Genomic DNA, 265,744 nt, shown 5'->3' on the forward strand with positions numbered 1-265,744 from the left:
TGGTGCTACATATAAAGAGCTTCTCAATATGGAAAGAGGTACATTACAGTTAAAGTCTTTGAATGTATTAAAAGAAGAAAGGATCATTCAAACTTGGTTTCAGTATGGACAGTTACAAGCTAGATGGAAAGAGGATCAGAAAATTGGTATCATGCAAAATGAGGAAAACTTAGTAAAACAAATCTGAGATCAGAGCCAAATGCATGTAAAAAGATTGTATAATACATTGATAGAAATAGATTCATAAACGGAGTTAGTTAAAGATTGTATGATAAAATGGGCACAAAATATTGAGGAGCCAATAATGATGGAAACGTGGGAAAAAATATGGGTTAGAAATGTAAAATTTACACAAGCCCAAAATTTGAGAGAAAATTTTTACAAAATGTTTTATAGATGGCATCTAGATCCTAAAAAGTTAGCTTGTATGTATCCAAGTTTGCAATCCAAGTGTTGGAGATGTGAGTGTGATGATGCCATGTATTATCATATATGGTGGACATGTAAAAAAAATCAAAGCATTTTGGGTAAAAATATGGTGGATTATGCAAAATATTCTTAAAAAGAAGATAAAGTTTACTCCACAGCTGTTTTTGCTGGGTATAATTACAGATTTTACGGTTATAGAGACTAACATGATTTTAAATTTAATAACTGCAGCAAGACTTTTGGTGGCGCAGTATTGGAAGAAGGAAGACTTGCCTACTATTGAAGAATGGACATTAAAAGTAGTAAACGTAGCAGAGATGGCCAAAATTTCAGCGTATTTGAAGGACCATTCAAATGAAAGATATATTTTGGAATGGAGAAGATGGATTGACTATATTCAAAACAAATATCGGATTAAAAGTTTCAAACAGTTTATGAATGAATAAAGATACTTTAGAAAGTATTTAAATCTAGTCATGTAAAAGGGGAGTTAAAAGTACAAGAGAGAGATAGGAGTTTATAGATAGTTAGCATATGTTAGTATATGATTGTTAAATGCTATACCCTGTATTTTGCTCTGGGAAGTTGGGGGGTAGGGTTGGGGAGGGAGGGGGAGGTGGGATGGGAAAACATTTGTAAAAATTTTTAAAAACTTTTTAATAAAAAAAAAGAAAAACCCAATTTCTAGTATATTAATAATCAATTCTAGCAAGTCAGCCTGTACCAAGCCAAATTTCTTAATGGGTCTTTGTCTCCTTTTATTACTTTGTCAGATCTTCATGCCCCACAAATCTACAGCCGCTATTTAAAGCTAGGGGTCTTATTGATAAAAATCCATACTCGAGTGTTGCTTCCTGCCAGGATTGGTGTCACTCACCCGGCTTCGAAGTGCCTCGTTCTTCTTTCCTCCTGCACAATTCTTTTCCCGGTTTGTCGCAGCTTCGTGGCAGCCGCCATGGCTGTCATCCCCCACCACCGACTCAGAGGGTTCCCTCTGGCCTCCGAGGAACTTGCCTGTTCCTATCGGCCATCCGAGGCGCACCTCTTCTTCCCCCGTCCCTGCAAGATGAATTCGGTCCGAAGATCCATTGCGGCGGTTCGTCAGTCGGGGTTTTCGCAGGGCTCATCAGAGCCCGCTATTTCCCCGACTGTTTCGCTGTGACGCCAAACCAGAAGTCCCCTCCCAATTTATTTGAAGTGACAAGAAAACCAGCTGAGTGACTAGACAACTTATGTATTAAGAAACAATATTTACAAATAATATTTGGGTATATTAACATGTTAACAATATGGAGGGAATTAGGAGCTCAACTTTTTTTTAAAAAACCAAGAAATGTAAGTAGCAAGACTAGAATATATACAAAATATACAAAATAAATAATCAAACTGAAGAACTGAGAACAAAGATAAATGAGTTTACATGGAAAGAGATCTTAACATCAGTCACCTATGCAATAGTAATGAATATCTGTAGCTTGGGTGTACGATGAGGGATCCCCTCATCCTCCACTGAAGATGTTATCTAGCCTGGTAATGAAACGTTTGGAAACCAACCCATAAGTTCGAAAAAGAACCCTCACTCTCATCAGTCACCTAGCCCAATAAAAATAAGGATGTGGCTGGATGTCAATAAAATGGACTACAGAGCTGATTTGTAATAAATATGGATATAAACTGCCAGTAGATGGCAGTCTATGATTTAAAGACACCTAATATAACTGCTCAGCATCATTCCTTGGGAACTTAATGGCTTCTAACAGAATACAGAATAATAGGGTTGGAGGGGACCTTGGAGGTCTAATCCCCTGCTCAGGCAGGAGATCCTATACCCGTGATGGCGAACCTATGGCACGCATGCCTGAGGTGGCACGCAGAGCCATCTTTCCGGGCACATAAGCTGTCGCCCAACTCACCTGCAGCTGCACATGTGCACGCGCTCCAGCTGGTGTTCGGGCCTCCGGTGCGCATGCGCACAATTCAAGGGACCCAGATGGTCTTCGGAGCTCTCCTGTACATGCAAACGCATTTGTGCATGTGTGTGACAGTACTTGCGTGCAGTGTGCGCATGCACAGATTGCATGCACACGCGTGCATTGCACACGCAAAAACCACATTCATGCACAGATGGTGTGATTGCTCACGCAGCGCACTGGGGAGGAGCCACATGTTAGCGCGGATGGCACATGTGTGTGCAAAGCACACACAGCGCGCAAAGCATGCAAAGCGTGCAAAGCACGCAAAGCGCACAAAGCATGCAAAGCACGCAAAGTGCACAAAGTACATACTTGTTCAGCACTCAGTGAGTAAAAGTTTCGCCACCACTGTCCTATACCATTCCAGACAAATAGCTGTCCAATCTCTTCTTAAAAATATCCAGTGTTGGAGCAATCACAGCTGTTGGAGGCAAGCTGTTCTACTGATTAATTGTTCTGTCTGGAAATTTCTCTTTAGTTCTAGGTTGCTTTTCTCCTTGATTAGTTTCCATCCATTGCTTCTTGTCCTGCCTTCAAGTGCTTTGGAGAACAGGTTGACCCCTCTTCTTTGTGGCAGCCCCTCAAAATATTGGAACACTGCTATCATGTCACCCTTAGTCCTTTTCACTAGACATACGAATTCCTGCAATTGTTCTTCATATGTTTTAGCCTCCAGTCCTCTAATCGCCTTTGTTGCTCTTCTCTGCACTCTAGAGTTTCAACTTCTTTTTTGTATCATGGTAACCAAAACTGGACTCAGTATTTCAAGTATGTTCTTACCAAAGTAGTATAAAGCGGTACTAACATTTCACACGATCTTGATTCCCTCTGTTGATGCAATCTAGGACTGCATTGGCTTTTTTGGCAGTTGCAGCACACTGCTGGCTCGTATTTAAGTGGTTGTCCTTAGGACTTCTACATCCCTCTCACAGTTACTGCTGTTGAACAAGGTGCCTCTTATTCTATATCTGTGTATTTGGTTTTTCTCGCCTAAGTGTAAAATCTTTTAGAACTGTTGGACGTCAACCCTGTGAAGTCTAAGGACTGTGTGATTTAGGGCTTCATAAAATCTGAAAGGCACCAAATTGGGAAGGCCTGAGAGAATTCTAGTTCTTCAACTGACATATTAGTAAGGTGACCAACTTTTTTACAATGAGGAGGAGGACACAAATAAATTGAAGAAAAAAAGAGAAGTGAGTCTAATGTATGCGTGTTGCCGTGTCATGTTTCGGTAAGAAGTAAACAAAACCACTGGCGCGTGGCGCATTCTTGCGTGCGACACACTCTCTCAAAACAACTCCTGGGCGGAGCGCATGCGTCTCATAAGCGCGTCTCGCCACACTGTACTGAGCCTTGACGAATCCTCATGTCAAATACAAATATATCACATTACACGCAACGGATCGGATCGGCATCGATCGAATACAGAGATTTATAGATTAGTCTTCAAATATTGAAAAGGAGGACATGTAGGAGGACACTTTTCAAGAGAGGACAGAACTTATAAAAGAAGGACCGTCCTCCCTAAAGGAGGACGATTGGTCACCTTAATATTAGACGTCATAGTTTTCAGTGAGCCAGAATCTTGGGCCAGAGTCACAGTTAGACTTGAAGCAGGTGAGAAATGTGGCATGTATGAAGACAGGTTATATATAGATTGTATAAAGGGAGAGGAGAAGGAATTTAAAGAAACAGTGCAATAATTCAGGTTGTATTCACACTAAGCCATAATTCACAGAATGATCACAGTGACTTGGACTTGCACAAGATATTGAACCATAAAATAACTATATGGGTAAAGTTTGTACAACAAAATATCAAAAAAGAAATACAATTTAGCAATCTCTGCCTTCTGGAGTTCCCCAAAAGGAACAATATAGGATTCTCTTCAACATAACCAAGTTTATTTTTCTCAGATATGGCCCAAGGCTCAGAATGGTTTGTACCCCACAAAGATGCACACATCTAATAAGGATGCATTGTTGTTATGAGCGAACCATATTTTTAAATATGGTTGATTAGGAGTGCCCTTAGCTTGTCCTGCCAATGTCGGTGGAGGTGTGGTTTCCTTCTTAGTAGTTCCTTCATTAGAGAATTGTTTTCCATTTGATCATTTGTCTGTTAATCCCTGTTTAATCCCTTCTTAAGGAGAAAACCACACCCCCACCAACACTGGCAGGGAAAGCTACTGTATATAAACAGGCAACGAAACACTGATTATGTTACTCAGTCAGGTAATGAAATGTCTGCAATCAAAGCTCAGAGCACTCAGGACTCCAAGTACTTCTGTACTTGCAATATTTGGTAAACCATTATTCAGTTTGCCAGGCACTAAGAAAGCAGGCCATGTGCAGGCCATGATCTCCTGAGAATTTAAACCCTAAAGCAGTTTTTTTGGTACTCTTTTGAAATCCCAAGGAAGTTAGCTCTACTGTTTCCTAGTTACAATACAATTAAAAGGTTGAATCTAAAGTTTATCTACTTTCACTGTTCTTCTCTCTCTCTTCCTAATCATAGGAACAGTCAAGTTAATTTGAGATGATTAACTTGATGAATAAAAGATCAATTCGATCAAATTTAGACTTTTATTTTCCTTCAGAGTAAATTGTGGGAAGCATGTGAACATGAAAGGATGAAGCAGGCACCAAACTAGAGATACGTGAACACCTGATTTTAAAAAAAAAAGCCTCAGAGATTGCATTGGAAAGTGGGGAATGGGTTAGAGAAAAGGAAGTGTGTAATCATATTTTTTCCTTCTCTTTTCTCCAAATTATGTCCACAAGATGCTCCTTCCTTGGCAAAGGACCTTTTGTCCTTGGTTAAAAAACAGCATCCAGGAAATTCCTGGGCAACTCCTTTGCAATATATCTTGTCTTTAGCCAGGCAGAAGATTGATGAATCGTAGGTTAAAACTTCACTACATACTTGGATTTCATCAACAACAGACAGCTGGAGTCAAAATGAAAAAGTTATGGAAAATACCGTAGATTTTGTGACTCTGACTATAGACTCACTTGTGTAGGCGTGCATGTATACACAGACACATATATGTACAAACACATGGTACTTTAACTACTTTCTTCTTCTCTGTAAGATTGCTTATTAAAGACAATGGTTGGAAAAATCTAGTTAAACCTGAAAAGCTAAAGAAAATATGAAGAGAAGAGATGAATGTTTGTCTGGATATGTGACAAAACAGAGATGATTTCAATCTGGTTTTTCTTCTTTTTTTTTTTGGAGTTTTAATTAAAAGGCTTTTTTATGATATAATATATATGGGATAGTAAATATAAGTGTGTATTATCATATTTTTGAAGGTAAAAATTCTCCCTAGAGGCAGATTTTTTTTAATGTTAACAGATTATGATCTCTAAGTTATGAAAAATTGTCATTTTAACACTTCAGGCTAAAAACTGGCATCCATTAAAACATTCTCCTGAATCTTATGCAGAAGAGTTCAGTGTTAAATAACTTTGCTAACTAACTGTTACGTCTGTACTTAAGGATGCTTTCTTTGGGCAGCATCATGTCCAAAGCTTCTTTTCCCTCTTCCCTGTTCAGCCTCAAAGACTGCTAAACTCGAAATATTCTTAATATTTCAGAACTAGGTCGATGCAAAACTTTGCACTGGTCAAGAAAAGGGGACGATACTCCAAATGCTTCATGGTGGTCAGCCTACTTTAATTTCCCTTATTTCTCTCTTATCAGTTTCTGTGCTGCTGCATAGAATTGAGGAAACAAGGCTTGAGTCGCACTGGTGTTTAAGCAGAAATATGGCAATTACAGACGATCGCTCAACTTCGATTGGGTTAAACCAGTAAGAACAGAAAGTTACAGGCTGTAAATATAAATGATTTTATGTCCTTGAAAATTTCTGTTTATGACCAGTTGTCCTCAGGGAAAGAATGGATGGGGTAGATTGTGTATTATGCAACGAAAGATATTTTCCAAATAGCTTACAAATAATATACAAGTTAGAGTAACTGGTTAAGGAAAAAAACTCAGCCTAGATACATCAGACAAACTCTTTAAACAAAGCAGCATTTGAGACCATCATAGAGAAGAGATCCATAAGCTTGGATGTGTTCTGCACAGGCAGAATTTAAATGATTAGAATCATAGAATTGTAGATTGGAAGGGATCACAAGGATATCTAGTTCATCCCGCTGCAACGTACTGAAAAAACATGAAACCATCCTACTCTTACAAACCTCCAGTTTCCATAGGAAGACTGATCCTCTACAGATCTTACCATTGGGGAGATTTTTATTTATTTATCCATTTGTATCCCGCCTTTATTGTTTTTATAAATACCTCAAGGTGGTACACGTATCCAATGCTCCTTCCTCCTCCTATTTTCCCCACAACAAAAGCCCTGTGAGGTGGGTTGGGCTGAGAGAGAGTGATTGGTCCAAAGTCACTCAGTTGACTTTCATCGCTAAGATGGGACTTGAACAGGGGTGAAATCTAAAAATTTTGCTACTGGTTCTGTGGGCGTGGCTTAATTAGTGGGCGTGACTTGGTGGTAAGGTGACTGGGAGGGCGTGGCTTGTTGGTCAGGTGGGCGTGGCCAAGTCAATGTCACTTCTTTGCCCTTTTTTAAATTACAAAACACAACACAACACAACTGGCTCACCCACAATATAAAAGCAGCTGTGCTAGACCCAAAATGGCCCCTGCAACAAGCAGGAACCTCACACAGCCACAAAAAGCACAAAAAACCAACTTTCACACTTTACACACGCACAACACAACACAACACAACTGGCTCACCCACAATGCAAAAGCAACTGTGCTAGACACAAAATGGCCCCTGCAACAAGCAGGAACCTCACACAGCCACAAAAAGCCCCAAAAACCAACTTTCACACTTTACACACACAAAATTCCACATACAGCTTTGTGTAGTTAGAGTGAAACACTACAGAAACACACTAAATCTCAGAAAGCTGCACAAATATTATTTTATTTTAATTTATTTTTATTTTTATATAAAAGCAGCTAAATTTAAAACTTCCTAAACTTTAAATGGCTAGGTCTAAAAAAAACAACAACTAAAAAAACCCCAATTAACTATTTTTTTTAAAGCTCCCAAAGGGGAAAAAAACTTACCCAATAGAACAGGGGTCTCCAACCTTGGCAACTTTAAGACTTGTAGACTTCAACTCCCAGAATTCCTCAGCCAGCTTTGCTTTGCTGGCTGAGGAATTCTGGGAGTTGAAGTCCACAACTCCCTGCCTGCTTGATTGCAGGCAAGGAGATTCAGTTGCTTGCTGATGCAATGGATTGCAGGGATTACAGCAAGGCATTGCGACCAGCAGCTAACATAAGCAAGCTGAGGGGGGAAGGGGGAGGGATTTTTGCTACCGATTAGCAGGCAACCCAGCTGGGGTGGTCAGAGCTTGAATCATCAGAGCCATTTAAAAAGAAAAAAGTTTTTTTCTTTTACATGGCTCTGGCGATCCTAGCTGAGTTGCCTGATTAGCAGGCAACTCAGCTGGGATCGTCAGAGTTTGGCTCATCAGAGGCATGTAAAAGAAAAAAAAAGCCTCTGATGATTGCGCAGCTCAGCTGGGCATGGGGGGCGGGGGCAGGGATTTTTGCTACCAGTTCTCCAAACTGCCCGCCGCCATTGCTACCGACTCGCCTGAGCCGGTCTGAACTGGGAGCATTTCATCCCTGGACTTGAACCAGGGGTGGGTTCTAATTTTTTTTACAACCGGTTCTGTGGGTGTGGTTTATTTTGTAGGCGTGGTTTGATGGTCATGTGACAATTCTTTAGGATTTAGCAGAGGTACTGGTCTACCAGGCTTTTAATTGCTTGCAGAGCTGTACTGATCTACCCATTTATTTTTGCAGGCACTGATCTACTCGTGTATTTTTGCAGGCACTGGTCTACCCATTGATTTTTGCAGGCACCGGTCTACTCATTTGTTTTCTTTTAACACTGATCAGCTGTAGGGCGGTCCTTTAAAGCCCAAGGCAAGAGTTTAAACAGTTTTTTTCCCTCTAGCCATCAGCTGGAACTCAGGAGGCAGCAATAGATTGGGGGTGGAGCCAAATAAAAGGTAAGAATAACACGGGGTGGGTGGGTGGGGTGGGGGGCCAGAACCGGTTCGGTGACATCATATCATCACCGCTACCGGCTCGGTGGAACCGGAAGGAACCCACCACTGACTTGAACTCATGGTCTCTTGCTTTGTAGCCTGGTGCCTTAATCATTAGACCGAACTGGTTCTCCTCTTATTTAAAAGAAAACTAGGTAGTTGCCCTTACACCCGTTATTGCTGGTCCTTTCTATGGTATGGAAAATAATTCATGATCATCATCCTGTAAGCATCCCTTATGCACCTAAACATGGTCATCATGTCTCCCCTATTAAGTCTTTTTATCTTCAGAGTCAACATTTATTTGTTTGTTTATTAAATTTCTTTACTGTCCATCTCACCACATTCCTTCAGCCTTTCCTCATTATTAGCTTTTCCTTTGAACTTTGGAATATAATATTAGCCATGTAAATTTAATTCATCAAGCAAGTGTGTATCCATTAGGAAAGAAGTTTATTCTCTGCAGAAGAACTCTGCAACGGCATTTCTAATGAACTATGATTTAAAAATATGGTTCACTCATAACAATGGCAATAACAATAGATGTACACATCGTTATTAGATGTGTGCATCTTTGTGGGTTAAAGACCATTCTGAGCCTTGGGCCACCTTCAAAAAAGCAGCCCTTGACAGGAGAAGTACAATTATTTAACATATATAATCTAAATTTTAAATTTTTTTATCGAATTCAGTTGGCCTGAATATTACTGTGTATTCCATGCTTTCTTGCTGTCATGTAAAAAAAAGGAATATTGTGCATAGTTAGTGGCAACTTTTGGATAGTCTTTGGGGGGGGCACCCAGGGCTGGTGGGGGTTTGCATGAAGCCCTAGTGCCTTAAGAGGTGAGACTCTAATCTATCTAGTGATTTTTCAAAAGATTCTTCCAAGGGTTATAAATTGGGTCAATAGGATTATCTCCAGAGTACTGAAGAAAGCCTGCAGCAACTGAAGTCCTTGCTTAAGGCCACTCTGCAGGGGCATGGCAATATTTTAAGGACATTGGAAAGAGGACCTTTTGTCCTTGGATGGTATTTCGAGCCACTTTAGTATGACAATCTATAGAACTGCTCCACTAAAAACCAACCAACAAACCTGTCACTATTTCTCCATCACCTTGACCAGCCTGATGGGACAGGGCACTTAAAACTCTGTTTTTCTCCATATCTGTTGCTCTATTGACACGAAGAGATAATGATCTATAGCTCATGGCCCTCTAGGACCTGAATATCACCAAGGGCTCTGATCTATCTGACTTTGGCTGATCTCAGAAAAGCTAAGCAGAGCAGGCCTTGATGAGTACTTGAAGGGAAGGCCACTCAACTACTAAGACCCCAGGCAGTTAGGGAAGTTCACAAAATGTTCCAGAAAACACAGAGAGAAACCATTTGCCCATTAATGTATGTGGACATGTCCTGGTGATCTCCAAAAGATGAGTTGAAACTGAGGGACTGTCTGTCTTCTTGCCAAAATGATCATAAAAAACGTAACCTCTATTTATCACCTTTCACATCCAAGTGAGTTCTAATTATTTTCATAGGCTTTATGTAGAGCTGTCTTTGAAGACAAGCTAACAACAAGTTAAACATTTTTATCGGTTGAGAATTTTGGATAAATATCAACTGGCACAGTCATATTTTGCTCTTACAAAACAGTTTTGTTTGCTTGTGGTTTGTTTCAAAGACAGATTCAATGTGTTTTTTTTTCCTTTCAAAATTCTAAATTGACTTTTCCTGAATCTTAGGAAACACAATTTTTCTTGTGATCAGAGCCACCTTGAGATCAGGTTTCTTCCCAATAAAGAGAAGGAAGGAAGGAAGGAAGGAAGGAAGGAAGGAAGGAAGGAAGGAAGGAAGGAAGAAAGAAAGAAAGAAAGAAAGAAAGAAAGAAAGAGGGAGGGAGGGAGGGAGGAAGGAAGGAAAAGAAAGAAAAAGAAATGGAAGGGAGGGAAGGAGAGAGGGAGGGAGGGAGGGAGGGAAGGAAGGAAGGAAGGAAGGAAGGAAGGAAGGAAGGAAGGAAGGAAGGAAGGAAGGAAGGAAGGAAGGAAGAGACTCCAGCCCTCCCAATATCTAAGAACTGAAAATTCTGTACCAAGTTCCTTTCCTTTCCTTTCCTTTCCTTTCCTTTCCTTTCCTTTCCTTTCCTTTCCTTTCCTTTCCTTTCCTTTCCTTTCCCTCCCCTTTCTTCTTTCCCCTCTCCCTTCTTCTTTCTAGTTGGGAAATCTAGACAATGAAATAGATTTTTTTTTAATGTGGCCCTTCTTAAAAGATTGTATAACATTCTCTACTCACCAGGAAATGGCTATGGGTTGCCATTCAGATGGCATTGGAGCTATCACTGGTTTCAGTGTCTTGTAGAAACCGCTACCCCAACCCACAAAGCTTATCAGGAAGGTGGCAAGACAAGGTCTTCCTCCCACTGAAAGAGCACTGTTGATTGTACTTTCGCCCAGGATCCCCATTCCCTATTTTCCCCACCTTTGCGGAATGAAAAAATACAGATGACCCGATAAGCTTCATAGTTATTGAATTATCCAACCTAGCACCTTCCAGATACAATAATTCTGGAGAACCCAGATCGTTGATTAAAGAAGCTGAAGTCCAACACATCTGGGCTATATGTGCATTTGTTCACTCCAGTTGTACCCTTATCACTAAAACAATGAGCAAGTTAACTCTTGGCATAGATTAGATTTACGCAGTATGCTGTATAGGTAGTCCTTGACTTTACTGTAATTGAGCCCAGAATGATGATCGTAAGTCATTGCAGTAGTTAAGTGGGTCACTGGATCCAATTTTATGACTTCTTTTGTGGCGGTTGACTCAAATTTACCCAAATGGTGTTTTTTAACCAGAAACCAGAAAAAAAAAAAAATACAACCCATTGAAAATTGTGGCCATGTGACCGTGAGATACTGCAAATGCCTATAAAGGTGACCTGGTAGCCAAGCACCACAAGTGTGATCACAAAACTGCTGGGGTGTGTGTATGTGCGACTTTTGTATCTTCAAAATTGGGCAGGGCAGAGATATTGTAATGTTGCTTCGGACAGTACAGGTAGTCCTCAACTTACAATCACAACTGAGCCCAGCATTTGGTTGGTAAACAAGACAGTTGTTAAGTGAGTTTTGCTACATTTTACAACCTTTCTTGCCACCGTTGTTAAGTGAATCAACGCAGTTGTTAAGAGTTGTAAAGTGAATGTGGCTTCCCCATTGACTTTGTTTGTCAGAAGGTCACAAACTGCGATCGCAAGACCCTGGGACACTGCAACCGTCATAAATATGGGTCAGTTGCCAAGATCTGAATTTTGATCAGGTGACCCAGGGAATGCTGCAGCAGTCGTGAGTGTGAAAAACAGTCATAAGTCACTTTATTTACTGCGGTTGTAATTTAGAATGGTCACTAAATGAATTGTTGTAAGTTGAGGACTGCCTGTATGATGTTTGCTTCTTTGTTCAATTCTACTACCCTGTTTCCCCGAAAATAAGACATCCCCTGATAATAAGCCCAATCGGGCTTTTGAGCGCATGCGCTAAAATAAGCCCCCTCCTGAAAATAAGCCCTCCCCGAAAATATTTAAACACATGCGCAGCCGGTTCCCACCATTTCCTCTGTGTTTCCTCCACACACCCCAAAATAATAAGACTCCCCGAAAATAAGGCCAAGCGCTTATTTTGGAGTTCAAAAAAATATAAGACAGGGTCTTATTTTCAGGGAAACACTGTATTATGTTCCCTAACTTTTGTATTTATGTTGCTATTGTTACCTCATTACTCTAATTTCTGTTACAATTTTAACCTGATTTATAGAGTTGGGTATGTATACCACTCAGAGTCAAGGATGACTGCAGCTATCTATAAACTTAATAAATAACAATAATAATTTTAATATACCCATTTAATATAAACATTTACAAACTCTGAAAATGTTGAGGTTTCAACGTGTCATAGAGGTTTTTGTGCAGCATCTTCTTGAAGCTGTTTCACAGAGCCGCATCACCTCCAAGAGCCCGTCTAAACTGAAAATTCTTGCTTTCTTGTTGAGGCCTCATCCAGCATTTCCAGGAGCCAGTAGATGTTTCTGCGGGAGTGCAATACATGCACAAAAGATGTTCTAGCTGAGGGAAATACCAGCTATGGGTTCAGGATGATCCAAAGAGCCTTGATGAAGAAGCTCTTCTATAGAGAGGGTCTCCAAACTTGGTAACTTTAAGAGTTGTGGACTTCGACTCTCAGAATTTTGGGAGTTGAAGTCCACAACTCTTAAAATTGCCAGGTTTGGAGATCTGTACTTTATAGCCATAAAAGGTTAGCTGAGAGAAATTGTGGTTAACTTCTCGCTGCATTCTCCCAGAACTGAAATGAGATGTATTATTAAATGGACATTTAATTTAATTTAAACATCTCCAGTCCAATATTCATTTCTCATCTTGGCTTCTTCTGGATAGTCGGTTTAAAGCAGAATGGAGCAACTCTTTCTCTAGGCACACATGAAACTTTTGGCTTAAATTTCAAAAACTTTCTGCAAGGTAATTTAAGGCTTCTTAGAAGAAGTATCTGTTCCTTACACCATGTTGTTAGGAAGGGAAAGATTATGTCAGGGAAAAGAGAGAGGGAGAGAGAGAATGGAAATGTGAAATGGAAGGAGTGAAAAGAGAAAGTTCAGAAAAAAGAAAACTATCTTCATCTTCATCTGCACAACCTCCATGGGTTAATCCTGAGCAAATGCAGAATTCAACAGGAAGAATCTTGTTGCTCTTTTTTTAAAAAAAACCTCTGAATATGTACAGTTTTCAATTTCAAACTTAGAAATCCTACCAAAAGTGCTGTTATCCATTTACTTGGCATTGAGCAACATTTTACCTGGAATGTATCATTCAAGCATGATAAATTGAATGTTTGTAGCCATGTATGTGCTTGCCCAGTTTCCTCCTAGTTGTAACATGTTTTACAGTGCAATTAGAAATGCTATGCTATGGTAAGCAGCCTGCAATCCGATGTATGCCAGTATAATCTCCGCAGCCATTTGCTGTTTGGGGTTCCAAGGACACCAAGCAGATCATTAAGGTTCATTCAAACCACCTGCACTAAAAAAAATGAAGAACCAAGAAGGCAGCTGAAATATGATGTACATGGCCATCACCTCCTGGCAGCCATTACAGGAGATAGGCATATGGTAAATGTGGATACCTAAAATAATTTCAGCTAGAATTATGGGATGCAGTTCCATCACACCAAGATCTTTGGTTTCTTAAAATCTTTGGCTTCTTCCAACATCTGTTGTAAGTACTAATGTTATACAGTAGTTCTGGGTATCCTTGTAGTAATCATTTACTAATTAATTAAACTTATTTGTTTTAGCAGCAAAATGTGTACCCATCCCATTAAGTACATGTTGGATAAGAACTGTGTTGGTTTATGAGGCTTTTGGAGTTGCTTTCTGTTGAGTAATTGGCCCCCAAAAATGAAAGAAGGAAAGCCATTCCATAAGATGGTAGGATAAGCAATTCAAGGGCATAAAAAGATGAAAGATCTGCCAATCTATCTTCGCCAAATATACAGGCCAGTGGTGAAATCCAAATTTTTTTACTACTGGTTCTGTGGGCATGGCTTGGTGAGCATGGCTTGGTGGGCATGGCAGGGGAAGGATACTGCAAAATCTCCATTCCCACCCCACTCTGGGGCCAACCAGAGGTGGTATTTGCCGGTTCTCCTAACTGCTCAAAATTTCTGCTACCGGTTCTCCAAAACCTGTCAGAACCTGCTTGATTTCACCCCTGATACAGGCTGATCTGACCCTATTTTCCCTCTGCCAACTTTTGAGTTTCCGTTTTCCAAGTGAAGGAACAGTCTTCTATTGTGTACAAAGAATGACTCACTTACAAATGAGCATTTTTAAAATCATTTTGGTCTCCACCAGGGCAGTTTTTAATGTGAGATATTCAGAGGTCATTATAACAATTTCATGGACAATCAATAAATTAAGGTGTAAAAATATCCTTTTAATCATAATCAAAACACCAAAACAGCAATGAATACCAGTATTTGGAATTCTAGAATATAAAAATACCATTGTGAAATTACATCTTGCTACTCAAAGCAAAAGGTGAAAACATGATAAGTTAGTTGTATTGTTAGAGGGCAACCATCCTGGATGGAAGGAGGGCTCAAGCAAGACATCAGCCCGGTCCCGGACTCCCTACATAAATACAAGAGGACAAAGTCTGACAACCACCCCCTTCCCCAAATGCCTCTGAGCCTGATCTGGTCTTTATCAAATGAAAGCTGCCAACCTGTGGAGATTCCTGTACCATAGGCAGAAAACAATAAAGTAGTTAGTTTGAACATAACACATGTAGGTCTCATTTCTCATGCCAGATTGATACAGACTAAGGAGAGTCTACTTGTAAATGATCATTCCTAATAAAATTAGTTCTATATATTTTTTTAAAGTTATTTCTCACTCTGAGAAAGAAGAAAAAAATAGCTTTAAAACGGGATGGATACACAAGTAGGTGAAGCACCTGGGCTCACTGCGTGCAGAGGAGTGCATCCAATCAGTGGAACTCTCAGTCTGTGCTTTCATGATTTATCCACAAGTGCAGGCGTAATATAGCCAACTTATTCGCTGTGAAATACTTCACCCAAATTGCTGCACGCATTCAACCACAAAATGTTGAATCAAGAAATTCAACTACAAAACGTAAAAGAATACTCATGTGGGATGTAACTTAAGTGACATCCAGAATCGAGTGGCAACACAATGTTTGTCTCAGAACTTGGGAGAGATGATAGAAGAGCTTCACCGCAAAGGAAAGAAGTTGAAAAACTTCTCATTGTTGCAGTGGTCGAGATTTGTATACTTTGGGTCTTCCTCGCTGGGCCACTCATTCCTTTTGAGGGGCAAGGAATTCTGGTAATAGTGATGGGCAGTGTCTCCAGCGAGGTAAGGGTCCTCTGGAGACAGCTGGCAAAAGGAATGGTTACTGTTACAAAACAGGGGTGCTTTGATTTCAGATATATCTTCCCCAAGTATATTCTCAGGAGATCTGAAGGAGTGGTAACCAACCTTCATTGAGGATTCCCACCTACTAGGAACATGCTGGGGACTTAAATCTACTGTGTTAAAGGAAGATAGTGTCTCGCTGGGTAGACCTGGCAGAACTGTAGTAGAGCCACTGACATATGGAAGACGCCTTCCTAAGTCAAGGTTTTGATTCCAGCTTTCCGGTTCCCCGTATTCAGAACAATCGGAGGCTAACAATTCCACTGGGTCTCCACCATCATATTCACCACTTCCAACTGGCTTACACATGTCCAAGTATTTGCTGTAGCCCATATCTTGAGTGTGCTCCAATACATAGGGCAACTTTCCGGAACTGAAGCCTTTGGTGAAAGTCAAGCAATTATTTAGCTCTTGAGTTGGGTTCTCTCTGAAGTATCCATTGAAGCTACTGTGTGATATTCGCTCTTCGTGTTTGGGAACAATTAACAATAAAGTATCATCACTTTGCATCTCTCCTGTCAAGGACTTAAGAAAAATCCATCATATTACAATTCAGCTCTAATAAAGATCCATTCATTCTCAAAGCAAAATTATAGCTGAACTCCAAAAGTTACTACTCAAATTATAATGTGAAGTCACTCTGCTCTTTGGACTTTTCAACCTTTTGAATGTTCACAGTTACTGTGAGAATCAGTTCTCACACAGATGGTGAAAACTCAGAAAAGGGCAAATTTGACAGTTTGGGAGGGGAAAGGCCAGATAGGATCAGTCAACTTAACCCAAAGAGGGAGTCATGTTCTCCATTAGGAAGAACTTTTAACTCACTTTTTCTGCTTTTTCCATTTTCTCCTTACATCTATCTTGACCTTAAAGCAGGATCCTGTCTTTTTCAGGGTTGGATGGTTACATCTGCTGTATTATTATTTTTTTTTAGCCAAGCAATAAGTTGCTTGTGAGTAGGACTAATGAGAAAATGTAAAATTTTCTCCCTCCAGAAATAGAGCCAGAAAGAAAAGCCCCAGCAAATGAAAGCTATTCCTTTCTAAGGGAGTTGATAACTAACTTAATAATGACATTATTACACCCAAAATTTTGGGCAAAATGTTTTGCATATAATATAACGCTAGATAAATCGGAGAATGCATGGACAAATAGACTAAAATTTACATTAAATTATAGCTTGAAAGAAAACTTTGATAAAACGATGTATCATTGGTACTTGACCCCAGATAGACTAGCGAAAATGTATAAAGGGATTTCTAATAAGTGCTAGAAATGTCATCAAAATCCAGATTCAATTTATGATATGTGGAGGCCTTGCAAATATGTGAAAACATACTGAATAAACATAACAATGACAATGCAAAAATATTTAAGATACAAATATTAATGAAACCTGGAGCTATAATATATAGAATGTAAAATTTATAAGAAATATATGAGATTGATTTGTGAGTAGATGTTATTATAGTTTAAATAGGAATATAATATAGGATAGTGATATATAGGAATAGAATTTTTTGTTAATATGATTGCTATGAAAGATATGGATACTGATATGGAAAAGCTGTTCTAAGTGTAAATTTGTGTTATGTGTTTTAAATGTTGGAAAATTTAATAAAAACTATTTTAAAAAAAGAAAAAGAAACCTGAAGCTTTTCTTTTAGGTATGAGGGACAAGCCAATTGAAAAAACAATTTGGGGTGCTAGTCCTTCACATGGTAATGGCTGTGAGGGTTGTACTTGCCAAACACTGGAAAGAAAAAGGGATGCCAACTGTTGAAGAATGGATTTTGAAATTAATAAATTAAAAAGGGGAGGAGAATTTACTGTTTTTTCTTTTTTATAGCACCCAGCCAGGGTGGATCCTACATGTTAAATGTTAAATTTATTTGATCAATTTTTTCCTCTTTTTTTGTATGCTACTTTTTCTCTTTTTTTTATTGCTGCTAGTGTTGAATGTATGCTTTTGTTTTGTTTTTCTCCCTTCTCTTTTATTTTTTATGACAAAACAACAAATAATATTTTAAAAAACAATAACATTACAGAGATAATAAATTCATATTTAAAAAACAATAAATTTACAGGGAAAGTGTCCTTTCCATTGAGCTTGAATCCTGGTGATTCCATGTAAATATCCTTTTGGGTGTCTTAGAAATAATATTTATTTATTTATTTACACATCAAATTATGCAGCTGCTCATCTCACAAAAAAAGTGATTCTGGGCAATGTACCACAAAGATATAAATCAATAAAACATAATAATATGGAAGGGGTTGGCCATTGCCTCCTCCCAGAAGTTGACATGTTGACTTCCCAGTTGACGGTTTTGGTGTTTGTTTTTTGTGGTCTCCAATACAAGTGTTAACTAGTGTGACTTTGTGGTTTTGTTTTGTTTTTTATTTATTTAGATTAGCCAAATTTGACTAAGTGCTGCCTCTTAGCTTGACTTCTCTTTGGATTATTACCTTATAAAGAAATGGTTGCCACTTTTTGTCACTTGATTGCCACCAAAGGAACCATCCCAATTGAGGAACATAACTACAGGGAGGGCAAATTGTACTAAGGCTATACTAATACCAAACCTTCAATCAATTCATTGCTTAACACACTGTAAGCCGCCCTGAGTCTCCGGAAAAGGGTGGCATATAAATCAATTTTTTTTAAAAAAAAAATCCCCACTACATGCTGAATCCTTGGTAGTACAGGGGTTTAAGGCACCCTGTTATTAAGCTTATTAAGATCAGCTGCCTGCAATTACTGCAAGGTTCGAATCTCGCCAAGGCTCAAGGTTGACTCAGCCTTCCATCCTTTCTAAGGTAGGTGAAATGAGGACCCAGTTTGTGGGGGCAATAAGCTGACTTTGTATAAATATACAAAAGGATGAAGGCTATTGCTGAGCACATTGTAAGCCGCCCTGAGTCTTCGGAGAAGGGCGGCATATAAATCAAATTAAAAAAAAAAAATCCTCACTGGATGCTCAGCTTCAGGAATCCAATCTGTGATAACAGTACATGGTCGTTTGGGTATTGGATTCTATGAAAATTTACCTCCATCTCTCTGTTCCTCTTCAGTCTTGGAGAAATTGAAATATATGCTTTTTGTATTGACCTTCTTGCTTCTGCTTCCAATTTGGTTTCTGGTCTTGGGTGATCATGAGCTCCCTTTGACTTAACAAATAAATGAAGAGAGGCATAATGATATAAAGACAAGAAGCAACTTATAGCATCATGCAAATCAGTGAAAGAGGTGTAAATTCCAGAATGGGGCCTCTAAATCTAAATGACCCAAGGTTTGGGTGGAAATGTTGACCCAAGGAATTTTCTGTGGCTACCATATAATCCAATGGGATTTACCTTTAATAATTAAGGACATGGTTGGGCTCTAATGATTTAATGGAGACACACTATGGCCAGGTCTCTGTAGATCAGGGAACAAAGACAGAAATTTAGAAGCTTTTCTGGATTTAGTTGGGGGTGTTGTGCCAAGTTCTGTATCATTTTTTTCAAAAAACGTCTGGCAGTTGCTGGTATGACCCAACTTGTATAAATTGGCCCCAAATTAGAAAGACTTCCTGGAACCCCCATTGCAGAACATAAGGCCAAACATTCCCTGGTTTAAGAACATCCTGATGGACAAAAACCTGATTAGTTTACTTCAGTGGTCAGTAACTTTAAACACTCAAAGAGCCATTTGGACCCGTTTCCCACAGAAAAGAAAATACCGGGAGCCACAAATCCCTTCCTGTGCCTGACTATTTCTTGAGCGGCCACAAAACTAGTATATGTAGTCGAATTAAATGTTCTGTTTTCTTCTGAAACTTTTCTTTTCTTGGATTTATCCATAGTTGGCCTACCGGGGGTTGAAAAGCTCAATAAATAGTGTGCCGGTGGGTGTCACACATTGGTGGTTGTAATGCATATTTTGAGTGAGTGACAGAGAGCCGCAAGCAGAGGGGTGAAAGAGCCACATGTGGCTTCAGAGCCGCAGGTTGCTGACCCCTGGTTTATATCCTGGGTCCACTATGGCCAATGAGATGGATATTGGAAGCTTCCAAGGAGAACCAAAGGGTGTAGTCCTCTTTCATCATTGTTCCTACCAGGTTTTTGTTCCTACTTTTTCAATATCATGAAATGCTCATCATCAAAATAAATAAACAGGTCCACGTGAACTCACTTGCTTTAAATGAATTCAATATTTGTTTTGGTTTTGCTTACCTGAAAAAATATGAACCGTCCTTCGTGTCTCCAGAAATTTGTTACAGGATATCCACCATGGCCTCGACATGGGATCAATTTCAAAGGTCCATTACAATTAGGACATGGTTTCCCTGAAGAATATATAGACCATTCTTTAATGGCATTCAAAACATAGTGTAAGGTTAATCCGGTCTTCAGGTCATATAGCAATAATCATCATCATGAGCATCTAAATCATAGTTTATATAGAATTCCCAAACCTGGATCCCCACCAGATATATGGACTACAGTGCCAGAAATTTCAGCAGTGGCCCTACCTGGGGTTGGATTAAAAGGAATCTACAAGTGGATTTTGGCTTTTTAACAATGTGTAGAGCCCACTGAAACAAATGGAATTACTTCTATCCATTGTTCTGTCCACTAAATATCATTGAAACCTATTCAACTTTTACTTGCTTATAAATCCTAAATATTCGTTCTAGAAATAAAGGATATCTCAGTCATACAAGTTATAGAATTTGTTTTCCAAAATTCAATCCCATGCCCATTTAGCAGGGAATATCCTCTCTAAGTAGGGAAGGATTTTCCTTTGAAAAAACATCCATAGTCTATAAAACTGTAATTTTTGCTATTCCACTATTATAGATATGCATTTTTAAAATAATTGCCTGTATATTTCGCAGGTAAGAAGGAGGGCTGAGAAGACATCCACAGATTCCTCACATTCTGGACATAAATTGTTTCAACTCCTCCCCTCAGGATGACAATTTTTTCCCTCATGCCATCAGTCTGCTGAACACCTAATTCTCACAGTCTAATGTCTATGTATGTTTACCATGTAATATAGCTGTATGTTATCATTTATTCTTATTCTTATTTTCTTTATTTCCCCTTCTTATTTGTATTATGATGATGATAATTATTATTCTGCTGCTTTATTTATTTATTTATTTATTAAATTTTTATACCGATCTTCTCCCGAAGGACTTAGGGCGGTGTACAGCCATATACCCACAAAATTTAAAAAACAGTTTAAAATATATTAAAAATTTTGCCCTTATATTAAAAACTACAAACACCCAGTACATGCTTTGCATGTACACCATGAGCAGGGGTGAAATCCAGCAGGTTCTGACAGGTTCTGGAGAACCAGTAGCAGAAATGTTGAATAGTTCAGAGAGCCAGCAAATACCACCTCTGGCTGGCCCCAGAGGGGGTGGGAATGGAGATTTTGCAATATCCTTCACCCAGGAGTGAGGAGGGAATGGAGATTTTGCAGTATCCTTCCCTTGCCATGCCCACCAAGCCACGCCCACCAAGCCACACCCACAAAACCGATAGTAAAAAAATTTGGATTTCCCCACTGACTGTGAGCTTCTGCACTGGAGACAAATTCCTTATGTGTCTAATCAGACTTAGCCAAATAAAGTGTTCTGTTCTGTTCTGTTCTGTTCTGTTCTGTTCTGTTCTGTTCTGTTCTAGTCTAGTCTAGTCTAGTCTAGTCTAGTCTAGTCTAGTCTAGTCTAGTCTAGTCTAGTCCACCTATCCATGATTTCATAACATAAACCCAATTATGTTTACCCAGAAAGAAAACCCTTTGAAATCAATGGACATACGATTACAGCCTCAATAAATATCACTGTTCATATTTTTCCAAGCAATAATATTTAACAAGTATCTATTTACAGCGTTCCAAAATTGCCTTGAGTTGTTTTGTAAAAGAACTTAGTAGTAGAAAGTTATACTTTATCTGACTTTCTCTACCATTGCAATATTTTTTACAACACTATTAACGATAAGCATCAGCTTGTAAAAGTATGCTTTACATTACTTAACATTTTTAAAATACTTTTCAAATATAATGGCAAAGCATATTATACCACATCTGTAAAGCAAGTGGGAAAAGAGAAGGAGATTAGTTAATTATAGGTAGTCCTTGACCTATGACCACAGTTGAGCCCAGAATTTCTGTTGCTAGGCAAGGCAGCTGTTAAGTGAGTTTTGTCCCATTATATGACCTTTTTGTCACAATGAAGCAAATCACTGCAATTGTTAGGTGAACCATGTGGTCACTAAGCGAATCTGGCTTTCCCCATTGACTTTGCAAGTGGGAATCCAGTTGGGAAGATTGTAAATGGTGATACATGTCATAAATACATGCCAATTGCCAATAATCACATTTTGATCACATGACCATGGGAATGCTGCAATGGTCATAAAGGTGAAAAATGGTCATGTCATTTTTTTCAGTGCCATTGTAACTTTGAACGGTCACTAAAGGAATGGTTGTAAGTCAAGGACCACCTGTAGGTGCCATCGAGTCAGGCTCAAATCCTGGAGACCTGGAGAGGAACAAAGGTAGATCCAGCAACAATCTGTATACCTCCAAGAAGATTTTAGTAATCTGTTCTATCCCACCCATCCACTTCACCTGTTGAATTTTCTGCCTTCTACATTCTTCAGTATTGCCCAGCATGGGCCACCATCTGTTAGCGTCAGATACCTGAAAGATTTGATTTTCTGTTTGCTGATCGTAGTCTCAAGGAAGCAGTTAGTCAGTTTTAGCTTATCCAGGACTTATTGGTTCTTCTTGCAGTCCATAGTAGTAATAAAATAGCACTTAGACTTATATACCACTTCGTAGTGCGTTACAGCCCCCTCTAAGGTGTTTACAGAGTCAGCCAGGGATGAATTGCTCCTGGTTCAGACCGGATTGCCCGGTCTGAACCAGGAGCCATAGCGATGGTGGCGGGTGGTTCAGAGAACAGGTAGCAAAAATCCTTGCATCCCCCCCCATGCCCAGCTGAGCCGCACGATCATCAGAGGCTTTTTAAAAAAAAACTTTTTAAAGCATTTTTTCTACAATCTCTTCCGCCGAAAAAAATGCTTTTAAAAGTTAAAAAAAAAGCCTCTGATGACCGTACCGCTCAGCTGGGATCATCAGAGGCTTTTCAAAGCATTTTTCTCTTCAACCTCTTCAACCGAGAACACCAGCCTGAAGATGACAAATGAGACTTCGTCGAAACGTCGCCAAGACACTTCCAATTTTATGTGGGAGAAGACCCGAATAACCAAAGACCTACATACAAACACCCGCGAAAACTGAGAATATATATATATATATATATATATATATATATATTCATGGATATTTTCACATCCATTCATATCTTTCTCTGTCCCTCTGCATGGGTCTGCACATATCTATGGATACATATGTATACATGCAAACTAATTTACAGTTACACTGAAAATATATATACTGTAAATACACATACACACACACAAGTATATATACATGCATACCCATATAAAAGCATATTTATTTAGGAATATCCTCATGGAAAGAAAGTGATTGGCCGCTGCTTTTTAAGAACAGACAGGTGGGAGGGCACAGCAGTCATGAATCATCCAATGGGAAGTCATGGAAAAAGTGCCTCCATCATATGGAATTTCATTAAACACACACATACATACACACATACAGCTTTCCTTCCTTGGATAAATAATCTTCTGCGCACATGCATGTTAGCTATCTGATTTCATGTTCCCCTTCTTTTTCTGAAACCTGCCTGTTGATCTGGTGTTTTCTCCCCTTGTGTGATTGTATATGTGTGAGCAACCCAGGGTTATAATATATAAGACAGGCAATCGTATATATATCTTTTAGATAAATTATGTTTAAATTTTATATATAATGTTATATATGGCAATTTATATATAATTTAGTTTATATATTTATTCATTCTATAGTCCAATTTGTGAAGAGTTTCATTATAATCTTTCCAACTTCTTAAAACCTCATTTTCTTATATTAGATCTCCACTGTGATTAGTTTTGAGTATCCCTACGTTAACTGTAAACTTTTCTATGGTTTTGAGATCATCTTAAAAATCACTTTCATTATTCTTTTTCCCTGTTATTTATTTCTTATTTATTGATTCTTTTGATTGAGGTATCTTTTCTTGACCTTTAATTGCTTGACACTGAGAGTCTGCATTCAGCATCTCTCTTGCAGTCCAAGCCTTTCATCCTCCATCTTTTTTTGTTTGTCATGATAACTTGTTTTGACAACCATTTTGCTCCTTTCCTCCTTGAGATATTGTTCTGCATTGTTTTTCATAGGATCTTTTTCTGCCCCTGATCTTTCTTCAGGTTCTCTTTTGCAGAAGCTAAGAATGGTGAATGGCTTCACCTGGATCTCCTATTCTACCTGTAGGTCCTTCAGTCCAAATGTTGCTGACACTGTCTATCTATCCTATTTAATTCTCTTCGTTTCGCTAGTAAATTTTATAGCAATTATTCATGTTCTGCTCCATTGCTCCAGGAGGATTCTTATATTTAAAACAGGTATATGGAATATAAATAGGTGGAATATGGACGGCAACTCCTGTTACTTACAAGAATGCCTTTCGAACCTAGGTATATCCGACAGACATCCTTAAAAATAAAATAAAATGGGAGACTGTGACTGCACAACAGGGTTTTGTTTGAAAATGTGTCCATCTGATCTAAAAATGAAAGGGAGGGAAGGAGAAAGGGAGGGAGAACGAGAGGAGGGGCAGGAGGAATCTTGGCAGTGTATCTTTTGGTCAGTGTGTATACATTACATGTAATCACTCTGTATATGTATAAGCCTCTCTCATGACAGCTGGTCTGTGAAAACAACCCCAACAAGCTCTTAAATTTCAACTAAGTACACTTATCCCCAAAAGTTGCTTACCCTTGGGCTAATTGTTTAAATAGAAGGAGGTTTCCATTCCATTGGATAATAGTTCTTGGGGAGTAGATATTTGATGGAATCATCAGCACAATAATTTGGAAATCTTTCTCATTTCATATGGTAGATCAAAACAAATATCGAAAGATTAACAATAGCTCCCCAAAGGTGCTTTGAAGACAATAATGATTCACAAATTCTCTTAGTCCTATTCCATATATTAGTAGAATGGATTAATAGGGGAGGAATATGTCAATAAGGGAAAAATCTTTCACCACTGACATGTCTTTGAATATCTTCATGTAGTCCTGTCTCCAGTACATGTCAGGAAATTTTATAAAACTCCTCATTGTGGTTCTTTTTTTTAACTACCAAAGGCCCTTAAGGAATTTTCCTCGAAGAAATTGGAAAAATGTGTAATTGTGTAAATTATGGGATCTCATTTCTTATTTTCTATGATGCATTTAGAAGATCTTCTTAATGAAGCTACTTCAGAACACAAGTGTTAGCCTCGTACAACTCAAAAAAATAAAAATAAAGGAGCAGTCCTCTTCTGATTTCTAAAGCTAATCTACAGACAGAGAAAGAACAAGGTTTCTCCTGTTCTTCTAGTATTTATTTATGTTTAATTTTAAACACCACTATTGTGGAGATCTGCTCCAATTTGTAGCTTCTGGGAGGCTAACAACAACAACAACAAGAAGATGTATGCCCTCAAATTATCAACTGATTGAAAACCATAGCAAAAGAGAATTTTTTAAACTGCCTTATGAACACTAGGAGGAAGGAACTTTGAACATGAGGTAGAAGAATTACATGAACCTCTGAGGTTAAACACTTCCATCACATGTGTCTACCAAAGACCTGCCTGTGGTCATCTAAAAAAAAAAAACTTTGGTGTCTCTTGATGTGATGCACTGTACTTACATTTTGGATACTTCGGTTTCCACTGCCAAAATCAATTGAGGTTAAACCCCACCTCCCCTAGCACAATGATTTACTGTTACTCGGTGCATCATCTTGAAGATTTTGCATTAATTTATTTCAGCGGAATCTCCACTGAACTTTTGAAGGAGCTTAACATTAGATTGCAGATTTAGAAAAAAAACAAAAAAAACAAGGGGGGGTTAGATTGGTTTTTGTGATTAAAATTATTTGGATTGCAAGTAGAAAGGTTCTTATAGGGATAATGCTTGAAAATATTTTCTATGCAAAAGAAGCCACCTCAAGGAGCATAGATGAAGAATCTTGTCCCTACTTACTTTGCTGTTTCTGCCTGGCTTTGTCACATATGGCTGGTCTCAGGTACAACTTCCTTCCGTCCGAAGTGGAGCAATCACTATCACAGACCACGACACCAAGGCAGGATTTTTTCAATATGCGCGAGTTGTGATTGTTGGTGTTCCTCATGGCCCAGCTACTCAGGTGCCTCTGAGCATTTTTATCATCTGCGCTGTAGATGTATTTTATGTAGGAATCAGGCCATTCCTGAAACCAGTCTATCTGTTTCACATCCTGTGAGGAAGCCACATTTGAAACGAAGAAAGAGAGAGAAAAAGTAATACAGCTGTTTTTCATTCTGCAGATTTCTGAGTTTGTGATGCAGGCTGAGATGATTTTGAAAAGTTTAGACTACACACTCAGAAAGAGGACTTGCAAAAGGTTGGAAGAGAAAATATTTAGGCATTAACTTCCCATCCATGGCCCTTAGCCTTTTGTCATATACATACAGTAATAAGATTGGATGTTTCACTGAAATCAATGGAAATTTAGTTAAGCGTGATGAGCGAATATCTCTTCAGCTTCAAGACTGATTAATTGTGTTCAAGCCACAATATCTGTCTTGTTTTAATATCATGAGATGGAGGTACAAGGACAAAAGTAGGTTTCAAGTACCCTTTTTTTGGGTGGTTTTTATACATTATTAACTTCTATATTTAATTCATGGATTATTACTTGCTGACCTCGGGCCATTAAATATTAGGATGTCTAAGAATAACAGAACTAGGTTAATTACATTCCCCAGGAGGGGAAATGTTAATTACACTCATCTTCAAGAATTCCAAATATATCTGTCTTCTTGCAAGATGTGGTTTTAATTCATGTGTGCACAGGGGAAATGCAAATTGATGCGGCATTTTTCCTCAGAAAAATGACACATTAGCTTGTGACTATTAGTTTGGTCAAAGAATAGAAAAAAAAATATGTTGCAATAATACAGCAACAATTGCTGGAACAAGAATACAAGCTGCCAAGCCCATTTTGACCAATTTAATAGGGCCTCACAAATATTTGATGAATTCTCTACACCTTTCTGTAACATCAGGATCAACCAGTGAATTTCAGAGGTTTCAAAGGGAGGTTTGAATTACGTGTTAGCTTTGGATGATAATGTTGACAATGGATTGGATGTTGACTAATGCCATTGATCAGTGTTTCCCAATGCTGGCAACTTTGAGATGTGCATGGTGGCTGGGGAATTCTGGGAGTTGAAGTCCAGACATTTTAATGTTGCTGGCATTGGGAAACACTGAAATAGATCAATACAGATTTAAATAAAATAGTATATACACAGAAATGTATTCTGCTTAGTTCAAGAAACAGTGTACTGAATGGATCACATATAAGACTATATCATGGTTTACTTAGTCTTGTTTAATATGAATTCACGGAAACAATGTTAGTTTCAACATACAGCCATCTTTCTCAGTTCAGATGCATCCCATGCCATGCCATGCCATGCCATGCCATGCCATGCCATCCCATCCCATCCCATCCCATCCCATCTCATCCCATTCCAGCATATTCTGAATCAAATTAGTGTTTTAGTGGACATGTCAATGTAATTTTCTTGAAAAAAGAATGGAAATGATTTGTTATTGCTTTCTCTGAAGAAGTTTTCAACTTTTAACCCACCAGGTAGTCTCTTATCCAAATACCAAGTAGGTTCAACTCCACTTAACTTCTGATGCATGTAGTAGTATATGGAATAATACCAATAAATGCTGCATTAATAATAGTGACTAAAGACAGACCATGGTTTCTGCAAAAGTTAATATGGAAAAATAATAATTTATGATGGTGTAAAATAAGCATTATGTTAGAGCTACCTACCTTGGGAAGTTTGACGTCATTAATATCCCAGCTGAGAACGTCCTCATTTTTAGAAGACAAGTTTTCTTGCTCCATGCTAACATCAGCAGCAACTCTCAGCATGTCAGGATTTGTCCCCTGGATGTAACAAGAACAGTCTCCACTGTCAGTTTTTGAAGTGGTACGGCAGTCCCAGCTAGCAAGCAGTTTAGGGCCAGGAAGCAATTTCCCGAAGCTAAATCATAGGTTGCTCATTAAAGATAAAATCAGTATTCTTTTGCTAGAAAAACCCGTTCCATTAAAAGTTTTGCAAGCAGCAAAGACAATGGAAACTGTAGCTTCCAGACAAGAATGTGGTGTTTGGGAGATGGCATTAATAGCAGTCTATAGCAGAAGTCCTTTCCATTGTTCTAGAATTTAAGGAATCAGAACTCTCTCTTATTTTACATTTAATTCACTCTCAAATAATGCGTCTTAAGACATTGTTGTACTGTTTGTTACAAAAACGATGACAAGGATTATGGCAGCTCTTGTTCCCTCTCTTGGACCCCATACCTATCTTAGCTAATAGTAAAACATGTAAGATTGATGGGTGGGAGGGGGACTTGGGTTCAAGAGATAGTTCTCTCTACAGTCTGGTAGAGAGAAAGAAGTTCCCTGAGGATGGGCTCCAGAATGAGTCAGAAAGTTTGGAAGACTAAATTTCTGGTCCCAGTGACTGACCCAGATTGGATCCTGCAACATTAACCTGGGACACATGTATATTTGCCTCCATTTGTCATTGATACGCCGTAATTTGGTTTGGTTGAAGTTGTAGCAGTGGGAGATAGAATCTGCTCCTTCCTTCCTTCCTTCCTTCCTTCCTTCCTTCCTTCCTTCCTTCCTTCCTTCCTTCCTTCCTTCCTTCCTTCCTCCCTCCCTCCCTCCCTCCCTCCCTCCCTCCCTCCCTCCCTCCATTCCCCTCCACCTCCATATTGTGTGTGCAATTTACAGGGTTTTAGAAAAGTATGAGGCCTTCCATTTTTGGAATGTAAAAGACCTTAGAGCAAACATGCTTACAAATGTAAGCATTTTTCGAACTTACTTGCAAAATTTTGCAACAAAGAGTTGCAATGCCCCACCCCATGGCAATACATCAAGACAGATGGATTTTGAAGAATGTTAAGTGTGTTTTTTATGATCTTAAAATGAAATTAAGCTGACCTTTTTTTCATGGACATGTCAGAACTTGTTTTTAAAAAGCTGGTTCTCAAAATTATTATATCGAAAGTGATATAATACTGCCCAAATTTACGGCCATTGACATCATTCCTTGCGCATGTGACTGTAATTTATGACTTTTTTTTTTTTTTGCCAGAAATGGGCATTTACTTCTAGTTTCTGGCAAAAAATGCCCCATAGTGAACAATGGTTTCGCTTTACAACTGCCGCATTCACTTAACAACCTCTGCAAAAAAGATCATAGAATCAGGCGCTGTCACATTGTGACCTACTTTATAACCATAATGACTTACAACTGAACTTGTGGCCTCTATTAAGGTCATAATTCAAGGACTAATCTGTATGATAATATAGACCAGCCCCACTATTATTTTGTTCTAATTTGTGTTCGTAAGTTTGTTAATATGGTTTTGGGACAAGTGGTAAGATTTAAAAATATGGATGTCATTTTGCATTATGTTTCCAAACATCATTTTTCAAAATGAACAGTGAAGGATTTGCCTAGTTTTGGAGAGGTGCAAAACAAAAACACCACATTTTACAATGTAAAGACATGGATCAATGAAATTTATTGATTTATTAATTAATTTATTCATTTATTCATTCATTTTTCATATTTCTTAACCGTCCATTTCTCTCAGATGTTGTCCCTGCTCATGAGCTGGCTCTATCGATGTAATGGAAAGACCAATCAGTTTTCTAGTGATCATGGATTAATAACTTTAAAAACTGAGCTGATTGGTTAAAATATGTATCATAGTTCATTTTGCTTGAGTTACATTCCTTTCTTTTCTTCCTCCCCCCACCCCAGTATATTAGAATAATACTAGCAATGGTGGGTTGCCCCCAGTTCGGACAGGTTCACCAGGAGGCTCCGCCCACTGACCCGGACGTCATCATAGGTGATCTGCGCATGCACAGAAGCTTCTGCGCATACGCAGAAGAGCATGCAGGCACAATGCGAACCGGTAGTAAAGGTAAGTAGAACCCAACCCTGAATACTAATATAATAAAACACTACTGTATGTTCTTTTTAGCTGCATCAGGACTTCTTACATAAAATAAGAAGGAGGGGTACATCTGGCCAGACACATACAGGGCTTTTGTAAGAGAATTTAGAAGTTACTTAGAAGTTATTTTCCTTCTCTGATTACTTCTCTGTTAGTACATTCATTCCTTAAGTGAAATAACAATCAGGGAGTCCTCGTGAATCAACTGAAAAATAAGTAGCTTCTTCATAGTCCACCCACTGGCTATGGGAGTGCTCAGAGCACCAAGAATCCCCAGATCTCTTTGAGATTACGACATCTCATTGCAAGTTATTTCTGGTGCTAAAAACACAGCTTTGGAGTTCTTGTAACTGTGCTTTGCCTCAGCGAACATTTACAGCAACAGATGGCAGCAAATACCTTTATTTTCTTCTTTCATTCTCAAAGCATTTCCATATTACTGGGTAGCATAAAGCAAGCTGTTTTTGATTATGTTTCAAATTAGGTTTTGTGTTTAGGATTTGAATGTTTTCCCAGCAATAATACTCATGTGGGAATTGATAGCCTTCCATTCAGCAAAGCTTCAGTCAAATGGAATGCCATCAGATCCCGTTGAAGCAAATTTGCTAATCAAAATGGAGCGCAAATGGAAAGGGGCTCTGTACATCTGAGGTCTTTTCTGGTGCTTTGGGGATTGTGATAGACAACGTACAATTTTGCAACTTTACTTCCCTATGTGGAAAATGTGGAGGGTTTGCTTGAAATGAAGGATGCTCTGAGGGCTTGTCCCCACATCTCTCTAACAACAGGTAGTCTTTGACTTATGATCCCCATTGGGATCAGAATTTCTGTTGTTAAACAAGATATTTATTAAGTGAGCCAGGCCCGGTTTTGCGACTTTTTTATAAAGGTTATTAAATGAATCACTCAGTTGTTAAATGAATAAAGTGGTCATTAAACGAATCCAATTTTTGCACAGGTTGATTTAAATTGGGAAAGACTGCCGAGTTGAGTAATATGTTGCTGATGATATTAGCAATGATCGCATTATAATTGGATTGTAAGTTTTCTTCAGCTTTCTTTAGGAAAGTTTGTGGCCACGTTTTTATTATTTTGTTTTGGAGGGAGTGATAGCAACATTTTGCCTATTCCACAGGTGACATGGCTACTTGTAATCAGCACTTTTGTTCTTTTACTGCAACTAGTCAAGAAGGGGCTTGACCATGATCGATCCCTATCACCTACTTCATCCAATGCCCTTCCTCAGAGCTGGTGATCTGTTTTGGAGATGGGTTTAGCACTCTTTAAAAGAGTGTTTGTTTTGTGCTTAGACCTGTTTTCTCAAAAAAATATCCCCAATGAAAGAGAAAAATGTGGAGTACCTCTGCATCCAGGGCCTGTTGCTAGGGCTACTTGAAAGATGGTTCAATGCACAACTCCAGGCCTCCACCACACATTAAGGAAAGTAATTGGTGGTAGTTTTTTCCATTGTCCAATGAAGTTCAATAGCACAGGGGTGGGTGGAAGGTAGCTAAGAGAATCCATCAATCACTTTCTTCCACTTCTTCTACATTTAAACTAATAACAGAACTGCGTACATCAGGAGTGTCCAACCTTGGCAACGTTGGCAGCCTTGGCAACTTTAAGACCTGTGGATTTCAACTCATGCTGGCTGGGGAATTCGGGGAGTTGAACTCCACAAGTCTGAAAGTTGCTAAGGTTGCCCCCCTCCCTCTTGCCCAGTTTACATAATTCTGATGACAGAGGCAAAATGAGAGAGCAGCACAATTTATGCCAATTTTTCTGGCACTCCAGGTTAATGCAGCCATCTGGCTGTGCCCTGAGACCAATATTCATACCTTTATCATGTGTTAACGGCATGTTACGTGATGTCCTTGTGTTTATCCTGCCACCATAACTGGCTGCTCAGCTTAGCACTCCGAAGAGGGGCTTCAGATTTAAGCTCTGAATAAGCACATGTAACATTTGCATCATGAGGCAGGATTAAGTCTCTCAACAACAAAGGAATGGCTGCCAGGTTAAACAATCCTGACAATGCCAATATTTATGAGTTATGATTGCTGTTTCATCTGTGCCAACCTGTTTTGTCCCAGTTTCCCAAACGCGACAAACCCTCTGAAGTTAACTCAAAGATTCCTTTATTAGGAGCGCCAGCAGCCCTGGCAAAATAGTTTCTCTCTCATCGCAGGCTAACAAGTCCATCTGGCAGGGAGATGAATAGTTGTTTGCCACATCTATTCATCTCCACCCCCTGCCTTTTATCCCCAGAGTTAGGGTGGAGCTTTGCTTGTTGCAGTGGCTCTTTCTTCCCAAAGATCGGCCCATGAATTTCCACTGCTCTCCTCTCCTCTGCCTTCTGTGCATCCACACGTCAGGCACTGGACCCAGCTGTTCCTCCTCTTTCTCAACAGCCACCTCCAGACCTGGGAGCTATTGACTTTCCATCTGAGGGCTGATGGAGGGCCAAGGCTCTGCCTCTGTCTCTCTCTTTCTGGCAGCTCCACTCCCACTTCCCTCTCAGAACTCTCTGGTTGCCTTGATGCTGACACTGACTCCCACACCTCCTCCTCTGATTCAGCTGCCGGGCCGGTGGCCGACAGGCTACAACACAACCTCTTTTTCTGTGACCCCTCTATCTCTAGGCCATGGCATCTCAAAGTGCCCTCTTCTTTTTGCTGCCTCTGCTCATTAGCTAAAATAAATACCGTAAACAAACCACAATGTCATAATTGAGTCCTGCTCACTTAAGAAGACTCCAGTTGCCCAGAATTGTGCATTTTATGTTTTTATTGTTGGGACCTTCCCTGTTATGTTGAAATGAATATAAAGATGAGTACAAATAACACTTGACTTACAACCATTCGTTTAGTGACCATTTGAAGTTACAACACTGACTTATGACAATTTTTCACACTTAGAATCATTGCAGCATCCTCATGGTCACGTGACCAACATTAGAACACTTAGCAACTGACGTGTATTTAAGATGGTTGCAGTGTCCCACGGTCATGTTCCTTTTGCCATCTTCTGACAAGCAAAGTCAATGGGGAAACCTGATTCACTTAACAACTGCAATACTCACTTAACAACTGCAGTGTTTCACCTAACATCTATGGCAAAAAGGTCGTAAAATGGGGGACACTCGCTTAACAACTGTCTTGCTTAAACTTTTGGCCTCACTTGTGGTCATAAGTCAAGGACTGTGTATAAATTTAATGAATAAACAAAATACATGAGTTCACAGCAATTGCTTCAAACAATGTGTAGAATACATGTTTAAAATCTCAGGTTCTTGAGCTCAAGAGAGGCTACAAATCCATCCACATTCCTAAACTTTATCCCCTGCTTTCCTGCCTGCCTTCCTGTCCTTTATAGGCTGCTAGATACCCAACAATTCTGGGTGGCTTACGATGAGAAGTATCACATGTAAAACACAAAAAAGAAGCATGAATGATTCCAGCAACACCTTATAATCAAAGAAAACCCATCCAGCAGGCTCAAGCTTCATTTGCCACAGATCCTGGGAGAAGAGCCAGGTCTTTAACAGTATAGCTTCCTGAATATGATCAGGGTGGGATCCATCTGGATCTCTGAATCAGAATCAGAAGACTTTGGAGGTCTCTTCCAGCTCTAGATCTCCAAGCAGGAGATCCTATACCATTTCAGACAAGTGACCAGCCAGTCTCTTCTTAAAAACTTCCAGTGATGAAGCACTCACAACTTATGTAGGCAAGCTCTGAAGGGATATCATTCCAGAAGGCAGGCACTGGGATGGAGAAGACACATTTCCTGGATCCCATCAATTGATGGGACTTGGAAAACACCCAATCTGCCTGATTGCATGGATGAGCAGAAACAACTGGAGACAGGCAGTCCCTCAAATAACCAGACCCATGCCATGAAAGGCTTTGTAAGTGAACTTGAATTATACCCCAACGCCAACTGGTAACTAGCTCACAGAGGAGTGGAATCACAGGGACACAACAAGCCATGATCTGCACTGCCTGCATTGCTGCATTCAGGGATCATCTGTAGCTTTCAAGTGGTTTTCAAAGATGCTCCTATGTAGAGGACATTTCAGTAATCCATTTGTGAGGTGAATAGTGTGTGACTAACTCTCTGAAGGCTCTCCCAGTCCTGGAAAAGGCACAATGGGCACATGATGGATAGCTACGCAAAGGACCTCTCAGCCAGAGCTGTCACATGTTCTTTGATCGGGAACTGTGAGTCCAGGATGATCCCCTAAATTGTGCACCAGTCTCAGCAAAGCAAAACTTCCAAGTTCCCTTGTACATCATGGTTGATAAACCACAGCAGCTGGATTTACACACTATCATTTGCAAACCATGGCTGCTGTAGGACCTCAACATCACAGCTTAACATGAAATGAATCCAGTCATTTTTATCTCAGCGTGTAGTATGAATTCAGTGGTTGCAAAGCATTTAATAAGCACAATAAAACTGCCTTTGGCTTGAAGCAGTGTTCTCCAAAGTTGGCACAACTTTGAGACTTGTGACTGAAGCTTCTTGGATGAGAAGCAAAACATCTTCAAGGGAAAACAAAGTCCAGTTTCCTTTTGAAAAAGCACCATTGGGTTTAAGACTTGTGGACTCCCAGAATTCCTCAGCCACGCCCTAGAGACCCCTGGCTTAGAGCAACACATAAACCTGGAATCTTTTAAGGCAGGGCTGTCAAACTTGCGGCCCGCAGGCTGGATGTGTCATGTGCTGGCCATACCCATGCCTGGTTTAGTGAAGGGGGGGGAGTCACGATACGTCACGTGACGACGCCGTGATGACGTGAGTGTGATACCCTTGTCTTAAGGGATTGTAGAATTTTAGAACTAGCTCTTCAATCTCAATTTCTCTGAGAGGGTCAATGCTTTCTTTTTTCACCAGGGAATACTTCTCAAAGGTTCTTGACAGTTTGGGAATTCAGAACATCTCTGCTGAGGCATCCAAAGGCAGTCTGTGATCATAAGACCATGCTATTAAATAGCAGCCGATGGGGAACTTCAGGAGGAGAGCACTGCAGCCTTCATCTCCTGCTGGTGGATTTCTCACAGCCATAAGATGGTCTCTGTGGGAAACTAATGCTGAACCAGATGAGCCTTTGGTCTGATCCAGTGGGAGCTTTCCTTTCCAGGCTTTCTTCAGTATGCTGCTGCTGTTGTTGTTGCAAGGTTTCTAAAGCACAGACGGACTGAGGCTAACATTTCTTTCTCTTCTAGCTAAATAAAGATTTGCCAAATAAAACAAGTGACAAATCTCAGTGTATTTCTGGATCAAGTGAGGTCTAACATTTTCTTTTCCTCAGCCAAATGCCTTTTGTTTTCTGCATTGATTCCTTTGTCTGAAAAACAAAACAAAAACAAAGCATAATATTCGGATTCTGCCTTAATAAATGAGTTCTCCTATCTTCCAAAAGAATGAGGACAAACAGATTTGGAGCTCCACTTATCAACCTTCCCTCACCATTGCTTTCAAAATCAATCTTTGCTTCATTCTGAGTATACTTAAGAGTCCATACAGGAGCACACTGCTTTGATTTTTACAGGCAGAAACCTGTGAAAACCAGAACAATGTATTTAAATTAGAAAAGGATGCGGTAGAGACAGAGAAATAAAAGAGAATAGTTGGAGAATAAAACTTTTTCACGAGGAGCAAAATCTTGCTGCACTTAATTAGGAAGTCTACGAAAGTAGGCCATATGTCTGTGCATTTGTATGCAGCAGGAGGTTGCAGAATTTTTACCTCACAGAGCCTATCAAAAAGATGCTGGACTCCCTGCTGAAGAGGCAAAAAGAGATGGAAAATTGGCTGGGTTAACTTTTTCTTTTTACCTTTAGACTCTCATCGTTCTCTGTCAATCAATCTCATGGAATCGAAGGTCAATTGGAAGGCTTTTCCAATTGTTCAGGCATCTAAACTCCATTAAATTTACCTCTAAACACACCTGTCAGGCCTGCCTCCATTCAAAACCCAAGAAAGAAAACCCCTAACTCCATTGAGATAGAGAAGAGGTACTTTTTACTGAGTTTGAAATGATAGCAGCGAAAGCAAGGCAAGATCTGATTCAAAACGCACGAAAGTTATAGATTAAAAGTTTCCCCAAATCCCTCCCCCCAGGGTCCAGTGCTGAGGGTCCAATCAATGTCCAGTAAGATGTTGTGTGAAGCTCATCTTCTGGTGTCCTAGGACAGTTGGCCTTGACAGGGAGTAAACAACTCCACTCAGCAGCGTAATAATTATTGAGAGCAAAGCTCCCTTTCAATTCACATGGGACTTCACCTTACCAGCTCACTTCCGTGATGCCATGCCCCCCCTCTTTACTATGGCAGCCGATAGCAAGCATGCAACAAAGTTGAATCCCATGCTGGAGATCCAGCTGACAACACGTGCCCTAAAATTCGTTTTGCTCTTGGCCTTTAGTCTCCTGAAAGTGCTTTGAGGCCCACTTTCCCTTGCCAGCACCATCGGAGAAGGGGAGGCAGATGGCAATCAAGCAGCAAGTGGTTTGATGTCAGGGTTGGAACTGCTTCCCCAAGGATATGATCCACAACGGACTCTTGGAATTGGCATGAAACTCTATAGCCAGCCGCCAAAGCACAACTCAGTTAAAGCCCTGCAACCACTAGGATTCAGATTTGCATCTACGCCAAATGACAAATCACTTCTGAAAATAAAGGGGATTTCCAAATAAAGAAAGAAAAAGAGATGTTTAAAAGATCCCACTGGGTGAGCAATAGCGGGGGGGGGGGGGAATGTTCTGGAGAGCATGAAAACACAACACTGTCTTAGGTTGCTCTTGCACTGTAGGCTCAAATATCTTCTGGCTTCACAGATACGTTTGAAGCTATGTTTATAGCCTTCTATGAAAGTTTTTTTCAGATACTGATTTGAGAGCCCAATGCAGATGCAAGTAATGAGAATGACATACAGGTAGTCCTCGACTTACAACCATTCAAGAGCTGTGGTGGCGCAGTGGTTAGAATGCAGTATTGCAGGCTACTTCTGCTGACTGCCAGCTGCCTGCAATTTGGCAGTTTGAATCTCACCAGGCTCAAAACTGACTCAGTCTTCCACCCTTCCGAGGTGGGTAAAACGAGGACCCAGATTGTTGGAGGCAATATGCTGACTCTGTAAATCGCTTAGAGAGCACTGTAAAGCACTGTGAAGCGGTATATAAGTCTAAGTGCTATTGCTATTCATTCAGTGACTGTTCAAAGTTATAATGGCATGGAAAATGACGTTATGACTGTTTTTCACACTTATGACCATTACAACAACCTCATAGTCGCGTGATCAAAAGTTGGGCACTTGGAAACTGGCATGTTATTTATGAGGGTTGCACTGTCCCAGGGTCATCTGATCATCATTTCTAACCTTTGAAGCTGGTTCCCAACAAGCAAAGTTAATGGGGGAAGCCAGTTTCACTCAGCAACTGCACAATTTACCAGGAAAGTTAGAAAAGGTGGACTTAATTCGCAGCGCATAGGTAAAGTAAATTGAATAATCCCATTGGAGGATAAACCCATTTAGGATTAGGGTCAGGTACTCATGAGTTTGTAGAACAAAATGGATGTAATGATGGAATTAGCAGTGCATCGGTAAGATAAGCAGGGTGCTGTCTTTTTCAGTCAGCCTTTTCCAGCTTTCCAGATAAAATACACAGAAAAATCCCATTGGAGAGTAAACACACTTAGAGTTAGGGTTACGTCCCCATGAACCTATAGAGCAAAATGGATGTTGCAAATGAATTCACATGCTTAGGAGGGCGTGGACTTTTTCAGTCAGGGATCTTTACCTTTCCAGGTAAAATACATGGAAAAATGCCATTGCTGGGTAAACCCACTTAGGGTTAGGGTTAGGTCCCCATGAAGTCCTAGCGGAAAATGGATGTCGCAAATGAATTCGCTGAGCATCAGTATGCTTAGGAGGTCACTGACTTTTTCAGTCAGGCTTTTCTACCTTTGCAGGTAAAATACATGGAAAAATCCCATTGGAGAGAACTCGTAGAAAAAAATGGATGTAACAGTAACAGATGTTTTGTCTTTGCATGCCTAATTTCTCTTGATCTTTCTTGTTGGCCAGTTTGGACTGTCAAGTACTCAGTATGCCTTTCTGGTATACCAGTTGAAGTGCCTATTTTTCATTGTCTTTCAGATATTCTTCCAATGCCTCTTTTTCCTTTTCAACCATCTGATGTACTTGCTCATTTCATGCCTACTCATTTTCCTTGGTAGGAAGAGTCTGCCAACTTCACTGCATGGATGAAGTGCAAGATTCATTCTCTTTATTTTTCTGGTCTTCCTATCCAAAGCCATTGGTTCTGCTCGAACTGTTCAACTATTCTAGTGGGGTACCTAGTGACTGGAATTGGCCAGGTGTTGATTGCCTTGATGCTATATGTCCACTGAGTTTCAATTTAAGATCTTCACTTTCTTGATGTATCATTTCTAACTTTATTTTATTTCTTTGTGCTTGATATTGTCATCTTGAAGGATGTCCAGGTATTTATAGTGATAGTTTCATTCAGTTTTTTGATATTATTTCATAGGTCATCTTGATTCTGTCAGTTTTCACTATTGCCCGAGCAAGGAGAGTGAGCACAGCAGCAACAGCCTCGAGGAGGAGGCAAACGCATCCGGGTATTTCTTAAGGGAAACAGGACCGGGCTATGGGGTCCCGGCACCCCGGACAGTCCACTCTGCCATCTAGGGCCTCTCCACGTGGCTTGAGAATGTTGGCGAGGCTCTTCCAGTGTATCTGGCCCCAGCCCTCACCCTGGCCCCACCCCCGATGTGAATGTCATTGATCTGGCCACACCCAACCTGGCCATGCCCACCCAGTTGGCCACGGTCATCCAGGCCATGCTCCCCCATCCCCCAAGGGCAACCTCAATCCTGATGCGTCCCTCAAATTGAGTTTGACACTCTTGCTCCAATGGGATTTTCCCATGTATTTAACATGGAGAGGTAGAAAAAGTACTCTGAAACACTCATCCTCCCTCCTAAGCATATTGATGCGCTTCAAATTCATCGGCGACATCCATTTTGCTCCCTGAGTTTATGGGGGTGTAACCCTAATCCTAAATCTGTTTATCCTCCAATAGGATTTTTTCATGTATTTAACATGGACAGGTAGAAAAGGTCGGCTGAAAAACTCAGCCCCCTCCTAAGCATACCAATGCACTGCGAATTCATTGGCGGCATCCATTTTGCTCTCTGAGTTCATGGCAGTGGTGAAATCCAAATTTTTTTACTACTGGTTCTGTGGGTGTGGCTTGATGGGCATGGTGTGGCTTGGTGGGCATGGCTTGGAGGGCATGGCAAAGAAGAATACTGCAAAATCTCCATTCCCACCCCACTGGGGCCACCAGAGGTGATATTTGCCGATTCTCTGAACTATTCAAAATTTCTGCTACCGGTTCTCCGAACTGCTCAAAATTTCCAGTACCGGTTCTCCTTGAACCTGTCAGAACCTGCTGGATTTCACCCCTGGTTCATGGGGACCTAACCCTAACCCTAAGTGGGTTTTTGCATTCAGCAGAAGAGAAAGGAATGCTTTCATTTTTCAATTTTTCTTTCATTCTCCATTTGCAACTCTGGTGTAACCCTTGAACAATGTGTCCCTTGTATAATCATTTCCAGAAATCTGTGTAATTTTTCTCCTTGTGAGAAAGAAGATAATGTTCAGAGATGATAAAGTGATTCTATGCTTTTTAATCAGTCTTGAGAAAATAATTGTTACATATCTGTCTACATTACAAATACCAACAATTTATTTTCATTAATGAATGTATACTTTCTATATTTTTCTAATCTTAAGCAACTCTGCAGGAGGACTGGGAAAATCCATGAAACTGAGGCAGAAACTCATGTATGTACCACATGCTCCAAATCTCTTCCTTTTCATAGAAAATGGCAGCATTATTTCTAGGAATTCATTTAGGTTTCTCCTGGTTAATCTCCATTGTTACAGAAAAGAATCTTATTAAATATCTGTTATTGATGCCAGATCAAGTGAATAAGACATTAAAAAAATTCTTCAATCAACTGTTAAAATTGTTGCTACAATATGGGAAGCATCACATTTTTGTCAAGTGCGCTTTCAGCATTTGGTGCAATAGGAATATTACCAATGACTATTCAACAAAGATTATTTTTAAAATCTGAATTTGGAACCTATCATTTTTCATGTTTGCACAAATCCTTGTAGCCATTAGATGGCACTGGGGCTCTTTCCAATCCTGACTAGTTACAGGAACTATAGGAACTTTGCAATCCACACCTGATAGTACTAGAGTTACAAAATTCATTTCATTACTTTTGAGGTACCTTAAAAAGTTGGCATTACAGAGATAGAAATAACAGAGAGTTGGATTAGTGGATTGATTACTGAAGGATGGAAAACACACTAAAGCGATGCTTTTGTCAGACAATCCGTAAAACCTGACACTTGGAATAAAACTCTTTATGCATGTGGTTTTTTTCTGCAAGAGCAATGGCCACTCCAGTAGATTAAAGGCAACATAAAATTGGCAAAGAGGTTTTTTTTTTTAGCCTAATAGCCTTTTAATGACGATTTCCAGTTACATTGATGGCTTTGGAAGAACATCAGTGCCCCTGAGCTGGGAAAGATGAATTTTGTTCCCAGCACGAGACGAAAGAACATGTCCCTTCTCAACTGAGGTGAATACTCCATTAGTTTTGGACTCAACCAACTGTGATGAGCAATCACACCATGAGCAATATGAAATAAAGCATGTAGTTATGGGGCTGAAGGACATACAAGACTCTGCTGTCCTGGTCTCCTGTGCTAACCAGAGAAAAGAAAGCAACAAAAAAGGAGTTGGAAACTCCAGTAAGGAGCTGTTTTGAGATGTGGGACTTGCCCCAAAGGGGCATTTCATCAGATTGGATTCCCGGGAGGGAGTGGGCATTCCAGAGGAGCAAGAAACAACTCAGTCCAGATAATTTGTGTGACAGAAAGTGGGTGAAGACAGCCCCTTCCTAATAGTTCCCAGAGTACATGCTTCACTAGATAGTAGTTTGTTTCAGTTTGGCAAGATTCTGTCTATAGGTGGAGAACAATAAAGACACCTGATTGGAAGAATCACTGTGTGTCTTTCTTGGTTTTTGAAGCCTGACGAGAAAGCTCTTCACTAGGTTTGTCCAAGGACCCATAGAATCGCAGCCCTTATCAGGCAGGTTATGATTTTTAATTTTTTAAAAATATATATATATATTCTGCTATTATTATTTTTACAAATAACTCAAGGCAGCAAATATACTTAGTATTTCTTCCTCTCCCTATTTTGCTGACAACAAACCTGTGAGGTAAGTTGGGCTAAGAGAAAGTGATTAGTCCAAGTTCCCCTAGCTGGCTTTCATGGCTAAGGAGGGACCGGAACTCATGGTCTCCACTGCTTTTTGTCCAGAGGCATTTCTAATGGGCACGCTTTAAAACAAAAAAACAAAAAACATCAATCAAGATTGCTCATGAATCCATTTGATGGAATACAATAGTGCTGAATACCACAGTGGCCTCCTCCACCCCACTGAAACTCTCCTAAAAGCTTTAACAATAGACTAATGCGTCTTGTATCAATAAACAACAGCTGTGCATCTGGAGTATGCTGATTGAAATGTGCCCAGCAGGAAAATGGCCACGGATTTAAAGCTATCAATTATGGTTCCTCACCAAGTATACTCATCTTGAACAGCATTATCTTTGTGGGCCTATGTTCCGGACTTCATTTCCTCCTCAGAAATGAAACCTTTCCATAAGGTGAAATTAGTGACCTTCTAATAACAGAAACTATTGTCATTGCCACAACATGAATGATCAGCTCAAATTCATTCAACCTTCCAGTTGTGTGTTTTAACGCCAGCGTAATGTAGGAACTAAGAAAACCCAGTTATCTATTGGGAACATGCAAATATGATCCCTGGTGTGCCTGCTATTTTATGGAGACGACAGTCCTGTTAGAAGGCGTGTTCTTTGAAAGGATGCCACATCTTCAAACCCCCATTGAAATTTGATTAAAGACCCTTAGCTAGAACAGGGACCTTGACATTGTCCTTCAACAGTAAGCAGCAGTTCACATAACATGTTGGAGAAAACTGGCACGAGATGGCTAATGACACAAACATCAAATGTAATGTATGCAAATTTAATGCAAATTGCTGTTTACCTTTGTGAAAATGCATTTAATCTCCGAAAGATATGCAAAGCATCTATCCTTTGTGTAATCACACACAACGTCTGTGGATTCATCCACAAGTACATAAAGGGAACAAGGAAAAAGGAGATTCTGCCATATTCCAGATCTCCAAATGACAGCAAAGAAGGTAAAAGCCTCTGTAAAATCTTTGCTGCCATCTAATCCTGGAATTTTGGTCAGGGTTGATCACATCAGTGTTATTAATTTCTCATCCATTGCTTCAACAGGAAAGTTTAAATTTTTATTTAACATACTTTAGCAAAACATCAGCTGATCAGGTGGCAATTATCCGTTGTCGCGCTCACTTTGTTAGAAACCGTCCTGCCTCCTTCCCAATATCGTAAGATGCCTCATCATAAATTAATCCACCCCTTGCAGTATTGTGCAGGAACATTAATTGGTACATACCTTATCCATGATATGAGTAATGACCCAGCAGGTTTTCAGAAATAGACTTGAAATGATATAAATGCTGTTTCACTCTACAGATCCAATTGCCATAGAATGAAAGAAAGTGGCAATGATGAATTTGCAATCTGGCAAGGAAGTGAACAGGAACACTTGTATTTTCTCTCAATTGACCAGGCAAAGCAAAGGAATATCTGGAAGGGGAAAAGAACGCTCTAAAGGCGCGAAGGATTCTTCTGCCATCGCTAGCTAAACCAAGGGGAAGGGTTTCTGTCCTCTAGGGAAGATGTCACCTGGGGCATGAGGTCAGCTTGGGAAGGACTTCTTTTAAGACTACAAAGGAAGAGCCTCTCCACGTCTGTAAATGGAATTCCTGAGCAGTTTAGGAACAATGGGGTCCTTGATATTCTCTGAGCTTGATGGTTTTCTTGCAGGTGTGCCATTACCAAATTAGATAGCATCATCAGTATCAGCGAGCGCGGGTTTACTGCCTGTTTATATACAGTAGCTTGCCCTGCCAGCACTAATACTGATGATGTTACTTTATTTGGTAATTAAATAGCTACAAGAAAACAACCAAGCTGAGAGCACAGAGGATCCTCCAGTTCGACTCTTGAGCTACAAATATCCCCCTTCTATCAGTTTAGAAACAATTTCAATGGAAGGAAACAGTAATTATTTTAAAGTATGCATCTCCATTGAACAAGGTCCCCCTCTGCCCAGGAACACAGCCTCTCTCAGTGCCTACTCAGATGTAAACCTGACCAAGTGCTGTCGGACCTTCTCCAAGTTAAGTGGATATGGAATTGCAGCTTAAAGGGTAAAAAACAATGTGAGTTTTTTGTTTTTTACATTTTTATTAAAATACTTTAGTAAAACATCAGTTAAATATAGTGTAGGCAATTATCTGTCATTGTATTGAATGGTTAAAACTGTTCAGTGAGTTTTTTGGCATTATAAAATAGCTTGTCTTTTAAATATGAATCGGGAGGGAGGGAGGGAGAGGGAGAGGGAGGGAGGGAGAGGGAGGGAGAGGGAGAGAGAGGGGGGGCGCTAAATAAGACTCCTAACTTTTGCTTGAGGTCTGGATATCAATAGAGATCCCCCTGTTAGCTGCAGTTTACAAATCTCTTTGGCTTTGTACTTGACCCAGTTTCTGACTCAGATGACAACCCCCAGTGCAGAATCACTACTTCAAACCAGGACAAGGAGGCACGAGGCCTTTTCAATGCTTTTCCTCTGCCTGCATGTCATAATTGGAATGTTTTTATGAATGCCAGTGGGAACGTTCTTCTCTGTGCAAACAAACAGGGGAGCATGGGAAAAACACATGAAAAAAATTAAAATTGAGACATTTTTAAAATAATTTTGCTGCATGCTATTTAATTTTTCCTTTCAAAAGTTAAGTTGTGGCTTATGTATTCCTGGAATTACCAAAAAGGGAAAAAAATGTTCATCGGTAATTGGTGGTGTGTAAGACAGGAATATCTCATGTAAAAATACAAGTACTAAATAACAGATGAGTTACAACGCTGCATTGGGTCTATGAAAGTGTCAATATATTAAAACACAAACACAAGTATCAAGAATGATTTAATGATTAAACACAAAACATAACAATGCAGGTATTTCTGACAAGCTTAAGTTTTTTTTTTTAAATTTTTAGCACACACATATTTAGACAGCATATTTTGTTTGAATGGTAAAGCTGCTGTATGAAATATGTGAAAACTTTGTAAATCAATACCTAGAAACCAAGACATGTACATATAAGTTTTGAGAACATTAAACACGCACACACACACAGACACACTTAGAGGCACACACACAAAGTAAATCAGTGCTGTCTCATTCAGAAACAGGAGAGGGTGGGGGGGGGAAAGGGAGGGATTGACTGAAGAAGAAACAAATCGAATTTGCAAAGCTAATAAAGAGAACTAATAATTAGTCTCAAACATTAGCTGAGCAAGAACATGGTAAACTCATATCTGTATAAATATAAAATCATAAAACTCTGAATATATAAATTTGGACAGACAAGGACAGCGGGAATGGCTTGATACAAAGTACAGATTAGCATGTTAACAGATTAAAACGCCACCATTCTACACAGTATATTTCTTTACAGATACCTGCTTATCAACCAACACTGTATATATCTCTGTGTGGTTTGTGTGTGGGAGGGAACAGTTACAACAGAGATTTCAACAAGCATTTCCCAAACAAATGCCCGACGACACAAGGAACCAGAGAAGAAATGGACGAAAGGAAACAAACCTCATTTTGTTCCAAGAATTTGTCATATAACTATAGTCTGATATGAGCTAACGCAACACTCTGAAAAGGCAAAAACTGGAAAACATTTACTAGAGGCACATTTCTAAAGTCAATGAGTTGGATCCAGGAGTTGCTTTTATGAATGGAAGGTTTCCTATTTGCACTGGGACAGATCCCCTATTTTGCAGAAAAGTTTCCCTTAACAGATGTAGCCTTCTCTTCTCCACACTATTCATTCTCAAGTAAACTCTGGCTTCAATACTGCAGAGGAAGGAGGGGAGAGGGAAGCCAGGGTTCATCCCAAAGGTTTCTTAAAATTGCAATTACAACCAATTGGCAAAAACTAGGAAAAACAGGGCAAGGGCTAGATTTGCCCAGAAACAGATTTGAAGTGTGGTTGAAACAATGCTGTAGGTTCATGAGAATCTGTTGCTCAACATCTGCCATTTTCAGAGATCTGCTTCACAATTTAATCACGATCCCTTTCCTTGGCTCATCACGGTCCAACCTGAAGACTCAGTCTATGGTTTTTTTTCAAGCGAGGGAAAGACTCGGCGATGAAATGGGAAAAGAACCCGCTGGGCCTTCCTCAAGGGGAACGAGGCAGCTGGTTTCATCTCAGATGTCGCCAGTCGTTTTGAAAAGAAAGAGCAACAATTTTCAGGATGCAACACTGGGAACGTTTGGTGGGAGAAAGGTAGCAGGCTAGCCTCCCTAAGCATCCTGCAATGCTTAGAGAGAGTCAGCATCCCATTCTAGACACTGCCAAAGCAAACACGCAGTTTCCATGACTTATTAGAAGTTAATGGAGAGGGAAAAAAAATTACTTTTAAAAGGTGAACTGCTGCAGAATTGTTACAAGAAAAAGAACAAGTCCTGACCAAACTAAATGGCCGTATTTTTTTTTTTAGCACTGGTGTCATTTCAAACAGAGCATATATAGAAGGGTGAGCGCCTTTGAGCATGTCCGCTTTCACACGTCCTAGACAGCCCACGGCATCTCTTTTGATTTGTGAAAGGAATTAAACAACGTTGCACCTGGGCTGAAGGAGATGCACAGCATACTGCGTGTGTGAAGGATTTACAGGGGATTGCCCTACCTTTCTGAGTTACCACTTGTATGGTAGATAGACATTTTTATTTTCTAGACCTGAAGATAGCCATTTATGAAAAGGGTCAATTAAGGAGATCCTATCGCCGATTTGGAAATATAATCCCTCCACAGGAAATGAGGCTATTCGCTTGAACACGCGGGGAGACCCACATGTATACATGTATGTGAACTTTTCATTAATGACCCTGTGCTTCTGCAACATTTGGTATCCGTACCAGGGCATAAAATGCCATTTGAGAAGCTGCCCTCTTAGAATGAAACAGTTCCATACATTTCCAAACTGGTAATTAGATTTTAGGCCCTGCTTTTATTTTGATTTAAGGCATGTGTGTTTTAAACTACTGGAAAAAAACAAACAAACTGAATTTTGTCATACAAATTACAGTAACATGCACTATCTACAGTTAAAAATATGAGTCTGAATTACAGTTTTGGAATCGTGAATCCTAATTCAGCACCTATTATATCAACTAGTAAGGCAACAGCAGTGTCTGTCATACTACAATAATACTTCCTTCCACATTTTATGCTTCAGTCTATGATCATCCAGGATTATCAACGTCATCAACTTTAGCTTATGGATAGTTTCTAGGATGTTTTGCACTGGTTAAATCCTACATAAATCGACACTATTCTAGGCAGGAATAGTTACAGTAGCTGTCAAGAGTTATCAGTGCACAACACATATTGTGCTTACAATCATATTTTGTTGTTGTTGCCTGGGATATCAGAATAGTTTTTCAGTTTGGTCTTCAATCCTTCCTTTGTTTTATTTGCTTCACATTGTTCCCAAAAGAAGAAAAGCTATTTGTGTGCCCGTTCATAGCAGCTGCAGACCCATTCTGATATTCTTTCCTTCTGGAGGCTGCTTTTTTGTTGTAAGTCTTTAAAAAACAACAACACAAACACACAGAAAGACAGGTCAATAATAGCTTTTGCCACAGTACCAAAGAGAAGGGGGGGGGGGAGATCAGTTTTTTTTTAAAAAAAAATACATAAATACCTTCCTCTACTCAGACTGCCTTAAGGGGCGGAGTCTGATTTGTGATCAGAATTAAAGTTTGCTCAAACCACAGTGTCTCTTGCAACAATGAAAAATAAACTATAGCTTATTGTAAAAAGTGATCAGAACTTTCTCTTCATACAGCCTATGGGTAGGGGGATGCTCATGCAACTCTCCTAATTTCGGGGAGATCCAAAGGTGCTCCTCACTATATTCAATATGTTATCTCATCCTCCTAAATTTGGGACACAGAACCAGGACGAGTTGAAAACAACTTAAGATCCCCACCAAACTAACAACTGGGGGGGGGGGGAAGAGAAGAGACAAATTTATTTAGCTCACTGTATAATCTTTTAGAACAGGGGTGTTAAACTCAAGGCACAGGGGCCGGATCCAGCCCGCGGGGCTGCCCTGGAAACAGCAAAGGACAGGCCCATGGTGCCTCTGCCAGCAAAAACAGAGCTTGGGAGGCCCTCCCGAGCTCCTATTTCACTGGAAGAGGGTTGCAGGAGGCCGTCGCAGCCAAAAATGGAGCTTGGCAGCCAGTTTTTGCTGGCAGAGCGCTTGGGCCACCACGGGCGCCCCGACACGAGTGATGTTGAGCTGGCCACGCCCACCCTGGGCCCCTGAAGTCAAACACAATCCTGATGCGGCCCTCAATGAAATTGAGTTTGACATACCTTTTAGAACAAAATTTAGGTAATTCTATAGCAGGGGTCCCCAACTCCCAGGTCATGAGCCATTTGGAACCAGAAGGAGTGAGTGAGAGCACATGCGCATTCCTACTTGTGTGAGCAGCCGACGAGCACACATGCATTTGCATGGTGCCCACCCCTTGTGCAAATGGAGCTACGCTCACATGTGCTTGCCGACCGCTTGTGCGAAACCATCCGTTCTTCACACACACAACCCCCGCCAGTCCACAAAGCTGGAAAGGTTGGGGAGCTCTGTTCTATACTACCTTTTCAGATGCCTACTAGGACTGCAATGTTTCAGTTTTGAAGGCCAAAAAGTTTGAGTCTATGGGGGCACAAAAGTAGACCTGCCTATAAATTCTTAAAGCAACTGTGTTGTTTTCCAGAATGATCCTGAAACTGGGAGAAGACGTATTTGGCTTAAAGATCTATAGATAAATGCAGTCCTGATAGAATGAAATTCTCTCCCACATTAAAATCCAACTGTCCACAAATTGAAAAAACAGACTGGTGATGAACATCCCACACCCATTCTTCTGGAAAATACCTGACTTAACTTACCTGGACATAGAAATTTGTGAAAAGGATAATCAAGGAGATCATATAACCAATTTGGAAGTATAACCATCCCATAGGGAACCGACAAGGCCAAACGACCCCACAGCTTGTCTGGATGATTGTCAGAACAAATTGAATCTGTTGGGTAAGAGGAGAAAATGGTTATTTAAGGAAACAACACTGTTGTGGTAGCCAAGCAGAGCAGGAATCAATCAATCAATCAATCAATCAATCAATCAATCAATCAATCACTTCCTATGCTCTTCTTAAAATCTGCACCACAACTTCCAGTCATTCCATAAGGAAAATGGCACTCCATTCCAAAAAGTTCAGGCTAACTGGGAGACAGATACTTCTGATATTCAACCAAACTGAAGAGCTAGTGTGTAAAACACGAAGGGAGGTTACCGAAAAAATAAAAGTGACTGTTGTGCAAATAAGCAGTGCTTAAAGATATTTTGTCATGAGTCTCAAGGTATCGTTTCGAAATTGTTACAGGAAATGGAAAGGAGCTAAGCGACTGCCTTCAGGAGTGAGATTAGCATAGCAACAAGTTGGTTGGTCGTAATTCCTCCAAGAGGCCAGAAACAATGAACACACTGAAAGTGGCTCACTTGACAGTGCCCTCATCAAGATCCCTGTGTTTGTTGCAGTACAGGGAGTCCTTGATTTACAACCATTCATTCAGTGACTGTTCGAAGTTACAATGGCACTGAAAATTTTTTGACAATTACAATTATATGCTTTGCAGCATCCCCAATGGTCACGTGATCAGGATCAAAACACTTGTCAGCTGGCATGTATTTATGATGACTGCAATGTTGCCTGATTACCTTTTGCCACCTTCTGACAAGGAAAGTCACTGGGGGAGCCAGATTCACATTACAATTATGTTATTAACTTAAGTATAAGGATTCACTTAACAATGCCGAAGGAAAGGTCGTAAAATGCGCCAAAATTCGCTTAAAAGCTGTCTGACTTATCGGCAGGGAGTTTGGGCTCAATTGTGGTCGTAAGTCGAGGACTACCTGTATGTCAAGTGGAGCTCTTCAGTTGTACATGCCTTTGTTTGTATACTAAAGGGTGGGGCATAGACTGGAGCTTCTGCATCTGCTAAAAATTGCTGTGAAAATCAAATAGGGCAGTCTACTGAATTTTTCCTCTCCTGGACAAGTGTTCCTGGAGTTTTGCAGGTTACTATCAGGTCATACAATGAATTTGGGTGCATTCAGATTTAATACAATGTGCAAATACAGTCCGCAGCTAAGATTGAGGTTAAGGCAAACAGCTTTAACTACAATCAGAAACCAGGAATTTTAATTAGCATATAAGATCTGTGGCCATATGGGTTAAGATGTCATACAAACGGGTTCATCACAAAACGAACTTACTCATATTTGTTCAAAAAAAAAAAAAAAGCAACCACAGTCACTACAACTCACCAGCTGCCCCTGAGTGATGTATTTCTTCCACCAGAGATATGGACGCATAGATGGGATAGCAGACAGTCCATAGTAGGAATACATGAGGACATGAATAAAGCTGTTAAGAGTGGCACCAAAATATGCTGTAGGTTGTAAGGAGACAGGGGAAAATACAATGATGAAAGGGGTTGTCTTAAAAGTCGCTCTACGTCAATTATAAAATTAATATTTTACAAACCTTTAAAACTTAATCCAAGATTAGAATAGAATTAAATCTTGAAGCCACTAAAGAAAGGTAATTTAATGTCATATATGAACTGGTTGTAATTATAACTTGTTAATTATAAGAAGTTTCTCCTAAAGCTACTTAAGATTGTAGTTTCTAGGGAATGGCTACAAATTATAATAGAACACTGACTTTGTTTACAAACCATAATTCATCAACATTTATTACAATCAGCAGTCAATCTACATAACAATGGAGATAGAAGACACATCTATTTACATCATACTTTGCATCTATGCATCTATCAGAGGTGAATTTTGAATTCACAGTGACTATTTCCTCATCTCTCTCATTTGCTACCCTGGTGCAAACAGATGCAGTTATGTCATGCGAGTGCTGCATGCATCTGATGGAAGCCTCCACACTGCATGAACATCTAAACGATAGTGTGGTGTCATCTAAGTGTGACATCGAGGTACAGCTGCTACTGCACGGAAAAGCTCTTTGATAGCTTCTGCCTGGCGTTGTTTTTGATAGTCTGGATACCTACTTCCAATTGTAACTCAGAACATCTAAGCACAGTGCAAGTTGGCAGGGGACAAACCTCTGGCAAAATACAAAGCTAAACAAAGTAAGACAAAGAAGTAGCAAACAAGAACAAAAGGTTAACTATTGTGAAGGAGTTTAACCTTTATCGATTGGCCTCACCTTTGGTGACTGAGAATAAAAACAGTTTCACCAAATTAACTGCGGCTTCAATAATAATCACGATCAGCCTTATAAACAATTAGAAGTAAAAGCTTTTCAATCTAGTGAGTGAACAGAATACATATACAGGTAGTCCTTGATCTACAACCATTCATATAGTGACCGTTTGAAGTTACAATGGCACTGAAAAAAGTGACTTTATGACTGCTTTTTTTTTTTTTTACACTTATGACCATTGCAGCATCCCCATGGTTACATGAACAAAATTTGGACGCTGGACAACTGGCATGTATTTATGGTGGTTGCGGTGTCCTGGACTCATGTCATTACCTTTTCCGACCTTCTGACAAGCAAAGTCCTTCCCCAGTCTGACTGCCTTCCCTTCCTTCGGAGAAAGCCAGATTCACTTAACCATGTTACTAACTTAATAGCTGCAGTGATTCACTAAACAACTCTGGCAAGAAAGGAGGTAAAATGAGGCAAAATTCATAGCTTAGCAATGGACATTTTGGCCTCAATTCTGGTCATAGGTTGAGGACTACCTGTACACATATTACCATATTTTTTGGAGTATTAAGACATACTTTTTTCCCTCCTAAAAGAGGCTGAAAATTTGGGTGCATCTTATACTCCAAATGTAGCTTTTTCGAAGCTTTTTTCAGCCCTAACGAGGCACTAGCAAGTGAAGCGATCTCCGTGGTTTGCCTGCTTTTCTCATTTTCTCTCTCCAAAGATCAGTTGTGATTTAGAAGCTGTTTTTTATCCCCAAGCAAGGGATAAAAAAAAACAAGCAAACTAATGTGCTGAAGCTGACCAGACTAAGGACGCTATCCAGATAAATACCTAGTAGGCAGATTTTCCCCACTATTTTCCTCCCCAAAAACTAAGCTGCATCTTACACTCCGGTTTGTCTTATACTCAGAAAAATACGGTATCTTTTCTTTTAAAATGAAACTCTTCTAGAATCATACATGTCTATTATGTATATACAGTATCATACACACACAGTCAATTTCCCATCCTGAGTCACAAGAATACTTACAGTGGCCACAAGGCACCCAGTTCATAACAAACCACCAAATATTCAACATAGTTGTATGGTGGTACACATGAAGAATGGTGATTTGGTGGTTATTTTTCCGTAATATAAAGAAGAAAGTATCCATAAATTCGATGAACTTTGAGAAGTAATACCACCAGAGGACCCGTATAATCTGGGAAGAGGAGAAATAGTTCAGATCTTTGATCCACAAATACATGTAAAATAAAACTTTGGGGCATATTCTCTGCCTCAAAGACAATCTTAGTTGGACAAGATCCTAGTGGATCAGTGTTCCTTCTGAGCCATTGTCTTTTACATCAGTGTTTCTAACCTTGGCAACTTGAAGATTGGTGGGCTTCAACATCCAGAATTCCCCAGTCAGCAACACTGACTGGGGAATTCTAGTGGTTGAAGTCCACCGATCTTCAAGTTGCCAAGGTTAGAAGCACTGTGCCACGCAGCCTCATTCAGTAGTGTTCTGGGCTTCCAAACACAGGAGCATTTCACAGCCAGGTGTTCAATCTTACACCGAAAGCTGTTCAAAGGAAAGAGAGAGGTGGCTCTACTGTGTAGTCCAAACACTTTGGGCACGTTTGAAGTAGCTACCTGATTATAGGTATAAAACCGAAGCTGTGACTAAAGCAAAAGACACTGTAATTTTATGCTGATTAAACTGTAGCTCAGGTGCATCAAAACTCACAAGGGAAATGTTTAATCCTCACATTGCTACAGAGATCCCTGAACAATCTGAGCAAACATGAGTTAAGGCTATTGTATTCCCTAAGCTTTTGCCAGGTTGGAGAGACTGAGATCCAGAGGAAGGTTGATTATGAAGGGAGATAACTAGTTTTTGAGCAAGCTACAGGCAAGCATATTTATGAAATAGCAAGCTAGCCTGTTTCGGTAGCCCATGTCGAAATCTGACTCAATTAAAACTAAGTTACAGGACAAAGAATCATTAGGCTGAAAAATTTGCAAACAAATGCCAGAATTAGGTGAGAAGATTGTCCCTCTTCCAACAATACGATAGGTATCTGAGGGAAGGGGGTCTTTTTGGCTGAAACCCCAAAATAAAGAATGCAGTACAAGCTTTTAGGAAAATTAAGATAAATATATTCTGTGGGCTATCAAATCTATCACTACATAAGAGGCACTTGATGTAACTTTAAGTAGAGAATTAACCATTAGCTCTCTTCATTTTAAGGTTTCAGATTTTTTTTTAAAAAAAAACATTCCCTGACCGCCACTCCTCTCAAGATTGCACAATCTTCTTTTCCCCACTTAAGACAAGCATTTCAACACCTGGTAATGAAAAGAAAGAAATGGATGGGATTGAGTCTCAAACAACTGGAGAGTCTCAGATTAAGAGGTCAACTGTACACCATTTACAGAGTCTTGAAAAGCTTTTTACATGCAATTCCCCAAGAGCCACAAGTGATAAGATTATTGTAATTGGTTACCTATGAGTTCCAAAACTATTCAGTCACAAAATTGTCTTTTGAACATTACAACTCTCAGTAATATAGTTGTAACATTTGACATATTCCCCTTGTATGATACAGTACTCTGTTTGGAAGAAAGGCAGGATAAAGATGTTAAATTCAAATGGAATTATCTGAATCAGATAATTTCTAGTGAATATTTTAACTTGGGAAGAAGATCTGAGCTGGTACTTCCTTGCTAAGTGTGACACGAAAAAACAAGGATGAGACAACCTGGCTCCTTTACTGACACCAAGTGCATAATAGAAATGGGGAGGACAGACAAATTATAGGATCCTAAATCGTTTTGGGTCTACAAGATTCGGATTGCAAATCAATCTAAAAATTCCTAAACGGCATTTTTGCAAATTTTAAAAAAGGATAATGATACTGAAATTTCAATATCTGCTGAAATGATATGACGTTGATCAGATTACAACTGGGAAAGCACACATTTGAATATTGCACAGATGGCTTATATCCAAGTTCCAACTTAGCCTGTTTTGATGTGCTCATTTTAAAATGAAGTTAAAAAAAATAGCAGTACTCAGTGATTATCTACAGCCTCCGAAGAACCATTAGGAGCATATCAATGATTCTTCTAAATGCCATATCAGATTAAAGGAGGCTTTAAAACCTCACAAAATAAAGGGTAAACATTTCAAATAGATGAGCTTGGTCTATTGATTCCTGGAATCGCTATTGAAATTGAAAGTCTAAAAATGTATTTTATTACAATTATTTTTAGTCTGACTTTTAGAATAGAGCCCTGTCAAGGAGACACGTAGAAAAAATGATAACACTAATGATAGCAATTACAAGCGAGAAAGCAGCCTCAAAATACAGTTTAAGAAAAATTCAGGAATAAATGGAAAAGCAAAAAACAAGTTTGAACTTTAGAATAGAATGGATTCAGGGGTGAGGATTGGATGGAATGCATGAGCTCCCAATGGAAGTTCATCAGTCCTCAAGAAAAATTCAGCAAGGGTTGCTCAAACTTTCTGACCTATCTCTTCATCCTTAAAAAAAACCTTACATATACGGAAGACTGTCTTCTTTCAAGATATTAATCCACAAAACAGATAAATCAGAAGTGGAAATCAGAAGTGCATATTCCAAAGGAGAGCAAGAAAGGGGTTAAAAGCATTTTTCCTAAAGCAAATCATCTCAACAACACTTTGAACAGTGGTGAAATGTAAAATTAAAAATACCGGTTCTGTGGGCGTGGCTTGGTGGGTGGGTGGGGTAATGTGACTGGGTGGGTGTGGCCAACTTTTTTTAAAGCATTTTTTTACAACCTATTTGGGCGAATAGGTTGTAAAAAATGCTTTTAAAAGATAAAAAAAAGGCTCTGACAATCACAGCTGTGGTGCGCGATTGTCAGAACCTTTTTTTTTAACTTTTAAAAGCATTTTTTTACAACCTGTTCGGCTGAATAGGTTGTAACAAAAATTATTTTAAAAGTAAAAAAAAAAAAAGGCTCTGACGATCACAGCTGTGCCTCGCAATCGTCAGAGCCTTTTTTTTTAGCTTTTAAAAGCCGGAAGTAACGACACCCGGGTGGGTGGGCGGAGCCTCGTACCACCATCACTAGATTCTCTGAACCACCTGTCACAATCGCTACCGGATCACCCCATCCGGTCCGAATAAGGAGCATTTCACCCCTGACCTTGGAGATCTTAATTAGGATGTATTCCCCATTTCTGCAATGCAGCCAAACTGTTATGAACTCCCTAATTTGGGGGAGGGGGAGAGATTGGGGTTAGGGTTGGGGATTATCTAATTTTATCAGATTAGATAATGAGCATACACTAGAGATTTTTTTGCACCATTTCCTTAAGATGAGTATGAGATATTTAACTCCCTGCCACTAGTTCCAAGTATTGTTCCATTTGAAGTGTTACATGCAAATACCTGTGTTTTATCAGAAGTGCATCATGAAACACAAGGGCTGAAAACGAAGGAATAACACTTGAATTTCTAATGCACTCCTGCAGGTTTTCATGGATGATATTATGTTCAGGCAGTATATTGTGAACCAAGGCAAATTTTAAATAGGGACATCACATTTTAAAAAGGATTATTTGTTTAACTGCAGATTTACTGGTACTTAAGAGTTGTTGTTTAAGAGAGTTTTCTTTGTAACCAAAATTTTTTCTGGCTATTCCAGAAACATTCCACATTCAATTTCTTGTAGACAAAATAATTGGTTCCAATAATTGTGTTTCTGCTCTGAACATTTTTGAAGGTGAAGCATTTATTAAGAGTTGTATCAGGAAGGCCCAGGTTCCATTCTTCACCGAGTCTTAAAACACTGAATAACCTATCAAGCCCTTCCATCTAAATCAGACTCATAATAGTTGTTAGCAAACTGCGGTGCTTAAAGCCATTGACTTATTGTAAATATTATTATTTACTACTACTATTAAAATTTCACTTCAATAGTAAAATTGTGCTTCAGAACAACTTACACGGTATATTTTTGAATAGAAAAGCTAATAAATTAAAGAAATCAGTAGATTTAGAGTGTAGTACCACCCAGGTCATATTGCTTTTTAAGCAGCCAGTTCTGACTTTTTTCCCGTTAATTTATAAGCAAACCAAGCAAGGGTTTTTTTTTTTTTTTTGCCAGACTACTTTACCTACTTCTCCAACATCAATAAGCCAAGACATATTTGTAAATCTTTCCCATGCAAGAGCCACACACATCCACAATCCCAATTGAAGGAAGAGAAATTAAGTTATCGTTCAAGGCCTATTACGGGCTACATTACTGCTAAGTCCTCGATAGCTTGAACAATGAAAAAAAGAAATCTACATACACCTTCTGCAAACGTTCGTCTTCCAACTCTTATGATAGGTCTTTATTTAGAGATGTTTGCACAAGCATTGCTTCCTTTTGCAAAGCATTAGCAGGCAACAGACATTAAAGGCTCAGTTGCCTTTTTCGACCGATGATTTCCAGATAAAGTAAACTTCAACTCTACTAGCTGGAATTGGAGGAGGAGTGGATTCTCAGCACATTTGGAAAACACCAGGTTGGGAAAGGGCAGAGCGAGAAGAGTGTCCTTCCAAAACAAGCACGCTCACACCTGTAGGATCTATCTTCTTCAAGAGGTAAAGTAAAGCAGCAGAGTCATCTTAGAACATTACCTTCATATCGGCTTCACCTCCACTGTGCGTATCCTGACAGAAGAAATTGTATCCTCCTTCCCATACTCCTGTCACCAGCTAGAGCAAAATAAACATTTAGTCAGTAGTCAGTAGCGGACCTCTATAGTGCTTACAAGTGATGCCATCAAATCATGAAAAAAATCCAAATCATATCCAAGTCAACCCAGAAAAAGAAGGACTGCGGGGGTAGGCCTACCCCTGAGGTCTGCAACCAGAGCCTGTTTCCCTCAAAAAAGAAAACACCAGGAGCCACAAAACACTTCCCGTACCTGACTATTTCTTGAGCGGCCACAAAACTAGCATATGTAGTTGAATTAAACATTCTGAAACTTTTCTTTTCTTGGATTTATCCATGGTTGGCCTACCAGGGGTTGAAAAGCTCAATAAATTGCATGCCGGCAGGTGTCGCACATTGGCAGTTGTGACACATATTTTGAATGACAGGGAGCCGCAGCAGAGGGGTGAAAGAGCCACATGCAGCTCCAGAGCTGCAGATTGCTGACCCCTGACCTACCCCATGCAGGTAGTCCTCGACTTGCAACAGTTTGCTTGGTGACCACTCTAAGTTACAACAGCAATGAGAAAAGTGACTTATGACTGTTTTTTACACAACCGTTGCAACATCCCCGTGGGTCATATAATTAAATTACAGATGCTTGGCAATTGACTCATATTTATGATGGGGTCATGTGATCACCTTTTGTGACCTTCTGATGGGGTACCGATTCACTTAACAACCATGTTACGAACTAAACAACTGCAGTGATTCACTGAACAACTGCGGCAAGAAAGGTCGTAAAACGGGGCAAAATTCACAACAAATGTTTTGCTTAGCAACATAAATTTTGGGCTTAATTGTGATCATAAGTTGAGGACTATCTGTAAAGCAGGGAGATTCACCCTTTCTCTATCTTTTCGTCACATCTTCTTGTTCTCTTTCCCTCTGAAGAGCAGTCGGAGGAAGGACAAATAATCCTTGCAAAGTCTGAACTGGTGCTCACAAAAACCTTCTGATATTACATGGAGGAAGGCTTGGCTGGAGGGCCAAAGGCAATCCCCACTCAAAGTGTTTTTAATATAAGTGGAAATTAAATAGGCTTTAGGATATTGCAATTACTTAACATTAAAATATTCCATTTCTTATACATGAGTCTTTTATGCTTCAGATGCCTATGCCAAACAGGTTCTGATGGTTTCAAAATGTAGAAGATTGATTTACACACACACAAAAAAAAGAGGACTAGGAACGTACCACAATTAATTCTTACCTTTTCAAACACACAATTTGGTATGTTAATGTGATACAGATTTCTCTTAGAATGACAGTTTATATTCCAATCTATTCCCATTAACCTTAAGTCACTTGGCTGATTTGCACAGGAAATAATTATAATTTTAAATTGGATGTTCCCCAGCTGATGTTAATCATAAGCAAAATATCCCAGAAATTAATTGCAGGTCAGTATCAATGTTTCTAGTTTTTTTTAGAATCCTCCAAAAGGAGTCAAAACAATTAACCATAATATTTGAGGCAATTTACATTAAGAAGGCATAAACTTGTTTCTATCCATTAACCTAAGTTTGTGAGATCAGGGGTTCCTAAACGTTCGGCCATCACACTTCCCTTTAGTGTAATATCAATGTACACATACCTGCCCTAAGAATCCAAGCACCAGAATGAATACAAATGAACAAAGAAAATAATACCATGACATTAGTGAAAGGTGGGCTTTATTGTAGCAATGTTAACTAAAAGGTTCTTCACGCTAACCCTGGACTCTGTAGGTCCCTTTCCAACAGTGGTATAGCTCACAAGTTCCTCAACTTTTTGCGCTTTGCGGACCAGCCTCATGGGGGTGGGGTGGGATGGATAGTTCTACATGAGTGGAAGTGTGTGCACAGCTCCATTTGTGCAAGTGACGGGCAAGTGGTGATGCACCCAAGAACACATGCTCGCCCCCTGCTTTGGGCAGCCTGGTTCTGAACAGCTCACGGTCCTGTAATGGGTCATGGCTGGGGGGTTGGGGACCCCTGGTATAGCTCACAGTTTATGAAACCTAGTTCCACATCTATGGAGATTCTCAGTCATCCAGGTCATGGTTGTCCCAAAGGTGCTTTTTTTCAGGAGGCAGTTGGACTTTCTGGGTTTTTTTTGAAGACTTTTCGCTTCTCATCCAAGAAGCTTCTTCAGCTTCTTGGATGAGAAGCGAAACATCTTCAAAGAAAAAAACCAGATAGTCCAGTTGCCTCTTGAAAAAAGCACCTTTGGGACTAGTTGCACATGCTAGTTGCACTTGATTTGAACTGCATGGAGCCTGTCTTATGTGATATAAATCAGACTGCAAGTCTATGACAGGGAAGATCCATGGTCAAATCCCAATCAGCTATGATGCTCCTAAATCACCTGACCTTATTCAAGTCTTAGACTCCTCTACAAGTAATTCTTGTTTAATGATTGATCATTTTACGAACATTCAAAGCTAGAACGGGTGCTTTACAGCCTGTAACACACCCATAGCCAACATTAATGGTCACAGTGTACTCTTGCAGCCATATGGCCTGATTTTACACGGAAGACTCATTGCATTCTGCACTCATATGACTGCAATTTGCAATGTTTTTTTGCCAGTTTCCAAAAAACTACCCTTTCACATGTGCAAAAAAATGCCCTTCAAATGAATGGTTTCTCTTAATGAATGCAGTGTTTGGTTAACAATCATCACAAATGAAGCATATTTCTGGTTACGTGGGTATCTCGACTTATGACTGTAATTCTGGGATCAATTACTTTTAATTTTATTTTAGATTTTTTTGTCCCACATTTATTAATTTTTTTGTAAATAACTCAAGGTAGAGAATGTATCTAATATGCCTTCCTCCTCTTATTTTCTCCATAGCAACAACCCTTGGAGGTTGGTTTCGCTGTGAGCAGTGGTGGGATTCAACTCAACTTGGATCGTCAGAGGCATTTAAAAGAAAAAAAAGGGTTTTTTTCTTTTAAAAGCCTTTGATGATCCCAGCTGAGCTGTGGGATCATTAGAGGCTTTTTTTTTTTTTTTTTTTACTTTTAAAAGCATTTTTGGCTTTTTTCGGCCTCTGATGATTGTGCGGCTTAGCTGGGCATGGGGGGGGGGGGAGAAGGGGCAGAGATTTTTGCTACCGGTTCTTCGGGCGATCCGGTCTGAACCAGGAGCATTTCACCCCTGCCTCACACCTTTAATTTTCTTTAAATACTCATAAATGACATTTCAGTAGCCTTTTTTTCTTAAAGTGGTAAGTCTATGGGGTCTATATACAAATAAAGAAGATGAACAAATGAACCTTCAAGACTGGAATATCTAAATAAAAAGCAAATAATAGGGATAAACAAAGCTGCAGGGCTTCAGCATAAAGGACAAATAAAGCTTGTCGTCTTAGAAACATAAAAATTACATAGCTGGGTCAGAGTGCTATGTTTCAAAGTGCATTTCAGAGACATATTAAGGAGCTAAATATAATTCATTCTGAAGAGTTATCTTATGGTGAGCATCAAGAAAACTCTACTTTATATGCAGTGAATTTCTACTATCACTTGTAACATGTGATGATCTTGATTCTTTTGACCTGTTTCCTCCTTGACCTGAAATAGCATTAAACTAGCAACATCCTCCTGAAATAGAACAGCTGCTCTGCATGTCCTTGTTCCTAACCATATACAGAAAATAAATAACACAAACGACACTATATGCTATGAGATAGTGTTCTGCCAAAATTAAATATCATTTCCTAAAATACTGCAGGTGCATGGCAAACATACAATTTATGTATGTTGTTATTAGTTGCAAAGTCATGTCCGGCCCATTGCGACCCCATGGACAGTGTTCCTCCAGGCCTTCCTGTCCTCTACCATCTCCCGGAGACCATTTAAGCTCATTCCGACTGCTTCAGTGACTCCATCCAGCCACCTCATTCTCTGCCGTCCCCTTCTTCTTTTGCCCTCAATCATTCCCAGCATTAGACTCTTCTCCAGTGAGTCCTTCCTTTTCATTAAGTGGCCAAAGTATTTGAGTTTCATCTTCAGGATCTGGCCTTCTAAAAATCAGTCAGGGTTGGTCTCCTCTAGGATTGATCAGTTTAATCACCTTGCAGTCCAAGGAACCCACAGGAGTCTTCTCCAGCACCATAGTTCGAAGGCCTCAATTCTTTGACGCTCTGCCTTCTTTATGGTCCAACTTTCACAACCATACATTGCAATTGGGAAAACCATAGCCTTGACTATATGCACTTTTGTTGGCAGGGTTATGTCTCTGCTTTTTAATATGCTGTCTAACTTTGCCATAGCTTTCCTCCTCAGGAGCATCTTTTAATTGCTTGGCTGTAGTCCCCATGTGCGGTGATCTTGGAGCCCAGGAAAATAAAATCTGTCACTATCTCCATTTCTTCCCCATCTATTTGCCAGGAATTGAGAGGGCCGGGAGTCATGATCTTAATTTTCTTAATGTTGAGTTTCAAGCCAACTTTTCCACTCTCCTTCACCCGCATCAAGATGCTCTTTAGTTCCCCTTCACTTTCTGCCATTAGAATGGTATCATGTGCATATCTGAGATTGTTGATATTTCTCCCGGCAATCTTAATTCCAACTTGTGATTCATCTAGCCCCACCTTTCTCATGATGTGCTCTGCATATAAATTAAACAGGCAGGGTGACAATATACAGCCTTGCCGAACTCCTTTCTCAATTTTGAACCAATCAGTGGTTCCGTGTCCAGTTCTCACTGTTGCTTCTTAACCTGCATATAGTTTTCTCAAGAGACAAATAAGATGTTCTGGTACTCCCATCTCTTTGAGAACTTGCCACAATTTGTTGTGATCCACACAATCAAAGGCTTTAGCATAGTCAATAAAGCAGAAGTAGATGTTTTTCTTTATGTATAGCATCTGTTTTATTTGAAGAATTGTCCTGTCTTGCAGGCTTAAATAAAAATCACCCTCATCCTGCAAGGCCTGAGCTACCATAAGGCATAACGTTTTCCTTTCTTACCTCATAAAACATATACAGGGACAGGAGAGTAAGTCCAATATTGTAGACCACTAAAATTCCCCTGGATGAAAACGGCTGTCGGTTCCGCATATACTTTGGTCCTAGCCATATAATTAATAAATATAAGACAGAGAAGAGAAAGGTAGGCCTGTAGTTCGTCAAGAGAAACCATCCTTTTACTCTGGGATCTGAAATAGAAAACAATTTTTATTACTATTATTTGTGTTTTGTGTCAACAGGGATTTAACCCTAGCAAATAGCTGCCCATTCGATTCCAACACCTCCCTCTCCCATCTCTTTAGAAAAGCTTCAGTCATAGAAACTGAAGGAATAATAGCTGGTAAATACACTAAAAAGGTCTTTTGTTCTTATTTATGCAACAACACTCCCCCTCTCATATGAGGCCTGATTTAACCGTGCTGTTGCTAAGTGAAGTACAACTAATTATGTTCTCTTTACTTTATAAAATGCTGTTCCCCGAAGGAGCACTTGATATGCCACTTTTCATACTGTATTTGTTTTTAAAATCCCGATTCGAAGTACCTGCAGCCCCTTTTGTTTTTTTATTTCTCCATTTTCGGTTAAATTTGATCTCCCCCATCCCATTATGGGATCATGTTTTTAATGAGAAGGATTTTAAATGAGACAAAGTGTCCAACTCACCGTTCAATTTGCTGTTCTTGCAATTTTACTGATGAAAACAGCCAGCAGTGCAGCAAAATAATGAGTATTAAATATTATTTTTGAACAATCAGCTTTGAATTCTCTTGGGAAGAACTGCTTTAGCTCGTCAATTCAAAGTGGTCTTCCAGGAGTTAGAATTTTAAACTTTTATCCATTCATTATTATTATTATTATATTATATTTAAATTTGTATACCGCCCTTCTCCCAAAGGACTCAGGGCGGTGCACAGCCAGATTAAAATACATACAATACAAAATTTAAAATAATTTAAAACAGAATTAAATCTAATTGGCTTCCCGAAGTATTTAAGAATACTGGGGCTTCGCCTTAATTCCCATTCATTTGATGGCACAATTAAGCTAATGAGAGCCAGTTTGGTCTTAGGGGCCAGGCTAGAAACCAGAAGACTTTGAGTCCTGCCTTCAGCATGAAAGCCATCTAAGTGGTTGTTGCTTCCCATGCAAATATTTCAGATACCAAAGTCAGTGTGGAATGTGGCACTACTGAATTTTAATCCTATGCAGCAGTCTGAATGCCTGGAATAAATGCTGCACTGATTATGCTAAACCGACTTCAAGCTGGCTGTGGATACAGAAGACGACTAATAAACATCTGAGGAATTCTATGAAGTGCATTTAAGAGGCAACAGCAAGTACTTATTTCGCCCTATTTGTAGAAGTCAAGAGACTGAATCAGTTAGGAAGAAATGCCTTGCTGTCCACTCTTCCCTATTATTTTTAATCTCACCTTTATTATTATTTTTTTATAAAGTAACTCAAGCTGGGGAACATACCTAATAGTCCTTCTTCCTATTTGCTGTACAACACCAACTGTGTGAAGTGGGTGAGCTGAGAGAGAAGGACTAGTCAAGAGTCACTCAGACAGCTTTCATGCCTAAGGTGGGACTAGAATTCACCATCTCGGTGAAAGAACCTCGGTGGTGCAGCGGACTAAAGTGCTGTTAAGTGCTAGCACTTAGCTGCCAGCTGCCTGCAATTAGTGCAAGTTTGAATCTCACCAGGCTCAAGGTTGACTCAGCCTTCCATCCTTTCGAGGTAGGTAAATTGAGGATCTGGATTGTGGGGGCAATAAACCAATTTTGTATGGAACAACACCGCTGGGGGGGGGGGGGGGGGGCGAAAGCCCTAATAAGCAGGTATATACAAAAAAGTATGCAGGCTATTGCTATAATGCATTGTAAGCCGCCCTGAGTCTATGGAGAAGGGCGGCATATAAATTGGACTAATAAATAAATAAATAAAATCTCCTGGTGATTGACTCAGAGCAGTTCAGATGGCTTTCATGCCTAAGGTGGAACTAAACTCACGGTCTCCTGGTTTCTAGAGATCTTCTTAATTCCTACACCAAACTGGCTCTCTGTTATTAAATGCCCCATCTAATGGTTACAGCAGAAAAGAGTTTACAGTCTGACTGAGACATGCCAGAATCAAGAAAGATGTATAGGTAATCTTCAACATACAACCATTCATTTAGTGATCATTCTAAGATACAATAGCACTGAAAAAAAGAGACTTATGACTATTTTTCCACACTTGCAATCATTGTAGCATCCTCATGGTCACATGATCAAAATTCAGATGCTGGGCAACTGGCTTGTATTTATGATGGTTGCAGTGTCCTGGAGTCATGCGATCATCTTTCTGATAAGCAAAGTTAATGGGGAAGCCAGATTAATTTAACAACCGTGTTACTAACAACTGCAATGATTCACTTAACAACCGTGGCAAGAAAGGTTGTAAAATGAGGCAAAAACTCACTCATCAATTGTCTCTCTTAGCAACGGAAATTTGGGGGTCAAATGTGGTTGTAAGCTGAGGACTACCCGTAGGGGGGAGTTTATTTTCTTGTAGTTTAGAAATGCATGGAGTAACAACTGCTTGTTTGTAAAGGAGCTGTCAACTTTATTTCCTTCAAACTATAGAGCTGAGAGAGGCTAAAACTTTAAAGGAAAGCAGCCTTCTAGCTGCTTGAAGCTGTCGCAGCTGAAGCAGACAAAGACTAGGCCCTGTCTGGATCTTAACAGTTCAAATATTTGAAAATTAGCTACATACCTCTTGGCCCAAGCCAAACATCCAGGTAGCTATTGATTGTTGTATCCAGGGATTCCATTTTAACACCTAGAAAGAAAGAGGAAAAAAACCATTTACTTTTCCCATAGACAATCTCTGGCTGAGACCCAATTAAGATTTAACTATAGTTCTGAATTATCTGATGCAGTTTTATAGGAATTGCCATGATAAGTTTTTGTTTTGTCTTTCTTTGACGACAGTTGGCATTAGGTAGCTGTATTTTCTGTACTAACTGTACTTGCTGCGTTTCCTTGACAGTAAACACAAAGTTAGGACCTGCTCTAACTAAACGGTACACTGAATTTACAAAGGGTTCTCTTTAGTGAAGGTTAATTAATCGTACATTGATATTTGCTGAAGGGTGGGCAGCCAAATGTGGAGAACATCAGGTTGCCTACCTTTGCAAAAGAGAGAGAGAGAGAGAGAGAGAGAGAGAGAGAGAGAGAGAGAGAGAGAGAGAGAGGGAGAGAAATCTTCTTAAAGACTTTTAAATGCGTAATTAACAGTGTGATGTGTCTCAGCAAAGATATTTTACAATCTGGTAATTGGGAACAACAGAAAAGCTAGTAAAACCACTTTTCTGAACACAACATCGCTGAACACAATTAATCTTTAATGCAACAATAGTTGGGTGAGCCCATTGTCTGGTTATACTGACTGCGGAGTTTGATTATTCTCAGCTGCTTTTCAATGCTGTTTTAAATTATTTACGTTTTTGATCAACTGGCTGTGTTTTATTTTGCTCCTATTTCTTTTCTTAGCTGCCCAGAGTTATGTGTATGAGTTAGGCCGCCATACAAATTTACTAACTAAATAAATAAGAAAATACTCTTGAAAATACTCTTTTCAAACACCGGCACACGACTGACAAGTTGAAGCTTGAAATTCTCCATTTTATAAATAATTCTGACTCACCTCTGTCTTTTTTTTTCTTTTTTTAGTGAATGTACAGTTCACTGCAGTATTTAAATTAATGGAGTGCTCTCATACAAATCTTAGGAGCAGCTTGATCTTCCGGAACTATAACACAGGAGAACAATCTGTGACTTTATATAAAGCTGCCTCATCAACTTAGGCGAGTGGAACTGACCTTGTCAAATTAATTTTGGCTAAGGCTTACATCTTATGACTATGTAAACAGGGAAGGGCGGTGACCCAGTGGTCAAAAATATACCTCAGAAGGTGTATTTTTCCCATTCTAATAGTGGGAAAGCTTTGTGGCCTGCTTTCACATTAGCCTTCCAATGTCAGGTGCTACCTGGGAGGATTTCTGTTTTGCCAAGCAGGATCATACATAAATAATACTGGACTGGATTAAAAAAATACTTTCCACTAGTGATAACTCTGAATATTTATTATAAGCCTTCAGGCTGTCAGAGCAGCTTATTGACAAAGCAAAAAAATTATGAAGGAATAAAAACAGAAAATACAATTATCTTCTACAGAAATATTACTTAAAAATTTTAAGCGATAATAAAGTCTATACTAGATTTAAAAAAAAAAAAATCAAGCAATGATGATTGATTAGGGGCCATCAAGTGATTTTTGACTCCTGTGTTTGTAAATGCTGCAAAGAGAACAGAAAATTGTTTCTTTAAGTATTTTCTTTCTTCTCTTTCTTTCATTTCTATTGTCATTCACCTTTTCTTCTATCTTTTCTGTTTCACTTTTTATATCTTTTTTCTTTTCTTTTTATGTTCTGTAGATTTTAACTTTGTAAAAAGAATCAATTATAAATTATGAAAATTATACATATACAGTATATTCCTTTCATTCTCCTTACTCTTGAGCCCAGTAACGTTACTCTTTGACATAATGACTGTGTTTGTAATTACCAACAGAACCAAGCCTTACTGTATTTTAGCTTAACGTGTTTTGAGAGCTGATCTCATACAGTTGGTTTATGAGCAAACCCAGAAAGTCAAGTTGAGTAAACAGTAATTTTACTATGACTTAGCATGTTGTGCAAACACAGCCAATGAATGTTTTTCAATGGAGAAGGGGGTCTTTAATCCAGACATTAATACATTCTCTTGGACATAACAGAGGTCTTTCTTAGCAAGTGGCAGCCCTCACCCAATCTAGGTTGGGCTCAAACTATTAGCGTGGTGGGGCCCGATTAGTATTTGGTCAGGAGACTGCCAGGTAATGATAGGACTTTAAATGATTGAAAAGAAAAAACAATATGAAAAAGGTAGTGTCAAATGACTTTGATAATGTTGCATGGCACTACCATAATATCATGGACTCACCAAGTAACGAACCTTACTGGAAGAGACATTACCTTTAACAGAGATCTTCTGCATATGTATTTACAAAGCAAGCAGAGTTTAAATAATTTTCCTTAAGGCAGGGGTCCTCAACCCCCAGGCCACAAACTGATACTGGTCTGTGGTCTCTTAGGAACTGGGCTGCACAGCTCAAAGTGAGTGGTGGGTGAGCAAAACTGCGCATCTGCGGGATCTAGCTTGCGTACTACTCTCCACATCCATGGAAAAATTTGTTTTCCATGAAATTGATCCCTGGTGCCCAAAAGGTTGGGAACTGCTGATTTAAGGTACTTGTAAAATTGATATTTGATATACATATAGTTTAGAATACAAATGTAAGAGCCTGTAGTACAGTGGACTAAAGCATTGTTATTAACAGATTAACATCTGCTGCTTGCAATTACTGCAAGTTCAAATCTCACCAGGCTCAAGGTTGACTCAGCCTTCCATCCTTTCAAAGGTAGGTGAAATGAGGACCCAGATTGTGGGGGCAATAAGCTGACTTTGTATAAATATACAAAAGTATTAAGGCTATTGCTTAACGCATTGTAAGCCGCCCTGAGTCTCCGGAGAAGGGCGGCATATAAATGAAACAACAACAACAACAACAAAAAAAAAATAGTAGTCCTTGAGGTGTGACCAAAATTGCAACCAGAATTTCCGTGGCTAAGCAAGGCAGTTGTTAAGTGAGTCTCACCCAATCTTATGACCTTTTTTGGCCATGGTTGTTAAGTGAAGCACTGCAGTTATTAAGTGAAACACACATTCATTAAGCAGATCTGACTTCCACCATTAATTTTGCTTGTCAGAAGCTGTCTGGGAAGTCGCAAGTAGTGATTCACACAACCCCAGAACACTGCAACCATCGTAAATACATGTCAGTTGCCTAGTCTCTGAATTTTGAACTCATGATCATGGGGATAGGCAATGGTTGTAGATCAGTGCCGTACCATTTTGAACGATTGCTAAAAAATTGCTTGTCAAGTCAAGGACTATCTGTACCTAGATTTTAACTACCTTTAAGAAGAAAATATATTTAGTACAGGCCTGTCAAACTGGCGGCCTGCAGGCCAGATGTGTCACATACAGGCCACGCCTAACCCGGCTCCGCAAAGGCAAAAAAGGTCACGATACATCACATGACACGATCGAGTTTGACACCTGTGATTTAGTAGCTCTCCATTAACATACATAAGATACTTCAAAATAAAGTAGTTGAAATTAGCAGGATTAATACTCTGTACGCTGGATCTCCTTCAAGACAGAAATACCTGAAATCCTTACATCAAATATATACAGGACATCACTTCATTAATAAGAAAATAAGATACTTGCAAATCCTTTGGAGATGAAAATGAAAATAAAAATGGCCAACCCCCATAAAGACTTAAATGGTCAAAATATATTCTGATTTGTGTAAAAAAAAAAAAAAGTTAAGGGAGAGAAGATATTTTACATTTATTAATATGCACAGAGAACTGATATTTATTAATATTCTGGTCTAGCTCAAGCCAAGTATGGTATGGGACAGGATGCCTAGTTCAATGTAAGATGCATGTCCACACTTGAATGTAGAATGAATTTTCTAGGATAAGTCATGCAGTGTGTCACAGGCTGTATCTGTAAGACATCATGAATCACAGAAATCACATTTTAGGTTAGCAAGTTGTGTGATATGCTCAGTGGGTCACGGTACAATTGAGCTCTGTAAACTATGCTTAATAAATTTTAAGTACGGATAATGGGAAACCCAGTTTAGTGTAATGGTTAATGGTATTGGATTGGAAACCATGAGTTTTGGGTGACCTGGGTGACCTTGGAGCCACAGTCACTTTCTCTCAGCCCTAGGAATCAGGCAAGGACAAACCACTCCTAAAAATCTTTCCGAGAAAACTGCAGGGACTAGTTCGGGCAATCACCAAGTGTCAAGACTGACTCAAAGGCAAACACACAACAAAACACATTATGCTAACACAGCTGTAATAAAGGTTGCATTGAAAATTAATACAGATATAGATGATATTTTTGTTTCCTGCTGAAATGGGATACTTAAGAGTTCCCAAGTGAGTCATCTGGTTGCTACCTAAACCATGTGATCATTTGGATGAGTGACTCTGAATCGGAACAGCAATTGATTTTGTTACATAATACTGTCATTGACCGAGGCGGGGCAGTCTTAGGTATACAGTTCTATAAGCACTTCAGTATTTACCCAATGTCAAAGTTTGCATTCAAAACCCTTCAACTGCACCGCTTTCAGCAACCAAAGCATATAAAGGAAAACAAAAACCAAAGACAAAGTTGCTATTCAATACCATTCACACATTCCAAGAAAAATGCATTCAGTACTGAGTTTTTTCCGACAAAGGAGTTGCTCATGCAATACAATGTTTGCAGCAACCGTTTCATGCCAAAAGTTTGCAAAATAAAAATTGCAAAAGAACAAAGTCCGTTGTGAATATGAAGACCTTAGAGAACCAAGAAGAACTTTCCTATTTTCTATTCCCCACATTTGAATTCTCGTCATTTTAATGAAGTGCTCAAAATTACAAGGAAGGGGAAAAAAGCCATCCCATTTTCCTCCTCTATTACAAAACAAAAGTTTTGTTTCTTCAAAACTGCTAAAATTAGTCCAAAATACCTTCCAAAAGTAAAGCAGGCTGGGGACAAATGAGGGGAAGGAAGAAAGAAGGGATTGCCACTGCCACTCAAGATGATTAGACCTCTTTTGTTTAATGATTTGTTATTCAGATCATGAAAGCTTCCATCAACCAACTTGGATGTAGATGGTAACACACGCAGGCCGTCCTCAACTTGAAAACCACAACAGAGCCCCAAATTTATGTTGCGAAGTGAGACATTTGTTAAGTGACTTTTGCCCCCATTTTAAGACTTTTCTTGCCACAGTTGTTAAATGAATCACTGCAGTTGTTAAGTTAGCAACACAGTTGTTAAGTGAATCTGGCTACTCCATTGACTTTGCTGGTCCAGAAGGTCACAAAAGGGGATCACATGACCCTGGACACTGCAACTGTCATAAAGATGAGTCAGTTGCCAAGTGTTTGAATTTTTAATCACATGACCATGGAGAGAATTCTGGGAGTTGAAGTCCACAGGTTATAAAAGGGCCGTGGTTCTCCACCCCTGCCCTACAGCCTTTTCCCAATAGGAACAGAATTCTATCTTTAACAGCAGAATTAAACAAGTCTCGTGTCTCGCCTTTTGAGGTGAGGTACATAATTCGCTTTACATGCAGGAAGCTTTGCTTTCTCCTTTGTCAGCTTCCTCATTACTGGCACTTAGGAGCAAATATTGCACTTCCTATAAACAGATTTTATGGGTTGTTTGTATGGACTTTCATTCAAGGCTAAATGTAGATATGGAAAGGTGTGAGGGAATTGTAGCTCCAAGGCATGTAGATCCAAAGCCGTCCCTTGTAGTCTTCAGATCTCTTTTGGCCACAGTTGTGTGCAAAATTAGCAGCATACCTCAGAGGTGGGTTTCAGCAGGTTCTGTTCTGGAGAACAGGTAGTGGAAATTTTGAGTAGTTCGGAGAACCGGTAGTAAAAATTCTGACTGGCCCTGCCCCCATCTATTCTCTGTCTCCCAAGTCCCAGCTGATCGAGAAGAAATGGAGATTTTGCAGTAGCCTTCCCCTGGATTGGGGAGGGAATGGAGATTTTACAGTATCCTTCCCTTGCCACGCCCACCAAGCCATGCCACGCCCACCAAGCCACACCCACAGAACTGGTAGTAAAAAAATTTGAAACCCATCACTGGCGTATCTACCATCTTGAAGCCAGGAGTTTATGTTCTTTTTAAAAAATGCCTAAAGTAGTTTTTTCCTAGGGACAAAAAAAGAAAACAAATCCTGTTCCCCAACTATTTTGTGGGCTTGTTCGTTCCATAGCAGCCAACGTTTTGCCCTCAAATACTTCATTCGGCCTTAAGAAGTCACAGTGGGGTACACAATAAGAGAGCACAGCTCAATGCATTTAGAATACCCTGTTCCATCCCAGCAGGTGTTTTTTCTACATTTGAGCTCAAATCCAGCAGCCAAGTCTGGCTGCTGGATTTGGTCGAGTTTGGATTTGCTCACGTTCACTGTTGTATTGAGGCATTCGGGAGAGGGCATCGGTCAGAAAGTTTTTCCCCCTTGGGATGTGCTTCAGCTCGAAGTTGAAACGATTGAAGTATTGGGCCCACCGGACTTGCTTGGGCGATAACTTCCGTGGGGTCTTGAGGGTCTCTAGGTTTTTGTGGTCAGTGCAGACCTCGAACGGTGTCTGGCCTCCTTCTAGCAGGTGTCGCCAGATTAACAGCGCCCATCTCACTGCGAACGCTTCCTTTTCCCATAGGTCGAGGACTACCATTACAGGTAGTCCTCGGCCTATGACCAACAACTGAGACCAAAATTTCTTTTGTTAAGTGAGACCTTTGTTAAGTGATTTTTGCCCCATTTTATGACTTTTCTTGCCACCGTGAATCACTGCATCGATAAGTTAGTAGCCCAGTTGTTAAATGAATCTGGCTTCCCCATTGACTTCGCTTGTCAAAAAAGTCGCAAACGTTAATCACGTGACCTTGGGAAACAACAACGGTCATAAATGTGAGCCTCTAAATTTTCTTCACATGATCATGGGGCTGGCTACAAAGGTCATAAGTCACTTTTTTTCAGTGCTATTGTAACTTTGAAGGGTCACTAAATGAACTGTTGTAAGTCAAGGACTATCTGCATAGCAATACAGTGTAGAAGGATATCATGTATCTACTGCTCCTTTGGGGCTCACAAACGGGCTCCATACTATATCTGATTAGAGCAAACCTCTGTATGAATGTGAGGCCTGACGTTGAAAGTTATTCAGAAAGGTTGACAGTGCTCAACAAGCAGCTCTTCTTGAAGTCTTTAAGATGCCAGGTCTTCTAGAAGGCCTGTATATCTGTTTCAAAGGCTGTTCTCTATGTTCTACACCAAGACTGTCCAACCTTGGCATCTTTTTAAGACTTGGGGATTTCAACGCCCAGAATTCCCCAGCCAGCATTGTTAAAGTCCACAAGTCTTAAAATTTCCAAGGTTGGACACCCCTGGTCTACATATATGTGTGCATGAAGAGCAGCTTTGGTTTACTAGAGATTCCAGCTGAAATACGGTCAACATCTGAACACACAGATGATGAAAGGCAATTACGCATCCTTAACAATTTAGATCTTATTGCTGACGGGCAGGGGGAGGGGGGGAGAATGGGGGTTATTTGCTCATTCTTTCCTTGTTTGGGTTGGTGTGACCACTCTTGAATACGTTACCCTGCACAAGATCAAATCAAATGATGAACAGGGAGTACAGATAGTCCTTAACGTACAACAGTTATTTTAGTGACCATTCGAGGTTACAACGGCAGTGAAAAAAGTGACCTATAATTGTTTTTTCACACTTACAACCATTTCAGCATCTCCATGGTCATGTGATTAAAAATTCAGACCCTTGGCAGCTGACTCATATTTATGACAGTTGCAGCGCCCGGTGTCACGGGATCCCCTTTTGTGACCTTCTGACCAGCAAAGTCATTGGAGTAGCCAGATTCACTTAACAACTGTGTTACTAACTCAACAACTGCAGTGATTCACTTAACAACTGTGGCAAGGAAAGTCTTAAAGTGGGGGCAAAACTCACTTAACAAATGAGTTGAAGTCCACAAGTCAAAAAAGGGCCCATGGTTCCCCACCCCTGCTGTAGGAGATGTAATCTTGCTTCCCTCCATTCTAGTTGTGTTTCTAATTCTTCCATAGCAAGCAGTGGTGAAATGCTACCGGTTCTCCCCGGTTCAAGTGAACCGGTAGTGTAAAAAAAAAAAAAAAAAAAGCTACTGGTTCCTCCGCACCAATATTTCCGACGATCAGCTGTGCTGTGTGATTTAAAATCGCTAGAAAGCAGGAAGTCCTGCTTTCTAGTGAATCTAAATTGCGTGGCAGAGCTGATCCCCCCTCTCACTGCTCTACTTACTTTCCCAAGCCTCCTTTTGGTGTGTACTGTGCATGCATGCAGTACGTGTTTGGTGCACATGCGTGCGTTTGGTGTGCACTGTGCATGCATGCAAGTGTGCGTTTGCGTAGCTAGCAAATCGGTTCAGATTTCACCACTGATAGCAAGGCACTGCAATTTCTCTGCAACCATTGCCTTTATCTCTTAATACTCAATTTAAAATCATAAACCAGATGGCATCAACTGAGGCAAGGGGGCCAACCCACTGAAGCTGGCTCAAACAGGTTACTTCCTACTGAAGGTGATCAAGTCTCACCCTTCAGATTCCCTGAAAAAAGTTTTTTTTTATACATAGATGATGGTCAAATAGGCTTTACTATTGAGACATGACTCCTCAGATCACAAGATAAAAACTCTTCGATAGCTCTGGGGCTCTACTTGCCCACACAATCAGGAAGCAGTTAAGCCAGTTGCTAGGCTGTTAAAAACCACACATTATCATGTGCAATGTGTTAGGTCAACATCCACTTACAATTCTCCGCTTGCCTCCCAGCCACTCTGAATGTCAGTGTGTGTGAAAACCTTGGATGAAACTAGGTTTTAAAATCGATCATTTTAAAACACATTCACTAAGAACAAAGAGGTTCAGGCATCCCCTCTCATGTCACTTAGCAGTTCCCACCTGGAATCTTTTGAGATTATGGATAACAATGTCGATCTTGCTAATCCTCTTAACAACAGGTTAGGAATCACTAGACTGCTGTACCTTCAAACAGTCACTTATATATTAGGCACTTCGCCACTGAACTATCACAATGCGCTCCACATGATCTGCCCTTGGAAATCATCCCGAAGCTACAGCTCAAAATGCAACAGCATAGCTTCTTGTTATGCCCATGCGTCATCACTGCTATGTGAGCTTCACTAGTTATAGGTTGACTTGTAGGTGCAATTCAAGGTGCTGGTCATTACCTACGAAGTCATTCATAGGCACAGGGCCTGGTTATTTGAGGGACCTCTTCATTTGTTTCCACCCATCCAGGGTATTCAGGCAGAGTGAGTGTGCTCCACATCCCATCAACTAAAAATTATCATTTATGGGACTGAGGAAGCATGCCTTCTCTATTGTAGTCCCTGACCTCTGGAACAACAACGCAATAATGGCTGCCACGGTCCTTGGTTTCCAAGGTGCATAACACCTGGCTCTATTCCCAGGTTTGGAGTTTAGCTGTTGCTGATTTTTTCCTGAATGTTGCCTTGGTCCAGGAAGTATTTTTTATCATTCGTTTGTTCGTTCATTCAGTTATTGCACATCGCCAGGAGGCTTCGTCAAATTGGATGCTTGCTTGCTTATTTATTTATTTATCTATATTTATTTATGAGTTATTGCACACTGCCAGGAGGCTTCTTGAAATTGGATGCCCTTAACAAAACTGAAATAAATAAATAATTGGTTACACACAGGGACTTTACAGACTTCCCTTTTCTATGGCTTGCCTGCTTCATTTATGTTGTTGATTTTCCCAATACATCATTTTGTTATTCTTATTTCTAAAATAAGAAATAAGAATAACAAAATGATGTATTGGGAAAATCAACAACATAAATGAAGCAGGCAAGCCATAGAAAAGGGAGTCTGGTAAAAATAGAGTATTATAAACAAACACAATCAGCCTTATAATGTACACCATAACTCATGCTCAGACACAGAAGAAACAGAAAATGAACACCACTGAATCCAATAAAGTACGGTAGTTTAAGATCCATCAGTATAACAAAAAAAAAAAAAAAAGACATATAAAACTACATAAAAACTGCTAATAATTATACAATTAACACTAATATACCCTTTATCCATAAATACCCCAACAAATCAGCCAATAAATAATTATGGATGATTGGGGGTTCAATATTCTTAACTTCACTATTACAGTAATAAACATAAATTATATTGATCATATTAAAGACACATTATCCCTAAAATTGATATTTCTATTTATCTTTCATCTGATTAATTAAGTGTATATTCATTAAGATTTCGTATCTTCCTATGGCACTTGGCAGATAGCTGTCAGGAAAAAAGTCAGTAACTCTTTATGTGCTGCTTCTATAAGTAAGCCATCAGAAACTGATAGTAAGGCCAATAGGGATTTCAGCATTATCTTTTTTTAAAAAATAATTTGGAGCCAGCTTGGGTAATGGCTAAGGTGTTACCCAGAAACCAGGAATGTGTGAGTTCTAGTGCTGCCTTATGAAAGCTGGCTGGGCAACTGTGGGCCAATCACTTTCTCTTAGTCCAATTCACCTCACAGGATTGTTGTGGGGAAAATAGGGAGAAGGAGTATTAGGCAATAAAGATAGGATTGAAAATATAGTAGTACCGTGTTTCCCCGAAAATAAGAAATGTCCGGATAATAAGCCCAATCGGGTTTTTTAGCGCATGCGATAATATAAGCCACCCCTGCAAAATAACTCCCCCCCCACCAACTACTTACGTGCACAGCCAGTCCTGCCATTTCCCCTGGTTGCTTGCCATGCAACCAAAATGAGTTAAGAGGTGAGGCCGGAGGGGGGGGGGAAGGAGGCAACATGCCCTCCTCTCCCTGTTCTTCGCACCAGTCGAGCAGCCCAACACGTCCCACCCCACCCCAATGGCAACAGCAGCCCCACCTGCCATCACTTGCCCATCTCTTTATCGAGAGGGGTGGCAGGTGGTGTGGGGGAGAAGTGAGACGTGGAGAGAGACATGGCTCCCCATGCTGTCTCTCCTCTCCTCACCCTCGCTGGGCATGGCAGGGCTCCTGCTCCTTGCTTAGCCATCCACCCCCTTTAGGGATGCAATTTGGGGGTGGCAGGTGGGGCGGGCGAGAAGCGGGATGCAGGTCTTACCTTTCAAGCTCCATCGCGTTCCTCACCATTGTGTCCAGGGAAACAAGATGTAAAAGAAAACCTTCTCATGAATTCAATCAAACGTCTTGAACTCGCGATAAGGTTTTCTTTTACAGAGTGTTTCCCTAGACACAATGGCGAGGAAAGCAATGGAGCTTGAAACGTAAGACGCATGTCTCGCGGCCCAACACATCCACCCCATCCCAATGGCAACAGCAGCCTGGCTGCTTCCCTACACCACCGTCTCCTTATCGAGAGGGGTGGCAGGTGGGGCAGGGTCTTACCTTTCCAGCTCCGTTGCGTTCCTCATCATTGTGTCCAAGGAAACACGCTGTAAAAGAAAACCTTCTCGTGAGTTTGAGAAGTTTGACTGAACTCGCGAGAAGGTTTTCTTTTACAGCATGTTGCCCTGGACACAACAGTGAGGAATGCGATGGAGCTTGAAAGGTAAGACCTGCATCCCGCTTCTCACCCGCCCCACCTGCTACCCCCAAATTGCATCCCTAAAGGGGGCGGGTGGCTAAGCAAGGGGCAGGAGTCCTGCCATGCCCAGCGAGGGTGGGGAGAGAAGAGACAGCATGGGGAGCCATGTCTCTCTCCACGTCTCACTTCTCCCCCACACCACCTGCCACCCCTCTCGATAAAGAGACGGTGGATAAGGGAAGCAGCTGTTGCCATTGGGGTGGGGTGGGACGCGTTGGGCCGCTCAGCCAGTGTGAAGAACAGGGAGGGGAGGCGACGGCAGCGACGGGACATCCAGTCCCACACTCACCGCCTCCTGCACCCCAAATAATAAGACACCCCCCCCCGATAATAAAGCCAAGCCCTTATTTTGGGGTGTGTGTGTGAAAAGAAAATAAGACTCTATCTTATTTTCGGGGAAACATGGTAGAGGAGGAGGAAGAGGAGGAGTAATGAAGCTTTACTGGATACAGGAGAGACCGAATAAGAAAGACCAAATGAAGGATAGGAAAGAGACATGGCAAGGCAAAGTATTAGAATGGTTAGTACATAAAAAAAATAACAAGCAAAGCAGATAAAAAGACCTGGCAATACTTACAGCAGGAAAGTTGAAAAAGGAGACCGAGGGGCTAATTTTGGCTGCACAAGACCAAGCCTTAAAAACAAAGGTATACAAAGCCAGAATTGAGAAGACAGCAACAGATAGCAAAGGCCATCTCTGCAAAGAAGCTAAAGAAACAGAAGCCACCTAGTTAGCTGCAATAAGATCGTACAGGTTGACTACAAACAACAGCATGACAAGTAGTGGACAAGGGTGGATTAAATCTGCAAGAAATACCATTTGCCTGCAAGCAAGAATTGGTGGGACCACAAATTAGAGAAAGTAATAAAAAATGAAGAAGCTGAAGTGTTCTGGGGCTTTAGAATTCAAACAGATAAGCACCTGCCACATCTAAGCAGTAGCACTTAGATTTATAAACGGCTTCTGTCCTTGGAAGGATGGAAGGCTGAGCCAGTGAGAACTGAACTGCCAAACTGCTGGCAGTCGGCAGCCAGCAAAATTAGCTGCAGTACTGCATTCTAACCACTGTACCACCACAGCTCTTCAAACCCCAGATTTAACAAATGTCAGTTAGGAAAGAAAAATAATCTTGATAGTGGACATTGTAGTACCGTAAGAAAACAGAATAGAAGAAAAAGAACTGGAGAAAAACCACCAGATACAATAGTTGCAAATAATGACTGTGGCAAAAGTACATCAAGATGTACCAACAATAGTAAATGCCTTGAATACAATCCCAAAACATCTGGAGCAGCATCAGGGCACTTTCATCATTGACTAAATCACTTGTTAATTGCAAAAGGCAGTTTTACTTGGAACAATTTTTATCCTGCCATGGTATCTTTAACACCATCAAGCAACAACTTTTACCTATCAGGATACTTGGGAAGGATTTGAGAGGTGGACTAAAATGCCAACCAGTCTAAATTTATGGCTATGTGATTGACCATAATAATCCTATGGCATATCTGGAATATTACATTTGAAAAATTTTTAATAATTGTACACTGTCACTATATATGTATTGATCTGTTCACCAGTTTAACTCCATCATAATTTACTATTCCCATTACAGAAATACTTCATTCTAATGGAGGATAAATGTCAGTTAAGAAATAGGTTAAGGCAGATATAGACTTAAAAGCCTACAACTATTCATGCTTTATTACCAATATAACATCATTATCCCAAACTTTTTAAAAGTGCAGTAAAGTCAAGTTTATACGTTTATTCATCTTTGATGCCAGATCTCAGGCATTCGCTTCCTACTATAACATCAATTTCTCTAGGACTGCTTAACAGCTATTTACTCCTGATTTGACACTGTTAGAAATAGAATTATAATGAACTTTCACCAATTTTTTTTAAGGATCTATTGAATCAACTTGTTTTAGGTTGATTCAAATGGCCAGGATATTCTGTAGTTCAATAAAACAGTGAAATATAAATAAAACATGTCTCAGGTCTATATAACTAAGTTGAACGACTAAGGCCTTTAATTCTATAAAAGTTTATTAATCTATAAAAAAAATAACAGAGCCTAAAATCTATTAAACCTGAACCTTGAGAATAGATCTGAAAGTCTACACTAGCAAAAGGTATTCTAATAATTGGGAGTCATATCTATACTATATTTGTAAAATCTACTCAAATGATGCGAATATAACTGCAAACCACTAAGTAGACACAATTATATATCCCACCTTTTAAAATCTACAGGCAATTTATAAGAGAGTACAGATACTTACAACCACAATTGAGCCCCAAATTTTCACCAAGCAAGACAGTTAAGTAAATTCTGCCTCATTTTACGATCTTTCTTGCCACAGTTGTTAAGTGAATCTGACTTCCCCATTGACTTTGCTTGTCAGAAGGTGGCAAAAACTGATCACATGACCCCAGGACCCGGCAACTGTCATAAATACAGGCCAGTTGCTAAGCGATCAAATTCTGATCACTTGATCATGGTGATGCTGCAATGGTTGTAAGAGTGAAAAAGTCATAAATCACTTTTTTTCAGTGCCTTTGTAAATTCGAACAGTCACTAAATAAATGGTTAAAGTCGAGAACAACTTGTATGATAAAATAGATCCAAAGTGAGTTTTAGTGCTTCCTACTCATCTGACTTATCTAGATTTTTCCTCCTCTTCCTCCATTATTTTTTATTCATTCATTCATTCATTCATTCATTCATTCATTCATTCATTCATTCATTCATTCATTTAATTTTTATACCGCCCTTCTCCCGAAGGACTCAGGGCAGTGAACAGCAAGGGTTAAAATACATACAATATGAAAATTAAAATAGTTTAAAAAATAATTAAATCCAATTTGGCTTTCCAATTTTAAAACCCCTTACCCATAAAATTAATCAATTAAAATCTTAAGCCAGCCTGGCTCGCTGAAACAAAAAAGTCTTCAGAGCCCGGCAGAAAGTATGGAGATCCGGGATCAGTCGTATCCCTGGGGGTAGCTCGTTCCAGAGGGTGGGTGCCCCCACAGAGAAGGCTCTCCCCCTGGGGGTCGCCAGTCGACATTGCTTGACCGACGGCACCCTGAGGGGACCTTCTCTGTGGGAGCATATTGGCTGGTGGGAGGTTATCAGTGGCAGAAGGTGGTCTCGTAGATATCCAGGCCCTAAGCCATGGAGTACTTTAAAGGTGAGAACCAAAACCTTGAAGTGCACCCGGAAGACCACCGGAAGCCAGTGCAGCTTGCACAGGAGAGGTGTTACATGGGAGCACCATGTCGCCCCCATAATCACCCGCACAGCTGCATTCTGGACCAGTTGGAGCCTCCGGGTGCTCCTCAAGGGAGCACATGTAGAGAGCATTACAGTAGTCCAGGCGGGAAGTAACGAGGGCATGAGTGACCGTGCATAAGAAGTCTCAATCCAGAAAGGGGTGCAACTGGCGTATCAGGTGAACCTGATAAAAAGCCCTCCTGGCCACGGCCGTCATATGCGCTTCTAAAAACAGCCGTGCATCCAGGAGGATGCCCAAGTTACGGGCCCTCTCCATGGGGGCCAATGACTCGCCCCCAATAGCCAGCGATGGCACCAGCTGGCTATATCGGGACGCCGGCAACCACAGCCACTCGGTCTTGGAGGGGTTGAGTCGGGAGCCTGTTCCTCCCCATCCAGACCCGCATGGCCTCCAGGCACCGGGACATCTCTTCAAGGGCATCATTGGGGTGGTCTGGACGTTCTTGCAGGTCTTCTCTGTATAATTAAAGTAAAATTAATGCAATTGGCAGTCTGGTACCAGTCTTAACCAGAGAATAAATAACAAAGGCATTACTCGTGGCATATATTTAAGAGGAACTGCCAGCTCTCAAGACTGTACAAATATAGTTCAGAACAGAGTCACACAGAGGCCCAAGCATTTATATTACCAAATAAAGGTCTAAAGAGGAAATGCTTTGGGCAAAGCTTAAGGAAATGGACATGCTAATGTTAAGTAAGACAGATGTTTCAAAATAACGATCTCAAATGATTTGTGTTTCTAATAAAACCCCAAGAAGAAATGTAAACTTAAACAAGGTTTTTATTACTGATTTGGTGAAACTTAGCAGAATGAGCTATGAATGTTATTACTACGGTAGATGCCACACAGTGAGGAAGAGATTGCTAATACTTCAGAAGACAGGCTCAAGGTTCAATATTGGGCCTTATTCAATAAAATTTTGTTTTATTGGTGTGAAATGTACTATTTTGTACTTGGTTATGACAAACCAGATACCCAGGTACAAGACGGTCAATACTAGGCTTTTATTAAATGATATGCGTCTCTAGTCTTTAAAAAAGAAGTGGCTATAACCTTTTCTAATTTAAACCACAAAATATCTAATACATGATATGGATCTGGTCCTGTTATACTACATATCAGCATCAGCCAGCAGTGTGCTGCATCTTAGATATTTTATGCAGATAGTTATTTTAATAAGAGTTGTTCTGGGAGCTGCAATTACAGCTTTGCATCATAATTTCTGGATCAATTTTAACCTCATGGTCATGTTCAATTAACTACAATCCCTATGCAAGCCAACTACTAGTAGACTTCTCTATTTACACTGAGGTTGAGAGATCAATATTCCTCAATGTCTAATTTTTCTCCTTTATAAATCAATATCTGTTAAAGAATTTGGATGAGGAAGTACATTAACTGATGTCCTTTTCCAAAATTATGGTAAGAGGTATTAGGTTTTTTTTTGATGGAAAAAAATTAAATACAGAATAAATGTGACAAGTAAGTAAATAAATAAGTTACTAATTTTACATTAAATTGTTTATAAAAATGAGAATAAAAGTGGTAATACTGAACCATTTATAAGATCCAAGTGGCAATCCCTATGCATCCTTTTTTAGAGGTAAAAACCTTCATGCAGTGATGCTTATTTCCAAGTAAGAACCAAATGGAGTGAAAAACTAAAATATAAAATATCTTCATGAGGTAATTATGACAAATGGCAATTATTCCGTCTCAGACTATCTGAATGATAAAATTGTAATTGGCAACATCTCTTTAATTTTTTAAAAAAATACACATATACTTTTGACTTGAGTTTGATTATGGCTAACTGGCATGGAACATATTGACAGGAAAAACAGTTCCAATACTCCTATAAAAGTATGAACATTTTAGCATTCTGGTTACAGGTAGTCCTCAACTTACAACAGTTGCTTAGTAACTATTCGAAGTTACAACAGAACTGAAAAAAGTGACTTATGACTATTTTCACATATACAACCATTACAGCATGTGATCACATGTTCAAAATTTGGATATTTGGCAACATTTATGACAGTTGCAGTGTTCTGTTATCATGTCATCCTTTTTGTGAACTTCTGACAAGCAAAATCAATGGGGAAGCCAGATTCACATAGTTATGACAGTTGCAGTGTTCTGTTATCATGTCATCCTTTTTGCGAACTTCTGACAAGCAAAATCAATGGGGAAGCCAGATTCACTTAACAACTGTGGCAAGAAAGGCAAAACTTACTTAACAACTTTCTCACGTATTTACAGAAATGTTGGGCTCAATTGTGGTCATAAGTCAAGGACTACCTGTACTTCAACTCCTGGGGGGGGGGAGGTAATTCTTGAAGAATGATTATCTGCTTACATGATCCATGACTTTCCTCTTATGATTTCTTGGCTAAGCCATTAGCTGACATTCTAAGCCAAAACCAAACAAACCACATTATGGCTCAGTACTAGAGTTGTGTGAAATGGCTTTGGTTTGTTCATAGTCCTCCTCGATCCCTTGCAGAAGCTAGAAGCAATTTCTGAGGGAGTACAAAACACTCCTCCAATGCTTTTAGATTACAAGCATCTACCCAAGAACATAACATATATACCTTGTCTGAGTATTTTCAGTACCGCAAGAGGCTTTATAGGTGTCAACCCCCAGGTAAAGTGAAGTAACTTGGCTTCTCCAATACAGCACAAGGGGTCAACTGTGCCCTGAAGGGAGCAAACCAGTGGAAATTTCAAGGTCAGCAGAGGCAGGGCAGCCTCTTTATACATCTAAAATCTCTCTAACTTTGGGTATCACCTGAGGTATTACTATAAATATACTAAAAGAACAGAATGAGTTTTCTGAGGATAATACTTCGCCCTGAAAACAGATCAGCACTAAAGTTATCCATTAAGTGGCTCCCTTTTCTCAAGGTCAGCAAACAGTGTGGTGGTTCATAATCATCAATCTCCCAGGCAGTTCTTGGAGGACAGGTCAAAGTCCACGTTTCTGTGGATCTGCCTTCAAGAGGCTGAGGTACAAAAAAAGAAAGAAAGAAAGAAAGAAAGAAAGAAAGAAAGAAAGAAAGAAAGAAAGAAAGAAAGAAAGAAAGAAAGAAAGTAAGTCAGAAAATTGAGCCTGCTATCTATCCCAAGGGTACTACTTTCAACCTTGCTAGACTTTAAATTGCATTTCAAAAAAAAAAAAAAAAAGCAGAAGGTAGTGAAGAGTGAAATTATCAGGGGGAATCTGTTAGAAGACAAAATATTTTCTCTAATGCCTAGGAAAAACAGACCCATATTCGAAGAGGAGCATAGCAGGAATTATCCTCAAGTACACCTCGAAGTCACCACTTTTGAGAAAAGCAATTGTGTCATTCTATTAGCTGAAATAAAGTAGTAGTCTACCAATCAGAATTGTCTTTTGTGAATATTTAATGGGAAATGAAGCTACATTCCCATTTCAAATCCCATTTGTGATGGTGGGGATGTTCCTGGGCTGGATGAATGAAGAACACCAAGTATGTATGCTGAGTAGGTGAAGGTCATCCCAGCTTACATACAGTACCTATATTAGCCAACAACAATACAGAAAGATGATGGGAGTAGAAAAGAAACAAGAAACAACCAAAAAGAAACAACAAACTAACCATGCAAACCTCCATCAAAGCCACAGTGGAACAGACCCAACCTTCTGATGGGCGGGGAACTGGTAAGTTCTTGCAAGAAGTCACTATGAAGGCAGAGGAAAAATAAAAGGCTGCTGATTGTTCCTACAAAATCTGGTGTGCGTTTCTGCGTGATTGATTGAAACTTTGAGTTGAGCTGGTTAAATTCGATGTGCTTGTCAAATCTGATAAATTCCCCAAAATTGGATAAAAGTGGTTTTTCTTTGGGTGGTGACACACAAACTCATTATCCAACCACAAGGACATTTAGATTGATTGAAAAATATTTTATCTACACTGGGTAAAAAGGACTTTCTCATAGCCGGTTTGGGGCAAAGAAGGAAAGAAAACTGTGAAGTGCTGTTTTAACCAGAATGCTCGGAACTAATATCAATACGACAGCTCGGTAGAGGGTTAAACCTGCCATTTGGCACACTTCAAAGCAGGGTGGATTTGATTTAAATCGAGTTGATTTAAATCACAATTTAAATCATGATTTAAATCACTAGTAAAAAGGCTTGATTTAAATCATAATTTTTAAAGAGCGACTGTCATCTCTGCTACTCCTTTGACCCACTGTTGACTCACCAATAGTCCCAGTGTTGCAGAATATACAGCCTCATGCTACATAACTAAGCTCCATTTCATGCTGAATAAACTAAATTATTTATGTATCCTAAATAGAAAACTATCTTACGATAGATTTTTACCCCAAGTTTTTTATTAAAATAAATTTGATAAAAATCAAAAAAATCCAATTTAAATAAAAAAAATCTGATTTTTTTTATTTTTTTTAAAAAAAATCATTGATTTTTATCCACCCTGCTTCAAAGTATGGCCAATTTACTCAACTATCAATGAAGGAAGGCAATTTTTAGAATCTACGGGTCTTGTGAGGCAACACTCCCATAGCAGATGTCATGGGAGATTTGCCTCTTCACAAAAACGTCTGCCAGAGAAGCATGGCCAATCTTGAGGCCCCATCTATCAAAAACTGGATTTAATCATCTATCACTCCAGTAAATCTGCTTTCTGTTCTAGTGGAGTCTCTTTGACCATCATCTGCGTTCCACAGTAAAAATGCTGTTAGAGGCAGTTTTCCTTTGCAATCTCCCAGTTTCCTATTTTTTAAAATATATTTTAATTAAAATAATGTTTAACAAGGACAGAGAGGACAGCGCCATGTAGTGCAAGCTACTGTGGTACATCACTGCTCCTACCCCTATACAGATGCCTGCAACATTGGACAGATTAAATTTAGACTGGATAAATTCCTACAAGTTTTTCCATTTTTTTTCCTGACCTCTTCCTTTCTACCTCTGTGCATTTCCCCTCCCCTCTGGCCTCCAGTGGTTCTCGGGAATTGAGCAATTTAAGGAAGCAATGTAAAATCTGAAAAATTATTTACAGGCTTCGAGCTGAGAAGGCAACAATATGCCTCTATCCGTTCAGTACAGGCTCCAGCGTAGCACTTTTGCATAAACGGTGCAGTCGGAACAAATCCCACTTGTACATTTTCAGTGATGCAATACTGCCAAGTCTCTCTATTAGGCACTCAACAATATCTCTAGGATAGAAAACTATACTACACAGAAAAGGCCAATGTACACTGCTTAGAAAGCCTGACAATGAAGTCTTTCTTGCTTAGACCAGAACCGATGAAAAATGAATTTGTGGGTTTTTTTAAAACCAGAGTCCAATTTGACACGGGGGGGGGGGGGGGAGAGAAAGCAGTTGACACCAATCATAACTGAGCAACCCAATGCTTATTACAGCAGCACACCAGTGCACTGTTCTTATTTATGTACTTTGTTGCTTCCTTATACTCCGTGACATTTAAAGGCTTGCACAGATTATCAGAAAATCCCAGGAATTTCATAACCTTACTACAGAGGAATGCTACATTCAAGCATTATACAAAAGACATCATTAACTCCATCAAGCCTTGATTGCACTATGTACAGGGGAAGAATATGGTCAGCTGATACTCCAGATAAATTACTAATTACTACATTTAATACAGGTCATTCTCACTTAGAGCCAGAAGTTAAGACATTGGGCTTGTTGAATGGAAAACTAGCAGCCCAGGCTCAAGACCCAAGTGCCACGCAATGGGATGAGCTCCCGTCCTTGCCCCAGCTTTTGCCAACCTAGTTCAAAAACATGCAAATGAGCAGAGGTCACAAACGGTGATCAGATGAATGCAGGATGCTGCAACCCTTCAAAGGGCAAGGTGGTTACCCACATTGCAATCACGAGACCATGGAGCTTCTGGAATGGCCAGAACTTTTAAGGTTTGCCACAGTGGTGAAATGTAAAATTTGTTACTACTGGTTCTGTGGGCATGGCTTGGTGGTGGTGGGGGTAATGTGACTGGGTGGGCGTGGCCAACTACCCCCCCTTTTTTATTTAAAACCATTTTTTCTACCTCTTCGGCTGAAGAGGTTGTAGAAAAAATGCTTTTAAAAGCCTCCAATGATCTCAGCTGAGTTGCCTGATCGGCAGAGGCTTTTTTTTCTTTTAAAAACATTTTTTCTACCTCTTCAGCTGAAGAGGTTGTAGAAAAAATGCTTTTAAAAGCTTCTGACGATCCCAGCTGAGTTGCCTGATCAGCAGGTTTTTTTTTCTTTTAAAAACATTTTTTCTACCTCTTCAGCTGAAGAGGTTGTAGAAAAAATGCTTTAATTTTTTTTTTTTTTTTTTTTAAAAGCCTCTGATGATTGCGTGGCTCAGCTGGGCATGGAATTTTTGCTACCGGTTCTCCGAACCACCCGCCTCCATCGCTACCGGATTGGGCAATCCGGTCCGAACCAGGAGCATTCGAGTGTGTGAGTCCAGAAAAACTGAATAGGGCCTTCTACACTTTTAGTCTGACATCTCAGTTGGATCACTGCCTTTCATGTCTGGTTAAGGTCTCCCATGGTTGTAGGAGATGGAAGGACACTATATATGCCACTTACTCAAGACGTCTTGGACAACTTCAGGCCTGTCTCCAATTTCCCTTCTAAGAAAGGGAAAGAAGTGATGGGCCTGTAATTGCAAAGGACCCTAAGGAAGGCGATTATTTCAATTCTTGGCTCTCAGACTTCAGCCAGAATACAGAATGAAAGTGTTGGTTCCATTTGTGGATTATGTTTATGGACTGGATCCTCCTAGTCCTCCTTGATTTCTCAGCAGCTTTAAAACCATCAGCCAGGGTAACCTTCTGAACTATCCCTGATTTCAACTGTGACGGTGACAGAGGGGATTTACCTGGAGACCTCTACTGTGAAATGCCTCTCTCCTTTCTTTTTGAACATCTGATTAGTCACCCATCAACAGACCATTCAGTATCATCCAAATGTTGATGATACTCTAATATATATCTCATCCCTGGACTAAAGATGGAATAGAGGCTGCCAGAGACTAAATGGGGAGAAACAGACCAAATGCATCCTATCAAAAAGGGGTTTGTGGGCCTAAGTATTCCAGGGAAATTCTATCTCTAATTCTCAATGAATCGTATTCCCCCCTCAGAGACAGCCTCTCTAACTTGGATTTAAATCCAAATCCATAAATCCACAGCTCCTGCTTGAAAAGCAGGTGGAAGGTATGACTAGGAGGCAGTGGTGGGATTCACAATTTTTTATTATCAGTTCTGTGGGCGTGGCTTGGTGGGTGTAGCAGGGGAAGGATATTGTAAAATCTCCATTCCCACCCCACTCCAGGGGAAGGTTACTGCAAAATCCCCATTTCCTCCCGATCAGCTGGGACTCGGGGTGGCAGAGAATAGATGGGGACAGTCAGAGGTGGCATTTACCAATTCTCCAAACTACTCAAAATTTCCGCTACCGGTTCTCCAGAACTGGTCAGAACCTGCTGAATACCACCTCTGCTAGGAGGGCTTTTGCAGAGTTACATCTGTACACTACTCGTAACTGGGAAACTGTGCTCATGTCCTAATCCACCTTCTGTTTGGACTACTGCAGTGTGTTCTACATAGGGCTACTCTTGAATATTTGGAAACTATAGTGGTATTAAATATGGTTGTCCAAACCATGACTGGTGTATCATATGCCGTTAGCCCTTAGAGTCTAAGTAAGAAATATCATGCTGTACTACTTTTATTACAACAGTAATATAGTAACAGAATCTTGCAGGACTAAGGTGCTTCACCCTTCTTCCTTTTTACTTCCTTGTGAACTAGGGAAGGGCTTCTCTGAGATGTTTTCTCAAGTTACTTTTTTGAACTGGGATCAAGTATCTTTTATCTAACCACTACCTTGAAGGACAGAAGGAACCACTCTTCCTTCTGTCCTTCAAGGCCATTCCCTTCCCCAGAGAAGAGTATTGATTTGGGAGCTACACTGTTTGCCACCCAGCTACCAGGTGCAATTTAAGGTGCAGGTTGTAACCTCTAAGGTCCTACCGTATATATCTCCTGGCTATCTAAGCAACCACTTTCTTCTTTATCCATTTGCCTGCCTATCACATTAAAAACTTTAAGTCTTTCCATGTCCCACTCTTATGGAACTGTCATCAGATGGGACCTTCAAATTAAGTATATTCAATTACTGACCCTGCTTTAAAACTCCCGCATAGCAGGAATTTGACCAACTTTTAGGCTTTAGGAAAACTAGTAAAGATCTATCTGTTTTGTCTCGCACAGGAGAAAAGGCATGGGGTAATTGAAAAGGCATAGGTACAGGCTTGTATTTTACAGATTTGCTGTAGCAATAGCAATAGAACTTATATACCGCTTTTTAGTGCTTTTCAGCCCTCTAAGCAGTTCAGCCAGCATATTGCCCCCAACAATCTGGGTCATCATTTTACCCACCTCGGAAGGATGAGTCAACCTTGAGCCTTGGTGGGATTTGGACTGCCAAATTGCAGGCAGGCAGCAGAAGTAGCCTGCAGTACTGAACTCTAACCACTGCGCCACTGAGGCTGTATCCATTTTGTTGTTTTATTTTTATAAGCATTTGGGATTGGGGAATTGTTTTATATGTTGATACTGTTAGCTGCCCAAAGCCTTTGGGAATAAATTGGCAGCATGCAAACAAGTAAATTAATTAATATATTAAGCTGTATTTAATGGATTAATTGATAAATTAATAAACCTGCATTGGTTTCTAAGTAAGTCTTCAGGGAAAGAAAAAAAGATTAAATCATCCTGGAGGTATTTTTGGTTTTCAATGAGAATCTCAATGCTAAATTGAGAAAATTTAGGGAGATTGAGAAAAATCTTTGCATAACCTAGGGACATGTTTTTTTGAAGAAGAATCAAGAGTTTATAGATGTAGTGAACTTGTAGGCTGCTCTATTCTAGATGTCGCTGGGCAGTTTTATAAAATTAAATAAATGCAAGCATGATTCCTGCAATTCCTCCCTCCATTCAGGGAGAAAAAAAAATTCAGTCCAAATTTCTCAGAACTCCCAGAGTCATCTAACCCAAATTCAGGTTCTTAAAAAAGCATGTGAAGATGGGCATCCTTTTGTCTAACTCAAGGGTTTCCAAACTTGGCAATGTTAAGATTTGTGGACTTCAACTCCCAGAATTCTAGAAGTTAAACTCGAGTCTTAAAATTGCCAAGTTTGGAGATCCCTGCTGTAAGCAAGTCCTGTCTTCCTAACTTTTCAGGCCACTGCCAAGAAACAAGTGGATAGGAATAACCTTGTAAACATTGTTTCCTTAAAGCAGGGGTATTAAACTGGTGGCCTGTGGGCCAAATGTGTCATGAGCAGGCCACGCCCACCCAGCTCTGCGAAGGGAAAAAAAACATTGCGATATGGCAATGTGACGCGGTGAGTTTGACACCCATGACTTAAAGGGAAGGCCAACTGGCTTCCTTTTCATGTTTAGACTTCAACCAATGGAGGTATAGTTGGCTTCTGATTCTCCTTGAAAGAACAGGCTTCCTCTCTGAAGTTGCTCCTGGATCCTCGGTTATCCCTGGAGTTATGGTGAGGTGTATCTTTCTATAGATGTGCCATGAATTATGAAAGAGATGAAAGAGAACTCCGATACCTCTTGAGCCAGTTGGATCCAGTGAGACCTTGGTTTCTTCCAGTTTTGAAACCTGCAACGTATTGTCCACGAGAACAGCTGAGAAGCAAATGTGACAGCTGTGCTATTAATCAGTGCAAGAGGCAGACACCACATGAATACCCAATCAAAAGACTTGCATTCACAATTGATTATAGGGCAATTTGGGTCCATATTAATCACCAGTGTTGATTTGGGTACAGGCAGTCCTTGACTTACAACCACAATTGAGCCCAAAATGTCTATTGTTAAGCTGAATTTTGATTACATGACCATGGGTAATGCTGCAACAGTCACAAGTGTGAACAACACTCGTAAGTCACTTTTTTCCACTTTGAATAGTCACTAAATGGAATGGTTGTAAGCCGAGGACTGCCTGTATTTGGATTTTTTAGAGTAGTTGGTACATTGCCATTACATAAAGAGAAGCGTGATGGCAGAAAGTTTAGGAGCCTGTATCCTAAATAGTCCTGGGAATAGCTGCATGATCCCGGAAAAAAACATAGCAGCTTTAATGAGCTGTATAGTAGATAGATGCTGTGTTTGTGACCCCATGTATTCTGAAGCACCTTTTTGCAATTGAATCTGAAGTGCTGCATGCTCTATGAATCAGGGTAGGAACAATTCAATTCTCTGCAATGAATTTATTCAACAGAAACGCTGTTATGTGTTATAATTTTCAGAGCTGCAGATATGTTACTGAATCGCAGCAAAACAAGGAGTCCTGGGACACTTACTGAGTAGCCAATATATCGCAGCTACTATGAAGACAGTGCATGCTGTTTTTTAAAAGAGAAAGGTAGACGTATCAAAAACAATACTCACACCACAGAGGCATCATTAAGAAGTAAAAACTTGCCGTTTATTGTTAAGGAGAAAATGTGAATGTAAGAAAATCACGACAATCAGCTTCATTAGCTACCTGGGGGTTCTCCTGCACGTAAGAGATTAAGACAACCTTAATGTGCTATCATGGGTTGGTCGCATCTACCAGTTCCTGCAGCTTTAAAACAAGTGGGATATTGGACACAATAGCAACAAAACAGAAAACAAACTCCTACTGGTAATCCAGGCTGTCACATGGAGGTGGAATTCCATCTAAAGAACTGTTTAGAGCAAGAAAATATATTATCTTGGTTACCAGCCGATATTTTAAAAAAGAACATTTAAATGTGATGTGGGTTATCAACTAAGCAGGTACTGAGTGACATTTTACATAAGCAGCCAATATTTCCAATTTCTTCCAATTTCAATAGCTTTTATTTTAAAATCCCTGAGGTCAGTAAATGCCATTGAGGGATGACATGTATCTTATCCTGCCGGACCCAACATTAAGCTACGTTTAGTTTAATCATAATCTAGATAAATCACAATCTGCCAGTTCAGCAATAAACCACACTTTTGTAATGCAACATACTAAACCAGTATCGAACCTATGGCATTACAGCTTAGGTTCAAAGTTAAGTATGGCTGGCAAGGGTTTCTCAAATGTTGACAGGACGCACAACTTGGCTCACATTGCACACCATGGCATGGTTTGATTTACAAGGATATACCACAATTCAACATATAATAAACATTGTTTATTATATGTTGCTCCCCTCATCTGTGAATTGATCGAGGAGGAAAATGCAGACCTGGCTTGCATTACGGAGACCTGGTTGGGCTCTGAGGGAGGTGTCCCTCTGACTGAACTTTGCCCGCCAGGTTTGCAGGTGCTACACCAGCCTCGGGCCCAGGGTAGGGGCGGGAGAGTGCCAGTTGTTATTAGGGAAGCCCTGTGTCCACGGGAGGTCACTGTCCCCCAGATAGACGGATGCGAGTCCCTCCTCATGAGATGAGGCCCTCGAGGGCACTTGGGCTTGCTGATTGCGTACCTTTCTCCTAGCTATGTATCAGCAGCCCTGCCCGGGCTGCTCGATGTTATATCAGGGTTGGTGGTTGAGTTTCCCAGACTTATTGTTCTGGGGGACTTTAATCTGGGTGGGGCGTTGGGGGCGGCCCGGGAGTTCATGGCCTCCATGGCGGCTATGGACCTGACTCAGATAATTCAGGGCCCCACTCATGGGGGGGGGGGGAGACACGCGCCCGATCTAGTTTTTATCTCGGGACAGTGGCGTGATGAGTTCAGTGGTGGAATACCAGTTATTCATCTCCTTTCATGGACCAATCATTATCTCCTCCGGTTGGGCTTCCATTATGCCACTCCTCGCCACTGGGATGCGGGACCGACCAACTGGTTCCGCCCCAGGCGCCTAATGGACCCTGATAGGTTTCAGATGGAGTTTGGGATGATGCCTGCCTACCTTTCCCACGCCCTGGTGGAGGCCTGGGAAATGACGGCTGCCGGGGCTCTCGACCGTGTCGTGCCTTTGCGGCCTCTGACCCGGTGCAGATCCCGGTTGGCCCCTTGGTTTACTGAGGAGTTCTGGGAGTTGAAGTGCCGGAGGAGAGGCCTAGAGAGCTGTTGGAGATCCAGTCATTCCGATTTAGTCCGTGCACAGCTAAGATCTTTTACGAGGTTTTATCTTGTGACAATGGAGGCAGTGAAGCGTTCTTACTTCTCTGCCCTCATCACGTCCACGGATAATTGTCCAGCCGCCCTGTTTAGGGTGTCCCGCTCCCTCTTGAATCGGGGAGCAGGGGATGACTCCCTGCAGGGCCAGGCCGAGGAGTTTAGTCAACATCTGCTGGACAAGATCGCTCAGATCCAGGCCAGTCTGAACTCTGACTGGGCAGGCTCGGATGGGGGGGGGGGAGACGACCATTTGTGTTATTTGGGAGGAGTTCGACCCTGTTACTCTGGAAGAAGTGGACAGGATCATGGGTAAGCTGAGTGCTGCCACGTGTGTATTGGACCCGTGTCCCTCCTGGCTCGTTTATTCGGCTCAGGAGGTTACATGAGGCTAGATCCAGGCAGTGATTAATGCATTCTTGGGTGAGGGAAGCTTCCCTACCGCCTTGAAAGAGGCGGTGGTGAGGCCCCTCCTCAAGGAACCTGCTTTGGACCCAGCTGTTTTAAATAACTTTCGTCCTGTCTCTAACCTTCGCTTTGTTGCGAAGGTTGTTGAGAGTGTGGTGGCATGTCAACTCCCGTTGGCCCTGGATGAAGCGGAGTACCTGGATCCGTACCAATCAGGTTTCAGGCCCGGGTATAGTACGGAGACGGCATTGGTCGTAATGGTGGATGATCTCTAGAGGGCCCGAGACAGAGGTTACGCCTGTGTCCTGGTCCTATTAGATCTCTCCGCAGCTTTCGATACCATCGACCATGGTATCTTGCTGCGACGCTTCGAGGGGTTGGGAGTGGGAGGCACTGTTTTATGGTGGTTCTCCTCCTACCTCTCGGAACGTTTGCAGGTGGTGTTGGCTGGGGGACAGAGGTCGGCCCCGAGGCCCCTCACTTGTGGGGTGCCCCAGGGGTTGGTCCTCTCTCCTCTTTTGTTCAACATCTATATGAAGCCGCTGGGTGAGATCATCCGGGGTTTTGGGGTGAGGTATCATCAGTATGCTGATGATACCCAGCTTTTTATATCCACCTCAAACCAACCCAGCGATGCCCTCGACGTGATGTCCCGGTGCCTGGAAGCGGTGCGGATCTGGGTGGGGAGGAACAGGCTTCGGCTCAATCCTGCTAAGACCGAGTGGCTGTGGGTACCGGTGTCTTGGTCCGATCAAGAGATTCCATCTTTGGTCATAGAGGATGAGGTGTTGCCCCCTGTAGACAGGGCGCACAACTCGGGTGTCCTCCTGGACTTGCGGCTAAACTTGGAAGATCATGTAATGGCCGTAATCAGGGGGGCATTCGCCCAGGTTTGCCTGGTGCACCAGTTGCGCCCTATTTGGACCTAGATGCTCTACACACGGTTACTGATGCGCTTGTCACCTCCCGTATTGACTACTGCAATGCCCTCTATATGAAGCTGCCCTTGAAGACCACTCGGAGGCTTCAGCTGGTGCAGAATGCGGCCGCGCGGGTTGTGATGGGAGTATCTCGATACGCCCATGTTACACCTCTCCTATGCGACTTGCATTGGTTGCCGGTTGCCCTCCGAGTGAGATTCAAGGTGCTGGTGATTACCTATAAGGCCCTATATGGCTTAGGCCCGGGATATTTGGGGGGCCATCTGCAGCCAGCAACAGCTGCCCATCACCCGGTGCATTCCCACAGAGAGGGCCTCCTCAGGGTGCCGTCGGCCAGACAGTGTTGGCTGGTGACCCCCAGGGGGAGAGCTTTCTCTGTGGGCGCACCTACCCTTTGGAATCAACTGCCCCTGGAGCTCCGGGTGGCCCCCGACCTCCGCTCTTTCCGTCGCGACCTGAAAATGTGGCTGTTTCGTTTGGCTGGCCTGGACTGATGGGGTCTTAATTTTTAACTTGTTAATCTTAATTGCACTTTTAACTGTTAAATTATGAGATTTGGATTTAATTTCTTTTTAACTTTTTCATTAGATGTTTTTTACTGTTGTGAGCCGCCCTGAGTCCGGCTGGAGATAGGGCGGCATATAAATCTCATAAATAAATAAATAAATAAATAAATTGTAAGCCACCTAGAGTCGCTCAGGATAGAGAGATGGATGGCATATACCCGTAATGGCGAACCTATGACACGTGTGCCAGAGGTGGCACACAGTGCCCTCTCTGTGGGCACGTGAGCTGTCGCCCCAGTTCAGCTCTGCCGTGCATGTGCGGATGCCCCTGCCGGCCAACTGGTCTTCAGGTCTCTGCTGTTCATGCGCGGGGGGCAGGACATGTGCACATGTGCATGCATGGTGGCCAGAGCACATGGGGGTGCACGTGCATGCATGGGGATGGGGTACATGCAGGGGGCCATGCGTGCATGCATGGGAGCATGGTGCAAGAGCAGGGACCACACGCACATTGGATTTTGGGGCTTTGGGCACTCGGTTCAGAAAAGTTAGCCATCATTGGCATATACTGTACCATCAATTAAATAAACACTTAGCCAGCCATACATTGCACAAGCCCCAAAACCATGGGTTAAAAATCCCCACGGCTGAGTTCATACAGCATACAACATACTAAAGCAAAAATAAAAATAAAAAATGGTAGATATGCTTTAGCATGATGATATGTAAACCTTTTGTGTAAAGAAAGAAATATCACCCCAAGTCTTACGCTTAATAAAGACAATCTTCTCCTTCTAATAATATCTGCCTGAGAGTTCATCATTACTCCAAAAACATTCCCCAGAATAGAAAGTTGTTCGGCATGTATTTCTTGCATTCTTATGCATCAAACATTTCTTTCCCAGAATTTCAAGGCTCTGCAATGTTGCTTCTATGGAACACATTCAATAATTCCTTAAGAAGAATACACTTTACTCTTGGTTCAAATTCCCTTTCAAAAAAAATGACATCATCTGCTCAGACAATGCCTTTTCTATTTGAACTGTACAGGAAGTTCTTTATTTACCACCATTCATTTAATAATCGTTCAAAGTTACAAAGGTATTGAAAAAAAAGTTCCTTATTAGAGTTTTCCACATGACTGCTGCAGCATTCCCAGGGTCACATGGTCAAAATTCGAATGCTTGGCAACTGGCATGTATTTATGACTGTTGCAGTATCCCAGGGTCATTTGATCACCTTTTGCAGCCTTCTGACAAGCAAAGTCAACAGGGAAGCCAGATTCACTTAAGGACTGTGTTTCTAGCTTAACAGCTGCTATGATTCAATTAACAATTGTAGCAAGAAAGGTCCCAAAATAGGGCAAAATTCACTTAACTGTCTTGCTTATCAATGGAATTTTTTGCTGAATTGTGGTTCTAAGTTGAGGCCTACCTGTATGGTTTCTTCTCTCCTCCACCCAGATGTAAAACTTTTCCCTGGTTCCCAAGCTTCTGTATTTCAATGTAAGTGAGATGGGTGGCATATAAAGTAATTTAATGAATGAATAAAGTTAGGAGGCAACGTAAGGCCTTCACAGAACCATAATTGTCATGCACTAATAAGCTATGAAAGAAACCCCTGCTTCACCAAGAGCTCTCTTAAAGATTTTAAAAAATATAACCCACTCGGAATCAGTAATTACAATCTTGAAGGATGAACTCTCCTTGTCTATTATACATTTTATAATACATACATACATACATACATACATACATACATACATACATACATACATATGGTATTCTGCAGTCTCTCTTTGAGGGAGACAAGCAGTTAAAAAATGTGAAAAATAAAAAATAAAATAAATAATAACTAAATAAATACATTGTAAAGGGAGTAACAGCTAAAAAGACAACAAATACAGATAATCCTCAACTTACAACAGTTCATTTAGTGAGCATTCAAAATTACAACAGCACTGAAAAAGTGACTAATGATCACTTTTCAGCACCCTCATGGTCATGTGATCAAAATCCAGCCACTTGGGAACTGGCATTTATTTATGACTGTTGCAGTGTCCTGCAGTTGTGCGATCCTCTTTTGCAATTTTCTGACAAGCAAAGTCAATGGGGAAGGCCAGATTCACTTAACAACCGTGTTACTAATTTAACAACTGCAGTGATTCACTAAACAACCGTGGCAAGAAAGGTCACTTAACAACTGTCTCCCTTAGCAACATAAATTCTGGGCTCAATTGTGGTCTTAAGCTGAGAACTACCTGTAGTGAATCACATTTTTACTACCGTATTTCCCCCAAAATAAGACCTTGTCTTATATTTTTTGAACCCCAAAATAAGTGCTTGGCCTTATTTTCAGGGAGATCTTATTATTTTGGGGCACATGGAGCAAGATGGGGCTCCTCTTGCTATCTTACCTGATTTCCAGCTCTGTGTTTAAATATTTTCAGGAAGGGCTTATTTTCAGGGGAAGGTTTATTTCAGTGCATGCGCTCAAAAGCCCGATTGGGCTTATTATCAGGGGATGTCTTATTTTTGGGGAAACAGGGTATTATGCAAAAAGAACCACCTGAATCTTGTTGCTAGTATCAAAACTGTCTTAGAAAGCCTGGTGTGAAAAGGTAGTAAAGAGAAGCCAGCTTGTTCAAATAACTTCATGCAAGGTTTGACAGTGCTTACAGTTCCTAATGCCCCTTAAGTCTTTCACTTTTCTTCTCCCTTCCTCCTTCCTCCTCCTATGTGTCATCTCTGCTTTCATTACCTCCCAACTATGAAACACAAATCTGAATCAAATGTAGATTTCCAAAAGTACTGTCATCTGGTTCCCAATTCTTGTCAAGTCAATATTATTATTTATACCCAGTGCATTACAAAGCAATTTAGGTGATCTGGGCCACTGCTATTGGCAGCTTCGGATAAGCTTAGGCGCTAGAAAGGATTACATTTTAAATTCCACATTCACTATTCCTTGGCAGAAATTCAAAGGCTCAAAGTGACTTTCATTTGTACAGAAACAGAGTACAGTTCATCCCCCGGCTAAGTTTTAGCAATTCTCCTCTTCCTCACATCTCACCAGTCCTGCTCTACATTTTATTTGATGTCAATGTAAGGGTGAAAAGTCTCCCCGTTGGCGAAAGAAAACTACTCAAATTCTTTCTATTAAATTCAGGTAGGCCAGAATATTAATTTGTATTTCAAATGCCTCATTTCAATTTTATATTCTGTGAAAAGGCAGACCTCTTTAAAAAGTTCTGCTCCTGTCATTCATATAGAAAGAAAACGTATAACAAGCTAATATTAGCTCAAAACATATTATCCTAAATTAGATTAATGCCAAACGAATGAATAACAGCTAAAATTCAAATAGAATGCAACAAATCAAATTATTCACATGATCTATATACACTGTGAAGATTTCTTCTCACAAATTATTGCACTTATCTTGTGTTATTTATTTAGCCTACCTAATCGGTATATGTGCAATTCTATCTTAATAAGTATGGCATTACAAAATTATCAGCAGCTAAGTATTTTGCACCATATACCACTTTATTAATCCTTGTTCCAAAGCCAGACTTGGGGAAATGAAGCCATTTATTTCTAAGAAACGGATTATGCAACTGCAAAGCTGGGGGCAAAAACATTTCCTTCTGAACCTCTTATGAAAGTTTTATGCAAATAATAATCACTTTGGGATTATGTAATTTCTCCTCAGTAGCTAAACTACTTCAAGTACGTATCTTAAAAGTTGCTCCCAACCAGAAAGTGCACTGAGTTAGGAAACAGAAAAGCAGAAATAGATTCAAGGAAACCATATCTTCTTTTCTGAGAATGAAAGACAGAAATCTAATAAATATCTTTGATAAAGAAACCAAGCATGGATCTTTTAAGGTGCCTGTTATCATCTGGATCCTGAAAGAAATCCCTAAGTAGGTCAGAAGTATGCAAATGTTCTTGAGCTGAGGGCTACATCATGCTGGAAGCTGCACTAGAAAAGAGGGTGTAGCCACACAAAATGCTTTAAGGGTGACAGAAACAAAGATGCAATTGATCGTTAATGTTTTTGCAATTAGCTGTTGAACTTCTATTTTTCACCTACCTTAAACTCAAGAGCAACTTTCTCCCTTTGAGATAAAGACCTTGGAGATGACCTTGAGGAAATATTCATAAGACATTACAAAAAAAAAAGCATTCCTTGAACCCTGGGAAAGGAGACAGAATTAGGAAGAGACTTCTACAATAGTCTCTTACTCCTCCTACAATATTCCTCCTTAGGCCGGTTCCTCCCTGACTCAATGCAGGTGTGAGGAGAGGAGGAAAGTCACAATCAGATTTGCATGATTCTGTTGTGCCTATCTCAAAACACACACACACACACACACAACCACTAACTTAGTACTAGTCTTCTTGTGGAGTTTGTTTCTTGATCCAGACAACCTTGAAAGATTGACATTACATGAATTACCAGGTTAACAATAAATAAATGTGAGCAAAATAAGTGAACACACATCAAAGTGATAGAATGAGGCAGAGGATGTTGGTTTGTTACTGGTGGTCAACAGTATCTGGACAGATGGGTTCTACAACTGAATCTCTAGCGGTGCCCATGGTCCTCAGATTACAGGTTGCACTCTTTTGAGATAAGGTGACAGCCAGAGCCCTTGTGCCATCACAATATCTAAGTATCATTTTCCAGCCACAAGTAATATGGAAGTCATCCTTGCATAACATCATGACTTGTGGGGTATCTTTAGAACTACTGGGAATAAGACTATATAATGTCTACTGTTACCACAAGTTTCTCTTATCATTACAACAATTCTTGTGCTTTTTCCTTACCTAAGTACAGTAGCAACCATGAGCAATACTGTTATTCTGGTGTTTATGGTGTAACAGGGCCCCAAGATCAGCGCTCAAGTCTATAATATATTATCTTACTGGTCTCTTCTTTCATTGACATAAACTTTCCACAATCAGCAGATTTCTCTTAAAGAAGTCAGGACACATCTTATATCATGAGACCAAGCTTTCTTGCTGACTAAGCAATGGTATTACCTTTCAAAACTACAGAACGGTGATTCATGCAGTTCCAAACTTTTTGCATTGCAAGAGTCCAGGTGCAATTAAGCTCCAAGGAGAGAGAATTCTATCTTTTCATCTAACAAGAGCAACTTAATATTTAATAAGTGGTGCCACCCTTATGGGCAGACTATTTCTGTAAATCTCAAAGAAAAGTAATTCAGAGACTTTACAGACCATCTACCTAATCATAATCACAATATCTCAATTAAACATAAAATCTTAAGACAAATTACCAATTTGTCGATATACCTGCACCAACACATTCGGTCCAAGATGTTTACACAATTCTGCCAACCAACAAATAATTATGTTGTTGCTTCAAAAATTAACCCGCTTCCTCCAACACGCAATCAATATAACACCCCAATTAAGTAGAACTAAGTAGCAGATCTACAAAATGCAGAAATTTACCTTTGGAGAAGGGAGAGATCACATTTGCTTTTCAATGCAGCCTAATTTGCTTTTCAATGCAGTCTAATGAGATTATACCCCTGATGCAATCAAGAATTCTTCTTTGCTGGAAAGCAGGGGTGATATTTGCCTTCATCTAAATCACACAGCACTGACTGACTAACTTAACTCTGTATTTCCATAGGTACATCTTAAGGAAATCCTTTTTGCATTTTCTGACTGATGGAGATTGCAATCTGAGCCCAAGTATTTAATAAGTTTTACAAGTATTGTTGCTCATAGAATAATGTTTGCTGGATACCTTAACAAAACTTAACATGAGCTCAACTAAACTTAACATGAGTGTTATCCAATTTGTAATCATAGAGTAAATTAGATGAAAGATACTTTTTAAAGTTTCAAAAAGCAACAATATGCACATTTAAATGCAATTCCTTGTCAATCACTGGGGCACAACCCAGAAAAATGTGGATACTATTGCAATCTAAATGGGTTGGTTGACTAAGGATATTTGCCAGAGTCAAGGAAAATTATTCATATACGAGTAGTCCTTGACTTACAATCACAATTAAGGTCAACATTTCCAGTGCTAAGCAAGACAGTTGTTCAGTGATTTTGCCCCATTTTACAACCTTTTTGCCACAGTTAAGTGAACCATGCAATCATTAAGCAAATCTGGCTTCCCCACTGACTTTGCGTGTTGGAAGCCAGCTGCAACAGTTACAAATGGTGATCACATGACCCAAGAACAATGCAACTGTCATAAATACATGCCAATTGCCAAGCATCTGAATTTTGACCATGTGACTATGAGGATGCTGCAATGGACTTAAGTAGAAAAACTGGTCGTTAAGTAATTTTCAGTGTCATTGTAACTTTGAATGGTCACTAAATGAATGGTGGTAAGTCAAGGACTACAGGTATATAAATCCTGGAAGAGTTTGCTCAATGACTTGTAGAAGGAGCCGAGCGACTAAATGGATGCAGGCAACTGTTAAGATCATTACATGAATATATTCTTACAGGGAATATTATAGACCAGTGTTTCTTAATCTCGGCAACTTTAAGATGCATGGACTTCAACTCCCAGAGTTCCCCAGCCTGCATGATGGCTGGGGAAATCTGAGCGTGTTGGAAGTCCACACAGTTGAAAAACACCGCTATAGGTTATCCTCAACGTTTGGCCTGGGATCTAGAACAGAAAATAACATCCAAACATTTAATTGCAAAACCCGGTTCAGTTCTAACTAAAGACTTCATTATAGCAAAAGTCACCTTAGCCAGCGCCAATCCAAAACTACCTGCTCCAACCCCCCCTCAAAGTGCACATTCATCACACACACAACCTGAGTTTCAACAGGGATTTGGTTCAAAGGAAGACTGAAATGCACGCACTGCAATTTTCTAACGCCAAGAAGAAGCAACCGGGTCCCCTTCCAGATGTTTTAGGTTTCGCCTCCCATCAGCCCTAGCCAGCCCGAGGAGCGACAAAGGCTGCTGGGAATTGTGGTTCCAAAAAAACCCGAGCTCGCTTTCCCCTTGTGCTTAAAGAGTGCAACCAGCCCGCGTGCAAAGTGCCAGCCAGCCAGCCAGCAGCGGCAGCGGCGGCTTAACCTCCAGCCGCGGCAGAGATTCGCCGAGCGCCGCCGCCGCTGCATGCAGCACTTGTTGCAATTCTGGCCGCTCCTGCCGAGGAAAGCAAAACGAGGAGCAACTGGTTCCCTTTCGAAACTCGCCCTAGGCCGCCTTTTGCCATCGCCCAGCCTGCAATAACGGTAAAGCCAAGGAAGGGCGGATGCACGTGGAGCCCGTCCCAAAGGCCCCTTCGGGGGGAGGGGGGGCGGGTGGAAGGGGAAGGAAGAAGCCAACCCCGCACGGCAGCGGAGCTTTCTCCCGGTTGCACAAATCCCCGCCTGAACGCTCCCCGCTTCATCCATCCCCACCCGGGCAGGCGCTTCTCGAGTGAACCCCTCGGCGGGGATTCAGCTCCCTTTCCACGCCGGGATCCGGGGCAGCTCTCCGAGGTTTCCTACCTTGGGATACTTTGCCCGCCCAAAGGACGGCGGGCTGCAAAGTAGACGGGAGATGCGCTGCTCCGACCCGGCTTTCCCCCCCCACCCTCCACCTTTTCCTTCCCCGCGAGGAAGATCCGAAGCCCGGAGCATCCGCCCTGGCGATCAACAGCTGCACGGCCATCCTCCCCACCCCCGGCTCTCCCTTCCCTTTCCCGGGAGGCCCACCTGGCCTTGGCTGGCTCCTGCGCGAAGGGCTCGTGGGCAGGATCCGCGCTTCACCTTCCTCGCGTCCTCGGGCAACTTCAGGCAGCGAGCGATGGATCCCGGCAAGAGCGAAGGAGGAGAAGGAAGGAAGAGGCAGCGGCTCAGTCACGCTGTAGAGGCCGGCGGGGAAGGAGGGCCAGGGGCGGGTCTTAAGCGGCGGCGGCGGCGGGCTCCTCCGGCACCGCTCGTGGAGAGGAAGAAGGGGAAGGCGAGGAGAGCGCGAGCTCCGCTAAATTGTGGGCTGACGGTGACGTAGCGAGGGCGGCTGGAGGCAAAATGGGAAGGGATCTATAGGAAAGGGGGGGGGACTTATGACGTCACGGCGATGTGGCGCTAGGAGGAGAGAGGGGGTACTTGAAAGACAATGGAAAGTCCCGGGAGAAAGGAAAGATCAAAGGGGAGAAAAAAAAAAAAACCCTTATGCATGGTTTGCAAGCGGTGCCCTACAATGCTTTCGGGGCGGGGTAGGTGGAGGGGGGGGTAGGAGGAGCTCACGAAGTTCACAGGACTTGCTCCGAAGTCAATAGCCGTCGTCTTTGCTTCGGTTTAGAGTTGTTTCAACGCCCTCGCAGCTGTTCTTAAAACGATTGTACCCTTGTCCTTAAAAGACGGTAGGGTTAAGAGCGGAGGGTCATTTGGTCGGCGCTTGCGACTGCAAGCGAACGCGGTTTTAGGAAAGTCTAGGGAGATTCTCAAGTCATCCAGGTCACCGTTGTCCCAAAGGTGCTTTCTGACATCCAAAACCAGAAAAGTCCAAAGAGTCATTTGGACTTGCCGGTTTTGGATGATTCTCATCCAAATTTGGATGAGAAGCGAAATTTCTTCAATTTCTTCAAAAAAACCCCAGAAAGTCCAGGGGCCTCTTAGAAGAAAAAAAAACCCCACCTTTGGGGCAGTCTAGAAAGATTTTAGTGGCAAGGACGTCGGCTGCTCGCACACACGGAATAAAGCGATGCGTGCATCTGATCTGACCCTAACTTAGGTTTCGGGGCGCGCCGAAATCGGTACCAGCAATTGCACGTCTTGCATGGGGTAGGCTACGTTCATACGAACCCCTAGCAATCGCTTAGGAATCGCTATAATAGGCTTGCTCTACGTGCCAAGCCAATTTACCGCTAACCTTGCTTTTTTTTTTTTTTTGGCACCTGGTGTGACTCCGGCCCGTTGGCCTAACTTGTGAATCGATGCGCCGTGTAAATCCCCCCCCCTCCCCAAAAGGATGAAGCAAATGGGTGGAGTGCGTTGCGTGAATGCAGCTCGAGGTGACAAAGAGGTGTCGTGCAAAAAAAAAAAAAACCAGCGCGGGAAACTTAGCCGGCTGCAAAAAGGGACTTGGTCTGAGTGCACCAAATGTCTGCCAGCCGCTTAAAAAAAAAAAGTGGGAGGATCGAAGGGAGGACAGAATTGCACCGTATTGGAAGAAAGACGTGTGCAAGGACGTGAATGCTTGCAAACTGATGTGCGACGTGAAGCCCAGCGAACGGAACGGAATGGAATAGAATAGGACCTTGGAGGTCTTCTAGTCCAGCCCCCTGCTCAAGCAGGAGAACCTATACTATTTCAGATAAGCGGCTGTCTAGTTTCTTCTTAAAAGCCTCCAGTGATGGAGCGCCCACGATTTCTAAAGGCAAGTTATTCCACTGGTTAATTGTCCTCGCTGTTAGGACAAACAGTTAGCGAACGCCCTCGCGTTCAAAGCACCATCCAAGGAGATCATGGGCGGATCCTGCCCGAATCGCCCTCCAAGCTGAAACCTCTCTCTCTTCATTCTCTCTCTACCCGGCTCGAGGGCGGATCCCTCACAGCTCCGCTTCCCTTCGGCAAAGCGCAGCCCGCGGGTCACCCCATTTGCCCGGCAGCGGACGTGGCCAATCGGAGGGGGGCGGCGGAAGGGGGCGGAGCCTCGAGCCTTGAGGAGGCGGGCCTTTCGCCTGCTTTGACCGAACAACCTCGGACGAGGGGTTTGACGCGCTGGAAGCCGGCGAGAGGATGAGGTGACTTCAGCCGGTGCCTCGCCTGTTTCTTTTTTATTGTCGTCGACCGAAGGACTATAACCCGCTTCTCCCCCGTGTTAACGCCAAGGGGGAAACCTTAGAAGGCATTAAAAAAAAAAGAACATACCTTCCTGGGGTGTTTCTGTAATGCTCATAGACGCTTGCAGGAAAAAGGTCTCTCTTTAAAATACTGGAAAAATCTTTTCAGTCGACATTATTCGGGCAGGATAACGAGAGATTCGGTGAAAGGGAGTGTTAGGGTCAAAGTCAATATGGGTGCTGGACTAGCATGGGGAAAACCCAGGTTCACCGTCCCTCCTTTGGTATGGAAGTTGTTGGATGATTGGTTGGATCAATTACCCTCACAGGGTGTCTATGGAGATTCTCAGTCATCCAGGTCATGGTTGTCCCAAAGGTGCTTTTTTTCAAACGGCAACTGGACTTTCTGGTTTTTCTTTGAAGACGTTTCGCTTCCCATCCAAGAATCCAGTCCACTGTGCAGTCAGAGCTGAAGAAGCTTCTTGGATGAGAAACGAAAGGTCTTCAAAAAAAAAAACAGAAAGTCCACTTGCCTCTTGAAAAAGCAAACCTCACGGGGTGTTTGTGGGAAAGGAATGGATCTATGCACCTTGTGTCTTGAGTTTCTAAATGAAAGGTAAGACAGAAATGTAATAAGCCAGTTTGGTGTAGTGGTGAAGGTGCCAGCCTAGAAATCAAGAGGTGATGGTGAGTTCTAGTCCCACCTTAGGCATGAAAGTCAGCTGGTGACAATGGGTCAATCACCAGGGGACTGGGAGTTCTAGTCCCACCTTAAGGCATGAAAGCCAACTGGGTGACAATGGGTCAATCACCAGGGGACTGGGAGTTCTAGTCCCATCTTAGGCAAGAGAGCCAGCTGTATGACTCTAGGTCAACCACTCGTAGTCCAACCCACCTCACAAGGTTATTGTTGGGGAAAGAGGAGGAGGAAGGAGTATTATGTATATTCACTACTTTGAGTTGCTTGTAATCTTACAAAAATCAAATAAATAGGGTTGTGAACAGTATTACACTTCTGGCTACAAACTGGTATGGGGTGGGGCTGGGGGCTGGAAGAGTGTCATACAACCTTGGGTGTGGTTGGTGACTTGAGGGCTCTCCCCATCTCCTTTTTTGATTCTTGTGATTTATAACTTTTTAAACTTGTTTTAATTCTCTTTTCAACATTGTTTTTTACTATGTTTCTTTGGTTTTTATTTGTAAACCATCCGGAGTCATTCAGATGAAAAGAGCAATTTACAAGTTTGATAAATAAGTACTAAAACGGAAGTAGTTTCATATAATGCAAGAAACCATAGTTTATACTGGTGTTGGTTTGTTGAAAACATCATAGTCAAGTTGAGATAATAATCTCAGCCAGGACTGAGCAACTTAAGATATCAAGCTTGGATGCACCACCCCAGACCAATTTCTAGTGACCACAGGAAAGTGAGAAGGGTAATTTAAATCTTTTCAGGAGGTTAACTTACTTTATTTAAAGATATGCCACCACAAGTAATCTGTTGTCCAGTTTCAAGGTATACAGAAAATCCTGGCTTTGTCCACGTAAATCACTTTCCCCTCTTCAGCTCTCCTGCTCCCCAACAATGGTTCTGAGTCCCCCAGCCAGCCAAATATTGTCTACCCAGCTATAAGTCCGTAGTTTACAAACCAGAATAGCTAGGTTAGCATGGCAAGTCAGACACAAAGGCACCATTCTAGGACTTAGAATAATGTATAAACTTGGACGGCCAATGTTATTTTTTCATCTCCCATTACAGACTGTGGGCAGATGCAATAAATGTGCATTATCATATTGCCTTGGTAGCTCATATATCAAAAGAAGTCTCACTGTCTAATTTGACACTCCATGTACTCGTGTGTCAGGAAACATCCTCACTAGAGCATACAAGGACTATGCCCTCTGTTTGAAAGTACTTTTTCAAATTATTATTGGGTTTTTTTAAAACTAGGACTTTCCAAAACCGCTTTTGCGACTGGACATACTGGTAGTGCTCCACTTAACTTTTCAACAAAGTGACCATCTCCTTGGAGAATTGAAATTAGCTGAACCAAAGGTGCTTTTCAAAAGGCAACTGGACTTAGTTTTTCCTTGAAGATGTTTTGCTTCTCATCCAAGAAGCTTCTTCAATTTTGACTTTTGAAAAAGCACCTTTGGAACAACCATGACCTGGATGACTGAAAATCTCCACAGAAATTAGCTGAAGTAGAAAAGCAGATGGTAGAAGAAGTGTCACTGACTTGCTTTAGGATAAATGGATGTTTCCATAAAAAGCCATTATGGAAACCATTTTGTTGGCATCCATAACAGACTCTCAAACCTCCAAGCCATAATATAATTTGGTTTTAGTCAAACCTGGAGAATGGTTTAGCATGATATTTGAATCAGGTGATTATGATTTGTTCAGCTAATCATTGTTTAAATAAATCATTGGTTTAGCATAAGATAAAGGTAATGTACATGCTTGCCTCCATGAACAGAAGAGTTCTGGAACGGTTGTGCAAATACAATATATTGTGACTTTTTCCTGATTGAAATAAAATCTGAAAGTCAAAGTCCTCTCCTTCAGATTGTTTACAAAACAACAAATGGAGACTACAAAGGGCCTGACAAAAGTGGTTTATAGAAAGTCACTGTTGAGACTCTCATTCCATTCATAAATGAAGCTCTAACAGTACAGTTCAAAAGTTATTCCTGATTCTAAATTGAATGTAGGTGGAAAGAATTCTTAGGTTATTCTTAAGATTAATGGTGGAATGTTGAGGACATGCTGACTCTTGTACCTGTGATTTGATACATTTTTAGGACTTTGTAGGTTAGTCTTCAGTTACGCATGGAGGTAAAAGAAAGTCATGGAGTGCAGATGCTCAGATTTCTACTTTCATCCTTTGGTTGAGGCCTCTTAGAAATCATCGCAAACCCCTATGTTATGTACACCTGATCCATATCACATGCTAAGCTATTCTATGATTTGACTGGTTTCTTTAGTTATGTATTTGATTATATTTTTATAACTTGCTTCAGTCTGGATGGTATTCAACAATATATATATATTGGAAAGCAGAAAAAATTCCTACAAAGGGAGAGCTAATTAAGAAAATATTAGAATGTGCAGAAATGAGTAGATTAACATTAGCAATAAGAGGGAAGGAAGAATCGGAGTATTACAACATATGGGGGCAATTTTATCAATGGATAGAGATGGAATATAAACAATAGACAATGTAAAAATAAGAAACATGGGAAAAATATGTTGTAATACATTAAGTTTAAATGTAAGAAGGAAGATAAATATGTACTAAGAAAATGATGATAAATGTTGAATATGATGACACAAAAATTTTGGTACCCAAATGTTACACTGATTGATTAATGATGAATTGTTTGTTTCAAAATAAAAATAAAAAACTTAAAAAAAGAAAGAAACCAAAAGTAAACTCAAGACCCCAAGCAGTCATGTGGGGCCAAAGATTTGTTAAGATAAAACTGCTTTAAGATGTTTCTCAAGTATCCATAATGTAGGGATGTACTGTATAAACTGTATATAGCAGATGGGGTTTGCAGAAGCACAAAGACAGTGCTGTGTTTTTAAAAGATACACAGTGTTGCAGCACTCGAACCTAAGAAGGTTTGAGAAGGCTGCTCATCCTTCACATTTATGTATAATTTTATATTTAAAAAAATAGAACTGTATATTGCAAGCCTGCTCGTTTGTTTGTTCCAAAAAGTTAGTTCAATTTTCAAATTCTGGTATGTCTCAGACAAATGATAGTTCAGTTCTTCCTCCCTCCCTCTAAATTGGTTAAAACAAAAGCAGAAGTCCTTAAAGTAACTGGATGAAGCACATGTTCTTATTCTCACACTGAGGCCATGAACACAGTATGACAAATAAATGTGTCTTGAAAACGTCATAGGGCTCTGTGATCATAGTAAATGAAATGACCTTTGAGCAAAATTGGGTTTTGTGCAATATTTTGTTTGAACGTCTGGCTACCTCAACCTGTGACTTTTCTGGTGGCTTGCAACACTCAACAAATCGCAGGACTCAACAAATCATCAGCTCTTCCCAGAGTTGGCTATACTGGCCAGAGGTGGTGCAGGTTTCAGTCTGATTCACATGGTCTCTGCTAAGCTGAGAAACACTGCTATAATAATAGTTCTAAATCACTGTTTCCCCTGTCAGCAATTTTTAAGTTCTGTAAAGTTCTGCATCTCCCAAAATTCTCAGCTACCATTTGTACAGATATAAAGAGCAATAATGTCACAGTGGCCCTAATAGAACTGTCAAAATGCTTTAGGAGCAAAGCCAAAGCCCAACTCCACAATTAAATTGTGTCAGTTTTTCTTATATCTTCTGAAGGGACATGGCTTCCCCAAAGAAAACTGGTTTTGTGTCAGAATTTTTGGCTGGAGATCATTTTGTTTCTGTTGTGGGGAGAAGGAAATATTGCTAGACCACATTATAGATTAATGGAGAGGATTTATTCTAATTCAACCTTTTCCAGTTGGATATATACTGTATTTAGCTCAGGTTGGACTGTAAGAGTCCTTATCTCTATAGACAATTTCACCTTAGGCTACCTGTGGACTCCACCTGACCCGCAAGTCCCAGTCTGAAATAATAAATCTTCCTAAAACATACTGCAAATACTTCCTTTGGTATGGTCTGCCCCTCTCAACCTCCTCTGACCATTTCTGAATATCGAGTCATTATTAGATCTTTGATAAAATGGCCTATTACATGCTGTTCAACTTCGACCTTCCCCCCCCCCTTCCTAAGAAGGCATTTGGAAAACAGTGAGATTGCATTTTTGAACAAAGCATACAAACTTTTGAGAACAAGAACAATTATTCTCCCTGTGCCAATATCATAGCTGAAGGCACAGCACACACACACACAAAAGAAAAAGACAGCACAGCATTTCTGAAACTAACAAAGAAGTCCTTGGGTATTTAAGGGCTGCATATTTTTCTTTCTTAAAATGTCAGTTATTCACCCTTCTACCTGGTGGAGTTTTCCTGATGACATTAACTCACCTACTGGGATGCCACATGGTGAGCATTTGTTAGTCATTCTCAGCCATTAGTGTGGCTGTTCAGTTGTGCTGACTCCTCCATTCAGCCCTTATAGAGCTTAGCTTCCTTAGTGATCCTTTGTTGAACCCAACTTTTCCTATGATATAGAAAGAGCAACTAACATAATGGAGGGATTTTTGCAGGCCGTTGTTACTTTTGAGTACTGTGCCTTTGGCATTTTCCACCACAGAAAATAGAGAGTAAAGTTGCATAAAGGAAGCTTAGTATCCAGACAATGTAGCATCATGGAAACAGGAGATTAAATTGGGATAGTTTTGGTAATGTTTGAAATAGCTGCCGAAGAATGACTTCTTGTATATTTTTTAATCTATTTTTATTTTATTCAAAACAGTTAAAATCAAGAAGGACAAAATACAGAACTCAAAATTAAAATCGAGAAGGACAAAAGGAAAAAGTCAAAACATTAAAAATATGCATCAAAAAGAAGACATTGTACATGTATTGTCCACTCTATTTGAATACTGATTAATATATTACTACATTAGTTCCCACCCTTTGCAAAACAAGCCCTCCAAAATATTTTAAACTACTAAATCTATTTGCACCTTGTTGACCTGCCTTCTATATGTTATATTAATGACCAAATAGTTACCAGGAAAAATAATATTAGTGAAAAAAAAAGAAAATTAGAGTTTCAAAACTCTCGGTTAAGAGATAGTTATTATAATCCACTTGTAGAAAATTTATCATGGCATCTTATTTATTCCATATCATCCCAAAAGTTATAAAATTGCCCTGAGTCAAATATCCATGTTTATTTCTTAGTATCATCTCTAGTCAATTGTTGTTTAATTACATGTAGTAAATTCAGTCTTCAAAATACGTCTACCTTCTCATCAAAGTGCAGGCACAGGTAATTGTCAATTATAATAAATAAATTTGTCCAGTCTCCCTCAGACTTCGTAAAGGTCTGAATCTGTCTCTTTCCTTTTTAGTCAAAGCCATAACGTTGAAATAATGTGTCTTCAGAACAAGCAGATGAAATCGGAACCGCAGATTAAATCCATTTTGCTGGTTCACCAGCTGTGAGGCTATCTCTTTGATCTGGAATTGAATGAAAGTCATTTTGTGTATCTTCATCCACATCCAAAGATAAATCTTCAAATCTTAACATTCTTTTAACAATCATTAAAGTTAGATCAAGTTTTTGAGAAAGGAATTCAGCTAAAAGCTGCACATCTCCCAACTCTCCTTTCTTAGATTTCAGAGACTCTTCAGCCATTGTAATCTCTGAAATTTAGCCAAAGAACAAAGAAAAGTATGTTTGCCTCTATATATCAATCCAAGATTATAAGAAAAGTTTAATGGAAATAAACTCAAGGTGTTTTGCAAATTCAAAAAATACAGAATCCAGTGGTGAGAGTCTAAGAACACTTAACCTCCACCCAAACATTACCATGCTTTCCACGTGGAAGGGACAGAAGTTATCCAAAACAATATATATCAAAAGGGGGAAAAAAGCAAAAGCAAAAAGAGTTCTGCAAGTGGTAGAGATAAACCAGGACCCAACTGTTAATCAACTTTTAAAGCAATAAACCAAATAAAACTGAAATCAAAAATTAAAAGATATAATTCCGGCATGCTTAGAAAACAAAATTGTTTGACAGGAAGATGGATGCGCCCAATGATTTTCAACTGCTTCCAGTGGGAATTGGAATCTTCAAGACCCTCCTTGCCGACTTGCCTACTGGGTCCACAATCGTCCAAAAGTCATCTTGGATCACTTCTAAGTGCTCCCATTCAAAACCAGGGAGCAGCACTGCCAAAGAACCAGCTTTAGCAGTGAAATCAGCAGATCATTGGTAAGATAAAAAAGAAACTCTTACCATATAGCAGCCATCTTAAAAGATGAGGGCCGACTTGTACTTGAGGCTATGATGCCTTTGCTATCCTGCCTTCCCTCATAATTGTTTGGACCCTTTTCTCTCGACGGGTTTTATTTTTTCCCCTGAATAAAATGTTTTATTATTATAAAACATTTTAAATAATTAATATTAATTCAATATTAATATTTATATTGTATTAACATTTATATATTTAAATTACTATTTATATATTTTTATATTTTACATTTAGCATATGTAATATGTTAAATATATATTTACATTTATATTATATTAACATATTAATTTAATTTACATTAGTTTATATTAATAAAAAAATTCCCCCACTAAGGAGTTAACATAAGTGAAGTGAATGAAATTAAAGAAAGCTATAGGTTTGCTAAATGCAAGGCCTAAGTAACGAAAATTAGTTTGCTGCTCTTGCTAAAGAAAAAGTGGCTCAGGAGTAAAGATATTTTGGAAAAAGTGGCCAAGGCGAGTTAGAGGTGCAGACAGGTGAATCTTTTTACCTTTGTGAAAGTAGAAGCCTATTAGCCACTTTGAAGAAGGCATATGCGAGACAACGGGGGAGGGTTCCCCTGCAGAAGGTGACAGCCTTCTCTGTTTCTTCCTCCCCCCCCCCATGGAGAGGAAGAAGAAAGAAGAAAAAGGAAGAAGAGGAGGAGGAGACAGATGAAAATGGTCATCTAATTTTGTACAATATAAGGGCATGTAATATTCCATTCTATTGAAGAGAGATATGCAACTATCACTCAGTATAAAGCTTCTGTTTATAAGTCAACCCCCCTATTAAAAGAAGGGAAGTTAAATAGTTGGAGCACTTTCTGTGAATCAGCTGTGGCAGGATGCTGTGAAGGGAAACGGGTGCCACAGGTGGCACACAGAGCCATATCTGTGGGCACACGAGCGTTGCCCTATCTCAGTCCAGCACGCATGTGCACGCTGGCCAACTGATTTTTGGGCCTTCCGGGCCCACCGGAAGTCAGGAAATGGACTGTTTCCGGGCCTCCGGGGGAGTGGGGAAGGCTGTTTTCACTCTCCCCAGGCTCCTAGAAAGGCTCTGGAGCTTGGGGAGGGCAAAAAAATGGGCCTACTGAGCCCATCGTGCCATCGTGTGCCAAAAGCGGGGGGAGAGCGGGGGGGTCACGCGCGCATACGTGGGGGGATGGGGCACATTGAATTACGGGTGTGGGCATACGTGTGTGCAATCCCCCCATTACCCCCGCTTTTGGCACACAACAGCAAAAAGGTTAGCCATCACTGCTCTAGACTTCAAGTATAAATTGATTGCCTCTGTCCCTCTGTACTGAGCCACAGTCAAAAACTCAAAGTGGGGACTCGAGGAACTGAAAAATAAAGAGTGTTGATCCAGCCTCTGATCTTCCCCAATTATCTTCTGCTGGTACATGTTCTGCAAAGCTGGGATCCCTGGCTCAGGTTTCAGCAGCAAAAGAGTACACCTTTATTTGTTCAGTCAGGTACATAATATACTTTTGGCAAACACAAGCAATTGTCCTAACACACATAATGAACAAAGTGACCTGGAGATTAACTGTCACTTAGTGTAAAATCTCAAGTTTACTTACTGTAAATGGGATATTTTTTTTCCTTTTGCCCAATAAGAAAATGTCAGCCCCTTAAACCCTGGGTAGCTCTGCTCCCACTTTTTGCTGTGGGACCTTTCTGTTACTGATGTGGCCCAAATAATTCCTTTATAAAAACCAATTATCTTTTTTCCTGCATATGTGGAATTTCCTTGAATGCCTGTATGTGGGATCTTTAACTCAGTGCCATAGGTACTAGGGTTGCAAACTGTTTGATTTTAATTTGAAATAAAATTGAAAACAAAGCTAGCATGTTGTCAAGCAAAGCATCATCCTCCAGAATTGCTTCTTTGGTCAGGAATGCCCACTGAATTCCACATTGGCCTTGTACTGGGCTTCCATGGGGATTAAAAATAGTGGATCACTCTAGTCCAATGCTTGTAAACTTGCTCATTTATCAAGGAAAAAAAAAGATAAGGAAAATGGGAAATCAATTGAGTAGCCAGGATGATGTTACAGGAAGCAACTTCATAATTTTGTCTTGGTTAAATTCGTCTTTTGTGACTGGCCTTCTATGTTGGCAGCTATTCTACAAATTGGAAAGCTCTTATGTGGCAGTCATTGTTTGAATGCCCATCCCAGGCTCTTCAAACATCATAAATGCTCACTAATCCAAAACAGTTGGAGATCTTTGGCCTTATAATGTCATCTCTGTCTCTCTCTTCTTTCAGATCATTATCTGAAAGCCAAGTTCGATGCAATGCATTAGTTTGCACTGCATTCTGAAGTTTCACATGACTCCGGATAACTGAGGTAAACATAGGCACAAATTTTTGGAAGATTTTCAATCTCCATTTCTTCCCCTCATGCTTTTCTTCATTATATCTCTATTACACTTAACATCCTAGTATTTGTCTAGGAAATTAAGGTGGACGATCTCGCTTTTACAATCCCTTTCTATCCGCATATGATGAGATGGTTTAGTCTGAGATCATATCTGATCCAGAAGCATCCAGTGGTCTTCATGGTCATGTGAAGACCTAAATCCAAATTTTCTAAATCCTAAATCCTAGGTAGCTTGATATTTTAATCATTGACCAATGCTATCTGACTTTGGTGAGGAACATCAAATGTGGCACGCCTCAGGATACCACATCTAGTGATTAGTTCATGAAAAAAACACATCTATTAATTAATTCATTAAAAAATCATACATCATACATAACTTCTATTAATACAGAGCCTTGTTTGGATAGCTAGGATTATTATTGAGGCAATGATAGATACTAGGTTTGGATGATATATTCATTATCATCTATTGTCTGGTAGCATAAATACTAGGATAGAGGCAAGGCAATTGTAATCCTTAAACTATATACATTGTGTAGTATACAGCAGCATGCCTACATCAGCTGTCCTTCAAATGTGTTGGACTATAACTCCCATCATTCTTATCTAAATATTGGCCGGAATAATGGGAGTTGTAGTACAACCCATCTGAAAACCTCCCCATTGGGGAAGGCTAATATTTCAAGAGTCCAAACTGATTGCAGTTTTCTTTCTGGCACATGAATCTTTTCAAATCTGAATATGATGGAAAGGCTTGTAAATTTCTCTCAGTGACATCATCATCATCTTAATGTTTTCCCCCACAGGTGCAGGGTCCAACAAGCGCCATCTTGTGAGACCAAACATAGCATCTGGGTCTAACTGGGCATTTTTCATATCTGCATTTGCTGTATCTTGCAATCTTTGCTTTGGCTTTCCACGCGGGCACTTGCCATCTATATTTGGCATTACTCTCAGTGACATGCTTCAGGCAAAAATATTTCCTGGATGGGAGAAGGAAGGATTATGGCAGCAGTGAAAAACAGCTACATTGCCATGGCAGATAAAAAAAGTTTCTGACCTCCAAAAATGACTCATAGATGACTATATCTCCTTGGCATTTATTTTTATTTCCCTAACTGAATTACCCTCAGTAGCAACTGTAAGTCAACACCACCTTTTATTCATACTGTATTCATATCTGTATTCTGAATCCCATGAACAATTTGGAAATGAGTTTCCCATTAACTGGCTGAAACTGCTGGTTCCAAGGGGGACTCATGGTATGGGTTCCTCATTCGGATTAATAGAAGCCACTCATTCTCTCACCATGGCAGCGCAGCTAGATAAAGATCTTTATTATGTGCTAAGGTTAGGCAGTGGATTGCCCTCTGTCATCACAAAGGGGAAATCTTTGTTCTATGTGCTGCCGCTTAATTGCAGTATTTCTTTCCTGTCCTTAATGGACGTTCCATCCTTGTACTTCTCAGCTTTCAAACTAGGCAACTGTTGGATGGTGATATTACTGGCATTTTTTCATGGAGGAACTTGAGTGCCTAAGATAACTCTTTCATGTGGCAGGTCTGAGAGCGCCTAACATAACTCTTGCACAGGGCAGGTTTGAGTTACAGCAAGCTCAAGCATTTGCTCCTAGTGAAATCGGTATGAACTAAATACAATATATCGCTAGTCTTACCTAAGGGGTTTGATAGGAGAACTGTCTGCATTTACATAAAATCTTCTCTCTCCTGCCTTCTCATCCTCAATAAACTTTCCCCAATTGGTACTTTCCAGATGTGTGAGTCAGTGGTGAAATCCAAATTTTTTTTATTACCGGTTCTGTGGGCATGGCTTGGTGGGCGTGGTGTGGCTTGGCTTGGTGGGCATGGCAAGGGAAAGATACTGCAAAATCTCCATTCCCGCCCCACTCCAGGGGAAGGATACTGCAAAATCCCCATTCCCTCCCCACTCCTGGGGGAAGGATATTGCAAAATCTCCATTCCCACCCCACTCTGGGGCCAACCAGAGGTGGTATTTGCCAGTTTTCCGAACTGCTCAAAATTTCCACTACCGGTTCTTCAGAACCTGTCATAACCTGCTGGATTTCACCCCTGGTGTGTGTGTATTGCAACTTCCATTTATCCTGAGCTAGCATAGCCAACTATCGTTGCATTCAGCCTGTGGCTCAATATATTTGGAAGAAAATGGTTTAAGGGAGATTGCCACAGAACTTGCTTATCCTATATGGAGACTTTAATGTGTAGCTTGCAATTTTTTTGCATAGTCTCTTCATAATATCTTAATCCTTACATCAAAAGAGAACATGTTTGGCTTTACATAAAACATGAACTTGACAGTATTGTATTTTATCCTGCTCAAGAACATTGAATATTTCCATGAACATTGAATATTTCCATGATAATAATAAAAAAAGAGAATAAAATCTGTATCTCATTAAAGCTTCATGTATATTGGGAAATCTTTGTTCTGGTTTTTTTCCTTAATTATTCCTGTTAGTGCTTACTTTTAGGAAAGTAAGTTGTGTCTAAATTTGTGCTATCATATTGCTTGCCTACTATCATTATTGACATATTTGTTTAACCAACTTCTTTTTTGAGGGAACGCTGGTGGTTTGAAATTTCACCTATTTTCATTCCCCCCCCCCATCTCTTCCCCGTCATTGAATTTTAGCTATCCCAGTGCAAGAATCCCAATGCCAAGCCGGGATTATAAAGGCTGGAGAATTCATGCCAAATATGGAGAGATATAGCCTTCTGAAATTGAGAAAAAAGATGAACTACTGGCTTACATAAAACCAGACTCAACTGGATAGAGAAGATGCCTAAAATGCAGGGGTCAGGAAGTTACTGTATTTTGTTTTTGAAATCTTGCCTTCTCCTTTTGAGAATCCTGAGAATTATCAATTCCATCAAGCCACACTTTCATAATCTTCCACAATATAAGTATCAGACAGAAGCAAAGAGGAATGTCTGGGTTTCTGATGATACATAGCTGCAGCAGCCCACGTCTAGTATCCCAATTTTTTTCTCCACCCATTATCTCTGCCTTCATATATTTGTTTTCTGATTTGATCCTTATTAATTCCCTTTTTATGACCAAGTCCCCTTAATATACTTTTGCTACTACTACTTGCCCACAGGGCAAGGCACTTGTTCATAAACAGAGAGCAAACCCATTCCCTTCTAGTATTGATGTTACCTATTTGTGTTAAGAAAACATCTGCAAGAAAACAACCAAGTTCAGAGAGCACTAAGTCACACATTTCTGTATCAATCCACTACTATCCATTACCCATTCATTCTTGACCCCATTTCCCCTGGTTTCATCATAACTACAAGTACATCACATCCCAGTACATTCACCTTAGTTTTTATGTTTCTCCTGACATAGTTCTCATGTATAAAAAAATGATAATATAATATTAATGCTAACATTACAATAAAAACAGCTTTCCCAGACATCTACCATTATTTTTTCAGAGCTCAGCATCACGTCTGTTAGTAGCTAAACGGAACCCAGTTTTCAATTCTTGAAAACTAAAATGTGTTAGTAGCTCTAAGCAAAATGTTAAAATGATTGTTGGTCTGGGAACATCCTGAAAAACGACAAAAGCAAGGTTTTTTTTTGTTGTTTGTTTCTCCAAATATAACCAACTGAAATGCAACTAGAAATATAACTGGAAAGGTCAAAATCTAAAAATGCATTTCTGTATATCTTGGAAGGGATTCTGCTTAAATATCTGAATGTACCAATTCAAGGCATTCCGTTACTGCAAACTACATGAGAGTCTTTGTTTATGTTTTTTGTTGGTTTTGGTGTGTGTGTGCGCACGCACGCACACACACACACACATACAGAGAGAGAGAGAGAGAGAGAGAGAGAGAGAGAGAGAGAGAGAGAGAGAGAGAGAGAGCGCTATAATAGGTCTTCTGTGAGCCTAGAGAGTACAGTACAGCACTTTGCATTGTAAAATTAAAACACAATATGCACTTTTGTAGACTTAAGATTCGGATGGGCAACTGTGGCCCATTTATGACCTGTGGACTTCAACGCCAAGAATTCTTGAGCCAGCCAGGAATTCTGGGAGTTGAAGTTCACAGGTCATAAAGGGGCCATAGTTCCCCACCCCTAACTTAAGGTAAAAAAAAAAAAAATGCAGAGCTCAGTTTTACAAAGAAATTTTTTGACTGGTAGTTCCTGCAGGACAACTCACTTCATGGATGAAACTGCCTGCTCCACTGAAGAGAAGGGCAAACTACTGTCCACACATGTCAGGGCTTTCACCATGTTGGCCAATCATTCACATTCAGAAACAGCTCCTGGGATTAGGATTTAACCAGCCTTCCATATTCTCCTTTGACTCCATTGGCCCCTTTCTCTCTTTAAGGGATAAGAGAGTGGCTTAGCAAGAGAAGCCTTCCAGTCCTGCCCCTGGTGCTTAAAGGCAACTCTTTCCTTTTGGCTAGCAAAGAGGCCCCTTTGGAGCTGTTTGCTTTTTGACAGCCGTAGCCAACGTGGGTTAAAAAAAAAAAAAAGCCATGCCCTGCAATTCTGTTGCTTGGAACAAATAATGATTCACGACAACAAAATCTGGACAAGTCATGAGGAGAATTCGCTTGGAAGTGGGGGCAAGATTTGTTTATTTAAAAAACAGACATTGCTTGTCTTAAGGGAAATGGAAACCGCACATGAAAAGCAGATGCCGGATGCCAATAGACGTGTTTGTTTTTAAAGCTCCAGTGCCAATTTTGAGCACTAAAGAATGCTGCTTTTTCAGTAGAGGAATTATTTCCATGTTTGTTTGTTTTTAAAAAGGATTATTTTCCTGGTTTGTCCTTCAATTGCAACGGTGACCCTGTTTTGGACAGATGAGTTTTGCATGAGTTTTGCTTCTTTCACATATTAAATCTACTCAGCAAAGACACCCACATTGTGAGTTTTGGCCCATTTGCGAATCACAAGTGGCTCAGCAGGTGCTCTAACCATTAATGGGTGACCTCTTATGACCTTACTCAGAAGGGACTGGAACATGGTGGTAAAACTTGTGCTTTTTGGGCCAATGCCCCCCCCTTTAAATATTAATCTTTCTAGGCAGGGTGAAAAAAATCCCATGAGCTGGTAATTGTCAGACTTGGAACAGAGCAACTTCCTGTATTTCTACTCCATAAGTCCATAGAGAGGAAGGTAGGCCTTGATTCTGATTTTGCATTTGAGACCATTAAAGGATCAGGGGGGTGAATAGTACAAGAGCTCATTATCTAACATGACATCTTGAATGGCCAAGTTTCATTTTTATGAAGTGAAGCATCGTATAATTACCTGCACCCACAATAGGTAATCCCTTGGATTTACGTAGCCTACTAATCCATAGCGTGGGTTGAATTTGACTGAATGAATTGTGGTTTATTGTGGCTTAGAGTGATATATGAACAGAGCCATAAAACTGGCCTCCTTCGAGAAAAAAACATGAAAAAAGGGTAGCACTTACTCTTGAAGAGTATCTGGAAGCTACAGCTGGCACAGGATGCAGCCATGTGGACAGTTTTTAGGGCCTCTCGGGTGGCACATGTGACACCACTGTTGCGTGAGCTGCACTGATTGCCAATTTGCTTCTGGGTTGAATTCAAGGTGTTGGTTATTACCTTTAAAATTCTTTATGGCATTGAACCAAGTTTCTTAAGGAACTGTCTCACCCCAAAGGGACTGGCCTGCCTACCCATGCCAGCAGAAGGGGAATGTTGTCAACCACATTGGTTAAGGAATTCCTGCAGACCGGGTCCAGGAGAAGAGGATTTTCTATGGTGGATATGGTGTCTCACCACTCTCTCTCTCACACACACACATAACGGTAGTTTAATGGGTTTATTAATATTTCCCAGCAGTTCCCTTCATCAAAACCCCAGAATTGTGCCAATTAAGTCCAGCCAAAAGCAGACCGATGCTAGTCCACAGAGCAACAGCCAATGAATCCACAAGACACTTGAAAGTTTCCCAAACAAGATAAAACCACCAGGCAAAATTAAATCCACAATACAAAAGGGTTCACAAGGCAAGAAAAGCCCAGAGTTCACAAGGCACAATCCAAGTCGAGGCACAGTGTCACTCAAAGCAAGGCAGGAATCACAACAACCAGGAAACAAGCAGCTAGGAAATGAACAAGTTTTTCCCAGCATCGCCTCCATCTGCTGTGCTAAATAGCCAGCTTCTGGTGCAGCCCATCAAGAAGGGCGAGGCTGCCTCCTCACAAATAATTGGGCTGACCTTCACTGCTCCTGCCTTTTTTCTGCCCTATGTGTTCCTGGATCAGGTGCAGAAGGATCAGGTGCAGAAGGCAGTTCCTCTTTATCATTATTGACCGGCAGCAGCTACATGCTTCCCCAAACCTCAAGGCTGTCCTGTTGCAGCTGTGCTTTAGCTAAACCACTCAGACAGCTGCTCAGAGCTGTTGACCAACTCCCCTCCAGAAGTGCCTGGAACTGGTACATCCTCCTCTGAGCTGGCATCTGGAGAGGAATTTGGGAAACCGTCTGGAGGAGTCATCACAGTGGATCTCATCATGTGGAACGTTGTGCCCCTTGAGGTGAGATCTGCACCCATCCTCTTAACTTTCTGTAGGCACCTTAAAACCTAGGTCTGCCAATTGGCTTGGGGTTCTGATGGTGTATCACTCTAGAGGTGGTTAATGGACTGAGATAAGACCCCACCTCCACCCTTCCTTGCCATATGTTTTATCTTGTTTTTACTTTGTTGTAAGCCACCTAGAGTTGCATCTAGGCGAGACTGGCGGCATATGTATTTAATAATACATAAAATATTTTTTAAAAAAACCAACCCAAGTTGCTTTGTAAAAGGCTTAGACGGTCCCTTGAATATCTAGGACAGACCTTGTTCCAGGAAGTCTCTCAGCTTGTGGGAGCTAGAATCTCATTCATTGTCCAAATATGAGAATTTAGTAAGAGTATACAGGTGGAAGGCAAAACATGGATAGCCATGATGTGCAAAAGAAAGGGCAGGGTGCCAGCTGACTCAGGGCTGCACAGGACCGATTAGAAGAGGGTTGAATGATCAAAGAAAACTATAAATGTAACACATCCATATGCAGTGGTGGGATTCAGCCAGTTCGCACCACTTCGGGAGAACCGGTTGTTAACTTTCTGAGCAGTTTGGCAAACTGGTTGTTGGAAGAAATCATTAGGGCAGAGAACCGGTTGTTAAATTACTTGAATCCCACCACTGCCCATATGCAATTAGTATTGCATTGGGTACTACTTACTTATGCTCCTGAGGCTACAGTCTCACACTATTGTATATTACCTTTCATGGAATGAGATGGAAAAACTGCATTTAATTATTTTTTTACTGAGTGTCTTCTCGACTCAGGCATGACTGACTCAATGGAAGCGTAAAAATCTCAGTCCGATTTTATGTGCCGCATGTTCATCTACTTTGAGTAGATCTTTTTCCTGGGTTTTTGTGTATGTGAGATGTTTTGGGGAACAGATTTTTTTTTTCTTTTGTGATTTATAGCACAGCAGAACGGGCATGCAGATTGTACTGAGTTTATATATATCTGCTAATTAATAAACTCAGACTGCTGGCCTACGCATGCCTGCATTATAAAAATAATGCACCAAAAGAGAAATTACTGATGGAGAATAAAATGTGGGGTTTTTTTTACTTTTCTTTCTTAACTCCTTTCCAGCCCTATTAAATAGAAGATATTTTGCCCCTGCTTCATATGATGTTCGCTAACTACCAATCAAATAAATGCTTCTGAGAAGAGAGTGGTTTAATGAAAAAATCAGCATACTATGCAAGGGGAAGCAGTTATTTTTCCTATATACATAGTCCTCAACTTATAACCGACTGTTCAAAATTATGATGGCACTGAAAAAAGCAGCTTATTTCATTTATGTGTGAAGCAGGGGTGAAATGTAAAATTTTTACTACCGGTTCTGTGGGCGCGACTTGGTGGTGGTGGAGTAATTGACTGGGTGGGTGTGGCCAACTTTTTTTTTTTTTTAACTTTTCAAAGCATTTTTTCTAATGCTTTGAAAAGCTTCTGCCGATCAGGCAACTCCACTGGGATCGTCAGAGAGGCTTTTTAAAAAATACCTCTCTGACGATCCCAGCTGAGTTGCCTGATCGGCAGAGAGGTATTTTTTAAAAAGCCTCTCTGACGATCCCAGCTGAGTTGCCTGATCGGCAGAGAGGTTTAATACCTCTCTGCCGATCAGGCAACTCAGCTGGGATCGTCAGAAACTTTTCAAAGCATTTTTTAACCACCTCTTCGGCCAAGAGGTTGCAGAAAAAAATCCTTTCAAAAGCCTCTGATGATCTCAGCTGAGCAACGCGATCATCAGAGGCTTTTTTTTTACTTTTAAAAGCATTTTTTCGTTGGAAGAGATTGTAGAAAAAATGCGGCTCAGCTGGGCATGGGGGGAGGGGTGCAGGGATTTTTGCTACCGGTTCTCCGAACCACTCGCCGCCATCGCTACCGGATCGGGCGATCTGGTCCGAACCGGGAGCATTTCACCCCTGGTGTGAAGTCCTCACACTTAGAGTCTACACTGTAACATGATTGCAATTTGGGAGCTTGGCAACCAGCATGGGTTTACAATGGTTGCAGCATCCCAGAGTCACATGATTGCCATTTATGACCTTCCCATCCAGCTTCCAACCAACAAAGTCAATGGGGGAAGCTAGATTCACTGAACAACAATGTGATTCACTTAATGATCAAATTGGGCACAGTCACGTGATGACTCACTTAATGTCTGTATTGCTAAGGTTCCAGTCACAATTGTGGTTGTAAGTTGAAGACTATCTTTAAGATTCCTAGAATGAAAAATGTCTTGGCCAATTCTATCTCCAAATGATAGGTTTCTTACTCTAGTCCAGGAATGTCAAACTGGCGGCCTGTGGGCTGGATGCGTCACACACAGGCCATGCCCACCCCAGTTCCGCAAATGGGAAAAACGTTATGAAATACCATGTGATGGCAATGTGACACAGCGAGTTTGACACCCATGCTGTAGTCACTTTTTCAGCTTTCTCACATGACCTGTAAAAGCAAGCATCTTCTAGAAGAAAAGACAGACTGAGTCATAGAAATAAGGGTCATTATTGTAAATAATCACTGATTAAGAGCTCTACAGAAGCTCTTGGCATACACAACAATCCTGTGAAGTTGGATTTAGCGAGGCTGAAAGTCCAACACCTGAATCATTCTTCTTCTCTGGGTTGATTCTGTACAGTTTTTGTTGCAATCTATTACCTTACCCTATACTTCATTACTCTAAATCTTTTTGATAAGCACCCTTGAACAGGTTACCCTGGAAAGCGTAGCCAGCTTCTTCCATATGAATAATTACACATTTTACCCGTGTCTGTAAATAACGCTAATTCCGACTGTCTGGTGAGCCACACAGTCAGTGGCCTCCAAGCTGGCTTTAGTTGTTTTATCTAATTGTAAACATCTTTAGAGAACATCTTCACTTGAGAAATTCACTGTGTTGGGCATAGAGGGGATTATCTCTCAGGGAAGAAAAGTTTGGGAAGGATGCAAGGAAAGAGGGCTATAGTTCTTCACATGCTGACCGAATCGAATTTCTAGGAGCATGAAGCTTATTTAAGAAGTGTTATATTATTAGCTGATAAAAATTAGCCACTATCAGGTAGATGATATGACTGCTTCAGTGATGCTAGAGTTTACAAGGATGCTTTAATGTAGATTCCTTACTCCTCTGTAACCTGGATCCTTCTAGACCAGCAGTCTCCAACCTTTCTGGCACCAGGGACCAATTTCAGAAGAAAACTTGTCTCCCACAGACCAGGGGAGGGGGGAGATGTTTTCACACACAGTCTATATTACATGCATGTGCAGATGAAACTTTACTCACTCGCTCACCACTTGTGTGGCCCGGTTCCTAACAGAGCCTGATGGTTGGGGTCCCTTCCGGGATGAAATGTAAAATTTGTTACTACCGGTTCTGTGGGCGTGGCTTGGTGGTGGTGGGTAATGTGACTGGGTGGGCGTGGCCAACTTTTTTTTTTTTAAAAAACTTTTCAAAGCATTTTTTCTGCAAGTGCAAAAAAATGCTTTGAAAAGCCTCTGCCGATCAGGAACACAGCTGGGATTGTCAGAGCCTTTTCAAAGCATTTTTTAAAACCACCTCTTCCGCTGAAGAGGTTGCAGAAAAAAATGCTTTGAAAAGTCTCTCTGATGATCAGGCAACTCAGCTGGGATCGTCAGAGAGACTTTTAAAGCATTTTTTTCTGCAACCTCTTCCAGGGAAGAGGCTTTTTTTTATTTTTAAAAGCATTTTTTCGGTGGAAGAAGTTGTAGAAAAAATGCTTTTAAAAGTAAAAAAAAAAAAAGCCTCTGATGATCCTGCGACTCAGCTGGGCATGGTGGTGGTGGGGGGCGCAGGGATTCTTGCTACCGGTTCTCCGAACCACCGCCACCATCGGTACTGAATCGGGCGATCCGGTCCAAACTGGGATCCTTGGTGCCTTGGTGGCGCAGCAGACTAAAGCAGTGTTAAGTAACACCAGCTGCCTGAAATTACTGCAAGTTCAAATCTCACCAGACTCAAGGTTGACTCAGCCTTCCATCCTTTTGAGGTAGGTAAAATGAGGTTTGTGGGGGCAATAAGCTGACTTTGTATAAAAAAGAACACCGCTTAGGGGGGGCCAAAAGCCCTACTAAGCAGGTATATACAAAAGTATGAAGGCTATTGCTTAACGCATTGTAAGCCGCCCTGAGTCTCCGGAAAAGGATGGCATATAAATCGAACCAATAAATAAATAAATAAATAAATTTCACCTCTGGGTCTCTTGCTCTAGACATTTTGGCCTATGGCAGTGGTGGGTTGCTACCGGTTCGCCCTAGCGGCAGTGCCCACCCGCCCGGATGTCTATGCACATGTGTAGAAGCTTCTGCACGTGCACAGAAGCGTCGTGCGCACGCATGAGTGTGCGCGCGCGAACTGGTAGAGGCCCACTTGAATTGAAACCCACTACTGGCCTATGGCCCAGGGGTGAAAATCAGTTACCTTCCCTACCGGTTCGTAAATGTGTACGTGCCATTGTCCGCACATGCGCAAAGCCTTCTGCACATGCGTAAAGCCTTCTGTGCATGCACAGAGACTGAAAATCATCACAAAAAAGGGACGTCATGACATCCACATGGGTGGGCAGGGCTTCGCGAAGTCGGCCCTGCAAGATTGCGTGATCTGGATAGAACCGACTGAATTTCACCCTTGCTGTGGCCCATAATCCCAATCTCAATGAACATGGCCAATAATTGGGGATTGTATTGTAGATACGGTAGACAAGAACAATTAGATGGAGCTGAACTGTAAAGGACTAGCTGTTGGGATGAATTCTTATTTCCATATGTAAGAAGCTAGTTGTCAAGCTTGAACCACATTTTTGCTGTTGCAGCCATTATCGCTTCTCAGCTTGCCAATGAATTAGAGGGGAGGGAAGGGCGAGATGGAATGTGTGCTCCAGGCATCAGGAAGCCGAGCCATGAGAGCTAAGGACATTTCAACAGGTGTTTGCCAAAGATTTTTCTCATAGTAATATAAAGAGACTCAATTGGACAATGTGACCTGCTCTAATAGGGGGAGGGAGAACCCTATATTTTAATTATGTGGGTTTGTGTGGGTAATTTGCTAGATCTTGTTTTGCCCTCATTGGTGCTGAAATGATGTACTCAATAAAGTTTTGCATTCAGAGATTGGAACATCTCAACTGTGCTTGCTTTGGTTGGGTTCATCAGTTGGAAAGCTGACACTAAGTATGCTCAGATAATAGGCTGTTCTACTGCATATTGGATTTAAGTCTAAACATTTATGCTATTGATAGAAATGCTGCTTCAATCATAAGCTCATGATTATATAATGTAATATAATGTAAGAAGGTCAGATTTGCTTGACTGTGAGATGGGCGGCATATACATTTAATAAACAGTAATACACATTTCTAATTATGCATACAGATTACTTGCAAAAAATATACATGAAGTTAATGCAGGTACAATGTGCCTAATTTTTCCAATGTTTTATGGAATTCCTATCAACTGCTTAAACGATAATAGGTTTTAATTTATTTAATTTAATAGAAAGAATGGAGTAGGAAGAGTTTGGGAAGGAATTAATGAGCTCATCATTATATAAAATAAAGATGCGAAGCTTGCAGTTCCCCATATAGAGTGAACTACCACCTCTAGCAGATCCCATGGACCATGGTGACTAATGGTGGGAGTTGTCCAATAACATCTGAAGTGAAACTCAATTCCTAGTTATGGTCTGAAAGGCTTATGAAATGTTGTGACCATTTTAGTTGTTTCTCCTGGACCATATCTTTTGCCCATGAATGGAAGCCATGGCAAGGGCAATTGTATTCTAATTAACATCTCACACAATGGATGGAATCCAGAGGTCTTTTGTGTTTTTTTTCAAGCACATCAACTTGTCTACAATAGTGGATTTCTCTCTCTTGATTAATGGAAGGGGTGGCCTTCTGTGCAAAAAGATGGCAGTGTTACAAACATGCCCGGTTTATCCATGTTTTGTCCTGCCTTTTCTGGTATGGACAAAAGAATCTTATTTGGAGCATATTAATATTTATGTTGGAGCTTAGTTATGGTCTATTGCTTATTTTATTTCAGGTACCTGTTGAAAGCTTTCCACAAGTGGCCAAAATAAAGCAAAAAACTCGTGGACCATTAAAATGTAATATTTTGCCATGTGTATAATTTTTATATGTTCACCTTAGCATTACCAGATTTTGTCACTAGTCAATACTTTAATATTAAGACTATATTACCATATCTAGGACAACACGATCTGGACTGTAAAAATCCAAATGACCACTAAGTGCCAACAAAGAAATACTGTAGCCAAACTCTGTTTTTTTGTTTTTTTTTCCAGTCTAGATCTAGAAACCTGAATACTTAATGGAGGAAAGCAGCAGTGAAATGCTCCCGGTTTGGACCGGATCACCTGATCCGGTAGTGATGGAGTTGGGTGGTTCGGAGAACCGGTAGCAAAAATCCCTGCCCGCCACCCTATTGCCCAGCAGAGCCACGCAATTATCAGAGGTTTTTAAAAAAATTTTAAAAGCATTTTTTCTACAACCTCTTTGGCCGAAAAAATGCTTTTAAAAGTAAAAAAAAAAAGCCTCTGATGATCGCGCGGCTCAGCTGGGATCATCAGAGGCTTTTAAAAGCATTTTTTCTACAATCTCTTTGGCCAAAGAGGTTATAGAAAAAATGTTTTTAAAAGGGAAAAAAGCCTCTGGGTTCGGCAGAGGCTTTAAAAGCATTTTTTAAAAACCTCAGCCGAAGAGGTTGTAGAAAAAATGCTTTTAAAAGTAAAAAAAAAAAAAAAAAGATTGGCCATGCCCACTCAGTCATATTACCCTCCCCCCACCAAGCCATGCCCACAGAACCGGTAGTAACAAATTTTACATTTCACCACTGGAAGAAAACATCTTGCCCTATTCCAGAAAGCTGCCAGTTAGCATCATGTGAATGTATTGATTCATTCGGGCACAATCAGCTTGGGTCTATTTCAAAAATATGATGGCAAAATTAATAATCTACACACAACCATTAATGTACTTTTAGCTGCATATTTGGTATGATTAATCTATTTCGAAGAGACCATAAAATGAAGAATTTAAGGGGAAACTATTGACTCCCCCCCTTTTAAATTGCCAAAGTTGCCCCCATCAATATGAAGCTTCCTTTGCAACAATACTTCTTTCTTCCAGTTACAGCAGCTCTCTCCCACCTTCTGTTTAAACAAATGTATTAAACTGTAAACTGTAAACTGCAAGCTGTAAACAAATAGTCGGGGTCATGAAAACCAGGAAACGGTTTTGGTTGATTTATTATAAGGTATCACTTGTTTATATACCATTCACCTTTTTAAAGTCACTCAATTTGTTGATACTCTGTACAGTGTTCAGAATTATTATTCTTAAAAAAAAAAGCAAGGTTATAAAACAAGAAGCACAAACTAGAAAGACAAGCAGTGATCTTCTACATGTAGAAGATTTCACAACAGTAAAATCCCTGATCTAGGGAGCCTACATCCCACTTGGAGCTGGACCTTTTGAGGCTCGTTCAGAAGAAAACTGCTCAGTTCTCTGGAGGGAGAAGATGCTGTTCCAGGGGGCAGGTGTTGAAACAGGTCCACCTCTTAGATCACATCAGATCATCTTACTTAATGGATGGGACTTGGAGCAGGCCAACTTTTTTATCTACTGAACTGATGGAGAATTGGAAAATCGATACCTCCCTAGTTTCTAGCAATTCTAATTATAGAGCAGTTTCATTTGATTTAAATATTTAAAATGTGGTAAAGGTTGGGTTTGCAAAGGCATGATATTCTTTTGACATGTCAAAACTGCTGTCTTCTTTAATTTTGTTGTGTCATTTGTTCATAGTATGTCTAACACCACCCCCTCCCACACACATTAAACAAATCTCATACATTAAACAAATGACCCCAGGAACAATCTCTGAATTTCTATTTCTTAGACTGTACGTGAAACTATCTTAATTTGCATTTGCAAATTAATTTGCATTCCTGGAGCCTCACAAAAGGAAAAATGTCTACAATGATGAGTAGGCAATCTAATTCCAAATGTTTAGCTTAACGTTGGCCAAGATGAACAAGAAAATAGTTTATTTGTCAAGACTTTTTGTTGGGTTTGTTTATTTATTTATTTATTTTCATTACATTGCATAAAATGCTTGTTCTATTATAAGGAATCAGTTTGTTTGCAGTAATGGGGCCCAAAATAGAGAAAACAATCTGTAACAAAGTGGAATTGTTAAATATAAAAAATGCTTTGGATGTAACTTCATATAAAGTAATAGGTTTACTTCCAGGAATTATTAGAATACATTAATTACATTTTACCATAATGCTAGAGGTGGCGTTGCTTTAAACTCACCTCTTCACAGTAATTATAACAGAGAGAAAAATTGCAGCAAAGAATAAACTGTTGAGTCAAATATTTTAACAAAGAGATCAGATTTGCATATCGCAATGAACTAGTTTTTGTTAGCCTTCCAAGGTAGTCCAGATAAGCACCATAACCAGAATTATTAGCTCTTATCTTTTTCATAGTTATATTAATAAAATTTTGCAAGTCTGAAACTACCTCTCCCAATCCTCACTTTTACATTCCCAAAAACTAGGGGAGACACTTTCACCACCCCTCCTTCTTCAGTCAGATTTCATTAGACTGTTGTTTTCCTCCTGTCTTCCAAGGTTGTTCCCATACCATTAATTTCTTTAACCACAGCTTAAATCACAATTAAAGCCATGGAACTCAAGCTTCCTTTTGCTCAAGGGGCTCAGTGTAGGGTGCCTAGTCCTTATTTTGATAATGCTACACCTTTAAAGGGCTCCTTTACCCCCTCCTTTCTTCTAAAAAAATTGTAAAAAAGGGTTTGTGTGAACCTTTCGGCTTCACCTAATCCAGATGGGCTCTTGGCTAAACTACAAATCAAGCAAAACATATTATATCTTACTTTGTCCTAGACCAGTGTTTCTTTCACACCAGAGCAGAGATGGCCTTGAATGAAATATCCAGCAGCTCTTAAAGAAACAAGCATTTCTCAAACCTTAGAAAGGAGATAGGACAGGTAGTGGCTGTAACTTTGGGACGACATCATAGCTTTTAGGGTCTGCCTTAACTCTGAATGGATGCCAAGTGATTAGTCATAAGTTGAGAACTACTTATGGTATCAGGAAGAGGCTCAGGTTGACTCTCTCCTGACTCAATGGGAGCATAGAGAGCAAAGATAACACACAATCAGACTTTCTAGAATCTGTATCTCAGTACAGTTCAGCTTTCCTGCAGAGGCCGCTTCTTTATCTGGTCTACCCTGTAGAGTTGACACTCAGTGTGACTTTTGAGATTCAGACATATGGCTGGTTGTACCCAAATGCACCCATACTAGTATCACTATCCCTCAAAGGCGTGCATTGGAAAGAAAATGCTCTCACACAGGTTTCTTAGTGTGGAATAGCCCAGTTTTTATAATGAAAGAAGATATTAGGAATATCTACATGGAAAAAAATATGGCAGAATTATCAGAATGCAGAAAATTTATTACAACCTTCCAGTCATGTGATTGAAGTATCTTAAAATATGTACCATGAGGGGAGTGAAGAAAATCTCTATTCTGGCAATGTTACACTAGTACTTCCACCAAATCATGTTTCACCATTTATAGGGTGCAACGTCTTCCATTCAGTTCCATGTATTGTATGTTGTTTAAAACAAACACTTCCTTGGAATGTCAGACAGAATAATTATATGTGACTTTTACCTGACATTAATAAAGTGAGGAATACCTCAAGTTGAGACTTGAATCGTTGGTGGAGTTTTTTGTTGGCAAAATCTTCATTTTACTCCGGATGTACAAAGTTTGTTAGAATTACAACCTGGGAGAAGAAATAGTTCTTGGCTTCTACTGCAGACAAATGGCTGTGTTGGGGCACTGGAAGATCTAAGACTCCGCCTTCAAATGCTAAACTTAAGCTCTCATTAAAAATATCTAGTATGGGGATACATGAAAATGATGCATACTATAAAGAAAACACGAGGGGAAGAATTTTATTGCTGTCTCTTATAAGAAGCAGAGCATGGGAAATCGAGTTATGAGCTGTTTAGGACGATCAAATAAAAAATACTTTCTTATACATAGCATAGTTTAACCGCAGATTTCAATTCCACAAGCTGCTGCAAAGTTACTCACTACTCTGTCATCATTAGGCATGTAGTATTAAAAACCTTTGGGTTTTTAATCTTTTTTTTTTTTATGTACAACAGTAGAAACTGGCTGTATTTTTCTACAGTTCCTATATACTTCTGATTCTTGATTCGTAAACATTCATACATTTTCATTATTTCTCTTTCCATAGTTATATAGTAGGGAAAAATTTGAAGAATACATGTATATCACACAAGAAGTGTTAAAGGCTTGTACATGATCTGCTGGTTGTTTTGCCACATTTGGTTTATTTTTTAAAATCCAAACTGCTACGTTGAGGCTTCAGATTTAGCAACGTTTCTTTTAAAATAAGTAAAAATAACTTGACCTCTTCACATATTGGACCAGCTACCTCACATATCAAAAAGTGGAAGGGAAGTCTGGTCTGAGTGCTTTGTCAATTCCTGTATCATGTCAATAGAATCGTATAAAAAAAACCACACTGGAGCTAAAATAATTTTTTTAAAAGGGCACTTTGATTCAAAAGCATGTGGATTTAAGACTTTTTGTTGGGTTTGTTTGTTTATTTATTTATTTTCAGTACATTGCATAAAATGCTTGTTCTATTATAAGGAATCAGTTTGTTTGCAGTAATGGGGCCCAAAATAGAGAAAACAATCTGTAACAAAGTGGAATTGTTAAATATAAAAAATGCTTTGGATGTAACTTCATATAAAGTAATAGGTTTACTTCCAGGAATTATTAGAATACATTAATTACATTTTACCATAATGCTAGAGGTGGCGTTGCTTTAAACTCACCTCTTCACAGTAATTATAACAGAGAGAAAAATTGCAGCAAAGAATAAACTGTTGAGTCAAATATTTTAACAAAGAGATCAGATTTGCATATCGCAATGAACTAGTTTTTGTTAGCCTTCCAAGGTAGTCCAGATAAGCACCATAACCAGAATTATTAGCTCTTATCTTTTTCATAGTTATATTAATAAAATTTTGCAAGTCTGAAACTACCTCTCCCAATCCTCACTTTTACATTCCCAAAAACTAGGGGAGACACTTTCACCACCCCTCCTTCTTCAGTCAGATTTCATTAGACTGTTGTTTTCCTCCTGTCTTCCAAGGTTGTTCCCATACCATTAATTTCTTTAACCACAGCTTAAATCACAATTAAAGCCATGGAACCCAAGCTTCCTTTTGCTCAAGGGGCTCAGTGTAGGGTGCCTAGTCCTTATTTTGATAATGCTACACCTTTAAAGGGCTCCTTTACCCCCTCCTTTCTTCTTAAAAAATTGTAAAAAAGGGTTTTTGTGAACCTTCTGGCTTCACCTAATCCAGATGGGCTCTTGGCTAAACTACAAATCAAGCAAAACACATTATATCTTACTTTGTCCTAGACCAGTGTTTCTTTCACACCAGAGCAGAGATGGTCTTGAATGAAATATCCAGCAGCTCTTAAAGAAACAAGCATTTCTCAAACCTTAGAAAGGAGATAGGACAGGTAGTGGCTGTAACTTTGGGACGACATCATAGCTTTTAGGGTCTGCCTTAACTTTGAATGGATGCTAAGTGATTAGTCATAAATTGAGAACTACTTATGGTATCAGGAAGAGGCTCAGGCTGACTCTCTCCTGACTCAATGGGAGCATAGAGAGCAAAGATAACACACAATCAGACTTTCTAGATTCTGTATCTCAGTACAGTTCAGCTTTTCTGTAGAGGCCGCTTCTTTATCTGGTCTACCCTGTAGAGTTGACACTCAGTGTGACTTTTGAGATTCAGACATATGGCTGGTTGTACCCAAATGCACCCATACTAGTATCACTATCCCTCAAAGGCGTGCATTGGAAAGAAAATGCTCTCACACAGGTTTCTTAGTGTGGAATAGCCCAGTTTTTATAATGAAAGAAGATATTAGGAATATCTACATGGAAAAAAGTATGGCAGAATTATCAGAATGCAGAAAATTTATTACAACCTTCCAGTCATGTGATTGAAGTATCTTAAAATATGTACCATGAGGGGAGTGAAGAAAATCTCTATTCTGGCAATGTTACACTAGTACTTCCACCAAATCATGTTTCACCATTTATAGGGTGTAACGTCTTCCATTCAGTTCCATGTATTGTATGTTGTTTAAAACAAACACTTCCTTGGAATGTCAGACAGAATAATTATATGTGACTTTTACCTGACATTAATAAAGTGAGTAATACCTCAAGTTGAGACTTGAATCGTTTGGAGTTTTTTGTTGGCAGAACCTTCATTTTACTCCGGATGTACAAAGTTTGTTAGAATTACAACCTGGGAGAAGAAATAGTTCTTGGCTTCTACTGCAGACAAATGGCTGTGTTGGGGCACTGGAAGATCTAAGACTCCGCCTTCAAATGCTAAACTTAAACTCTCATTAAAAATATCTAGTATGGGGATACATGAAAATGATGCATACTATAAAGAAAACACGAGGGGAAGAATTTTATTGCTGTCTCTTATAAGAAGCAGAGCATGGGAAATCAAGTTATGAGCTGTTTAGGACGATCAAATAAAAAATACTTTCTTATACATAGCATAGTTTAACCGCAGATTTCAATTCCACAAGCTGCTGCAAAGTTACTCACTACTCTGTCATCATTAGGTATGTAGTATTAAAAACCTTTGGGTTTTTAATCTTTTTTTTTTTTTATGTACAACAGTAGAAACTGGCTGTATTTTTCTACAGTTCCTATATACTTCTGATTCCTGATTCGTAAACATTCATACATTTTCATTATTTCTCTTTCCATAGTTATATAGTAGGGAAAAATTTGAAGAGTACATGTATATCACACAAGAAGTGTTAAAGGCTTGTACATGTTCTGCTGGTTGTTTTGCCACATTTGGTTTATTTTTTAAAATCCAAACTGCTACATTGAGGCTTCAGATTTAGCAACGTTTCTTTTAAAATAAGTAAAAATAACTTGACCTCTTCACATATTGGACCAGCTACCTCACATATCAAAAAGTGGAAGGGAAGTCTGGTCTGAGTGCTTTGTCAATTCCTGTATCATGTCAATAGAATCGTATAAAAAAAACAACACATTGGAGCTAAAATAATTTTTTTAAAAGGGCACTTTGATTCAAAAGCATGTGGATTTAAGACTTTTTGTTGGGTTTGTTTGTTTATTTATTTATTTTCAGTACATTGCATAAAATGCTTGTTCTATTATAAGGAATCAGTTTGTTTGCAGTAATGGGGCCCAAAATAGAGAAAACAATCTGTAACAAAGTGGAATTGTTAAATATAAAAAATGCTTTGGATGTAACTTCATATAAAGTAATAGGTTTACTTCCAGGAATTATTAGAATACATTAATTACATTTTATCATAATGCTAGAGGTGGCGTTGCTTTAAACTCACCTCTTCACAGTAATTATAACAGAGAGAAAAATTGCAGCAAAGAATAAACTGTTGAGTCAAATATTTTAACAGAGATCAGATTTGCATATCGCAATAAACTAGTTTTTGTTAGCCTTCCAAGGTAGTCCAGATAAGCTCCATAACCAGAATTATTAGCTCTTATCTTTTTCATAGTTATATTAATAAAATTTTGCAAGTCTGAAACTACCTCTCCCAATCCTCACTTTTACATTCCCAAAAACTAGGGGAGACACTTTCACCACCCCTCCTTCTTCAGTCAGATTTCATTAGACTGTTGTTTTCCTCCTGTCTTCCAAGGTTGTTCCCATACCATTAATTTCTTTAACCACAGCTTAAATCACAATTAAAGCCATGGAACCCAAGCTTCCTTTTGCTCAAGGGGCTCAGTGTAGGGTGCCTAGTCCTTATTTTGATAATGCTACACCTTTAAAGGGCTCCTTTACCCCCTCCTTTCTTCTAAAAAAATTGTAAAAAAGGGTTTGTGTGAACCTTTCGGCTTCACCTAATCCAGATGGGCTCTTGGCTAAACTACAAATCAAGCAAAACATATTATATCTTACTTTGTCCTAGACCAGTGTTTCTTTCACACCAGAGCAGAGATGGCCTTGAATGAAATATCCAGCAGCTCTTAAAGAAACAAGCATTTCTCAAACCTTAGAAAGGAGATAGGACAGGTAGTGGCTGTAACTTTGGGACGACATCATAGCTTTTAGGGTCTGCCTTAACTCTGAATGGATGCCAAGTGATTAGTCATAAGTTGAGAACTACTTATGGTATCAGGAAGAGGCTCAGGTTGACTCTCTCCTGACTCAATGGGAGCATAGAGAGCAAAGATAACACACAATCAGACTTTCTAGAATCTGTATCTCAGTACAGTTCAGCTTTCCTGCAGAGGCCGCTTCTTTATCTGGTCTACCCTGTAGAGTTGACACTCAGTGTGACTTTTGAGATTCAGACATATGGCTGGTTGTACCCAAATGCACCCATACTAGTATCACTATCCCTCAAAGGCGTGCATTGGAAAGAAAATGCTCTCACACAGGTTTCTTAGTGTGGAATAGCCCAGTTTTTATAATGAAAGAAGATATTAGGAATATCTACATGGAAAAAAATATGGCAGAATTATCAGAATGCAGAAAATTTATTACAACCTTCCAGTCATGTGATTGAAGTATCTTAAAATATGTACCATGAGGGGAGTGAAGAAAATCTCTATTCTGGCAATGTTACACTAGTACTTCCACCAAATCATGTTTCACCATTTATAGGGTGCAACGTCTTCCATTCAGTTCCATGTATTGTATGTTGTTTAAAACAAACACTTCCTTGGAATGTCAGACAGAATAATTATATGTGACTTTTACCTGACATTAATAAAGTGAGTAATACCTCAAGTTGAGACTTGAATCGTTTGGAGTTTTTTGTTGGCAAAATCTTCATTTTACTCCGGATGTACAAAGTTTGTTAGAATTACAACCTGGGAGAAGAAATAGTTCTTGGCTTCTACTGCAGACAAATGGCTGTGTTGGGGCACTGGAAGATCTAAGACTCCGCCTTCAAATGCTAAACTTAAGCTCTCATTAAAAATATCTAGTATGGGGATACATGAAAATGATGCATACTATAAAGAAAACACGAGGGGAAGAATTTTATTGCTGTCTCTTATAAGAAGCAGAGCATGGGAAATCGAGTTATGAGCTGTTTAGGACGATCAAATAAAAAATACTTTCTTATACATAGCATAGTTTAACCGCAGATTTCAATTCCACAAGCTGCTGCAAAGTTACTCACTACTCTGTCATCATTAGGCATGTAGTATTAAAAACCTTTGGGTTTTTAATCTTTTTTTTTTTTATGTACAACAGTAGAAACTGGCTGTATTTTTCTACAGTTCCTATATACTTCTGATTCCTGATTCGTAAACATTCATACATTTTCATTATTTCTCTTTCCATAGTTATATAGTAGGGAAAAATTTGAAGAGTACATGTATATCACACAAGAAGTGTTAAAGGCTTGTACATGTTCTGCTGGTTGTTTTGCCACATTTGGTTTATTTTTTAAAATCCAAACTGCTACATTGAGGCTTCAGATTTAGCAACATTTCTTTTAAAATAAGTAAAAATAACTTGACCTCTTCACATATTGGACCAGCTACCTCACATATCAAAAAGTGGAAGGGAAGTCTGGTCTGAGTGCTTTGTCAATTCCTGTATCATGTCAATAGAATCGTATAAAAAAAACAACACATTGGAGCTAAAATAATTTTTTTAAAAGGGCACTTTGATTCAAAAGCATATGGATTTTAATTCAGAATAAATTTGCATCTCAGATTGCTAATCTACATGGTCATGACTTTTCCCCAGAGTGTGAAATCTGAAATTAAGTACACATAATGCAAAACGTTACTGACTGGAAGTGATAGGAGCTTCCAGCAACAAGAACATATTAATTTACACCCAAGTTATTTAAGAGGAAGTATTTTTATTAATCCTACTAGGACTGGGACCAAGATCTACTTAAATCCAAACCTGTGAATTTAGCTATGACTACAAATGTAGTTTTATAGATGTCAGTTAAGTTTTCTAGCACTAATTTCAGCAAGATTAAGATTGCATCATTTTTGTACGGCAGAACAGGAAAGTATGAATCAGATTCTGATTTAAAAAAAAATACAGTAGGTTATTGACTGCATTCCAGACAACAATGGTCAGAATAAACATTCAGCTCTGGAATGCAGATAATATACAAGAATCAATATGTTACATTTACAAAGCTGTTCGATAAACAGTACATTTTTCCAGATTACCGTAAGTATGTAAAAAGGTATAAGTTGGTTTCACAATGACTTTTAGTATGATACTAAAATACACCGGTATTAAATCAAAAATATATATTATTTACATGTACATAGTATAAACCTTAAATAGAAGAATGTACCTACTGTAGGAAGTTTTAAGAGAAAGCTGAGATTGGCCATTGTATAATGTAATAAAACCATCTGATCTTCACATTATGAAACTGCAGTAGTGTGACTAGTGTTCCTTTAGATATTTTACAGATTACATATCAAATTAAAACTTTTCATTAAGAAGCGGCTTTAATTCCACTGTACTTTAGTTTATTTAAGCCCACTCCAAGCAGCTCGGGACATTCAACTTGCTCTTGTGCAATCTGGTTGCATTTCCACATCAGGCTGTAATTCATCTCTTCTGAGATCACACTATCATGCTTGTATTCTGGATGGTTTGCAACAAATTCTCGCATCCATCTAGCAGCTGTCATTAATTCGCCTAGTGGACAAGTCATATGATATGCATTAAAATTCACTTCATTATCTCCCCATATGAATTATATAACTTTCCATTTACTTTCTCTTAAGTATTAGCCTTCATTAAAATGTCACCTTAAATTTCCGTATTACATACAAGGAATATTCAATGGTGCTAAGAATAAAACATTAGGTTACTATACTATATTATAAACTCAATGAGTTGAATACTTTTTCACCACAGATCTGTCAATGAAAGAAACAACAATAACAAGAATTTCTGAGTATTATCTATACTTTTGTCAAGGATATTATTTTTGTAAATAAAATAATGGACAAAATAAATAAAATAAAGGACAAAATAATAAAATAATGGACAAAATGTTAATAAAGACAACAAAGTTATCATTAGGCTTTTAGGGGAAAATCAAGTATTTATTTGTAAATAGGAGCCGATACACAAGAGATGGAATAAATTAAACCAGAAATATGTAAACTCCAGACTTGGGGCTTTAGATATTCTATCTCTAGAACACCATTTTTTCCCTACTCGACAACCTATATAGAGATAATCCTTGACTTAAGACCATAATTGACTTAAGACCAAACAGCCTTGGTGGCGCAGCAGACTAAAACTGCTGTTAAAGTAGCATTTAGCTGCCAGCTGCCTGCAATTACTGCGAGTTCAATTCTCACCAGGCTCAAGGTTGACTCAGCCTTCCATCCTTCCGAGATAGGTAAAATGAGGACCCGGTTTGTGGGGGCAATAAGCTGACTTTGTATAAAATAGAAGGGGGCCAAAAAGCCCTACTAAGCAGGTATATACAAAAGTATGAAGGCTATTGCTTAAAGCATTGTAAGCTGCCCTGAGTCTCCGGAGAAGGGCGGCATATAAATCGAACTAATAAATGAATGAATGTATGAATGAATGAATGAATAATTGAGACCAAAATTTCTGTTGCTAAGCGAAACAGTTGTTAAGAGAATTTTGCCCCATTTTATGACCTTTCTTGCCACTAGTTGTTAAGTGACACTGCTTGTTAAATTACTAACACAGTTGTTAAATGAATCTGGCTTCCTGCTGATTTTGCTTGTCAGAAGTTCGTAAAAAGTGATCACACGATCCTGGGACACTGCAGCAGTCATAATATGAACCAGTTACCAAGTGTCTGAATTTTGATCACGTGACCATGGGGATGCTGCAATGATCATAAAATGGTCATAGACCACTTTTTTCAGTGTTGTTATAACTTTGCACCTTCACTAAACGAAAAGGCTGTAATCGAGAACTGCCTATAACATCAAATGTCTATTCATACCTGATGCTCTTTTTTTTATTAGTTTCAGATAGTTTAGAATGCTGCATCTTGTATCCACATCCACTTCCATATTTTCAAGGTAAGAGTTTAAAATTGGAATTAATCCTGGAAATACTCCTTCCTACAAAAATTAAACCAATGTTGAAATAAAAATGCTAAAATATTTATTTTTTCACTTCAATATTATAACAAACCCTTGTCTTTTGATATGGCACAAGAGTGCCCTCTAAAGGATATGAAAACTAACACTGGTAGGCCTATAAAATAGATTATGTTTTTCATTGAATGTATCTTTTAAATAAAGACTTTTCCATATAACGCTTAATACTATGACATATCTCCCATGTCATAGGGGAGATCATGATAGATACCGCTGACTAACACCAATCACATCTGCCAACCCACACTGGACCAGCATGGCAAATTATGATCTATTCCTTCCTTATGCCAATACAACTTCAAAACCGGCCCTCATTCCCCAAAGGCCCTAGGGCAACTACCCATGGCAGCTGGAAAACCTGCCCGAAGGCAGAGGGTGCAAGAATCACCGGGGTAAATCAGGCTGCCTTTGGAAGCTCAAGACCGTATGGGTTGGAAACATGTGGAAGAGGCCTTCATCCTGCAGTGGATAGATAATGGCTAAAATGATGATGAAGACTATGACATAATTAGAGACATATAATCAGTGTCCTTATTATTGAATAGCAGGGTCCAAGGAAACTTAGATCAGCTGCTGAATAATTTTCTGGTTGGCTACTGGGCATCAGAAAAGAAGCAAAGCGACACCTAGTCTCTCAAAAGAGTCTGCTTTTCACTTATTCTCATTGTATGAAATAGTGAGAATAGTATTAAAGGTAGAAGAAGGGACATTTACATAACACTATCTAAGCTGCAGCTCAAATCATCACTGTCAATCATCACCTCTGCAAAAAAAAACTATGAATATGTTTTGTAAACCTATACCTTGTTTAAGTAGATAATAAGTCACCAGAATAATTAGGTAGCTTTTAAATTTATACACAATAGTAAACCAAAGAGAGCTAGAATACAAAATATCTACCATAAAAGTCCTTTTTAAAGCAGAAATTGTGCAAGCCTAAGTTATGTTCAGATCCATTTGTTTCTAACCTCTTCTGCTGGTATAGAATTTGGTCACTTTTAGGAAGACCTTTCTTCCTAAAAGAAGATAATTTAACAGGAAATGCAGAATTGCCTGTTGGGGTCAGTCCAGTAATTTATGATTGGAGGAGAGATTAGGTCCATCTTCCAAGAAAGAGCATTTCTGGAATTCCAATTCAACTGTTTCAATTTTAATGTCTAAATATAGGCACAAATGCTCTTGGTAGGACATATTATTATATCTTCCTGATATTCCACTATCAAGGTGGAATATCAGGGTAAGTATGCCTTATAGGACAGCACCTGGATATTACAAAAATATTAGGGGATGGTAAAAGGTGAGCAATGAGATTATTGTAGCAGAAGTCTGAAATATTAAACCAGTCCTTTTATATATTAAGATCTAAAATTCTCTGCTTGATTTCCCTTCAAGCTTTATTGAGGTCCAGCATAGATAACAACCAAGGGCTACTAAACCGATGTTACTGGTTTATTTGGAATATTTCCTATGTACAATGGTGCTTAACAGTTTGTGAACCTTTATGAATTTTCAGGTTCTGCACAAATACTGCCTAAAACATTATCTGTTCCCCACATAAGTCCTAAAACTAGATTAACCCCCCCCAATTAAACAGAAATTTTATACTTGTTCATTTATTTCTGAGGAAAATGAGCCAAAAACTATATATTTGTGAGGGAAAAGTATGGCACCTCTAGAATTATCACTTCATTTGAAGAGAAAATTAGAGCCAGGTATTTCAATCAGGTGTGAATGTGAGAAATCCAGCCCTTATTTCAAGAATCAAATTTTGGGTATTCACTACCAAAATCTGATCTTCACAACATAGGTATGTGGAAGTGTGACATGGCTGGAACAAAGGAGATTTTTGAGGTCCTCTGAAAATAGTTGTAGATGATCACCAGGCTGGAAAAGTTTACAAACTATTTGTAATAGTCAAAAATTCAAAAATGTTCACAAATTTTGTTTCTTGTTTCTTTGTGTAGTTTTTCCCCCTCCTAGTTCTTTTTTCTCAATAATGTCCTTTTTTATATCTAGACTTCATAGGCTTAAAAGAATGTGTAAGTATATACAGCTGTATTTATTCTCTAGGTTCCAGGATAGTCATTTAAAATTATTCCTTCCCGCCTCAGTTCATTTCTGAAATTAACCCATTAAAATAACAATTAGTTCAAGATCTCTTAAAGGCCAAATCAAGATAAGTCATTTTCTTATGATTGCTATCCTCAGCTAAGGAAAGACTAAAATCAGAATTTTGTACTTGCTTACTTTAGATCACAACCCTGATTCTTAATCTAACTCTTCATCAAATCTATAAAATATGGCAAACTTCATGAATAGCTGATCTTACCTTTCCATTAATTATTGTATCTATGCTCATTAACGTATATTCTTCTACATCTGTTTCTGTACCATTTTGAGTTGCACCACATCCATCCACTACTGCATTGCCACCTTTTAAAAAGAAATCAGATTGAGTGAAGAACACAAGGATCCAAAGAAGCCAATTTGTTTTACGTTTATTTTATATTCAAATGTTAATAAAATCAACCAGAAAATAAACAGCATACCTTTAGAAATGTCTTTTCTAAAATAAAACATGCCCTGCCGGACAGCATCTCGTTTCTGAGCTACTTTCATGTTTTCATCCACCTAAGAAAGGGGGAATAGGAGAAAATGTTACACTGGGTTTCTTGCTAAAATGGAAATAAATTGTAGTTAACTTTCTAGTCAGAAGATTTTAGAAATTGCACTTTAGGGCATAGCATTGGTTTGCATAGATTTGTATAGCTACTAAATATAATTATGTAAAACAAAAATTAGGTTTAACCAGAATTCTATGATTATCTGGAATTCTAAACTGATATTGTCTTATGGAATGACTGCTATCTTATCTATCTTCAAACATGCTATCTTATGCTAACATGCTAAGTATGATTTTTCCATGTGCCTAAACCTCGAAACAATTTAGTCAACTTTCAGCTATTCCCTCACTGAATTAAATGCACAATAATTAAGAAAATCCCATTTAAAGCAAATTTTATGAATTTTAGATTAATCACACAGAACAAAGGTTTTAACATCATCACTTTGTGACAGAAATTTGGATCCCAATCACTGTAATAAAGCAAGGACTACCCGTATAAACAATTGAGCGAATAAGAACAATTTCTTGCTACTAAAGTTTGCAATTTAGCAGGAGACAGTGCTTAACAATTGTAGCTCTGGCCTTGTGGAGTATTCTCTCCTATGTCTTCTAACATGCTAGAACATATTTTTTTTTCCCAAAGAACATTTGAGTTGAACAGTTTGTTGCTACTATCTTTAACATTTTTTAAATAGCAGAATTTATATTTATTTGTGTTATTTTGTTTGGTTTTGTTGTGATTTATTTTTCATTATTACTATTATAAGTCATCTTTGCATTATTATAACTTCGGTTGCTTTAATTTATTGATATATACCAAGGAATTTTTTAACTGTTCTAGATGCATTTGCAGGATCCAATCTGGGTTGGTCACTGGGACTAGAGGTTTAGTCTTCCAGGTTTTGGACTTGTGCTGGAGTTTATCCTCAACCAGAACTTCTCTCTCACAAGAATGTGTGCTTTGGGTATTATATGCTCAGTATTTATACAGTGCCTGGTTGTGTGTGACTTTTTATTGTTAATTGGGGTGTTGATAGCTGGCTGTTAAGTTGTTGGCTGTTGTTTCCTTGTGTTGCCAAGTCCAAAAGCTCGGAAGATTAAAACTCTGGTCCCGGTGACCACCCCAGATTGGATTCTGCAACATTATCCCAGGACATGTATATTTGCCTTCATTCATATAGATGCTTTTGTTGATTGTGTTGTAAAATTCTTTAAGACTAATGATTTTACAGCACAGAAGAAAAATAAATATTATACAAACACTCTTACCTTTGACAAAGGAATGAGAAAATCCAATTTGTATGAGAGAATGACTCGAGTTAACAGTACAACAAACACAACATATGCTGAGTTTTCGAAGTCTGTTAACTGGACCTAGAAATTGAAAAGTATTTTTTAGAATTGTTAATGTATGTATGTTGTACATATCCCAAACATAGTACAGAAAGATTACATCATAGATTCTGATAAAGACTGTGAGATATCAGACTTAGAATCTTTTGCTAAATATTATCAAGATTATACCTTTTTGTGCAAGTTTTCCAAAAACAGAATTCCAGAAACCAACTAATGGTATGGTTAGATATTCTTGTATAGCAGTGGTTCTCAACCTGTGGTCCCTGGACCTCTGAAGGGCTGCGATGTCATCACAGGGAAGGCTTGAAGAAATGTTACAATTTAAATCTTGAGTTAAGTCTTGGGGGTCTGTAGCCATGGTCCATGGTCACAAAAGGTATTTAAAGGTCCATGGTGAAGAAAAGGTTGAGAATCACTGTTCTATAGAATTCTGCTGTTACATGTTCTCTTTTGAGAATTCCAAAATTGCCAATTATCACCAATATTAACTTCTGATACAGCCAAAATAACACTTGCACATCAATATTTTAAAATAGGTATTTCAGAATTAATGCAGCGTTATACAGAGAAAACATGATTAAGGAATGATATGAAATTTGTGATTCTTTCTGATTTGATTATAATTTCAGTTGAAATTAAGACTATCCCAGGCTTAGAATCTATGGCAGGCAATCACTGTTTGTAGCGATAGTAAACTGCATAACTTATCAAGATACTTAAATGTGTATCATGGAAATGTCAAAATAGAAAGCATGAGCAAAGAGTTGCAAATGTACTGAAATACGTATTTCAGTTTTCATTCATAACATAAGCCACTGAGCATGTTTAGTCCTTACCTCCATTGGTCTGAACTCAACTCTCCATCCAATATCTGAATTTGGAGGAGGAGGCTTAAATCTCATTGTCTGCCAATTTGTTGACTGAATATTCTACAGGAGACAAAATAGGTATTATTAGGCTATAACTGTAACTCTATGTGGTCATCATAGCAAGTAAGACTTTAATATTTTTGAGAACTCATGATAAAACAATAAGCTGCAAAACTGCATCAATTGCACTAACAAAGCATGAGAGACTTTGTACTGAAAATATTTAGAATACTATACAAATTGTAGTCCTTGAGTTATGACTGCAATTGGGACTGGGATCGCAAGCAGACCCAGTTTTTGTTGTAACTCAAGATGCCTGGGTTGTTAAGTAGGAAGTGGAGGGAGTCCCAGCAAAGAGGCGCAATGTAGGCCATACACAGATTTTGGGAGGAAGATGCCGCAGTGTGGCGCAAGCTCAGGAAGTCCAGGGATGGAGGATGTGGGGTGCGTACAAGCACAGGGAGAATTTACTGGAGCAACTCATAGCCTTCCTCCTGGCTTCCCCATTATCTTTGCTTGGGGGAAGCCAACAGGAAAGGTTGCAAACTGTGATTATGTAACTGCAGGATGCCACAACCACTGTAAACTTGCTGCCAAGCACCTGAATTATGATCATGAGACTGCGAGGGTGGTGCAACAGCTAGGAATGGTCTTAAGTATCACTTCAGTACTGTTGCAACTTTGAACAGTTGCTGAACAAGTAGTCGGTAAGTGAGGGCTAGCTTTATGTAAATATATTCTCAGACTTCGTTTGCTTTTATTAGGTGAGATTCATGCTATCTGTACTGATAGAAATTGGATCATGCCAACCCTGTCCAATCATAGGATGAGCAGAAATAACAGGAAGATTCTGTACTTCTGTACTCATTGTTTTTGATTTTCCACAACAGATACTTAATTAGAATTTGGTAGACCTGGGCAGACCAATGTTTCCAACAAGTATACAGTTTTCAACTTTTATTTCCAACATTTTTGTATGGAGTCAACTCATATCACACTCCCTAAATTATACACTGACCTATACTCTTAAAACTGAGTAAGTATTGAACATTTTTGTCACATTACTGATATGAATAAACACAGAATTTTTATCTGTATTCAAATATGCAATGAAATATATACTTGCAAGTTGTCATTTAAGAAATATTGAAGAAACACGTATGCAGCAAATAATTATTTGGCATAATTAAGTGCTGCTGTAGTTTTGATCCTTTTTATTAAATAAATGGTATATTAAACAAACTATGTACAACTTTTTAATATAAACTAGTATAACAATATAACCTCAAAATGATCAGATTCATTTGCATCATCCAGATGAATTTTTTCTTCAAACAGTGTCAAAGGGTCACGAATAAATAAGTGAGCAATGTGTTGTGCCAAAAGATGATCAATGCCTACAAAACCAAGAAATTGAGATATCCATTGTTAAAAAAGCAAGTTTATTAAATACAATGTGCACATTTATTTGCTTGCAGTAACTCAATAGAGCTGAGGAGAGATGAAGCAGTCACCACAAACACATGAATGAAATATTTTGAGTTTGATAAGAAATGTGATAGTTGACTCATTCTTTCAATCAAGAAAAAAACTGCTTTCAAGATGAGGGATCACGGCAGAAAATTAACTAGCACATCTAATGCTGCTTTGTGTGATACTTCAAGAACAGCTTGTTTAAATTAATCACAAGTAGTCCTTTCTAAGGATTGTGTCTGATTAAGGGAGAAAAAAAACAAGACAAAGGCTTGGAGCCTCGTTGTCACACTGATTTAAATACTTACCCTCTTTTACTAGATGCTCATAGATTTCTTTATCTATTGTCAAATCAATGTCATTGTACTTTTCACCGCATTCTGAGAGATAACTGTCTATGGAATCGTATCTGGATTTATTGATTCTGAAACGGTTGTTCTTCAATGGCTATGTAATTTAAGAAGAAAAATGTCTAGTACCTATTGTCATTATCTGCAAGAGATACTATAACACTGAGTCAATGTAGCATTGTAACCAAAACTGCATACATATTTTTCAATAATTTAACTATTTAATAATATGGACTATTCATATAAAGAGGGGCAGGAGTGTTTAACAATAATTAACGAACAATATAAAATGATTAAATGATACAAATCCATTATACGAAAAGTAAAATCTACTAAAGAAAAAATGTAAAGAGAGGGAGATAATAAACCTCAATGAAGGAAAACCTTAAACAATTTAACAAGTAAGATATGAATCAATAAGAGTTCCTCGATCGCCATGCTAGAAAAGGTTAGAGATATAGTTAGAATAATGAAACATCAGAGGCAAGTACTAAAATTCAACAAAATCTGGGTTAATTTTACTAACTTTATCTCCTGCTATTGGCAATAATTATACATGGTAAATATGAATATTTATATACATAAATACTTTTTATTTCATACTCAGAACCTGATTAGAAATCTGATGAGAATAGTTATACACAAAGAGCACGTCAAAATCTAATCTAAAAAAATATTATCAGAATACATAAAGCTGAAACAGTTTTAATACCTCTGTATTCCAATTTCTCAATTTTTGATGGCCTAATCTGATTAACCTCATCCATCTTAGAAGGCAAAAAAGGTTTGACTTTGGTATTCATTACAGAAATACCAAGACTGTCAATTGGGGTGGGAAAGCCAAAACGTATTTCAAAAGTAGGCACTGGGAAACCATTTCCTTTAGCATTGTCAAGAAAAGTAGATATAAAAATGTCTTCACTTTCTACATTCAAAGAGATTTAAATAACAAAAAAATGCTTAATGAGCAAAATGCTTAAAATTATGGAAAGTTTTCAAGGAATGAAAGATAAGTTTAGGAAGAAATATTTTTGTGTGAGAGCATGAATACCTAGGCCATGGGTGTCAAACTAGCTGCGTCACATTGCTATCACTTGATGTATCGTGACATTTTTTCCCTTCACAGAGCTGGGGTGGGCATGGCCTATGTGTGACGTATCCGGTCCGTGGGCCACCAGTTTAACACTCCTGACCTAGGCTAACTACTCTTGCAAACTCTTAACTGCTTTGCTCACAGCTGCTGAATGTCCTCCTCTTAAGAAAAGCAAAATACAACCCCCTGATGCAAAGAGAATGCTATTCCTTAGATAATTTCAGTTGTTATATATTTCTATTTTTCATTTCTCTTGCTCAATCCAATTTCAGAACAAGATTAATCACATGCACATTTTTGTACATTTATTTAAAAAAAATTGACAAAAAAATTGTATCGGTGATTCTGCCTCTAGGAAATTAAAAGAAATACCAGAAGAATGTAAAAACACATGACATTTTATATGAAGATCATACTAAGAGAATGATCAAAGCAGTTTTAATAAATGGGTTTGCAATTCTGTAACCAAGAATACATACTAGTGATACAACTGATCTACATTTGAGAGGTCTCACATACCTCTAGACCCCTCTCCTCTCTTGTTCTGTCATCTACTGATGCAGATATAACTCCCCAACGGCAATCAATATCTGTCACATAGCCTCTGTAAAAAGGAGCTGCAGCACTTAAAGCCATCTAAAAGAATAATCGGAGAGAACGTATTGTAATGAATTATCAATGCAATACCATATAAAGCTAAGCAAGTATGATCCTGAAATACAAGATGCTCTGCTCGTCTTCATCAAATCACCTTTATTTACAATACTACGAATTGTTTTACTAGCCAAGCAGACTCCATTTGCACTCCAGTCAGCATCTTCTACTCTAGTTTCTTTTTCTAACTGGAAAACTGTCCCCCTCCAGTCCCAATATAGTGCATATCCCGAGTTTGAGAAGTGAAAATTATGAATCTGTAAGAACTATGAAAAGTAAGGTAGACAAGAAAAACCAAATGCACAGGTACAAAATAGGTGGTACCTGGCTCAACAGCAGTAACTGGGAAAGGAATTTAAGAATCCTAATGGACAACCAATTAAATATGAGTCAGCAGTGTCAAAAAAAGCCAATGTTTATACCATTATATAACCACTTTATACTGCCTTGGTAAGACCATACTTGGCAAACTGCCTCTATTTTTGGTCACCATGCTTTAAAAAAAGGTGTTAAGACTCTAGGAAGGCTGCAGAGAAGAGCAGCAAAAATAATTAGGGAGCTAGAGGCTAAAACATGATGAATGGTTGCAGGAACTGAGTATGTCTAGTCTAACAAAGAGAAGGACTAGGGGTGACATGATAGCAGTGTATCTGAGTGGCTGCCACAGAGGTCAACCTATTCTCCAAAGCACCTGAGGATAGGATAAGAAGCAACGGATGGAAACTTATAAAGAATAGATCCAACCTAGAACTGAGGAGAAATTTCCTGACAATGAGAACAATTAACCATTAATTAATCAATGGAATGGCTTGCCTCCAGAAGTTGTGGATGTTCCATCACTGCAGGCTTTTAAGAAGAAACTGGACAGCCATTTGTCTGAAATAGTATAGGATCTCCTGCTTGGGCAGGCAGTTGGGCTAGAAGACCTCCAAAGTCCTTTCCAAATTCTGTTATTCTTATGCTGACAGTATTTTGAGGATATAAGATTATGTCAAGGTAAAATGTGCTACATGGGCATGGCAACAAATATTGCACTACCTCTTGCTGTATTTTCTTCTCCAGCCCCTAAGCAACAGCTTGCAAATTTCTCTGATCTCTTTTATTCTTTCCATATAATTCATCAAGGATGGGAAATTTTAGCTTACTGAACATAAACTATCACCACTAATTTACAAATCTTATACCGATTGTTTTGAGGGTTGCCTCAATGAACATGCTTTTTAATCTTTTTTAAAAGTTTTAAAACAGTTTATATATATATATATATATATAAATAAATATATATATATATATATATATATATATATATATATATATGCGCTTTCTGGGAGACTCAGATAGCTATTTCTGCCTCTTAAGGTGTCCTCGGTGAGCCACACCCACTTCCCAATTATCCTCCCTGTAAAGGCATAATGTATCTTTTTTCTTTTTTCATAGGCTTTTATGTGCATATTCTCTCTGAGATTTCACAGAACCTAGGGCTGAAGAACAACTAAGTTTACATAGGTAAAACCTGGCTAGAGAGAATATGCACATAAAAGCCTATGAAAAAAAAAAAAAGAAGATATATATATATATATATAATTAATCATATTTCTATGCCACCCACTCTCCGAGGCCTCTGGCGGCTTACAACCATCGACAGTATACTAAATAGCATATTGCCCCCAACAATCTGGGTCCTCATTTAAATATAATAAAGTGTGTCTCTGAATAAAAATGTATTCAACAATAAAATGATTTTACTCACCACAATGGGACAGATTGTGGCTAGCTGATCATAAAGGTATCTTGCTTCAAAAATGCTGCAGGCCTGGAATGTTACCTGTATAATAAATAAAAATCTATCATGATTTATGTTAAAAGTGAATATCCATGTTATTGCACTTTCCAGAAATCATAAAAAATGGCTCCACTGAATTTCTAACTGCAAGACTGTTTCTTTCCTGCAGACCTGGGATCATACAGTGGGAATTAAGTCCCCTTTTTCTTCCTTCCAGAATCTTATTGCTACTAGGCGTTACAAACACTACCTCCGAAACAAAAGTACCTATGCAGACTCACTCAAGAGTTCAGTTCCAAATCACAAATTGATTTATGACAATTTGAATACAGGTAGACCTCGACTTGTGAAAACTGGGACCAGAATTTCCATTGCTAAGCAAAGTGGTTGTTAAGTGAGTCATGTCCAATTTAATGACCTTTTTACCATGGTTGTTAAGCAAACCACTGCAGCTGTTAAGTGGTTTGGTTATTAAACAAGTGGTCTGTTATTAAACAAATGTGGCTTCTACCATTCATTCTGCTGGTTGAGAAGGTCGCAAATGGCAATCACATCACCCTGGAGTGGTGCAACCGTTGTAAATACATGACAGTTGCTAAGCACCCCAATTTTGATCACCTAACCATGGGGATGCTGCAACAGACATAAGTGCAAGAACTGGTCGTAAGGCACTTTTTTTAGTGCTGTTGTAGCTTTGAATGGTGACTAAAGAAATGCTTGCAGGCAGAGGACTACTTGAATTCAAATTTAAAGAGCAAAATATTGCCTTTTCTTAGCCATATATTGAACATTTTCACATATTTTGCAAGATCTAACTGTCTTATATGTCATTCCTTTTTCCTTTAACTCATCTAATGATACTGATATTCATTTTTCACACCAGGCACCTTATTCTCCCTCACCATAAATAACAGGATGTGTCATTTTTGTATCAATCTTTCACTTGAAAATTTATTTTACAATTTTGATGTGCACTTTTAAATACACCAGTGCTTCTCATGACCTTTTATTTTGCATTACATTGTACAACCCTCTACTTTTCTTTCATTCCAATATTTTAAAATACTATTACATTTAATTATTTAATTGTTTTATTTATTTGCTTTGCGGTACCTTATTTTTGCAACTCACTGCCTTCAGATGTTTTAAGAATTCAGTCACTCAAATTAGTCAATGCAATTTTTCGAATCTCCTCTGCTACGCTATTATTTTTCTATCACCTTTGTTATGACTGTTTTAGTTACCCCTCACTTTTCCTCCTTGTGTGTCTATTAGACAATAAACTTGTAGAAAATTACTAATATTGTATTATTTGCTGTCTACTACTAATCTATCAGTTGCTTACAAAATATTAACAATTACCACAGCTTGGCATGGTGCTTGAATATTTATGGAAAGGAGGAAAAAAGATGCCTAGCTGTGCAATGAACAGCAGAGAAAAATACATGCCTGTAATATATAAAATCTGGCTACAGAATACATAACTGAAAAATTCAAACAGCTGTTATGAAAACAACACAAAGCCAAAAGACAGCAGTAAAAATACTTAACAGTGTACTTATTTCAGTGAGTTTACCTGAAGGCAACAATTGCCCATGCCAAATCCCATGGCATCCATATATACATGATCAGGCTTAGCTGCTCTTACTGCTTCACCATCATCACTAGGAAATGTTTCTTTAAACGGTGATGGAGTATTCTTGTCTTTAAATACTGAATAAGACATTTGACAAAAGGTTAAACTCTTGGTTCTCACAAGGTTAATTAAAAAAAAAAAATTAACAGTGAATTGCTTTTTTCACTTACCTGGTACATTTATAATTACTTTTTCGCCTCTTCTATGTCGAATATTTCTCGTTAAAGTACTAAAAAAAATGTTAAAAAATTCTGAGATGTTGCCTTAAAACAAACATTTTTCAATAGTTTTATAACTTTTTAGATTAATATTTGGTTTATGGGTTTTCTAACCTACTACGCTGATTAAAAATTATTTGTATTCAGTGAATTATATGAAACATCAACACTATCTTGATACAGAGTGTTATGAGAAATAATGTCAGAAGATAGCTTACTTATTTGTCTATATTGCAAGGAATTACAGGTAGTCCTCAACTTACGATCACTGAGTCCAACATTTCTGTTACTAAGTGAAACATTTGTTAAATGTATTTTGCCCCATTTTATGACTTGCCACAGTTATTAAGTGAATCACTGAAGTTATTAAGTTAGTAATAGTTAAGTGAATCTGGCTTCCTATTGACTTTGCTTTTAAGAAGGTTGCAAAAGGTATGATCACATGACCCCGGGACACTGAAACTGTCATAAATATGAGTCAGTTGCTAAGGATCTGAATTTTGATCATGTGATCAAGGGGATGCTGCAATGGTCATAAGTGTGAAAAATGGTCATGTCACTTTTTTCAATGAATTTTTTTGTTCTAGAGGGAACAAAAGATAAAAAACAAACTATTTCGGTATGCAATTTGTCTGATCTGCTTTCCCTTGCCTTGCGGAGTAGAGATTAGAGAGAAAGGAATTACAAGAGAGTAAGCAGAATACATTGGACTGTTTGTAGAGCTATTCCAGGCCAGCCTTGAGAAAGATTGTCTTTGCTATTATGGACAGAATCTTTCTCTGCAATATAGAAGCAATCTTTCTCAAAATTGGCCAGGAATAAGAAGTCAGCCAGTGAAATTCCTGTTTCTGGTAAGCCTTGATAAAGCAGTTGCCTCTCTAGATTTGAGGAACATTGCCTTTGTCAGCTTTTACATATGCCTTACATTGGCTGCACACATCTGTCAGCAGCTGCAGTGAAAAGTAACTCAACTAGACATAGTGGGGCAGGCCTCCCATGAGTGGGGGTGGAGATAGGGAGGCTAAAGTGGCTGAGGCCTTCTAGCCTATGGTGGGGAAGGAATTGCAGCGCTTCTGCAATCTTAAGTATAGTATAACCTTTATTGTCATTGTACATCATGTATACAATGAAATTGGTTGATTACACTGTCAAATACCAAAATTTTGATCATGTGACTGCAGAGGTGCTGCAATCAGGGTGGATAAAAATTGATGATTTTCTTTAAAAAAATAAAAAAACGGATTTTTTTTTATTTTTATCAAATTTATTTTAATAAAATGCTTTTGGAGTAAAAATCTATCTAAAGATAGTTTTCTACTTAAGATACATTAATAATTTAGTTTATTCAGCATGAAATGGAGCTTAGTTATGTAGCATGAGGCTGTATATTCTGCAATATTGGGACTTTGGTGAGTCAACAGCAGGTCAGAGAAGGAGCTGTTGTGGGACAGAGATGACAGTCGCTCTTTAAAAATTATGATTTAAATCGAGTTGATTTAAATCAGGCGTTTTTACTAGTGATTTAAATCATGATTTAAATCAACTCGATTTAAATCAAATCCACTCTGGCTGCAATGGTTTGAACTTTGAGTAGATAAGCTAGCTCTGAATCTCTTCTTAAATAGCATTGCCTGTGGAATTAATGTTATAAAGGATGGGAGTTTTGTCAGCCTATTAAAAGCATTGATAAAACTAAAATAGTATCTATAGAAAGAATAACTACATTCAACATGAGTGGTGAACCTCATACCAAATTTAAATTTGGATTATTATGAATTAGCATATCTTACATCATCTACGTTTTGAATACATCTGTATTCCTATTCAAAACTTACCTAAACCTGGGATGTTTGTTTATAGCCTCATCTGGGAAGAAAAGAGATTTTGAGGCTCCCATCTCAATAGGTGTTGGATGATACTCTGGTATCGTAAATCCTGGACAACCTAATCTACAAATTAAATCAAATCGAGATCTCTAGTTGACAAACATTCATTTAGTAAAGTTATATTAGAAATATTCCAGAACAAAAGTAAAAACCAAAGTTTATTAAGAATAGTAGTTATGTGTTTGGCACAACTCTTCTATAGACAGTAATTAAAACAGCTGCAGGCACTCAGTAAATGTACATTTTATCTAACCAATTAAAATAGGTTAATCTTGTTTCTGCCAAAAAAAAAACCCTGATCCAAAACAGGTAAGAAGTTTACCAAATATGTTTCTAAGTAGAAAGCTTTCTAGTGCAGTGGTTTTCAATTTTCTTTACCACAGACCCCCTCTAAAGAACTTTTGTGGCCACAGACTATGGCCACGGACCCCCAAGACTTAACACATAACCACAGACCCGTGGTCATAGTGACCGCAACAGTTTTCCAAAATGTTCAGAACATCCCTATTTTTAGAAATGGGACTCTTCTGGTTGCACATAACTTTTGTTTTCCCGCCAATAAGAGTGTATGGAGCATCGCACTTGCGTGAGTTACTTGGTGTTTTCTGTAGTGACATTTAAATTTGAGTTGCGGTCATTTTGACTGCAGATCTTTGTTAACTTATGTTTTTTTTATGTCAGGGCCACATTTTCTGCCAAATAGTGTGTGATTTGGTGATCCAAATTTCAAAAAAACTGTTCTAACATGGTATGAAGAAGCAGAGAGTGATCTGAGTAAAGTGGAATCGGATTGCAACAAAAATTTTGTAATGAACGACTTCCGGTGGCACCGCCGACGTTGCTGGACGCTCTCTCTCGGAACGCCAGCCCTGCGATTTTGTAAAGCCGCCCTGACAGCGCAAATCAGCTGTCCGGCGGCTGGAAAACCTTTCCCCCGGGAGAAGAGGGAAAGGAGAGTAATCGGATGGGGGTAGAGCTCCCCGAAAGCCCCTGAAATTTTTGGGGGCTTGGAGGGTGAGAGCTCCCCAGGAAGTCCGGTGAAACTCCGAGATCCAGGGCGCTTCTGCTTTAAGCAGAAAAAAACGTCGCGACCATTTCTGCAATCTTTACCGAGATCTAAGTTGATTATCTATGCAGACAGAGTGAAGACAGGAGAGCAGACAATCGCAAGTAACAAACCCTTAATTCCACGCTTAAATTGCCACTTTTTGAAGTTGCTTAAAGGAGTGAAGAAAATGGTGCTTGTGCTTAAAAGGGTGTGAAAGTGAAAGTTAACTCTTGATAAAGCTGTTAACACCCAGCATTGTTCAAGGTGGTTGGATAAAAAAAAAATGGCTGGCTTTTTTGAAAGTGATGAAGGCTCACTATTACAAACATCAGTAAATACACAAATACTGATTGTGGATCTCTTTAAACAAATTTTAGAATCATTTACCTCCGTGATAGTGGAAAGAATGGAAGGGTTTTTCAAGAAGGATTTTACTTTGGGTGGCAAAGCAAAGACAGCTGCCTAGAGATGTGGTGATCTACTTTACTGATAAAGAAATAAGAAATGATATTGTGCAAAAGTCTTTTAACTCCACTCTTGAAATGCATGGAAGGAAGATTTGGATATTTAAAGAGCTACCGCCCAAGATGTTAAAAGACAGAAAGGATTTTGGATTTTTGGTGACTGAGCTAAAGAAACAAAACATCCCATTTAGGTGGTATGTTCCAGTTGGTATAATATTGAGATATCAAGGAGAAAGATATCAACTAAATACTGTTGAAAAAGCGGAAGAATTTTACTATAAGGTTTTTAAAATGGGTTCAACATCTCCATGTATAACACACGAGGGGAATAAAGAAAAGCAAAATCAACAAGAGATTGAAATTCAGGCTAAGCAGATGGTAGTGGAGGTAACGGAAAAACAACAAGCTACAGAGGCCTTTGTGGACGAGCCGCTTCTGGATTCTCCTTCAGAGGTTATAGTTGGATTACCTATAAATACAAGAGAGGCGGCTTTGGATTCTAATGTGATGACTTATCAAGCTACAGACCAGCATGGAAATCAAACAGTTGATATACAACTCATAGAAAGGAAACCAGGATGGAGATCTAAGCCACAAAAAGTTAAGAAAAGAAGAAGCAGGTCCTACAAAAATAAAAATTTTAGACTAAACAACAGTGTAATGCCAGTTACTTAAGAGACGATTGAATATATGAAAATATAGTTGAGGCAAAGTATTGGTTTATATTATCTTGAGGAGAGTGACAGATCTCTGCAGTGCTGTACTCTTGGGATGTGGAAGATGGCCTTAAATTGAGTGGATTGGAACTTTCTATTTTGGACTCTTTGACAAATGGATTACGTTTATGCTGAGCTACAAGGCAAGAGAATTATGGGATTGGGGCATGCAGAAGATCTGGTTGTTACCCTAACATGGTGGTTGGAATGAATAATCTAGATGAAAGACATTACAAAAGACACTATATGGAATACAAATATAAAGTCACTCGGGTGGTTTTTTGCTATACGAAAATACTTACTATTGATGGGGGCAGATGGTAATTGAAGATACTGAACATACTGTTGGAACTAGAATTTGATGTTACCCTAACATGGGTGATAAAAATATTTCCATATATAAATAAAATTCTCAGATGACTTTAAGCTTGTAATCCATATAATATCTTCTGTGATGTCTTTCAACTGGATTGTTAATTTCATCACCCATGTTAGGGTAACATCAAATTCTAGCTAACCTATCTCCACCCACTTTCCTACAGGTCTACCATACATAATATTTTCGATATCTTTGTTCTTCTGCCCACACCACTAAAAAATATTTCCATATATAAATAAAATTCTCAGATGACTTTAAGTTTGTAATCCATATAATATCTTCTGTGATGTCTTTCAACTGGATTGTTAATTTCTAGTGGTGTGGGCAGAACAACAAAGATATCGAAAATATTATGTATGGTAGACCTGTAGGAAAGTGGGTGGAGATAGGTTAGCTTACTGATTGTTTAGTTTAGGTAAAGGGATGTTATGTTATATTAATATATGTAAAAGATTTGAATTAAGAGATATATGCATGGGGGAGGAGGAAATAGATAGATTATGAGTTGAAATTGCTAAATTAGGATTTATTATATAATTTTACAGCTGAATGTTGCTTTGAAATGTATAGTATAAGGGGGATATAATAATATTGTTAGAAGGGTGGAGATAGGTTAGCTTACTGATTGTTTAGTTTAGGAAAAGGGATGTTATGCTATATTAATATACATAAAAGATTTGAATTAAGAGATATATGCATGGGGGAGGAGGAAATGGATAGATTATGAGCTGAAATTGCCAAATTAGGATTTGTTATATAATTTTACAGCTGAATGTTGCTTTGAAATGTATAGTATAAGGGGGATATAATAATATTGTTAGAAAGAAAGGGTCAGCATATGGGGGGTGGAGTAAAAAGGATGGTAAAGTATTATATAATTTGTTATTAATTTGGGTTTTATTCTGGAGAAGCCACAGGGGGAGGGGAGGGGGAGGGGGGGTTAGGGAGGAGGGGGAAAAAATTTGTATTTGAAAAACTTTTTCAATAAAAAAAAAAGAAGGATTTTACTCAAGTTCGAAACAAAGATACAAGTGAAGATACTGTATCGGTATTTCAGTTGCCATATAATAGTGAGTTGCTGAATGAAGAGGTGGAAGAAACAATCCAGTTTAATGTGCCTTTGGAAAATGGAATGGATGTTTTTCAAATTAAGAAGGAAAGGCTGAGAGGTTTGAAGGAGTGTAACCAGGAAATATTGAGAGAGATTTCTCCAGAGGCTTTGATACAGTCAACTGGAAAATTGTCAGGAGGCGTTGGGATTTCTAATACAAGGAGGAGGATTCGAAGTGGAATTTTACAACTTTTTTACAAAAATGGACTCTCAATCGCAGTTAAAGAGGTGTGTTTACTGAAAGGAACTACTTTGCGAAGAGAACAAGATTGTAAGGTACAGCAACTTCAGTTGAAAATTCAAGAACTTATAAAAATAAAAGGCGGAGGAATAAGACTGAAGAAGAAGGTTCGCAAAAAAGTCAGGAAAAAATGGAGACGGAAAAATTACAATCCTTTTTGCTGGGGAGGATAGTAATAGTGAAAATGAATGACTATACCCATATTTAGGGATATGATTTGTTTTGAAAAGTTATGTTATAGTGAAAATGAATGATTTACTTATATTTAGGGACATGATTTGTCTTGAAAAGTTATATTAAGTAATGTTATGTTTGAATTGTTATGGGCCACTGACCAAACTTTCACTTTTGTCCTGAAGTATATTAACACTAAAGTTATATTTCAAGGAATGCTTTGTTGAAAAATTTATAGAAGCTTATGGGTTAAAAAAAAAAAAGAAAGAAAGAAAAATATTGGGGATGTAAAAGTTATGGACAGTGCAGATCATTTAATATAAGTTTATGGGTTAGAAGAAGGATATTACTTAAATTTTTATACTTCGTTTTAAATTACATTAATATTATATTAAAGAATGTTTTGTTGAAGAATAAATATAAACTTGTGGGTTATAAGGAAAATATAAGTGGTGCAAGGGTTGAGGGAAGGTTTTTACAATATTTTTTATAGATATCAAATAGTGAAGATGTTATTTGATTATACGCAGTGGATTTGTAGAGAATAAGATGAATAAGTTTATGCAAAGCTATTAAGTAAGGAATGTTTCCAGGAAGAATCAATATAAGTTTATGGGGTAAAAAGTAAAAATAAGGTTTTTATAATATAATTTATTTGAGATCGGTTAAAATATTTTGTTAATGTGTTAATATATGTAAGGGTTGGAAATGTGATGGTTAATTGTAATTGGGCTCTGATTGTGTAATGCTGGAAGAAAGAAGACTTGCTTATTATTGAAGAACAGACAAGAACAAAGTTGGATTGATTACTTTCAAGCAATAATTGGTTTAAATAGTTATATTCAGATATGAACAAGGGGAGTTAAAGTGCAAAAGGGAGATAAATCTATATAGTTAGCTTATGTTTTTTTTTTATATGTTTGTTAAATGCTATATCCTGTATAGGGGGTGGGGAGGGTTGGGGCAGGAGGGGGGAAGAGGGAAGGGAAAATATGTGTAAAATTTTTTAAAACTTTTCAATAAAAAAAAAAATTGTAATGGATGATGAGGAACTCATTGCCGCCGCCGATTCTGACATCAATGATGATGAAGCTCTAGATGAAATTGATGACCAGGTACAATCTATGTCATGCAATAATTTATATGGCAAGAACGAATTCAATGGTATTCTGCAGCTTTTGGAAGCAATAGATCCAGAACCACTAGTCACAATATTGTAGTACAATTACCTGAACTAAGGCCAGCAGCTAGAGTGGTCATTATGACCTCATGTCTGTAATAGCGCAGCTGAAAAAGTATGTCCGTGGTTAAGGGTTAACTCAAGATTTAAATCATAACATTTCTTCAAACCTTCGCAGACCCTGTGACATCGCAGACCCCCAGGGGTTTGTGAGGTTGAGAACCACTGTTCTAGGGTATTAAATGTATTAATGTATTAAACATCACTCATTAAACTAAACATTAGAATGTATGGATCAACTCTAATAAAATTTGAAAAAATGAAGTTATTTGACATTTATATTCAAAGCACTGAATCAAGTTTATTCCATTTTCCAAATTGATTGAAATCATCAAATCATTTGAAATCTGATTCAATCAAAACAACTCCAGATCAAATCTAAAAAATTGTTAAAGTTAAAATTTACATAATACTCCACTGAAGTATACTTTTTGTAAAGAAATTTGAAACCATCACACATGATGATCGCCACCAATTTTAATGAATTTAAAAGGAGGCTGACCAAATTCATGGAGGACTGTAGTATGAATGACTTTTAGTCTTGATGTTACTTGCTATCTCTACAATCACAGATGGCATGATTTGATTACTAGCTGCTAGGAAGAAGTAGCAGAAAAAAGTCAATTTCCTATCTCTTATTTTCCTAAACACATCTAGCTGGACACTCTTAACATGGAATGCTGGCATATATACCCTGTGTGCACAAGTCTCCATGGGTCTGGCTGTTGCGCTGTGGATGGCAGACCCAAGGGCTGGGGTGGCGGTGGGGCACTGGGTGCTGGTGAAGGGGGTAGGTTGCGGCTAGGAGTCTTCTTCCACGGGTGTGCTTACCGGGGCCGCGTAAGTGTGGGGAGAGTCTGCAAGCAACGCCGCGTCCATCGGAGACCAGGGCGGCTGACGTCATTGCTGCGCGACCGGAAACAGCTACTGCGGGAACTTTGAAATGTTGAACTGTCCCAGCTGAGGGTGCTTAGAACTCAGCGCCCGCCCTATAAAGGGCCCGGATACCGGCTCCTAGTAGCCGCGTCTTTGTATCACATTCCGGTTTCCACCGTGTGCTGTAGACATCAATTAAACCAAAAGACTCCGAGCCCTAAGCCCGTGTGTTTCTTGTGTCTTGGTGTTCCGGACCAGGGGAGGCCGAGATATTAGGCAAGTTGTATTTTTGAGGATTAATTTTATTATTGAACAACTACAGTGCTCTCAGTTGACCCAAAATGTTAATAAACCTCAAACCTGAATATTTAAGAAAGTAAAAGTGAGGTTTTGGCTTTCTTAGGAGAATATCTATGTGTGCACAATTATTGGGCAACTATTAGTGTGCAGAATTATTATGCAACTAATTGAAAAACAAAAATTTCCCCATCTCATTTATTTTAATTTGTTAAAGTGAAAATAATAAACAATTCAAAATTTACAAATAAATATTTCTGACATTTCAAAAAAAAAAAAAAATCAGTGACCAATATAACCACCCTTCTTTTTAATAACAGTCATAAATCTTCCATTCATGGAATCTGTCACTTTCTTGATCTGTTGACGATCAGCTTTTTGTGCAGTAGCAACCACAGCCTCCCAAAGCCTGTCCAGAACACAGCCTGTTCAGAGAAGTGTACTGTTTTCCATTACCGTAAATCTCCTGTTTAAGAACGGCCCACAAGTTTTCAATAGGGTTTAGGTCAGGTGGGGAAGGGGGCCATGACATTATTCTTTCATCTTTAAGAACTTTACTGGCATGCCACACAGTGGAGTACTTCGATGCATGCAATGGAGCATTGTCCTGCATAAAAATCATGGTCTTCTGGAAAGATGCAGAATTTTTCCTGTACCACTGCTTGAAGAAAGTGTCTTGTAAAAACTGGCAGTAAGTTTGGGAGATGATTTTGAGTCCATCTTCAAACCGAAAAGGTCCAACTAGCTCATCTTTAATACCACCAGTCCATACCAGTACCCCACATCCACCTTGCTGGTGTCTGACTTTTAACAGAGAAATTCCAGGGTCAATTACAGTTATAAATTGAGGACTATTTATTTTGTCATCAGCATATTGCTCAGATGAGATAAGGTTCTTACACTGGAATGCAGTCTTTGCCTTTTGTCAAAGAACAGTTTTCATTGAAGTGAAAAAATTATATTTTGGTTAGATCCATCCACAGAACGTTCTTTCAATAACCTTTTGATTTGCTTGGATCATTTTAGTCAGGAATAAACAAACAAATGTAATACTTTGATTAATTTGCTTAATTGGATTCTCTATCAAATTTCAGGACTTGTGTGGAGAACAGATCATGTTTTAGGTTATATTTATGCAGAAATATTGAAAATCCAAACAGGTTCACAAACTTTTAAGCACTGCTGCAGCTATAACTAAGTAGCAGTGGCTCTAAATGGGAAATACTTTATGGTGAATCTTCCTCTTTTTAAAATAGCTTTAATATTACAACTTTTTTGTGAGTGACAGCCATTTGAAACCACTATATTTTCAAACTATTAGAAAAACAGAATCTAACCTTGGAAATGATGTGACAGTGCAAACAGCTTCATCTTTTTTTAGTACTGAAGCAGCTTCCTGGCGCCGCTTCCTCATGTTGTCCTGTACAGTGTTAAATTCAGACATTGTTCCTCCATATGGCTGCCCAGGAGTCCCTTCGATCATGTAGCTTCCATACTCTGGCCTCCATAATGTTGGATGGCTGAAAAATCAAATGAAAACTGAAAGTATCTTCTACAATAACATATACTTACATAGCATGCAATTGTAATTTAGCTTTTAACTCTGAACCATGCAAACAAAGGTAAAAACCTTGACTCAGGATGGGGATGGCTTAATCTAGTACCTTAATTTACTTAGAACAGGGATCCCCAACCAGTGAGCCATGAGGCGATTGAAACCAGACTGTGGAAATGGCCGGCAAGCACCCACCCACACTTGTGTAAGTAGCAGGCAAGCGTGTGCGTGCACACTCCATTTGCATGAGCAGCAGGAGGGCATGCACACCACTCACACAAATGGAGCTGTGCACATGCTGAAACATTCCCTCTCCCCCCGCCAGTCCGCAAAGCTGGAAACGTTGGGGAACTCTGTCTTAGAATGTGTTTTATGATTAATAGGGATTCTAACTTTTTGGAAGAAAAAAATGCAATAGTGTAAGTACAACAGCACTATACCATGCGTAATTAATCTTTCGGTCAACAAAACAAATGAAGATATTTAAAAATATATCTGGCATAAAATACGAATTGTATTTTGCCATTTCTCAAATACAAAATTAATCATTTTAATAATTAAATATTAATTAAATAATTAAATTAGAAACATTTGCCACTGTGTTGCTGCAAATTGAAAGCACTGATCTTTTAGGGTACATGCAAACACGTATTATTTATGAAAATACATTTCCCATTGTTTAGAAAACGAGAGCCAATTTGGTGAAGTGGTTAAAGAAACCAGTTACAACTGAGAGACTGCAAATTTTGGCCTGTATTTGTAAGCTGGATAACTTTGGGGCCAGTCACTCATGGCAATGGCAAACTACTTCCAAAAACATTGCTGTAAAAACTCCATGGACCTGTCCAGGCAGGAGCCAAAAGTGACTTGTAATAGACAGAGACTGAAATACATGCTGATTAATAACCTGGCTAAATTTCAGCATGTATTTTTATGAGCTGATGATACTTACTTTGGATTTATTCTTTCACCTTTTTCTTGTAAAGTATGAAGTACTTCTTCTCCAGTTAATAACAACCGTGCTCTCTTATTTTTATGGTCAAAAGCTACCAACATATATTCCACCTAAAAGGCAACAGAAGTTCAAAATGTAATTTTTAGCTCACAAAACAGAAAAACACTAAGTTCACAAATTGGTGACCTGAGGAATTATAATTTTTAAAAGCAGACTTCATGGTAATGTTTTCTAAATGGGGATATTTAAAAATACATCTTTTATTTTTGCATGTCAAGCTGCAAATTTTGCAAGTCCTTTTTGCCCACAATGTATCAGTAAAGCATAATATTTACTCAGCAGTTGCACAGTGATTTCCTCAGCATGGTTTTGATCAAGGATGAAAGCCTGCCTAAGCTTCTCTTTCAATCCATTCTACTTAAATTTATCTCAAGATTTTGTTGTCACAAATTTTCACTTTTAAGACTGCAGCTACTCACAACATAGAAGGCAACTAAAGAGAATGATAGAAAACTATAGTATCCAGCATTACAAACATAGCAAACATCCAAATGAAAATCCATCCTAATACTTTTTTGAATCAAGAGTTTAAACGAGGCTATTAAAAATGTATGTATATTATATTTAACAATATAAAATGTCTTAGGAAATATAAACTATATACCTTTCAGTACAATTTTATATCAAACTTGCTGACTCAAGACTGTTTTTTTTGCTGACTTCATGGGAATGACAAAGCTATACTCTTATCGACCTTTCCAACATGCAATTTATTTACAATGTGGTCCTTGTGCAGAATAACAGGACATTTATTCTGTACCAAATTGAACTAAACAGAACTTAGCTGCTATTCAAGTCAATCCTAGCAGCCACATCCAGTCACCTTGCCCAAATTCAAAACAGAACTGTATACATCACTTCTGAAAAATCTAACTGAAATATTTTGATTGCATTTTAGCAAAATGTTGAGAAAATGATCCCAGGCATTTTGAATAAAGCAAAGAACTTATATTTGATTATAGCAAGAGAGGCATTCCGTTGCTTTGCTCACTCAGTAGAAAGCCACTGCTTCTAAAAGCACTTCTTCCAAAAAAGCAGGGAAGAAAGGAGAAGCTATTAGCAGCATTAATATGGTTGGTGAATTATTCAATTAAAAATCTTAAGCTTTTCTATAAAAACTAATGTACATTAACTTTTCAGCTTGTTTCTGTAACTTTTAAGGTCTAGCTGTATCAATTTTGGTAGCACAAAACAGAGATTTACAAAAGGAAATTAAGTGAAAAAGATGGTTACTTCTAGTCTCCTAACTATTGTTATAATTTCAATGTATGGGCTGCTATTAAAGCTACTTACAAATCCTCGTGTTTCCTTTTTTTTCTGTTCAGCAAACAGAATGGAGGAAAAACACAGCATTATGAATATTAACAATGTACATGTTAACAATTTTTATTGCCAGTAATCTGCAAATACTGCTTGCTTTACCTAGAATGTTATTCCCAGATCATCTGAAACTAGGATTTTTATTTTTCTCAGGACATAGCCTGTTTAATTACTACTTGAAAATAATAATACATTCACTAAGTTTTATTAGAATAAATAATGTATATTTTGAATTTGAATAAGGATTGGGGCGGGAGGGAAAAGCCAGTTGAGGATGCAGTCAATAAGGAAACTAACCATAAAAAACAAGTAACTTCTGACTTTGAAATACATTTGTGTACTGATCATGAATATATAATTTATAAATGTACAAACTTTTGCTGAAATTTGAAACATAGGAAGAAGTTAAAGAATGTATGATAAAATGGGCTAAGAAGTTTGTTTATAATACAGATGTATACAGATGGAATAATGGAAAAACATGTGATTGAAAGGGTAGAACTTTACACTGTGTTATGATATAAAAGAGATTTTTTAAAAAATAAAGTGATGCCAGAAAAATTATCTGGAATGTATAGAGGAGCTTAAATCAATGCTGGAAATGTGAATAATATGAATGGATGTTTTATCATAGACTTGTAAAAAGCTAATAAAAAAAATGAATCCAGATATATACAGAAAATTCAATGGAAGCCAGAACTTTTCCTTTTAAGATTATAAATAAACATGAATAAACAGAAAAAAAGCCATGGAAGATTATTTCAATATATGATCATAACAGTGAGATGACTATATGCAGAAAGATGGATATAGAACCATTCACTATAGAAGAATGGTTGGTGAAGTTGACAAATTTTGCTGAAATGGATAAATTAACTTAATAAATATGAAATATAAATAAATTTCTTTGATTAGAGAAAATACATATATGTTTACCTAATGAAGACTGAAAGCTTCGTTGACTTTTTGCATAAAAATAAAAAAAAAGAATTTTTGACTTAGAGGTTTTGATGATTGATTAGGTGGGATGAATTATAGAAAGAAGAGCAATACGATATATTGTGTTTTCCCGAAAATAAGACCCTGTCTTATATTTTTTTGAACCTTGAAATAAGCGCTTGGCCTTATTGCCATGCGCTCAAAAACCCGATTGGGCTTATTATCAAGGGATGTCTTATTTTGGGGGGAAACAGGGTAACTTTAGATTAACTATTGACTTTTTAAAATACAAATATTTCAGCAAACAATTCCTTAGGCAGCATTTCTGCAAAGGTGATGGACGATCAACTTTCTAGTGTCAATAGACAATGTTTTGTCAACATAATAATGAAGCTACGTATGAAGCAAGCCAAAAGACAAATAGGACACAAATTCTAGTTAAATAAAGGTCTTACATTTTCTTCATATTGGCAGATAATGATAACAAAACTTGATTGTGGTGAAGCAGTTAGTTTGTCTTTTCAGCTTGCTGAAAGTTTGATTATGCAGAGTGTTTATCAGGGGTCCTTGGTGTGTTTATCGCATTTACTATCAATTTGTAGATCAGAGAGAGTACTACCAGCAAAAGATCCTAAAACTTCTTTCTCCCCCCCACTTAGAATAGGTTTCACATTAATCTTGAATTTCAGATCTCTAACACAAATTTGTCTTGTTTTAAAAAGCAAACACGATGCACCTAATCTAGTAAAAGTTTATATAGCGGAAGAGAAATCAGTAATCTTAATACCAAGAAATGGCATTGTTATTATTTTCCCACAGTACAGTACAGCAAACTAAGGATTAACAAAAGCAAAAATTTCAAGCATAACAAAGAAGAATTTTTTTAAACTACAGACTGAATCTAATGATACCACTCAGATTATTATTCTACCAGTAAACCCATTTTATTATAAAAGAGCAATATAGAAAAATATCATTTGTGTCATTTACTTGGATATGTATAAAAGTATAAGAACTTTAACAACTTTACCATATAGAGGAATTATTAAGTCTGTCATCTGCACCTCTATAACTGTCTGGTTTGGTTCTGCAACCCAACAAGACAGACACAGACTTCAGAGGATAATTAGAAGTGCAGAAAAAACAATTACTACCAACCTGCCTTCCATTGAGGACCTGTATACTGCACAAGTCAAAAAGAGGGCTGTGAAAATATTTACAGACCCCTCGCATCCTGGACATATATTGTTTCAACTCCTATCCTCAAAACGAAGCTATAGAGCACTGCACACCAGAACAACTAGACACAAGAATAGTTTTTTCCCAAACACCATCACTCTGCTAAACAAATAATCCCCTCAACACTGTCAAACTATTAACTAAGTCTGTATTACTATTACTATTAATTTTCTCATCGTTCCTATCACCCATCTCCTCCCACTTATGACCGTATGACTGTAACTTGTTGCTGTATCCTTATGATTTATATTGATTGTTTCCTAGTATGATTCGATTGCTTATTTGTACCCTATGACTATCATTAAGTGTTGTACCTTATGATTCTTGACGAATGTGTCTTTTCTTTTTATGTACACTGAGAGCATATGCACCAAAGACAAATTCCTTGTGTATCCAATTGCACTTGGCCAATAAAAGAATTTCTTTCTTTCTTTCTTTCTTTCTTTCTTTCTTTCTTTCTTTCTTTCTTTCTTTCTTTCTTTTTTTTCTTTCTATCTATCTATCTATCTATCTATCTATCTATCTATCTATCTATCTATCTATCTATCATCTATCTATCTATCTATCTATCTATCTATCTATCTATCTATCTAGTCTATCTATCTCTACATACAGTTTCAACAATCACAGCTGATTTATCTTTTATACTAGTGTAAGAATATGTGTATGTACGTCCACCTATTTCCATAAATCTTAAAATTTAACTCCAGGTTTCTTTCTTTCCTATTTATGATTTTTGTATATATCTGCATTTTCTTTTAAATAAAATAAAACACAAAAATACTGAGGTTTTTGTATCTTAAAATCACAATATATGGTATGTTATACTAAAAAGCATTAATAGGAGAATAGACTTCTATTTTCTACCAGTTAAGTAAGCCCCTGTCATTTAAATACATTTTAATATCAAAGGGACCTAAATCAGATGTCTTTTAACAAAAGTTATAATTTGTACCAAGTACAACTTGAATACTATTTATTTAAAGGTAAAAAATATATTAAAAGCAGAATGTGTGTCAGTAGTTTATTTTTGTTTTGAAACTTAACTCATACTGCCCTACAAATTAAAATTTGTCTTTATAATTTTCTTATTTAATTAAAATTAGATCCTGTCACAATTAAAAACAAGTCTTAGTGGTTTACCCGAGGACTGCAATCCAATACACTTTCCTAGGGGTCAGCTCTACCAAAAACACTGGGGCCTATTTCTGAGTAACTGGGATGAACATAATCTGTACAGACTTCAAATTTATCCCTAAGAGATTTTAACTTTCAATTTAGCGTATTTTGAATATAGCAGATATAAGCATAGGAAATTAGGAGACCTAGGCCACTTTTCTATCGCAGAAGCTAGAAATTTGATTACACTCAAGTTAGTTTTGATAGTTTTAATCAAGTTAAGACCTGTATAATATTGTTAACTCTGATTACAAAAACAGATACATCCTTTTATTTCTGTCTTCAGGCTAAAATACATGTTTTAACAATCTGAAAGATCTGTCTCTTAGTGAGACAAGTTAGGATGTATATAAGGAATCTGTTCAAACATAACCCTTCAAAATTGCTCCTCCTGACAGCAGAGCAGCTAACAAACCAGGAACTCTCCCTTGGCATTTAATTACAACTACCAGACATGATCTGTAAAAATCTGGATAATCACTAGACATGAACAAAGTGATAAACCATTTAATGGTCAACCAGTTTTTTTCAGATCTGATTTGGTAACATTTACTAGCTTAATATTATATCTGGATTCCTAACTCTCTTAATATACAAAAGTCATAAGCTAGGAATTTTTTCCCCTTGATATTTCATTCCTTAATAATCCAGGCTTGTTACAAGAGAAACAAGACAGATGTATTGCTTAGCAAATCACAAATGGAAGTTTCAGAGTTTACTTTGTTCCAGGCAGGAAAACTAAGAGAAGCAATAAAATATGGTCACTATTTCTTACTCCTGGTGAGAATTTGCTATTTTCTAAAACTAGTGTCTATGCATTTTATATATAACTTTTCGAGATTTTTTATTGGCAACTTGATTTCCTGGAATTGAAAATAAGCATACAAGAGTTATACAATTCTATACCTACAGCAAATGCACAAAGCTATCAATCTTGATGAAAGGTTATAGCTGGCTGGTGGAGCATATGCTTTGCAAATATATGGTCACAGATTCTGTTCCTGATATCTATAGATGATAATATTTAAAAGAACTACTAGCAATTAAGTTTATACTAATGAGGTACGGGAATCAGTAACCTAGTGCATTTTTTCCTTTTTCTGAATACATATCTATGAATGCAATCTACCTAAAATTGAACCCATCAATATTGTTAAATGTGAGATTTGTAGTTTAATTATCTGATTTATCTTTATTGCAAAGATATTTACAGCTATTTTTTTTTTAATGTAAAAACTTTTTACAGGCATTCATCTTCAGTGTTTGTGATGTACCATGCCCCTGGGCATCACAAGTCTGGAGTTGTCTTATGAAATCTTTTTTTTACAATGCATAGAGCAATTATCATAGTTCTAACGTACAAAATTGTATGGATTATTTTTTAAAGCATACATAATCTAAATCCTTGGAAATTATTCTAAGATTTATTTCTGTATGTAATATAATCTTGGAATATTTTCAGACTGATTGAATTGTAAAAAATAAGCTTTCCTCAGTATTAGCACACAACATATATTTCAATTTCGGAGTTTGTAAATTGACAGTTAAGAATCTTTGAGGATGAAAGGAAAAACGATCTTAAGAAAAAGAGTTTCAAAACTCCTCTTAGGTATTAATTTGGATAAAAGATTCAAGTAGGCTTTGCCCAAGATTATATTTAAAAGTCACTATCAAAGTGTATTGGTAATGTATCTGAAAGTTTGTCTTCAAGTCAGAACCTTTTTAAGAGAATTTGATGAGCCAAATTGTTATTTTCATATATTATGAATATTACATAAACATAATTCAAGCACAAAGTTTTCATTCTTAGAAAGCCTCATTTTCACAAACTCATTTTCTATTCTTTGGACATAGATTATATACAAAAAGATGTCAGCAATTAGTTCATGCTGTTATTTTGCTTAATCTACGCACAGCTCTAAGTTTTAGGTAAAAACTTTACAGAGAATTTAGAAATGGTTTACAATTGAGCTTCAATTACATTGTCAAGCAATAAAATCAATGACCAATTCAATTCATACTAAATGTTTTTTTCTAGCTTCATTTACCTCAGTCATTTTCAATGGGAAATATAGTTATTTATGTGTTTTTTGCAAATCATATCAAAATTGTTAAATAAATTCCCTACTAATTTTTTTTGGGCAGACTGCAAACATATAGAGAAAAAGCAGTTGAAAATTCCTTAAAACATATGAAACATGAAGAAATAATATGCTTTGCAGGTTGTCGATATCCTGCTTTCTGGATTAACTATGTTATATCACAGGCTAGAGTGTCTGGAAACAAATGGCTTATACATTTCATAAATAAAACAAAATTGATGAATCCATTCAATTCCGGAAAATTAACTGATTAAGAGAATTTTGAATACCACTGTTTTCAAACAGTATCCTTCCCCTGACCCAACTCAACTTTAGTGTTTGATGCCTCAAGTAAGTACAGTAACGCCAATTGCTCTGAGAATATCCCCAGCTCTTGAGCAATATATAAATACTTTAAATTTAAAAAGTGAGACCTCTACCCCAATAATCTGTTAAAATACTACTGGATTTTCATTATAAGGCACATATATATCAAACACAGAACCTAGATTATAGAGGCCTCAGAGAAACAGCTGTTTGGCTTTCGTTACTATAGTAATACAGAGCATACAGGCTGGCCTGGCCTGAAGGGGTTTTAATGGGAATTTTAGATTCTTTTATTGTTTGAATTTTAATTTGGACTTGTTGCTGTGAGCCGCCCTGAGTCCTTGTGGAGAAAGGGCGGCATATAAGTCCGATAGATAGATAGATAGATAAATAAATAATACTAACAGGGCATTAATTGTTAATAGGATGGAGCGCAATGAAGTATAAATATAAAACTGCCTACAGATGAAGAGATTCATTCATACATGCACATCTGTAATCTGACCCTTCTGGTATCCAAACATATATTCCAAAGTAAAAATTCCAGGTACAGTTGCTACTTATACTACTAACATAAAAACGCAAGGTCTCTGCTTTAAGGCAGTCCGATATTGGCAAGAAAAAGTAAACGGAGCAATTTATAACTGTTAAAATAGCCATAAAAGACAGGAGTCCATAAGCTAATACTAATTGCTTTTTTCTATGTAAGGAATTTTCCTAAGAATGTTGAAGATCAAGCCAAGTCCGGGGCAAAAGCAATCGAAAACAGAACGGAGGATAAACATTTAAACATTTACTTTCCCACCAGCTTCGGATTGTACAGTCTGTAAATATATATATTTACATTACATTACCATTAACTGGAATGTATGTATGTATGTATGTATGTATGTATGTATGTATGTATGTATGTATGTATGTATATGTATGTGTGTGTGTGTGTGTGTATCTATATCTATATCTATCTATCTATATATATATATTCATTCATTCCAGTTAATGGTACAGAAAGGGGAGATGCTGGCTTGTGAAACCAGCCTCAGATAGGTCAGCGACAGGGAAGGGATTTGACGGCTGCCTGTCTGTTTTCTAAGGCTCATACCTAAGAGCTCCGTTTAAGGAAACTCCGATTTAACTAAATCTCCCCCCCGCCACCGCCAGCCTCCTGTCCCCTCCATTTCGCAAGGCGCAGAGCCAGAAGCCTCCCCTTCTTCCAGCACCGACCTTCTACCTGGAAAGACAGGGGGAATGGCGGCCTATCTCAACCGGGAGACTTTCCCAACGCAGCCGAAGGATCCCTCCATCAGCCAGGCCGGCTCTCCGAAGGGTCCCCTTTCCCTTCTCCGTGGGGGGTGGGCCGCTCACCTCGTCACCCCACTTGAGCACGTCCTTGTGCCTCTCCCCGACGGCGCGGTAGATGTGCAGGAACTGCTGGATGCCGTGTTTGCGCACGTGCTCCGCGTGCCGCTGCGTCTTCTCCCAGCTGAGCGGCGAGCCTTGCGACAGGAGCCCCATGGCTCTGTTGGGGAAGAGGAGGCGCGGGGAGCGCGGGGAGAGCGCGAGAGGAGGAGCGCGGAAGAGACAAGCTGCGGCCGCTGCCGTGACAACTCCGAAGAGCAGCGCGGGCCAGGAGCCCCGATCGGAAAAAAAAAAAAAAACAACCCTACTTCAGGCGGCGGGAAACACGCAAGGAGAATCCACTCGCAGCTAGGCGTAGGGGGGGGCAGGTGGCTGAGCAAAGGAAGTGGGGGTGGGAAAAAAGGCGCTCCGGCCGCCTTCCCAAACCTCCGCTTTGCCAGCGGCCGGGCACCAAACGAGGGATGAGGAGACCCTCCGCCTTGGCTTCGCGCGCTCGGATACTTTTAAGGGAAACCCGAGAAGGCTGAGGGCGCCGGCAGCCGCCTCTCCGCTATGGTTCTGACCGTCCCGGGAGAGGAATCGCGTGACACGTGACCGAGGAGCAAGGGCGGAGAATAGTCTCTCTCTCTCTCTCTCTCTCTTTCTCTCTGTCTCGCGCGCGCGCGCGGTTTCTGGTTCGCGCGCGCCGAGGGGAAGGAAGAGGTACTAGGGACAGACGTCGCGTCATGCGGTGACTCAGCACTTTCTGGCTCCAGCGCCTCCCCCCCTCCCTTTGGGTTCTTTCTAATCGGCGTTGGGAGGTTGAGGTTACCTGTTCTTAGGTTTTTGCCAGGCGCCCTTCTGGGTTTTGTCTAACACCAGTACCCACCACCACCACCACCACACGCACACATACAAGCACACTCCGTCGGCCAGTTTCAAAGAAGGCGGGTGGTGGTGGTCATAAATACCATTGTTCTTTCTGAATGTGGACCATCCAGAATAGCATCAGCAGGAAGATTTGCAAATAGAAACAGGACGACTGTGGGGAAAGAAACAAAGGTAGTACCACTAGTCACAGGCGGCTTGAGAGCAATCCCAAAACAACTGGAGCACAACACCGATATTGACAAATTTCACCATCAGTCAATTGCAAAAGGCAGCTTTACTCGGTGATGCTTGTAACTACATCAAACATCCACACCTGCCTATCCCAGGTCCTTGGGAAGGACCCCATAGGTGGACAGAGATGCCAAACCCAGTCTAGACATCTGGGTGACTGCAACAAGCCATAATAAACAATCCGTATCTTGCCCATCCCAGGTCCTTGATAGGCAGACAAAACTGCCAAACCCAGTCTAAATAATTTCTGGATGATGTGCAACAAACAATAATGATGCAATTGTGTGTGTGTATACGTGCACACAAGATGTATACCTATGTTCAAGTTGACTTACAACCTGGTATGTTTACAGTTCTCAGGGCATGCTTAACTGTAGTCACCGTAGGGAGGAAATTAACTTAAGCCAATTTATCCAAATAGGTAACCCAAAGGGGTAATTTTAGTTTCAAGCAGACCCCACTCTATTTAAGGCTATAGATTCACCCCCTCCCCCCCAAAAAGTTGAGACTATATTTTACAGTCAGCTGCAATAAAGGTCCCATATTGTAAAGCCTTTCTAAAAGATTTCATTTATATCCTTTTTGTTTTTACCTCCCCTAAATGTAAAAAGTCTCTTGACAAGACTATTTGGAGAGGATTTCCCTTTTTTTCTCAGAAAAGCAAAATATGGGAAAGAGAGTGCTGCCCTCCCTTTGTATAATTGTAAACAAAATCTGATTCCTAGATCAGATTGTGAATGATGGTAACTAGGTTAGGTAACTTGGAAGTTCCAATTACCTGTATTCTCCAAATACAACCCCTCCCTTCCTCTTTGTTTGTGTGTGAAGGGACTATTTAAATTGTGACAATCTTTTTCAAATAATTTCCTTAAGAGGATTCAAAATAAATAATGCCTCCAAGTCAACAACAAACTGCTGGAAAAAGGATGGGAAATAGATGCTACAAAACAGACAATACACAAAGATCCTTCAACATTACCTGAGAATATTCTTTATTCTGAGAATAAAATTAAAACTATAAAGGCTGCTGTACTAGAATAAATTCATGCCCTTTGCACTTTTGCAAATTGGAAGTGTGCTTCTATGTGTGATTAACCAGATTGCATTAAAATAATGGTTGGCCCCAGAGTGGGGAAGGAATGGGGATTTTGCAGTATCCTTCCCCTGGAATGGGGTGGGAATGGAGATTTTGCAGTATCCTCCTGCCATGCCCACCAAGCCACGCCCATCAAGCCCACCAAGCCACGCCCACAGAACCGGTAGTAAAAAAATGTGAATTCCACCACTGCTCAGAAGCAACAGAACAGTCACTGAATCTGCAGAATGCTTAAAGTCACCTTCATTGCATTAAAGTTCATTGCTTAAGGTAGATCTTAATTTCAATTCATGAATCTTTTGGTTTGAGGAAATTGTGGTCAAATCAACATACTTAAGTGAAGCCATTAACATGTTTTCTTCTTCACATTTGCTGGTATATTTAAGCCAGTTTGGTCTAGTGGTTAAGGTATAAAGCTAGAAAGCAGGAAACTCTGAGTTTAAGTCCCAATTTAGCCATGAAAGCAGCTGGGGGGCTTTGGGCCAGTCACTCTTTCAGGTCTCAACCCAATCCACCTCATGGATGTTGTTATGCGGAAAATAAGAGGAGGAAGGTGCCAAATACATCGTTCCATCTGCAAAAGTGGAATTTATACTGTACCACCATAACACTGTTTCTTATAACGTGCAAGGTGGCAAATCAAACTAGAAGGTCATAATACGATTTACCTCGAGACAATATGACAGGGTGGTTTTAGAAGAACTGGTTCTTTTAATCTTTTAAGCTATTGACCAACATTGGGATCTATAATGAGCAGTTTATAAATATGAATGTGTGTAGTTTGATGAAGTTACTTAAAGAGATTGATTGATTATATGATTAGTCTGCTTTTTTAATGAATTTTATGGAGGGGAATTGGATATACTTAATAAAGGGTTCCCAGATCACCAATCAAAGACAAAAGAAAAATTGAAGATACAATAATCTGAATTCTTCATAAAACTCCAGTAATAGGGGAAATTGATGGTATGATGACTGGCCTATCTGGAAGTACCATGTTTCCCTGAAAATAAGACACTGTCTTATATTTTTTTGAACCCTGAAATAACCGCTTGGCCTTATTGCCATGCGCTCAAAAGCCCGATTGGGCTTATTATCAGGGGATGTCTTATTTTGGGGGACACGGGGTATCATTTCCCATTAGCAATTATTATGTGTTTTTTAACTCAAAATACCCCCCCTCCCCAAAAATGGTATAGTTTTAATAGCTGCACAGAGTATTCTGATACTGTGTATTTTACCCAGGAATTACTAGGATGAAACCTGCATCAAAAGTGTATGCTGTACAACTAAACCCATTGGCTGAATTCACATATTTTGTCAAGTTGTAGTTTATTTAATCTATTAAACCACATATCTAGTTTCATGCAACATTCTAAACCAAAGACAAACAGAACCCTTAATGGTGTAGTATCAAGTATAAACCTAATCTTTGTGTCTATGAAAACCCAGCTATTTTGGTTATAATTTTTGTCATATCCTATCAGTGAGAAATTGAATTCAGAAGTAACTAACATCATTTTTCTGGCCATCATATTCTGTGTCTATTAGAAAGAGATTATATTCTTTCTTTTTTTTTTTTCTGTACTCACAGCTAAGATGGGGGTTCTCTGTTTCAGGAAATGATTAATTTTGAAGAGTCAGGTTCTCTGGGCATGGCGTTTGGCCAATTTAATCTTTCAGTGGTCTAGAATAGTGCAAGAGCTTGTGAGCCACAAGTAATCTAAGAACAAAAGGAAATGGGCCCAACACATGTTTTCACTGTCATCTGATATACGGGGGACATATTGAAGGTTGGGATTTGCACTGTTTGCGCCTTTGTTTGTCTGCTAAATTCATTATATAACAGGCTTTTGTTAGCTGCCAGCACTGCTTTCCCTTCCCGGTGAGGATCTTTCTGTGATTTGGATTTTAGAATAGTAGTCGCTGGGAACTGTTAATGCTGATAAGCTCCCTTGTATTTAGGTTAACAATTCTCTGACATGTCTGGTATTCACATGACTAGAATAATACTACAGCTCTAAATGAGGTTACAGTTTGTGAGGAGTGCTATCATAAAACAGCTTGTGCATTGCTTTCTCTGGCTACCACACAAACTTTAGAGTTCATATATAAATTCTACTTTTATTTATTTATTATTACTTATATGCCACACCATTCTGAGCAACCACTAGTAACAAAAATAGATTGATGGGTGGCCACCAGTTCTCTGAAGCTGTCAAACAGGAAAAGCCACTGGTAGACTGTATCCTTCCTAAACTGAACTGATGGTGAGCACCTTTTCTTGTCTTCCCTTTTATGCATATTTTTCATCAGGTCCGCCTGATTCGCCAGTTGCGTCCCTTTCTGGATCGGGACTCGTTACGCACGGTCACTCATGCCCTCGTCACCTCCCGTCTGGACTATTGTAACGCTCTCTACATGGGGCTCCCCTTGAGGAGCACTCGGAGGCTCCAACTGGCACAGAGTGCAGCCGCGCGGGTGGTGATGGGAGCAACGTGGCGCTCCCATGTAACGCCTCTTCTGCGCGAGCTGCACTGGCTCCCGGTGGTCTTCCGAGTGCGCTTCAAGGTCTTGGTTATCACCTTCAAAGCGCTCCATGGCTTAGGACCTGGCTATTTACGGGACCGCCTGCTGCCACCAATAGCCTCCCACCGACCAGTACGCTCCCATAGAGAGGGGCTCCTCCGGGTGCCGTCGGCCAAACAATGTTGACTGGCGGCCCCCAGGGGGAGAGCCTTCTCTGTGGGGGCACCTACGATCTGGAACGAGCTCCCCCCGGAGATACGGAGGATTCCGGATCTGCGTACCTTCCGTCGCGCGCTTAAGACGTTTTTATTCCATCAAGCTGGCCTGACCTAAACTTTTCCTCTTTTAAATGGAATTTTAAATTTGGTTTTAATTTATTGGGGTTTTAAAATGTTTCAGCCAAATTTATTTAATTAGTTTTATCTCTATTTTAAATTTTGTATTTACATGTTTTATTTTATGGCTGTTCACCGCCCTGAGTCCTTCGGGAGTAGGGCGGTATACAAATTTAATAAATATATAATAATATATATAAATATATATTGATCCCCTCAAAGATGAAGATTGGCAATAACAGATCCAATTTATAAGGAAGGCAACAAAGAGGACCTGGCAGATAAGTTATTAGGCATTTTAGTATAAGTAAATTATATGCAAATTATAAAATTATATATATATAATATTTATACACACACACACACACACACACACACACACACACATACACACACATATATAATATTTATATATGCTAAATTATATTTAGTATAAGTAACTTATATGAGTAAATTATTGGTAGTTCGGGTGGTTCGAATCCCTAGTGCTGCATAACGGAGTGAGCTCCTGTTACTTGCCCCAGCTTCTGCCTACTTAGCATTCAAAAGCATGTAAAAATGCAAGTACAAAAATAGGGACCACCTTGGTGGGAAGGTAACAGCATTCCATGCACCTTCAGTATTCAGTCATGCTGGCCACATATCCATGAAATTGTGATCAGACAGCGATGGCTCTTCGGCTTAGAAACGGAGATGAGCACCGCCCCCTGAAGTTGGGAACGACTAGCACGTATGTGCGAGGGGAATCTTTACCTTTACCTTTACCTAAATTATATGCAGAACACCTAAATCAAACAATTATTTGATTAAATCAAATCTGAAGGTTTGATGAGCGGTGATCAAAGTAGTTTCTGAACTGGATGCTTAAGGGTGGATCATGTTTTTGCATTACTTCATTTGATTGAGAAACATACCTTGAAAGCGCAGACTGCTCTTTATGTGATGTTTTTCAACTTGAGAGCACCATTTGATTCCATCTCTCAGACATTGTTATGGGTTAAGCTTCTAGGTACTATTATTAAGATGTTGTTGTTTTTTAATCAGAGAGCTTCACTCAAGGTAAGATATACTGCTCAAGGAATTTTCTCCAGCATCATGCCCATTGAGAAAGGGTGTGTATTTTGGGATGTATTTTGGTATTCATTTTATTCAATTTTAAACTCTATGGTTGAATTTTTGGACTCTCCAGATTTTCACATACTTAAAAATTTAGATCAATATTACTCTATGAAGATGAAACTGCAGTTCTTCTACACCTATTGAGTTTAAGCATAAAATGAGAATCATTGTACATTGCTATACTCAATTACCAGAAATCTGAAATCATGGTTTTTGCCAAAGAAAAACAACAAAGCTGAATAATTGAACAGAACAAGATTGAACATGTATACCGCTTTATACATCTAGGAGTAGTATTTCATGATGGGATCCTGAAAAGCCCATTATGTATATATAAAACAAGTGGCTGAAAATCTACATTAGCTATCAACAGGTGTTTTTTTTTTTTTTTTACTCCCTCAGAAACTAAAGTTTTCTTGATGTTAAAACACTATCTAGCTCAGGGTGGCCTATATATGAAGAAAACACTCTGGAGACAACACAAACTAAATTTTTAAGATTTTTATTTGTCACACTCTGGATTGCTCAACCTCAATTCTTGGGTACCCAAAATTGAACATGGGTCTTGGAGACTATTAGTGTCTTACTGATTGTATATTCAATTTTTTCGATAGGCTTGCTACTGCTAATCTTAGCTGATAATTATCTCTCACTATGAACAAAGGCAGTAAAGTAGAAATTAAGAACATTGGAGGTGCCTACAGATTCCCTATTAACTTTGGACTATGTTCAAGTAAAAAAGCTGGTGTTACAAACATTGGATGATGTGAAATACCAGTCTATATTCAGTTTACTCAGTTTCAAAAGTATGCTAGATGCAGGCTTCTGGGAATCTACAAGATATTTGCCCTTACAGGTATTTCCTCTAACTCAAGGAAAGGATTTTTCAAGCCAGGTACAATATCCATATACATTATTATTTGGCAGGTATACCAATATTCCTTTATTTTATGATTCCATGGAAGACAAAACAATCCACTGGGACCTTTTTAATTGTAACTTTTATAAGAATCTTTGAAGGGACAGGATAATCCCCCCCCCCTTTTTTTACCAAGTGCACATGAGAGAATAGATACGTTTTATACCCAGGCTGAAAAGTAGGTCATAGTAATTCAAGCTCAAATTGTCCATGGGACGTATTATACAAAGATCTCGCTCTCTGGAGAAGGTTCTAATACTGGTAGAAGGAAAGAAAAGACGGAACAACCAGTTACAGTTACAAGTGGCATGTTGGAAGATGCGAAAGGCCAATTTCGGAACAAATCATTATGGAGAACTTCTATATATGTGGTTGCTAAGAGCTGACTGTGACTTGATGGCACAAAATCAGTCACGTACATGGGAGCCAAATGTATTCTTGCAGTGGTCAAAACAAGGAAACAGTTAACATCAAAGAAAACCTGACCAAATTTTCTTTTTTACTTGTCTCATTTTATTCGATTATTTATATAGCTGATCCTTGATTGTAAGTAAAAAAAAATACAATTAGTCTAATGTGCCACTATTTGGGATAGCAAATGCTTTCTCAAAGTTCTATGTTTTTATGCCTCTCTGAAAATGTGGTATGGAAGGGGAGTTCTAGGTATCAAGGGATAAACTGTTCCAAAGCCATTGTGAGAAGGCTTGAGTTCAGGATCTTGAAACAGAACAGTGGTAGGATCTACAACAGTCTCCCAGATGTTACTGGATCTGCTGATTAAACTCTGAAAAGGTGAAATGGTCAGAGGGCTATCTGGATCCAAAACTATCAGTATTTAGGTTTTTAAGAAGTTGGATTCCTTTTTTTTTTGAAAAGTTTTTTTTTTTAAAAAAAAAACATGAAACATAAAATACATTTTTTTAGAGCAAGAATTTGATCCGGTATAAAGTAAATACATTCCCTCAACTAATTTTGTTCCAAATTTTATCCATTTACCTCTTTAAAAAAAAAAAGAAAAAAAGAAAAGAAAAATAAATCTTATTTGAAACATTTAGATTTTAAACATTCTACTATGTCACCCTAAATTCTAAACAATTATTTCCAAATAGACATCATTCCAAATCTTTGTCATTTTAACAATCAATATTTCATATATATTCCCCATTTCTAAGACCCATTACATCGAGTTTGTACCTCTTTTAAATGACAACTAATATCCATAATCTTAACAAAGAATATTTTCCTACTTAAAAATTTTCCTTAAAAATATTCATTTTTAAATCCATTCTCCTCCATGTTTTTAACTGATTAAAAATAAAAAAGTATATCGACAAATATCTTAGCTCCTATTCTCTCCTAGGCTTTCTCCTGTGCCATATTTATTTCCAGTGAATATCAACATTTTAAATCACTTTAAAATCAATTTTCTATAATTATTAAATCTGTAATTAATTCTTCTTAATATCCAGCACCTTAGAGAACATTTTCTTCTAAATTATTAGGTCTATAAATAGAGCTTAAAAATTCCAAGTTTAAAAAAGTATTAAAACATCCAAAAATCATAATTTTCAATCATTTATACTCATTTTTTCCAAATCAAATTGTTGTATATTCATAAAATCAACTTAAATAAAAATAATAGTGAAAAAAGAGAGACAATAGTAACAATATTAATAATAGTTAAGATAAAAACAAAAGAAAAAAACAATACAAATAGGAAGGAGAATAGAAATATAACAAAAGAAATTGAAAAGAGAATTAGAAAAAATTGAGAGGGGGAAAGGGACAAAGGAAAGAAAAAAAAAGAAAGAAAAAATAAAAATAAAATAGAATTGAGAGAGAGCCTAGAGAAGAAGGAAAGTATTTCCTAAAATTATTCAAATATCAAACTCCCAGACACCATTACACCCATTTAATTCAAACTATGGTATTTTGTTATCTTGTTACTTTATATTCCATTTTTTTTCCTTCTCCAATCTATCTGAGTATATTTATTTTCCATTTCAATGTCCTCAAAGTTATAAGTTCTATAAAGTTAATTCTGAATTGATTGCTTATCTCTGCGCACTCCAGTATTTTCCTAATTATATGTTCTTCTGTTGGCAGATCTTTCTCTTTCCAGTATTGTGCGTATGCCAGTCTCGCAGCAGTGGTGATATGTATAATTAAATAAATCTTTTTCTTTCCATAATTCCTCTTTACTATTCCCAGGAGAAATATTTCAAGTGTCAATTCAATATCTTCTCCAATTATTTCTTGTAACCATCTCCAAATCTTGCTCCAATACCTTTTTGCATCAGGGCATGCCCACCACATGTGGAAGAAGGTGCCCTGCCCATGACCACATTTCCAACAGTTTGGGTGAATATTTGGATACATCTTTGCTAGCCTAGCAGGGGCTAGATGCCACCTGTGTAACATTTTATACTGGTTTTCCTTATAAGTCACTGCTCTGGTCAATTTATAATTCCTATTCCATGCCTCTTCCCACTCGTTAAAATTTATACTGCGTCCAATATTCTTCTCCCATGCTCCCATTTGGTTTTTAATTGTGTCCTCTGTTCTATCTTCATCTAGTAGGTAGTTATATAGTTTGGCCAAAATCTTTTTTTCTGTTCCCATCAAAACCTTATCGAATCCACTAGATCCTAGTTCTAAGCCACATTCTTCCTTGTCTTTCTGGTATCTAGACTTCATTTGTAGATAAGTCCACCAGTCTAAATTGATACCTTGATCTCTCAAGGCATCGTTAGACTTAAGATTTCCTCCTTCATCTAGTATGTCTTTGTATCTACACATTTTCTTCATTCCCCATCTATTAGGATAAATCAGGGCCTCCATCGTGGAGAGCCACTTTGGGACTTTTTTATAATATCGCTTTTAATTGTGGTCCATGTTTGTATTAAAGTATCTCTAATTTTATGCCTATGAAAATATGTTTTCTTTTTCGTCTCTGTGTCCCATAAATATGCGTGCCACCCTTTCTGTAGGGCGTGGCCTTCCAACGTTAGAATGCTTTCATTTTCCAGAGTGACCCACTCCCTTATCCATACTAGCTTGGCTGCCCTGTAATATCTTTCCAAATCCGGGAGTCCAAATCCTCCTAAATCCCTTTTTCCTTGTAAGATTTTAAGTGAAATCCTTGGTCTTTTCCCACCCCATATAAATTTCCTATTGTTTTTGTTAAGATCTAAAAAGAATTTCTTATCCAGATTTACAGGTATCGTTTGATACAAATACAATAATTTTGGGAGGATGTTCATCTTAATCGAGGCTATTTTGCCTAGAAGTGACAATTGTATTTTCTTCCATCTATCCAAATCTTGTTTTATTTTCTTGGTTAAGGGGATATAGTTGTCTTCCTTTAGAGATGAACACCTTGAAGTTATCCAGATTCCTAGATACTTTATTTTTTTAACAACCTGTAATCCCAATTTTTCTTCTATCTCTTTCTTCTGTACCTCAGTCACATTCTTAGTTAGTATTTTGGTTTTAGTTTTATTCAATTTGAATCCTGCTACTTCTCCGTATTTACCCAACTCCTCTAAATTTTTTTGTCTGGATTCTAATGGGTTTTCCAAAATCAAGGCCAATCATCTGCAAATGCTTGCGTTTTATATACCTCTTTCCTGAGTGTTAATCCTTTAATTTCCCCATTATTCCTGATTTTCTGTAGCAGAACTTCTAAGGCCAAAATAAATAATAGTGGTGATAGGGGGCAACCTTGTCGTACCCCCTTTCTGATCTGGAATGTTTTGGTCCTGTCTCCATTTAATAAGATGCTCGCCCTTTGGTTGTCTTAAATAGTTTTTATCATCTTTTCAAAATTTGCTCCAAATCCCATTATCTTAATTTGTTTAATCATGAAATTCCAATTTAAATTGTCAAATGCCTTCTGGGCATCTACAAAGACTAAGGCCATCTGCTTTCCCTTTTTCTCTTGTTGCCACGCTTAATAAATCAGTTTTCATTATTCCATTTAATTTCTTCTTTCTGGTCTTCAATATCTTCCAATACACAGATTATATGTCCAAAGTCAAGCCTCTTGAAATTTTTCTCAAAATAATCCACTTTAAGTAACAAGCAACAAAGTTTCTCTTTCAAGTAACAAGCAGTCTGGAATTTATACTTTCATTTTTCAGCTGGCAGCCATCTTTTCCATCTCCGTTTGTCTTTTATCTTTACTTTTAAAAGCATATTTATTTCCTCTTCTCCTTCCCCTCTCTCAAACATAATCCAATCTCGTTTAGCCACAAAAAATAGCCAGAAAAATAAAAAAAGAAATCCAAATCTGTAATAAAGTCATTTCCAAAAAGTCTGTAATTAACACTGTCTATCAACAGGTCTTTTCTCCACCATTCATTTGAGTCTTTTTGCCCCGATGTTTCTCAGCCGCTGTTAAGGCTGGGGCACACTTTTTGTAATCCAGCATTTATGGACAGTTCTCACCTGGGCAGAAGTCAACTCACCCGGCTTTCAAACTCCCTGCTCTGCTCTCCACTTCTTGCTTCTCCCCCTCTCCTCCAGCACGATCTTTGTTCCCGGTTGCCATGGTTTCAGGACAGCGCCATGGCTGTCGTTCCACTGCCACCGGTGTGAAGGGAAAGCCTCCGGCCCCGAGGAACCTGCCCATTCCTCTCAGCTGCCCAAGGAGTCCCTTCTTGTCCCCCTGTCCCTTCAAGACAGGGGAGGTCCGAAGACCTGTCGGCAGCAGCTTGGTAGATGGGGTTTTGGCAGAGCTCCGTGGAGCTCGCCATTTCCCCTTCTGTATCCCCGTGGCGCCAACCAGAAGTATCTAGAAGTTGGATTCTTGAATTGAGTTTATATGGCAGCCATTGCAGCTTCTGTAATTGTGTTACGTGAATAAAGCTCAGTGTGTTCATATTTATATGGGCCACTGCACATTTTATCTCAGTGTTGTGCAGTTGTGGTTTTTAATAAATCTCAGTAACTGGACTTACACATTATGCTAAGATAAAACTAAAGATGGTTGGTAATTATGGGTTATGGTTTTACTTACTTACTTTACTTACTGTATCTGAAAGATTCATACATGCTTTTTTCATTGTGTAGTCTTGAAAACTGGAAGTTTTTTTCACAGTTCTTTTGTTTTTCTAAACTGCAACAGACACTTAAAGCAGCTTACTAGCGCTGTTGCAGTTTGAAAATGTGGCAGATACCTTAGCAGTGCCTCCAAAATAAGAGGAGCAGCTGGGGATTTTTCTACCCTTCTCTTATCCATTGTTTATCCTTCTTCCTATTCTTGTTGTGGGCCAAAGTTTACTCTCGTCTGTCTGTACAAGTAGATTACAGTTAATAAATGGGCTGGGGCAGAACTATTTGCCACAGTTGTTAAGGCAGTTGAAAGTTGTAATTCAATATCTGGAGTGCCACAGGTTGCTCACTTCTGGGCTTCAGGAATTAGAGGCTCTACTTTATCTGCATCACCTCCCATGAGACAAGAGATGAATCTGTGCCTATATTTTCCAAGATGTCTCAGGTCTGGACAGCTTTGAGATTTTTTTAATAAGGTACCAATTCCATTCATAAAGCTAGGCACCATTCTTACAGAGCAATTCATTTTAGCTCTTGTTTTCTGTGCTAATTTGTTTTCAGACTTCTTATCTTATCCAACCTATGAACTTCCTGCTCATTATTGCCTCATTGATTTACTGGTAATTATAGGGAATTTGGAACTTCCCTACTATGTCAGATTAGCTTGAGGGCAGGGAAAATGATGTCTTCTTGAAACCACAATATTTAAATGGAAGATTAAAAAACCCAGCTGCATACCTTTATAGGCCTGCAGTGAAGTAGTTCACTAGTTAATTTTACCATTTTCTTAACCCAGTTTTATGGAACCAAGTTACATACTGCATCATAAACTCTGTAGTTAATTAGTGTATCCTGGGAACCAAGATGATTCTGCGGTTGTTGTTTTTAAAACCTTCTATTTAAATGCGGGGTGGGTTTCTCTCCAACATTTGTAGCCCAAGTGGACTTCCCTAGCCACAACAATATTCAAATTAGCACAAGTTGCTAGAGAACTGTCATGATCTTGCTGTAGAAGTATCATCATCTTAGAAAAACATGTCTTGCCAGGACACTGGGTATGTAACAGTAGTTCAAAATACCACAAGCTGACTTCAGTTTAGGCTCAAAAACCCTTGCCAGGTGAGGGGCTTTCTTATAAAATAGTAATAACTAGAAGCCAATGTATTGGAAAATGGGAGTATAGAAGAAAGTAGATTTGGAGCACACCAACTATGGGCATTTGGCTTCAGTTGTAAAGCAGGTTACAGTGCTCGGGACGGCCTTTTAATTGCAGTTTTTTAAATTTCCTATAACATTTTAAAAAGTTTTCAAGAACACAGATTATACAACACAAAAGGATAAACTGATATTAACCTGGTAGAAAATAAGTCAATCGCTAGCAATAGCTGAAATTTTCAAAACTCCAGTACCTTTGAAATGGGAGCAATATTTGGGCTATACAACGACTTTCATTTTCTAAATGTTTTAGAAACAAAGAATATAGGTAGTCTTTGTTTCATTTCATGATTTGTTGAAAGAGTCGAGGTGATAAAATTCACTCTGTAGACCATAACACTAAAGTCTAAATCACAAAGGTTTGTGAAACATTAAAGCAAGATGAATCATGTTAGTGCAATGTGAGAATTTATCTCAGTCTGCTTCTATCCATGAGTATCTCACCTTTAATTTATAAAGAAACATTACCAAAGAAATAAACTATGAATTTGGTTTTGATGCTCCTGATTCTCACTTGAGGTCTATAACTTGAAGACTAATGCTGACAAACCTCAAAAGCACTGTATATAAACAATTATAATTTGCCTAAAATCAAGGCTTTCTAATGTGGTGATATGCTTCTTGCTGTTACCACACCTGGCATCCTGTATAAAACAACAGAGTAGGAAAGTATGATGACTCAAGTCAAGTTTTTCTTTACTATCGCATGCACGACTTAATGAGTAGAAGAATCTTCCAGCACTTCCACCTTGCTAAATCATGCAGTGATTAATCCTTGCCTTTAGCATCATGTTTTTAATCCCAGCCTAAAAGACATCACTGTGTATCTCAGTAAACAAAACAGGAGTCTCAATAATAATATATTGTTTCCACAGTAACTAAGTGGTTTTCATTAGCACTGACACAAGTGAGTAAGAGGATGAGACATGCCAACAAAAAGAGTACCTTTTCTCATTGCTACTGACTAGTGCTGATAATCTGCTTTAATTGAGCATGGCAGATCTTGCATTTGTTCATAATATTGGTAGCTAACACAGAGTTCTTTAACTGGTGCAATTTTTTTCATTCATGAAGATAAAATTTTGAGGAAAATAATCTCTGAACCTAGTTTCTCAGCTTCCAGAACATCTGACTGCTATTGCTGAAAACTGATGGAACTGTTGTGTTCCTTCTTGAAGCAGGAAATAAGCTGAAGTTAGTAATATAAATCCTGTAGTAGGCTTAACATTGTTTTTATTATCTATCTATCTATCTATCTATCTATCTATCTATCTATCTATCTATCTATCTATCTATCCATCCATCCATCCATCCATCCAAACTGCTTCACTCAATTTGCATTGTTTTTCATTATAACTCCTTTCATAAATAGTTCTAGTTATGATATGAAAGGCATATGGAATTTTAATTTAAGTAAATTGTTGAAGGGGAAGATAAATATTAGATTTGTTCTATGGGGAGATAGCATGTTTACTTTGTAAATAGCAACCCTCTGTGTGGTAGTCATTTTGTATGAAGCCTATACTCTGAAGTTATGGTAGTCCCCCTCATACCTTCTCAAAATTATAAACATGCTCAGTGGTCAAAACAACTGCATTACCATATGTAACGCCAGAGAGAAATCTGTATTGCCCATTGAAAATCATGGGAAAAAAAAAATCACCATTCAATACCAAATACTGAAAGGTGTCTGGTCATTATCCAAAATTCTGGTAACATCCAATGGAAAACATAATAATTAAATATTTATTTTCTGTAGATATAACTTAAGCCGTTTCAGACTGAAGTATAGAATGCTAAATATTTGTATTATTCATAGCTAATGTTCATATCTATTCATTTTGGCAGTTATAGTTTATTTCTATGCTACAATGTTTTATGTGTTTTAAAAATCTTTATTTTTTACAATAAAAGTATATAAGAGTGAACAGAATTTATCCACAAGAAAATCTAATTAGCTAAAGTAAGTTTATGCCCAACATGCATTAGTGTCTGTTTCTGAAACACATTTTTAATTTTTCTCTTAGTAATGACTAAGGATAATTTGTGTGTGTGTGTGTGTGTGTGTGTGTGTGTGTGTGTGTGTGTGTGTGTGTACCATATTTTTTGGAGTATAAGACGCACCTTTCCTCCCCACCAAAAAGAGGGTGAAAATCTGGGTGCGTCTTATATTCCAAATGTAGCCGGGCCCAGCTTCTCAAACAGAGGTTCCAGAGACTGAAAAAAGCATCAGAAACAAAGCTTCAGAAAAGAAGCCCCCAAACAGAGCTTCAGAAAAAACAAAGCCCCCAAACAGAGCTTCAGAAAAGAAGCCCCCAAACTGAGCTTCAGAGGCTTTTTTTTCTGAAGCTCTGTTTCGAAGGCTTTCAGGGGCAGGAAAAAAAGTTTTTTCTGAAATGGAGTTTCAGAAGTTTCAGAGGCAGAAAAAAAAGCAAAAAAAAAAAAAAAAAAGCAAGGCATAGAGCTCACAACCAAGGAACCTGTTGCTAAAATTCACTTCTGGGAACAGCTGATTGGGGGTATTCTGGGAGGCCATCCACCTGCCAATCAGCTTTTTTCTTGTTTTCCTCCCCAAAAACTAAGGTGTGTCTTATACTCTGAAAAATACGGTGTATATATATATATGTATATGTAAAGAAAGAAGCTGACATTCTGCAAGCTCTGGAACTTAAAATTTTAAAATTTTAAAATAATTAAAATTTTATTTTACTAAGCTTTCGTCAGCCATCTGCTGACATTGTCAGAGTATTAAACTACCATTACAGAGATCTCTGCCTTTATATGCCATTAATCAATTTGGCCATTGCATGTGTAATAGGCCCTTCCAGCTGTCTCCCACTTGTAATTAGCTGTGTTGTTTTTGCTGTCGTCATGCTGGATGATGGAGGCTTAATTCCTACTGTTTCCTCCCTCCTAGCTTGCTTATCAGTGGGGATGATGTTAGCCTATCAACTATTGCAATTTGCTGCCTTGTCCGTGATCTTGTGGTCGGCCAGGTTCGTTTCTCATTAATCCTATTTGTTACAGTTTGAGACAGCCCTACCGGGTTGTTCTGTGTTTGGTCAGGACTAACTATGCCTTCACAGGCTGAGTCTGCATGCTCAGAGGTGGGGGGTGGGTGCCATTGGTCCCTGCTCACTGATGGAAAGCTGTTTCTGCTCATCCTGCAGGGTCTTTCCTGGTGTCTCAAAGCCTGGTAGGTCGGTGGCAGTTCGATATGCCTGTTGATGGAATTGTTATTGGAGAACCAGGCTTCTTTTAGTAGGCGTCCTCCTTTAGTCCTATCATGGGCAATAACCTCAGCTTCTTGAAAATCAAATGTGTGGTTGTGCTCCTTCATATGCATCCAGATCTGGGAGCACTGTTCCTTGCATCGGACAGCCAGTTCGTGTTCGTGTACTCTGGTCCGTAACCGCTTGGCCGTTTCCCCTATGCAATTGCTTGCACAATTACTACAGTTGATGCGGTAAACTATTGAAGATGTCTCCTCCTTGGGTAATGCTTCCTTTGAGTGCATCACTCTCATTCTCAGTGTCTGGTCCGGCTTATGCGCCACTTTGACTCCATGTGCCGAGAGGATACGTGCAGCAGTTTCGGATACCTCCTGTACATATGGGAGCACCCTCCACATAGCAGTTCCACTGGCACCTTCAATAGGCTGCTGAACCCTAGATGTAGCACACCTTCGGATAAAGTCCATTGAATATCCGTTGAGCTTGCAGATCTGATAAAGATATGCCGGCTCCTTGGCTTTAGCTGCTGGTTTACTACAGTGAGTGTCTATCTTACTGAACAATGCCCGAATACAACTGATTTTATGTGCCATGGGGTTATTGCTCTCATTATGTAAAATATGGTCTGTGTTCATGGTTTTCCGATACACATGTGTGTCAAGACTCCCGTCTTGGTTGCAGTTGACCAGCACATCCAGGAAGGCCAGCGTGTTTTTGGTCTCTTCCTCTACACATACACATACACACACACACACACACACACACACACACACACATTTGAATTGGCAGATATTTTGATTTAAAGTTAATATAACTGGCTTACACAACAATAAACTTCACTATTGATGAATATAAAAAAAAGTTTATTTCTTTTTAAATCCAATGTTATCTTATATTTCATGTCCCATGAGTGAAATCTTAGGACTGGGTTAAATAGTTTATATTCTCAATTATATTACTTTCTAGGCAATGCCACATGATAATCATTTCAGAACAGTTTGACTTTGCGTAGTTGACAGAACAACTGATTTAAATGTAAGACCAAAGGTGATACTAAGAATGTAGGTAGAAGGTAACTTTGATTACTTTCATGTGGCTAATCAATACCTATTCCAGGTATTGGAATAGCTAAACATTTTATTTAAAATCAATGTATATAAATTCATGGATAGAATACTTGGATTTATGATATGGGTCATAACTATACTGGCTAGGTCTGCATGAGAAACATAACTGAACATAGTTTACACATCCCATTTTTGAGGTTATTACAACATTATGAAGTATAGCTATGCAGCCTGAATTCACTCAACACATCAGGTTATAATATGAATGCCTAATGTGTGGTTCATTATGTTGCATGGTCACAACAAATTAATGTTATGGATAAATCTGTCAAAATAATTCTGTTTAAATGCGAATATGCTAATTAATACACTAGTATATTATTCAACAAGAATAGAAGAACAAATGCTATTTACTGGGAGTTATGCAGTAAAACACCAGTGGTGGTTATTCATTTGCTTATGATTTCTAACTCATTGTGACCTTTTTGGTTGTTTGTCACTTCTTACTTTTTGTGACCTTTGTACATCATTTCACCAGGACTGTCAGGAACTGCTTCTCAGTTCCTGAAAGTTCATTCATGATCACTAACGATAATACTGTTCAATGTCTACTCACCGTGACTTCTGTCAACCTGTTTTTTAATTTTCCAAATATCAAATTCTACATCTAGTATCTACTAGATCCTATGTATTGCCATTTTCACCTTAATATTGGCGATCTAATCAGTAAATAAAAGACTATATAATTCTGAAGCAGCTAAGGCTGTAAATGAGTAGTAGTTCCAATAATGATGTTAATTAGACATTTTGTAAGGAGAAAACAAGAAAAACTCTTGTTCCCTATCACAGTCATTGAAAATCTGACATTGTACCTCTGATGGGGGGGAGGGGTTTCAATAGTTCATTTACAAAATTAAGAGACTTCTTGGTAGCGGCTTCTCTTTTACAGAACTATTATAGAAAGGTCCACATAAAATGATCAAGAGGTTTAAAATGGTACACAAATAGAACAGAAAAAATATGCTGTGCAGAATGATACATGATATTTCTTGCCTCATATGACATTGAGACGAGAATGATTGGCATATTTTCTCTTGATTGTGCAATACAGAGTCATTAATTTATGATCTTGTGCCACGTGAGTATGACAAAGCAAAAAATTGCAAAACGGAAATAATATTTCCTTGCCTTGTGATTGGCAATTCTGACACTTTCTATGCAACTCAAACAGGATTGTTTTGATTTTAAAATTTTCTTAGAGCTTGGAGGTGATAATGGGGATCCCTTCATACAGGAATCTTGATAGATAACAATATTGAGAGAGGAACCACTTCAGATATTTCCCCATGGAAAATGTACATGTATATGTAATTTTCCTAAGATGGTATGCAGCAACTTTTGTTCACAGTAATTAAGGATTAATCTTTTGCTTGTGCTGTACTTCTGATTGCAAATGCCTTTAGGAAAGTTTTGGAAAAAGAAATAATTGCCCTATTATTTAAAATTGTTTGCATTTGTTCACTCACTAAGAATGTACCTAGCATATTTTTGAACATGCCATTTAGAATCAAATTACAGGCTATGTTATAGCTGTATATAGGAAAATCTTGGTGTACTTTTTTCTCTGAACCAAGGGCTGCTCTTGAGTCTTGTGGAGTGTACTGGAGGCTCTATGTCAGGCGGGTTAGAGGAAATCAGTGCAAACTGCACTTGGGCTCAGAATAAAAGGCACATTTTTCTTAAATTCTATCTAGAGGCTGATTCTTCTTTATCTATCCTCCTCCTATCCACCTTTTTCATAACTGAAGCTACTAATTTTCATTTTAATTTACTTACCAAAAATTGGTGGCAACTGAGGGACTCAGATAAAATATGTACATGCAAGCAAGTCCTCACCTTGTAGGATGCTATGGAGAAATAATATGAGGGTTATTTAGAGGGAATATTTTTCCCTATAAATTTCTCTCCTGCTAATTTCAAGATCATGATGGCCGGGCACATACATAGGTCTAAATCAGGTTTCCCCAAGCTGATCCCCAAGAGAGTATTGGAGGGGATTTGGAAAATACTTGATTTTCCCCTTATTAAATTTGGGGCAAATATTCAAACCCCTTTGCTTAAAACATAGTTTAGTACAATTTAATAGATTTGTTTAACTGGGAATAAAGCTCCTTTAATAATTACACTCTTTTCAAAATATGTAATTGTTGCCCTGTTTCAGTATTCTTGCACAATAAACTTTTTGTTGAGAAGGTAGCTTCACCCTTTCATTTATTTAATCAATCAATCGATTTAACCAACAAATAACTCTAGATGGTGAATCGTATCGTTGTACAAATAAAAATAGTTGCATCTATAAAAATTAAAATACAGTAGCTGAAAGAAATACAGCAGTCATTAACACTGCTAAGAGATGGGTACAGCCATATTTAACAGCAGATTGTTTTATTTTAAAAATGGGAAGCAATTGAGCTTATGGAGAAAATGAAAAATCATCGTTTGTTCCATATATAACACATATTTTTTCTAGCTGTTGAGTGGGGCAGAGCCAAATCTGCCCCACTCAAAGAGCCTGTAGTACAGTGGACTAAAGCACTGTTATTAACATCTGCTGCTTGCAACTACTGCAAGTTCAAATCTTACCAGGCTCAAGGCTGACTCAGCCTTCCATCCTTTCAAAGGTAGGTGAAATGAGGACCCAGATTGTGGGGGCAATAAACTGACTTTGTATAAATATACAAAAGTATGAAGGCTATTGCTTAACACATTGTAAGCCGCCCTGAGTCTCCGGAGAAGGGCGGCATATAAATTAAAGCAAAAAAAATAAATAAATAAATAAAAAATCTGGAAATCTGGCTGAGAAAAAAATCTAGAATATGAGAGTGTTCTGGATTTTGGCTGAGAAATTCTTGAGGTAATGCTGTGGGGCAAATAATGCAAGAATAGAATTATTTGCCCCCTCTCCCCCCATCCCACTTCTGTATGGCTCATTTCTTCTCTTTTTATTTATTTATTTATTTATTTATTTATTTATTTATTTATTTATTTATTTATTTATTTATTTTTCAATTTATATACCGCCCTTCTCCCTAAGGACTCAGGGCGGTGCACAGCCAGAATTAAGAACATAAACTACAAATATTAAGAACAATTAAAATATATATAAATTTGGCCCAAAAATTTAAAAATCACAAACCAATTAAAACATTTAAAAAATTTAAAAATTTCTTCTTAAGCCAGCCCGGCTTGCTGGAAAAAGTGGGTTTTAAGGGCACGGCGGAAGGCACTGAGGTCTTGGATTCTCCTTATCTCTGGGGGCAACTGATTCCAGAGGGTAGGTGCCCCCACAGAGAAGGCTCTCCCCCTGGGGGTCACCAGCCTACATTGTTTGGCTGATGGCACCCTGAGGAGGCCCTCTCTGTGGGAGCGCACGGGTCGATGGGAGGTCGTTGATAGCAGCAGGCAATCTCGAAAATAGCTAGGCCCTATGCCATGGAGCACTTTAAAGGTGATAACCAACACCTTGAAGTGCACCCGGAAGGCCACTGGGAGCCAGTGCAGCTCGCGCAGGAGCGGTGTTACATGGGAGCGCCATGCTGCTCCCGTCACTACCCGCGCTGCTGCGTTCTGGACCAGCTGGAGCCTCCGGGTGCCCTTCAAGGGGAGCCCCATGTAGAGAGCGTTGCAGTAGTCAAGGCGAGAGATGACGAGGGCGTGAGTGACTGTGCACAGGGAATCCCGCTCAAGAAAGGGCCGCAACTGGCGAATCAGGCGAACCTGATAAAAGGTCCCCCTGGTTACAGCCGTCAGATGTTCCTCCAAGGACAGCTGCATATCCAGGAGGACTCCCAGATTGCGAGCCCTTTCTGTGGGGGCCAAAGACTCGCCCCCAATAGTCAGTGATGGAGTCAACTAACTATATCGGGATGCTGGGAGCCACAGCCACTTAGTCTTGGAAGGGTTGGCTTGCACCATCACAAACTATGGCTTATACAAGTTACTTATCCTCCCCGTTCTCAATAGTTCAATAGCTCTGCCAACAGGCCAGAAAAACTCTGCCCAGAGCAAGTGCCCAGTGGTGAAATCCTCCGAGGTTTGCCATTGGTTTGCTACACGTGCATGTGTGGTGCGCACCAAATGCATGCTGCATGTGTGAATCTGCGGTGTGCACCAAACGCATGCTGCATGCGTGCATGCACAGTGCGTGCCAAATGCATGCTGCATGTGCGCACATGCGCAATGCGTGCCAAATGCACGCTTCACGCAGAAAAAGGAGGCTTATGAAGGTAAGTAGAACAGCGAGGGGGGGAACAGCTGTGCCACGCAATTTAGATTCGCTAGAAAGCAGGATTTCCTGGTTTCTAGCGAATATAAATCACGCGGCACAGCTGATCTCAGAAATACCGGTTCGCCCGAACCAGTAGCTTTTATTACTACCGGTTCGCCCGAACCGGTGCAAACCAGTAGCATTTCACCCCTACAAGTGCCTCTGGGTAGGCTTCATGTGAGCATCTGGTCTGTATCCAGATCAAATTTGAGTGTCTTAGTCATATCTGGATAAAGCATATATTACAATCTGGGCGCACAACAACAGAAACAACCTATTCAACGCATGGAGCTGTGTATGAACAAAATGTTTTCAATAAACTTAGATTTAATTAACATGAAAAAAATCAACAATTTCAAGAAAATTTAGTCCTGAATGTATTTGACCCAAGTACATGCAAATTTGATGAAATGCTTTTATTATGGCTTGAGGATGAAAGCAAATGAGCATACTAAATTTGTTATTAAAATATGAAATAAGGCTTAATGGCTTCAAGGATTTGTAGATATAAATCTTGAATCAAAACTATTCCTGTTCCACCCACAATTGCTAAAGTTGCATTTAACCACTTAGGGAGGACTGTAAAGCACTGTGAAGCGGTATATAAGTCTATAAGTATATAAGGCAGCCCAGGCAAGGCAAAAGGTTGGAAAACCGTGGTTTTGGTTGAATGTGCCTGCTTTAAATGATATTATTCCATATGCAAAGAGTAAGTTAACTATTGGCCATAAATCTGACTTAGTGAACATTGACCAAGCTTTTGACAGATCGGGATGCAGAAGGCTTGACACTGGCAACATCATTATCAACCGACAGTAGATCTTCCAAAGAACTATTAGGGAATATGCTAGCTATATGGAACATTCTCAACAAAACACATAGTTCTGGATGTATATTTAACATATACTGTAAAACACAATTTGTTTCTCATTTTCTAATTTTACACATTAAAAACTGGTTGAATCTAATTTATGAATAAACATTTTTGTATCAGTATTTGGCTTTTGATGGAAATACTTGGTTTTTTTTAAATTTGATTTGTATGCATAAAGTTAATGCATAAAGTTCCCTGTAATAGTTTGTAAAATTAATCCTTTACTAACAAATTAGTAGCATATCTCTGTGTAGATGTGCCTATTGCAACTTTCCTCATTTCCAGTAATTTGACATAGTCTTGTCTGGAAGCCAGTAACCCTTGGGGACATCAATTTGTGCAATTGATTTAAAATGATAGCATTTGTAAAGGCAGCTGAGAGAGATTTGGGTGGAAGTAGAAATGAACTGCTACAGAGAAATTGTGAAAGAGAAGTTTACTGTTTTTCATAGGTATTTTGGTACAGAGAAGGACTGAGTACTATTGTATTGCAATGTGATGAACAACATAGTTATAGATGCATAGCTTTCCCCTTACCATTTTATTCACTTTCCCCCCCATTTTAATATAAGGACTTTAAAAGTCCTTTAACAATAGTTCATCATTTTTTAAAAAATCTCTAAACAGAGGTACAAAATATAATAAAAATTACAAGAAGTGACATTATACTACAGGTAGTCCTCGACTTACAACAGTTCATTTAGTGACCCTTCAAAGTTACAACGGCACTGAATAATGTGACTTATGACAGTTTTTCACAGTTATGACCTTTGCAGCATCCCCATGGTCACGTGATCAAAATTCAGATGCTGGGCAACTGGTTCATGTTTATGACTGTTGTTGTGTCTTAGTCATTGTCATGAGATCATGTTGTGTGACTTTCCGACAAGCAAGTCAATGGGGAAAACCGGATTCATTCAACAACCATGTTACTAAACCACAGCAGTGCTTCATTTAACGACTGTGGCAAGAAAGATCGTAAAATGGGACAAAACTCACTTAACAAATGTCTCACTTAATAACAGAAATTTTGGGCTCAATTGTGGTTGTACGCTAAGGACTACCTGTACTATTGCAACTTGCAGAGCCATTTCAGTGGCATCTGTACGTAAAGAGGAAGGAGGGTCAGTCTTATAAAAGTATCACACACACATTTACTGGGTTGCATGCGTGCCCACCGGAGTCTGAATGTACAGTACAATGCTTTGATGCTGATTTTGTCATTTTGATGAAAGGAATTAAATCCTACGGGATTTTTTTTTCTTTTCATCCTGCTGGCACAAACCTAGTCCTAATATTCAGTTTTAAAATACTTTTTGTGTCGTTCCTGAATTTTTTGTCTAGCTTTCCTACTTTCTCCAGAAATTTTCACTGCTGTATGTCTCTGAAAGGCTCTAATTATAACCACAGTGACAGCCTAATATCAGAAGAAGATTAACTTTCGTTTGATTTAATAGCAACTGAACTTTCCTTGCCGTACCACTGGAACAAAATCTGCAACTGCAACAATAGACGGCTCTAATCTCATTACTGGCCTCTAGTGTTCCTTTACATAATGATACGTTAGTGCATTCTAATTTCTGGAATAGGAAAATTTGTATTGACAATACAGTAAAAGGTTATATAATATCAATTAATATTTGCCATGGAGAAAGACTTCTTTCCTAAGAAGTGTCCAGGTAAGCCATTACTTTGTGGTCTAAATTAAAAAGATATTCATTATTAGCAATGAAGAAATCATTGGATTAGCAAAAAGTAGTAAATCATGCTGTGTGGAAAAACTAGGCCACACAGTCCAATTACATTTTCCTGCTTGCTATTTCCAGCTTTGGCATTCTAGACTCTAACCATAAACAGCACATCTTATTTGTTTGTACATTCTGACAATTTCGGGTTGAATTTGACCCAAAAGCCCATCAATTCCTTCTTTTTCTGCATCAATAGTTGGAGCATGAAGTTAGATAACAATTATTATTAAAGGATTGTCTGGGAAGACTAATTGATATTGTTTGGTCATAGATTGAAATATACCCAAGCCAGAATACTGGACCCGAAAATGAACAAAAACCTTCAATATATTACACTACACATACTCACTGCAGCAAGAATCACATTAGCAAAAAATTGGAAACAAAACAATGTACCCTCAGAAGAAACAGTAATTAGGAAAATTCTAGAATGCGCAGAGATGGATAAAATGACTATGGAGTTAAAAGAGAGAGAAGATTCGGACTATTATGAAACATGGAATAAAATGTACATTTGGCTTGAAAATAGAAACCAGAACAGAAAATGTTTAACTTAATACTGATAAAACTTAAATTGGAGTAACTGAATAACATTAAATAAAGAGATGTAAATATAAATGAATATAAATGTGTAGATAAGAACAATGAATATTATAATGTATGAATATATTCATTGGAATAATGCAATTATACTACTATTGAAAAGTAAATAGAAATGATTGAACAGAGAACTACAAAAGCAAAATACATATGTCAATATGGAATGCTGTAAAATTACCATTGACGGTATGTAATGTTCAATATGTTATGTTTTGACTTGTTTTTTTTATATGTGTCTGATTGTTTTTTGTGTTGTTTTTGAAAGACAAACTGTTTAATAAAAATTATTTAAAAAAGAAAAAAGAAGAAGAAATATACCCAAGCCATATCTTTGCTATATCTTTCCTAACTATGAAATATTTGTTTTGATGTCATGAATAGGAAACAGTATGATCTTTTGACTGAAATTTCAATTTGCTGATGCTTAACTATGTGTATGCATAGTTTATTAATTTCTTTCTTTCTACTTCTTAGCACTTATAAGTGCAGGGCCCATTTTTTTTTCAGATCAAGTGTCAATCCATTATTATCATTAAGTAAATATATGCCACCCAACAATTTATTTCTCACTGTGTTGACATTCTTTGTTCCTTTGTGATTCTGTTTTTACAGGTTCTGGTTTTCTTTCCCTGCATGGCAACATCAGCAACTAGACTCTCCAAAAATTTGCCAGGTAGTCTGCTAGATCATAAACGTAAATACTCTAAAATATCCTCTATTCTTCCTCTATAGCTTGTTAAGTGCCATTTCATATGAGGGGTTCATTATCTAACACTATATCATCAATCACTTTATCTTGCCTATTCATGTATTTTTCTTGGTAAAATACAGGTAGTTCTGATTTACAACAGTTCATTTAGTGACCGTTCAAAATTACAACGGCACGGAAAAAAAGTGACTTATGACCATTTTTCACAAACCATTATGGCATCCCCATGGTTGTGATAAAAATTCAGATGCTTGGCAATTGACTTATATATATATATATATAAATATAAATTTATATATATATAAATTTATATATATTTTTAAATGTTTTTTAATATTTGTATTCTATGTTTTTTATCTTGGCTGTACACCGCCCTGAGTCCTCAGGGAGAAGGGTGGTATATAAATTGGAAATTAAATTAAATTAAATTAAATTAAATTAAATTAAATTAAATTATGACTGTTGCAGTGCCTGGTCATTGTCATGAGATCACCATTTGCGACCTACTGAGTCAATCGGAAACCAGATTCATTTAACAACCGTATTATTAATTTAAGAACTGCAGTGATTTATTTAACAATTGTGGCAAGAAAAATCGTAAAATAGGGCAAAACTCACTTAACAACTATCTGTCTTAGCAACAAAAATATTGGGCTCAATTGTGGTCGTAAGTCGAGAACTACCTGTGTAGGAGTGATTTATCATTACTTTCATATGAAAGGATGCCATTGAACAAAATCTGCTTTCAGTATCTTTATATATTGCTGCTATATATTTTTTCTTATATTCTTTCTTATATTCTTTCAAAATATATAAAAAAAATAGAAAACCATCCAAATTAGTATTAATTGATTAAAAGATTCCTGATTTGTTTGAACTGTTTGCACTGAACTAAATAGTTGTTTTGAATAAACCAATTCAGCTCATAGATTCATCTGAATCTCTGAATCAAATCACTGCATCATATATTCCCACAGCTCTACTTTATACAGCAGAAAGTAGGAATCTTACACTGAATTTATACTCCATTCTATAAAAATAATATTCCTTTAAGCTTTTGTATTGTGCATTCTAGATTTTTTTTCTGTTTATTTTTAATAAGCATACTTCTTTAAGCTAGGTTTTGTGCCTCACAAACTAGAAAAGTATTTAATACAGGTAGTTTTAATTACTTGGTTACATAACTCTGGTGGAATAGATGATTACCAGAAAGTATTACACACAATACTGTATTTTTCTCATTCACATTCTCATTAACAAATATATAAGCCTTTTCCTGCAATCCAATACAGTACAAGTCAGGAAATCCTCAGTAAGTTTATTAGCATAATTTTCAATCTCCAGTAACAATTACTTCTTTCTCTTTCTGTTATCACATAACATGTACCTTTACCTGACATTCATTTTTCTTTGTTCATTCAAGACTGGAGGGATATAATCATGTGAATATTATTACATTGTCTTGTAATTCCTGTTTATTTTCAGTATTTATTACCTTCTTTCAATATTTTGAAGCTTCTCTGTTATTAAGGCAGGGATGAGCAACTTAAGTAATTGCAGTTACAGTACTGAACATTTTTATATCGCTGGAAGCAAAAATGCGAGCTAAAGTCAGCATATGATCCATTCCTGGTGTAAGGCCTACTATCTTCTGTGTGCTGGTTAGCTGCTTTCTATTATATACAAATTAGCAGACAGAAGCTCCTTTCATTCCCTGCCTTTAAACCAGGGGTATCAAACTTGGGTCGTCACGTCGTTGTCACGTGACATATCACAACTTTTTTTTTCTCCTTCGCTAAACCAGGGATGGGCGTGACTAACGCGTGATGCATCCAGCCCATGGCTGCAAGTTTGACATCCCTCCTTTAAACAGACAACCTCATTCTTCATGCCTGGAAAAGCTTAATTTGCCCAGTTTCTATAAATCAGGCTTCCGGTAGTAGCACAGATGAGTTAGTAATAAGTGTTGAGAACTTGTGCCAGAAGTGATACATATTAGAAGAGGTGCTTTGAATAATGTAGTGTCTATCTGTAGATATCTTTTCCCAGGGTCATGTTTCTGTTCTCTGCAGTGGCTTTGGGAGAAAAACATGACTGCTTTAGAATTGCTGGTAAATGCTCTATTTGCAATCTCACTTGTAATTCGCTCTTTGGAATTAAATCCAAAAGTCTGCACAGCTCTAATTATAATAACCCTTAGCAAAAAGTGTGATGTTTCTGCATATCTGCAATATTTAAATTGTTTCATTATCGTTAGTTCCAGTGTCTTCACCTGGAAATATTTTGCTAGGAAACCATAAATTTGGAAATGTCTAGCTCGCAAGTAAGAAATTGTGCACTATTTATAATTCCTATTGAAATCAATGGGATTACTCACAACTGCAATCATGCATAGATTGCTATAGAAGTATTACAAAATTCCTAAAGCCGGTGACTTTGAAAAAACTCTTCACGTGTTTGCCTGAATGCATAAGCCTTGAAAGTAGCTAGAAAATGGGATTATGCACCTGGGCTTGCAACGCCCAGCTGGAAAATCTGAGAAAGGGTTCCATTTTCAATTAGCTGAACTGAAGTACATTTCTCTATACAACCAGGAACCTGTGCTTGTCTTCAAAGCAAATGCAAGTTCAACCTTTCATAAGACCCCCAAAGCTGAATGTTTCACAAAAGAATAGGAGAGGGATTGAATGCACACCTCGTTCTCCATCTACTTGTAAACCTTTGTAAAACTAGAGAGAACTAGATTGCTCTTTTCTTAGTGCATTTGGAAACTTCATCAAAACATTTTCCAAGAGTTACTTAAGGATGCTTCAATGACTTTTAAAGGAACTCTTGTTATCTAGGACTGATAAAAACAATGTAGTCTTAAGAAAATAAGAGTTCAGCCAATCAGATACCATCCAGAGTGGCAAAAGGCCCTTTGGAGGCCCACATAAGGACTGGAAGGTAAATGTTTTCCATATTTTAGCAACTGATAATTAGCGTCAATAAATATTGAAGTTTTCCACTGCTGTTGTGGTTAACAAAACTCTTTGCTCCCTGAATCTGTCTATTCCCCTTTTGAAAATCTCCAAGCCAATATTCATTGCCACATTCTGTTACAATGAATTCTACATGTCAGTTATGCTTCCTGTTAAAAATGTTTTCCTCATTATGTCAGAATTGGCCAGATTATCGTGTTCCAATTAATCTCACCCTACCCTCATGTTTTTTAACTGCAACTGAAACCTATGTGAAGCAATCAACCCGAATTGAAGTGGACATCTTGTCATACATAGAAACTGTTAATGTGAATATTACTTCTTCCAAGTGTTTCACTTTCTCTGTACTGGCATTCCAACACACACAAAAACTGGTGTTATGCAAGAGATATCTGGTGAATATACTGTATCAGTATATCTGGGAGCCAGTTTGGAGTAGTGGTTAAGGCACCAGGTGGCATCAGGCTAAAAACTGGAAAACTGTGAATTCTAGTTCAGCTTTGGCACACAGCCAGCTGGGTGACCCTGGGTCAGTGACTCCCTCTCAGCCCTGGGAAGCAGGAAGTAGCAGAACACTCCAGAACAGGGATCTCCAACCTTGGCAACTTTAAGACTTGTGGACTTCAACTCCCTGGGAGTTGAAGTCCATAAATCTTAAAGCAGTGGTGGGTTCCTCCTGGTTCGGTCCAGTTCGGCCGAGCCGGTAGCGGTGATGATATGACATCACCGAACCGGTTCTCCCCCCACCCTCCCACCCACGTTATTCTTACCTTTTATTTGGTCCCTCCCCCAATCTATTGCTGCCTCCTGAGTCCCAGCTGATGACTAGAGGGAAAAAAACTGTTGAAACTCTTGCCGCGGGGCTTCAAAGGGCTGTCCTACAGCTGATCAGTGTTAAAAGCAAACAAATGAGTCGGGTTGTAAGTGCGAGGACTGGTCATAAGTGCGAGGACCTTCCAGAAATGACTGACCAGCTAGCCCACCTAGTCACATGACCTCCAAGCCACACCCACAAAATAAGCCATGCCCACAGAACTGGTAGTAAAAAAATTTAGAACCCACCCCTGTCTTAAATTTGCCAAGGTTGGAGACCCCTGCTCCAGAAAACTTTGTAAGAAAACTGCCAGTATTTGTCCAGGCAGTTGCCAAGAGTCAACACTGATTTGAAGGCACACCTATACAGATCAGGCTTTAGAACTGGATTGAGAAATGTTACAGTAACAAAGTAGTAAAAATGACCACATAAAAATATAAGACTAAAGTATAAAATCTATTCTCTTCTTTTGCTACTCCTAATTTTCATACTGAGAATCTTGCACATATATTCAAGAGAGCTGAGTAATGCAAAATCTGGAAACTCGACCCTTTCCCATTGGTGTTCCATATAATATTGAGAAAGAGAATGTTATGCTCATATTACGAATTTAAAAAATAGGTTACCATTACCCTTCAAAATGGGTAAGGGGGACTACGATTGTAGGACCTATACACATACACTACATTAATCAGGAGCAGTTGGTAAGGTTTTTGTTTTACAACCCCCTGATCAAATCACAATAAAAAGGGCACATACATAAGATAAAATATATATCGATCATAAATATATATTCTTGTCAGAGATAATGATATGAAGCAAGCCTCTAGCCTGTTACCCTATTGTACAATGCTAGTATTGTCAGTATGCTTTCCTATCTGGGGGTAGAGAATTACTCCTTGGTGTAATTGTTTCTTTCTTACATGTGTCGATTGATAATGAATCTTACTATCAAAGGATATCAATGGTACATCACTGAGGAGTTCTAGGCAGGTGCCATTGCAATTATTCACAAGATATGGCGTGCCCCAGCTCTAATTAGACTTTGAAAAAACTGGTCCTGGCCAGTGGCATCAGGAATGGTAAGGCCATAGAAGATACCTGATAACTGTGGGATTATTGCTTTGTTAAGTAGTACGTTGCTGGAATCAGTTCAGATCAAGTGTCTAGTCTAGCAACATCTGTGCTTTTTGTTTTACTTAGGGCTGATAACATTTGTGCATACCCAGATGTATATGAACTTCTGGTTTATCTTGTTCCTTCCCACCCAGTCCCTGCCCACAAATATAAATAAAGTCCCAAACAAATTGGGTTATTTTGCTTTTGCAGCTCGTAAAGAAATAGAAATTGTTTCCTATTTTTACATTATTGGTTTAAACTTTGACAGACACATGCTGACAGGGCCATTCAAGTATCAAACAACAGTAACAGCACACCTTTCAGACTAATTTAGTTGTATCTTCATTCTTCTTCTTCTTCTTCCATACTATGTTATGTAAGCAATTCAAATGAAAGCATTGGTAAATTAACATGAAGATTTTGGATCCCTGTCAGATATTCTAAACAATGCTATTAACTTATTGGACCAAATAATTTTCCAAATTTCAACTTACTTGTGGTAAATCATTAGAGAAATATATTAGACCGTGGTTCTCAACCTTTTCTTTACCACAGACCCCTTTTAAATACCTTTTGTGGCCTCAGACCATGGCCACTGACCCCCAAGACTTAACTCAAGATTTAAATCATAACATTTCTCCAATCCTCCATGGACTCCTGTGACAACATCGTGTCCCCCCAGGGGTCTGCAGACCACAGATTGAGAACCACTACATTAGACTATGATAGGGAGGACAATGATTAAAAAAACAATATATAAACATTTTTTTGTTATGGATCAAATATGAAGCAATTGTTTACCATTAAAAAAAACTTACATGGTATGATCAAGACAAATTTAAGTGCACACTTACCTGGAAGTAAAGACCATTAAACTCAATCAAAGCTGCAATTTTATGTATGCTTGTTTAAAAAGAAGCTCCCTTAAGCCCAATGATGCTTATTTTTAAAGAGGCATTAGAGAAATGAAACTCTCAGAATACAATTCAGAAATATTAAGGTCAACAGAAATTTTGGATAGGCACATTTAAGACCTTTCATGAGCAGAAGGGCTTTTCTTTGTGAAATGGTGGGAGGCAACTCATTCCTCTTAATGCGTCCTCAGACTGTTTTCCGGAGAGTTATAGATGTTTTTGGAACAGAATTGGGCTGGGAGTACAAGATATATAAGGAACAAAGTGGAGGGAAAGACTTCTTGAGGCACATACTTACATGACAGTCCTCATACACTGTGTGTTGCATAGATGGCTGTTTTGGAATTTATGGTTTATTGAATAAAGCACAGTTGGCTAGATTTGTAGAACTTGGTAAGACAGAACTAAATACATAATAGTTTAGTGCAATGTATGAAACCTGATGTACTATTTCTTTACTGTAACTTTCTAACCATCTGGGGCTAACCATATATGTATATATGCCATACCAGATGATATTGAATACCATGAAGAAACCTTGATGATATGTCATCAAGTATCCCCGCCATCTTAGCTGTGAAATGCCTGGCTGACATTTCCTGATGTGTGTGTGTGTGTGTGTGTGTGTGTGTGGTGTAATTTTTTTTTAAAGTGATGGATTGGACTCATTTATATAGAGTGAAAAAAAGCTAAGCCACCACCTTTTCTCTGGCATCTTTATCTTATTCCACACAACATGCATGAGTTGAAGAAACTGTGTGAGGAGGTCCCTGGTTGGAGCAGCTGCACTGTGCATCTATTCTTGCTTTCTGTTTAGGAAGGAAGTGAATTAAACCTTAAGCTAAATTCCCTACCTTCCAAATTCAGATGACATATCATCTGACTTTTTGCAGACCTTGGGTCAGCGTAACCACAGTTTCATAAGCTTAACCACAGGGTAAAATTTATTGTTTCATGTAAACATTTTAATGAAATGTTGACATGGCCCCAGGCACTGCAGAAATATGACAAGAGTTTTAGATTTTACTTATAGATATATTTCTCATATTTATAGAGTTAATCTATTTTCATCTTATAGATTATAGGTGGATTCATATAACTCGCTATATGTGATTTGCCTGTGATTTAGCATGTCATGGGAATTGAGCCACTAAGCTTTGTAAGCAATGATTTAGCTTACTGTGTAGCTCAGCCAATTATGATTTATTCAGTAAATCATAGTACAGCAAAGCATTGCATTCTGGGAATAAATCCTTATTTAAAATACTAATTGCTTCCAGATAAGTCTCATTATTTTGTTTCGTTCACAGAAAGTTGCAGAGGATTCCAATAGAGATGTCTGTAAGAAGTCAGGATAACTGGTGTCAACATGCAAATAATGTGAATTCTGTAATTGGCCTCAGTTGTATCTTTGTTGCAAATTATATAATTCATGTCCTTTGCCCTATGATATTATGATGGGCATGATATCATTTGCCCCCAACTACAGATGCCCATGGACTTTAGAAATATTAGTCTTCCATTTGTAATTCTGATATATTGTTCCACATTTTATCTTCTCTCTATGGAGAGAAACTTAGCTGAACGGTGCCTTCTTATCAGCCATGCTTTGAGCCATCTGCTTGGAAACAAGTTTCTCTAAATCGATTGCAGAATCTGAACAAGAGGTCCCACAGGAAGTAAGGTACTTTGCTCTGTTATGATCAATGGATCAGAGGCCTTTGTCTCATAGTGCACATTTGTAGTGCATAAAATGTATTAGATTTAAATTTCTTTGGTCATACCATGTGTTTTCAATTCCATGAAAATTGGCCACTTTTCATTTTATAAAACTGAAATACATGCCAATAGTATTTAATGTTTCTCTCCTCAATCCCTTCTGATAGGGACACTTCCTAAAAGGGATTACAACCCAGTAGTGGGAAAGAAATGTTTTAAAAATGTAGTATAGCTTTTTTAAATCCATAGGGGGGGTTAATTAAAAAAAGAACTTAAATACTAACTGGTACTGAAGATACTGAGCTAGATCTCGATTCCCTGGTCTTAGTGTTGGGCATGGCAATGGTGCAGCATGACACTCCTACGGTGGCTTCAGGTAGCTCATCTTCATCGGTCCATTCATTAAGGTCGGGGTTGTAACACTGAATACATTTCTTGTATTTTTTTTCTATTTCATTCCAGCCTCCCACTAAGTAAATTCTTCCATTAAGAGTAGAAGCACCAGCAGTGCTCACGCCAGTTGGAAGAGGAGCAACATAATTCCACTGGCCAGAATATGGACTATAGCATTCAACAGGAAGCACATCAACTCTTTCCCCTCGCCCTCCCAGTTGGGACCCTCCCATGACATAGACCTTTTCTCCTAGGGTAATGGCACAGTGCCATCCTCTCGGGGTGCTAAGGCTGGCCTTGTCTTGCCAGTTGTCACTAGCAGGATCATACATGCAAACTGAGTGGGAGTAAGCATTATTGATGTAGCCTCCTGTGACCAAGATCCTACCATCTACTACTGCACTAGCATGGCAGCACCTGGGCATCTCCAGTGGAGACTTCAGCTGCCACTGGTTAATTGCAGGGACATAACATTCAACCGAAGAGAGACACCCTTCAGAATTGCGACCACCGACTGCAAAAAGGAGACCGTTGAACACATTCAGACTAAAATGAGTGCGCTTTTGATTCATATTGGCCAGATGTATCCAAGTGTTGAAGCGAGGATCGTACCTGAAAAAAATTAAGGAAGTATTAATGCCACAGGAATGCCAGCTACATTTACAGGTGTTATATTGTTGAAGCTTTATTTTCTGGCTTTATCTTTCAGTAGGTCACCTTGGCCAGGTTGCTATGGCTGGGTCACCCTGGTGGGTTACCACTGCCATCTCTCCCTGGCCAGGGCACTGCCACTGGCTCACCCTGGCCAACTGGACTCAGGACAAGTCACCCTGGCCAACTGGATGTGTGGACAACTCACAGACATGGGACAATTTGAGGACAAAGTAGGGAAGGGAAGAGGTACTTCCCCTTCAGCAGAACAAAACATCAGCCCTGGTCAGTGAAACACAGGGATGGGGGCAACTTTCAGGGAAGGGAATTGCCACTGTGGGATGATTTGAGGATGAAGCGGGGAGGGAAAGAGGCACCTCCCCCACCAGAATAAAAATCAACCCCACATGGAGGGGAATCCTGTGTAGAGTACCATTCTCTTCCTTTCCCCATGAGTGGTCCCCACCCCTGTGTCCTATCAGCCAGGGCCCATGTTTCTTCTGATGGGGGAGAGGAAGTGCCTTTTCCCCTCCCCTCTTCCTCCTCAAATTGTCCCACAGTGGCAAGTTGTTCCCATGTCCAGTTGGCTGGGGTAACTTGTCCTGCATCTAGTTAGCTGAGGTGAACCAGAAATAGCAACCTGACCAGGGTGAGCTGGCAGCAGCAACCCAGCCAGGGCAAACTGGCCATGGACACTTGGCCATGGTGAGTTGTCCTAGATCCACCCCCTCTCTATCTCTCTCCTGTTTTCTTAATTGAAATCATATTTAAAGCATCTCATGCTCCATTCTTTGATGTAAAAACACTTTTAGGGACAAGAAGAGCTGAGAATGAGGAGAAGAGGTTTAAATCTTTCCCATATTGAGAATATATTTTCCTTGTTTTTCAGCTGCTTCTTCTGATTTATTACACTTCAGTTTTTTCTTTTACTATCAAAAATCCTTTAAGGAGAAAAACATGAAATTCCACAATAACTTTGCAGAGTTGGCTAATGCACTTAGACAACCAATATACAGGTACTAAAGCAGGAAAGAGTACCTGAAAGAATGCTCCTTCAAAAGAAGAAAATAAATTTGATTGTTCAACATATTCATCACACAAATAGAAAGGCAACAGACAATAATTTGACACTGGTTTTATAAAATTATTAAGGGGTACGAGTTATCACATTATATATGAACATGTGAGATAGTGACTGACTGAAGTCACTATCCCTTGACTGAAGATTTGTATTTATAATGCCACACAACTGCATTAATTATATGCCCATTCTATGCCCATTCTAGACAATTAATTCTGTACTTAGTCTTAATAATTAAAAGAGATATACAAATAAGAAATCAGAAGAATGACTTTGATAACCTTATTTTTGATTTATAAAATAGGTTTTTTTTTGAAGTTTTCAAGGATTTTCTTGGATGAGAGAAGGAGAAAATGAAAAGAAACCAAGTTCTGGGATTCTACTTAAAAATCAAGATTATTTAAACTAAAGGGAAGGAATATAAAGTTGATTTATTTGATCTAGGTTAAAATGTGTACATTATTGTTTCTGGTAACCCTTAATGGACTGTTGTTGACCAGGACTGAATGATGAGACTTTAAAGATTTGTTTATAGAAAAGAGAAGAGATATAGGAAGAAGTGATCTTTTCTTCTATTTTCAGAGTAAGTGATAAGGTAGGGTGTTCAAAGTAAAGGGAAGAAATACAAAGATACACACACACACACACTTCTGAGAACCCTTAATGGACTTTTCCTGACTAGCATCAAATGATGAGGCTTTAACAAATTGTTTATAGATAAGAGATGAGGTAATGGGAAGGTAGTGTTGTATTTTCAGAGAAGGTCATAAATTACTTATCTTGTTTGTATTTGCTGGGATGAAGGAGGAAATTATTTCTTTATATATTTCTTTAAAAAATGTGGCCAGGAAAACTGTAGACTTCTTTCTGTAGTCACCAAGGGTCAGAATTGATTTGATGGACCATAACAACAATGACAGATATTTTTGAAAGTAACAATTGAATCAGTTGCAGGTCTGTCCTAATAGACCAGCCTGGATAAGATAATCTCAACATTATTCCAGAAATGTATAATGCTTTTTTAAAAAAAGTCTGCATTCTTTGTTCAGAAGAGGAAAAATCTTTTTTAAATGCTTATAAATAATTACTAAAACGTTACCAATTGTTTCACAAAATAATTACTAAAATGTTACCAATTGTTTCACAAAAAGGAGAACTTTTGTACTAGCTTTACTATCACTCTTCTTACAGAGTCCCTTCTAGAAAATTAGATGGGAATTTCAAAAGATGTGAAGCTAATAAATGAAAAGTTTCAGTGATATCAGTCAGCTACAGCATACTGAAAGAAGGAGGTCCTAAAGTATAACCAATTTCAAATCAGTTCTTTGCATCACAAAGCAAAATTTTGGAATGCTTTCCACCATTCTTCTATAGAATGTGACATCTTGCTTCTTACAGATTTTGTGATGCACAGATTTATTTTTAGAAAGTTACTTATGCGTGGACAATCTACTCTCTAGTCAGAATGACGTACATAGACTGGCAGTTTCTCAAGACATGCCAGAAACCAGACGTTGAATGTTCTGCATGTAAATCCAAACTTCTAGTGCTGAGATATAATTCTTCCCCAAATTTAAATGTGATTTCAGGCTGTGTATAATTAGGATGTGGTGAAGAGAAAAACTAACCATATATGATTTGGCATACATGGTGAATAGTACATGTCTTCTTTGCTGCAAGACATATGTGGGAAATGGAACATATACATCTTTCCATTCCATAAGAAGTAAGCAGCATAATATATTTCTAGCATTGAAACTAAGTCATCTTGGCTGACTAGAAATTATTATGAGCAATTTGGAAGAAGAATGGAGCATTATAATAACGAATGTATGGTAATGAGTTAATACAGTGGGCTAAAATGCTGATGCTCTCATGAAGCTCATGATACTCTGGGCTGATCATTCAGCTTCTCAGGATCAAGTAAGGATAAAATCTTGAAAGGGTAAATTGTGTGTATCATCCTCAGCTCTTTAGAATAATGTTTAGAGAGGAAATGCAGATGTCCATAGTGAAAAATGTATTAATTACTGTATATTTATATCTTCCTTCTAAAATGGAAACGTCTTCCTTGAGTGGTCTTCTGACAAATCCTTTCACAGCAAATATATCCCCTATTATACCTTTCTCTTATCTTTTTTCTTCCTTTATCAGGATAGTCATGGAAAAAAAGGAAGTACTGGCATGCAAGGTTACTGCCAAACAGGAGTCCTGGAAGTTGCCCAATTGTTCTGGATGTTCCAGAAAACATGGAGGGCTACAAAAAGTTCTTTTGTGTTTCAAACAAATGAAAGAGTCACTAAGAATTCCATAACAGGACATAAATCACACACTTTTGCCCTGATAGACAGAAGGATAGTGTTGGTAAAATGGGATAATTTTTATCAAGAAAATTATGCAGATGAAAATTACTTTCCTCAAATTGCAATCTGAATCACTCATACTTTGTTTTTAATTTAAAAAGAAACAGATTAAAATAATGGAACTCTGTTGTTGCAGGGAATGATAGCAATAGCACTTAGACTTATATACTGCTTCACAGTGCTTTACAGCATTCTCTGAGTGGTTTACAGAGTCAGCATATTGCCCCCAACAATCTGGGTCCTCATTTTACCGACCTCAGAAGGATGGAAGGCTGAGTCAACCTTGAGCCACTCAGAATCGAACTGCTGGCAGTCAGAGAATTAGCCTGCAATATTGTATTCTAACCACTGTGTCACCACAGCTCTTATAATGGTAACTATGCTCCTCAATCATCAACTGTACTTGAGGAGGGGAGGAAATGAGTGAAACTGAATATTTATGTATTTTTCTTTTTTTAGCATATGTGGAACAAAATATAATTTGATTTAATGTAAATTGAATTAACATTAATTACATAAACTACTTAATATGATTGCTCTCCAAATATGTATTAATTTATTAATTTCCTACAGTCGCATTCTGTCATTGACCTCTGATTCGCAAAGGAACTCCAGGAGATGAAGCACTAGAAGAGATGCTAGAATGTCACTGGAGAAAGACAAAGAGCTAATCTGACTCAATATAGATAAGAGCCTTTATTACCCTTTAGCACGGGTGTCAAACTTACACCGTCACATTGCCGTCACGTGATGTATAGCAACATTTTCTCCCTTCACAGAGCTGGGGTAGGCGTGGCCTGCTCTTATTGCATCTGCAGAGGATTATTTCAGGCATATATTGAACAAAGATACTTGGATTTACTTTGAATTGGACTCTGGTTGTGTAAGTCTGGTAGTATTGACTGGCAAAAAAACAGGGAAGAGTTTCTCACATTACTAATATTTTATTATCTGGGAAACGTTTGAACTTTCTAGCCCCAAGAAAGTGGACAGGATCCTCAGAGCTGTAACCACATATAAGTCACCTATATATTAGATCCATGTCAGCCCTGATTGGTCAAGGCTTCCAAGGAGGTGACATATGGTATATATAGAGCCAAGTGGTGATGAATTCATCCTTGAGGGAGGGGTGATTCTATTTGCAATTATGGAGGCAATGACCTACCCACTTCTCAAGAAGCTATTGCTGGGCCCAGTGGTGTTGGACAATTTCTGACCCATATCAGAAACCATAAACTTCCCTTGTTGAGAAGATTATTGAGCTGCAGTTTCTGAGGGCTCTGGAAGTCACAGATTATCTAAATCTATTAGTTTTAAAGCCTGGATAGAATGCCAAAACAGCATTGATTTTGTTTTTGATAACTTATTTTAGGACAGAATGGGAGCATCCTGGTGCTGTTCGAACTCTCAATGGCCTCTGGTAACATTGATTGTGATGTTCTTCATGATTAGCTCGGCAGGTTGAAAGTGAGAGGCACAGGATACAGTGGTTTTCCTTATTTTAGGGTTGGTTTCATGTTAATTGAGGCAGGGGATGGGGCTGTCACAGCTTAGTCCTGAGCCTTTGCTTTGTAAGATGCCTCAGGGCTTGATTTTCTTCCTAACCCTGCTTAATATCTGTCATCATTGAGTTAGGTATCATCAGTACATTGATGAAACCCAGTGATGTATCTTAATCCTTGCCATCCAAGTGATATTGTTGAAATTGTCTTGGTATCTGGAAGTTGTAAGATTCTGGGTGGGGGAGAACAGGCTCAGAAAACCATAGTAAGACTGAGTGACTGGGATTATCTGGATCCAGAAAGTTTCTATCTTCATTTCTAGAGATGGTCCCAGTATGCCTAACAGAACCAGTATGTAATTTGCACAAATCCATCTTGTGCACAAAATCTGGATTGGGAGTTCTACTCATGATCATCTCTACCTTTATGTGGCTATATAGACCGCTACTTCACTAGTTGCACTGGTTACCAGTAGGCTCCTGGATGCAATTCAAGTTGCTGGCAAAGTGCTTAGTTATTTGCAAGACTGCCTGTCTCTAATTATTTCTGCCTACTCAATAAGATCTGACCTGGTGGGCATATTCTGGGTCTTGACACGCAAGCAGTGTTAACAGGACATGTCTCTTCTCTATTACTGCACCTGTTTTGTGTACATCCTCCTGCATGCCCACCACCCCAAATCCAGATGGCTCTACTTTCCTTTTGAAAGGCTCTGCCTCTTAGACACTGGCTTGGGAGTTTCTATACCTATCAAAATTCTAATTTTTTTCAATTTTGAAAATTGCCTTTTGTGCAGTACTGGTAATATATAACAATTTAATGTATTTTGGTTAATATGTGATGTTTTTAATACTATACACTCTCCTGGGTCGTATTTATTGGGCAACTTTATGAATTGATCAAATGTAACAATATAGCAAGAATTTTTGTAGCATTCAGGAATTGGCTTCCAAGGCCGAAGTGAGATAGGGCAGCTGCATGTGATCTCAGACTGCTTTGCCCCAAAGCATAAAGAGGATCTGCAGACTTCTCCATGAAAAAGTAACATGCAAAATCATACCTCTTAGCATAAAATAGCACTAACTATTTTAATATGTGTAATCCTAGAAAAGAAGAGAGAAAGAAAAAAGGGGCTTCTTATCCAACTCCAGGATAACTTCTCTGACTTGGTCGTGCCCAGATGTATTGGATTATAATTCCCCTCCCCTTTTGCTGACTATTGCTAATGATAGTTGTAATCCAATCCATTAGGAGGTCGCCAGGTTATGAAAAGTAATTTTAAAGCAAAGAACCAAATTAATTTTCTATCTCTCGGAAATATATATTTTCTCTTTCTTTCTCCTCCCCGCCACATATATACATATATTTCTCCTTCTTTTTCTGGAGCTCTTGTGTCATTGCTATGTCTCCACTGCTATATATAATCAGTTACCTGCAAAAATTGCTGACTGCATGCTTTGCCTGATTTCTGGCATCATTCTGGTCTTCACCACCTGCTACATAGAGAAACCCATCCATCACGGCGACACACTGGTTGAAGCTCTTGGCAGGCATCTCTGTAAGTCTTTTCCATCCATTGTCAGGATCTCTGTATAAAATGTCTCTGCTGAGGGATTTTTCAGTTAAAGCTGGACGTCCCCCGACTGTAACTAGGACTCGTAATCCTCCTCGAATCCTGGTTCTTCTTGACTGTAGAGTATTCTGGTGGTAAGGAAGTAAGTGGTAATTCATGGCATCTACCAGAAGTCTGTGGCAATCTGTATCTAACATCATTCTTGGTACAGTCTGTACATAATTCACCAGGTCCTGGGCAGAGATGGTAGCAAACCGAATGTTGCTCAAAAGATCTGCAGCATACTTAGTTCTTTTTTGGTCAAATTCCAGCCATCTCATTGCAATCTGGAATGCAATAAGTTCAGAAGGCAACTGCAAGTCATCATCTGCAAGAAGTTCATTGATCTGTTCAAAAGTAAGCTTTAAGAAATGATCTGATTCAGAAAACTCAATGAAGTTGTCTCTAATGAATTTCTGTGATGCTTCCTTAGCAGTTTTCAGTCCATATGTCTCTGCAATGTTGGCAACATACATACAATTCTCCACATTGATTTCTTGCATCAGAAAGTCACTGCACATCTTCACAAGGGTATGTATCTGAAGATAAATGGCTGTGGAGATAATACTACCTATAGTATACAGGGATAGTGTAAGTTTTCCAGTATAGGCGTATGCAATCACAGTGGCTAGGCCCAGTGGTGATACATCATTAAGGTCCACTCTTTGAGTTGATGGATCTTTCTTTAGGATATTATGGAAGTAATCACTACATGATGCCATCACCACTTTGTGAACATCAAAGGACTTGGTTTTGGTACCAATTATTAAATCACAGAGAAAATTTTCCAGTCTCATCCTACACAAACCTTCCAAGAGGTTGGGACTATAGAAAGCATCAGAAACTTCTGTGGAAACACAACTGAAACCGTTGCCTCCTTCTAGGAGGGTATTCAATCCATTGAGCTTGCTGAGTGGTCCATCCTCCACTATGATGGTCAACTCGTTGATATCCATCTTGTTCTTTTTGACATTCTTCTTCTTAGGCGCCATGACTGCAATACAGTATCACAGCCAAGAGCTTACTATGAAAAACCCAGAAGAAAGAAAAAATAAATAATTGTACACCCATATTTAAACATCTTTCTACAGTTGATCCAAAAGCTATAATCTATAAGCATACCTCAAAGAAATGAAATATAAAAGAGCGGGAGAATAACTACTAACACATCTGCAGCATTTGTTGGTATGCCTGCGCAGTTAATGATCACTTGGTAAATCATAGTTTGCATCCTTCTTCAGATGGGATGAAAGCAGAGCATTTTTGCAGGAGTCACCCCAGTCTCCCCAGATCTCAATCCTGAATGCTGAAATGGATTTATATTCAATTTAACTTGTATATAAAAAAAGTCCTCTTGGCTGTTAATCCAAGTAACTTTACCAATAACCCAACCTCAAATCCCATAGAATTAATCTGTTAAAAGGAACATGTACAGAGCTTCCTCCCTTTGCCACAAAAGTTACAGTAGAAAGGTGGGTTGAGTCAGAGGAATGTGAAGCCAGAGACGCTTGATCCTGAGCCTTTCACGCATGTTTACATTACCTCTTCAGCTGTAAGGGTTGAAAAGGACTAATGTCTCATGTTAATTTTCTAATATTTATTCAATTGCAAATTTGACTGGATATTTTTCAGATTAGTCTTCACTTCAGATTAAATTGGATGAGCAGATCAGTGACTCCCATACAGTCCTAATTTGTTTGAAAACAAAACCCACTAAATTAAATTACAACTCCATTCTGAATTACCAGAGCCAGTTTGGTTATAGTGAAGGTGCTGGCCTACAAACAGGAGACTGTGAGTTCTTGTATCACCTTGGGCATGAAAGCCAGTGGGGAGACTTGGGCCAGTTAGTCTCATATTAGCCCAAGCCTCCTCACAGAACTGCAGTTGTTGAAAAAATAGGCAGAAGACAGTGGTGAAATCCAAATTTTTTTACTACCGGTTCTGTGGGCTTGGCTTGGTAGGCGTGGTGCGGCTTGGTTGGCGTGGCAGGAGAAGGATACTGCAAAATCTCCATTCCCTCCCCACTCCTGGGAGAAGGATATTGCAAAATCCCCATTCCCATCCCACTCTGGGGCCAGTCAGAGGTGGTATTTGCCAGTTCTCCGAACTACTCAAAATTTCTGCTACCGGTTCTCCAGAACCTGTCAGAACCTGCTGGATTTCACCCCTGGCAGAAGGAGTATTAGGCATGTTTGTTACCTTGAGTTGATCAAATATTTTTAAAAGATATAATAAAAAGCTAATAACAACAATGTGGATGTTTGTTCATTAAAAATCTATTCTTATCTTTCATATAAAAGGACAGATGGCTCTACTCCTTTCTTAATTGAAGCTTACAGGAATGGAATTATTTTCCTTTAAAACATTGATATTTGGATAAAGGCCTCGCAGCAGATGAGAGAAAGATAAATTGGTATTTTAGTTGCTTTGGACTTCAACTCCTATTGGCCCTGGAAAGCATAACCAATGGGGAATTCCGGGGGCTATGGTTTGAGAAAGCATATGATTATATCCATATCCATGAGATATGGATTCCATGGAAGGCATGAAAAAATTGTATATAGGCTTTTTTGTCTATTACTCAAAATATTAGGCTCAAGGCTCATCCAGTGAAGCTGATTGGAAGGATGTTGATCTGACCAACAGGGCTATTCTTAGGTTTGAAGAACTAGATCAAACTAGTTAAGGGTTTGGTTAGCAGGCCCTGATGACTATGTTTAAAGTTTAATGGATCATTCTACTTGAAGTAATGGAGGAGTTAGTTCTTCATGTTAGAAGAGTTACTTGTCCTAATATAACCTAGTTAATTTTCCATTGTGTTGTATTCCATTACAAGCATCTTCTGAGTAGATGTCATTCTATTATTAAGTCTTGCTCTTGTGCAAATGGCATTTTTATGTTTCTATCCTATGCCCTCATATCTAGTTATGTATTAACGTTTTGTTTGGTTGCTACATGACCATTGTTTTAAGCAGAAAGTTAGAATAGTAATTAATAGATTAATTCTATGTCTGAGGTTACATATATTAGAAATGTGTATAATATATGTAATCCTGAGTTGTCTGGAATACAGGTTCAGGTTTATATAGCTACAGCTTAAATGCCTCCCAGAACTCTGTTTTAACAGATGAATAATATTATTTTTAATTTTGCATTCTCTGAAATAAAATGTTTGGGGTATAATATGTTCAAAGTTATTTCTGCAACTGATAAGCTAAATTAGGTTTATGTTATAAGGTGCTAGTGTGTAAGCTATAAGTTTCCTAAAATGTCCATTGGTTTGATCTGATTCCTTATTTTGATCAGTTTTAATGATTAGCTACTGCTTTTCCAGTGTTTAGGGCTACTTAATTACAGAATACAGAATGATAGAGTCGAAGGGACCTTGGAGGTCCTCTAGTCCAATCTCCTGCTCAGGTAAGAGACCCAGTACTGTTCCAAAAAAATGGACCTCTGGTCTCTTCTTAAACACCTCCAGTGATAGAGCGCTCATAACTTCTGGAGACAAGTTGTTCCATTGATTAATTGTTCTCAATGTCAGGAAATTTCTCCTTAGTTCTAGTTTGGAGGTCTCTGATAATTTTTCATCCATTGCTTCTTATCTTGCTCTCAGGTGAACATAATAAACTTCTCATTTTTACCTCCTTTTTGTTTCATTGTCCCTAAATATTTTGTTAACTAACTCAAATGCCAGCAGCAGTGGAACAACATTATAAAATTACACTGAGATTTCTCAGTAATGGAAATGCTGGCATGGGAATTTGGGGAGTTGATCCAAACTTTTGAAGGGCGCTCAGTTTCAGGAAGACTGATTTACATTCATTTCTAATTGCTATTATGAGCAGTACCGTGAAACACATTACAATAAAAATAATAAAAATATAAACATGATTCCCAACTGCTATAAAATATAGTGTTTTCATGCATTTGATGGATGTTAATTGGATTTTTATTTTAAACAGACCAATGTTTTCTACCCCATAGTGAGAAGCACAAAAACCTTCACTCGGTAAGCAGCCATCATCTCCCCAACAGACAATCCAGTATATAGTATAAATCTTAGGAATCCAAATATACAGACTCTACAATCTGCTCTTCTTCATATTTCATTTTGGTGTTCAGTCAGTTAGAGACTGGAACACCTGCCTGTGATGTCTTACAGGGAAGTTGCAAAGTTTTGGGCCAGGACTGGGTTCAAATCTCCATTCAGCTATGAATCTGAATGGTCACAGACCAATCATTCTCACACTCAGACTAGCCTATTCTAGAGAAAGGATAAGAACTATCTTCCTTGAGGAAATCTCAGAGTTCTATAAGCACCAAATAAATAAATAAATAACTGGTGAAACATAAAAGCAAATAGATCGAGGTACCTAAGTAAGCACTGACATGTTGCAAGGTGGCATAGTGCCAAAGTGGTAAATATAAAATTGTTACCTTATTTCCTGCAAAACAATCTCTAATGCGGCATTTCTCTCTTGTTAAGGATTTCACACTTAAGTCTTCAAATATGCCCCATTAAACATTTTATGCATCCAAATGAAGAACTAAACTCCTTGTGGGGAGCATAGCTGCTCTCATAACTCCTCCCAAAGAACAGCTATGCAGGCACAAGGGAGAGAGCTATCTGTGTTCAAAGTGTCAAAGTTGCTCGCATGCCAGAAGGATCTGAGATCCCCCTCCCCAAGCATTACCAAAGCAGCGGGTCAGCTGCTCCTTCCCCCCTCCCTTATCTCCCCTCCCCAGCCACATTCTTCAGGCTGCATCTGTTGAAACCTGTCAGGGCTATTTCCAAGAATAGCCATGCTCCCTGGCCTTCAAATGACTTGCCATTTTAAGACACATTCAGTTTAAAATGTCTGTCTTTCTTCAGAACAGAATTCTTTTTCTTGCCCAGGTACTTATAATAGGGATTATGCTTAATTTAAAAAAAAATTAGATTAAGTCACCCTGATAGGATGAAATACTTGGATAGTGTACATTTAAATTTCCTATTTGCTAAACATCTATTTTTTTAGATGTTAAAATATCCCCATCTTATTTTCTTTAACAACATGTCAAAGAGGCTATTACCTTCACTTAAAGAAAACCCAAGTTAATAATATTTTTAGAAGGTAGCCTTTCATTGATTAAGTCATGACATGTTCCTGGGGACAAGTGCTGGTTTTTTTTAATCAATCAGCCAAAGGAGAGGAGTTTCATCCATCAAATTAAATTGCACACACTCTGTAGGAAGAAAGATAATTACAGAAAAAATATCTCTAACTTGATTGACTAAGGACACTTCACACCTATAACCGATGTATTCTGCTCATAGCTTGGGGCTCCGTGTCAGATTCATGTCAAATGAAATTTGGACTATAAACATAGGCAGGAAAAACCCTCTTTATGAATGCTTATTAAAGCCAATCTCAAAAAGAATAGGATTAGGTTCTCCTTACCCTTTTTCAGGAAAGAGGCTTCCTGGGGTGTCCCAGCACAGTATCTATGAGAATATCTTGTGAAAAGCAAAAAAAAGAGGGGGAAGAAGGAATGGAAGTCCAGATGTCATCTGCCCGGTTCTACCAATTGAAGATTCTAGTGTGACCTGCTGCCACCGAGGAGAAGAGAGACTGGAGTTTGTGCTTTGGGGCACTTTAAAAATGACCCCTCCTCCTATCCCTCCCTGTCACCCGGAGGAGTTTATGTTTCCTGTGCCTGCCTGGTTTTGAATCTCAAGTAAATTTCACTGGGCTTCTTCATGACAAATGAAGCAGAATAAGAGATAAGCAACAGGAAAGCTAGGCTTTCCATTGCAGTTGTTTCACACCTGCAACCGTGAACCAGCTTGTAGGATCATTAAGTTTTTCTTTAATCTTCTTCCCGTCCTTTGAAAAAAATGGGATTTGGTAAATTCAGCATTTTCTCTCCCTTTCTTCAAACTTCATACATGCAAGAGCAACAGCTGGGAAAAACTCTCCCCCCTGCCCCACCCAAGAGGAGAACAAAGAAGCTGCTTTGCTGTGGTTTATCCATCTAGCAGAGGATGTCTATTCTGACTGGCAGGGGCTCTTCAATTTCCAATTGGTCTGGCACCACCTGATTCTCTTGTTTTAACTGGAAATGCCAGAGATTAAATCTAGACCAGGGGTGTCAAACTCATGGCTGGTGGGCCAGATGTGTCATGCGCTGGCCATGCTCATGCCTGGTTTAGTGAAAGGGAAAAAAGTCACAATACATCATGTGACGCCGCCGTGAAGACGCAAGTTTGACACCCCTGATCTAGACCTTCTTTATGCAGAGCTGATTGTCTGCTATCAAACAGTGGTGTACCGTCCCACTGAACCCATTGGGATATAATTCATAACAACCATGCATGAACAAATGCTGTCAATGTGCCAGCTTGTAAATTTTGCACAATCAGTATGCGATGCTTTATTATATCTCCCTGCTAAACAAAATGTTACCCGCATTTTCCTTGTCACGAAGAGCCAGATAAAAGAGGAAGAACATCATAAATTCTGATGCAAACTCTTGCATCCCTTCCTTAATCTCTTACATAACATGAACAGCCTTGGGCAAACAGACTATGCAACAAAGTACAAAATCTAGTCACACCTTGTGGATAACAGCAGTGCCATCCTAATGTCTGTTTATTCAGCAGTCAATTCAGCAGTCAATTCAGTGACATCTACTTGAATGTAAACTCTTACAAACCCTACAGTATAAGCTGAAATTTGTATTAATGTCTATAATTATAAATATATAGGGAAGAGGACTGGTCTTGCTCTGACAGCTGGCATGAAATGAAAAACACCAAACTGTTTTATTTTCCTCTTCAGCTGTTAACCCATTAATAGTAGCAGCAGCATAAAAATACAATATATAAAACAATACAAGCATCTCCTTTTCAGGATGTGTGTTCCATTAATTTCCACACACATATCTTCTTCTTACTATAGACACAACCTTCTTAAGTCATTTGTCCTTGTCATTTAAGAAAGGCACACTTATTTAATATAGAATCTTATCTATATATTTGGATGTGCTTTCTCTTGTTCTGACTTATTTTATATATTTATTCATTTAACTATGACATATGAAGTTTGAAAAATTCTCATAATCATACACAGAAATTAAACTATTGATAAGTTGTTTACCCACAAGAAAAACCTGTGGGAAGAGGAGTGTTTCCACATCCTGGTAGAAGATCACTGCGATAGTGGTTAAATGAACTTCTTTTGCTAAAAAAAAATGATCTATTTATTTATCACATTTCATAGCTTATTGTACATCTCATATATGTGACTTTGGACAGCAGACCCAATTTAAACAAACCAGCTACAACTAAATCATTAGAAGAAGACTACTAAAAAAACTGTCTACCTATCTATGTATCTGTCTCTGTCTATCTATCTGTCTATTACTGTAGAATTAATGCGGCTGCCCATTTATTGTTAGTGACTCTGGGTGGCTTACAAAAATAAAAATAAGGTGCAAAGAACATACAAATAATAAAAACAATAATCCCGGACCAGGGGTGAAATTCAGCAGGTTCTGACAGGTTCTGGAGAACTGGTGGCGGAAATTTTGAGTAGTTCAGAGAACCGGCAAATACCACCTCTGTCTGGCCCTGAGTGGGGAGGGAATGGGGATTTTGCAGTATCCTTCCCCTGGAGTGGGGTGGGAATGGAGATTTTGCAGTATCCTTACCCTGCCACGCCCACCGAGCCACACCACGCCCACCAAGCCACGCCCACAGAACCGGTAGTAAAAAAAAATTGAATTTCACCACTGCCCCAGACCCCCTGGCATCAGCAATCAATATAGACAAAACCTTGGGAGAATGCATCCAAAACTTTATGGACATTTCATTAGCTCCCTATTTCTATAGGATTCTCAAGCCTGCTGATGAAACTAAGTTTTAAGAGATTCCCAGAAGGTCAATGGGATCGGGGCCAATCTCACCTCAGTGGAATGAGGTTCTAAAGGGCAAGGTGCTTGGGTAGAGAAGGCTCTCCTCCTCCATTCCATCAGATGAAACTCCTTAGCAAATGGGATCCATAACATGTCTCTGCTGCCAGATTTGGGGGATGGGGAGATGTTATTGAAATTGTTAAATTGAAAGATGGGAATGGAAAAGGCCAGTGAATCCAAGGAAATTATTATTAATCGCCTTGATATAAGAATTGGAACAGAAAAGATATTTATTTATTTATTTATTTATTTATTTATTTATTTATTTATTTATTTATTTATTTATTTATTTATTAAATTTGTATACCACCCTTCTCCCGAAGGACTCAGGGCGGTGCACAGCCAAAATTAAAATACATACAATACAAAATTTAAAATATTTTAAAAACAGAATTAAATCGAATTGGCTTCCCAAAACATTAAAACCCATTGCCCTTAAAATAACCCATTAAAATTTTAAGCCAGCCCAGCTTGCTGGAATAGGAAGGTCTTCAAAGCTCAACGGAAGGTCTGGAGGTCCGGGATTAGTTGTATTCCTGGGGGTAGCTCGTTCCAGAGGGCGGGTGCCCCCACAGAGAAGGCTCTCCCCCTGGGGGTCGTCAGTTGACATTGCTTGACCGACGGCACCCTAAGGAGGCCCTCTCTGTGGGACCGAGTTGGCTGGTGGGAGGTTATCGGTGGCAGAAGGTGGTCTCGCAAATAACTGGGCCCTAAGCCATGGAGCGCTTTAAAGGTGAGAACCAATACCTTGAAGCGCACCCGGAAGACCACTGGAAGCCAGTGCAGCTCGCGCAGGCAAGGTGTCACATGGGAGCGCCATGTCGCCCCCCATAATTACCCACGCGGCCGCGTTCTGGACCAGCTGGAGCTTCCGAGTGCTTCTCAAGGGGAGCCCCATGTAGAGAGCATTGCAGTAGTCCAGGCGAGAGGTGACGAGGACATGCACCGTGCAGTCACTCCCGAGTGATCGGGAGTCCCGATCCAGAAAGGGACACAACTGGCGTATCAGGCGAACCTGATAAAAAGCCCCCCTGGCCACGGCAGTCATATGCTCTTCTAAAGACAGCCATGCATCCAGGAGGACGCCCAAGTTGTGAGCCCTCTCTGTGGGGGCCAATGACTCGCCCCCAATAGCGAGAGATGGCACCAGCTGGCTATATCAGGACGCCGGCATCCACAGCCACTCGGTCTTGGAAGGGTTGAGTCGAAGCCTTTTCCTCCCCATCCAAACCCGCACGGCCTCCAGGCACCAGGACATCACTTCAAAGGCATCATTGGGGTGGTCTGGGGTGGAGATGTACAGCTGAGTATCATCAGCATACAGATGGCATTGCACCCCAAATCCACGGATTATCTCACCCAGCGGCTTCACATAAATGTTGAACAAGAGAGGCGAGAGGACCGACCCTTGCGGCACCCCACAAACAAGGTGCCTCGAGGTCGACCTCTGCCCCCCAGCCAACACAGACTGCAACCGGTCGGAGAGATAAGAGGAGAACCACCGTAAAACGGTGCCTCCCACTCCCAACCCCTCCAGCCAGCGCAGCATGATACCATGGTCGATGGTATCAAAAACCGCTGAGAGATCTAATAGGACCAGGACAGAGGAACATCCCCTGTCCCGAGCCCTCCAGAGATCATCGACCAACGTGACCAATGCCGTTTCCATGCTGTACCCAGGCCTGAAGCCGGACTGGAACGGATCCAGATAGACAGCTTCATCCAGGTACTGTGGGAGCTGTCGTGCAACCACACTCTTGACAACCTTCGCCACAAAGCGAAGATTGGAGACAGGACGGTAGTTTGCCAAAACAGCCGGATCCAGAGAGGGCTTCTTGAGGAGGGGCCTCACCACCGCCTCTTTCAAGGTGGGAGGTAAGACACCCTCACTCAAAGAACCGTTAATAATCCTCTGGAGCCAGCCTCGTGTAACCTCCTGGGTAGCCAGCACCAGCCAGGAGGGACACGGGTCCAATAAACATGTGGTTGCATTCAATCTCCCCAGCATCCTGTCCACGTCCTCGGGAGTCACAGGATCGAACTCCTCCCAGATGACATTCTCAAGACCCGCCTCAGACACATCGCCTGAACCCACCCAGTCAGAGTCCAAGCCGTCCCGAATCTGAGCGATTTTATCGTGCAGATAACACGCAAAATTCTCAGCACGCCCTTGCAAGGGGTCTTCCGCGCTCCCAGATGGAGAAGGGAACGGGTCACCCTAAACAAGGCGGCTGGGCAATTATCTGCCGAAGCGATAAGAGCAGAGAAGTAATTACACTTCACCGCTTTTATCGCCACTAAGTAGGTCTTGATATAAGACCTCACTAGTGCTCAGTCAGATCCAGAACGACTAGCCCTCCAACTACTCTCTAGGCGTCTTTTCCAGCGCTTCATCTCCCTCAGCTCCTCGGAGAACCAAGGAGCTGGGCCGATTCGGCGCCGGGTCAGAGGCCGCAAAGGCATGACCCGATCTAAAGCACCAGTGGCCGCCCTATCCCAGGCGGCCACCAGGTCTTCCGTCGAGTCGTGAGCCAGAGTCTCAGGAAATGGCCCAAGCTCCATTTGGAACCTATCAGGATCCATCAGGCGCCTGGGGTGGAACCACCTAGTTGGTTCCGCCTCCCTGCGGCAGGGTGTGGCAGTCAGAAAGTCAAGTCTAAGGAGAGAATGGTCTGACCATGATAGGGGTTCAATGACTATATCCCCTATATCTAGACCATTCGACCACTGTCCAGAGATAAAAACCAAGTCCAGAGTGTGTCCTCCTATATGAGTAGGGCCATGAATTAACTGGGTCAGGTCCATGGCTGTCATGGAAGCCATGAACTCCCGAGCTGCCTCAGACGTCTCACCGATGGATGGCAGGTTGAAGTCCCCAATGACCATAAGCCTGGGGGTCTCAACCGCCATCCAAGCTATGATGCTGAGGAGCTCGGGCAGGGCCGCTGCCATGCAGCAGGGAACCAGGTACGCAATCAGCAAGCCCACCTGCATCCCATGGCCCCACTTCACAAGGCGAGACTCACATCCAGCAATCTGAGGTACAGTGGCCTCCCTAGGATTGACACCTTCCTTTACAATAACCGCCACTCCTCCACCCCTATCCTGAGCCCTCGGCTGATGAAATGCACGGAAACCTGGTGGGCACATCTCAACGAGGGGGACTCCCCCCTCCTGGCCCAACCAGGTCTCTGTAATACCTGCCAGGTCCGCTCCCCCCTCCTGAATTAACTCGCAAATGAGGGGGGCTTTATTAACCACGGACCTGGCATTGCACAGCATCAGCCTAAGACCAGGGCTCTGAGACTCTGGACAACCCAGGGAACGAGATGAGCATTGGGGACCAGAGCACGTCACCGCTTGAAGACAGCGGGCATATTGGACTAAAATCCACACATGGCTGGAAAAAATGACAAAGAAACACACAAACTTTAAACCAGAGATATTTTTATTAGGGATTTTACCAGAAATATACAATATAGAATTGAGATATTTAATTGTGAATGTTTTAATGGCAGCTAAAATTGTATTTGCTAAAAACTGGAAAGGAGAGAAGATACCCACGGATGACGATGTTATTAAGAAAATTTTGGAGTGTGCTGAAATGAGTAAATTGACATTTGAAATTAGGGAACAAGAAGATAAACAATATTATTTGATATGGGATTTATTTTATTAATGGTTAGATAAGAAAGCATGGAAATGAAATATGAAATATGAAATGGATTGGTAAATGAGAATAATAATGGTAAATGAGAATAACTGTTAAATAAGAAAATGTTGGATAGAGGATTAAGCACAAAAGATTTGTAACTGATCAATACACTTTCTGTAATTGTAATGGATGATAATTGTTTTGTTTTAAGTTTTGTTTAAAAAAATAAAAAAAAAATTCTCAGAAAAAAAAAAGAATTGGAACAGGAGAAAAACCTGGTGCATCCTGTATTCTCTTTCTATATTTATTTACTCAACCAGTACAATGAGTGGATAAAAGGCAAGCTATATAATGTCTCACTGCCCATATTTGCACATTATAAGGAGAGGAGAAAAGGAATGCCTATATATAATCAGTAGTATGAATTTGGGTGTTGTTTGTGGCTATCTGTCATGTGAATGAATGCCTTTGAGATGCATGAAGCTTCGATTTCCACAATTCTCAGCAAGAGTGGATGGTAACAAAATTCTGTAACTTTGAGTTGAGACAACTGGAGGGTGCCATCCCTCAACCTGAAGAAGGCTAGCATATGTGTTTGACTGCATGATGTGCCCATGCTCTTATCACAGTTTTCTTTAAATGTATGCAACAGTAGGTAGATTCATTCACCAACATTTTGGTAAATGTTGTGTTTATTATTTATGTATGCATATTTGAAGAGAGTCTTAATGACACTGTAAAAGATCCATCTTAATTTTCCAAACAATTTCCCTTTGAACAGAACGGAATGTGTCTACCTTCCACTTGTTTTGCAATCTAGTATCTAGTTATGAAAATATTTTGCTGAAATCAGTCAAAGAGACGGACTTGTTTACCATCATGTTGTTGGAAATTTTTCAGGCATATGCCACTGCCTACTGAGTGGCTACAGAAACCACAGGGATATGAGCATGAGGTTTCATGATAGCCAAGAATGTGTACTGGCACTTAAGGAGATCTTGGCAATACTTCATCATTCACGGGGCAATGCAGGTCAAGTGCATTGTGACTTCAATCAATGGTTGTTCTGAGAAACTCAGCATTATTTACTCACAGCCACTACTACAAGTTAAATTGAATTTCCATGGGAAATGATTCCTGAAGATATACAAATAAAATACCCTTAGTTTCAACATGGCTGTGTTACAAACTGAGGGGATAGACAGTCCTCTAACTTTTACCGTATGTAACCTCAGAGTAAGAGAATGACACTATTTGGCAAAGATCTGCCCATTTGGCTTCAATATTTATCACCCTCTTGTGTCTATAGGGAGATATAAATTTGTTTTCCTTCTTAGAATTGGACTTGTTCACTTTTCTTGTTTGCTTTTGAAAATCTCCAGGGCATTTAATAAGTGTTGCACATGGACTTTGGGTAGAATTTTGTTGGCCACATCTCAAAAAAGTTATTACTGTGCTGCTGAAAACAAAATAGATGATTGGAGAGATGATACTACTTTCTTTCAGGAAAAGTTACAATGGTAGCATGAAATTGAATGATAAGAGATTGAGAAGAAATAAAAGGAAATATTATTTAAAATAGTGAGTAGTATGAAATGTAAAGATAAGCAATGATGACCAATGATGACTACCATGTTCCTCTCTGCTTCTGCTTGGTGACTATTTAGATATCATGGGGAATGGAATGGGGCAACTTGCCACACTCAACTCGCTGCAGCCAACTCGCCCTGGCCAACTCACCACAGCCAACTCACTGTGAGCCAACTCCCTGCAGGACAATTTAACAATTCTTTTTAATTATTTAAATTAAATAAAAAAAATATTTTAATTTTTGTCATTCACATTTCATTCTGTCCCTTCTTTTGCATTCTTTCTTTAATGATTCTATTCCACTATTTCTTAATATTAGTGTAAGTCTTGTCCTGCAGTGAGTTGTCCTGCAGTGAGTTCATCATGGCGAGTTGGCCATGGCGAGTTGTTATAGACCCCATGGGGAAACTCACAACCTGTTTAAATAGTCATAATCCCCACTCAACTAAAAAATAGGTAGGAGAGGGTCCAAATGTGTTGTTTGCTACAAAAAACCAGAGTCACCTGGAGACTAATTTTGCAAGAATTAATCTTTTGCTTTGACTATTATGTATCTAGACATAGCCCTAAGAAACCCTCAGTCTACAGCAGAGGTGTCCAACCATGCTGACTGAGGAATTCTGGGAGTTTTTTTTTTTTAATTTGATTTATATGCCGCCCTTCTCCGGAGACTCAGGGCGGCTTACAATGCGTTAAGCAATAGCCTTCATACTTTTGTATATTTTATATAAAGTCAGCTTATTGCCCCCACAAACTGGGTCCTCATTTCACCTACCTTAGAAAGGATGGAAGGCTGAGTCAACCTTGAGCCTTGGAGAGATTCGAACCAGCAGAAATTGCAGGCAGCTGTGTTAATAACAGGGTGCATTAAACCACTGTACCATCAAGTTGAAATCCATAGGTCTTAAAGTTGCCAAGGTTGGACATCCTGCTCTACAGGATCCTAAATCTTCTTCAGCCCACTCCCATATTTCCCCAAAGGCTTAGACATTTAAACCATTGCTGTCCATCATGGCTGAGGCTGAGTAACATTTTTCTTACTCACCTATATTTAGACTAGTTATTAAGATGGACTACTGTAATTTTATCTATGTTGTTTCTCCCTACTCAAATCTGCTATTATTTAGCCAGAAGGAATTTGATTTAATTTAATATTTAGAATATATTAAATTAATTAAATATTTAATATTTACAGAGCACTCCAACTTCAAAAAAGTAATCAGAAGGACTATACCTATTTTAGGTTTTGGTCACCACAATATAAAAAAAGACATTGAGACTCTAGAAAGAGTACAGGCTAAAATATATGAAGAACAATTGCAGGAACTGGGTATGTCTAGTTTAATGAAATGAAAAGAAGGACTAGGGGTGACATGATAGCAGTGTTCCAATATTTGAGGGGCTGCCACAAAGAAGAGGGGTCAACCTATTCTCCAATATTCTCCAACAATTAATCAGTGGAATGGTTTTGCCTCCAGAAGTTTTGGGTGCTCCAACACTGGAAGTTTTTAAGAAGAGATTGGATAACCATTTGTCTGAAATAGTATAGGGTTTCCTGCCTGAGCGGAAGATTGTACTAGAAGACCTCCAAGTTCTGTTTGAACTCTCTTATTTCGTTATTAGATAGATATAGCTATTAGAAAATCTTGTTTGCAACAATTATTTAGTGGCTGGCACATAGGACAGGGTGACAGGCTGGGGCCAATGGGTGAGGAGGCGGCAGCGGTTCTCATGCTGCCGCTTCCAGCCGGGATGCTGGAGGAGGAGCTGCCATCAGGGAGGTGAGCTGCCCCAGGAGGGCCGGAGGGGAGCCCAGCTCCTCACGCATGAAGATGCCACTGAGGGCCTGGCTCGCCGGTGGGGTAGCGGCTGCGGGGGCTGGTGGGTTGCTCTTGCCCCTCGCCCTGTGGCTGCCGCTGCCACTCTTCTGAGGCAGTCAAGCCACCCAGGCGCTCCAGACTGCGGACATGCATTGGTGCCACAGGCTGGAGGGCTGGGGCTGTGCAAGAGGCCTGCTCAGGCAGGGAAGGAGGGAAGCCCTGGCCCACCCACCCTGCTGACAGCTTTGCTCTCCAGGAAGCGATCGTGGGATCCCCTCTCCATGTCTTTGGGCATGCGAGCCATTGCCCGTTGCTATTCCGGGTTCCGGTGCACCGGCTAGCTGGTCTTCACACGTGTGAAAGCACTGGAAACCGGAAGAGTAGCTGCCTGGTGTGCATGCACACTCTGGGAAGATGATCTTCCGATTTCTGGTGCATGCAGGCACACGGCCAGCTGGTCTTCGCATGCGCAGACATGCCAGAAACTGGAAGACCAGGTGGCCGGTGCGCATCTTCCCGGTGCATGCATGCACAGCGGGTGACTGCTCTTCCAATTTCCAGCACTCCCACACATGTGAAGACCAGCTGGCCAGCGTGCCAGAACCCAGAAGAGCAACGGGCGACAACTTGCTTGCCCGGAGAGATGGCTCTGTGTGCCACTTCCGGCACGCATGCCATAGCTTTGCCATCACTGGCTTAGGTGAATACTTTATTTTGTATTATAAATTGATGTTGATCTGCTAGCCCCTATTCTGTTATTTCTGATTCTGGATGTTACTCTTTTCAGAACTTTTGCATTCTTTTCAGTGATCCTTTTCTCATTCGACTTGATTTGTAATAACAGATCATTATTTCTTTGTTTTCAATCTTTGCATATTTGGAATGGGTAAACACTTTTCTTCCTGTTATACTGCAGCTGCTTGCCCTGGTTGCTTAGCTAACTGTCCTGAGTCCTGCTGGCCATTTGTCACCAGATGTTCAGGAACTCCAACACCTAGGATGGTCCTTGTTGATTCAGGAGATGACCAGTGTGGTATGGGTTTCTGTAATTTACATCTTACTATATGTTTTATGGGAGAGACACTCTTCCTCTGGCTCTTCTGGTGAGACCCATACTATATGGTTGAACCTCTGGCACAGCTTTCATCTTCCTCAGGGCATCCAAGCCCAACAATCAAGTCAGGGGATTGTATCATTTAGGGGTTGTTATTATTATTGTATGCCACCCAGAGTCACACTATCTCTATTGGGCTGCCTTATAAATCTTGAAATAAATAAATAAAATAGAACTTCCCTTAAGCTACATAATTCATGTAAGTCTACAGCTTCTATAGAATCAGAAAATGTTATTTTTGTGACAGTCCCTGTGGACTTAAAACTTTAAAACAAAAAGCTTTAAAGCTGAAAAAATATTTTGGCTATATTTAGGATTCCTAAAAGCTGTATGACCATTTAGTTTGACACTAGTTTCTATTTATGTGTATAATAGGCTTGTACTTTGCTCTCGCTGGGAATACAACATATGGGAAAGTATTCTTGTGTCCAATTAGAGAGTTTTACCAGCTATCTTTTACGTCAGTTAACTGTAATATTCAGATGGCACATGGTAGAAATAAAAAAATTGGCTCATTAACATAGCCATAAGCTGCTGACCTCCTGTGCTGAATCTATTTGGAGCTGAATCCAGTTTAAGAAACGCTGTGCAGATTTCAATCCATTCCTTATCTTTGGGAGCAATGTGGACCCCAGTGGTTAATTCTCTTACTTCTTTTTCCTTATTAGCCATGCCAGGAAAGCAAGCATCAATTTGGTTCCTTTCTTTGGATGATGTCACAGGTTCTTTTTAAAAGCATACTCAATTAGATTGGTCCAGACACAAAAGCACAGGAATTTTTAAGACTTGTGGACTTCACTCCCAGAGGAGTTGGCTGGGGAATTCTGGGAGCTAGTCCAAAGGTCTTCAAGCTGCCAAGGTGAGACACCACTGCTATAAGGGATGGGAAGACTTTTTACTTTGTAAACAAAGATATAAAAGTGATGTATGAAACTTACATATATTCACACATAACTATAGTAATACACAGTGGTGGGATTCAGCCAGTTCGCACTACTTCGGGAGAACCAGTAGTTATCTTTCTGAGCAGTTTGGCAAACTGGTTGTTGGAAGAAATCATTAGGGCAGAGAACTGGTTGTTAAATTATTTGAATCCCACTACTGGTAATACTAATAATATTACCTATTAACCATTGCAGTACTTCCTCTATACCGGTGATGGCTAAACTTTTTGCCATCACGTGCCAGGAGCGGGGTTGGTGGGTTGCGCGTGTATGTGCCCACACCCATAATTCTATGTGCCCTGCCCCTGCGCATGCATGCGTGACCCCCCCATGCTCCCCCCGCTCCTGGCATGCGATGGCACAATTTTTGCTCTCCCCAGCCTCCAGAGCCTTTCTGAGGAGTCTGGGGAGGGCGAAAACGGCCTTCCCCACCACCAGGCTGTTTTTGGCCTCCGGAGGCCAAAAACAGCCCATTTGCCAACTTTCGGTGGGAATGGAAGTTGGCAAAAGGGCTTTTGGGGAGGGGAAAGGCTGTTTTTGTCCTCCCCAGACTCCTAGAAAGGCTCTGGAGGCTGGGGAGAGCGAAAAACAGGCCTTCCCCACCATCACCCCAAGGGCCTCCGGAGAACAGCCTGTTTGCCCTAATTCTGGTGGGTTCAGAAGGCCCGAAAATCAGCTGGAACTGAGCTCGCGTGCCCACCAATATGGCTATGCATGCCACCTGTGGCACGTGTGCCATAGGTTTGCCATCACAGCTCTATACTATTCTCTAGACTATTACAATTACTGTTGCCTCCATACTTTATTACTATTACTTCTATACTATCACTGGCAATATTTTCTTCTTAGAAAGCCTGCTCTGTCTTAGAGTCTCTCTCTCAGGGGTTTCTTCTACTTTTTTCTCCTCTGTTAATGGCCAGTGTGTGGAGCACTTGCACGTTTCCATGTTGTGCTTTGCCTTGCTGGAAGGATTGCTTCTCTTCCCCACCCCCTCCGCCCGGCCTCCTTCACTCCTGAAGAAAAAACAAAAAACAAAAACACCCCACCTTCATTCTTTTGGCTGCTGCGGTTCTGGGTTTGCTAGTGGCCACAGAACATACCACTCACTCACACCCAAGCATACATCTTCTCCCCTCCCCGTGTCAAGGTTGTTACTTGACATTGGGGAAAGACTGAAAGGGAGGATGGATGAAAAGCCAGAGGTGCCTGCCATAATAAAAAATAAAAATTAGAATAAAAAATGTCACTGAGGGAGTGTCTAGTGACTGGGGGAGAGGAGGGGGCATGTTCATCATAGGACGTATTAGTCAACTGGGGCAGAGCCAGTTGCTTGTGACAAAATGAAATACAGCATACAGACTCACAAACCTACTTGCTTTGATACATGTCAGAAATCACTGCTTTTGACACAGAGCAAGAAAAGAGATGCGGGGGTTGCTTTCCCAGCAGGCTATGAGTAGGTTAAAGATGTCCTCCTGTTTTCCAGAAATGGTAGGTGGGTTGTCTTCCTAGCTGAGCAAGCTGGAAGCATTATTTCTTTGTTCAACATAGGAAGATGTGAGAGTGGAGTGGATCCCCCCCCCATTAGTGAAGCAGAGGGGCAAACATTAAACAGGCCAGAAGACTTCCATTTGTGAAGTGGTTTCACAGGATGGAACTTTAAGCAGTGCAGATCTTGCTTGTTTGCTTCTAGAGAATTCCATCCAACTTCTTCACCGTGCCATGAAAGCATTTGCAACATTTCACTTTAGAGTCAAAGAGTTATAAATGTTTATTTACATATACAGAAATGTCAACTCAAAATATATAATTTACCAGGCTTAATTGGCCAATACTCATTCTCTCTCTCTCTCTCTCTCTCTCTCTCTCTCTCTCTCCCTCCCTCCCTTCCCCCCCCTCTCTTTTTTTTTTAAATTTGATTTATATGCCGCCCTTCTCCGAAGACTCAGGGCGGCTTACAATGTGCTCAGCAATAGCCTTCATCCTTTTGTATATTTATACAAAGTCAGCTTATTGCCCCCACAAACTGGGTCCTCATTTCACCTACCTTAGAAAGGATGGAAGGCTGAGTCAACCTTGAGCCTTGGCGAGATTCGAACCCTGCAGTAATTGCAGGCAGCTGGTCTTAAGCAGCTTAATAACAGGGTGCCTTAAACCCTTGTACTACCAAGGCTCTTTTATCTTTTTAAAATAACCAAAATAGCCAAAATGGATTAAAGTGGAGGTGTATATTCAATTTTGCCTTCATAAAGTATAGAGAAGCACTATAAATACGTATTTCCTAATAACAAAGCTTACAAAGTAAAAACAGTTCACTAAAATTACATTTGAATGGCAATCCTATTAATGGATAAATACCTTATTGCCTTAAATAGAAACCCTCTGTTAATCTCTATAGCGTGTAGAAGTCAAATAGAATGATTACAAGTCATTCTGTTTGTTATAAGGTCCCTATGTAACAAGATGTCTCTGGAATCCCACTAAACTCCATTCTTCAGCACCCAAACCTTGGCCCTTGCTCTTGGTCTTGCCCTATATTCCTTAACTAAAATGCTAAATTGGCATGTTGCAGTGCACCACCCTCCAAGATTATCTTTGCTCTGAGCACCAAATGAATACCACGTGCATTTTTAGAAAATATAAATGATGAATGGCTGCAGATCAATGCTTACTCTGAGAATATCCCCATCTTCCCAGAAAAATAAACAAGTAAAGATAAGCTGGGGTGATGAGGAGCATTCTAACTGGCTAACCCCTAGTATACCATCTGGTAAATGAGTCTTTTGTGATTGCCATGCTCACCAGGCCAATCATTTTGCAAGAGTACCTATCACCTGTTTTCACACTTCGGGAATACCCAGTAGATGAAGAAATGCAGGGAATTTCATGTGTAAGTACTCTATATATGCTATGTTCCTAGAGGCTTTTCTCCAGCATTCACATGTATAATTAAATATATTATTGTATGTGATATCCAAATGTAGATTGCGTAGGTGAACCATATCTTCTTTTCAATTCCGTTATTGTAATTTTTCCCCCTTTTGCGCAGTCTGTTGGCATTTGTACTGCCCATTTATAGTACCAAGTAAACGGAGCTGTCCAATGGCATTCCCATACATAGCGCTGATCTCACTGCCGACTCAGCTACTCCATGCTGTTAAGAGAGAGTGAGGGAGCAGGCGTTACTTTCCATAAATGGAGGCATATAGAATCATGTTTTATTTGCTGAGGAGTGGGTGTGCGCTTACTAGCCTAACTAACAGTTACTTGTTATTTGAGTTAACCAAGCACAAGCCCACACCTCAGCAAATAAAGCAGGAAGTAACATGAATCACTAGTAAGTAACTAGTCACATGAAATAATAGCAAGTAACAGGAGTTACTAGCAATGAGAGTATGAAAAACTTTCCTGGCCTGTTGAGATGATAGAGGAAGAAATAACAGGCCCAGATTTTCATGGGATTAAAGATTTGCTCAGTGTATTCTTCATCAAAATATAGATCTCAATTGATAACTAGTCCATTATAACTATATATGAGTGGGAAATCCATGCTGTTGTTTATGTTATGGATCTAGAATGCTCAGTGTCATTCACCCTTGATCACGCAGCCTGGGCCTACTGAGAGCTTTTATTCTCCACTCCTGTTTTAGTTAGAACCTTGATAAGAGGCAGAACACAAATATTGTAATCTAATAACTTTGCCTGCCTCTAGTCTTATGTATGTTCAGGGAATATTTGCAATTTCATTTCCTTGTGAGTGATGAAGATGGCTTTGAGAAGGAAACCAGTGATGGGGGCAAAGGGCATACATAACCAACAATATGACTGCAATAAAATCATACTTAGGTGTTGAAACTGATTAGAAGTTTAGCTTTGTTTCTTCAATTGCACAAAGCAATTGAGGCCTCAGAATAATGGTGGCAATTGCACCTGTCCTAGACAGCTGCTTGTCTATTTCACTGTACGAATGTTTAAATTGTTAGATTATCTTGGCACCCCCAATATATTCTTGATAGATTATAAAAATAAATGTATATCCAGAATATTTTTGTCACTTTGGTCAACTAGCAGGTTTCAGAATAGCTATGCAAAAATATATTTGATTGAAATGTTAAGCAAGCACTACTCAACAGAAAGAAAAACTGCTTCATATTTCATTTGGAAATTGCTATTCCAAGAGAGGAAATGTTTTCTTTTCTTTTCAAATTGCCTGGAATGTGGTCATGGTCAATAGAGAAACTCTTATTTTGACAAAATCCTCCTCTTCCTCTTCCTCCTCCTCCTCCTCCTCCTCCTCCTTTGCCAACTTTCCAGTGTAAACTAGACATGAAGTTCAAATACATTAACAGAATCTTGCAAATCTGAAAATACAAACTTCCCACCTCCACTTTTAACTACTAGATCCATTAGGGCAGGTCCTTCCTAACTTTCTTTCCCTGACCATTAAGCCTCTTTTATCTGATTGTTTCCTAGGCAGGGTCTCTTACCCTTGTTCCTGAAGGTCACCCATGTCTTCCATTCACCTCAGTGGTGGGTTTCTACCAGTTCGCCCCGGATCAGACAAACTGGTAGTGGCGATGGCGGGAGGCTCCGCCCACCCTCCCAGATGCTTCTGCGCATGCGAGCGAACTGGTAGCAAAGTAAATTGAAAACCACTACTGATTCACCTTCACCAACTGTGGGTGATAGCTTTGTTAGAGGCATGATGGGAAATGTCAAAGGTAACCAGTTACTGTTTGGGATCCAGCCTACCCACCCCCAAGTTAAAATGTGTGGATCCTTCTTAAGGTTGCGAGTTGCTGATATTTCCTTTGATCATGTCCGCTACTATTTCCAACATAAAATGGCAACCAAATTACTCTAATCTGCCCTAAAATCAGAGGTGATGGCATGAACCATCATCTCCTTTTGTTCCCATACTCACTGAAAGCTGTACTTAGCTTATTCTCTGCTATAGCAGCCTATCTTCTAATGACTTCAAAAACAAGGTGAGTTGTTTTTAGGCTGAACATGTACAACTGGGGAAGGTCCAGATTTGATTAGAATAATGCGTCAGTCTGAACTGCTGTGTATTTCCTGTTTTTTCCTAGAAAAAGTAATTGCTGTTGCAATTTTATGTTTCTTATATTACTTTGAAGTAAACCCTATTAAGCCAGTAAATGGATTAATCTCCAAAAGGCAAAATAAATGGCATATTTCCCAGGAACAAACAGTTATTAGAGATCACAGAATTTATTTCTGGTAGAAAAAAGTGAGGGATATCAGATTTTTGAAACAGAAATAATGGTATATCCTAATAAATATTCTGCCCTAAATATTTTTCCTTTTAAATTGTGAAAAATGAAAGTCTAAAGTGGCATCCAACTAATCATAGTAAGGAATCAATCTTATAGTTTTAAAGACTCCCCCCCTCCCAAATCAGAAATATGCTTTGATGAGTATTTCTTATTCTTTTCTATATCCGATGCCAAATATAAACACTGATGGAAAGAAACAGTATGATTCAGAACATATACTTTGGGAGAGAAAGGAAAACTATAGAATCCCTGATTGGCAGTTATCAATATATGTTTATGGCTGATGGCTATTTCTAGCTCATGAAATCTGTCTGGAAAATCAACCAATACTCTCTGCTTGTGAAATTTTGATATTTTGCCATAGCTGGAGATATGGGGAGAAAAAACAGGACGAAAAATTGTTGTTTTTGTTGTTTTTCAAGCTGACTTAAGTATTGTAGATGCTAGACTATTTTTTTTCCCTTTGAAGTAGACATTTGGCTTTGCTTCTCACTGCTTGCTCATTCCCTATCTAATAAGTCGATTTGTAGAAAAAAAAATCTTATGAAACACTTTTTATACTAGCAAAACGTGGATCATTTCTGATTTCAGATTATGACTCCCTGATTTGGAAACATTCCTAGACATCCTGATGGTAAGCTGTTAAATAAGTGTCAGATGTAAATGCCTTATTCTCCAATGTGTAAATAATGTATATATGGAACATCAGAGGTTAACTTATTCTTTGGACTTTAATGTATTCATAACTTACCACTCCCATTCCTAGCTCCACCCCTTGTATATATAAGGAGCCACCCTCACCATTCTCGTCGCTTCTACCTTGAATATTCAGTGAATATAGAATGCCTATCATAATTAAAAAGAAATATATTTAAAGCTCTAACTCCTATTATCTTTATTGAGTCTGATCCTGAAAATATTGCAACAAGCTGGTAGCAGAGGATGGTTAATTGACTCAATAAGTAATTAAAAATGTCCAAGAAAGATAGGCCCAACACCAGGGCCTACAGCAAAGAAATAGAAACTGATCAAGAGATGATCAACGAATCCACCAATGCGATTTCGAGAGAATCCGAAGAATACACCACTGAAGAAGAAGAACTAATGAGTGAAAATAATGACCAGAAAGAAATCGAAATAGAAAATAACGAACTCAGGTCAGAGATATTAAAGATACTAAAAAGCCAAAAGAATGATGAAAGTCTCATCGCGGACCTCCAGGAGATGCTGAAGAACAGCGGAGCAGCGAGAGAGAAAAACGTCATTAAAGAAAAACCCAAAGATCAAAAAATCGTAAGTGAGATGACTACTGAGAAAATAGTTGTTAAAAAGAAAAGATGTGATCCCGCGCGAAATTTTGAATGGCAGCCATCTTGGTTTCAACGAACTTCAAAAGAGATTGGAGCAGAGCCAATCAAAACGCTCAGTTCAAAATTTCTGGCGCGAAAAACACTATCAGACGAAGAAAGTGAGAAAGAAGTCTCAAACTCTTCAGATGATCCAAAATCAGAAAGTGAAGACGATTTAACAAAATCTCAAGTAAAATCAGCAATGAAAACGCTTTTTGCTGCTTTTGGGCCAAGACTGAAAATTACCAAGACATCTACGAAGAAGCAAGAAATCAAACCGGCGACTCAAGACCTGCACGCTCCCATCCTGACTTCGAAAGCGACGACGCCCGAGCCCAGAGAGCCATGCCGATTTCGCCCTACACCACAGACAAAATCGAATACCAACGCACACAAAAAGAAGAAAAGAACCGTCACCACCACCAGAACCCCAAAAACCGAGCCAGAGACCGACTCATCTGAGGAGGAGCGGATCGAGAGAGCTGAAAGGGAGAGAACCTTCCACGACGCCACCAAAGAAGAAATGAGCAACGCGCATGTGCGAAACTACGTAGACGACCCAGAAGGACTTGAACTGGCCAGAGAACCGCGCAGACTCATTGCAAGCATCCCAATGCCGTTCTGTAATTTCCTGCACTTGAGAGATCACGGACTGCCCCAGGTTGTAAGTAATGGACAGAATAATGTAGGTAACTTACCCAGTGACTTCCCAAAACTTAGAATTGATGGCATTAATTTACAAGAGTGGTATCAACAGCTTCAGGTTATTTTCATGAAAGAAAATTTACTATTCTTTATAACTAGCCCTCCAAGAAGACCTTGGACTTTAAAAATAGATTGTTTACATCATAGAGCATTTTTCATAATAATATCTAGCGTGTCTCCTGCAATGTATCATAGCATCAAACCAAACCTAACTGTATCAGAAATAATTCAATGCATGTTTAATCTATTTCACAGCGATAGCGTAGCTACAACCACAAGAATGTCTAAGGATTTCTTTTCCTCTAGAGTAAAACCAGGGGTTTCTATAAGTGAGCATTTGATAAATCTAAACAAAATAAGAGCTGAGCTACAATTGAGGGGGGAAGTGATTTCAGATCAAACAATGAAAAGTGTTATTATCAATTCACTTGATCCATCATGGGATAGCTTTATGTCACACTTAGATACCATTAATTTGGGATATTTATCCATAGAAAGTCTATCTAACAAATTGATAGCAGAAGACAATTCAAGAAAAAATCGATCCAGTAACCAAACAGACCACAAACCTTTTAGGAAAGTAGTCTTTCAAGATAAACATAATGAGGCCTTTAGATGCTACAATTGTGGATCCAGGGAACATAGTAGAAGAGACTGCCCCAAAGTCTCAAGAGAGAGACATAGACCAGAATATAGGAGCAAATATAATTACAGACAATCTTCCACAGATAGACACAAATATAGAAGCCCACCAAATTACAAAGAAGGTAGAGGGGGTAGAGAAAATTCAAAAGAGAGGAAATCTGGGTCACTGAATGGGCTAAATAAACAAGACAGCACCAGAACACAGCAGGATGAGAATAACAATTGGCTTATTGATTCTGGTGCAACAAATCACACCACCAACAACAAAAGTATATTATCTTCATTTATAGAAGATAAGTTTGTGATAAAGGTAGCTAATCAAGAAAAGGTTCAAGTACTAGGCAAAGGAAATGTGACCTTGCCTGGTCTAGGGAAAATAGAGGGGGTATTATTAATCCCAGAAATACCTCACAACATACTAAGTGCCATAAAATTAAGCAGAGAATCTGATATCAATATAGTTTTCTCAAAGGGGAAAGCAACTATAGAAAAGAACAAAACAAATGTAGGTACTGTAATGATAAAAGGAGGTCTACCCTATCTGATAACTAAAGAAAGATGTTTACATAACATTGATTCAAATATGGAAGATTGTATTGAAGCAGATGATGAAAATGTCAGTAACAGTGACAATGATGAGTGTAGAATAACTCATGATCACAAAAATACATACAAGGAAAAGAAACCAAAAATAGGTAAACCAATTCATGATGAGTGTGCTCACATCTTACACAGGAAGTTAGGACATGCAAGCTTTCCTGTAGTACAAAAAATGACTGAACACGCAGAAGGTGTCAAAATAAAAAATTGTGAAAATTATTTGGAATGCTCAGTATGTAAGTCCACCAAACTAAAAACCAGTCCCAGACCAAAAAAATCTAACAGATCAACTAACAATATTTTTGATTTGGTACATATGGACTTAGTTGGTCCATTAAGTCCCTCAATTACCTATAGAAAACGTTACTTCCTAACAATAGTGGATGACTACAGCCGATATGGTTTTGTTTACACATTAAAGCACAAGGATGAAACATTTCAGAAATTTAAGGAATTCTACAAACGTATAGAAACACAACATAATATCAGAATAAAGCAAATTATGACAGATAGGGGATGTGAGTTCATGTCTAAAGAATTCTCCCAATGGTTAAAGGATAGAGGAATGTTACATTTCACGTCCAATCCTTTTTCTGCATTTCAAAATGGAGTTGCAGAGAGGAAAAATTCCACACTACAAACCATGATTAGGTGCACATTAGAGGATGCTGGTTTAGGCAAACAATTTTGGTCAGAGGCATTACATTATTCGAATTACACTCAAAATAGAACCTGGTCCAGTATTGTGAATAAGACACCATATGAGGTGATGTACAATAGAAAACCCAAATTATCACACATGCACATATTTGGAGTCACTGCAGACGTACACATACCTAAACAATTGAGGAGAAAGGGAGAAAACGTATCCAGGAGATTAAGATTCATGGGATACGAAACTGGAACCAAAGGGTACAGATTTATTGATAGTAATAACAAATTTATAGTATCCAGAACAGCTGTGTTCCATGAACAGGCCAATTGGTCAAAATTGCACCTTAATGAAATATTTCCTAATAAATGTAAAGATACGATATCTTGCGAGGAAGGAACAACAAAAAATCAAAATATTAACAAAAGTAAGAACAAAACCAAAACTTGGACTAATAGTCAGCATAAAATAAAGACAGACACATTAACAAAAAAGGAAGCTAGATATTTGCATGATAACCATAGCAAGCCTGAAAGAACTATTAGAAACAATAGAAACCAAATACCAAATAAATACAAAGATTACATAATGCATATGAATGGAGAACAAATAACACCTAATACATATGAAGAAGTATTGAAACTTCCACATGAAGAAAGAGAAAAATGGGAACTAGCTATGGAAAAAGAGATGGAAAGTTTACAAGGATTAAATGTATTCACACCTGCGATCGCACCTAAGGATAAAACAATTATAGGTACCAGGTGGATTTATAAAATTAAGAACTTAGAAGGAGGCAATACCTTATACAAGGCTAGACTAGTTGCACAAGGCTATGCACAAAAATATCCAGAAGACTATACTGATACATATTCACCCACAGTGAGAACAGAGAGTGTCAAAACAGCCCTTGTAGTAGCATCTGCACTCAATCTGGACGTATTCCAATATGACATACAGACCGCATACTTACATGCAAAATTAGATAAGGAAATATATGTAAGAGCACCACACAGTCAATACACTAATAAGAACGAAATTTGGTTATTAAATAAGAGTCTGTACGGATTAAAGCAATCCGGCAAAAGATGGTACGATTGCTTGGTAAAAGTACTTAAGACCATGGATTTCAACGCCACCACTGCTGATAACTGTTTCTTTGTAAAAAAGAGTAATGATCATATTGAATTTGTATTAATTTACGTGGACGATATTTTATACATTGGAAAGCATAAAGAGAGCAGGGAAATCTTTGTAAATAAGTTAAATGAACACTTCTCACTGAAATCTCTGGGTAAAGTGAATAAATACCTTGGTGTGCAAATTAACAAAACTAAAAGGGGATTCAAACTTACACAGAAAGATAAAATCATCGAACTCCTAAACAAATGTAACTTAAATAATGCTAAAACCTGTGACACCCCTATGCAAACTGATTTTCTTAGAAACACTGATGAATCTTCCCCTGAGTTTAAAGACAACACATTTTACAGATCAGTTATAGGTTCACTCCTTTATATATCTAATTGGACTAGGCCAGATATTGCATTACCTCTCAATCTATTGTCAAGATATGTTAGTAAACCAACCTTGTATCATTGGGAAGCTGTCAAAAGAATTCTAAGATATCTGAAGGGTACATTAGATTTTTGTTTAATGTTGGAACCCAATAATGACAGAGAACCAAAAATTACTTGTTATGCTGATGCAGATTGGGCTGGTGATACATCATGCAGAAAGAGTACTTCTGGTTATGTTTTTCTATTGAATGATTGTCCAGTTTACTGGTATACTGGTAAACAAGAACTAGTAGCCACTTCTACTACAGAAGCGGAATATGTTTGTTTGTCCAAGGCTGCAAATAACCTTGTATGGTTCAATGATCTGATCACTGATGTTTGGAAGAAACCCACCTTACCATTTATTATGCATGAAGACAATAAAGCGGCCATTGAAATATCCAGATCCGATGCAATTGGACAAAGGTCCAGGCATATTGATATAAAGTTTAAGCATGTGAGACAACTGTCTCAAGACGGATTCATTAAAGCAATACATTGCGATACTTCTGAACAATTAGCTGACATATTAACAAAACCCTTACCTTCTAAACAACACAAATATTTAACTTCTAAATTATATGTATTATATTGTCCTGAATCAGAATGTAATTGGTGTTGTGTAACGAACCGGCATTTAGAGGGGGATTTGTCAGATGTAAATGCCTTATTCTCCAATGTGTAAATAATGTATATATGGAACATCAGAGGTTAACTTATTCTTTGGACTTTAATGTATTCATAACTTACCACTCCCATTCCTAGCTCCACCCCTTGTATATATAAGGAGCCACCCTCACCATTCTCGTCGCTTCTACCTTGAATATTCAGTGAATATAGAATGCCTATCATAATTAAAAAGAAATATATTTAAAGCTCTAACTCCTATTATCTTTATTGAGTCTGATCCTGAAAATATTGCAACAATAAGCTTGCACTGTTACTTGCTATTTGGGCTGTGTGATTCAGTTCTGATGACATGGTGTTTTATAAATAGCAGGAAAGTGGCAGGCAAGACAAAAACTAACTATCTTCTTGCCTTATCATTTCTTAGTTCCAAATCTCTCCCCATAAGGTTTCTCCATCCTCTTGAGGAAAAGAGTAGGATTTCTTCTTTTTTATTATTATGTGTAAAAACAGCCTTTCCAATGAGATAGTTTGGCCTTAGAAAGTGACTAGCTCAGAGTCCTCCAGTTAACTTCTTGACTGGGGGCATTTCCAGTCTTAATCGTGACACTTAATCCAGTCTGCCATTCTGGTTTCAGCGTGTTAAACCACTACAGCAATTAAGCTGTATGTTTTTATATGGAATTAGCCCCCCCCCCAATTCCAACAGAAAATCTGCTTTCTCTAGAAAGGGCATGTATTTTTGGAATCAAAGGGGAGAATCATACTGATATGCAAGTGGCTTTTTCCCCCAGTTCAGGGGGTGAAATGCTCCCGGTTTTTTAAAAACCCTCTGACGATCAGGCAACTCAGCTGGGATCGTCAGAGCTTTTTGAAAGCATTTTTTTTACATGGTTTTACATGTAAAAAATGGTTTTAAAAGTAAAAAAAAAAAAAATGGCCACGCTCATCCAGTCACATTACCCCCCACCCCCAAGCCATGCCCACAGAACCGGTAGTAACAAATATTAGATTTCACCACTGCCCCAGTTGATGTTAATATGATTATTCAAAAAGATACACATTTTCTACTATTATAGTTTATCAGTGTTAGAGCTGATTGGAGCACTCTCCAATCTTTCTGTGGCTATAAAATATTTTTTCTATCCGCAGCCATGGATAGAAATCACAACTGTTTATGTACAGAATTTGTTTCTTCTGTTTCTTCTGCTTCTGCTTCTGTTTTGTGATTTCAGCAGATGACCAAGACAAAATGAAGACAGAGTGATATTTCAGTGAAAAGTTGTTTATTTATGTTTACTTGCAACATCTTGCATGGAATTTAAATTGGAGAGTGTGTTTGGGGCTAATTAAAAGAAAATGACATGTTGCGATTTTCTCTTCTCTTTTGTCAACTACGGTAATCAAATCATTTATTATATCCATAAACCCAGAAAAGAGCAGTATAAAATCTACAAAGTGCATTTATCTATTGATTTATCTCTACAAGAAGTACATATAAATATAAGATATATATTAAGGTATAAATATAAAAATATATGACAATGACTCCAATAATGAGGAAATAAAATAACCTATTAAACCAGGAGACCAAAGAAGAGTGAACAATCTCTGAAAACACCCAATTTGGGAATTCTAGGAAAGTTACTAATATATAAATGGAAAAATTGTCAAGGTAATACGGGTAAATGACATTAAATATTTTACTTTAATGCATCTATAAAGGCATTAAAATTATGGGAACTTTTGAGCAACTTTGTTGTTATGCAACTCTAAGCAAATTTAGTCTTAGGATGCTTTCCCCTTCTCATTATTAAAGATCATCTAAACATTGATATTCATTTTATAGCATTGCAACTGCAATAAACTCTAGCTAACTCATTCTAAATTCAGTCATTGCTGCCCTCTGCAGGAAATACATTTTTTGTTCCTGATGATTTTGTATCTGAGGTCAAATCTCCTAAGTAATTCAACTTCTGATGCCTGTGATTCATCCACTTCTGCATTTATTCCCTGTTTTAATAAAGCTTGATATGTTAATATTAATATTTATTAAATTATTTATTAAATTATTTATTTATATGTTAACAGAGTGGTCAATGCCTGGAATGCACTACTTGACTGTGGTTTCTTCCCCAAGCCCCCAAAACTTTACCCTTAGACTGTCTACTGTCAACCTCACCCCATTACTAAGAGGTCTTTAAGGGCGTGCATAAGCACACCAGCGTGCCTACCGTCCCTGTCCTAATGTTCCCTTTTATTCGTATCCATTTCATGTATTCATAATTATGTTTATACTTATATCTGTTATCTAATACATGCTTGATGAAAATAAATAAATAAATAAAAAATAAATGTGTATGTGTATCATTTGCCCAAGGGTACTGTAATGCATTTTCTGGATATGGAGGGAACTATAGCTGAACCTATTGGGAGAGAAGTAGGATATCTAGTCATAATCTAGGTCTAGGATATCAGATGATTATCGGGAAAAGAGCATTAGCATTTTGGGTTGCTTTTAATGCAGTTGATATAAACTAGTGTTGCATTTAATATTGGCAACTTACTGGATGACGGTGTTGAGATAATTAGGCTTATCAGTGCCAGACTACATTCAGGGAATACTAATGGATTGGTGATCTTTATTGTCTACTGCAGTGGTTCTCAACCTGTGGTCCGGGGACCCTTGGGAGGGGATGTGAAGGTTTGAAGAAATGTTATTGGCAACTTGAAATCACAGTTATGATTTAAATCTTGAGTTACTGTAAGTCTTGAGGGTCCGTGGCCAAAAAGATATTTAAAGGGTGTCCGTGGTGAAGAAAATGTTGAGAACCACTGGTCTACAGTATGTTTGTCCTTACAAACAATCAATTTTATATTTTAAATCAAATTAAATTGTTGACTGCATATTTTCCTTTGAGGATTTCCTTGTGCGATTATTCCAACTCAGCCTCATCTTGCTGCAGGGTTCAACCACTGCTGTCCAGATCATGTGACAGTTTAAAATTCACATGCTAGATGATTGTAAAAAAAAATTTTCATTTTTGCTGAAGTATATCTTTTTAATATCCGGTAAAGTGACTTAAGTATCTGAGGTTTCTTAGTGTGAGAAGACAAATCTAATTTAATAAAGTTTGTGGCTTGCCTATGTTCTATTTTGCATTTTCCCTCCTCTTGAATTAGCATTTTCTATAAATAGGAAATTCATTCTCATGTTTATGGATGGAATAACTCAGATTTTCATAGCAGATATCCCATTGCAGCATATATTACAGTATGTTTTCCTTCTCATCTTGCAACATTTAATTCTTCTTCTGAAGAGAGATGTGTTATAATTTGATGAAAAGCTGAGTAGCTTAAATGATGCTGAGTGCTTCTCATACTTTTTGGCAACCTCCCATAGCCCGATGGCCTCCAGAGCAATGGTGGGTTTCAAATTTTTTTACTACCGGTTCTGTGGGTGTGGCTTGGTGGGCGTGGCATGGCTTGGTGGGCATGGTAGGGAAAGGATACTGTAAAATCTCCATTCCCACCCCACTCCAGGGGAAGGTTACTGCAAAATCGCCATTTCAGCTGGGACTTGGGAGGCAGAGAATAGATAGGGGCGGGGCCAGACAGAATTTTTACTACCAGTTCTCCAACTACTCAAAATTTCCACTACCGGTTCTCCAGAACTGGTCAGAACCTGCTGAAATCAACCTCTGTTCCAGAGATGTTAGAACTACAACAATCCTATCCAGAAAGTTGGTCATGATTTCTAGGAATTGTACTTTGAACCCATCTGGAGAACATCAAGTTGGAGATTGGAGTTTTGTAATGTAGCATTGGAGTTTCCATGCCAAAAGAAATGGTGACATATTGTAATGTTTGGAGATTTCCCATTAACTGTGTATAGAATGAGAAATTAAAAAATATATTTCTAAATTCTCTGATAGATTCATGTAATATGCTTTGTAAGGGATTGTTTTTCCTTATTTGGAAGTAATAAGTGGCCAAATAGAGCTTCCATTTAAAATATTAAATATTACTCCCATAACATCTGACTATTCCTTGCAGGGATGCTACTGAATGAGTTTGCCTGTGACTCACTAATACACAATCTAATGATGGTGCATTGATCAGAATGTGTTTGAACTATACTCTCACTTTTGGTACACAAAGATATACAGGAGAATCTTTAATCTTGACACTTTCAAGTTCAGTTGTAGATTTAATTATTTCCATTGAAATGAAATTCAGAAAAGAAAACATTCTAAATGTGAGCAAGCAAATACAACTAAAAAGATTAAAATATTGACTTTAAGTAAAAAGATATACTGTAAGAAGCATCAATTCTTTTGACACAAATGCCAAACATTCATCTGAAGGGAAAAAGCAGAAAGATTAGAATTGCAGAGGTAGATTTGAAATTGCAGACAGTGGGTTTGAAAGGGAAGCAAAAGGCCTGATGCATGTTAGGAGCTATCTAACTTTCTTTGAAGAGTCTTGAAATCGATAATTATACTGAGTTATACATTCATATACTTTTCTTTGCCATTTATGAATAACATGCATAAATTTTGGGCTCAATTATAGTTGTAAGTTGAGGACTATTTGTATTGAGCCAGGTTCCACCTATTCTATACCTGTGCATTTTCTTGCCTAAATGTACAACCTTACTTTTCTCACCACTAAATTTAATTTTGTTAGATAGGGCCCAGTGTTCAAGTCTGTCGAGATTCTTCTATATATCTTGAATCTATCTTCTGGAGCGTTGACTATTCCTGCCAGCTTGCTGTTGTCTGCAAATTTGATGAGTTCCCCATCTATCCCCTCATCCAAATCATTGATGAAAACGTTGAAGAGTACTGGGCCTAAAACAGAGCCCTGGGGTACCCCACTGCATACTTCCCTCCATGTAGATGCAGTTCCACTGAGGACTACGTGTTGAGTAGCCAGTTACTAATCCATCTGGTGGTGATGCTGTCTAATCCACATTTTTCTATCTTATCAAGTTGTAGGCTATGGTCTACTTTATCAAACGCCTTGCTCTGAAGTCCAAGTAAATTATATCGACAGCATTCTGGTCCACTAATTTTGTCATATAGTCAAAGAATGCAATAACATTTGTCTGGAATGATCTGTTTTTGATAAACCAGTGTTGGCTTCTGGTTAGTTTGCCTCTAGATGTTTTCAGATTCATTGCTTGATTACCTTTTCCAGAATCTTTCTAAGTATTGATGTCAGGTTCATAGGTCTGTAGTATCCTGGATCCATTTTCCCCCTTCTTTTGAAGATGAGGACTACATCAGCCAGGGCCGGATTTTCCTATAGGCTAACTAGGCTTCAGCCTAGGGCCTCAAGATCAAGAGGGGCCTACATTCAAATTGTTAGCAAAATTAAAATTACACTTTCACTATAGGTGAAAGGGCCTCATAAGTGGAATAGCCTAGGGCCTCTGTTCATCTAAATCCGGCCCTGACATCAGCCCTTTTCTAGTCCTCTGGTATTCTCAGTGCTGCAGGATCTTTGAAAGATATGGTTCAGCAGTTCTGAGATCATGTCTGCCAGTTCCTTCAGAATCATGGGGTGTAATCCATCTGGTCCTGGTAACTTGAACTCATCTAGAATGGATAGATGTTCTCTTAATAAATAAATTTAATAAATAAATAATAATGTTCTCAGGTAGAGTGGCTTATGATACAACTCCCTGAATGGTTCCCTGACACAACTCTGTATTGTTTTGTGATGGATCCAGTTGGTTTCCCTGATGTGTGGATCTGGTACTTCTATTGTTTGTTGTTATTTCCTCTGTTTTAGTGTTTTACTTCTAATTATTTATATTTGTAAGCCACTTAAAGCAGTAGCTACAACTGAGATGGTCTGTCAGTTGGATTAATTTGGCAAAAAAAATCAAGAAACAATGAATAATATAATCAATAGAAAGAAGGCAGGGGAAAAAAAAATCAGCTGTAGAAACACGATTTCTGCTAGTTTCTGCTTTTACAAGGCCTTTGGCTGATATGCTTGCAGAAGCTATATTTTGCCAGTAGATGTCATGGTTTCCCATGACTATTTATCGATTGCACAAACTCTCAAGATTGGTTTTTCTGTTCTGGGTTATAACATCAAGACTATACCAGTATTATGTGAGACTTTATTCACACGTTCAATTGTGGGAGACAAATCAGGAACAGGAAGTTTTTCCTTTACTAGTCAAAAGAAAAAAATATTCTAAAATGCCTGGACAGAAGCTTTTTAACTCGAGCTTTTGAATGCTTTATTGCTGCTACCTGTACTGCAAAAGTGAACTGTAAAGCAATGCTACCAAGAATCCAAACCAAAAGTTTGTGTTGCATTATGTATTGAATAAAAAAAGGGGGAAATATCATAGGCGTATTATGTCTTATATATTAACCCACAAAATGAAAATTCTGACTGGATCATTCTAGGAATTATAGTCTACATTTCTAGAGGACTCCCAGCTTCACAAATACTACACCAGAGTAAAATTCAAGGTATACATTTTCATTTTATTTAGGAAGAAGGTGTGTGCAAATGTTAACACCAAATGACTTTTTTCACTGTGGTAAGACAGCCTTATGACTGTTGATCTTTAGTACACCATTGCATCTGCATACTTGAATATATTACACTGTTCTGTTTATGATTATATGATTACAAAATGCAGAGGAATAAATGAAAATCAACAGATAAAATAATCAGCAGATTCTGAGAGCAATTAACATTAGCCTAGGTATGTAGAATAAGTTAGACTTATTTATGTAGTGCCTTCAAATCAGTCTTGCCTCCTGGTATTTTACTGTTAAGATTTTGAGCTGTGGTTTGCCATTGCCTTCTTCCTACGGCTAACAGAGAACAAGTGGCCATAAGTCATCCAATTGGCTATATGATCTTCCAATTTCTAACATAGTGCATTAACTATTACACCAAACTGGGTCTCTAGAGTCATATATGTGAAGCCAAAACAAAGCATAAGACAACGTGTGAACCCAATGAAATGTGACTTCTTAGATTCTATCATACCATTTTATTGATTTATACAGCAACCTATCTCACTAATGCAACTCGGGGTAGCTAACAAGAATCAAAATACAATATGGCTCTGGTTAGGTTAGCTTCAGAGTTGACAATAAATACATGTATATCCCAGAAAGCACCATTCCCAACCAATTAACCTAGCGTGATTCCCTAATACACCATTAACCAGGAGCATGGGCTTGATTATTCTCCTGGCCCAATGCCTATGAAAACAGGCAGGTCTTCAAGGCTTTGCAAGTTGAGCAGTGTTGTAAACCAGCTGAACCTCAGGTGTTATGATATACCTGAGAACAGGTACTGCTGCTTCTAGAATTAAATATAATACAAAGTGTTGCATCTTCCATATATGGAAAATGTCAGGATACAAGTGGAATGGTGGATTCTGAATGAATAGTTGGCCAATGATTTTGATCATCTTTTGAACTCTTTCACATTGGAGCAAAGTACTGTAGATATTGCTTGGGATCCATTTACTTTCTCAGTGCTCAATTTCTTGAATGCCTCCAGCCACCATCTCAGTTTTGCTCCCTCTTCTGCTAATGAATGCTCACCCTCCTGTGCAAGTCCAAAATTGGCAGGTCAGATCAGCTCACAGCACTCTGATTAACCAATGAGAATGGTCACTTGGATCAAAACTTACTGTTAAATTTTGAAAGAGAGGCTTAAGTCTTTCAGAACAAAAAAGCCACAACCAAGTTCTGTTGAGAAGATATGAAGCTTTGCCAGCATGACCTTATCACTGCAAAGGGGGCCTTTCCAAGTCAGATAGAAAAGCTGAATCAGCCTCTTGCCAAGTCCTTGAGCATCACTATCTTAATTAACAAGAAGTTTCCTATTAGTTGCTGACCTTCGGAATGAGATCTGTAAACACTAGCCATGGTAGCTGAGATAATAGGAATTGTAATCCACATCTGGAAATCATTGCTTATCTTAGTGTTATATCACACTGATTCTAACTTATCTATGTATATTACAGAATTATTTTCAATAGTTATTTATCATTCTACTAAAGCACTCAAAGGGGGCCTCTTAATACAGAACTTCAATTAAGAAGTGATTACAATAACATCAGCCTATTCCTCTGATTTTATCCTAAATATCTAACCAACTTTCTAGCAAAACTCTTGATCAGCCACTAAGGGCTCTTAAATCCACCAGATTTTCTGGCTTGCCTTTTTTCAAATGGGTAAAGTATTTTTCTCTGCAGGTAACTTTGTTTAAAAATATATAATAGTGCTTTTTTGTGCAACGAATGTCAGGACTATTTGTCTTATTAATGGCAAGAAACACAACAGTTGCCTTTTCCGGGGGAAATTCTAGGCACTTAGAGGTGACTTGGCTTTTATGGTTGTCCAAGTATTGGATCTCACAATAAAAATGAAATAGGGTTTGAGGATGCCTTTTAGATGATTTATGATGCCCAGGATGCAACTGGCATGCCTCTCTCTTTACAATTCTGTAGTGCTAAGAGAGAATCAGCCATGAATCATAACTTGCCTTTTCTGGCCAATTGATGAGCACAGAGATTGCTCATATGCCAGCCAACAAGGGATCCCTTGTCTTACATCCCCAGTTTCACAACATAAATAAAACAAATCCTTTTCTTTATGAAAACAGGGTTTCCTCTCTTTAAAGAATGGCTTTGGTGTTTGTCTTTACAGTTTTTAGGTAATGCTGACATCTAATAATAATGCCAGGAAGCTGGGGAGGGGATCAAGTCAGACTTCTCTCCAATAAATTTTAACTTTACTAAAGGAATAAAAGAATTGCCAAACACGGTCACAATGCAGCAATATTCATCAACCCCAAATGGGAGCTGTCTTTTTGCCAAAAACAAAACAAAACAAACAAACAAACAAAAAAACCCACCTGGCCTTAGCATCCAAGAGCACTGTCCAGTTGTGGCTTTATTTTTTGTGGGTTGACTTGATTCACGATCATATCTGTCCCCTACTCCTTTCTAGAAGTCCTATAAATGAAAATGCACTAATCTGCTAGGATATTTTTAGAACACAATGTATTAACTCCTTAAATCATGTCAAGAGCAAGACAAACAATCAGGCTGAATATGGTTGCCTTGAGAGTTCTTTTTCTCTAGAGACTGGTCCATAAGAATAGCAGCAGTACACTAGGATTATTATTATTTCAGTGATGCACTTTCCACAGTGCTGATCTGGGGAGCTTTGGGGACAAACAAACTCGCTGCTCTCTTGTTTGTACTCTGTGTGACTGCTACTCATTTGCCTTCCTCTCCTTTTGGGGTCAGTCTGCATCCCTCACCTTTTTGAGAAAGATGACAAAGAAGGCTGAGCCCATGTCTGGGTTCATGCAATATGCTGAGTCATAAATGTCAAATTTGTGTCAAATGGGGGATTTCCACGCTGATGGATTAATGGCAGACTCCACCTCCTACCTCCTCTGTTATCTGCTCCCCACCCACCCACCCACCCATCTGTCTTTTTTTTTTTTTTTGGTTATCATATTAACATAGTCTCAATATGTTTTTTTTATTGTTTTTTTATTGTTCTATTATTTTACTTCTGCTTTGTTTACATTCTTTTCGTTTCTTCCTTTTTATTGTTGTAAACCACCTAGAGTGGCCGCAAGGCAAGATAGGCATCAAATATATTTAAGAAATAAATAAATCAAACAAGTAAACCCTGATTTACACACCACAGTGGGTGGCTGGGTTCACACAACATAGTGATATTTCTCACTCAGGGTAAAGAATTTTTCAACCAGCCTTGATTAAAACAAATCATACATTAATGCAATGTGTACATGAAAGTGGTGTCTACGTGGCTTAACCAATGATGAACCACAAAAGAAATCTAAGAATAATATCAGTTGAAAATAAAACCAGCAGCGATTAGATAACACTGTTATTCCACTTCAGATTAGCTTCCCCAGAGTAAACCTAAAAAGGAGAGGCTATCAACTTGCATTTGGAGCCTCGATGAGGAACATAAACTCAGAGGATAAATCCCAAGAATAAAAGATGCAACAGAATATTTATATAAAATACCACAATGGAAACTCGGCATAATTTGATTCAAACAAACAAAATCAATTTCACATAAATGACAAGGAGTTTACCGTAAGGCAAAAAACAAAACAAAAACACACACACATAGATTCCCCACATGCACATTCGTTCAGGATATTCAGAGTTTGCAGACTGTAGAATAAGAAGATACAGGGATATAAGTTATGTGTCCTTTGCAAACAGCTGGAAGCAACACTGACTGATCAAGAAGGGAGGGAGGGAGGAAAGCAGGCCTCATTCTCCTGTCTGAAGAAGAACACAATGCCTTTTCTGACATGGCTTAATGGTGTCCACTTTCTCTCATCTCCAAATTGTATCTTGTTCCTTCCCCCAGAGGAGGAAGGATGCTGCAGTGCTTGTAAGCGCCAGTCAGTTGTCAAGGCCCAGATCATGAGCGTGTGACCACAGAGGTGCTGGGTTCAAGGACTAACCCTAAGAACCTCTTGTTGAGTGCCGTCGTAAGTTCAAATGGTCACTCAATGAATGGTCATTAAACAAGGCCCACCTGTTTTCATAACATTTCCATAAGCAGATGACTTTGCTAAAGAAGGTGTCTCTGCCTCTCCTGCGGCCTAAGCAAAAATGGGCACAGAAGGCCATGCCCAGAGACAGGATGAGACGTGGGTCACCCGAAAGCAACTAAAAACGACCAATAAGAACTGGACAGATCCCAACCTTTGAATCCAGCATCAGCTTTATCATTCATGAAGTCTACCAAATTGTATTTGGTATTTGTATTCACTAACTAAAACTGTGAATGAAGAAGAGAGAGAGAGAGAAAAAATCCCTTTTTTTCAAATGGCAACTAGACTTTCTTGGTTTTTTCTTTTTTCTTTTGAAAATGTTTCATTTCTCATCCAAGAAGCTTCTTTAGTTCTTTTTTTTTAATAAAGTTTTTTATTTTTATTTTTCATACACACATTTACATGTATAGTCATTTCCATCATTTTTCATTCATCTTTTCTTTTAACTTTCATTTTTAATTTTTCGGGGTTGCTCTTTTACCCTTTACCTTTACTCCAACCTTTCATCTTCTCCTCCCCTTCTCTTCCCCTGTTTCTCCTCCTACTTCCTTCGTTCTTCCTCTCCTTCTCTTTCCTACTTCCCCTTCCCTTCCCCCACTCCTCTCTTCTTCCCCCCTTCTAACCTTCTCCTCTACTCCTCTTTCCCCTCCCTCTTCTTCCTCTCCTTTTTCCTTTCTTCTTTTTCCTCTTCTCTCCTCTCTTTTCCCTTCCTCTCTACTCCTTCCCCTCTCTCCTGTTGTTTCCCTTTTCAGTTCAATCTAAAGTGGTATTCGAGCAGCCCCGATTTCCTAATTATCTTTATTCTCATTTCAATTTCTTATTCAACTATTATTTATTTTTATTTCATCATTTGCATACATTTTTATAATATCTCACTTTTTTTTCCCTTTTTTTTTATAGAAACTTTATTGAGGTTTTTCACAAAACAGAAAAAATTAAAAAAATAAAAAAAAAGAGAAAAAGGAAAAACAAACATTCAAACAGAAACATAAAACACATAAGTATAATAACACTTTCAATTTGTATCGGATGTGCAGTGTTTTAACTATTTACATAAATAGTACTTGGTGACATTTCAACTCACTTTTAACCAATATTTAACACACCTTTAGATCTTTCTTTCATTTTGTCATGCAACCACTTGTACCACCTTTCCCATACCATATAGTAAACTGACTTCTCATCATTTAATTCATAAGTTAATTTAGTCATCTCTGCGCACTCGAGTATTTTCTTAATTGTAAGCTCTTCTGGTGGTTGAGTTTTCTCTTTCCAGTACCGTGCGTATGCCAATCTAGCGGCTGTAATTATGTGGATCATTAAATGTGTCATTTCCTTTCTATATGACTTCTTTATTATTCCCAGGAGGAAAATCTCTGGTGTTAGTTCAATATCTTCGTCAATTATTTCTTGTAACCACCTCCTAATTTTACTCCAGTATCCTTTCGCTTCAGGGCATGTCCACCACATGTGAAAGAAGGTGCCTTGACCATGGCCACATTTCCAACAGTTGGGATGTATATTGGGATATATTTTTGCAAGTCTGGCCGGGGCTAGGTACCATCTATGCAACATTTTGTAATGGTTTTCCTTATATGCCACCGCTCTAGTGAGTTTAAGATTTCTGTTCCATGCCTCCTCCCATTCCCCAAAATTTATATCGCGTCCTATATTTTTCTCCCATGCAATTATTTGGTTCTTTGTGACATCTTCGAACTTATCGTCGCCTAATAAATAATTGTATAGTTTTGCCAGAATCTTTTTATTTGTTCCCATCAGGACTTTATCCAATCCATTTGGTCCAAGTTCTAAACCGTATTGTTCTTTGTCTCTCTGATATCTGGATTTTACTTGTGAGTAGGTCCACCAATCTAAAATTATTCCTTGCTCTCGTAAGGTGTCATTTGGCTTAAGCCTCCCTCCTTCGTCCAAAATATCTTTGTATCTGCCCATTTTCTCCCTCTCCCACCTATAGATAACCCTCTCCGGTTATCTGGTTGTTAGTTCTCCGAGAGTTGTTGAGTCCACTTGGAGATTTATCTGTATCCTCAGAGTCACCTGAATCAGAGTGCAAATGGGTGTGGAACCTTCTTGGGGCCGGATTTACAATGCAAGTCCTTTCAGCAGTCCCAAGAAGGTTCTACCCTCATTTGCCCTCTGATTCAGGTGACTCTGAGGATACAGATAAATCCCTAAGTGGCCTCAATGATCAGAAGGCTGCAAGGAATATAAATCCTTCCATTTCCCACCAGTCAGTTAGAACTGAAGAAGCTTTCTGGATGAGAAATGAACAGGGTGGATAAAAATCAATGATTTTTTAAAAAAAAAAATTAAAAAAAAGTCAGATTTTTAAAATTTAAATTGGATTTTTAAAATTTAAATTGGATTTTTTTATTTTTATCAAATTTATTTTAATAAAATGCTTTTGGAGTAAAAATCTATCTAAAGATAGTTTTCTACTTAAGATACATTAATAATTTAGTTTATTCAGCATGAAATGGAGCTTAGTTATATAGCATGAGGCTGTATATTCTACAATATTGGGATTGTCGGTGAATCAGCAGTGGGTCAGAGGAAGAGCCACTGGGGGACAGAGATGACAGTTGCTCTTTAAAAATTATGACTCAAGTTGATTTAAATCAAGCCATTTTACTAGTGATTTAAATCATGATTTAAATCGACTTGGTTTAAATCAAATCCACCCTGGAAATGAAACGTTTTTCAAAAGGAAAAAACCCTCCAAGAAACTCCAGTTGCCTTTTTGGGAAAAAAAAAACACCTTTCGGACAACTGTGACCTAAATCAGCGATCACCAACTGGTGGTCCGTGGACCACTGGTGGTCCGCAAGAAAATTTTGGTGGTCCGCAGAAAAATTATTTGCATTTTTTTATACTGCACTAAATCAGGGGTCCTCAAACTATGGCCCCTGGGCCAGATATGTGCAATGAATATTTGTGTTGCTGCAGAGAGTCTCCCACTTCGGGGTCTTTTTGTGCCGGTTGGAGGGGGGCAGAAATTCCGACTTGGGGTCTGCTTCAGCCTCCTGGTGCCGGGGCTTTGGGCGAAGGCTGGAGGGAAGTGCTGCTGATGGCAAGGAGCTGGAGGGCGTTGTTCCAGTGGGACTGCCTCATGGCCTGGAACTGACTGACCATCTCAGCCCGCTGAGCCTCCAGGCGCCGGTATCTGGCCTTACACTCCCACAGGTCTTCCCTCTGCTTGGAAAGCCTATGCTCACAGTCCTCAGTGAGGTGTTTCTGCTGAGCCTCCTCAGTCAGATCCAATTTGAACTGAGCCAACTGTTTCGCCAACTCTTTCTCATGGTGGCTGCTTAGCTCCAACAACTGCTTCCTGTTAGGGCCCTAAGGAGCCCAGGTGGGGAGGCGAGGAGTGGCTGGCAGGAGAGGGGTGAGTTGAGGCTGGCAAGGTGCCCCTTGATGTAAGTGACCTTGAGTTTGCCATCGACAAACTTGCCCACCCAGACACATGACCACCTAGCCACATCCACCCAGCTGGTCATTAGGCAGATCATATTAGGGTCCGTGGGATTTAAAATTATGAATTTAGTGGTCCCTGAGGTCCAAAAGGTTGGTGACCCCTGACCTAGATGACTGAGAAACTCCAAAGACAAGAGAGAAAAGGCTGTTTGAAAACTGGAAGACCAAAAACATTTATTATTTCAAAATATTTATAAACAACACACTTTTGATCAGACCAGTTGTGAGTGATTATAGCAAGGAACATCATCAACCTTCTGAATCTGGTGAATATTTCCTTTACTTTTACTTTTTTAAATTACCTGGGCAAGTTCTCTTTGCCTGCTTTGTAATCTTCTGCATGCTACTCTCATTTTTTCTGCCAGACACAAAGGCAGAGACTGGCTCATTGCCAGCTCTGCTGTTCCTTTTCAACACTGGCTGAGAATGGAACTTGTCCATTATTGATTTTCTTTCTTGCATTTCATCCTGTGTCCTTCCTCTGAGCCTGCTAGGTGGTTATTTTTGGACATGGCCTTAGTCCTTTTTCAGAAGAGCACTAGCTCTTTGTTTGGATCTAGCCTGCAATGTCATAGATGTGGATGACTTGCACTCACAATCTATTAGTTGGGCAACTTGAGAGGTGAAGGGAGCCATTTCCTTGGTCATTGGTGGTGATTTTCCAACTTCAGGCTATGCTTGGTGTTAAGGGAAATGAAATCAGGGCAAGCCACCCAAAACATCCCTAAAACTGTGTCTCGTTGAAACAATAATTCTACCCCAGCCTCATTACAGAGGTAGAGTAGGTGATCAGGGCAGCAAAATATTATGCCATCATCCTGTTCCATCCATTCAAGTTTTGATACCCAAAGAAAATAAATTACGACTTTCTCAGCAAATGCAGCAGGCAAAATCTTTGTTTTTTCTTTAAAAAAAAAAAAGTTGCGCCACTAACAATTGTATCAGTTTCCTGGGAGGAAACTCATTAAGCTTCTGACTCATTGAACTTAGTGAGAGTTATTTTGGAAGGAAATACTCCGTGCCAATGGACCTCCGCTCACGTTGTAATAGGTTTTCCAAAATTCCTCTTCTTAATTCTCTCTAGGGTTTGGTCTTTGGAAAAACCTTTAAATATTTAGATGGAAGTATGATGAGAGATGAATCTGACTTCCCAGTAGTGTCCATTTGATTGGTCGAAGAACACCATGTAACACCACTTGAAAGCTGGTGTAGGCTTAATAATAAGAGTGTTGGAACAGAACAGATTCAGATCATAGTAATACCAAGGAAGAATGAACTACTTGCCATCTCTAAATCCAGATTACCTGTAAGAGTACCTTGTAAAAGATATTATCTTTTCTGGAGGAACAGCAAGATAATCAATCATTAAAGTTAACCTTTGATTAAATAAATTTAGGATTACGTTGCTATTACATTACAACAAGTAATGTGTTGTAAAGTCTACTGCCCTCACATGTCTAAATATCCTGATCAAACATGTTAACGTGAAGAAATCTACACATTCTATTGATCCCTTTTCTCCACATCTATTATAACTGTCAATTTTACTTGAGGAGTAATTAAGAAGTTAGAAGGATGCCCCTTTCCACCAATCGTACGATGATCTTAAAACTTTATTGATTTCTGTATTGAACAAGCTGTTGGGTTCCCATATGGAGGACTTTATTGAAATTTAGATTGCATATACTGTATTGGGGGTAAGAAATGCTACCATTTCTGTGATGGAAAAAAATAATAATTAAATGGCAACAAAAGGATACAGAAAACTTGTACTCTGTAATCCCATCTAATGATCACTAGGACTTTTGAAAGTCAGATCTGATAGCTTTATCTTGAAGTTTCTCTAGCGAGAGATGATTACAACACCCAGAAAGTGAACAGGCATAAAATCCTAGCCATATATACACAGGATGGGTGGGAGAGAAATAATCAGGATGATTCAGAAGACTGAAAGCTGAAAGTCCATATTGGAAGAAGTGACAAGGGTCAAAGTAAACTTGCTTTCTGGAGAAGAATGTGGAGCTATAAAGTAGGGTTTGTTTTTTTTTACTGGAGAGTAGTTCTTGATGAAATATTTAAGTGAACTGATTGTCCCCAATGGTCAAGGCTGAGAGTTACCTTTCTCAAGTGCAGCTGAGATACCAAAAGGGATCTAAGTTCATGTTACAAGAAAAGGAGTTCAGTTATTCATATTGTTCCTAATGCTATTATTTATATTTATATTCTATAGTATAGAGAAGAGGATGAATACCGTGGCAGAACTTTAGGTGAATAGTCAATAGATCTTAGAGTGATGGGCTTGTAAATGATTACAGAAATACTGTTAACATCTTCCATATTCATATATTTAAAACATTAAAACCCTAAAGCAGTGGTGGTGACATCGTGCCGTGGGCTGGAGGGCTGGGGCCACGCAAGAAGCCCGCTTGGGTGGGAAGAGAGGGAAGCCTCAGCCCACCCGTCCTTGCTGCTCTGCTCCCTTAGGAAGCGACGTCCGGGATCCCCTCTCCGCGTCTTTGGGCACGCGAGCCATTGCCTCTTACTTTTCTGGGCTCTGGCACGCTGGTCACCCAGTCTTCATGCGCATATGCGTGCCAGAAACCGGAAGACCAGATGGCCAGCGTGCATGCATGCACCAGAAACTGGAAGATCATCTTCCCGTCGTGCACATGCATACGGGAGGCTGTTTTTCCAGTTTCCGGCACTCCCACACACATGAAGACCAGCTGGCAGGTGCACCAGAATCCAGAAGAGCAACGGGTGATGGTTTGCGTGCCTGGAGAGATGGCTCTGTGTGCTATTTCTGACACATATGCCATAGGTTCACCAACACGGCCCTAAAGAGACTTCATAAAGTCCCCCAAGACCAGTCTGTTTGCTGAATACAATACTATGGTATTTATTTCTATTGAATGCTCAAAAGATTAATTAATTTGAATCTTTGTTTTGAAAAAGAAATATATACTTGCAAAGCCCCTAAATATATTTAACCTTTTAAGCATTCTCCTTTTATAAGCCTGTTGTTTAGATAGACAAGAGCAAAACAAGTATAGCTGCTTAAGCATTGCAGTTCCAACTATTGAATCAACTGCCTCAATAGGTAAGCAATAGCATTTTTTTCATACAAAGGGAACTTACAAATATTTAATAGTATTTCTTTTTGGTATGAGCTTATGTCTGAGGCAGGGGTGTTCAACCTTGGGAACTTTAAGAGTTGTGGACTTCAGTTCCCAGAATTCCCCAGTCAGTAGAGGTGGCTGAGGAATTCTAGGAATTGAAATCCATAGGTCTTAAAGTACCAAGATTGGACACCCGTGATCAAAGGGCAATGCAATATTCATTTTCCTGCACAACAATGCCCCTTTAAGGAAGGTTGGACTAAGCGAATGACTGATTCAAAGATACTTGGCGGAGCTTACATGGCTAGAGGCAGACTAGAATCTGAAGCTCACTGTTTCTAAACCAGCATTTTAACTACCACACCACATTGTCTCTTAGGGGTGATGGCTCTATCATAATCACTGACTTTAACACTAATCTAAGATTGTAGTAGTTGTAGGGCTGATAAAGACAATATTCATAGTGGGATCTATTGCATTGCATGTTTGGGGGAGGGAATGAATGATCCCCCCTTCTTCTGCACCCAATTTGTCTATTGTACTTAGAGTATCACCGAACATTTACAAAGGGATTTAATGTCTGAACAAACACAGTACTCCTAAAACCTGATATTATATATATGATATATCAGAACAAATGCAGAAATTCTCTGCACTAGATTTAGAGAACAGAACAATGTGTATTTGTATAATTCATGTTTATTTGTAGTGGGTTAATGATAGGCATGTGAATATTTGTGACAGGTGAATCAAAAGAGAAAGTGTATCCTTGCTCCCTATTATAAAAAAATGAGTATATCTAGGTAAATGTACTAAAAAAGAAATGGGTTATAAACACAGGCTTGGTTTCGAAGGCCAGCTTGTTATCTCTTGATTTGCTTAAATCAAAACTCATAATAGCTTCTATTCATGACTCAAGTTTGAATTCTGAAGAGAATAAAAATATCCCAAATTTATTTCATATCAACTAATGTGGTCATATGACCACATCCCTTTTTTGTGTGTGAATTGTGAAATACACTTCTGATTTTCTTCTTTCTCACTTCTTATGTCATACTTTTCTGTGACAATCAACTGTGTCAGTCTATATGACAAATAACTTTCTTACAGCCATGTGACAGCTAGTAATAAACCACACCACAATCATCAGACATGGTCAGAATTTCAAAATCTTCCCTTGGAGGTTACTTGATTGGATTTTGGGACTTCCAGTTACATTCTGAGCCTACTTTTTGTTCTGTATCTGCTGGCTTCAGAGATGACCTCTCTACTTCTAAGAGACACTTCTGGTGGCCATTGATGAATTGACCTGTCTAGAAGCTTTGTTCATTGCTATAGAGCAGGGGTGTCAAACTCAATTTAATTGAGGGCCGCATCAGGCTTGTGTTTGATCTCTGGGGCCGGGGTGGGCGTGACCAGGGTGGGTGTGGCCAGCTCAACGTCACTTGTGTTGGGAGTCCCTGTGGTAGCCTGAGCACTCTGCCAGTGAAAACAGGCTCCTGAGCTCCATTTTCAGCTGTGATGGCCTCCTGCAACATTCTGCTAGTGAAAATGGAGCTTGGGAGGGCCACATGCGGCCCTTCCGAGCTCCGTTTTCTTTGGCAGAGGCACTGTGGGCCGGTCCTTCGCTGTTTCCAGGGCAGCCCTGCAGGTCAGATCTAAGCACCCCACAGGCCGGATCCAGCCCCCGGCCCTTGAGTTTGACACTGTGCTCTTTTGAAAACAATATTGTTTGTGTGTCATGGGCACACTCATACAATAGTATTCCTACAAGAAAATGAAGAGGTTTTATGGCAGTAATATTTAATACTGCAGTAATATTTACCTCTGAATAGAGGTAAAATCTCCCAAAGCTCTACTATTACTTCCATCATTACATCCAAATAAGAAAGAACATACTACATGAATCTGTCAGAAGCAACATTTGGAAAAATGGTTTGTAGTTTCCTGTTGTATGCACAGTTAATGAAAAATTCTCTAAATCAATACAAACATCACTGTTTCTTTGTGACATATGAGAGATTCTAGTGTTACACTAAAAAGCACTTTCCCCCAGCCTTCTGATCTCCGGATGGGTTCAAACTAGAGGTCTCCAGATTCATGGCCCTTATTGTAGATAGGAATGTTATGGTGAAATCCTTAGTGCTTGCTGAGCTTGGTTATTGGCTTGTGTGCTGATGGTATTAGTTGGACAACAAAACAAACATCTGCAAGCAAACATCTGCAAGCAAACATCTGCAAAGAGAGCACCAAGGACTCCACAATTCAACCTTGAGCTACAGTTATTCTTTTCTATTGGAATGTTCCTGGAGGGCATCAGGTTGAGAGAAATTTTTAAAATCATCCAGCACACAAATAGAAGCAGAAAACTTTAAATTGTCACATGATCTGGACAGCAAGCTCAGCGCCACACTGAAGCAAGATGACGGTGGGTTAGGACTTGCAGAATAATTGCACAAGGAAATCCTCAAGACGAAATATGCAGCCAGTAATTTAATTTAATTTCAATAATTAATTTTCTGTTCCTTCCTTTGGAAAGGCAAACAATAAAAATTAGAGATGGAAAGGACAATTTTCCACCAAGTATGAAAACCCTAGTTAATAATTAGATTATTGATTGTATAATGTGGCATGAATAGGTAGCTACGATTTATCCATTAGGTGAAGTATCTTTTGTGAACTCTCTGTCTTCCACAGGAGAGATCCATTGATCTTTTATTTTTTAGTAGACACAACCTTCTTCCGAGAAAGACTCTTAACTTGCAATTGCCTTTCCTTGTTCGTGGAATTTTATGGAGAGAAGAGTTGGAAGAGACTTTGGAGGTTTTCTAGTCCAACCCCCTCCTCAGGCTGGAGACCCTATAAAATTTCAGACAAATGGTTGTTCAATGCTTTTTGTTTTAACAAGAACCACTTATTAGCTGGGTTACAAAACCACAAACGCAAACAGGCAGGCAACTTGTCTGGGAACACCCATGTCCCTGAAGACACCAGCTTTGGTACTTAGTAAACTGCTGGCTCCACATGGCTAAAATTTTGATGATTTGTATTTCAGGTTCTTTTAAAGCAAAACATATGAGGAGCTTCAAAGCACCTGGATTGACAAGAATGCCTTGAGGCTTCTTAGATATTACGAGGAAATAAAAATAGTAGGCATCTGCCTGCCAGGTCTTTGTTTGGAAGGGTGGTGCCTCCCTTTCCAGAAAAATAAGAGAAAGAAAGAAAAAGTTTGGATAGAGAGAACAGGAAGGGAAACAATCATTTTGTCTTCTATTAAAAGGATATTTGGTAATCTTTCCATGGCAAACATGCAGCAAATGTGAAGCCCTCTTCAGGGCACCCAGACAGGCTTTCCAAATCCCAGAAGGCCCGATTGGCTGAAAGGAATCACCTCCCTGCCCATGTGCAGCTTCTGACACTATCATTCTAGACATCTCCCTTTAGCTTCTAACCCCACTGGCTTCAGGGAGACTTTGTTCTAGATAAAGGGCACACCCACAGTTTGACTCTTTGGCTGGATTCTCTCATCAGGCTTAGCCAAAATAAGTTTCTGTTGGTTTTAGCTCAGCTTATTGTGGAAATTAAGCCAAAGATGCCTTATAAACTATGGCTCAACCATTTATAGCTTACCTGGGAAATGGACAAAACAAACAATACCTCAAGCCCTGCATTTTGTCATCTCTTTGTTTATTTAGGAAGACTGGAATTGCGGAGATGATATTTTTGGATTTCTGAAAAGAAAACAGAAATGTGGACGTTTTTCTTTGTCAAGTTGAAGTGAAGGAATCTTACTGTTTCACAGTGTATAAAGAAACATATAACCCTCCTCAGAAAGACTTGGTTCTTCCACAAAAAGACATTTTAGGTAGACTAAAAACCAAGATTGCTACATGAGATTTTTCTTTACTGCTGTGCAAAGGCCTGGGTGCCGACTTGGTGAGGTCTGAAAAGAAACATCTTGCAGCTCTTCGGTGATTTTTTTTCTTCTTAACCTGAAATACAATAGTTATCAGTGTTAGCCACTCCTCTCTTGCTAAGGTGTTGATTACTACAAAAGAGATTTTGAAACTAGGTATAGACAAGTGTATTTTTACTAGCGTTGCCAGGACTACTTCCAAAAAATAGCAGACAAGCGGGGGGGCGGGGGGGGGGTTTAAGTAGTAAAAAAATAAAAAAAATTTTTACAATTAAATTATATATTTTCTTACAAACATTTTAACACGTATTAAAATAATAACTTCAAAACTTTACTTAAAATTCAAAACATCAAATATATTATAATAATATGTAAAATATTAAATTACATTTTAATTTCATCATAAAGCTTTTGAATAAAAAAAAATGTCCACTATTTTGTGAAAAAAAATAGTGAACATAATGTGAAAAAAGCGGACTGTCCGCTCAAATAGTGGACATCTGGAAACACTAATTTTTACCCAAACTGCCCAATTAAGCATTACCTGTTTTTGTGCGCATGTGACCTTTTTAAAAGGACTTAACAGAAACTGCTAACTGAATTCTCACACAGTTGGAATGCCAGAAATTATTTCAGCGTCATTAATCAACTTCATTTGTATACAGAGCAGGATATCTCAGGTTAGTGATTCACACCTCCTGGTTGAATACCTCAGGTTATGCTGAGAATACTATGTGTGGGCAGGCTGAACTCTGCCAATGTAGGTTTGTTATTCTCTTTTGATTGATGCAAGGTGAACAAGCCTCCTTATTCAAGTGGCTGATGTTTTTACTGGCAGTTATAACCGTTGTGTTATCAGTTGACATTAGCGGGAGCCAAAGGGGCAGGGCCTGCAGTCCACGCTTCTGCTGAAATGGACTGTGACCTATGACAACTTATGCAATCACGAAAGGGTTAGTCTTTAGATGCTGCAGGTTTCTTTGTTGTATTTGCAGGAGATGTGGTTGGCTCACCTCTGTGTTGTGAAAAGCTTTTTGCAAATCAGCTGTTGCTAATGGTAGAAACAGCTGGGTTTTTCCTTGGTCAGCTGGCAACTCTTTTTGACCTCTCTTATGAAAATCAGCAACCTCTTCTGTGCTAATTCTGCTACATCAGCTCAATGGTCATATGAAAAGGAAGGGAGGAGAATCCTTGGTATCTCTTGTGATAATTGAATTGGACAAATAATAGTATTGCTATTTGTAGATCTTGCAGATTTTTTTGTTTTCCTTATGCCAACCCTTCTTTTTATGAGTCAGGGTTTTTTTTTTAGTTGAAGATGAGCCTGAACCTCTTATGTGCTTGGAGCTTTGCTTCTGAGCCCTGTGGATCTTGCTGGATCACAAAATTCCCAGAGCTGGACCCAGCCTAGCCAGTACAGAAGAATACATGGAGACACAGTTCAAAACTACAGGATGACCACAAGGTTCCATGCATCTGATTTGAAACTAGTTTTAGATTTTTCAATTCCAAAGACAAAGAAGATATATTTAGTGCAAATATACACCAAAGCATTGCCATTTGTTCTATTTAACATCGAAGGACAAAAGACAACCAAATGGGTAGCCTATTGTATGAGAAGAGCGTATCTTCCTTCTCCTAGCCTTACCACTTTCTACAGAGGGACAATTGAAAGCATCCTGTTGTATTGTACTACTGTGTGGTTTGAAAGTGTTACTGCTTTGGACAGGAAGGTGGTGCAGAGAGTGGTAAGGATATCAGAAAAGATTATTGGAAGTTCAGTTATTTCTATCCAGGACGTAACATATAAGTGATGCTTGACCAGGGTGCATAGTATTGTCTGGGATGCTACATATCCTTTCCATGACCCGTTTTCTTTGTTACCTTCTGGGAGGAGGCTTCGCAGCATCTGAAGCAGAACAACTGGATTCTGTAATAACTTTATACAATATAGTATCAATCTTGTTAACTCTCAAGTCTCTTTTTCCGCTATGTATTCTAAATCATCTGTGATTAATATATACATATGTATATGTGTATGTATGTATATGTATGTACGTGTGTGTGTGTGTGTGTGTGTGTGTGTGTGTATATATATATATATATATATATATATATATATATATATATATATATATATACACACACCCTGCAACTCAGACTAAGCTGAGCACAACCAAGCCCCCACCCAAACAGAACACACCCCTAGCCAATCAGAGCACAACCAACCCCGCATCCAATCAGAGCAAGCAGACTGATAATAAGCCCAATCAGGCTTTTGAGAGCATGGTAATAAGGTGGAAAAGTGGAAAAAAGTCTAGTGTTGGTGGATTGGAAAGCAAAAAGTGTATTATACGTTTGGATGTGATATTTGTTCTAGAAGTAGGTCTTAATCTGCTTGGGAGAGATGCATTGTCTCTTCTGGGGTGTGAGCTTGGTATACAGATCTTTATTGTTCTTGGATGAGGCAGAAAACTCTGTAGGAATGTAGTAAGGAAGGTTTATTGTTCTTCTTACCTGAGGTTGAATGCGAATATTTTGTCTTTGATTAATGTGATGTGATGGTGATGTGTGTATGCCGGCTAATTAAGTGACCTTCTTGGCTTAGGTGTGTGTGTGTGTGTGTATGTATGTATATGTGAATATATATCTTTTGAGAACGGGCATCAGAATTTCATTTTTTAATGTGTGCCTGTGTGTTCACAGAAAAAAGTGACAATAAAGGTTATCTTATCATACATGCCCTACAGCTTATGTGGTTTCTGGCTGAGCCTCTGCTTTTTCTTCAGCAGCTTTTAATGGGCAATAGTTATTCAGTAACTGCTAAATAATCTGTTGGCTTTATGTCTACTGTATAAGTCTTGAAGGCTCAGGCAGATCAAAACTGAGGGCCTATCATAAGCATCCCTACTTCATATTGTACTTAGCTATATCATAGTTCATGTGCCTAATGTGTTGTGTCAGTCTCAAGTCATTGTGGCTTAAGACTAACTTAAGAGCCGTGGTGGCACAGTGGTCAGAATACAGTCCTGCAGGATAATTATGTTTAATGCTGATTGCCAGCAGTTTGGCAGTTTGAGTCTCACCGGCTTAAGGTTGACTCAGCCTTCAATCTTTCTGAGGTCAGTAAAATGAGGACCCAGTTGTTGGGGTGACTCTGTAAATTACTTAGACAGGGCTGTAAAGCACTGTGAAGCAGTATATAAGTCTAAGTGCTATTGCTGTTGCTCAGCAAGTTGTACTAACTCAACTCATTGTAATTTATTGAACCACAGACTATATCTGATCATAACATCATAAGCCCCTTGTTCTTGGTTCTGCAACTCATCAACAGTTGCTTCATTTTTGGTTCAAGCGGAAATGGCAGATTTCAGTCTTCCCACCTTCTTTCTTCCCCTGCTCTGTGAGCACTAGGTTTCGACACACCTACACTGCTGTATGAATACTGTAGCTCAAGGCTACAGGTTGACAGCCAATCTTGTACCATTGAACTGAATGGGGCTTATGTCTGAATAGACTTCTACTGTTCCATTGCGACTTGGGAGAAAGTCTCATTTTGCAGTGACACTTATTTCTTGTAAACTCACAAAATATTGCACTGTAGAATGCCAGCTTCTACCCGCTCCCCAGATTTCCCTTCGAATAATAACTTTAGTTGCACGGAGGGTGAAAGGGAGAAATGGACCCAGAAAAAGAATTGAGGTGATGGATACTGAAGCTAATGAATTATCCCTGTGTTTTTATTTTTATTCTAATTGAAGAAAAGTAAAGTGACAGCAAGGCAGCCGATTTAAAGGTAGCTGGGAGATCATTAAAATAGGGCTACCATCTCTGGCTTCAAAAATTCAAAAGAGAATTATATAGAACTATAGAGAAAAACATAACTTTTTATTGATATCTAATGGAGTAGTTTTTCTGGATATTTATAAATGTATTATTAACTGCACCTGCTTCCAATCAAATAAAGCCTCAGTGGGGTCAACTGGTCATGGATAACATGGATATCATGGATAAGCAATGCAGACTAAACAAGGTGTTGTATGAGCATAGCTACCATATTTTTTGGCACCGGAGTATAAGACACACCTTAGTTTTTGGGGAGGAAAATAAGCTGATTGGCAGGTGGATCGGCCCCCAATCAGCTGTTCCCAGAGGTGAATTTTAGCAACTTCCTTGGTTGTGAGCTCTGTGCCTTGCTTTTTTTCTGCCTCTGAAACTTCTGAAACTCTGTTTCAGAAAAAACTTTGTTTTCTGCCTCTGAAAGCCTCCAAAACAGCTTCAGAAAAAAAAGCCTCTGAAGCTCTGTTTGGGGGCTTCTTTTCTGAAGCTTCATTTCTGATGATTTTTTCAGCCTCTGAAACCTCCGTTTGAGAAGCTAGGCATGGCTACATTCGGAGTATAAGACGCACCCAGATTTTCACCCTCTTTTTTTGGGGGAAAAGGTCCGTCTTATACTCTGAAAAATATGGTATTTTATTATTTAGCTGTAAGTAAACATGTTTAGAAAGTGTCAGTACAAGCCTCTCTTTCCCTTATGGAATCAAGGATGTGTGAAGTTCTTATACCACAGGTAGGACATGACCAGGCTGAGCCTGAGGACAGGTCAAATGTGTCATTAGTTTGGAATCGCTCTGCTCCCACAAGATATCTAGGTTCAACCCTCCGTAAATTCCTAAATTCTGTTGACTCTTATCTGATGGCAATTTGTCCTGAACTGATAGTAGATCAGATTCTTGTGTATAGGTTGCACGAAATAAATTTGTAGTACTTGGAACTAAACTTCTGTTCTTGGTTACTTGCTCCTCACACAAATCACTGCAATGAAGAACGGAGAGCTAGAGCAGCCTACTATAATCCTTTTCTGTCATGTAAACAAATAAAATAAAGTAAGGGCTTGACACTGAAGAACGATCAATCTGGTGCAGAAATTGCCATGGGGAGGGGAAGGTTATGTAGTCCTGAAAATTCAGCCAAATTAGGAACTGAAATGGCATGTTTGAAGTGAAATGTATTACACAAAGAGGCAAACAAAAGTGGTGGATGTGGTTTGGGAATGACCTTGTTTGCAGTGGTCAGCGAGAAAAGTAAAGAAAGGAGATTATTGTGCATGATAATTAACTCTGGAAGCCTGCCAGGCTTGGTCTCCAATTACTTCTAAAGCTTTCGCCAAGTTTCTTTGGTAAATACGTTAATTTGATGGGTTGGAATGAGCTGGTATTTCCACAGTGAGATTCTTTCTATTTAGATAATCTGCAGATCATTTTTAATTGATTAAAGAAGCTCTTCACTGGCTACAGTATTCCCTACCCACCTCCTGCTTGTGAAAGTTTTCCTTTGATTTGATTTCCTCTTGTTTTTCTCAGTCTATGTTGGGGTGAGAGGGGAGGCCAAGAAGTTTTAGGGTACAATGAAATTCTTTCCTTGGACCACTGGAAATCATCCAGCTGGAGCTTTTTCGATTTTAGAAGGTTAACCAATATGTCTTTGTATCTAAGCAGCTTACTGCCACACAGAATTCTGTTGTATTTTCCTCCAATCCTTTAGATTTAAGGATAGAAAATTTCCTTTTAAAGTAACTTTCAAGGATGAAGAGAACATTGGATAAATTCTTATGGGTGGACTGTTAGTCATTTTGCATGAGTTTAGTGCTGAGGTTTGACAAGCTTGGAAATAATGCACATATAGTACCACCACCAACACAGTTACTTGAAATAAAAAATCAGTAAATACCATGCCTTTGAACCATTAGTCTCACCTGGTACAGGTAGTCTTCGATGTATGACAGTTCATTTAGTGACGGTTCAAAATTACAATGGCACTAAAAAAAGTAACTTATTTCTATTTTTCACTCTTACAACTGTTGCAGCATCCTTATGGTGATGTGATCAAAATTCAGATGTTTGGCAACTGACTCATATTTATGATGGTTGCAATATCCTGGGGCCATGTGATCACCTTTTGCGACCTTCCTACAAGCAAAGTCAATGGGGAAGCCAGATTTACTTAACAACCATGTTACTAACTTAATAACTGCAGTGAGTCACTTAACCACTGTGGCAAGAAAGGTCATAAAATGGGCAAACTCACTTAAGAAATGTTTCACTTAGCAACATAAAATTTGGACTCAATTGTGGTTGTTAGTCAAGCACTATCTGTATATGGAAATACATGCTGCTGGGTTACAGAAAACAATTCATTTAGCTAAACTGATGCATTACTCTCCTCTGGGCAAAGAAAAACAGTATTCCTTGAAAACAGTTCTATATTTTGGTTTTACTAGCTCCTGTGACAGCTGTAAGTTTATTAAAATTTTGCTTAGAGAACCATACTGAGCTTTAGTTATTGGGTGGTCAAATAAACAGGCACTGCGGTGAATTGACACTGCTGGAGATACCCTTTCCCGTTGAAAAATTACCCTTGTTATCCTACAAAGATTTCTTTGAAACTGAAATGTTTATATTATCTTAGACCTGATTTGCATCCTCCTCAAAACCCTGTGTCAACTCTTTTTTAAAAAATTAAATAGAGAAAGAGCAAAAATTTCAATGTCGATATAAACAGTGTCAACCCTTATAAACAG

General features: G+C 39.0%; 4 protein-coding genes and 2 long non-coding RNA genes across 9 annotated transcripts; 2 read left to right on the forward strand and 4 right to left on the reverse strand.

The window, feature by feature from the left end:
- Window positions 1-15,310: 15,310 nt before the first annotated feature.
- Window positions 15,311-27,650, reverse strand: GCM1 (GCM transcription factor 1). The gene is made up of 5 exons (XM_034436671.2): window positions 27,549-27,650; window positions 25,697-25,949; window positions 19,733-19,845; window positions 18,566-18,685; window positions 15,311-16,039 (listed from the first exon to the last, which is right to left on the reverse strand). The coding sequence occupies exons 1-5, from the start codon at window positions 27,648-27,650 to the stop codon at window positions 15,311-15,313; spliced, it is 1,317 nt and encodes a 438-aa protein (XP_034292562.2).
- A 16,325-nt stretch (window positions 27,651-43,975) lies between these two features.
- On the reverse strand, window positions 43,976-101,875 carry ELOVL5 (ELOVL fatty acid elongase 5). Its single transcript, XM_034436720.3, has 8 exons — window positions 100,589-101,875; window positions 63,875-63,940; window positions 61,118-61,305; window positions 56,077-56,154; window positions 51,443-51,614; window positions 49,485-49,609; window positions 48,046-48,180; window positions 43,976-46,670 (listed from the first exon to the last, which is right to left on the reverse strand). The coding sequence occupies exons 2-8, from the start codon at window positions 63,930-63,932 to the stop codon at window positions 46,539-46,541; spliced, it is 888 nt and encodes a 295-aa protein (XP_034292611.1). The 5' UTR covers window positions 63,933-63,940; window positions 100,589-101,875; the 3' UTR covers window positions 43,976-46,538.
- LOC148116786 (uncharacterized) lies at window positions 99,892-106,087 on the forward strand. The gene is made up of 2 exons (XR_015731344.1): window positions 99,892-100,123; window positions 101,846-106,087. It is a non-coding gene; the product is annotated as an uncharacterized LOC148116786 (long non-coding RNA).
- A 3,269-nt stretch (window positions 106,088-109,356) lies between these two features.
- On the forward strand, window positions 109,357-115,451 carry LOC117676907 (uncharacterized). Its single transcript, XR_009621912.2, has 3 exons — window positions 109,357-109,560; window positions 111,878-111,959; window positions 112,802-115,451. It is a non-coding gene; the product is annotated as an uncharacterized LOC117676907 (long non-coding RNA).
- A 19,008-nt stretch (window positions 115,452-134,459) lies between these two features.
- Window positions 134,460-169,085, reverse strand: GCLC (glutamate-cysteine ligase catalytic subunit). Of its 3 annotated transcripts, none has more exons than XM_034436717.3 (16): window positions 168,438-169,085; window positions 159,925-160,037; window positions 158,755-158,937; window positions 150,821-150,934; window positions 148,938-148,996; window positions 148,708-148,844; window positions 147,099-147,173; window positions 145,214-145,330; window positions 143,560-143,698; window positions 143,063-143,175; window positions 141,746-141,838; window positions 140,823-140,927; window positions 139,477-139,558; window positions 139,257-139,360; window positions 136,768-136,888; window positions 134,460-135,470 (listed from the first exon to the last, which is right to left on the reverse strand). In XM_034436717.3, the coding sequence occupies exons 1-16, from the start codon at window positions 168,585-168,587 to the stop codon at window positions 135,265-135,267; spliced, it is 1,911 nt and encodes a 636-aa protein (XP_034292608.1). In that variant the 5' UTR covers window positions 168,588-169,085; the 3' UTR covers window positions 134,460-135,264. The 3 variants fall into 3 exon arrangements, with proteins under 3 accessions (XP_034292608.1, XP_034292610.1, XP_034292609.1); XM_034436719.3 differs by having other exon boundaries at window positions 168,304-168,730; XM_034436718.3 differs by having other exon boundaries at window positions 168,297-168,520.
- Window positions 169,086-199,460: 30,375 nt separating this feature from the next.
- KLHL31 (kelch like family member 31) lies at window positions 199,461-215,172 on the reverse strand. 2 transcript variants are annotated; one of them, XM_034436715.3, is made up of 3 exons: window positions 214,952-215,172; window positions 209,328-210,531; window positions 199,461-202,910 (listed from the first exon to the last, which is right to left on the reverse strand). In XM_034436715.3, exons 2-3 carry the CDS (start codon window positions 210,497-210,499, stop codon window positions 202,178-202,180), a joined length of 1,905 nt encoding a protein of 634 aa, XP_034292606.1. In that variant the 5' UTR covers window positions 210,500-210,531; window positions 214,952-215,172; the 3' UTR covers window positions 199,461-202,177. The 2 variants fall into 2 exon arrangements, with proteins under 2 accessions (XP_034292606.1, XP_034292607.1); XM_034436716.3 differs by lacking the exon at window positions 214,952-215,172 and adding an exon at window positions 213,948-214,180.
- Window positions 215,173-265,744: the final 50,572 nt, after the last annotated feature.

This window comes from Pantherophis guttatus, chromosome 1 (assembly GCF_059756535.1).
Source record: "Pantherophis guttatus breed Tessera chromosome 1, ASM5975653v1, whole genome shotgun sequence".
Classification (NCBI taxonomy): domain Eukaryota; kingdom Metazoa; phylum Chordata; class Lepidosauria; order Squamata; family Colubridae; genus Pantherophis; species Pantherophis guttatus.

Coding starts and splice junctions, on each gene's coding strand:
- KLHL31 (XM_034436715.3), bottom strand. CDS start 210,499: ATGGCGCCTAAGAAGAAGAATGTCAAAAAGAACAAGATGGATATCAAC. Junction 202,911..209,327: donor GCAGTCAGCAATTTTTGCAG/GTAACTGATTAT, acceptor AATTTTTTTCAG/GTACGATCCTCGCTTCAACA.
- GCM1 (XM_034436671.2), bottom strand. CDS start 27,650: ATGCTGAGAGTTGCTGCTGATGTTAGCATGGAGCAAGAAAACTTGTCT. Junction 25,950..27,548: donor ATGACGTCAAACTTCCCAAG/GTAGGTAGCTCT, acceptor GCTTCCTCACAG/GATGTGAAACAGATAGACTG. Junction 16,040..18,565: donor AGAGGAACAGAGAGATGGAG/GTAAATTTTCAT, acceptor ATTTTTCTTAAG/TCCTTGACAGGAGAGATGCA.
- ELOVL5 (XM_034436720.3), bottom strand. CDS start 63,932: ATGGAATCCCTGGATACAACAATCAATAGCTACCTGGATGTTTGGCTT. Junction 61,306..63,874: donor TGTTTGGCTTGGGCCAAGAG/GTATGTAGCTAA, acceptor TTTCTATTTCAG/ATCCCAGAGTAAAAGGATGG. Junction 48,181..49,484: donor ACATCACTCAGGGGCAGCTG/GTGAGTTGTAGT, acceptor CTTACCCAACAG/ATTCAATTTGTTCTGACAAT.
- GCLC (XM_034436717.3), bottom strand. CDS start 168,587: ATGGGGCTCCTGTCGCAAGGCTCGCCGCTCAGCTGGGAGAAGACGCAG. Junction 136,889..139,256: donor ATACAATAATTAATGGAAAG/GTAAGATCAGCT, acceptor TAATTTTTGTAG/GAAGGAGTATTTCCAGGATT. Junction 135,471..136,767: donor AATAAAAAAAAGAGCATCAG/GTATGAATAGAC, acceptor CTTGTCCACTAG/GCGAATTAATGACAGCTGCT.